The sequence below is a fragment of the Lissotriton vulgaris genome, chromosome 2_1 (genome assembly GCF_964263255.1).
Source record: "Lissotriton vulgaris chromosome 2_1, aLisVul1.2, whole genome shotgun sequence".
Classification (NCBI taxonomy): domain Eukaryota; kingdom Metazoa; phylum Chordata; class Amphibia; order Caudata; family Salamandridae; genus Lissotriton; species Lissotriton vulgaris.
In genome coordinates, this window is record NC_141687.1 from 134,198,104 (window position 1) to 134,486,461 (window position 288,358).

The window sequence follows — 288,358 nt, forward strand, 5'->3', positions numbered from 1 at the left end:
CTGCTAAAAAAACCTAGCCTGGATGCTAAAGACCCAAATAACTTCAGGCCCAAATCCAGACTACCATTTCTAGCAAAAATCATTGAAAGAAACATGAACACACAACTTAAGGTGTTTTTACAAGAATAAAAGGCACTAAAACCCAACTCAGTACGGTTTCAGAGAGGGGCATAGCACAGAAACCACGCTCCTCAAATCGACAGAGGAGATTAGGACCATTCAGGATCAAGGAGGAAAGGCTGCATTGATTATGCTGGACCTTTCGGCTGCCTTTGACACGGTCCATCATGCTGTGCTGATGGACTGATTATACAAGATTGTAGTCCAGGGTACTGCCGGGAAACGTTCTAATTCCTTTCTCTCCACTAGAACTCAAACGGTAGAGCTGGGCGAATACAAAGCTGATTCATTCTCGCTACCCTGTGGAGTGCCGCAAGGGTCGTCATTGAGTCCGACACCTTTTAACATTTATGTGCCCTCATAGGCGGCTCTAATTGAATCCTTTGGTTTCAATCTGACTTCTACGTGGATGACAACTAAATTGTATTGTCCATACGGCCTGAGGGGATTCTAGGAACTGCGACCCGGCTTTGGGATTGTATGAATGCTGTAAGGGTTTAGATGGCACAAAATTGCCTAAAACTCAACACCGGTAAAACGGAGGTTGTGCCCTTTGGCAACAGCCCCAACTTCTGGTCCTCTGACTGCTGGCTGGGCTCCTTGGCCTCCCTGCCCATTCCCAGTAGGAAAGTGAAAAAACCTGGGAGAGTGGATTGACAAAAATCTCAGGTTTAAGAACCAGGTGAACACAATGGCGTCACAGACCTTGAGATCCTGTAGGAAAAAAATGCCACTGCTCCCCAAAGACACTCTAAGAACAGTCATTACAGAGTGAACAATGTCCAGATTGGACTATTGTAACAGTTTATATCTCAATATTCAAGAAGGACTGATCAATAAATTACAGATCCGGCAAAATGCGGTGGCGAGACTCCTATCTAGTATCCCTAAAATATGCCTCTATATCGGCTGAGATAAAAAAAAACTCCATTGGCTGCCGGTTAGAAAGCACACTTGTTTTAAAGCATTGTGCTTGGTCTTTAAAGCTCTGCATGGAAACGGACCAGACTATCTGCAACAACGACTATGCTGGTATACACCGAGCAGATCATTAAGATCATCAGTTGGAAAACTGGTGATGGTGCCATTGGTTTAAAAAGCCAGCTGGGGGGCATAAGCTTTCTAGCAAATGCTGCTAAGGCATGGAACAACCTACCAGTACACGTCAGGAGTATGACTAATTTACTTGCCTTTAGAAAAGGGTTAAAAACATGGCTCTTCACTAATTAATATTGCAGTCATCTCTTCCGTTTTTAAACTTTAGGCAGGACTTCATACAGCACCAGGACACCTTCGGGTAGAAGTTGCGCTCTGGAAATGTCAATAACAATAAAAGTAGAGCACCCGAGGGTACGCAACAAAGGGTGTAGCGAGTGGTAGGTGAAAGGCCCAGTAGGTACACACATGTTCCCAACCTATGGATGTTTTCCTTACCTATGAAGTTTGCTCCTCTGATAGGCTAAAATGGGAAAAGGGTTGAAGTTACTTCAGGATGCAATAGTGGATTTGAGTGGAACAGCCACATGTTTTCCTATAATTGGATTTGCAGTGACAATCCCTTTCCAGTGGTAAAGGTAGTTTTACATGACTCACATGGAAATGCTACTTCTAGAATGTGGGCATTTCTATGCTCTTATACTCTTTGTGTGTCTTTGTGCTTGGCTCCAGTCCACACTGGAGTTTGGCTGAGCACATCTGGCCATTCCCAATCGACAGCTATAAAAAACTGGCAATGCAAATGGCACGACAGACCTCTGCCATTTGCGGGCCTGGCTGGATAGATTTAAGGAAGAGGTTTTGACACTTTGGGGGATATGTACAATGAAGTGGCCGAGCGTGCCGTTAGCCTCCTTGGCTTAGCGACACGCTCCACCACTTCAGAAATGCAAGGCAGCATCATAGTTAAAAGAATGTGGTGCAGCCTTGCGTTTTTCCTTGCGATGGCGCTAAGTTTAACAACTAAGCGCCAACGCCGGCACCCTTCCACCAGAGTGTAAGAGTGTCTGTGAGCAGGGGTAGATTGTTTATGTGTAGGATGGTGTCCCTTCCTGCACATAAACAATCCTAAAATGCCCTTTTGTAACTTTCATGTGTGGAGCTTCGTGCAGTGCACAGGAAAGTTACAAAATGGCATTAATCTAAAAGGTTTGTTCATGTACAGGAAGAGATACCTTCCTGTACATACACAAACCATGGCATTTTGCTTTTTCCATGTGTGCGGAACAAGGCAGCACACATGGAAAAAGCAAAAACGAGGAGAAATAATTCATTTCTCCTCGTTTCGCCAACTTAAGACCAGGCTTTTCCTGGTCTTACGTTTGGCGCTGCCTCCTTGTACGACATCCTTGTACATGGGGGCAGCATTAAATCCAATGGGTGTTGCGGTGGAACACCCACCACAACACCCACTGCATGCCCCTTTCACGCTAACCATAGCGTGAAAGAGTGCCTTATGTACAAGGCAGCGTTAAGCCACGTTAAGTGACTTAACGCTTCCTTGTACACAAGGCAAGGCCCCTATCACCATGAAAACATCACAAAAAGTGACGTCCCAGTGGTGATAGGGGCTTGTACATATGCCCCTTGGTTTCTGGAGCCTGATCATGGACCAACTAAAGATTATGATCTGCATTCAATGGCCCCATGGCAGACAGGACTGAAATTTAGGAGAAACTTTCCCCTTTAACTGCAATGGCACACTACAGTATAACTACTGTTCCCGTGCTTCAGCAGAGCAGAGCTACACTTGTGAGGACGTGGGTCCAGAGAACCTGGACCTGCGTGGTGCACACTGCTGGAGGAATTTGTTGTGCACAAGGAGGATTACTGCACTTTTAAAAGGGACCCTGTGCCCTACCTGAATAGTGACTGGCATGGGCTGACTTACTGCTGCTGTGTGGCTCCCTGAGGTGTGCTCTCCAATGGCTTATTGGCTTGTCCCCTGTTCTGTTGGAGGTCTCAGGGACCTACATTTTCTCCTACGAGGTACCCACACCATCTATGTGTGGACCCTCATAAGTGCCCATATCATCTGCTGGGTCCCATCTAGTAGTGTGATGTGAATGTAGAAGTAAGAATTGTGCCTAGAGACTGGATTGCCTTGTAAGGAGCTTCAGAAGTCTTGCCTTCATCTAAGGGGTGTGGCTCCCGCAATGTGGGAACCTCAGCAGGTATAAGCATCTTGCTGGTGGTTAGCTGGTTGTGGGACCCAGCATGGCCCGCTTCCTCGGTCATGCTGCATCTCTCTTATTCGACACGCCGACTTCATGCTCATTGTGTGCAGTGTCCAAATCACAGGTTGCGACCTTAGGTGGTGGGGGCGTAACTGTAGTGGTGCCTCATTCTACCTCATGAGGCATTGCTAAACTTGTACCTGTGTGTATGAAAGGAGTTGTCTGGTGCAAGCAATATCCATGCACACCGAATGTTGTGCCTCGTTTCTAGAGAGGACAGAATTTGCAGCTTTAATTTAGTCACCAAAATTGTTTGATGCGACTCATATCAATGCCCACCGGACGTTGTGCCTCCTTTTCACGTAGGTGCAGAATTCGCAAATCTTCGCTGTGTGACCAGAATGGTCAAGTGTGACCCATATCAATGTGCATTAGATATTGTGCCCGAATTGCTTGGGTATGAGTCTGATCAAAGTGTCACTTTTTGAATAGTCCGGAGCACACTCATATTATTTCTTACTTGTTCTTTTCTGAATTCATCAAGTACGGCGTACATGCACCCTTATAATGCTCTGTTTCAGTAAGCACGTATAATGATACTTCCAAAAATATGGACCCACCTTTTGTAGATCCAAAAGTTTTAACTTAAACCGAAATGCGTTGGGTGTAGTGATCGTAAATAGAAGAACTCGAAAATCTGTTTAACTGTTCTAGAATAGGCCTGGATGGATAATTTTGGGATAAGCAACATGCACAAGATTATGGAATTATGAGTTCTTTACGTGATGGATTAACTGTGAATAAAAGCTTGATTAACAAGAATTAAGACTTGATTACTGTGGTTTAAGTGGATGAAAATCAAACACTAGTGCATAAGGCTGTGCAACCCTTTAACAATTGCTAGCATGGGCCAGAATTGAACAACTAGTTGCACTGCATAGGGGTGCTGGGGGTGTGTGGAGTATGATCTTTCCAAAGTGTGCCTATTACTGATGTCATTCGAACATGGTTGGGCCTAGTACTGCAAGTAATAATTCCAAGTGTTATTTATACTTATATGATGTTCATGTTGTGTTGATTATTGTGTGTGTTGAATTCAAATGTTATTAACATACACCATGTGTGGAGTACCTTTTGTGACGCTCAGTGTTTTTATTGTGTGAGAGTGCTGTGCCAATGCTTTGCAGATTGCCTCAGTGATAAGCCTGACTGGTCAGAGCCTAGTTACCCAAGGGTGAGCGCAGGTTATACAGTGTATGCAATTACCCGCCCCTGACGGGAGCTGTAAGTTCTTCCTGGCTAGGGCATCACCTCAGCCAACCAGAACGTGCCAGCTCCAACAGAAGGGTATTAATATGTCCTACGACAAACAATGTTGGCACACTTTGCTTGCTACTTGATTTAGCTGTTTCTTTTTCATTGATTATCCTTTTGACAGCCCATCAGACAGCTGAAAATCATGTCTTGTGTCCGTTCTAGTAGATGTACAAGGTAAAGTGTTTATAAATGGTTTGACATGCTTGTGACAGGGGAAATGTTGTAGTAGACTAACAGCAATGATGAGAGAATGAGACCACAGGCTACTTTATGAGCCTCTTACCTACACATTCCAAGAATTAGCTAAAGTGGTTTAAATTGTATTGATTTTTTTTCATCATATGCCTAACGCATCTTGTGACAGAAATGTTTCCTGGTGTTGTTTCAGAGTGCACAGATGAGAGTGGGTAGATTGTAGTCAGACTTTTAGGAGATTTGTGTGAGGTTAGAAGATCCACTATCTATGTAAATAGCGTGATAATGGACAAGAGACAATCGAGCCTGCTGTTACATAGAACTTATTTTTAAGAATTAACCTTGCCCTAATAATTATGTGATTGAGAAAAGCCAGGTTTTATACTTACCAAATTATGAGATCACCGTAAATATGTTTTGTTCTAGTGTTCCACGGCCTGCACATCTGAACTCAGAAAGAACTTCAAACAGTGAAACATTTTTGGGAGACATTGATTCCAATTGTTAAGAGATGCTTGGAGTAACACCCTAGCAGACCTCTTTCAATGCTAGTGACTGCAGCATCTACAGTCTGCAGCATCCTGCAAGAAGATAAGATTTTATAAGGCCCATGATCTAAGGCAGGATACTCCAATGTCAGCCCTTGAGGGCTAGATCCTTGGCAGAACTTTAGCATATCCCCATTTAGATAAATGTCGTTATCTTTCTGGCATGGATCCGGTCCTCCGGGACCGACTTTGGAGAACCTTGATCTGAGATCAGGGCTATTCACAGGCACAGGCAAAGATCACAGGCACAAATATGGTGACAATCACATAGAGATGCTGCAACATGCACCTCCAGACAACAAATGGCATCAGATTTCACGCGAAACACACAGACCAAGTCAGCCTTGGAGTGGAACAGCCACCACCATCACACACCTGCCAGCTAAAAAGCAGGTGCTGAAACGGGTCCCTATCGGGCTCTCCGTTTTTGCCCTCACTATCAGTGAGAAAAAACAAATCTTAACTCTGTAGCAGTTCCACCCTTCACAGCCTTTGATATAACTTCAAAGAGACTTGTTATAGTACTTTCACAGTCACATCATGTAATAGCTGAAGTATTTTCAATATTATATACAACAAAGCCATAGTTGTTGCTTACTTACCTTATGCACCTAATAACCATTGACAAAGCCTAAAGACCTGGCTAGGTGTAATGTTACTTCTTGTGTTATGAGTCTGGATGCAATGACAGAAGCAGCAAAATACCAGTGGGGCAGCAAGCTATGGTAAGTACAGATTTTTAGCTTGGGTGTTTTTTTAAGTCACGTACTTAATTCTATCGACCACGGACATTTGAGACACTCCCCAGTTTTTCATCCCACTTACAGCCCTGTCTAAAATCCTGGGATGGGACAAGGAGATACATCACTGTTATCTGTACAAGGAGTTGTCCCTCTTTTGTTCTTGAATACAGGAAGTAGGGTGCCAAGGCAGGGGTGGCTCTAGGCTCATGGTGGTCCTGGGCAGGGAGCGTAGGTAGAGGCCCCGGCCGGGCCCCCCGCACCATTTCTTAAGAGCCTCAGGGGCCCCGGCCGTGGCCCGCACCATTTCGTAAGAGCCCTATGGGCCCCAGCCGGGGCCCGTGCACCATTTATAAGTGCCTCAGGCCTGGCGTGGTGGCCCTTGGGGTTTGGTGGCCCTGTGCAGGTGCACAGCTTGCACATGCCTAAGGCCGCCCCTGGCCATAGGTTTGTTTATGTAAGGAGAGGAAATGGACGACTGGAGGTCCTGGTTGGAGCTTGGATGCCTCGACCCTGATTCTCGTGCGACAAGTCCCTGCGGTGATGAGACAGAGAGGCTGATTCCAGGATGATCCTGTGTGATCGCTCCAACTCGCCTAAAATAAAGGAGCTGTGCCCCGAGAGCCTTAAGAGGGATCGACCCTCTCTAGAAAAAGCACTACCTCGAATTATGTCATTACAATGGAAGCACACCAAATCCATCCTTCGTGAAAAACAACTTTAAACCTATATTAAGACCCACAAAGGGTTAATCAGTGGGCCCCTTTCTTTAGAATGCATCATATACTTGCTAAAATATCTTTCTAGAGTAAATGCCTTCCCTCCCTGCATTCCAGAAGGGAGAAATCGACTGCTTCTTACTGCCTCAAATAAAATTTTAGGGTAACTTGGCGCATTTACTTAATGTAGGTAGCAATTGCATCAGCAATTCATCTTCAGCCACCTTGTAGCTTAAAAACTCAAGTTTAGGAAATACTTATCTAGAAATGGGTGAAATAATGAAAACAGACCTTTGCTTACCACTTTTGACATACCCGAGCAGCAAGAGAGAGCAGAACTTCATACTTCCTTTATGGTAAATGCATCTACCCACATTCACTTGCTACAAACCGCTAAATGTAATATATGCACCTTGGGACCATGCCCACACTCTTGCCAAAACATGTTTCAATTGGTTTCAATTATGTCATTTTAAATGTCCAGGGCCTCATTTATGAGGCTGTGCGTCACTTTTACGCCGCTGGTGCGTAAAATGCATAAAAAATGCGCCTTGTTGTGTCATATTTACAAAGTGATGCATCTAGGTAGATGCATCACTTTGTAAACCCCTGCGCCACATTATACCTGCGCCAGGTATAATGTATGCAAGGGGGGCGATTTGACGAAAGAAAGGGTCATGGAAGTGACGCAGTGAAATCTATAAGATTTCAATGCGCCATTTCTTGGCCGCTAATGCGTCAAAATCTTATGCCTACTTCATGGCAGGCGTAGGACTGACGCAGGCACTAACAACATGGGACGTGCCCACGTGAAAGTACAGATTGCTGGAGTTGCGTCACTTTTGTGACACACGCCAGCAATGCGTCACTTTTGCGCCTACAGATACGTCAGAAATACCGACGTATCTGTTACTCCTTGCGCCATGATGCACCATATTTTAAATATGACGCATCAATTATGACTCAAGGAATGCGCACTGAGAAGTGACGCATCGCTGCTTTCACGAAGCGATGCGTCATTTCTCATAAATGAGGCGCCCTAACTGTATATAATGTAACAAAGGGCAAACTTTGATTGTTTATACCTAAAGGTGTCACGAACACAGGGCCATATTATCAAGCAACGGCGATACATTATCGCCGCTTTTTTTTCGGCAGGAAACTGCCGCTAAAGCGGCGATAATGGGCTTGATAATATGCCCTTGTGAATTCGCATAGAAGCCCAGGTTAACAACAGAACCTGGGCTTCTATGGGAATTCACAAGGGCATATTATCAAGCCCTTTATCGCCGCTTTAGCTACAGTTTCCTGCCGATAAAGCGGCAATAATGTATCGCCCTTACTTGATAATATGGCCCATGGAGTTTTTCTCCGGAAGTGGATTGCTGTAAAATGGCTCAGTGCAGCCTCAGGCTGTAGCAAATGTTCTACTTAGCTCTGTTGTTTACCTGTACTTAAGAAGATGTTATGTTTACTAAACAGGAAAGAGAAGATGTCTTCTTTGCTAGACGACGTTCACGTTAATGGACACTTTTATGTTTTCTAAAATGTCTGAAGCTGTCTAAGCATTCTCTGTTTAATTAGTGTGAATCTATGATTTCTCTCATGTTTTAGAAGTTCACAGAATTAGAAATGTTGCTGATGTCTTCTGATATTTCAAAGGCGTACCTTACGTGGGTTTGATGTAATACATTAATTCTCAATTATTCCTTAATTGCCTGTAAACTTTTTAACTTCCAGTGATGAATGGATAATTGACTCATAAAAGCTGTGAATTTTCCTTTCATGAGAATTTTTGATTGAAAACTGTTTCCACATGGGATATTTATTGCGGGTCTTTGATCCTCCATGCTTGTAAACGGGATGGTGTGGATCTATATATAACCTAAAAATTACCCCTATACATAAATTAGGTGTCACATTAACAAGAGTCTCCACAGTATCTATAGATGGCGAGGAGGGAATAGGGTGGGTACATTTGTCACACAGAAAGTAAGTGGCAGAAATCCTATTGCATTTCCTTTGAGAAATCCAACTTGTTTTAAATCGTCTTCCCTCACAAATATTTGCACGGATTTTACATAACTCAACTTGCTTATTATATTTTTTGTGATTCAAGCCCTGAACTTTACTGTGGGATTTAGCAATTTCAAGTTTTAATACCAAAATGTTGCCACAATGCATTAAAAAAAGTGAATCCACCTCAGTGCTAAAAAAAGATGAAATTCGAAAGTTCAAGCATTAGCTCAAGTTTGTGTTTCCATTGATTCCTGACAAAATCGTTTGCTACAACGTTTTTGGAGACACAAAATTCTAAATGGAGAATTTGGGGCAAGGAAAGCCGATTCTTCAGGAGTGTTAAGGTAAGAACTGAAATTGTTTGCAAATAAATTCAAGATTACAGATTTCTGAAAGATGTTTAGAATCAGAATAAAATGATGAAACAGTCTAAAAACATGCCAGAGAAGATAGAACGAGGAATCATATGCGTTGGGACGGAAAAGTTCTTTGCATGCTGATGGGCGTACACCCCTTATCATTGAGTGCCCCCATGCACCAAATGCTAGGACGGGCCACCGTGAAGTTTGCTGCTGTGCCAATAAGGCCATAGCCCATACGCAGAGGAGGAACAGTAGCCCCTTTTTTAGGTCGAACCTAGGCAGCGCATGCGCTGCTCTGTGGGGCATGCCGTTTTCAGGTGAGGAATTGCAGCTCCGTCGACTCTCTGACAATATTTTTATTGGCTTGTGTCCTTGTCCTTTGTAAACTGTAGCTTTTCATTGGTCAATAGGCTTAGTAGTCCCTCCTTAGTACCGCTTTGTCTCATCTTGTAACCTCCCATTGGGAATGGCTCTTTTACTTGTGGTGTTACTCTGTAGGCTTTAATTACAGCATCCAGCATTCCATTACATTTTGAAACGCTCTCTCCAAATGCTTTATTTGTTTAGTATATATAGCACTACACAACACAGTGCCGGCTGTGCCTTTGGTTTATTTGTGGTGCCAAGCGTGGTTGTATGCTTTTTGTTTGCTCCATATACTAATTTTATAAAAAAAGTTTCAAGCACCTCATGCTGTGCTTTCACGTTAATGGAGGCCACGTCCCTGTCTTTAGACAAGCTCCGTCTAAAGAAAGATCTGCTGCTGCTGTTAAAGTGAAACCACGGCATTGGATGCTTTTACAGAAAAAAAGCAATAGTTTGTTAACTTAACAGACAAATGCTTTTTTGAAAAAAAGAGTGCCATACCGTGCTTTCATCTTAATGGTGGCCTCACCACTTTTTTTAGACACAGAACATCTATAGAAAGGGGCGGCCTCTATTAACATGAAAGCACGGTAGGAGGCGCGTTTTAACAACAACAAATATTTGCAATGGAATAGGTCTCGCATTTACAAGAATTTAAGCTATTGGCATTTACAATGCCAATAGCTCAAATTCTCATAAATACGAGATCTATTGCAGTGCAAATGCTTGTTCTAAGGGGGCCATCAGGACAAAGCAAGAAGCATGATCTGGTCAGCACCATCGCCGGAGCAAGGAGAATGCTGTGGTGACCCTAGTGGGCACAAGCCATACCTGAGGAGCAACACCAAGACTCACCTATCCACGAAAAGGAACCTGAGGAACTAATCAAGCATCGCGGGAGCATCGCAAATCCCCTGGCTGTTGCTGCTATAAGATTGCTTATGAGGAACTCAAAGACACACAACTGCAACTCTCCTGGGCCATGTGTGAAATAGGGGTGGGTGGAATTAGTGGAGTTTCACTCCGTTAAATTCTGCGGAGTCGTGCGATTGCACAGAATTAGGTATGTTGCACTGCTCATGTGGATTGTTTGTGCCAGGAGTTTGTCCCAGCACCACTCAGTGTGCCAGAGGGCGCTGCCGCTCCAATTGATTTAGCTGCCGCTTGAGTAGATTTTCTACTCGAGCAGCAGCTTTCTAACTGAGCAGTTGTAACCACCCACGACCGCCTGCGTTGGGGAAATCTCATCGGGTGCCCTCCTAGCGACCAAAAATCACGCTTGGGGTTGCCAAATATCGCTTGTGCTCAACAACCTAACGTTGGCAAGACGCATTTGAGATCAAAACTCTGCCACACGGCGGTTGGCGGAATTTGAGCGGTACTCCGCATTACATACGTAATGTGGAATGGTTAAATTTCCACCAGCTCTGCCGGCACAGCAAAATTTATCCCCCACCCCTAATGTGAAAGCCCTACAGGAAGCAGCCACTGATGCATGACAAAGGCACTGGTTATATCTCTGACCAGATTGCTGTAGCGCCGTTACTAGGGTGGCTAAGGATCTGGGCACAGCAAGCGCCGAACCTAAACCAACTAATTATCCAGGATTGCCTGTCCCTAGACAAGGCCTTGGCGATACCAGGGATCCGATATATCAAAATGCAAACAGACTTAATGGGTAGCCCTGACTTGTTCACAAACCCTAGGGCCTTAAGTAAAACCATGATTAAGGCAGCAAAATCCCAGTATTTCAACAGGTTGAAGGTTCAGAGGTTAGAGGAGGAATTGGCTAAACCTTCAGTCAGAAAATGTGTTATGTTAAGCGCGGGGAGTGAGATCCAGCCGTACTTGACATATATAAAAAATCCATTCCATCTCTTTGTTCTGCTAAGGTTTAAACATGGTATGCTGCCTTGGCTGTTATCTTTCCCCAGGGGATTTGCTAAAAGTGGGATATTGGGGCCGTGTCGTGTGACAACAAATCGGAACAAAATGCCCTTCATATGATCTTTTTCTGTAAATTTTATGTACTGCAGCGTAAGAAATTTATTCTCCCACTATTAAGAGGATGTCATTTTGAACAGGTCAGACCAGCCCTGGTTTATTTGCAAATGTTAGGATCTGCTGCGATATGTTTCGGGGTGGCGAGTTACATCACAGGCGCTGTGAGATGTCAAAAGAAAATGTTGCTACCATAATTACCGCACTTTGCATTTCTTGCACGTAGTTTATTAGATACTTTTTATATAATTGTATGTCAAAAACTTTTGGGATTTTTGAATTTTAAAAATTGTAACTCTCCGCTAGGTGACAAACCTTTTTATTGTATATTTGTACTCACCAATTTATATTGTAAAATACTTTGCCGTGTGATTAGGACCCAGTGATGAGATTAACAGTGAAAAGGAATTTATTGTATATGCTTTGATGGTTTCAAATTTTTAACCAAATAAAGCGAAATCTTGACTTGACTTGACTTGACAAAGGCACGCTCTGAGAGTCTGGTTGCATGGATCCTGCTGCTGCAGGTAAGACTGATTTTCTGGCCAGATGGTCCAGGGAAACTTGCTTGTCACATAACACTACAGCTGGAAATGTTGACGTAAATCGAAAGTCGAAGGGGGACTCCTGCAAAACAGACTTCTAGTGGGGCTTAATCTGAATGTCGCTTGTGATAAATTGGGAATCTTTTCGTTCCATGTCTCTTATTTGCCTACCCAGAGATTCCGCAAAAGGAGTTAGAGCTCTTTACATTTGGGCTTCTATATGGACATGCAGTCCGAGGTCACCTTAGTCAGAGAAGAGTGGGAGAAAACCTCAGAGTTTCCACAGAAAAATGTGGTGGGAACATCTGACCAGACTCAGGAAGTTGATGGCGCAGTACATGAGACAGGCAAAAGAAAACCTGCAGGCCAGTCAAGCGCTGAAGATAGAGTGGCACAGCCAGAAAGCTATGCTGACTGGGAATCAGGAAGGTCAGTAAGTGTTGGTGCAAAAGTTTATTTGTCCCAGGGCTTTGGAGGACAATTGGTGTGGGCCAGACAAAATTGTTCAGAAGATTTCTGAGGTTACGTACTTGGTGGACACAAGTGCCTAAAGGGAGCTCAAGAGGGTTTTCCATGTGAACAGGCTGAAGCTTTTCTACTGGAGTGATTACATTGTAAATGTCGTGTTTAAGGCATAGGAATTTGAGGAAGAAAGTGTGCCCCTTCCTGACTTGCTACATAGTGATGGATGGTACTGTGGAAGGGGTTCAGCTAGCCTCTGATTAACCCCTTAGCAGCAGAGGAAATGTAAAGAGGTGTTGGCCAACCTATTTTTGCTGTCTCCAGGGTTGACACCTGCCCGCATACATGACATAGGCACACAAGACTGTCTGCCAGTGAAGGACAAGATGTACTGAATGTCTGCCCAGGTTTAAGGATGCATTAAGGTGCAAGTTAACACAATGCTGGCCATGGAAGTCATTGAGTGATCTCATGGCTCATGGTCTAGTCCTGTGGTCCTAATACCAAAACAAAAGTCTACTGACTTGCAGTTCTGTGTCTACTACTGAGCCCTCAATGAGGTAACCATGACTGATGCCCAAAATCAAAAAAGTACCCAACCCAAACAAAAGGAAAAGAAGTGAAATGAAATGATCCAGATCTCTATATGAGGAGTGATGACTTTCTACACCCACTATTGGGAGCACAACCTCTTTGTTAAAACCATGACCAGACGGGGCATGCCCAAGATGGCGGCGGAGTAGGACGTGTTTCCCTATCCCTTCGGCGCCGCCTGCAATAAGCATCGAATATCTGCCCTCCTGATGCCCATCCGCGCTGGACATTGAGCGTGGACACTCCCACTGACCCTCCCGCACCAGTGGAGTGCATATTTCGGTGATTGGTAGTGGCTTCCCATGTCTGTTTGGGCCCTCCGGCCCCGGCCTTGCTGCGGCCAGGCGAGCCTAGTGGAGGGTTTTTGCTGCCAGTGACCTCGGCCTCTCAGTGTCTCCGGCTGATTCGGGGAGTGTCTGGCGGCTTCCTCGGAGTAGCGGCAGAGCAGGTGTTGTAAATAAAACAGCGATAATGTTAAGCATTCGCTGAAGACATGTTATTGTGCCTTCGTTATAGTTTTCCCGCTCATACTTGGAAGTACGGCCAGACTCCATTTTGTTTTCCCGCGTCCATCTTGTAGGCTACACTTCGCCATGTGCTCACCACGAGACAAGTCCTACTTCATTGACCATCACCCCTGGAGTTTGCCCAGCAACAGGCTATAAATAGTTCCAGCTTGCTTAGTGCATGTTCAGTACGTGTAACATCTGTTTCTGCTTAGAGAGGATTGGAATGTGCATTCGAGGGGTTCCATGAACCGTTAACTCCACCCATGTATCGATCATGTTTGAGAAAAGCCTATATAAGGTCGTAAATCATGTTCTTGAGCTGTAACCGCCCACTTATGAGCCCCTTCTTTGTGTATAAAAGGGGACCGCATGTCCGAGTTCTTTGTGCTACCTTGTACAATACTGTAGAGTGTTGTGTGGGCTGTAGTACCACCGTTAAAGGTTTATTAAAACAATGTTTTTGTATTTCCAGTTTCCGTGCCAATTTCTTATGTAGTCTGAGGACTTTGCGTACAGAAGGGCGAACCCTTTCGCACTCACAGGCCTTGTTGAGGCCTGTACTCAACAATTGGCGCCGGTCACATGGGGCCCATCGGCGACTCGGATGCTCGAAGGACTGGTCGTGACGAAGGATTGGAACCTTGCCGGGGACGTGATCACTGCCAGCGGCGCCTTTAGTCCTGGCATCCCGAGGTATTCTTCCTTCCCTTCCGATCTGACCATCTGGGTGGCGCCGGTCATCAACTGAGACCTCTTCTGTCGGTTTGCCGCGTAGTGGCCGTTTGGGCGAATTCGGAACTTGGCAGTTGGAATCTGGATGCTCTTGATTGGTAAGAATCGTTGTGCGATCCTTGCTCCGAGCTTTTGATAGTCTTGTTTGGCAAGGCAGTTTTATACGCTTGCCCCAACTGAATTGTTTGATTGTTTGGTAGTGACTAGTCATATTATTGATCCTGTGAGAGTCATATATGAGTTGCAACCCATATAGGCAGGCAATTTGGGGATATTTCTCCTGACCTGTGAATTTGAGCGGCGCAAAGTTTTAAGTGCCATTTTAGTATAATATTGCATATTCTGCATTATTTTTAGACATGCCTGTTTTTAGAGCACTCCGTAAGTGGTGCTGCTGTTTTGGAAATGACCGGTTGGTACTTGAAGATTCACAACCGGCTCCCCCAGAGGGGGCGCCGAATAGAGATATGTATGTCAAATTTGGTCTTTCCCCCATAATGTACAGCACGTTGTGGTGGAAATATACAAAGAAGGATCCTGAATTGCGATGGCCTATGTATGGATCGTTTGATTTGAGGAAGATTGAGTATGTGGAGCAATGTATGTGTAAGCGGCGAGTGAGGCAAGATATGTTTGAATGCATACGAAGGTGGGTGAAAGAGGTGCGAGAGCGGGAGAAGCGTGAGCAAGCACTGATTGAGAAAGAACAACGAAAGAGTGAGCATGAGAAGGCGCATGAGGCGAAAAAACGCGAAGCGAAAGAATTAGAAGAGAAGCAGGAGAAAGAACGTCGGTTGCAAATATCTGGCCAGTATCCTGTTCGACAGCCTCTTTATCCCGTCCTTAATAAATCGGATGATGATTTTTCGTTATTAGATCGCTCACCGCCCCCGTACGCTGGTCCGTCTGCCCCGAGTGAAGGAGATCAAGATCCTAGACCGCCCGGACAGAAAGTGGATACACGGTCTATGTTATCGACCGACCGTATGACCGAGCTTCATAAGATTGCTCATCGGGTTAACAAGGATTCTATTACTCTCGCTGATTTGTTGACAGAGATAGAGTCATGGGAAGATAGGGAGAAATTATACTTTACTGATAATCTTTCTAATGAAGTAGTATCAGCTTTTTGGAAATATTCCGATGTTCTAGAACCAGCGGATGTGATAGCTGATGCAAAGGAGTTGCGTAAAGGTCTTTTTCTTTCTCCTCAGGTACCTGATGCCATCCGATGGTTATTTGCGTTACGGGATGAAATGTTTCAGCTACGGGACGACGCATGGAAACGGAAAGCTGGCAAAGAGTAGTTGAATCCGAGTGGCGGCGGGAAGCAGTCATCCATCTTTTATTCAGATAAGATCGATGCAGTGCATGCTAAACCAATGCGGGTTGTATGTTCCTCCTAAAGGAGCGGGTACTAGTTCGGATAAAGGGTCTGCTGATGCTCAAGGGTACTTCATCTATAACTGGGTTTATACTCCTTGGAATAGGGCCGATGTTATGGCATTAAAGGCAGCATTACCTGATCCCCGAAAGAATCCCGCAGCCTTTTACGAGGAAGTTGAGGGAGCTTTGAATTCCTGCACTATGACTCTGTCTGATATTGATTTATTCTTCGGCCTTATATTACCCCCAGATATGTGGAGATCAATACGAAAGATTGATGATCTTCAGGCATTTAAAGCTCGATGGAGGGATCTCGAGGATGAGGACAGGGAGAGGAAACCAGCACAGAAACCGACCCAGTCGATTTTAGACCTTCCGGCTGCTATTGTAGCTAAATTGAAAATGCTTATCCCCCCTAAAAAGATTGATTGGACTGTGTTAGCGTCATGTAAGCAGGAGGTAGATGAATCAGTTTCAGATTTCTTTACTCGGTTTGAGGAAACTTTTCATGATTTTAGTGGGCAGTCGCTTACGGACGACACGGGCCGACACCTTTTTGTTGATAAATATGTTTCAAATGTATTACCAAGTATAGCAGCTCGATTAAAGGCGAGTGAAAGTTCTTGGACAACTTCGACACCAGCATCCCTCCTGACGATGGCTCATTATTACGAGCGTCAGGAATTAGAAGCGAAGGGTAGTGAGGAAAAGAAATCTAAAGATCTAAAAATGAAGGTTATATTACCACAAGTATATGGGCCGCCTCGTAGAGGTAACGATCGGGGCGGCAGGAATTTTTCAAACTTTCCTTTGGGCCGTACTGATTTGGCCCAGGATCAATGTGCGTATTGTAGGCAGAAAGGCCATTGGGCGAATGAGTGTCCGGTGTTGCGTGCTCAGCAACAGGAGCGCGGGCAGGGGTCTATGAGGGGTAGAGGAAACTTGTCAGGCCCTAGAAACAACACGAATGACAGAGCTAGATTTGATTCTAATGTACGATCCCGAGATGGGTCCAATGTTTTTGATTGACGGAATCAGTATCAAATGTCTGACTATGCACCTCCCGAGCAGCATGATTCACAGTATGCATAGGATTGCGTAGGATGGGGTAAGGAACCAGTTGAAGTGCCAGTAGATCAGAGGGGTCTTATGTTACAGCACATGTTTTGGGCCCTAATGATAGGTTCCTGGTTGACACAGGAGCTACTCATAGCGCTTTGTCTAAAAAATTGGTTCCAAGGGCTCCCCTGTCTGGCTCAACGATTACGTCAATAGGGTTCGATGGAACGCCTTCTGTTAGCCCACTGTCGCAACCTCTTGCACTTTATGTAGATCAGTTTGCTGCACCATGCCCATTCCTACTTTCCCCGAACACTCCTGATAATATCGTCGGCCTGGATATGCTCAAATATTTTCGGGCCACGATACAGTGCTCCCCTGAGGGAGTACATGTTATTTTGAATGACAACTATCCACCAATGGAGAGGGTGTACATGCTCACCATAGAGGCTGCACTGGCCTCTTTGCCTAACTCTTTGTGGGCCACGTCCGATACTGATGTGGGTCAGATGATTATCCCTCTGGTGCACATTAGTGTAAAGGAGGGAGCTGTGCTGCCACGCCTGCCTCAGTATCGGATATCACAGGAGGGGGAGGAGGCGCTCATACGGATAGTGCAGGATTTGATTAAAGTTGGGGTGGTTGAAGAAGTTCCATACAATGTGTGCAACAGTCCTATCCTACCGATTTTGAAGAAACATACTGACACCAGGATTTATTGGTTCATTATCGATTTGAGGGAGGTTAACAAGATAGTGATACCTCAATACCCAGTGGTTTCCGGTATTACGACACTCCTTACTTTGGTTCCGCCAACTGCAACAACGTTCTCTGTTATAGACTTGAAGAACGCCTTCTTTTCGATCCCTATTCATCCTGACAGCCGATACCTTTTCGGTTTCACGTTGAATAATAGATCGTACAGATTCTGTAGGGTTCCTCAAGGCTATACTAGCATTTACAGTCAGGCATTGAAACGACAATTGGATTCCTTTGTCTTACCGGACGGTGTGGCGCTTATACAATATGTCGATGACATCTTGTTGGCCGCCGACACCCCTGAGCAATGTGAAGAGTGCACTTTGTCATTACTTACCTTTTTGGCATCTCACAACCACAAAGTCTCGAAAAAGAAACTGCAATATTGTAGACCAAAGGTAACCTACTTAGGTCACCTTTTGTCTAAGTTGGGGCGTGCACTCACACCAGATCATATTCAAGCTATTTTAGACACACCAGTACCATCCACGCAGAAAAAGGTTCAAGCCTTTCTGGGTCTTACATCCTTTTGTAGACAGTGGATATTGGGGTTTTCATACATAGTTAAACCACTATTAGGTTTGTTGACAAAGGATACCCCAGTCCCCCTTTCATGGATGGATAAATGTGAGAGTGCTTTTCACCAATTACGCCAGGCCATTTGTTCAGCACCAGTATTAGGCACTCCTGATTACACAAAGCCCTTTACATTGTATGTGCATGACAGAGATGGATGCGCGTTATCAGTGTTAGTGCAGATGCACGGCGATAAGCAGCGCCCTTGTGCATACTTCTCAGCAGTACTTGATCCTGTTGCCCGAGCGTTGCCTGGGTGTTTTCGCTCAGTTGCGGCGACAGCTGTGTCAATACGCCAGAGTGAAGGGATAGTCTTATCTCATAAGCTGTTGGTGTTGGTCCCCCATGCTGTTGATGCCCTTTTGAATCAGACAAAGACGCAGCATTTAACTAGTGCTCGTCTGACAGGATACGAGCTGACATTGTTGGCTCCTCACATAACGTTGAAGAGATGTGCAACACTGAATCCAGCCACGTTGTTGCCCTTTCCAGTGACTCAGCCTAAGGCGCAAGAGACGCATGACTGTGTCTTTGTGACTGAGGAACAGACAAAGGGTTGAATTGATTTACAAGATACGGCCTTTACAGATGTGGATGGAGAGCTGTGGGTGGATGGGTCCTGTTTAAAGTTACCAGATGGAACCACTTCCGCAGCATATGCAATTACCACATTACACACGATAGTGGAAACAGCACGTATACCACAGAAATCAGCTCAGGCAGCAGAACTGATAGCGTTGATACGAGCTTGTGAGCTTAGTGCAGGATTATGTGTGAATGTCAACACAGATAGCCGCTATGCTTTCGGAGTAGCGCATGATTTCGGCCTGCTCTGGAAAGAAAGGGGCTTTTTGACATCACATGGAACTCAGATAATGTATGGAGAATTAGTACAACAACTTTTGACTGCACTGACGCTCCCTAAGAAGATAGCTATAGTGAAATGTAGTGCACACAAGAAAGTGACAGACAAAGTGGGACAAGGAAACGCTTTTGTAGATCGAGTGGCACGTGAAACTGCGATGCAGCCTGGCTCTACTCAATGTATGTTGTGAAGTCACAAGCTGAGCGGTGGCACGACGCTAGGGAAAAGGTACTAGAAATGCAAAAGACTGCTACTGAGAATGAACAAGAGCAATGGTCCAAAGATAGAGAATTGGACGATGAGGGTTGTTGGAGGAATAAGCAGATGGATAAGTGGAAGTTACCCACAGCCTTCGTACAACCTATGGTTCAGATGGCACATGGGCTAGCACATGTTGGAGCTTCGGCAATTGTGAAATTGCTTACGCAAGTATGGGAGCATCCAGAGATTGCTAGCACAGCTAGGAGAGTGGTACAGACCTGCATGATTTGCCTTAAATACATTCCGGAAAAAGGGACACGAACTCCAGCAGGAGGATTTGCAACACCCACTGCACCTTTTGAAGTATTGCAAATGGGTTATATTCAGCTGGAACGCTGCAATAATCTGAAGTACGTCCTGGTTGTGGTTTGTGCATTCAGTAAATTGATTGACGCATACCCTACTAAGGACAATACTGCAATGACTACTGCTAAGGTGCTTCTGAAGGAATTCTTTCCTCGTTTTGGTGTTTATAGATTGTTGTGGAGTGATAATGGGCCCCATTTTGTGGCGGACGTTATTAAGTATGTCCTGAAGGGATTAGGCATTGTGCAAAAGTTCCAAGCAGTATTCCACCCTCAATCAGCAGGGTTGGTAGAAAAGTATAATGGCACGCTCAAACTAAAGATTGCAAAAATACAGGCTTCTACTTCTCTGACTTGGCCAGTTGCTCTGCCTTTGGCGTTATTGTCTATCAGATCGGTACCACACTCTCGGACAGGCTTAACGCCCTATGAGATAGTTTTCGGGCGCCCCATGAATATATGGGGGGTGCCCAAACCGAGTTCAGTGTATGATGTACCTTGTGTTTTAATGAATGACTATTTGGCACAATTAACTGATAGCTTGGTTTCCATTCATCAACAAGTTCGAGAAGCACTCCCTGATCGGTCCACAGGAGAAGGTCACAATCTCCGGCCTGGTGATTTCGTCTTGGTAAAGTCCTTTGAGAGGTCGAGTAGTCTGGAGCCGAGATGGTGTGGCCCTGAACAGGTCCTCCTAGCCACAAGAACAGCAGTACAAGTGACAAATCACAGGAACTGGATATATTCCATACACTGCCGGAAAGTGCAATCTGATCTGGTGGAACCTGCTGTGCTGACTGATCATCGAGATATCCTGACTACGGAGAGAGACCGTGCTGTGGTACCTAACGATTCTGAGGAGTTCTTCCCGGACCAAACAACGCCTGCATCAAGAAGATACGATCTGCGTCCAAGGAAAGAAGCTGCAATTGTATGAGAAGTTGTCAGAACGGTCCCTAGGTTTGTGAAACGGAGAGCCAATGAGGCAAGGGGGGGGATCAGCCATGCATTAGAGTAGTGACACCCGTCTTGGCCCGATGGTGAAGAAAACAACGGCTACCTCAGGGGTAAGAGTTCTGACAACACTTTAGTTTCAGGAAGATACTGTGTACATTTTCTGCTCGAGATGGATAAAAGAAAGATTTTTGGTTCTGTAGGATTCATTTTCGTTATAGCAGTCATTGCTATAGTTATGTGGTTTGTTGAGGAGAAAGCTCCTGCCCGTGAACTGTATGTTGTTTCTACTCCAGTCCCTGATGAGCACTTTTTCTATACACTCCCATATCAAGAGTTGAAACATCGACAGTCATATTTGAATAATACCTTCATTCAGATGTTGCATCATACCCACGTTGATACAAATGCCACAGACTGCTGTATATGTGGGATGATGCCAGCTTATCAAAAGAAAGGTGGAACACCGTTCATACCACTTCCCTTTTCTCACAACGGCACTTTGCTTTTTGCTACAAGGAAGCCTACAGTAGGACGGTTGATTTTCAAACAGAATAAAGAATGTCATCTAGATAAAGACGGCTATCCACAAGCTAACAGAACTATATGGGAGTGGGAAGAGTATCGACTGGACAATGAATCGACCCCTTATATCTTCACGAACACTAGAGACACTGTTGGACAAGAGAAGTTTGTGATTTCTGTGGCCCAAGCACAAGCTGATTTATGTGTACAAAGTGTAGGCCATATTCCTGTAGGTGTTAGTGATTGTATTGTTGTATTGAACATTGATGGCCTGAATAACAGTACTTTCCTTGCTTCACATAACACCTATTTTGTATGTGGGAATAAGAGCTATTATCGATTACCAGCCTGTTGGTCTGGAGTATGTTATGTATCGTTTTTATTGTCACCTGTATTTTTGGCACCTGCATCATATCATAAAGACTTGAAGTTGTTGAATAAGGTAACTGTGAACAGATTCAAACAGACTTTATCCATAGATGATGTTGATCAGATGGACACTAGTCTGCAACAGTACATAGATTTCAACCTAGGACTGTTTTTCTTTGTGGGGGCTGCTCTGAATAGCAGAAAGATACAGCGATTGACAAGAGTAGTGGAAGCTGTTAGTAATCAAACTGCTGCAGCTCTTGGGAACCTTACTGAAGAGCTACAAATTACTAGGATTGTTGCGTTGCAGAACCGAATGGTTCTCGACGTTATGTTAGCAGATAGGGGTGGAGCTTGTAGAATTATTGGAAGTAGCTGCTGTGTTTTCATACCTAACCATACTCCTTCTGTGTATAAAGCCATTAACAAATTGCACAAGATTGCAGCTGATATACATCAAGAAAATGGATCTTGGACTTTCTCTGGGTGGGTCTGGACCTTGATTTCTACATGGGGTTGGAAAGTCCTCACTGGACTATGTATAATTGTTGCCATATTATTCACCTGCTGTGTGTGCATTCAATGCAGCCCTATGATATGCTTGTTGTGTGTTTCACTTTGTGTGCCTAATAAACAAGCTGTTGTGGATGCTGCCCATAAGAAAACTATAACTTGAGAGATAGCGATATGATGAGCATCGATATAAACGATGAGTATTTAGATTATCCAAGAAAACCGAATGTCTTCAGCAAATGCTGAAAGGGTCGTCTGTTGTAAATAAAACAGCGATAATGTTAAGCATTCGCTGAATACATGCTATTGTGCCTTCGTTATAGTTTTCCCGCTCATACTTGGAAGTACGGCCGGACTCCATTTTGTTTTCCGGTGTCCATCTTGTAGGCTACACTTCGCCATGTGCTCACCACGAGGCAAGTCCTACTTCACTGACCGTCACCCCTGGAGTTTGCCCAGCAACAAGCTATAAATAGTTCCAGCTTGCTTAGCGCATGTTCAGTATGTGTAACATCTGTTTCTGCTTAGAGAGGATTGGAATGTGCATTCGAGGGGTTCCATGAACCGTTAACTCCACCCATGTATTGATCATGTTTGAGAAATGCCCATATAAGGTCGTAAATCATGTTCTTGAGCTGTAACCGCCCACTTATGAGCCCCTTCTTTGTGTATAAAAGGGGACCGCGTGTCCGAGTTCTTTGTGCTACCTTGTACAATACTGTAGAGTGCTGTGTGAGCTGTAGTACCACCTTTAAAGGTTTATTAAAACTATGTTTTTGTATTTCCAGTTTCCGTGCCAATTTCTTATGTAGTCTGAGGACTTTGCGTACAGAAGGGCGAACCCTTTCGCACTCACTTGCCTTGCTGAGGCCTGTACTCATCACAAGCTGCCCGAGAATCCGACCTGCAGAGCAACCAATAGCGGGGGATTCGAGGGCTGCTTTCTGGCCGCCATTTTGCAAGGTCCGAGAGCAGGAGCCGGGATCGGGTGAAGCCCAGTGACATGTGGAGCAGGCACCCCCTCCCAACGAGATGACAGCGAGAGGACTCCCCTGGTGAGCGGCTGCTTGTTTTCACTCCGTAGCTGTGTGGGTCTGTCGTGCGAGGGAGTGGCAGACCTCAGGCTGCGGGCCTTGGTCCACGTATCGGCGGACAGCGGGCTCCTGTGCGGCTGGAGGGACGAGAGAACAGTGCTGGCTACATTTGGGCAGCATCTGTTTGCTTGCTGCGGTTCCCGTGCTCTACAGCACAAGGAGCCCCAGTGACGGGCCCGGTCCACCTCCTGGTGGCGGCTGATTGACTGAGGGCTGGCATTAACTGGGGTTGCCGCAAGGGGTGATCGCTTCTGGTGATGAAGCTGAGTGGCAGAGGCGGGTGTGGGCGCCCTCCCCTGTGTGGCCATTACCAGGGCTTTTGTGGTGGTTCTGGAACCAGAGGGGCTGCGCTGCTGTGGGGGCTGGGCCTGCCATCGGCCCGAGAGTCAGCCGGAGGAGGCTCTCTGGTCCTCATCCATGATTTGATTTTCCCTGGTAGTTCGGGGTGGCAGCCGCTCCTGTGTTCTGGCCTAGGTGGGGCCTAGCAGCCTGCTTCCCTGCCCCTGATGGTGCTGATCGGTCCGCGTGTCGGCGGACGGCGTGGTGTGGAGGTGTGCTAGCAGAAGCGGGGGCTGGGCCTGGCGTACTGAGGGCCTGGAGCTGGCATTGCTGTTTGTGGTGGCCCATGTGCCTCCCTATGTCTAGCTGTGACTGGGAGTGGGGCCCATGCTGAGAGAGCCCCTCGCAGCGGTGGAGACTGAGGAGCTATAGCAGTAGTGGGCAGACCCCTCGTGAGGTCGTTTTCTGGGCCTTGCTGGGGGACTAAGGCCTGTGAGACCTGCTCTGCTGGGTGCGGGGACCTACCTTCGGCCTGTGAGTAGGCGGGCAGTGGTTCTCTGTCTTGAACGATGCCTTGTCCGGGCTGTGGGTTGAGGGAGAGTACTGCGTCGGCCTTCTGCCATGAATGAAGTTTGGTGCCCTTCGCCCATGAGAGTGCAGTGAGGGGCGGCAGATGGTAGAAAATGAGCACCTGCCCCCCGGGTGGTGATACTTGGTCCGAGCACATGGCAGGGCCTTGGCAGGGAGAGTCCCGGGAGCAGAGAGGGGCGTGAGGGCTCCCCCCCATTCTGGCAATATATACCCCATATTGCGCTCAGGGCTCTGACTCACCTTCGTTTTGATTACCATGTGGGCCTTGGTAACTTGCTGCTTTGCCTTAGCCCTGGGTCTGGGCCCCGCCGGGAGTGGGCCTCGATATGGCTCCTGTTATGATGTTAGCACACTAGTTGGGAGTGGGAGGAGCTAGGGGGCGAGAGGAAGAGGAGGGGTAGAGGCAGGATATGGTTAGTTAGAGTAGGGACAGGGGACCAAGAGGACACGGTAAATAAAGAGCTATTGAAGAATCATCCCAAGTGTCTGTCCTTCATTGTAGCTGGACGCTACAACTGGCGACGAGGGTGGGATTGGTATGCCTGCCACCCACTGAATCCTGCAAGCCTGCAGGAGCGTCCTGTCCCGAGCAGCAGCAAGAAAAGAAAGGTGCTGCTGCAAGGAGTAAAGCTGCCGCCTGAAGTGAGAGGCCAGCGGCAAGGGGATCTACTGGAGACTGTCGAAGCCCCAAGAGAAACCGAAGCAACAAGCTCCGGAGCGCTTAAGAAGTAAAGCGCTCGTTGGCGCCAAAACGCGCATCACGCGTAATGCGTGGGAATCGGCGTGCCCTGAAGGAACAGAAGTCGGGAGCCTACTCCGACTCTGCCTAGAGCCCTGTCGTGGCGAGAATAGCCCTGGAGAAGAGCGCTGCACAGGGGAAGCTTTGGCGCGCTGTCGCCGAGTTCAGGAGACCATCGGCGGGAAAAACGCGGAACTGCTGAGGCAAGTCGAGAGACCACCCCGATCTCACCTGATGTCCGTGGTGATGGTGGAAGAAAGAATCCTAGCGTGAGCTGCCCCAGAAGCCGACCGCCGGTGAGTGCTGTGTGCCCTGGAGTGATTGAGTCCGGAGAGCCAACCTCGTGTGTGCCTGCAAGAACGGCGGCCATCTTGAAGTCAGGCGCCTAGTAAGGACAACCCTGTGAAAATCAACGGCGGCCATTTTGAAGTCAGGCGCTGGTGAGAAAACAAGCATTGGCGACTACCCGAAACAAGCATTGGCAAAACAAACAAGCACTAGCGACTACAAGAAACAAGCATTGGCAAAGCAAACAAGCATTGGCGACTACACGAAACAAGCATTGGCAAAACAAACAAGCACTGGCGACTACAAGAAACAAGCATTGGCAAAGCAAACAAGCACTGGCGACTACAAGAAACAAGCATTGGCAAATCAAACAAGCACTGGCGACTACAAGAAACAAGCATTGGCAAAACAAACAAGCATTAGCGACTACAAGAGACAAACCTTGACAAATAAAGAAGCACTGGCGACTACAAGAGACAAGCATTGGCAAATACAAACAAGCGCCAGCGACTACGAGAAACAAACACTGGCTATTAGCGACTACAAGAAACAAGCCTTGGCAAACAAACAAGCATTGGCGACTACAAGAAACAAGCAGCAACAAAGCAAACAAGCATTAGCGACCACAGGAACTCAGCTTTGGCAAAACAACAAGTGAGATAGCTGCAGAATGGCAGACGAAGATGCTCAACTTCCACCCAGTGGATCGCTTTTGCGAGCTCCCGCCCCTCTCAAGGTAACTACGGAGGGAAGCATGGGCCCCAAATGGCAAGAGTGGCTGGAAGAGTTTGAAGACTATATTGTAGGTTCAGACGTCACTGATGAGCCAAAGAAACTGGTTATCCTGCGCAATTTGGCAGGGCGAGAGGTAGTCAAGATACTCAAAGACCTGCCTGCGGCCGACGTAAACACCTATACTAAAGCGTGTGAGGTCCTGAACAAAAAGTTTCTTCACAAAAGAAATGTTGACTATGAGCGACACACCTTTCACTCTGCCAGGCAAGGGAAGGATGAGCCCATGAGTGCCTTCATGGTGCGTCTGCGGAGACTAGCCAAGTACTGTGAATTTGATTCCTTCTCCACTGACGACGCTATCAAATCCCAAATAATAGATGGATGCCATTCGGATCAACTTAGGAGGAGACTACTGAGGAAACCACATGGATTGGACGAAATAGAGGAGATGACACGAGCTTATGACCAGGCAGAGAAGTATGCCGCTGTCATGGAAACGGAACACAAAGGGAGTCATGAACAGGCACGACGTGTACACGCCCGGAATGACAGTCGAAGACACTCCAAAGACAAACAATGGAGGTCGCACGCATCCTCACGTCAAGAGCAATCAGGCTATCAACGTCAAGAACCATGGAAGAAGGAGAGACGACAGGAAAGAGTGAGAAAGTGCTACCGATGTGGGTATGATTTCCCTCATGCGGGCAACTGCCCGGCCTCGGGCCAGAGATGTCGAAAGTGTGGTCGCACCAACCATTTCGAGGCGATGTGCGGGGAGTACCACAAAGAGCAAAGGAGTGGCCACTCAGGTGCTACACGATCTGACACCCGAAGCAGAGCTCCAAGAGTGTCGCGGTCTGACACCCGAAGACATCATGCGCGAGCCGTCCAAGAGCAGATGGAGCGGTCCCCTGAATCGTCACACTCCAGCAGAGAGTCACGTCGATCTCGGTGGGAGAGGAGGTCGCCGTCCAGAGAATCTAGACCTTCGTCCCGAGACTCTGTTTACACCATTGAATACCTGAATTTAGCAGCAGACCCGGACCAACTTAAGAGATACCCTCGACTGGACATCAAAGTCGGAAATCACGACTCAAAGTTTGTACTAGACTCTGGTGCTTCCCTAAATTACATTCCAGTTACTGAATACGAATGAATGAGTCCACGACCCCCCTTGACATTTGCACCTGTGAGAGTCTACACGTGGATGGCTAAGAAGCCCCTTCCTTGTCTAGGAAAATTCTCTACGACACTAACACACGACGGCACAACCATATCGGCAGTCATCCATGTCATCAAGGGCCCGGAAGCAGACTGCCTTCTGAGTCTACCAACTGCCGAACGACTCCACTTAGTGGAAATTCTCTTCAAAGTCAGCGACATCCGAGACGTGACCCGCCTATTTCCCAGGTTGTTTCAAGGTCTGGGCAAGTTGAGAGACTGTCAAGTACGACTACACATCAACGAACGAGTCAGGCCTGTCGCCCAACACCCTCGGCGAGTACCATTTCACCTACAGGCCGCCGTGGAGGAAGAACTCCAAGATCTATTAGCGGCGGACATCATCGAACGCACTGATGGCCCGACTCCATGGGTTTCACCGGTCGTCATTGTTCCCAAAAAGGGCACGGCTAACAAAGTCAGACTCTGTGTGGACATGCGGTTGCCCAACACTGCGATAGAACGAGAGCGGCACCCGGGGCCACATTTGAGCGACATGATCGCAGCACTGAACGGAGCCACTGTGTTCTCCAAATTGGACTTGAACAAAGGCTATCATCAACTGGAATTGGAAGTGGGGTCTAGGTATATCACTACTTTTGCAACTCACATGGGGTTGTTCAGATATAAAAGACTGAGCTTCGGTGTGTCCTCGGCTGCTGAGATCTTTCAGGAAATAATCCGGCAAGTCATACAAAATATTCCAAACACGCTTAATTATAGCGACGACATTCTTGTCTATGGTTCTGATGTCAGAGAACACGACATTGCACTGAATCGTGTCTGCCATGCCTTAGTAGCAGCTAACTTGACTCTAAACAAAGAGAAATGCGAGTTCCACCAGGCTACACTAAAGTTTTTCGGTCACATCTTCTCGGGTGCTGGCATGAAACCTGATCCTGACAAAATCATAACCCTAAACAACACAAAGAGTCCCCAAGATGTCAGCGATCTCAGATCGTTCCTGGGAATGGCCAGCTATTGTGCTCGGTACATTAAGGACTACGCCACCATCAGCCACCCCCTCCGCATGCTAACCAAGCAGGGGCAATCGTTTGAATGGACTCCCCAATGTGAGCAGGCATTCAAAGAAATCAAGAAGGCGGTTGAATCAGCAAATCACTTGTCATATTTCAACCCGAAACGGAAAACTGAAATAACTGTTGATGCGAGTCCGGTGGGACTGGGAGCGATCCTGGCCCAATATGAAAATGACTCAGATCAGCGCCGCATCATTGCCTACGCGAGTCGTAGTCTGACTGAGCCGGAACGAGCCTACTCCCAACCTGAAAAAGAAAGTTTAGCCGTAGTATGGGCATGTGAACATTTTCATGTTTTTATCTACGGGAAACATTTCACTTTAATCACAGATCATCAAGCCCTCATCACCATCTACGGAAATCCAAGGTCCAAAATGCCCCCAAGGATTGAAAGGTGGGGTTTACGATTACAGGAATATACCTTCACTATACTTCACAAACCAGGGAAGTCTGAAAATCCTGCGGATTACATGTCCCGGCATCCTCTCCCATCCTCAGCTTCAAGATCCTCCATTGCGGAAGAGTACATTCACTTTGTAACAGATCAAGCTCTTCCTCCAGCTATCCCTATGGAGACCATTCGGGAGACTACAGCTCAAGACGTCATGTTGCAGAAAGTCATTCACAAGATCCGCAACAATCGATGGAGACATGATCCTCAGGACGGTGAAACTGATTCATCGACCCAACGTGAACTACAAGCCTTCAGACACGTGAGTGGTGAGCTCTCCGTCACGACCGATGGCATAGTGCTGCGTGATCAGAGAGTCGTGATTCCCACTCAACTGAGACAGGGAGTGGTCGCTCTTGCACATGAAGGACATCGAGGAATAGTATCGACCAAACGAGCACTGAGGGAACGAGTGTGGTTTCCGTTCCTTGATCAACTAGTGGAAGCCACCTTGAAAGATTGTCATCTCTGCCAACTCACCAGCAAGGGTGATCCTCCTGCTCCTCTACACATGACCAACTTGCCTGGTGGCGTATGGCAAGAAATCGCCATAGACTTTTACGGACCTTTATCGTCTGGCAAATATGTACTAGCCATCATTGATGAGTATTCCAGGTATCCCATTGCCTGTTTTGTGTCGTCCACGAACACTGCTAACACTCTCAAAATTCTTGACGAAGTCTTCGCAGCATGGGGGGTTCCCAAGGTCGTCAAATCAGACAACGGGCCCCCTTTCAATGGAAACGACTTTGCTGCTTTTGCGAAGCACCTTGACTTTCATCACCGCAGGATCACGCCTCTCTGGCCACAGGCAAATGGGACAATTGAGAGGTTCATGGCCACTCTCAAAAAGACCTTCCAACATGCCACCGTGGAAGGGAAAGACTTACAAACAGCACTCAATGAAGTTCTTCGAGCTTATCGTACAACTCCTCATGCCACGACTGGCCAATGCCCGGCAACCCTCATGCTGGGACGTCCCATGAGGAATCGCATTCCCACGTGGGATGGAGCCCTGGAAGCATCACTATCTGAGATGGACTCGCGGGAGATGAGAGCCACTGATGAGCGCAACAAAAAGAAAATGAAGGCCTATGCCGACAACAGGAGGAGAGCCCGGTCATTATCACTAAGTGAAGGGGACAATGTCATCGTCAAGCAAGAGACGCAGAGAAAGACCGACTGTCCATTCAAGGATGAACCGCTGGTGGTCACCCGAAGAAAAGGGACTATGGTAACTGCGGAGTCGGAGCAGCGGCGAGTCACAAGAAATATCTCGCACTTCAAGAAACTGCCAATAGACACCTCGAAAACCAAGATGAGTGACATAAACAATCCCCGAGTTGGAGAGCCCCAACCAAATGGTCAAGAGAACATTGCTCCAATCACTGATGCTGTGAACACTGATGATCTGAGAGCCAGGTCGCCACGACCTCATCGGGACATACGTCCACCCAAGAGACTGATTGCGGAGATGGACTAAGAAGTCAGTATGTTCTGTTTGTTTCTGTTACAAAAGGGGGAGATGTTATGATGTTAGCACACTAGTTGGGAGTGGGAGGAGCTAGGGGGCGAGAGGAAGAGGAGGGGTAGAGGCAGGATATGGTTAGTTAGAGTAGGGACAGGGGACCAAGAGGACACGGTAAATAAAGAGCTATTGAAGAATCATCCCAAGTGTCTGTCCTTCATTGTAGCTGGACGCTACAGCTCCCTGTTGGGCTGATCTCACTTCTGACTGAACCACACATGTCTTCCACCAGGAACAGGAAAGACAAGCCTCTGAAGGATCTCCTACAGAAATCAGCAGGTCAGTCCACCTCTCAATCAGACGCCAAATCGCTGCAGCCGGAGGATATTGATTTACCGGCGACCAAAGCTTTTATGATTGAACTGTTCTCAGCCATAAAAGAGGATATCCGGGAGCTTCGCTCTCAGCTTTCCTCCGACCTGTGCGAGGTACGGCGAGATGTGGATGCCATTGAGGAGCGGGTGGCAACCTTGGAGAAGCACCACCTGGGACGGGAGGACAATCTCCACCAGCTCCAGCAAGATGTGATTCGCCTCACAGAGCAAAATCCGGATCTCCAAGCCCATGCTGAGGACTTAGAAAGTCGGTCTTGGCGTAACAACATTAGAATCCGTGCAGTGCCATGGAAGGGGGAAGGAGATAACCTTCGTGAGTATGTCAGTGAGCTTTTTCGTCAGGTCCTGGTGAAAGACGAGGAACAGGATATAAGACAGACCAGGTTCACCGAGTTGGCTTACCAAGAGGCGCTAAGGCTCCCCCACCGGACATACTGGTGTGTGTCCATGACTTCCAACTTCAGGAGCGCATCCTTCGCAAGGCCCGCGACCTCAACCCTGTGCAGTTTCGGGGCCATCAACCGGTACTTTTCCAGGATTTAGCAGCCTCCACCCTTGTCAAGCATAGAGAATGTATGCCTATCAACAACCATCTGCGTCCCCTACTCATGGTGCCACTCATTCCGACTAATCTTCAAGCACCAAGGCAAGCTTCTGCAGATTCATTCTCTGGACGCTTCATACGATGTCCTAGGGTTGGTGCGGTCCTCTTATCAGCCTGGGAGCGCCGGATCCTCTCTAAGCGCTCCACCGACTGGCAGCGGGTCGAGAGGTCCCCCCAGCCTTCGAAACTGGACTTATCCACTAGTCTGATGGAGAGAGAGGCGGCTGTTACATCTGTGGCACAGGTGACTGATAATGCCAGTGTCCCTTGAGCTACATACGAATGGCATCAGGTGGGCTCTTTTTTTGCGCCGGAGGCGGAAAATACTCTGTTGAGACTTGGTACCATCACTCAACCCTTGTACGGTGGATTTGCCCTGTATCAGGTGCGTTACGTTACCCAGAATTGCGCCTTGTTCCCCTTACAGTTTGATTTAAAATACAGACTGTTGTCCCTTTGCATGGCCTTTGAGTTCCGTTCTTCATTATGTTCATTTGCAATATGGTTTAGGGAAGAAGGGTTTTGATGGGGTAGACAAAGGGTTTTGATGGGGCTTTGGGGCTTTGGGGCTTTGGGGTTACTTTTGGGGTTCTGCATCAGTTCTCACCCAGGCATGGCAGTTATATGGTCCATGGTCACTGCATTCTTACCCACCTCATGCTTCTGACAGTGGGTGACTCATTAGCTACTACTTATTCCCTGGATACTATGGGTAGAGATTTAAAGGTTGTGAGCCTGAATGTCAGGGGATTGAATAGCGGATGAGAGACAAGCGAATCCCGCTACAACTGTGGTCCTCAGGTCTGGCTAAGAAGCATGGGGTGGCAATCCTTTTTAGCACGGGCACATTGTAAAGTGCTTGCCCACATGGCTGATATTAAGGGTAGGTTCCTGGCTGTCCGTGTCCAATGGGGGGACACACAGCTGATGGTAGGGTCTCTATATGCCCCGAATGAACGGCAAGAATCCTTCCTGCATGTGGCCCAGGTTCTGGCATCTCCGGATACATCGATCCTGGTGGGTGGAGACCTGAATATGGTGATGGATCCTGGGATGGATAGGTCTGAGCAATGGTCGCATCAGACAGGTGCGCTCTCGCAGGGGGGAAGGCCATGGCTGATTGATGGGGGATTGCATGATGTGTGGTATGTCCAACACCCTACTGAGCGCGATTACACCTACTACTCCCCAGTGCACAAAACCTATGCCAGCCTCGACCACTTTTTAGCCACAACATCTCTTCTACCCCACTTATCTGCATTGAATATTGCCCCCCACTCCCTCTCGAACCATGCCCTCATCTTGGTTCAGCTTACCTTCAATAGCAAGCGCCCAACACCCCCTGGCAGGCGCCTTCGTAACTCCCTGCTCCACTCGGAATCGGTTACCCGAATACGGGATAATATCACCAATTACCTTGCAGAAAATGACCAGGAGTGTACATCATTAACAGCGGTATGGGAAGCCTTAAAATTAGTGGTAAGGGGGAGTGCATCACGCTGGCGGCATCATGTACGCGGCTACTCAAAGATGAGCGTGCAGAGCTGGAGGAGACGGAGGAGGAGGTGGGAGCCTTAGAGGCAGTACACAAACATACGGGGCTCCATGGTTTTGGAGGAAACTGGAAACAAAGCAGCGCATGCTAAAACACTTAGACTTAGATAGAGTGGAGCATGCCCTCCTGCACTTGCGACATACATTTTACCTTAGTGGGGATAAAGGGGAGAGAATGTTGGCCCATAGGCTGTGAGCACGAGCGCAGATGTCAGCTGTTCAGTCCATCAGAGATTCCCAGGCGGTTGAGCACACTACGGACACCCTTATTGTCGGTTCCCTACCTTCACTTCTATCAGTGCCTGTACAGTGGGGAGGCGCCAAGCTCGAGAGGGATGGTGAAATATCTTGCGTCCTGTAACATTGTGCCGTTGTTTAAATCGTCTGCCGACAATTTGGATGCCGCAGTTCGCATAGAAGAGGTCATATCGGCAATAGCACGTTTAAAGGTAGCCAAATCCCCGGGGCAGATGGCTTATCAGCTCTTTTTTTTAAAACTGTTTGCGTGGAGCTAGCTCCGCTCTTATCGCGTCTTTTCAACTCTTTCCTAGATACTGGGGAGGTAACACCCTCCATGTCAGAAGCAGCGATCACGGTCATCCTTAAGCCTGGGAAAGATCCGAAAGACTGTGGCTCGTATCGGCCGTTTTCCCTTCTAAACATCAACGCAAAGCTCTTCGCGAGTATCCTAGCGGCGCGACTTCGTCCCCTGATGGACGGTATCATTGATTCGGACCAATCCGGCTTTATTACAACGCGACAGGGTGGGGATAATACCAAATGAATTTTTCACCTTATAGACCTAGTCCACAGTTCTCGAGCCCAGGCCTTTCTTCTTTCCATCAACGCAGAGAAGGCCTTTGACCGGGTGGACTGGGAATATCTGTTACGGTCTTGCGGACCTTTGGTCTCAGTGATAACTTTGTACGTGGGGTTCAATGTCTCTACGCGGCTCCTAAGGCGGTGGTGAGAGTGAACGGGTGTAAATCTGCCCTTTTCCCCATCTCCAGGGGGACGCGTCAAGTGTGCCCCTTGTCCCCGCTACTCTTTGCGCTCTATATGGAGCCTTTTGCCCAACGCATATGTTCAAATCCGGATACAGTGGGAATTACATTTGGCGTTGACACCCAAAAAATTAGTCTGTATGCAGAAAATGTTATTCTATCGCTTACTCAACCTCACTCCACATTGCGGTATCTGGCGACGGAACTTCTTGAATTTGGAAAGGTGGCAGGGTTTAAAGTAAACTTTTTGAATTCGCAAATTCTTAATATTTGAGGTCTGGGATCTGCAACAGGACTTTGCCTTTCAGTGGGTGCACTCCGACATTACATACCTGGGCACTCGGCTGACTTCCTCTATCGCTAAAACAGTTCCCCTCAATTATAAATTGCTGGTGGATCAGACTACCAAAGCGCTCTCCGATTGGTCCTGCCTCAAGCTGACCTGGTACAGGAGGTTAGCGGCAGTGAAAATGACTGTGCTTCAGTGTATCCTTTACCTGTTTCAGATGCTCCCAGTGAGCCCACTGCCGGGCACCATTCGGAAATTGCAGGGGCTCCTAAATAAATTCTTGTGGAGAAACAAGAGACTGAGGCTCGCACTATCACTTGTCACCTCGCCGAAAGCTGTGGGGGGCTGGGCTTCCCACTATTAAGTGCTTATCATCAAGTGTCTTGTCTCTGCTATATCAAGGAGTGGAATAGGCCCTTGCCCAGCAAGCACTGGATATTTTTGGACCAGACAGCAGCTGCCTGTAATATCTGGCGTGAACTTTAGCTTCCGCGCAAACACAGGGCGTGGGGCCTCTACTCTTCACCAGTGACCTTGCCGACTCTCAAAGCGTGGGATCAGTTAGCGCAGCACATGGGCTGGACTACGTTTCCCTCCCCTATGACCCCCATTGTGGACAACTCAGATTTTCCACCGGGATGCGCGTCCCCAGTCTTTCATCACTGGAGGGAGGAGGGTTGCAAAAGGTCGGGCTCCCTCTTTGACCTCGATGGCTTGATCCCCTTCTCTCAATTATGGAAAGACTATTTTAACTTGCCGGAGTCCGACGCTTTTCATCACTCGCAGCTGGCACACTGGGTGACCCAGCCTTCAAATTTCGCTTTAATGTCTCGCCCCTTGACCACTTTGGAGAAGTGTGGCTCACTGGTTAGAGGAGGCAGACCTGGAAGCAGAGGTCAGCCGGGGACCAGGGTTCAATTCCCGGCTCGGCGGGGTCTTGAGTCCTAAAATGTCCATGGACTCGACAATTCTCGCTCCGGTGCCTACTCGATTCACGGATTCACACTCTGCGACTCTGGGTAATAGCTTGCTTAATCTCCACAATGGCCCCTCGCGGCGGGATGCCTGGCTTTCACCTTGCGGATACCTTGCCGGGGTTATCTCACAGGGGAATATCAGGAAGGGTTCCCTAAGCAAGCCCTTAGAAACCAGTTGGTGATTTGCGCTATATAAATTCCTGTACATTTACATTTACATTTGAAAAATGGTTAGTTTGCAAAAAGGACGATCATAAGCTCATATCCGAATTGTATGCAATGAGTCTGCCGCATCCTAAGAAGCAGCGTAGAAAGGCGCAGGTTCGCTGGGAGACTGAACTAGGTGCTCAAAGAATGGGAACATATCTTCTACCGAGCCCACCACACTGCCTCTAACACCACGGGCGCGGAATCTGCCTATAAAGTAGTCACTTATTGGTACTAAACGCCGGCGCGTATCCAGTCCTGGGACGGAACTAAGTCAGGCCTCTGCTGGCGGGGGTGTGGCCTTCCTGGTACCCTGATACACTTGTTGTGTCACTGCCCGAAATTGGAGCGATATTGGACAGCGGTACTTGATGATCTTGATGATTCGTTCCAGATTACATTCCCCGGGCGCCTGAGCACACGTTGTTAGGACTCCCCCACTCCAAGTCCTTTCCTTTGAGCTCACTAAGGGGTAGACAGATTGCGCTAGCATTACTCGCGGCGCAACAGGTTCTTTTAGTGCAATGGGGTTCCTCAGGCCCATCCGACCCGCGGGATTGGATCCAGAGACTCTGGCACCTCTTAGCTATGGAGCGTCTTTCACTCAGCAGTGATGGGAAAGGGTCAGAATATGCAAATCTATGTGGTCCATTCCTACAGCTCCTTTCCAAGGAAATGAGGGAGGTAACGTGCCCAAAATACCTACAAATTCTGCAGCTTATTCTTTTAGAACTAGTGGATGCCACACACATGAATGTAGACTGAATTATCTTGAGCTGTGACAGAAGGACATGGAAGGGTAGGTTGGAGAACTAGAGACTGATGCTGAGCGGGTGGGGGTAGGGTATTTGGAGGGTGGAGGGGTTGGGTGTTTTTCTATTTTCTTGTTCCTTTTCTTTTATAAAAGTGGTATCTTAGCAATTGCCTTGTACGTACGCTATGGGTTGAAGCGTGTCTCCGCAGGGTCGCCCTCCAGGTTGTAGACCTGTACGCTATGTACTGACCAGATTGTTACGCTCTGCCAGCCATTGGATGTAGGCAGTTGAGCTGTGTGCATTGATCATATGCCACGCAATAAAAGATGATTGATTCTAAAACCATGACCGATGCCCATCCAATTTACAGCAGGATAAGGAAAACAATGGCTCCTTTCGGGAAGATACTTAATAATAGGATGGAGAAGAAGCGAGAATTTGCATGTATAGGCAGGGATTAGGTGAGATGTCAAATAGAAAACAAGCCAGAAACACTGATTGCGTTTTTCAAAAACTGTATTTAAATATGAATATACAGTGAAAGCAATTTTTACACGAGATATCAAAGACTATTTACAGTTGTGTAATGTGTCCCAAGTGAAATTATGAACCAAAAACATAGAAATAACATTTGTGAAGCAATATGTGAAAGGTTTCAAATAAACTTTCTTTGTTTCCAATCAGTGTTTCTGGCTTGTTTTCTATTTGACATCTCACCTAATCCCTGCCTACCTGCCTATACATGCATATTCTGGCTTTTTCTCCATCCTATTATTAAGTATCTTCCCCACAGGAGCCATTGTTTTCCTTATAATACTTAGTTACCCAGGCTCAATTGTGTATAGAGTTCCCTTGTCCCTTCGTTTACATCCAATTTACAGAGCATGTAGATTGATTAGTTACTGCAAAGTATGGGAGCACCTTGGATCTGGTCAGTGGGTACTGGCAGACTGCTGTGGCCCCAGATGCCAAGGAGAAGACTGCATTTTTACGTCATGTGGGATATATCAATTCAAGGCGATGCTCATTGGTTTGAAGAATTCTCCTTCCACTTTTTAGCATCTGGCAAACCATGTTGTGTGACCTACTTGGATAACACTGCGGTGTTCCGGTGTTCAGCAATTCATAATTGGACCACTTGTGGCACCTAGAACAGGTGTTACCTAGGATGCAGCAGGCAAAACTAAACATCCATTGCGACCAAGTTTCAGGTGGGGCAGTACTCTGTAGTCTGCCTTCGGTATGAGTTGGTGGAGTGTGGAGAATCCACCTGCTGGATACCAAGTTTCAGTCAGTGATGGAGTGGAAATTGCCTAGTACCAAGGCAGAAGTGAGGGCTTTTTTAAGACTTACCGGGCATTACTGGAACTTTGTGGTGAACTATGGAAGTATAGTTGCCCCATTGACTTTTTTCGAGCTCCAAGAATCAGCCAAGGAAAGTGCTTTGGACTGAAGAGTGTCAGAAAACTTTTGAGAAACTTAAAAATTCACTATGCATAACACCTGTACTGGGAGCATCTGACTACAGTCATGTTTTCATTCTACAGAGAGATGTCTCTGAGAAAGAATTTGGAGTGGTGTTAACTAACTTGATGTTGAAGGTAGAAAGTGTGCAGTAGGCTTGATTAGTAGGAGGACTTTTCTGCAGTGCCCCCATTTTGTCTACTAGATGCTGTTTTTTTGGCTCTTATTGTGCCCTGGGCTCTTCTAACCAGGCCCAGGGTCAGTACTCTGTTTAAAAAGTATATGGTAATTAGGTGCAATTACAATTGGTATGACAACCTATCTTTAAGCCCCTAGTATATTGTAGGGCATGTCGGTTTAGAAGCCCAGCAGATTAAATACACTTAAATGAGCACTGCTGTGTGGCCTTCTGTCTTTTTAAAAGTCAGCCATGCTTCGCAGGCTGCTTCACAGGCTGCTTTGAAATAAAAATGCTATGCAAATTTGACTTTGGAATTAAGGGTACTTTCAAAAGTCTTAAGCTACCTTATTTTTACATATACCTCACCCCTTAGGTGCCCCAGGGTCAGGGTGCCTTGTAGCTATAAACTATGTTTTACTTGCCCTAGTGAGGAAAAAACCTGCAAATGTCGTTTTTCCCCATAGTAGTACATTAGTTCCATATGTTAATATGGGAATCCTTTATTAAACTTTATTAATGTCTACCGGTTTGAAAGGAGTGAGCTAAAATGGTAAGTCAAAGTGTCTAAATAATAGTTAGAATAAATCCAACATCTTGCCATGGTTAGATTTATTATAACCATGACAGGAAAGAAGTTATAGAACTTGCTTTTCTTATATGCGTAAATCCAGCTCTGGAGTGGCCTCTTCTGATTGGCCAGCCTTTGACAGGCTGAGCCAAACTGCTCTAATGAGGTGTGAAGTGGCTGAAAGGAAACAAAGAAACATCTGGTGGGAGGAGATCTGCAAGCTGCAGAGTAAAAGGCAGGAAGAAGGCTGGGCTCCAAACTGGTCTTTAAAGAGGTAAAGACACTTAGGACAGGACCTAGGCAAAACCCTACTTTCTGCACCCCCATCCAGATGAGAGTCCCTGTAATTGAATAAACTTGGTTGGAAGGCACTGGACACTTTGTTGTTCTGCTGCATCAGATTACCGGTGAGGGGCGGGAGAGGAGAAGGGATCAGGACTCCATATCCCAGACTCCCCGGCACTACAGGAAGCTTTCCCGCGACTGGAGTTGCATAAATTACAGCGGAAGCCCCCGCGGCATGGGATGCTTGGTTGAAAGGCACTAGACACTTTGTTGCTCTGCTGCATCAGATTACCGGTGAGGAGTGGGAAAAGAGAAGGAAGCAGGACTACATATCCCAGACTCCCTGGCATGATAGGAAGCTACATCGCGTGACTGGAGTTGCTTTAATTACAGCAGTAGCTCCCGCGGCACGGGATTTGCCAGGGCAAAGCCCGGGTCAAGGGCAGGCTTGTCCGTGTCCGTCACAGCCCGGAAAAGGCTCGGCTGGGCCCCATCCCTTGGCTAAATGTTCAGCAGGGGATTGGCCTCTCGAGCAGACCTGATCTACAAGGATTGTGAAAAGGCTCCCAAGGATATTTTTGACTACTCCCAGCTATGAAACCTGTGAGGTAGGAGGTCTTTTTCTGTACTGTTCCCTTGAAGCAGGAGTAGAACGTTTTGACTAAATTTTAAGCTGCCAATCCTTATCATTATCCCCTCTGGTACTGCAAGTTGTATTCAGCTGGGTAGAACCCTTCGCCGCTACAGCACTTTCAGGTCATCCACCCACCATGACGGTCCCCTTTTAATGCGGGCAGCACGGGTTATTGCCAAAGAAATCGAGCTGGTGTCCCATCAGCTCTCCCGCTCGCCTGTACTTTGCCTTGTCTCCAATCCACCAGGTGCAGGGTGTTGGGGGGGGATTAGCCCATGTAAGCTATTCGGCATCTGGGACCTAATATGGTCAAACTAGTTTACCGGCTCTGGGGGTTGTGATCGAGGGAGACCAATGAGTGGGATCTCACAGGCCAGAGGCAGCTAGAACCAGCCCTAGCAGACCTGTCCCTATAGCACCAACCACGTCAAATGGTGAGGGTAACATGGTCAACCCAGGGATGTTAAAAGCAGGGGGGAGAATGAGGGTAAAAAGGAAACGTCCAGTTACATGTGCAAAAGCCAACCGCCCAACGGGAGAAGGGAACAGACATTGTGTGAGCAAACCCACTTCACTAACTAAGGTGGACATGGAAGCCTTGATGGACGTGTGGATGGGCTCACTAATGACTAACATTTAGTGCAAATTAGACCCCATCAGGATAAGTTTAGTTGCAATTGAGCAGGAGCTAACAGAGTTCAACCGATGGAGGCTAGTGGGGGTCTTGATCCTCAAGGAGGGGCGCCCTCTGGTCGTGGTGCAGTTGTCACCCTATCTGAAGAGCAGGGGAAAACTGGCCCAAGTGGACTCTGGTCTTTGTTTACCCCTAAGTACAATAGTAGTATTTTATCCACACATCCTACCCTGTTCCCAAAGGATGTTGTAGGGGTGCCAAAGACACATTGCCCTATAGCCTGCCCCAGTTCAGTTAACCCTCCAGCTGGAATAGCTACAAGAGGAGGGGACTGGAGGCTCACCCAGATTCCATTGTACCTGACCCTATGGGGGCGAACACACAGCAGTTGCTTCCAATGATACATCTCCCCCCGGAATGTCTTCCATATGTGGTGGCACTTGGCAGCATCCTGGCACTCCCCCTGGGTGCTGTTGAGGAATTCGATCAACTCAAGAATAAGGTTTTACATTGGTTGGATTGGAACACAACTCTTGGACTAAGGTTGGAGAAACACATCATCATGGTGCGTTGAGTTTCCTGGGTGGGTAGGTCAACTAAAACATGGACAGGAGACTGCGTAATTCTTAATTTCAACAGACCCCACCTAGTAGAGGGAATCTTACACTCGGTGTCCCAGAACAATCGGGGGGCCCAGCTTCGACCATAACGCCCTCCCACCTAGGTTACTTCTACAGACTCTCCTCCGACACCCCAAGACCGAACTGGGTGGGCACCTGGAAACTTCTTACTCATTCAGGACTTCCGGAATACATTCGACAGCTGGTAACCCAAGACATTCCTGCCTTTAACCCCTTTGCTCCTTTGGAATCATTGGATGCTTGCGATTGACTCATGGCCGACGAGTCAGCAGAGCCAGTACCCCTATATGGGGGTCAATCATGGGGGCCTCCCCCAGATGGGGCGGATAATGTTAAAACCTGCAAATTTACTTCTTGGAACGTTGCAGGGCTAGCAAACAAGATAAATGACCCCAGATGGACCACTAGTTTAAAGGATTTAGCATTATTTGTCTCCAGGAGACGTGGGCTACCTCTAACAATCTCTTCCTCAAGGGTTTCAAGACCTTTTTTGTACCAGCTACTGCTTCATGGTCAAGTAGACCAAAGGGGGGTCTGCTAATATACGTTTCTCTGGACATTTCATACTGATTGAAGGAATTATCCACCGATAATGTTTGCCTGCAGGCCATCTCATTTTCTCAAGGGTCGACAAATATGTTGTTGTTAAATTTTCAAAACTGTAATGTTGGGCATCCATCTCTATGTAATATCACTAGAATGGGTACTTTCTTAAGGAATTAGGACACAAAGGGTTCCCTGGTAGGTCACCTCATGATTGCAGGAGATTTTAACACCCATCTTTGTGGGGACCCAGATGCAGTTTCCAAATCCAGAATGGGATGCCCACAGTCAGCGGGTTTGCATGTTGAACATACTGTCCAGGGAGATAGTCTTAAAGCACTAGCTGATGAGTTTGATTTAACTATTTCAAGGACCAGGGTGGCTCAGAGTAGGAAGTATTTGCTCCTGACTTTCATTGGAAGGGGGTGCTCAAGGATAATAGATTATATCTATGTTTCTAGCCCCTTTTTCCAACTTCTTTTGCATTTTTTCGGTTGAGGACAGCAGTTTTAGTGACCATCACCCGCTGTGCATCTCGACCACTTGGCCCAAGGTAGGGAAGTCCCCCAGTGTTGTCCCCAGCAGATCTTTAAGGGTAGCAGAAGGCTTAGGTGGGTGCAGATATCCTCAGACTCTTTTTATGACACCCTTATGTCAAAATGCAAGAGGGAAATCAACAGCTGTATAACTGGATGTGGGGAGGCAGATGCCGCATTGTAGGCATTTTCGTACATTTTGCATATAATTGGACTCCTTCTTGAGGCCCTCCCACGTCCCTGAAGGGATGTGCTATGAGTTGGTTTGATCATGACTGTTCTAGTGCAGCAAGGAACCTGAGGACAGCCTTAAGTACCCTTACAAGGAATCCAGCCGCATTAAGGGTATGTTGAGGGATATACAAAGCTTAAATAGCAAGGTGGAAGACTGTGCTAAAAGAGGAGGCTTGCAGCAAACTCAATGAGGCCTGTCGCCAGAAAAATAGTCTCCAGTTTTGGAGCATTATTAATTGCCCTTTTTTGTCAGGGGAACACTCTGAGCCCTTAGATGCACACATTACAGACGAGGAATGGGTCTGTCATTTTCAGGAAATGTTCTGCCAGCAAGCAGACATACATTAAGTTGGAGTGGGAGGGAAGTCATCCCTTCTTATTACAGCCGAGGATGTCATTAAAGATATAGCTGAGCTGTCGAATAAAGCACCTGGTCCTGATGGCATCCCTCCGGACCTTTTTTATCTAAATCCCAACTATGGGTGCCAATCCTCAATATGGTTATAAATGCTGCTATTGGCAAAGAATTGCCTAGTACTTAGTCCCTATCGATAATAGTTCACGTTTTCAAGAAAGGAAATAGAGATAGAAGCCTATGTTATAGGCTTATTGGATTCATCAGTTAAGGTGTTGGGACAGGTCCTGTTGGAAAGGTTGTCCACATGGGCTGATGCTAACAATATCTTTACAGATATACAACATGGCTTTCGTCCAGGGTGGTCGACAATCCATCATTGCCTGGACTTCTATATGATCGTCCGCAAATACACTGTTACTTGTTCAGGCAGTATATATCTTGTTTTTATGGACTTGTCATCCGCATTGGATTGTGTTAACCAAAATAAGTTATGGGAATGTTAACTGGGCATGGGTGTGGATAAAGAGATCATCCTTTTCCTCCGAGAGCTACACAGGGACAGTAAACCTGTGGTTCACGAAATAGGGTCAGGTTACTCTGCAATTCCCTATCCAGATAGGGGTGTGCAAGGGTTGTATCCTGGCCCCTTTTTTATTTAACCTTTACATCAATGATTTGGGGAAGGCCCTGATAGATGCCCCACAGGTGGGATGGCGTGATCTGCCGGTACTATTGTACGCTGACAACGCTTTCCTCATGTCTAGGACAACGAGTGGACTGCAAACACTTCTCAATTCCTTTGTGGACTGTATGGAGGACCGGGACCTGTTAGTCAGCATCTCCAAATCCTATGTGATGGAGGTGGGACCTGGTACAGGGAAGTCCTTTAATTGTGAGGTGAGGTCCACAACGGTCCACAAAACTGGGGCTTTTCCCTATTTGGGGGATTTGTTGGATGCAAAACTAAATTGGGGCCCTCTAAGAAGAAAGAAGAAATGGAATTTTTTAAGAGCCAATGCAACAATTTTTAATTTTGCCTCTCGGTTGGGCAGAAAACCAATAGATGCAATACTAGAGATAAATAGAGCTAAGTGTCTAGCGCAGGTATCATATGGATGCGAAATCTGGGGTTACTCCATGACTGAGAAAATAGATTTTTAAGACGACTCGTAAGCGTACCTCAGGGAACCCCTACCTTTTTGGTACACAAAGAATTGGGTATGCCGTACTTGTCTGACTAATTGTCATCTCGCCCTTTATTCTACTGGCTTAAAGTGTGGGGGAACAAGGCGACCTCCTTACACAGAGATATCATAAGGGACTGCGTGGCTTTTGATTACGCCCAACGTATCCCCTGGTTAAAATATATTGGGGATGGGTTCAGGACTCTTGGGAGGGCGGAACTCTTTAGTGACCCAGAAACCATCACCAGGAAAGATTTGGTTTGGGTCAAGGAGCATTTCTTCAGTCTTCAGGCAGTAAAAAGGGAGGAGTCTGAACTAATGAAACCCAGCGTACGGAGATACATTATCTTAAAACAGTACAATCAACGGAACTCTATCTCCTAGGGCATCCAAAACATGTATGATCGTTTTCTATTGGCAAGGTTCCGTTTTGATTTATTTTATCTTCTTCTTGCTCACCCCAGAGGGAGTAACAAAGGCCAAACATTGCCTCCGCAGGACATGATCCATTTTGTAATGTTTTGCACTTGTAATGAGGTACCAAGGAAGAACTATATAATCCCACTTTTGAAAATCCTACATTTTAAACAAGTACGTCCCGCTTTTAAATTTTTAGCTCTCCTTACAGGGTCGACGTTATGGTACATCTTTAGCTTTTTAAAGGCAGGAGTTAGGCTCAGATTGAGCTGTGATTAGCTCTCTATGATTATCAGGCTGCTAGGTCTTTTATTCTTTTAACTTATAATATGTGTGAGATATTTGTATGATATCTGTTGACTGCTTACATTAATTGGTTGGGCGCCTTTTGTTCCTTTTTTTGTCTGTACTGTTTTTTTGTGACTTTTATGGTTTTTATCTGAAAAGCCAAATAAAGTTTATGATGATGATGAATTAGCAAAGGGGCTGGAAGGGGAGTATAAGGGAAAGTTAGCCACACCTCTAAGTTGGGTCAGCCAGGCCTTAAGCTCAAGGAGAGATTTTCTCCATTTTGGTTTGTAAAGAGCAGTGCTTTATGGGACAATAATTTGCTATACTTCAGGGGAAAAGGTCATCATTGAGGGTGACACCCTGCACCCAATTGGTCAGGGATGCCCCCTGCTTGTCAGGCCAGAAGCCTGGGTAAATATGGGGGAGCTGCCTAGTAACTAAGATCCTGCCTTGAAACTACAAGAAGAAGGACTGCCCTGCTAGACCCTTGGACTACACAGTAGTCCCAACGTCCTAAGGAGCAACTCAGAGATTCTGGAACCTTGGCTTGCTGTTGTAGACATTTTGGAACCCCCAAAATAACCTTCTGTAGGCATCTCCAGATGTTTGAGCTCAATTAGAGCATTTTGACCAAAACCTCCATAAGTTGACTGACCCTTTGTCAAGAGTCACACGGGTATCTTTGAACCACGACCCAGCCTGAAATTCAGGTTTGTCCAACTAAAGCACTGGAGCTTTTCATCATTGCCGAGAGTTTCAGGAATCGACCGAAAGCATCCTACTGAAGCAAGCCGCCATTGTCGAACCCAAACCCAGCCTGGCGAGCAAACCTGCAGGACATCAAGATAAAAAACTCCTAAAAAGTGACTTGGTCAGAAAGTGAAAACAACTGGTCATTGTGCCTGACCTGAGGTCAATCGTGGTCAGTCTGAAGCTTTGACTTTGTCCTGGTCTAGCTTGACCAGATGTTCCAAGTTGGCGCTTTTCGCTCTTAAGAAAGTGTTAGTTCTGTAAAAAATGTATATCTCAGGTTCCCTATGTTATTTAAAAAATATTTTCTATGTTTATACATTGATATGTTATTGTGTGTTGTATTTTGCTTATTTAATGTATTGGTGTTTTTTAAATACTTTACACACCTGTTTTTGAAGTTAAGCCTACCTGATTGCAGCCAGCTATCAAGGGTTGAGCAAGGGAATAATTTGTTGAGAACTTGACTGGACCTTATATTGTGATTGTGGCCTTATTACTAGTGGTTGGTACCTACCTACACCTTCGATTAAACCACCTTCCAACAGGTGGTTACTATACAGAAAACCGAACTGCCCAACTATTGAGGCGTGGTTTTCCATAGTATGGATCTTACATACGTTTCGGCCCTTCTTCTTTTACATTAGGTTTATAGTGCAAATGGATCTTAACATAAGACTCAAAATGATAATGGCTATGAAGGGAGAGAATCTGAAGTTGTTGAGATGGTCTATTTTTTGTAAGGCTTACACATAGTAGCGGAAACACAAATGGGGTTTGATCCAGTAAGGCCTAATATGCGGGAGAGATCTGTATCAAAACACAAGAATACTCAGGGTTCCTAGTAGGCCATAATAAACATTAATTCTAAAAAGGCACAATGTACACATCAATCTTGTGTGCTTGAGTGTTTATCTTATTTCACATATGATAAGTATTATTCTTAATATTTGGCATTTTTTTGTCTTAATCATATCCATCTGGTACAATTGTGGAAGTCGCAAATAATCTATGTTAGCATAAACTGTAACCATCTTGTTTGGTGCATCCATTATGTCAGCTATGTAATTCTTCCATCCTCTGCTGCCTGTCTTTTTCCTTGCCTGTGCTGTCTATTTTAGTTAACTTCCTGACTCAGCTAAAAGCAATATGCATTCTAAAGAGTTTGTAGTAGCCAGAACACCTGTTCTCAGACTCAACTGTAAATCTCTTAGTGCTGCCATTAACACTCCTGCTCCCCTTCCCACTTTGCTGACTAAGTGATTTCCATATTTGCCCATGTTTGTCGGTAGTTATTCTTGTGTAGACCAGTACCTTCTATTTGTTACTACATGCTTAGCAGTGCAGAAAAATCAGTATAAAAGGCCCACAGTGTGTGCATTCAAGCACTACCTCCTAGAACACTTGAGGGAGTGTATTGATGTAGTTTCACTCATATAAACTTGTTATTTTGAATTTCAGCTTCAGTGTCAATCTCTATTTTGTTGGTCTAAGGACCCGTGGACAAAGAGAAGGGGGAACTCTGCAACGGTGTGCCCCTAAAATGCACATTTCCACAGTTTGGCGCCCGACTCGGGGTTATTGGAGATGCGGCCACCTGAAGGAGTGGTCTTGACGGAAGAGTTGAATCTTTCTGAGGAGACGTCCTGCATGAGGAGACTCTTGTCTTTGCAGACCAAAGTGTTTTTCAGTTTTTCCCGATATTGACCCTCGAGGTGGTGTCCGGTACGGACTGAGATTTCCTTTGGCGCCCGTTTTTGCAGTGACTATTTGGTCAACCAAGTAGTTGGAGGTTAGAGACTTTTGTTTGCTAAGGTCGCTGAAGCGGCACCCTTGATTTAGGATTTGCTTGGCCAAGATTCTGGTTTTGTTTGTTTGTTTACCTATTGTAATAGTTAAAGGCAGGTAATGTGGAGATTTTTCACTAATTTGAAATATCTGGGATAAGTAATATTTTACTATAATTTGGCAGCATTCCGGCTCCTAGAGCACTTCGTAGGTTGTGTTGCTGTCTTGGAGGCACCAAAATGGGTTTAGAAAGAAGTCAGCCGGCTCCCCCAGAGGGGACACCTAATAGGCATATGTACATTAAATACATTATTTCTTCAATAATGTATAGTACACTGTGGAACAAATATACAAAAAAGGATCCTGATTTACGATGGGCTACGATCGGCAGATTCAATATTTAGGGGCAGATTCAATATTTAGGGCAGTGTTTATTTAAGAAGCAAACTCGACAAGATATGTTTGATTGTGTACGAATATGGGAGAATATGAGAGAAAGAAGAGCATGGGAGAATGAGGAAAGAAGAAGCGATAGCAGAAAAAGAACAGCAAAAAACAATACATAAAAAAGCGTTAGAATGAAAAAATAAGGAAATGAAGGAAATTAAAGAAAAAGAGGAAAGGAAGCGTCGTTTAGAGGAAACTGGCCAGTACCCTATTAGGCGCCCCATTTATCCCATAATTAATAAACCTCAAGATGATTCCATCTTGTTAGATAGACCTCCACTCCCGTATGAATTCCCTAGTGCCCCTCAGAATAAGGTTTCTGATGAGGAGCATTTGTCTTCAGATGAGAAAGATATAGATCAGCAAGGGGGCGCCTGACTCGTTCTACTTTAACTATTGAATGCAAGGCCACTCTTAGATCCGCTGCACGTAAAGCAGCTCGTGGGAATGCCTCCGCTCCAGAATTCATAACAATGGTTCAGTAGTGGATAGATTTAGACCAGGTATATTTTGTAGAGACGTTTACTTGGGAAGTAAAACTCAGTTTTAGAAAACATTCTGGTGATCTAGAGCTCTCTGATATAAATTCTGATTATTAACAATTAAGTGATGGCACCTTTCTTTCTTCACAGGTGCCCGATCTAATTAGGCGAGTGGTTAAAATGCGAACTGAAGCATTCCGTCTGCGTGAGGAGAAAAAAGCAGCTAGCAAAGATACAAGTGAACAAACAGTTCAGTCCCCAGCCCAACAAGAAGGATCTGCAGGGACAGATAAAGATACTAGTGATACTATAGTTACTGTGAAACCAATGCGTGAAGCTGCGTCTCTGTATGTTTCTCCGAAGGGTGCGTGAACAAGTGAAGATAAAACCTCAGATGATGCAAAGGGATATTTTATTCATAACTAGCAGTCCGTCCCGACCTTGTCCGGGAGCAATCAGGCTTCAGGGCCCCCGCCCGCCCCTACATTGTCCGTGGGTCCCCCGGAGTAGCAGACCGTCTCGACCTTGGCTTCAGGGCCCCCGCCCGCCCTGACATTGTCCGTGGGTCCCCCGGAGCCTTACCTCATCCGCCGCACCTCCCCGCGCTCCTGAGTTCAGAGGTTCGCCGCTTCTCGCTGCTCCTCCCAGCCTGTCCGCCGCTCCTCACCGCTCGTCCCCGCCTGTCCGCCGCTTCTCCCCGCGCTCATGTCCGCCGCTCCTCCTCTCGCTCCTGGACGCGCTCCTCCCCACGCTCCTGATGTCAGCACGCACGTCGCGGCCGGCGCTACTTCCATGGCACTACTTTTTTTTCTCGAAATTTTTTAAATAACTTATATTTTTTACATTTATATAGCCTATGTCCATCTGCACACCCTGACAATTACAACAATGTATCGGGTGTGTGGATTGGCGCTGTGGTTCCCGAGTTTACCCGCCTCAAAGGTTCAAAGTTCTTCCTTTATAATAGTAGTATAGATTGGGTTTATACCCCTTGGAGTAGAGCAGATATTATGGCTCCTAAAGCTGCTTTGCCCAACCCACAGAAAAATTCGGCAGCTTTTTATGAAGAAGTGGAAGGAGCTATTACTTCCTGCACTATGACCCTGCCAGATATTGATATTTTTTTTAGACTTATTTTACCCCCTGATATGTGGAGAACATTTCGGAAGGTAGGCGATATTGCAGCTTTTGGTGATACTTGGGTGCATTTAGAGGAAATAGATGTGGCTTGAGAACCTGCGCAGAAACCACAAAAGGTGATGTTAGATCTTCCCAAAGCTATTGTAACTAAGTTAAAAACTCTTATACCCCCTAAGAAAATACATTGGACAACTTTAGCGGCTTGTAAACAGAAAGCGGATGAGTCCGTTTTTTGATTTCTTTACACGATTTGAAGAGACATTCCATGACTTTAGTGGGCAGTCATTGACAGATGACACGTTTGTTGTCAAATTTGTCGCTAACATGTTGCCAGAAAAAGCTAGTCACCTAATGGCCAGCGAGAGTTCATGGACTACGTCTTCCCCAGTCTCTCTTTTGATTATGTCAAAGTGAAAAGGGGGAGTAACAAGGTCCCAATCCCTTACTGGCCGTATTATTGAGTTAGGTATACATGAGGTGTTTGTCCTTGACAGTGGGTCACCCCCATCCCACTACTATATAAGAATAATCCAAGGTAGGTCAGGACAAATAAAGAATATTGTAGTTAAATTGCAGAAAAATTTCCAGACTCAGATTCTTGTTTGCAGTGTTTTATATGCTGATGAAAAGGATCCTATGTAGGAGATTATTCAGAAAAGGCAGCCAACACGTGTTTTGCCCCCTTGCATGGCCATCCGGCCTGGGGCTTCATCAGGGCGTAGCATATATAAATGGGCCAATAATCGTCCTGGCAATTGGAAGTCATGATCCTTAATCTCTAAATCAAGGCGTGAATGCCTAGGTGTAACTGGTCTCAGCAAGTGGCATCAGCTGACAAACACCCAGCTGACAAACTTCATCGAACAGAACTCCATTCTCGACCCTTTCTAAATCTGAATTAGGCAGCAACCACAGCACAAGACCGCCCCCCTGGTCGCTCCAGACGGCATCTGCACACTCCTTGACTAATGTCACACCACAGCCCTGCAACAATCTAGATGGATTGCTGGCCAGTAAATACATATTTCCCTCGGGCTTATGTTGACACTGAGACGGCTGCGAGAAGGTCGTACACACAATGTGTAGATATATACCGTTTGCCCTGAAGATGACCTCTTTAAAGAAATATATATCCCCCCACACTTCATGAGGTCGAAACACGTTGGCATTGGAATTATTGTTTCCTAATGGCCCTGTGGGGGCCCTGATTATTCTTGTTTTTTGACATAGTAGTGGAGCACAGAGCTGGATTGAACCATAGGAATCTTGTTGGGCTTCCTGGTGGCTTTACGAATCTGCAGGTTAGGAATTGGTTCTGCGTGTTCTGATCTAGGATAAGCACCAGTTGGGACAGAAAAGTCCTTCCCATGGTAAGCGGCATGCACCCCGGCCTGAGTGTCCGAACTGTACTAATGTCAGGATGGGTCCATAATGCTGATACAAACATGGACCATGAGTATGTGCACTGAAATAGGCTTGCCTAACCAATTGCAGGACAGGAAGGGGTGCCCAAAGCATTACCCTCATAGTGGTAAAAGGCTACTGCCTTCACCAGAAGCTAAGCAGCACAAGCCAGTGGTGGCAGCATACTGTGTAGTGATCAGTAGGAGTAAACAGATCCTTTTTATCTGTGTCACTGGAGTGAGACCTACAGGCTCACTCATTTAAATTTCCAATGCTGTGTACTGTACTCAACCTTGGCCTACATTTGGTTGGTGGGTGGTGCTGTGCAGTACGTGTATGATGTACATGTGGTAGGTGTATGAGTGCCTGTGAAAGGTACAACACTGGGATGATGCAACGCTGTGCATTTTGTGTATATTTTATGCATGAGCTCGGTGTATGTGTGCCTGTGAATGGCACAATACATAAAAGATCTAATACTGTGCAGCACGTGTATGGTATACATATGCTGGTGTACATACAGGGATAATACAGAACTATACAGTACATGTTTATTATATGCATTTGCTGGATGTATGTGTGCCTGTGAAAGAAACAATACATAAAGGATCTAGGGCCAGATGTTCTCCCCAGATTCACTTGCTGCAGGAGATCGCCTATTCTGTTTCTTTGTACCCGGAGGTGCCAATAAATTCCCACTGGACTCCTGCTGCACAGGAGACAAACGCTGTTGCTGGTGGGGACAGGACTGCAAGCCCCAGATTCCCTTGTGGCAGGAAGCCACCCACACTGTGTCTTTGCACCTGAAAGTGCTGATAAATTCCCGCGGGTGGCATGCACCCGGGCGAAGACATGGCCAACAGTGGGCGCATCTGTGACCATCCGTGTCGGGATAAGGCTGGGCTGAGCCCGCTCTCTGAGCCCTCAGATATTGTCCCTACAATTTCAGTCACAGATATTTAGGAAGCTGAAGTTAGGCAATCAAGCCAGCTTCTCCAGATTTTGAACAACGACTCAGAGGTACTGTTTTTTCTCTCATCATCTAGTTTTAACTGTGGCTCTTTCTCCACCCCAGAGTTCTGAGGGACTAGACTCGTTAACATTCTGGGATTTAGTATTAAAGGAGTTGTCACTGATTATGGGTAGGAAAAAATTGGGAGATAGCGGTTCTGTCTTAACCCCTCTAACAAACCCCACGTCAATACCACAGATGATGGAACGAGCTGTCACCGTCATCAGCATTAAAATTGCCAGAACAGATTTGAGGCTTTCTTTAAAACCAGGGGTGATAGTGGCAGTCCACCCAGCCCTTTCCCTCATTCCCTTCTGGATATGATCCTCCTTCAAATGGTGCTGTTTATCCATCTATTCAAGGTCCCACTGTGAACCGTGAGGATAGTCCCCCTGCCAGATACCACCACCACCATCATCTACCTCGGGTAATACCCCAGGCATTCCAGATTGCTCTACTCCGGTTAATGCATCTTCTGTCACACTTGATAGTTGGCCCTTGCTGAACCCTGATATGGTTCAAAGGCTGCTAAAAACTATTAAATCTGGCTCACCTAAAGACCCATTGCCATGCTCAGTCTTAAAGCAACTTAACAGCAACGTCTTGGTTACCATCACTGATCTGCTCAATGCTTCGTTACTGGAACAATTTGTACCCAGTGAATGGAAGCATGCAATGATTCATCCGCTCCTGAAGAAAGCTGGCGCAGACCCCAATTTGCCAGCTAACTTCCGCCCAATATCCTTGCTGCCCACCTTTGCAAAAATATTGGAGAAACATGTACATCGTTGCCTCACTGATTTCATCACCACTCATGACCTATTACCATCCCACCAGTCGGGATTTCGTGCAGGCTTTTCCACAGAAACTACCTTGCTGGGGGTAACCGAAAATATCCGCCGCATGGTGGACAAGGGCGAAACAGTGGCACTTGTGCTGCTCGACCTCAGCGCGGCATTCGACACCGTGTCGCATGCGGTCCTCGCCCAAACACTCCACTCCCTGGGCATCCGTGGGGCAGCTCTCAACTGGATTAGATCATTATTGGAAAACCGCACTTTCCAGGTCTTCTCACAAACTGCCTGCTCCGATACCATGACATTCAAACACGGAGTTCCACAGGGCTCTATTCTTAGCCCGTTGCTTTTCAACGTGTATATGAGCCCCCTGGCCAAAATAGTGGAGGAAACAGGGCTTTTAATGTTTTCTTACGCTGATGATTCCCAGCTGCTTTTTTCTTTATCAGCTGCAGATTCTGATAATTCCTCCACCCTACAACTCGGACTCTGTAAAATCGCCGACTGGATGCAAAAAAACTTCCTAAAACTTAACGGCGAAAAAAACGAGTTAATCGTGTTGGGCAAAAATAAAGAACTTTGGGGACCCCAACATTGGCCAACTGAAATGGGCACCCCCCCTACCCCGGTTACTCATGCTTGCAACCTGGGCGTCATTATTGACGACTCACTCAGTTTACATCAGCAAGCGGTAAAGACTTCAGCCACCTGCTTTGCCATATTAAAATGGCTAAAAAAGATCTGTTGGATGCTGCCTGAAAACACCAAGAAAACAGTTGTCAATGCCCTAATAACATCTAGGCTAGATTATGGCAACGTTTTGTACCTGGGGGCGAACAAAGCTACTGTCCGCAGGTTGCAATCAGTGCAAAATGCAGCAGCCAGACTACTCTGTAAAATTCCCATCTCTACTCCAACCACTAAATACATCAGGAAGTTACACTGGCTAAAAATTGAAAACTGAGTTAAATTCAAATCTCTATGTTTTATGCACAGGATTTCCACCAACACCGCTCCTAAATATCTGCAAAACCTGGTGCGCCCCTACCGTCCTTCCAGATCTTTTCGATCTTCCACGGCAAATCATTTTGAAATTCCAAGGGCCAGGCTGTCACGCATGGGTGGCAAGTCCTTCTCATTCCTAGGACCTTCTCTCTGGAATTCAATGCCACATACATTGCGGTCTGAGTCAAATTACATCAAATTCAGAAAAGCCCTAAAAACATGGCTCTTTACCATCTAGTTTTCTGTAACCGCATTGCTATTGGGATCTGCCGCGCCGGGAAACCCTTTGTTGGGTAGCTGTGCGCATTACAAATGTAAACAAATAAAATAAATAAACTCCTGGCATTGTGCCAAGCAACAAGGCCGCCCAACACAAACCACAAAAGAAATCCAAACGCGGCAAGGGATGCAAGCATACAGTCAGCCCTCTCCCATCCTTCTCTGACACCCCACAAAAGTCAGAGACTGTATGAATACCAAGCCCAAGACTTCTACAACCACCATCAGAGCAAGAAAAGACCTGGATCACCAATTCCATTAATGAACTTTCGGCTATTCACCTGCCGACTTTCTCAGAGAAGCTAAACGCAATGTTTAGTACAGTACTTTTTCTTCTGCTTTCACGCTTGGATGTTATAGAATCAAATTGGCCTCTTTTTTATCTGGTAGTGGGGATTTACCACCTGTTGCAAAGTTATCTTGTGCCCCGGGCACCCCCAAATTTTTGCTGACTGGAACTGGTGGTAACTGACTCTGACTGACCCTGGGCTCTGTTTAACCAGGCCCAGGGCCAGTGCCAAGCTAAAGGAACACATTAGAATACAGTTAAGACACCCAACATACACTAGGGTACACTATGGTATGGTGGGGTACCCCTGTTATAGGCATGACCTACCACATAAGCCCCTAGTATGTAATAGGGGGTGTACAGACAAAATATCGACTCCAAAATATCGACTGGACATAATATCGAGTTTTAAATATAGACTGGACAAAATATCGACTGGACATAATATCGACTACAAAAATATCGTTTTTCAGGTAAGGGAAGTAATATCGACTGTATAAAATATAGATAGCAAAAATATTGAATTTTTTATAATATATAATATTTTATAGTGTATTTTTATGTAATAATATGTGTGAAAAGTGTGTCTTAATGTTATAAAATATTTTATTAAATGAATTTTGTTTTTATAATAATTGCGTAATGTAATTCTGTAGCGGGTTGTGGGTTTATAGGGGAATAGGGTGGGAAGTAATTTAATAATAATTAATTAATTAATATATGTTTGTTAATATTTTTAATTAATAATTAATTGATAATTAATTAATATTAATTAGTTAATTAATTAATATAATTTTGAACATATTTTGTATTCGTAATTAATTGGTAATTAATTAATTGTAATTAGTTAATTACATTAATTAGAGTAAATTTTTAATATATATAATTTTGTGTTATTTTTAAGTAATTAATTGGGAAAAAATAATATTAATTATTAAAATAATTACAGCTAATGTGCTAATATATTTACTTTATTGGTATTGTTAATTAATAATTAATTGGTAATTAAATAATATTGATAAATTTTGGGTAAAGGAGCATTTTTAGGGTTCAGGGTCAGTTTTCAGTTTTAGGGTAAAGGGGTATTTTTGGGGTTCAGGGTCAGTTTTCAGTTTTTGGGTAAAGGGGCATTTTTAGGGTTCAGGGTCAGTTTTCAGTTTTAGGGTAAAGGGGTATTTTTAGGGTTCAGGGTCAGTTTTCAGTTCATGGGTAAAGGGGTATTTTTAGGGTTCAGGGTCAGTTTTCAGTTCATGGGTAAAGGGCTATTTTTAGGGTTCAGGGTCAGTTTTCAGTTCTTGGGTAAAGGGGTATTTTTAGGGTTCAGGGTCAGTTTTCAGTTTTTGGGTAAAGGGGCGTTTTTAGGGTTCAGGGTCAGTTTTCAGTTTTTGGGTAAAGGGGTATTTTTAGGGTTCAGGGTCAGTTTTGGGTTTTTGGGTAAAGGGGTATTTTTAGGGTTCAGAGTCAACAAATAAGATTGTAAAAAATTATTTTTATTATTTTCATTTATTATTTAATTATTATAATTTAATTTAAGTATTTTTAAGTATATTTTAGTAATTAAAATTTAATATTAATTTAATTTAACACTGTTTTTAATAAAGTCGATATTTTTTACATCTATATTATTGTTAACGATATTTTGTACTCGATATTTTTGTACTTACCTGTTTGTAGATACAAACTCGATATTTTGACTGTCGATATTTTGTCCACGATATTTTGGCAAGTCGATATTTTGTCCCTCGATATTATTTCAGTGATCCGTAATAGGGCAGGGGATGGAAACTACCTAGAAGTCTCCAGTATCCTGGAGCATGGCAGTTTAGAGGCCAGCAGATTTTCTGCACTAGCATGCATGCAGTGCTGAAGCCTGAGGTCAGTTTAAAACAGCACTGGTGGCCAGGACAACTTTTAAACCTTAAATTGTGCGAAAACTCGACTTTGGGGGTATGGGCCCTGAAAAATGAAAAACCTATCGTGTTTTTGCATATTTGGGACCCTCAGGGTCACCCCTAGGTATCCGGGGGGGGGGGGGGGCAGTTATCTATAAGGAGCGACTTATAAAATTAGTTTTATATGCCTGGGTAAAGGGAAATTTTACATTTCACTCCCCAACTTTGTATTAAAGAGCTGTTCAAATTCGACTTTGATGCTAGAAGAATTGGGTAAGGATGATCTGCAATATTTCTGCATATTCAGAACCCCTGAAGTCTCCCCTAGTTGCACAGGGGGCGAGGGTCCTAGAGAAATTAGGGAAATAGTTATAAAACATGATTTTATAAGCCCTGGTGCTGGAAAAGTGGCCCAAGTCATTTTCCCCATTGCAAACCCCATGGCCCATAGGTTAACATGGTAGGAAGTTATTGATTCAAAAATATTGATAGGAGAGGACTAGCCGGACCATTCAAAGACTTCCCAGAATGGTAGTAGTAAATCCAAAATTATGATATTGTTGAATTTCTCCTCAAGTGTACATACAAGAAGTTATAAGACTTTCTTGTTTGTAAGTCCAAATTCAGCCATTTAATGGTCTGCCCTAATTGGTCAGAGTTAAGTGGATTAGCCAGACTGCTGCAAGGGCAGTGTGCTGGTCTATAGGAATGCCAGGCCAGGAGGTGGCGTCGTAAACTATGCTCTTCAAAGGCAGAGGGGAGGCCTGGGTTTCAGTTCACTCTGACTCTCTTGACCCAGAGTCAGGGATAGGCTTAAGGAAGGTATGTGCAGATGGTAGGGGGAGAGTCCATGAAAATAAGCCATCCCAGGGGGTGTGTTTAGCCAGCTCTTACCTCCTTGCTGGAAAATTAGCCATTATGGATTTGGAAGAATGGTGCACTCTGGGACAAAATAATGCCACACTCTACAGGATGTGGTCATAACTATGAAGAGTTGCCCTGCTCTCATTGGTCAGAAGTGACCTGGTGCTTGACCCATAGAATTTTGAATAAGTATCTGAGAGGGGCAGAGACCTCCAGATCTGCTGCTTGAAACTGAATGAAGCAAGAAGTGCCCGTCTGCAACGATTTTTCTGTGCAAGGAACTCTAAGGCCTGACCTATGAAGACTGCACCATCTGAAACTACAGTCCTGTGGATTACCTTGCTGCCAAAGGACTAAGGGGCAGATTTATGTTAACTGGCGCATCCCCAGGGATGCGCCAGTTAATGTGCGCCACAGTGCGCCACAGCTCCGCTACCCATGGTGCGCCGCATTGTAAATTGCGGAATTGAAGTTTCACACTTTTAAGGACCCTCTTGGAGATTCCAGAACCTTGGATTGTGTGTTGGATATTTTGGGACCCGCAAGCAGTACTCCAGGAAGGTGTTCTAACTGGACCCCGCTTGCTGAAGAAGCCGGCCCACCACAGTGGTGAGAAAATTCTTCAGAACAATTTATAAAGGTGTGTCCCTGAAAGAGAAAACAAAATGACAAAAAGAGGCACTGTTGGTTTCTAAGCACTAGAAAGTGACTAATCTTTGAAAATTCATATCTCCGGTTCCATACAGTGGATTCTTTTCGTTTTGGTGTCATTTAAAAGATAAAAATATTACCTTTTTTTATAAATTGGTGTGGGATTTTTATTTTGTGTTGTGTCTTAATTATTTATTGAAATGTTTTTAAATGCTTTACATACCTGTCTTTGAAGTTAAACCTGTCTGCTCGCAGCCACGTTAACATGGGTTGAGCAAAGGAAGAATTTTCTAAGTCCTATCCTGAGTCCTATCATGTGTTGTGGCCTTATTGCCAGTGGCAGACCTATATTTGCCCCTACCAATAACCCACTTTCCAACACCACCCCAACCAGATAGCATCAATATCAACTTGAATAGGCAGTGGAATCCTGCCCATCACCTTTAGCAGCTTCTGGTTCTTGTGACCCATCATTTACCCCAGACCAATTGAGTAAAGAACATATATCACTTAGGCAAAATGTAGGTCATTCGCCTACCTCAGTTCTCAGATTTCCATGTCCAGTGAAGGGAGCGGAGGGTAAAGGTTTATCCATCCAGCCACTTGTTCTACTTCCAGTTGTTAATCTCCCTCCAGCTGCTTGCCCATATGTGACTGTTTTGTTGGGCATGCCCCCGTTAAGAAATGTCCAGCGTGAAGCTTACAAGGAACTTTTTAACAAAACCCTAGATTGGCCGGATCGCCGCCCACAGAAGCATGTCTTTCTTCCATGCAAGAGAAATCTTGCATGTAAGGAGATGTGCATGGATAGAGCCACACCTCCCTGAACTCCAAGGAGACTGTATTGTGGTAAATTTTAGATCCCCAAATTGGGTACACTATTTGGTTTTTAACCCTAGGCATAGTATTTTACCAAGCAGTTCCATTACCATGGTTCTGCTTGGCTATTTTTATAGACATTCTCCTTTTTTGAGGCAGCAAACATGCAATTTTCCAATTGACAATGGACATGGTGCATTGGACACACGTTCTCCTATTTATTGCGGGTCTAATAAACTGTGCTCAATTAATTCTAATCCCCCAGGCTTAGTCAGCATACCCCCCCCATTATCTTTTTAGCCAGTGTCCAGGCTGCCTTGCACACATTTTGTGCTCCATACCAACATTCAACTGGTTCAATGCACTTTCTGATCTGGACTGACATGTGGGCAAGAATGCCCTTACAACACCTGCAGTCCCTCCATTACATTTCCGGCTGATAAGCCATCAGTAATAACCATTGTTTCTACTGTCACAGAGTCACTAGCAAATACTTTTCACACTCTGACTACACAGTATAGAGCTCTTTCTATACTTAGCTGAAATGTAGCAGACCTGAAGGGGAAGATTAACAATAGCGAATAGCGAGTGTTTGTGTCAAAGTACAACATAATTGCACTACAGGAAACTTGGTTTACTGTTGCATTTCAATTAGAGGATTATGCTTGTTACTCCTGCCATGCTATTCAATCAACTCGGCTGGGATATGCGTGGGCTAGCTATTTTGGTCAGTCTAAGCCTCCAAGTTAGAGGAACTAGAGGTCAATTCTGGGTCACCATCCTTTTTAGTGCTAATAATGAGCATTCCCAAGACAAACATAGCTTTTTATATGATATATGTTTATAATAATGACTTCACTAATGCCATTTGTACACATTTTATTAGTTTATTTAATTTTCTTTCTGCTATACAAACTTAGACGAAAATAGTCACGTGCATGTACACTTTTTTATTTGTGGTCATTTTAAAGCAAAGTTAAGTGGGAGTTTATTGCTCCAAGACAACCATATAGATGGGCACGTAACTACTCAGAATGCGAGGGGGTTGAGCTTCATATGTACCTTATCGCCCATGACCTGGTTGACTTACTTGAGACACTAGGAGGTGCTAATACACACAGTCCCGTCTTTTAAAGGGGGGAGAGCCACACTAATAGATTATGTGTCTGTAAGCTCTAACTTTATAAATGGGTTCTATAAATGTGAGATTCTATCAACAGAGTGAGGAGACCATAATACTCTGTGCTCCTTCATGCTTTTACTGATCAAGGGCTTTAGATGTAATAGTAATTTAGTATCCATTACACAACGCTCTTCGGATGGTTTAAGACTAGTCTGGCGCCTGAAAAAAAACAGTGAATCATTATTAGTTCTTCTTAGAACACACTTAGGTGCATTTCTCAATTGCTTAGCTACAAAGAGACAAGAGTTGATGGCTCTGCATTACCATAGGTTAATAGATATAATCAGAGAGTCTATGCTCAAGCCAATCCAGTCATGCAATACGGACCCCAGATGGCTTGATGGGTCTTGTTCTAAGGCTAATTGAAAGTTGAAGAATGCCCTAATTGCACGGCTAAAGGATAGGAGCGTGATTTCCCTGGTATGCAGCAAGTATACAATTGTGCTCTCACACAGGAAGAGGGAACTTCATAAGCATGATTGAAAGCTGCTAGAAAAGGCAGCCCTGGGGAAGGACAGTAAATCATTTTGGGATTTAGTAAAATTAATTAGATCTAGAAATTCCCCCACTAATCCATCTCTGGAAAACTATATTTTAGGCTCAAATTGGGTTACTCATTCTGTTTCCGTCTATTCTTTTGAGGAAGAGGAAGATCCCAGTTCTCTAACTGTCTTATGAAATAGATTACAGAATTCCTGACCCTTTTTAATATTGTTGCAGGAAGTACAAATTGCCATCATATACAGCAAGGGTGGAAAAGCGCTGGGCTATGACTGAATACATATGGGGCCAGATGTAGGTAAAATAGATTTACCGATTTTTAATTACCGAATTTTACCGATTCGGTAATTAAAAATCAGTAAATCTAAGGGGTGGATATGTAGGTATTCCAGATGTGCTGGAATAACGATTCGGAAGAATTCAGTATTTACCGATTCGGTAAATACCGAATCGGTAATGCCCATTCATTCCGATGGGCTTTGAAGCCCATAAGAATGAATGGGCATTACCAAATCGGTATTTACCGAATCGGTAAATACCGATTTTCACAAGGGTGCAGGGGTGTCACTTTGACACCCTCTGGTACCCCCAAAACAGGCTCGGGTGCCATGTGGCAGGCATACATGCCCTAAGGGCAAGTCTGCCTGTCACATGGCATAAGTGTGCATGCACACATGTGCATGCACACGGAATTGGTATTTTAACATCAAATTGGATTTGATGGTAAAATACCGATTCGGTAAGGCCTCTGGGACTCTGAAGAGTCCCACCCACATCTGGGTGCCTCAGAATCGGTAAAATTACCGAATTTTTATTTTACCGAATTGGTAAAATTACCGAATCAGTAATTTTTCCGATTCAGTAAAATAATGCCCCCTACATACCTGTCACCCATTTACCGATCGGTAACGGCCAAAATTGTCCGTTACCGCTTGTAAATGGCCTCAAACGGCCACCTACATCTGGCCCATGGATCTCTTGAAATCCATGCCTGAGATATGGGGTTCCCTTATTCACAACACATTTAGGGCCAGATGTAGGTAGCCCAATACCGGTCGGAAACGGACGAAAATACCGATTTTCGGCCGTTTCCGACCGGTATTTGGCTATGGAGATGTAGGGCCCTTGAAAACATATAGAATCGGTAATTTTACCGATTCGGTAATATTACCGAATCGGTCAAATTACCGATTCAGTAAATATACCGATCTGTAAAATTAGCGACTCTGTATGTTTCCAATGTAGGTAGCACTTTTAACACTGCTACCGGGCTTTCAGGATTCGGTATTTACCATGCAATACAATTGCATGGTAAATAACACATTTTTGTGTACATGCACATCTGTGCATGTACACCTGTGCCAGGTGGCACACAGACATGCCCTTGGGGCATGTCTGTGTGCCACATGGCACACAAGCCAGAAACAGGGGTGCAACAGGGTGTCAAAGTGACACCCTGTCCCCCTTGGCAACTCGGTATTTTTACCGATTCGGTAAATACCGAATCAGTATTTGCTATTGAATCCTATGGGCTTCAAGGCCCAAAGGATTCAATAGCAAATACCGATTTGGTATTTACCGAATCAGTAAATACCGAATCTTACTGAATCAGTATTTTTTACCGATTTTTTACCTACATAGGTGTTACCGATTCTTAAATTCCGAATCGGTAAAATTCTGTATTTAAGAATCGGTAAAACCTATTTACCTACATCTAGCCCTTAATTCTTGCTTAACAGCTAATATCCCTGCAAAGGGTGGGGATCCCGGGGTACGGCTCGGGTTACGGCCCTTACCTGTGATTAGGGGAACACCAACACCTAACACTTTTCTGAGCGAGAGACGAACAACCAGAAACAAAATACAGGGTGGTACGTCACATAGGTCAGCCCCACCTACCTCTCATGTCTTCCCACAGCGAGGCAAGTGGGCTGAGAAAGGCGGAGCTGACCCCGGAACTAGAGGTTTACAACCACTGAAAAGTGACATTGACCAGGGAGGAGTGTCTTGGATCGGAGGAGGAGTCGGGAGTCAAGTGGAGAGACAAGCGGAACAAGACGAAGACGGGAACAAATCGAAACGGAGGAACCAGAAGACTGCTGGAGCGAAGAGTGGTGGTGTCCGCCAGACGAGGCTGTGGAACGGCCGCAACTCAGGGGAGTTGCGGCGGGGCCGGTGAGTGACACGGTTCAAGGGGAAGTGCGGGTGGATATTCGGGAGGAGGGAGGAGGGTAGACAGCAGTTGGGGGCGGGTATAAGGGGTTCTTGTTTTAATAACGGGCACACACTCCCTTTTTCTGATACGAATATCACTGCATGTTCTTGGCCTTAATTGAGTTTGTTTAATATACTCCAACCCTCCCCACTGATGCGGTACTTAGACCGGTTTCCACAGCTTCCTTGGGCACGTAAAAGGCGACACATTGGTCTCGGTCCCGGTGCCGTTATTTGTCCAGTGTATGGATCCCGCCCTCCCTTTTGAATTGCGGCAGGTACTCACAGATGTGCTTCTCCCTCTCCAAAAGCGACTTCTCCCTATCTCCAGGGAGAACAACCTTGTTAGAACATGCTATCAAGACCCCTCAAGGCAAGAAAGTATGTCTTAGACCTCATAGGGTGCCCGAGTCCTGTTCAAATACCATTAGAGACGAGGTCCAAAAGATGTTGCAAATGGACATCATCGGACCGTCCATAAGTGAATGGAATTCACCAATTGCTCTCGGATGGCTCTGTAGGATTTTATATCGACTTCAGGGAAATGAACAAAATTTCCAAATTTGAAACGTATCCCCTCCCAAGAGTAGACGAAATGGTCGAAAGGATAGGAAGAGCAAAAACATCAGCACCCTTGACCTTTGTAAATGGTATTGGCAAATACCCTTACGTGACAAGACAAAGAAAAAAACACATTTTCCACACCGGATGGATGATATCAATTTAAGGTGTTGCCCTTTGGGTTACATGGGGCTCTGGCTACTTTCCAAAGAGCCATGAATCTGATCTAACGACCTCACGCGAAGTATACCGGAGATTACATTGACGATATAGTCATTTATAGTGACGCTTGGACACAACACATGTCACATTTGTCACAGGTGATACAGGCTTAAGGATCCCATGCTCTCAAGATCAATCCAGTCAAGAGCCATCTGGTGGCTCAAACAGTAAAATACCTAGGGTACCTATTGGGGGAAGGCTCATTAGACCCCAAGATACCAAATTGTCTGTCATTTCCCAGATTACATTACCCCAAACAAAGAAAGATCTCCGTGCCTTTTGGGATTACTCAGTTATTACAGACGCTTTATTCCCAACTTTTTCCAAGTTGCAGCTACCCTCACCAACCTTCTACAGAAAACCGCTAAGTTCAGACTGAGGAACCCTTCTCCTGACAGCTAACAAGCCTTTGAGACCTTAAAGAAGTCACTTATTTCTGATACTGTACTAGCTAGTCCCGATTATTCTCTTCCTTTTATTTTGCAAACCGATGTGTCGGATCAGGGAGTAGGAGCCATATTATCACAAGTATCTAAGCAAGGTGATGATAAACCCATTATGTACATTAACAGGAGATTGTTTCTTAGAGAACGGAATTATGCTGTTATAGAAAAAGAGGCTCTCACGATTAAATGGGCGATAGAGACCTTACGATATTATCTCGAGGGGAGAGAATTCACCTTGTATACTGACCATGCCCCCTTTGGAGTGGCTATCCCGGAATATGGGTAACAATGAAAGGGTGATGAGAAGGATTTTGGCCTTACAGCCCTATAGATTTCAGACCAAACATCGTAAGGGAGCAGAACAAGGGAATGTAGACTTCCTGTCGAGGTATCCCCAAAAACAGACCCCTAGTAGTAAGACAGCAAGGGAAAAGGGATGTAAGGGGGAGGATCGCGGGGTACGGCTCAGTTTATGGCTCTTACCTGTGATTAGGGTTACACCAACATCCGACACATTTCCGAGGGAGAGACGAACAACCGTAAACAAAATACAGGGTGGTACGTCACGTAGGTCAGCCCCACCTACCTCTCGTGTCTTTCCACAGTGAGGCGAGAGGGCGGAGAAAGGCGGAGCTGAAACCGGAACTAGTGGTTTACAACCACTGAAAAGTGACATTGACCAGGGAGGGGTGTCTTGGACTGGAGGAGGAGTCGGGAGTCAAGTGGAGAGATGAGCAGACTGGGAAGGTGAACAGAGGGACGAAGTCGGAGTGGAACAAGCCAAAGACGGGAACAGAACCGAAACGGAGGAACCAGAAGGCTGCTGGAGCGAAGAGTGGTGGTGTCCACCGGAGGAGGCTGTGGAGCGGCCGCAACTCAGGAGAGTTGCGGCGGGGCCGGTGAGTGACGGGGGTCAAGGGGAAGTGCTGGTGGATATTCGGGAGGAGGGACTAGGGTAGACAGCATTTGCGGGCAGGTAGAAGGGGTTCTTGTTTTAATAACGGGCACACACTCCCTTTTTCTGATACAGATACCACTGCACGTTCTCAGCGTTAATTGAGTTTGTTTTCTATACTCCAAACTCCCCCCTCATGCGGTACTTAGACCGGTTTCCCCAGATTCCTTGAGCGTGTAAAAGTCAACGCATTGGTCTGACAAGAACCAGATCGCCACCTCTAAAATTCTGAGAAACGCTTGGGTGAATACATTGCTTTCTAAAACATTAAAGCGAGCACATGATAACACTGTTGACAGTAAAGGTGGTGGGTAGAATAACTCCTGCCTAGTGTAAACGATCCTATCACTGACGGCCACCATTTTCTTCTTCTACCTCTCTGAGCCTCCGGGAGGATTCAACCATGATGGAGGAGTCAAGGCAGACACCGTTGAGCACCAGTTCAGAGGAGGAAGAAGAAGAGCAGACCCTTTCCAGTTCCCCAACTAGGACAGAAGACTAGATACCCGAAGGAGGAAGAGAGACAGACCATCCATGTAGTAAAGAGCTTACTTCCTGACAATAAAACTCTATCACTTGGAAAGTATATTCAGCCTCTGCGTTTGTATATCAGACCTGCCCTCCCACAATCCTCCATTCCTGGGCTACCACAATGGTTGTGCCAATATTCAAATAGGGTGACCATATGTCTCTAAAGTGCTATTGTCCTATCTCGCTCATTGACAGCACAATTAAAATTAGTACACTAACACCAGACACTCTCCCATCTATCTTGCTTTCATGGATCTATCCACTGCCTTTGATTCAGTGAATAGAACCAAGCTATGGTTAATGTTGCTGGATCAAGGAGTGGACCATCCAATGGTAAACTTTTTATACTCATTACACACAGACCTTTCAGCTACAGTTTGTTTAAATTCCAGTGGCAAACTTTCTACTGATTTCTAAGAGCAGAATGCGACAAGGGATGCATATTGGCTCCCCAATGGTTTATTTTATATATAAATGGATGAACAGCCCATTTAACCTCTCTCCTTACAGATATACTAAGAATAGCAAGCATTCCGATTCCTGCATTAGTTTACGATGATGATGGGGTATTGTTAGCTCTTACCTCAAATGTACTGAGGCACCAGGTGGACCTTTTTGCCTCTTTTATGCAAAACTTGAATTTAAAAACTAACCAAGTCGCACATCATATCCTATGGACCAGGTAAAATAAGGCAAAAAATAATTTGTCTCAATGGGTAAGAACTAACGAGTGTCGATAATTTATGTTAGCTAGGACTAACTTTTAGCTTATCTGGGTCTTGGAATTCCCACCTTGCGCAGGTTAGCCTACAGCGTAGTAGAACTGCAGGGACAGTCTGTAACTTAATTAGATCAGAGTATAGAGGGACTGTTCTGCCATCATTGAAGGTGTAAAAGTCATAGGGGCATATTATCAAGAATGGGTGTTACATTATCGCCGCTTTTGTTGGCAGGAAACTGCTGATAAAGCGGCGATAATGGGCTTGATAATATGCTCTATGAATTCCAATCGAAGCCCATGTTAGATGTCTTTACATCTAACATGGGCTTCGATTGGAATTCATAGAGCATATTATCAAGCCGGGGAGCACCGCAGGACGAACACCGGACCCCGCCTCCACTCACGAGCTGAAACAACGGACCCCCCCCCTCCACCCAGAAGCCGCCGTTTGCAACGGACCCCCCCCCCTAGAAGCCGCCGTAGCCGTCGAAACAACGGACCTCCCCCCCACCCAGAAGTCACCGACTGCACACCGGGATGAGGACAGCACCCCCCTCCCCGCAGTAAAGGTACTCTCCCACCCGCCCCGCAGTAAAGGAACACCAACGGACTGAGGGCTGAGAGGAGCAGCGGACGCCGGCATGGAAATAGTCTGTAGTCACTGGTGGAGCACATGAGCGCGCAGCGGTCACAGTCCTTAACTACAAGAGAAGGTATTTATGTACATTTTCTTTGATTCTGAACTTTGTTGTACTTGCACAAAATGGCGGGGGTCGGAAAAACAAGAACCTAAGGCCATAAATCACCTACTGTGCCAACGAGAGTCCATCGGGATGAGTCTCCCCCACAGAGGGAGAAACGAAACTGATCTCTCTGCTCACAAGCATGGAAATAAAAGAGGACTAAATGTCTGATCTCACTGCCCACAAAGCATGGAAATAAATAGTGGACTAATGTCTCTTCTCCCCATATGTGGTGGCCATCTTGACACAGTCTCCCCCCTCGGACCACCATCGTGGCTAATCACTCTTTTGCACTTTATGTACTAAGAGCTGGTCTCGTCAGGCTATCTCTAATCTTATTTGGCACTGTCTCCGTAACCTCCTTTCCTTCACCTGTGTCACAACGAACACTACCTCACACCTAGCTTGGAACTGGGCTTGCTTCAAACGGAACCTGGAACCTCTCCACCCATGCTCACAAGCAATAACAACAAATAAAGGACTAGCGTCTCCAGTCTCCCTAGATGGCGGCCATTTAAGACTGACCTCTCTCTCTACTCAGCGGCCATCACGGACTAGTCATTGCCTTTTACTGCAGGCTCTAATGATTACTACAATGTATGCATTGCTTTCACACTGCCATCGTATATTCTAGTGTTATATTGTTATTGTTGCAATATATATGCACATTTATGGGACTTAGTAACTCATTAGTAGCTTAGCCCTATTCTAGCCTGTATTTTATTGTATTTTTATTGTAGTGCTATACTGTTATTACTGCAATATGTATGCACATTTAGGGGATCTAGTAACTCATTAGTTGCTTAGCTCTATTCTAGCCTGTATTTTATATGCGGCAAGCTGCACATATCTCACCTTTATCCCCATCATTCGCTGTCCGCTTCCGCATTTACTTATTTCTTATTGGGTTTTCATTGTAAGCTACGTCACGATTTTGCACTGATTATTACTACCTCATCCAACTCTCTCTGGCAAACTGCGCCCAGCCACTCACTAATGTCCTCCTTGGCCCTGTAATCAGCGGCTGACAGCGTGTACTATCGCCCTAGTTCAGACACCTAACACCACAGCCTTTCTAAAATGGAGCTCAACGGCAAGCACACTTTTAGAATCAAATACCCCTCCACCCCTCTCTCCAAAAGTGCCACTAAACGTTTCAAACACAACTTCCTGAGGGCGCACCCGGAAACACCCTTTGCTGACACCTACTTCTCATCGGGCAATGGAGCCCTGAATACTGATTTCATCTTCCACACCTCACGCAGAGCCCAATGGAGAAAAACTTTCCTATCTCTACTCACAGTCTCCATCACCAAGAAAACAGCCCATGGCTCAACTCTCACCATCACACCTTCCCACCTCTTCCCTGGCAGGTCTACCATTACAATCTACAATACCGGGATTGTCCTGATCCAAGCCACGGACAAGAACCTGGAACTACTAGACAACCTGTTCCCCAAGTTCAAAGAGCACCTCTCCAAACTACGGACCCGAACCCAGAAGTCCGCCAGCACTATCCCCCCTGACTTCGTAGCCACCACCTACTACACCTCTACCACCAGTACCCCAGTAAATGGCCCACCTGCTGTTAACGCACGCCACTCCCCAAGGACAGTCACGAACATCCCCACCGCACATACTAGTAGCCCCTCCAACATGACACTTCTTATCCCCACACACACCCCCTCCATCCCTCTCCCCTCGGACAGATCATCCCCCACCCACAACACTCCACCATTTGAACAAGCCACCGCCCAAAGTTTATCCACCCCCTCCCATCTCCCCCTCGACAGACACCTCTCCCATCTCCCCCTCGACAGACACCTCTCTCTCCCCATCTCTCTCTCCTCTCCCACCCACGTGTCTCTCACACCCGACACAACAACTCCCACCCACAACACGCCTACATCTGCACACACCATCACTCGGAGTTTATCCACCCAACCACCCCATCCCCCCCATGGCAGACACCTCTCCCTTCCCCGCTCCCTCCCCACTCCCACTCATAACGTCATCCCCCTCCCAACACAAGATACAGAACATACCTCCTCACTTACCCTATCACCCCCCTCTCTCCCACCTCCTATTCTTAGCCCTCACTACCCTTCTGTCTCCCCCACTGTCTTTAATCTTCACTCACTCTTCTACTCACCTGTACCGTCTCCCACTGAAGTCACTATCTATGCTTCCCACCCTTCGCCTGCCTCACCTTCACCACTCACACCCCTCGCCCACAAACACGTCCACACCTTGAATACCATCCCACCCATTAGCACCGCGGAACACCTCATCAACCCTCCTGACTTGACCTTATCCACACTCCAACAAGTCAAGGAGGAAATTTTACTAATCAAAAAAGACATCCACGCAATCAAAGACCTTCTCTCCTCACAGCCCAGTCAACCTCCCACCATCCCATTACCTTACAAACGACGCACCCTTCCTACATACACTCGCCCCCGACGACACCAGCAATGGTCCACTATCCCCGTTCGCAATAACTCCCACCGCCCCCGTCGTGTTCTCAGCCCCTTGTCGGACCTCGACCTTTGCTCTCTCCTACGCTCTTATGGCCCAGGTCCGGTAAAAGGTTCTCCCAATTCGCACATCCCCATACCCACAATTCCCACAAACGCTCTGAGGCTCCCAACACTCAACAACAGAGGCTCCGTCCCTAACAACCTTAGGAAAGTTCCCCTCACACTAGAAAGCTCGACCACCCTTCTCTCTCCCAAACTCAAATGCATCCTACTAAACTGCAGATCGGCCCAGAGACACTCCTCCGACATCGCGGATCTTGTCACAAATAGGGAGCTAGACCTAGCCTTTCTAACGGAAACGTGGCTCACTGAAGCCTCTACCCCGATTATGGACATACTAGTCCCCCCCAATTACCACATCATTAGGCTGGACAGGTCTCCTGGCAAGACGGGCGGGGGAATTGCATGCATTGTTAAGAGCAACCTCTCCGTTACTCAAGTCACCTCACCTTCCCTCTCCTCCTGTGAACTCCTTTGCCTAGACATCATCAGTGAGGGCAAACAAGTATGTACTCTACATCTCATTTATCACCCGCCTGGTGACAATCTCATATTCTCCCAACAAGTCATGGACCTGATCACTTCCAACGCCGGTCGGCAGACCACTCAAGTCTATCTGGGTGACTTCAATCTCCGCTGGAACGATCAGAAAGACACTTCAGTGAATAGTCTAAAAACTTTCCTCAATGCGCTTGACCTCACCCAATTATGTGATAAACCAACACACGACAAAGGAGCGATACTCGATCTCATCATTGCCAAAGAGAACGCTATTCAATTGGAAGCGATTCTACCCTGCGATTGGTCAGATCACCACATTATCACCTTCTTTATCAACGAAAAAGTTAAACCTAACCCTATTCAACCAATCAAATCCAAAACATGGAAAAGGGATTTGAAGAATCTTAACCCCTCCACCATACCTCCCCACATCGGCAACCTCCTCCTTCCCCCTTCAGGGGCCTCAGATGTTCAATCACTGACTGACCACTACCTTGACTCTATGAATACAATAGTCAATGAAGTCGCCCCTCTGCAACTGAAGAGAGTCTCCACCAAAATCTCTAACCCCTGGTATGATGACAGTCTCAATGACGAAAGGCGTAATATGCGAATGGCAGAGCGCACCTGGAGATCGGACCCTTCAGCACTGCATCTCAAAAAGCTCAAGAACAAGAGAAATGCCTACTTTAGGAAAATAAAGCGCACAAAGTCGGACTTCTTCAGCCGCCAGTTGGACCAAGCGAAGAATAGGCCAAGAAAACTGTTCGAGCTAATTAAGACCCAAACAAAGGCACAACCCACACAATCAAATAACACAACAAATGACACTCCACACTGTGAAGCCTTCTCTGCTTTCTTTAAACATAAGACTGACAACATAAGAAATGACCTCATCATGGATGTAAATCGATACTCCAACTACACCAGAATGGCTGACACTCAACCTAAAAACAATGCATCCTGGCAGTACTTCGACACCTACTCGGAAGAAGCTATACACAAACTGCTCTGCACTCTGAAGCCCTCTAATCACCTCACAGACCCTCTACCTGCTAATGCTGTAAAAGACTTTATCCCCTTGCTCCTCCCTCTCTGGACCAAGATCATTAACAGCTCTTTGCAACAAGGACACATTCCAGACTCCCTTAAGGTGGGGCAAGTCACGCCTATACTCAAGAAACCTACAGCTGATCCGTCTGACCTAAACAATTATCGGCCCATCACCAATATCCCCACCCTGGCCAAACTGTTGGAGAAATGTGTCCAACTCCAACTAACAAAACACATTGACCATTTTGACCTCCTCAACCCTCATCAATCAGGTTTCAGAGCGAAACATAGCACGGAAACAGCTATGACACACATAATTGATGACGCCCTCCAAATTCTGGATCGTAATGAGTCCTGCCTCCTCATCCTTCTTGATCTCTCGTCAGCATTTGACACGGTCAAACATGAGAACTTGTTGGGGCTACTAAGTACTAGGATGGGGCTATCGGGAACTGTTCTCAAATGGTTTTCGTCTTTCCTTCACAACCGGTCTCAGAGGTTCAAGATTGACAATGTACTATCTGCACCTGTGCCTGCAGATCTAGGGGTTCCACAAGGATCCACCCTCTCTCCTACACTGTTCAACCTCGTTATGGAACCCCTCGCCACCTTGCTTCAAGCATCCAATGTTCAATTCCATATGTACGCTGATGACACACAACTCTACCTAAAGTTACAGTCCCCGGAAGATATCAAACAGCTGAATTCCACGCTTATTAACACCCAATCCTGGCTGGCCAATAATCACCTCAAACTGAATGCTCTAAAAACTGAGTTCCTACTCATCTCACCTCCGGCGAAAATCTCCACCACCCAAACCTGGCTCAACAACCTAACAGCACTCAATGTCCAACCTACCATCGTGGACTCGGCGAAATCCCTAGGCATCACACTCGATGCCAAGCTCGACATGCAGCAGCACGTCAGCAAAGCCACAAAAGCAGCTAATTTCCAAATTAACACGCTGAGGAAAATTAAGCCCTTCCTCCCGGCCAAAGACTTCCAAACTGCTGTACAAGCTCTAGTCATCCCTCGAATAGACTACGGAATTGCGACCCTCAGCGGTCTCCCACTATCCACAACAGCACCCTTAAGAGCCTCCCTGAACGCTGCCGCGAGACTCATTACTGGCTCTAGAAAGCACTCGCACATATCCCCAGACCTAAAGTCTCTAAAATGGCTGCCTTTTGAAGCCAGAATACAGCTAAAAATTGCAACTATGACACACGCGGCCGTGCACCACAAGGCACCCAACTACCTCGCTCAAAAGCTGTCTATATCAGGAGGTTCGAGATCCAATAGGAGTACTAAAAATCTACTCTTGAAACCTCGTAGATTTCGGAAAGCGAAAACTTACAAACGCTCCTTCTCTGGAATGGCACCCAGGATCTGGAATGCGCTCCCTCCTGAAACAAGGCTAATCACCTCCACTGCACTCTTCAAGAAAGAGGTGAAAACAATGCTTCTGGCCAAGATCTCCTGATCGCTACAGATGTTGGGTCAGAGACTCTGCATTGCTTGTACCGCTGCTCTGCCTTTCCCCTGGCACTATACTTGACTTGTTGGGGGCACTATTACGCTACTCTCTTATTACCGACCAAGATATGATACACGTTGGTTTACTGATCCACCTGTACGCCAGTGTAGTCGGACCAATGACCTGTGCTGCTCTATACTACTCCCTTACCTTATCATATATGGATTGGTTTTATGTTTGTTTTTATCATCCATGTTATTACCATGTTATTTACCATGTTATTACCATGTTATTATCATGTTATTACCATGTTACCATGTTATTTACCTGATCATATATGGATTGGTTTTATGTTTGTTTTTATTATCCATGTTATTACCATGTCACTGATTATTATATTGTTCCCATTATCTCTGTTTACTCCTTTTGCCCCCCCCTGTCTTTGTGAAGCGCTCTGATATCTGTAAGGATCCTGTTCGCGCTATATAAAACTTTGAATAAATAAATAAATAAATAAATAAATCAAGCCCATTATCGGTGCTTTATCAGCAGTTTCCTGCCGATAAAAGCAGCGATAATGTAACGCCCATGCTTGATAATGTGCCCCATAGTGTATCAGTGCAGCCAATTATGCGCAGGCGTCTGGGGTTTTAACAAATGTTGTTCCTTACAGTCAGAGGAAAATTGTTTCCTCCTGTGGTTGCTGAATTTACCAGCAACTACTTCCAGTTTCAGCGCTTACTCAGAGTTAAATCAGGGCTTCATATTGGTTAAGGTATGTCTGGCGCCACTCCTACTATGTGTTAGCATCTGGATGGACCCAGCGGCAAAGCTTTACATGGATATTATACTTCTCTGTTTAGAGTTGGATAAGGCCCACTCTATTTCATGGCTAAGTTAAATATGGGACGCACTAGGAACTCTAGGTTTATCTGTCTGGTTTATTGAACCTAGCAGTATTTCTAAAAGGTCTTACGGCAGAGGTGAATGCATCATTCATGGACTATTACGCAGACGCAAGAATGAAAAATTAATTTAGTAAAACCATCAGTTGCAAATTATCATAGATACTTACATACAGGTGAACCCACTGTGCATCTATCTTTAGTTCTTAAAAGATGGGAACGGTCACTTCTCTTCCGTTTTAGTGCAGGATCAATTTATTGGTACCTGTTTTTTTTTTAACTCCCCAGGCTTAGAGATAAATAAAGAATCTAACTGCCCCTGTGATAATCAATCTGCACAATCACGTTTGCACTTAATTTATATGCAAGTTGGACAGCTTAGCGTGTAAGCACTTCCTGAAGCCTTTGCTATGTAAGCTAGGATTTCGATGGTGTAAAGTAGCATTGCTCCACATTCCATTTTTTTAGCACACCTGAAAACTCCTACCATGTTTGTGCCTTCTTGAAAGTAGCCATCCAGGCTAGAAAAACTAAGGAAGGCTACATTATTTGCACCATATGGATTACTAACTAGATGTCAGTATACTTTCTTTTCCTATGGGTGGAGAACCATTTCTGTGTGAGCTCCTCTTTCTCTATGCTCATGTGTTCACGCTTAAAAAGTCTCAACTTGCATTGAACTTGATAGGTGAAGTTTGGCTGTGAAGTCCTTTTTACTTTTTTGTTAGCAGGAGTACATGGTGGAACCTATCTGAGGTTTTTGTTCTACTTCTCTTTCCCTTACTTCCATTCAGCCATGCCCAACTGTGATATGTGTGTCATTTTAACCGCAACCCGTGGTACTTGTTCTTTTTTATATTGGTCATATGATGACATCTGTTTAAACTTCTGAGATAATATGGATACGTATTTGTTAGACCTAGCATATCTTGGTGTGATTACCCCAGAATTTTTGCCTCTGTCTCCTTTGCAATCTAGATGCTTTAGGTACTTTCCACTGCTGATCAGTGTCAAAGGTACAAGTGTTCCCTATGTAAAGTGTAATGGTAATTGGTTGGCCATGATTGGTATCTTTGCCTTACTAGTAAAGTCCCTAGTGACGTGCACTGTGTGTGGCAGGGCTAGTAATGCAAAGGTGCGCAGAGAAGGGAACTCAGGCCTGCAGTGTAGGCAGGGCCTGCACACAGTTTGCTAAGTTAGCATGTTGTCCTCTCAAGTACAAGCACTTGTCAGGCCTAACTTTCCCTTTTACATACACATTGGGCACCCCTGTCGTAAGTCCAAGTTAATCCCTGGGCAGGGTGCAGTGCAGGTAAAAGGCAGGACATATACTAAGGAGTGTGTTATGTCCTGACAGTAAAAAACACTCCATTTCGTTTTTCACTGCATGAAAGGCCTCCTACCCATAGGACAGAATGGGGAAGCTGGATATTGTGTTTGTTAGCCTAGTTTCCTGTAAGTTTATAATGGAGAGGTGAAGTTTAGTATGTATGAACTCACAGTGTTATAACACATCTTTCTGTGAAGGTGGTTTTGTCACTGTGCGTTCAGAAACCACTCTTTTAGAAAGTGGCTGAGTTTTGTGCTTTAAGCTTTTCTGTGTGTCTCTGCTGTAATGTGGATTGACTGTCTGGATCTGAAAGGTGAGAGGAGCTGGGAGAGGCATTGACCCAGGGAAGGATTGAGATGGCACCAAGCTGCCCTGCATCTGGAGAGTAGGGGGAGAAGAAGCCCGGGAGGTGAAAAGGCATGGGCTGGTGCTAAAAACTAATTGACCCATCTCCTGCTGAGCGATTAAGGACCCAGACCCATCATATCAAAGGGAGAAAGGTGGCACTGGGAGGGAGACACCCAGAACTGGTTTAGGGGGGTCAGGGACCCCTGAGCACAAACGAACTTCAAAGACATTAAGGGGTATAACTATGAGAGCTGAAACCCCTGAACATTCGAATGAAACAGGAACGGATTGAGACTGAAAAGGCTTGGACCCATTCTGTGGTGAAGAGGATGCTCTGGTAAGGAAGGAGCAACTGAAGAAACTGCTGGGGAAAGACCAACTCTTGCTTCGTTATCTGGGGTTGGTCTGCAGTTTGCTGTTCTAACCAAGGAATAGGCTGTTGGGACTGTGCTTGGAGGTGCTGGCTCCCCCTGATTGATGAAGACTGTGCTTTGTGCTGTGTCTTGAACCCCCAGGGCCCTAGGTGAGCTGGCTCCCTGTTTGGAAACACAGAAACAAAAGTGTCTAGAGAAGTCCCAAGCAACATGGTGTGCGCATGCTTTTACAGCTTGAGACCCTCCGAAGTTGTGCCTTGTGATCGTGGGCACGCTGGAGTAAGCTGAGTCTCGGACGCGCAGGGTCCATGTCGTGGTGCAGGCCAAGGCATTGGTGAGGAGCGCCTGGTCATTGCGTGCACAGGGAGACAAGGTGAGACTCGGACATGCAGAGTGCGTGTCCTGGTGCAGCCATGGCATTGGTGAGGAGCGCCTGGTCGTTGTGTGCTCCAACGAAGAAGTGAGTCTCGGATGCACAGAGTGCGTGTCATGGTGCAGCCAGGGCGTTGGTAAAGAACGCCTTGTCATTGTGTGCACCGGGAGAAGGGGTGAGACTCAAACGTGCAGAGTGCGTGTCGTGGTGCAGACAGGGCTTTGGTGAAGAGCTCCTGGTCATCATGTGCACTGGGAGAAGACGTAAGAATTGGACGCTCAGAATGTGTGTCGTGGTGCAGCTAAGGCATTGGTGAAGAATACCTGGACGTGCTGTGCAGTAAGTGAGGAAGTGAGTCTCAGACGTGCAGGGTGCGTATCGTGGTGCAGCCGGGGCATTGGTGAGAGTGCCTGGTCATCGTGTGCTCTGGGAGAAGAGGTGCGACTCGGACGTTCTGGGAGCGTGTCGAGGAGCAAGCAGAGGCATTGGTGAAGAGCGCCGTGTTATCTTGAGCACCAGAGAAGAGACGAGACTCGGACGCGCTGAGTGCGTGTCGAGGTGCAACCAGAGGCGCTGGTGAGGAGTGCATGGGTAGTGTGTGCACCGAATTCGAAGTAAGTCTCCACAGTGCTGAGGGCGGGTCTCAGTGTTCACTGAGAACGCCGGAGGGAGGGCCAGGTCATTCGGACCTCGGAGTGAAACAACACTGGAGTGGACTGGCAGCTCTGGAAGAGATGTACCGCCGGCCCGAGCTCGCCGTACCCATTGACGGAGTTCTGGATTAAAGCCCAAGTCGCAGAAGGAGGAGAGGAGAGTGAGGTCGCGCCCCCCCAGGTAATATGCATCACCACCTGGGCTGGGGTGCGGGCCTGGAGGGTTTCTCTCTCGGCCTCTCGCTTCTGTCAGCTGTGCGAGCCTGTTACTTTGGCTCGGATCTAGGCCCAAGGAGGGGCAGTACTGGGGCCGCATTGAGAAGCAGTACTTTTGTGTCTTCATTGATCCATATTGGGGGCACTGTTAGCGGAGCACCTAAACTGTCGTATTACACTTTGCATTATTGCTGCTAACAAACTATCGAACTGTTGTATGACGCCTGACCTCATTTGTGCCTGATGAACTACTTGCTTGGTACGCTACGCAATGCGTTATTTTTCCCTTGCGGAATACATGATTGTAACATGGCAGATTGTATTATTTCTTCATCGCACAGTACCTGAGTATAAGGTGGCACAGTGCATTATTTCTTCATTGCACAGTACGTGATTGTAGCATGATGAGTTGCTTGGTTTCTTCCTGGTACAGGGCATGCTCGTAGTGATACGCATTGCATTATTCCTTCTATTGCAAAGTACATGACTGTGCCGCTACGGATGGCATTGTTTGTCTGTTGCACAGTATAAGAGAATATCGTTACGCATTGCAGTATTTCTTTTCTTTTGCAACGTTTGTGATTCTATCAATATGACTTACCTAACCTTTTGAAAGCCGTTAGAAGTGAGCTTAACTGTTGGTTAGAAGCAGTGGTTGGGATTAGAACATACCAACTCACCAGAAGGAATGATACCCTTTCTTATATGTTGGTGTTGTATCATGTGGTCATATCGTATACATTCTTATATAAAGATTATACTAATTTTATAAAAACTCATGTGGAGTCTATTTGTGGTGACATCATTGGGTTGCTGTGTGTTGTTGCACTTGTTGTACTCTTGTGCCTTGGAGATAAGCCTGGCTGCTCGTGCCAAGCTACTAAGGGTGTGTGCAGGGCTATCTCAGACGGTGTCCTTACTTAGCCTAACATTGAAACGAGGGGTCAGGGACTCCCGCCTCCAGCATTTGGTGGAGGTGGTGAGAGATAAGGACCCCCACTTCCAACAGTATTATATTTTATGTACTTTTATGGTCTATTTTTAATCAGCCGGAATAAAAAAAGATTTATTGAACTGAATTGAGATAGAGGAATACCGCCAGACAGATATGTATTGCTGCATTCCTGTAAGCTGGGTGGGATACACTGAAGAAGGGTCAGCCAGGCTATTTGTACACTTCAAAGGGTGTGCTTTGATTCAAAGAGAGGTCACTGGGAAGGGGCCTTGGTACATGTTAGTAAGGGGATGTGGTTGATAAGAGAATCATAACGAGGATGGCTGAGTCATTGGGGTGGCCTTTTGATGCACAAATAATTATTGTTGACTTCCAGGTGTGAACCTCTAACTCTCCCATAGCCTTTGTTGTGGAGATATCCGATTTGTAGTTGCTCCTGCTAAGACAGATTGATTTCTGGAGGACGAGTGAACAGAGAAGAGTGCACTTGAAAAAAAAACAGACCTCCAAAATAAACTTCAGAGACTCATAGTCTAAATCACATTTGGTGTCTAGAAAATGACTATAAGAAGAGGACAACTATCAAGCAGCCAGTTGGGCAGTGTGAGGAGGAGAAGCTCTACAAGACTTCTGCCTCTGATCGGAACTGGGAGACAAGGCCTGCTATTCTCCTAGTTGCATGATGGGATATCACCTAGGGAATCCAAGACCACCTGCCTTTGGAGCACCAGCATCTGCTTGCTTGCTAAGTATGCTCGGTGAGGGAGAGGTGAGCATTGGATGGAGCAAGGTCCAGGGGCGGATTCCTGGGATGTGAATCTATGTCGGGAGGTAAGAGGAGACGACTGCTGCACTGATCGGGTCATTTCCCCTATGCAGGGAAAAGTTGGCAACACCTGCATGCCAGGGGAGGGCCACCATGAGAGAGCTGTGGCCAATGCTTCACCAAACAGGAACATCACCCATATGCAATCCCAAGTCTGTGACTCATATCTCAGAAACGGCCATCATGAAGAATGCTGCCATGCTGATCTGTCTATAGCCCATGTGCAGTGACTCCATAAGCAAGGTTGGTCTGGCATTACATTTGTTGCAGTACCGTTTTATGATGGGGCCATAGGCCATGTGGAGAGGAGGAACGGTGAACCTGTATGCCAGTGGGGACCACCAGTGAAATTCATGAAGTGTGGTCTGGTCGAGACCATTGATGGAGGACGTAGGCCTCCATGGAGACAGTAGCACACCCAAACCAAGACTAAGAATCAGCACCAGGATCTTCGCAATCATCGCTTATCTGTGGTAAAGTATCAGAGCAGCACCAGGAACCTTACCGACCACAGCCCCTGCAGGACCACATGTGAGGATCTCAAAGCCAACCAACGGCAGCCCTTCTTGGGCAGCGTGTGAAAGACTTACCTGAAGCGTCTGCGAAGGAGGAACACTCACATACTAGGGTCACTTGGATCTTGCTGGTGTGGGTAAGGTTGATTTTCAGGCCAGACAGCCCAGCGGTACTTGCTTGTCAGATAGCGCTGTGGCACCAGACACGTTTGACTTTAATCAGGAGGCAGAGTGGGACTCCTGAGACTCAGACTAATAGTGGAGCTTAACCAATACAGCTAGCTAGAGGGGAGTGGGACTCCGGGACTCGTCTATGAGCCACCAGTGCCCTGGCCTCAGGGCACTGTGGACCAGATTTACCATTGTGTCACCCAATGCAGTGCAGCAGCAAAAAATGCTGAGCTGTGTTTCATGGTTTAACCAACAAAACTCCTGTTGATAATCGATTACATATAAGACCAAAATGAATTGTCAGACAAGGAACTGATCAACAACATAAAGATGTCTATGTAGAATAGACTTAAGGTTGTTCTATCGTCTAACGATATTAATTGTCTGCAGTAAAGCAATAATCCCCCTTAGATTTCTAAGTAATTTCTAGATGCCCCTCTGGATGCAGATTTATTCATTTTGTTTGGGGCAGACAGTTTGCAGGCTGCTCTAGCACTGCGTTTTGTATTTTATTGTATTGTACTTTTACAGTCACTTTAAACTTCACATATTCACTCTACATGAGCACTTTTGTTAAACTGTTCTCACTACTTGGAGCAACCTTAAATCTATTGTATAAAGATATCTTCCTGTGCTAAAAATACATTAATTTTGTAAGTAATTGTTTCTCACTGGTTGTGTTTACGGTTTCCTTGTGCTGTTGTCGATATCAGTTCCTCATCTGACCATTAATTCAATTTGGTCTTGTTTGTAAGTGATTACAGATAGGATTTTTGTTGTTTATACCAAGTGTTACCCAGATCCTAAGGTTTACTGGGTCACCCCATTAGAATGTAATGGGCACTGTGTTGTATGACAGAGAGAGAGAGCATGAGAGCTCCATATCTACAGAGATGTGTCTCTCTCCTCCCATTCCATAACATAATGTTGCTGCAGAATGCCACACATACACCTTTGCGCTATAGTACAAGGGTGTGTGTGTGTGTGTGTGTGTGTGTGTGTGTGTGTGCGCTCGCACAAGTCTAGCATAGGTTTTGTACTGTAAAGCTTCCCTTCCATTACAAAATACTATGCCTAGGCAACTTTTAAAACTTTTCCTACTATTTGCTACAGTGCAGCACGTATGTAAATTGAGAAAAGAATGCAGAAATTAAAACATTTCTCCTTTTAACACCTGATTTCAAATTGTGTTCATTTTTGATGAAAACCCCTGTCTCAATTATTTTGAAAATATTGTTTTGCATCAGCAACCATGTGTTGTTACATAGGAATGTCCATGGCCCAACTATGGAACGCTCTCTTGTTACTAACCAACAAAAAGCAGTGCATCACGCTGATTTGCATTCATTTCAGACTACTTTCCAGTGAAAAACAGGTTTTGCACTGGAAAGTAAATTATAAAAAATCATTTGTGCTGTTTGCGTCACTTTTGTGATGGAAACACAACACAAAATGTTAGTAAAACTGGGCCTGTGTGTATCGTTTATGAATGTTGTATTTTTCTTTTTGGTCATAATTAAAAATCTAATTTTTTCATGAAATCAAGTATTTTACTGGGCTCACTTATTGCGGCTGCAAATATTGTGAGTTGTGAACCTGTGTTCATCACCCCACCTGTGGCTACCTACCCCCCTAGAAGCCTTGGTCTGCTCGACCCATGCTACCACTGAGAGTCAAACGCAGAAGAAGTACTTGTCCCAGTTGCTCAGGATCCATAGTAGGTTAACCCCTATGATTGGGCATAGTAACTCTTCCTTGCCCCTTGGTCCCTATATGGAGTTCTAGCACTGGGTAACTGGTGAAGAGAAATAGCACATCAACACTGAAGAAGTCAAAAGATTACAATGCATGGCATCGAAAGGGTAGAGTTTAACTAATTGCCATTTAGGAAGATGTGGATATTTCTCTGCATGCTGGTGGGTGGTAGCTCTTGGGAGGATGGAAAGACTTGTCACATGTCTAACTGAGCATTCAATTATTTTTTGCTTAAAAATGTTTTCTACTTAGTTGGTTAATATAAAATGGAGGCTTATTGATGGGCCAAAGTGCCTAGGTATGCAGGGGTTGCGACAGAGTCGGTATTAAATGCTATTCTGTCTTCTTCGGGTAGGGTGAGATATACAGGAAGTCATTATAGGCAAATTATTTAATTAGTGTCCCACTACAAAGGGGTGCCAGATGCAAAAAAGGTCCCCATAATTTATCTGTTGCTATTGGGGAAGTACAAAATTGGCAGGAAATCATTTTGCCTGGGGCTTTGAAAATCATTACACTGGAGCGGTTAGTAGGAAACAGGTTACAGCGAAGTTTGATTTTTTTTTTAAACAAGCAAATTTTTAAATAAGTATTAAGAACATCTCAGTCAGTGATATACAGGTAAATAAAAATTAACAGAATCTACAAATGAAACACAAATCAATAAAGTTTCATGATATTTATCTCAGGATAGATGTATGCATGATTGGTTAAGCTGCAGACACTGATTGCAACACAACCTACCTTTTGACTTTCCAGGATTGTACTCGGCATAAACGTCCCCAATGATCAAGAGCGAAGGCTTGATTCACAAACTTCACTTTATAGTAAGTTTTGTAGTACTATAGTAGCAATACAACACTTACTACAAGGGGCTATTCACAAACTGTAGTTTTGTAAGAACCTAAACTTTTGTAAGAACTTACACTTTTGTAATAAGTCCCTACCTCCATTATTTTCTGTGGGAGGGTGTTGCAGTGCCAGTGGTTGGCAATGTGTAATGCCAGACTTACTACACTACAAAAGTGTAAGTTGCTGCCAAAATCTCAATGAATACAAACCTGCAGTTTGTAAATTCCAAAAAGTAGTAAACTTACTCAAAATTATACACTTACTCCAAGGTGTAGGTTACCTTTATAAATCAGGCCCTATATGTCAGTTTCGCTCCAAGTGAACCCCACTTTCCAGATACAGGTGCAGCAGAAGTTTTCAGCTATCTTTCCTCCTAAGAAGACTGAGTGGTTATGCTTATGTCTGCATTTGCCAACTGCTAAATTCTCAACAATGTTCACTCCACAGAATGAGGCATCTAGAAGCGAGTTCACATTTTTTAATAACATGGCACAATTTACATTACACAAGTCTTCGCTGATGAGGAACATGCAGCAGATTCGGTCTTTTTTCATTTTTGAGTTGTTTTTTTTTTACATAGGTTCTAGAAAGGAATTTCTTACATACAGGATAAACAGCAAAAAGTTTGTATATAACAATTTTTTACAATACTGCAAGCTACCACTACTGTTCCAGTGTACATATTTTTCCAGGTTCCTTTTGTCCCTTATAAAAAAAACACTGCACAACATCTGGAGTTCACAAAATCTGAAGCTCACAACTAAACCTTCAGTTGACTACTAAAATAGATCTCTGCTCATTAGAAACAACTGTCTGCAGGTAGACTTTTTTCCAAACATGTTAACGACTTCAGATAGCATTTTTGATACACTAGAAGACCAAAGGAACTCGATTAAAATGCCATACATATATTTTACAGCACTGAAGACCAGATATGTAGTATGCTTTTTGTTAAAGTCATATTATCTCCAAACAAAAAGACCAAGAAGCTGTGAATGCTGCATAAAATACATGTGGGGATGCAAACCAACAATGTGCGGTCCTCTTTTGCCATCTAGCGACCATTTATAGTAATGCAAGAAATGAGGCTAGAAGGCTTCATAATTGGCAGACTTTATTACGAGTTGGAATACATCAAGTTGTGCACTGTATATCGTCTCGGGTGTTTCTCAACTCGTGGACAACTGAAAAACTTGCCCTACTCCAAGAAACATACAGCAGCATATTCATTTGACAACTATTTCTGTTTATGGCTTTATTTCGAACACCGAATGCAGATATAATTCCGATGGAACCATCATCAATGAATGTTTCAGATATAGTTAAATGTTCATCCCCCTGTCGAATGAATATTTCCTACAGTGTTGCAAAATTGTCTTTCCATCTATTATTTCCTCATTAATTAAATTTGCACACAAAGCAATGAACTTTAATGGTTTACTCCCTTTTAACGTATAAGGTATTATTAATTTATTATGTCCTTAAAGGCATGTTTAATGGTCTTTTTTATTTATTTGAGAAGCACATCTGTTACACCATATATTTTAGCATTCGACAATTATAACTTCTTGCCGCTTCAAAAAAATTACCTTGTAAAATCAGGCAATAGAAACATATACAAGCTTGTTGAGGGAAAATATGACTTTAAGTAGGTGAAAGTTGTAATTAGAAGGCTTCTTGATAAAAATTGGCTTCGTGAAAAGCCTCAACATTCATTGCATAGTTGAAGGAGAGTAGCAGTCTCTAACATTGTAATGCAGTACAGCGTACTCGGGCAGAGATGTTGTAATAGTAAGTCTGCTAACAGCAAGGTTTACGAATGAATGGTGAATGGAATATCTTACTTAATTTTGTCTATTTACAAATGTACAAAGTAAAGCTTTCATCTTACCCTTTTGCATATATGAAATATTAACCAATGAAGCGCTCCTCTGTTTTTACATATCTACATTGTCATCACTCCGATATAGGTGAGTCCTTTCTTAAATAAGATTGCTGCAGTGAGCACCGTCGTAATTCACCCCTACTGCCAATCAAATATTTTAAAAGTAAAAATGAACTTTAATTTTAGACACAAAGAACATGTGCGTTAGTGAAAAGGTCTGCAAGTGTTCAACATATAATATACAAAAAAGGCTGCAAAAATCTGTACCCGGAGGTCTGCAAATTTTTTACAAGTTGCAAGTCCAAAGACTGTCCATAAATGTCATTTTTTGTTTACATACAGGGTCACTTTATAATGTTCTTTTGCGGCTTCGTCTTTTATCGTGCTTCAATGTCTTTAAGCGTGTGGGAAGGTGGCCGCTCCCTCATTTCTGTGGAGAGTGGAGTAGTCCTCCTGGGTGATCCGGGACGGCCCCCCAAAGTGGAAATTAATGGCGGGGGCGCGCTCAAAGCGGCTGTGGGCGGAGTCTTATTGAGAATGCCATTTTGATGCCCATGTCCTGTCGTGGGGCTTACCCTGGGATAGTGCATGCTGGGTAGTCCTGGGGTGATTAAACTGGGGTGGGGCAGGTGTCCATCTAAGGCGGTCTGATGCACTGCGTGCAGCCGCGCGTGCTCGTAGTCCTCGCGCAGCATGTGCAGCCGCTCGCGCTCCTCCAGGTGCGTGACGCGCTCGTGCTCCCTCCGCTGCTCGATGGAGATGTGTTGGTGGTGGTGGTGGCTGTAATCGTGGGGCTCGCGGTCTCTGAAAGAACGTTCGGCCTCATAGATCCTTGGCGCGGTAAGGCGATGGAGGGGGTCACCCCGCAGCAGGAAGTCTCTGCCCAGGGGGTCTCTTCGATGAATGTCCAGACCGCGATAGGGGTCCCGCAGTGCCTCCCGCATTGTATCCCAGTGGAAAGAAGGGTAGGGGAACCGTTCACCCCCCGGGATGGGGCTGATTCCCATGAAAGGGGTCATCATGCGAGTCCTTTCCAGCCCACCGATTCCGTTCATGTGGTGCATGCCTGCAACACCCACCGCCATGGGCATGGACGCTAAAGTGCCCGGGTGTAAACTGGCTGCCGATATCGGGGGTGGATTCTCAGATGGCCTGTGAGTTTGAGGTACTTCGGAAATGACGTCATGATCCTCCTTCCGCTCTTCCTTCACTTTGACGTCATTACTTTTTTTCTGATGCTCGTACGTCACCTCGCTTTTCCTTTCAGTGTCTCGGGATGAGGTGCTGTTGGGCCGCATGCTTTCCACCACCGGAGGCCGGATGTAGGGGGAAGGACCCCGGGATATCTGCTTTGCCTCCTCCACAGCTCGGACCTCATGCCCCATGTCCTTTTCCGAGCTGTGGCTGTCTTTTGTTTTGTGTTCTTCTGTGCTCGCATCCTTCCAGGACTCCGAGTGGTCCCTGTCTCGTTCTTTGGGTTTTTCTTTCTCTCTGACCTCGCTGTTCAGGTGGCCCCTCAGGTGCTCTGCAGAGCTGCGGCTATGTCCTATAGAGTTCAGTGAGGCCACAGGGGCTGGTGAAGGATGACTCGAGTGCCGCTTCTCACTGCTTTCCCTGCAAAGACAATATAGATTTAGTATTATGCTTTTTTAAAAACATACAGCTAAATGAGGTGCATATTGTGGAACATCATTCAAGAAAATTTCTAACTGAAATAGAGAGCAGATCTCAGTTTTAATAGAAATAAAAATAAATGAACATTGACAAAGTTTGGAAGGAAGTTAAAACCACCTTCAGAGTAAAAGGTACACCTGAAAGACATACAGTTATGCCAGCACATAGAGAGCTACTAATGCATACTCAGAAGGCATAATGTGTCACTCTGTTACAGCACAGAGATCGTGGTGCTCATACATTAGGTGTGCATCTGTTATTTATTATATTATTTCTTTAGTATAGGATAGTTTTTCTCACAGAGTGGTACGCATGGGGCTGGCCCCATGTGGTCCTGAAGAAGAGGTTTAGGCGACACCTTAAAACATGTCGACCAAATACTAGGGACAGTATACACATAACAGTTACACTTCCTCCCTACTATTAACCCCCGCTTATCCATACCAACTAGGAGCCAGAATAAATTAATCGCTCACTAGCTAGGTATTTTAAGTATCACCATCACTACTACCCCATACACTGCACTACACATTTTTTCACAAAAAGTGCACCTACGTAGTTACGCAAGTTGCAGCACGACCCAGACAGTAACTGTCTGGGATGGCCCCACTGATGTAGCAGGTAACCTAGGGGCAAGCCTTGGTGAGTGAGGAGACTCAAGAAGAGAATTTTTTCTTAGATTCGGGGCATTGTTTCACACACATTTAGCAGAAGCCTTTCCCTTTGGTTAGGTTCTCTGATCTGTCATTTACAGATTTGTCAATAACTATACACTGTCTGGAGGATGAACATAACGTCTACCTCCATCCCCCCTTTTTTGTTTGTAGTACTATATTAGTTATGTGGTTCTGGAACACATAAACTCTGGGAGTATGATTTTTGTGTCTGAGGCCACCAGACGTTTAACCATTTCTTCATACGTCTTGACTGGTAAACTTGCTCAGTGTTTGAGCAGCTTCTTGCTTGTGACCACAGTCGTATATTTTGATAATGAACCACATGGGGTATCTGGGCTGCATCTGATGCATTTTAGTCGTGTATCCTATTGTGTTTTGTTAGCTATTAGTGTATGATTACAATGCTAATGAGTCTAAAGTCATGTTTAATGTCCTATTATTTAAATACAATGTAAAGTGGTTCGGATTCACAGATCTTTTTCCTGCTTGTGGAAAGGTGACTAGTTCTTTTTTAAATGTATGCAAATATAAAGTGTGATTGATACAAAAAAGAACAAGTACAGTTTAAATGTATTAGACTGTGCCAGATCTAAACAATGAAGGCTAAGCATGTTACATATAGACCAGCTCTCAATGCTCATAGAAAATAGAGGTGTACATTGTTGTGTATTTGGGGAGAGGACGAGGATATGCATTGCACATTTTGTTTAAATCCACTAAGCAGTAAGTATTGCAATATTTACAGTTATTTAAGATGGTGCCTTTTCACACTTATCCAACCACCTGTCATATACCTCAAGAGAATTGCTGTTTGTTCTGTGCAAAGTGAAAGAGCAGCAAAATATTCAGTTTGAAACAGTGAATGCAAGTGAAACATATTTTGATGAAAAGGTGGCAAAGTTCTAATACTTTGAATACTGCCAATTTTACTGATCGTACTCTTGTATAAAGTGTGCATTGCATGCAGTAAGCACAGGTAGGACTGGGAAAAAAGGCTTACGTTTTCATGGTTCAAGAATTTTATACATCATGTGTGTATCTTACACCGGGCATACATTATGTAAGAGTCAAACAAAAGTGGTTGTAAGACTTTCGTAAGTAAGACATCATTTAGTCAACTCACAGCTTTTTACCTAAACCTTTGCCAATCAGAAAAGGGTGTTAACTGAAAGAAGCATCTGAAATGAAGATCACAAGTACTGATTTCACACAATTAACACTGAATTAATTTATTATACAACTGAAGTTGACAGATCTCCAAACACTATTCCATTGCCACCCAATGACAAGGTGAGCAGTGCAAGTCACTGTCTTAGTATGGTGTATGTGTCTTTGCACCCAAATGAGAATACATGCATAACCGTGCAGCGCTGTGGAAATGAACGAAACAGGTAGAAAATGACAGGTAAGGTTGGTCTCTGGAGGAAAATACCCTCGGGTTGATTTTCAAAATAAATCTTAATTTACGCCTATATTGTTGTAAATTTACAATGTTGCTGGCATTCTTAAAATATTGTAGGACTTCTCCTGTGACGTTGTGACAGCCACAGATTTCCAGGAGTGTACCCATGTCTAAACATGTAGGAATGCACATATTTACCTATGTTTTATTGCCAAGCAATCTTGCACGATCTATCGATCTATTTTTTCTCCACATGGAAAATGTTTTCCCTACAAGGATCCTACTTTTTCTTCATTCCGACCAGTTTTGCGTTGTGGTGTTACCTCCAGAGACCTACCCGATAAGTGGATTTACCCCTTTCTTGACAGGAATAAATTTGTGACCAATGTAAGAATAGAAATTTCCCATGAAAACCAGTAACCGCCACCAACGGACAAATATGTGGGCGTCCACCATCTTTGCATGGCATTCTCACGATAAATCTCTCAATCTTTAACATTTCTTAAATGCTGCACACGAATACATTAAAATACAAGTGCAAATTCATTAGGAAAAGACCCGAAGACAAGCCTTATCTATCTAGCAATCCAGGATGTTGAACAACATCTCTATCCACATAAAAAATGAGCCTCCTGTGAGTCAAAAATTGAAAACATTTATTGTCGGAGAATACTGCCACCCGACACAACAGGACCTGCGTCCTTATAAACCATGAAAAAAAATACATATATTTATATATATAAATATATATACTTTTTGTTGTTGTCAATTTGCACTTGTATATCTTTCCATTTGTACAGCTAATTTGAAATTGGGTGTCCAAATGGTCTGGTGTATTAGTGTGGTATTACCGTTCAGTGCCTTGTTATGCTATGGGACCTTTCTGTTGCTTTCTGATGATCTCTGATGGATGCTTACTGCGTGATGTACTACCGCCACTAGACTAATCTTACACAAAAAAGCGCCCTTTGCTGGAGAAGTCACACATTGTACACATCACTATGCATGGTTTCCCTTTGAAAAAGATGGTGTGCTTTTTATCATACCTTTCTTTGTCATCTTTACTAACAGAGGAGTCTCGCTTATCTACATCTCTATCTCTGTCATGAGCTGCTGCAGAAGAACTGCGCTCTTGCTCTCCCGGCTTCAGCCAGGGTGGAGGGGTCGGGAATGAAGGAGGTGTTCGATGCAGTCGGTTCCATGGCTCATGAGGGTTGTTAAAGCTCTGCAAACCGGGGCCATCTTTGTGGCCGAACATGGAGTTTGGTGCTGAAAGGATGAAGTGGAAAACACATATGTTTAAGCATGATAGCAAAGTATTACAGTAAAATATACTTACCAATGACTTTAACAGCGATTTGAGTTAAAATAAATACATAATATTGGAATCTGGAAAATGAAAGCAAACCAATCAAGCAGGTTTTATTTGAAGGGGTCAAGTTAATCATAGTAGGACAGGTACATTTGTTAAACAAAATGGGAGAACGTTGGGGAGTCTCATCAAGTTTTTTAAGATGCAACCACAAAATGTATTTTTGGCATAGTTGGTCATAGGTTAAGAATTATAGGAACACTACAAAATGATTTGTTGTTCAACAGTTTCACACTTAAACACACAACATTCCGACACTCACACATATATATTGCTGAATGTATGACGTTACAACGCATGCTTTTACCACGCATGCTGTTACAACGCAAGTATTACAACGAAAACCTTTACAACGCATTATATTTTGGGGGTGCTGGATAGTGAATAGTTTAATTTACTATTCCAACTCCAGTCCCCGTGGACACTAGGGAAGGTGTTAGATAGTAAATTAAAACTATTCCTTATCCTAGAGCGCCCCCCAGTGTAATGCGTTGTAACGGTGTTCGTTGTAATACATGCGTTGTAACAGCACTACATGGTAAAAGTTGCGTTCTAAAGGTTGCAAACCATATTGCTAACACAAATTGTTTGCATTCAATTTCCTGTATACATATAGATTAAATCCATGATTTTAAAGCAATTTAATTCAGTTATATTTAGTTATACAGTTTAGAGAAAACACAATTCTATGTTTCCAGTCCTGCATCACTTACATTCAACAAAACTAGGCATTAAAAGAACACGCCTTTCTTTTGTGTCTGCTTGGATTTTGACATCATTCACCACAATTTGTCTCTAAAGAACATTTCATGCAAATTCCATGAACAGTATGTAACATAAAGCTATGATGTTAAAGAACAGAAGATGGAATGTTTGTATATGAATCTGTCTTGGATGAGTTGTAAAAAATAAACCTAAATTTAAAAAATAACCAGTATTTCCAACCATTTATATGCTAAAATATCTATATTAGCTTTTGCTGTTTTAGATGAAAAGCTATGTGTACCATCTAGTCCCGTTCCTTGCATGGTGTGATAACCTACACTATAAACTTGACTACCAGACAGAAAAACAGGCCTATATTAGAGAAAGGAGTAGGCAAACTGCAACAGTAAGAGGTCAATTATATCAAATAGTGAAAACAGCTAATTGCAAAAGAAGACAGTCTAATCTGGCAGTACTATACACTATGCTGTCTTACATTGTTAGGGTAACAACACAACAGCTAGAAATTCCCTTTTAAGGCAAATATATTTACCCCTGCCCATAATAACATACTACAGGAGGTAGTACCTTATTGTAATATTGTCATGCAGTAATTCAATCACAGCATTAATATTTGCACATCTTTAATCTACTGCTGGTGATCACTGTTGCAGAATAAGGGTATGTGTCTTTAAATCTGCATTCTTAAAGAAATGCAAGCTACTAATGATCATAAACTTGTCAGAATATACTTGGATCATCACTTCAATTTAATCTTTTGTTTGATGGTCTCTAGATTTTGCCTTTAGGTTGATAATGTTATGGTTGAAATAAAATGTATCATTTTTAAGTAAATTACCTCCATGCTAACTTTGTTTATGGTTGGACCGAATACATAAATCCTACAATAAAACATCTAAATAATTATTTAGGTTTCATAAACCTAAATCGATAATCATGAAGAAATATGTTTGAAATTAAAGAAAAAGAAAATTGACTCTAGTTATAAACATTTTACTTGACATGGATATTGTAACCTTTGCCTATTCGGAAGCCGGTTCTTCAAGGATTCATTTTTGGCTTTCAGAATATTGCTTCTTTTTTTTTCACTGTCGTCTGTGACTTGTTAAAATCAATAAACATATTCGGGAAAATACGTTTGACTACAAAGTACAATCATTTTATGGAGTTCCTTTTCTATCTGCTTCTATTTCTGCCTTCAACAAATCTGTCATGGCTCGGTGTCCCCAAGGTCACATATGAAGTAAGTGTGCACTATATAAATATGAAGTAACAATAGCACATTTACATCTTTATTTCAGACAAAATTGATTGTGAACACAAGGGACATGATTAAACATAACCTGGAGCAAACATGCACTGGGAGGAAAACTGAATCTTGAGAGCGATAATGAGTTAAATATGTAGTGCTATAATTATCTAGGGCTGTCTTCTGCATTCCAAACACAAATAAAGTCATTAAATAAGGTATCTATTATTGTTATGTTATATTAATATTTTAGTACAATGCATGTACAATTTACTATTTCTGCTCATCATGCATGCCCTCCTCTTCAAAACCATAAACGACTGAATCAAAAACCCATTTTGGATGTAAAAATACATTTACACTAAATAAAATGCTGGATTTACGACTAATGGGTATTCAAAAAAGGGGATCTTGCTGTCGTAATGCCGTTTACTCGCATAATAGTATCCTATGTTAGCATTAAATTACGTTGGAGTAAGTCCCACATAATCGGTGAAGAGCGAGAGTTGCAGACCATGGTTTTCCTTGAAAGTTTGAGTAAGCCCACAAACACTGAAGTTCAACATCTTATTTTAGTCCATCATCCCAACCACAAAATAATTCAACATTTACACCAGTCAAGGACTCAAATGAATCCCCTTACCAGGGTGGGAAAGCTAAACTAGAATACCCTAATCTTGCAGGGGGTCTAAAAGTCTGATTCTTTTCAAGAGGAAATATGTTTCCCACTTTCCCTGTGGGGAAAACAATTAAATGTGCTAATGCTCAGAGTGGCTCTTTTTACAATGGTGAATTATACTATGCATGTAATTCTGCATTATGGAAATGCCAATGCACACAAAAGTCACATGACTCTCTATGAGCATGCTTGTAAACCTGCATTCTAGTCATACCCTTGAAAATTTTTGTGAATGCAAACATAATTTAAACGTGTGTTTGTGTTTAGAGGAAACCATCGAACAACATTTTTTTAAAACTAGGGCCCTCATGCAGCACGAGAGAGACTACCAGTATTTAGAGTTACTTTTTCTCAACATAAATACATTTTTTGAAGTGGAAATAAAATACTTAAAGGGATGTACTCACTAACTGAGGGATTTCCGAGTCCACCAAAGGCATTCCCGCTTACGGACGCAAGACCAGGGAAAGTCGCAGGCCGGTTAAAAGATTCTGCGGGATCAAAACGACAGTGAAGATATTAAGACAAAAAAGAGAGATGCAGCTGTGTTACTCTACATAACAATGTGAATAGCACAAGGGAGATAATTGAAAACTTAGTAACTGTATTATAAGAATCGCGCTGGAAGTAGAAAAGGCCACATGAAAATAGAAACCCCCCCTCTACCATGGCTAAGTAAATATTAGAATGACGAGAATGATGGGGAAAGTATAATTCTTTAACAATCAGCCAGATGGGTCATTTCACCTCCTAGACTTTTCCTCCCTTGATCAGGACCTGACTGGCCGTAGCGGGCACCGGGCGTTTTGCTGATGGGCCGGAAGTTTGATGGCTGGAACAGTAACAGAAGCAGTGTTTCCCACCAGACCCCTTGCCCCCGGGCTAGTCCGACTTAATTACCAGGGCTGGATTGAGTTATCAGTTCGGCCCAGCCCTTGATGCCTTGTATCAGCGTGTTGCAGTCATTGAAAACAGTCCCCTGGTACAGTCCACTGTACCCTCACTGAAACTTAACCCATTCTGTGCTCGTGTCGGACAACGGCTGTTGGGAGTACTACCTCGCTGGTGCTGCGCACATCCGTTGGCTGATGCAGCACCGCCCACTCAATATTTCTCCCGTACTATATAGCCCTCTTGGGTGATTAGCTGCACTATATAAATCAACTGAATGATTGAAGCACATATACTTAATGCAATGGTCTGGACCTTTGCTTGAAATGTGTGCATTGATACACCAAGACCTTTTCTTTACATAAGAGTATCAAGGTAACTTGGGGCTGCAGTCTGTGCATTGAGGTTATTACCCACATCGGTTTATAGCAAGAGCCAATGCCTTTGGCAGCCTTCATTTGGAAAATTGCACTGACTGACAACCTCTGCTAGCCTCAATGAATCCCCCGCACAAATATATTATTTGGGGCACTGAATATATATATATGTATGTGGCACATAAATTATACGCTGTATAAGGCCCATAAATGTTCTGGGATTTTGTTCAATTAAAATTGTAATTTATGTTTTTCAAGTCAAATTTTGACTTATTTCCATTATGTGTGGGTGTTGACACCAGAGCAGACAAATATACTTCTTGCTAGAAACATATAACGGGTGGACCTTTGGTCTGCCCCTTTCAACCACTGTCTGTCTTTGATCAGCCTCTTTCAACCCTTGTATTGGGACTTTTTCAATCACTTCTTGCCTCAGCACTGGCGAGTATTTATATATGAAATAATGATTTTGAATGCTTGGGTATTAACTACTGTTTCCACTTGAATGTTTTGTATTAAACTGTGTGAAGGAGTGTGTAATACTTTTTGAAAATACTTTTTTTTTCTGTCTTAAGTTCTATCAGACTCGAAATCCTGGAAAAACCATTGGTAAATCAGGTCTGAGAGTCTTAGGATCAATGTATCCATCTTACAACTACCCTACAGAAGGACACAGCATTCATTTACTGACAATAGATAGGATGAACATTTTCTACAGTCCGATGCTTCTCAGTAAATGTAACCTTTAGAACCTAATTGCGTATATTTTTCCTTTTTCTTGAGACTATTTCACAGTCTTCAGATTTTCTTACTCAAGGAAGGAACTTTTTCACAAGCTTTTTAGACTATCTTGAGCCAACACAAACAAATTAATAAATTAGGGCTATTTACCAAAGTTGAGACAGTGTTAATATTCACTGTTCTGCATAAGTAACAGAGGTGGTTAACAGGTCGATGGAATACATATTGCAAAACTAACAAGAACACTGTAGTTATTTACATTGATAAGGAAACTATTATTACGTTTCCTCACCATGGGTATGTCAGGGATGGATTTCACAATCATGTTGTGTATGGAATGTCACAGATAAACTTGGTGTTCTTAATTGAGCAAATTTTATTTTTAATAATGAAATACACATGAACCACATAAACATGGGTTCACATGTATGTATTAACTATTGCTTGGTGCAACTTGGAGACTAGTAAAAACAAAAGAGTGTATAATTGTACCTGTTCATATACTGAGTATAGATCACTCATTCAATACATTAAAAAAAAACAATAGATTTATAACCTCTGTCTTAACTGTTTACCTAGGTGAGCCGCTGGGTTCAGAAAGTTACTGTGGTGAGGAGGCGGTCCAAAAGGGTTACCAGCTGGATGTGTGGGACCTGGAAACAAAATGAAGAGAAGGAAATCAGATCAAGAACAAAATGAAATTGCTAAAACCCTTCAAAATCTGTCTTTGGAACCACTTCATAAAAGCTTATATGAGTGAGGCAAGTAGTACTAAAGAAGTTCTCCTGTACACATCCTTACACGCCTTTGTGACCTGGGTTAGAAAAAACTAACTTCCTATTAGTAAAAGTGCAAAGTGGGCACAGTTCTTTCTTTCTGTACTAACTGTATATTAGAAAATTGGAAAGTAGACAACTGTTGAAGACAATGGAGTGGCCCTGGGCTTTTAATGGCTGGTGTAAGCTTTCTCCTCCAACATTCCAATATTTGTCTTCCTGTTTCTCCCTTTTTAATTCAGAACCTTCTACCCTTAGTGGGTGGAATGTTCTAATGCCTTACAGACCTTCAGCTTCAGGCTAAACTGGTTGCTAAAGGACCTCTCCCTCAGTATAGACTCCTGCTAGGGCCTATAACTCGGGTTCAGGGCCTTTAACAACGGGTATGGCCCTTGGCAGCGTGCTATACGGGTATATGAATATTCCCTGATACTTACCATTTCACATTCATTTTAGATAATTTTGTCCAATCCACAAAGACATGTAAGAACATGTAAAAGAGTACTACATAAGTACTAATTTATGTACTCTAAAATACCTTTGTGAATAAGCCCATGTATATATTCATGCAACCGGTTCGAGACATAACGAATGCGCCTATCCTAATAATGTGCATAACCATAGTATGTAACATGTGCTCAACTATTGCGATCAGGTACACAACCTGAGATGTCAGACCTCGCAGCATCAGTGCCGCTGCATAGCCTTGATATGACTGTGCCCTCCTTCCTCACCCAGTATGTACTCAAAAGTCTGAAGTCCCTCCCAGGTGAATGGGGATTGTAAATGAGGATGCATTTGTGGAAAGCACATGGGCAGACTGCAACACACAGGGTCTATGGCTACTGCTTTTCCTGAATAAAACAAAGTATTTAATGCTGAGCGTCTAAAGTACTGGTGGCAAGTTGTATCCGTCACTCTCTTCTACCTTTTCAAACCCCCTGATTTCTACTACGTCAGCAGTCGATTTGCAGTGCCATGCTCCCATACATGTGTAAATATATTCGAAAAGGTGAAATATAGACACTGGTCATTTTATGAAAACCTAGCTTTTCTTCTACTAAAAAGATGTATCAGAAGTGCTGCATATTTGCAGTTTAAATAGAAAATACATTTCACGCTCTACTTGAGCATTTAAATGTATAAAGGAAAAAGGGCAGGTTTTACTATTTTTACTGTTTACTACACTTACTGCATATAGCCTAGACTGCCAAATGTCACCTCTTGTGTTTTGGCCTATAAAAGCACCTATAGACCTACTAGTATTTACATCTTCGTAAAACTATGTGCCTTCACAATAGTAGACAAGCACATGCAATCCCATTTTTTACATGAATTCTAGTATTAATTGTTTCACTTCCTTTTCAAGTCTAGGAACAGGTTTCATGCAAGAAGGCCAGAAGGCTCAGAGAAATGAAGGTTCAAACACTAACTTGTCCTTCCATCATTCCGCTGTCTGTAATCTGAGTACCATTAACTAGGATAACAGTAACTAATGCCCATTGTTTACAGTGCTTAGAAAAAGTAGAGGTGCTATATGGTGTACGGTATAACGCACAAAATGTTAAAGATTAAAATTCCGTACTCACCCGCAGCAGCAAAAAGAGCTGATGGTCTTAGGTCGTGAGGATGAGGATGAGGATGGCTGTGTGGGTGAGGGTGGTGGTGATGAAGGGCACCAAAGAGGCTGGGACCTGGGGGTCTGCTCAGGAATTCCGGTTTCAGTCCAAAATCCAGTTTGTGTGGGTCCGTCTGCATCTGTTTCTAAATAGGTAAGTGAGACTTCGGGTGAGATTTGGGAAAAGGCAATGCAAGCATTCGACCAGTACAATGACACGTTAGTGAGAACACGTTAGTAGTAGAAGATCCTACTCCTACCTCTCTGCTAAGACCTGGTACACTCTTCCTCTACATCTCAGCCAATCACCCTCACTGCCTCAATTGAAAAAGTACCTCAATACATGGCTCTTTGATCGAACTGCTTGTTTGACTGAACTGCATACCATCCCTCCAAATGCCTGAGCCTAATGGGTGATTTGGCCGCCCTCTAAAAGAATCCTGATTGATTGATTTTATTTATTTTTAAAGTTTTATATAGCGCTAGTTTAACCCGTAAGTATCAGAGCGCTTTACATACACACAGTAAACAGCGGAAGGACATTACATTACATAGTAGGCCGGCAGTAAGGAACCAAAACCACAGAAACAAAAAATTACAGCATGGACAATAAATATGTAGTGCAGCAGAGGAGGAGAGAGCAATAAAAGAAAAGGCGAGAGTGACATAGTCCGGTCACCCACTATCCATAAATGTCCAGAGAGAGAGGAGACAACTCGGATAAAGAAGACTAGGTTAGTTGACGTTGGTCATGAAAGTATTTGTTTAGGAGATGGCGTTTCAGGTCCCTTTTAAAATAGGAGAAGGAGGGGTTGCATCTGAGGATTCCAGGGAGAGCGTTCCATATCCTGGGAGAGTTGCCCGAGAACAATCGGTATTGGGTGGTTTTCTTTTTCAATTTTGGAGGAATAAGAAGGAGTGAGTTGGAGCTTCTTAGTGATCTGGATTGACCTGCTCTACTCAGTTTATTATTTAAGTAGTTGGGGTCAAGAGAGTGAAGGGTTTTGTGTGTGATGCAGGCCAATTTAGGCAGTTGAGAGCTAGAGTGATGTGTTCAAATCTTTGAACTCCAGATACGAGTCGAGCGGACATGTTCAGCACTGCTCTTAGAGGTGCTAGGTGAGCTTTCGGTGTCCCTGTAAGGATGGCGTTCCCGTAGTCGATTTTAGAGAGAACTATGGATTGGACTACTGTCTTGAGGTCATCGTGGGGTAGAAAAGGTTTCAGTTTCTGGAGGTGTTCCAGAGAGAAGAGAGCACTTTTTAATGTGAGCCTCTCAGTATTACTGCTGCACCTGAGATGTCTCTGATAGTGTTTATTATAAAAAATGTATTGTTACCAGACTACTGGACATTCCATTCTACACAACTACTGCCAACCATAATGAGGGGCTAAAACTCGTAGAATGAAAAAAGCAAAGCAACAACACATGCTACATACCAAGAAACAGGCTTTATTTCCTAAGATACGTAATGCACAGGATGCTGGCAAACAACATAATAGATGCAATGAGACATTGCATGCAGGCTGCCAACAGATACAGAATGCCCTGTCATGTGCCACAATTTTGCATATGCCAACAGAAACACAACACAAAAGATGCCAAGCACGAAATGCCATCAGGGGAGTGGTTTAATGACTGCCAATGTAGTGACTGCCAATGTAGTAACTGTCATTAGACACAAAGTCCTGGTTGCCTGCAAGAACACTACACTGAATGCCAAAAGATGCAATTATACTACACCAGTCGCCAAGATAAAGACAGTGCCAAAAGTCAGAAGACGCACTGAAGTAGGTACATTGAGATGTAAAATTCAGACAGTTGCAGAATGCAGTATATGCAGTCAGCATAGGACTGGACTGAGGGCAATTAGGCAAAGCCTTATGGGCTGGTCTGGAAAGTCAGTAGGTGGGTCTTTATTTTAGCTGTTTGTGGCCTGTTTTATTGTCTTGTGGGTTAATATTTACTAATGACGTCTGTGATATTACCACATACATTGCATGCATCAAGCAAACTACATTTGTTACCACACAGCTTACAAGACACATCTATAGAGTGTCTTTACAAGTCCAAAACAACCCAATTTGCAAATGTGGGTCACTTTTTTTTAAACTCTTTTTATTAACAGAGTACGAGAGACCATAGCATAAAGAAAGCATTTCCAGTAGTACACCAAGTGTTGAAAACAGAAAATCAATAGCATTATGTTCATGAGGGACAAAAGTAAAGTTGTGACTATTTAGGACCCGTCTATTCACCCACACCCAGCCCTCTATACTTTTGCCAAGGCGTCCACACTTTTTCTTATTTTCTCACCCATCCCCTGCTTTTGTTCATTGTTTCTTTGGTCCGCTGGCACCAATCAAGATCTAGTTTCCACTCTTCCACCTGCGGGGGTTCAGGTGCCCCCACCTCCTGGCAATGTTGCGCTTTGCTATTCCCGCTGCCAGAGCCAACCAAATTCCCACCTATCTGGACCAGTCAGATTCTCCTCTAATTATTAGTAAAAGCCACTTTGGCTCCAAAGGGACTGACTCTCCCACAACCTTAGTTATGATATCCGTGGTTCCCTGCCGGAATTGAACTATCTCGGAACAGTCCCATAGAATATGCAGGTACCCTCCCGCCCACAGCCCAGGACGCGCAGTGTTGTTGGTGTCCTACCCCAAGTATATAGGTGGGTGCAAGGATAATACGTACGGTGTAGAATCTTGAGCTGCACTAATCTAAATCTGGAGCGTATTGCGACCACTCTAGGGCTCTGAACCACCTCCTACCATTCCTCTTTGTCTATGGTGCCAAGATCTTTGACACAGGCTTCTCTGAGAGCAATCAGGATGTCTGGTACATTGTTTATCAATTTACAGTATATTGAGGAGGTTGGTTTCTCCGTGATAGCATCCAGTAGTATCCTATCTTCTAACAGGGAGTAGTCTGGGACTGAAACACCACTGTGTATGTGCATGTGCAGAGCATGCAAAAGTCTCAGGTGGGGGTATCTCTGCGACTGGTGCAGGTTCTACACCTTTTGGAGATCCTCAAACGTGAGGGGGGAATCCCCATTCTATACGACCCCCAAATATTCAATGCTGATCAGTTTCCACCCTCTAAAGCCCGTCAGCATGGCTATTGCATGCAAAATGTGGGTCACTTTTTAAGCTCTCTCATTTTCTAATGGGGTCCAATTTATTTTGGTCCCGGGCCTATTTGTCGAAGACCAGCCCTGTCTGCAGCAAGACACAAGATGCAAGACATGGAATGAAACAAGGTAGTGACTAGCCTGGGACACAGAATGTATTATGTAAATAGATACAGAATGCACTAGGGGCCAGGATTCATGTGCTCTAGGCCAATGCACAATGCCTTTGATGTAGCGAGACACCAAGCACAGTATAGTCCATAAAAAATATGAACTGAAAATACCACTGGGCATCACAAACTAAGAAACACACATCACTAGCTGTGAGACTTGAACTTCAACATGTATACATTTGTCTCAATGCAGTAATAGAGGGTGCAAGAGTAACAGGTTGCACTAGCTATTATGGTAATAGCAAATTATTAGCATACACTCTCAAGCAAGTCGTGTATGTACACCTTCCAGACACTCCTCCATGTCAGCCTAGGCCTCCCTAGAAGAAGGAATTTCCAGTTATGTCATGTCAAGCTATGCTACAATTTTAGATTTTGGCCTAATTTTTTAGCATAGTACTTCCAGCACCCTGAGTCCACTTTAAAAAACTGTGAGGAGAACCGAAGATACAATATAGGACATGAAAAAGACGAGGGAAGGAAAGGACATGGGCAGGCGGGCTGGACACAATGGCATGCTTTGTGAAGTGAATTCTGATTATTTTTAATGCTGTTTCATTTGTTTAATTTTACTTGTTTATCATCTGTAGAATGGCAGACAGGATCAACACATTAGCATGTAAGTACTTTGCAATATGTATACACACGCACACACTCCATTCCCTCATTCCCAACATTCTCAGTGCAATTCTTCTCACATTAAAACATCAGGAAATCTGTGCAACTCCCACGTATCTCATAGCTGACTGAAGCAGAGTGTTTGCAAGACAATATCCAGAGTTACAGGTAAGTAACTTTTTCCTTCCCATTTCCAGCATGAAATATACACTGTGTCCTTACGGGTGGCTATAGCCATCCATGAGCTCCTGCATGACTTTGAGGCCAAACGAGGCATCAGTTCTGGTGTCTGTAACATTGTTTGATTGAATGTACAGATGAGCATAACTTGGTCTCAAGCCTCTTAATCAGAGAAATGTTTCACATCAAAGTATCAATGGATATATGTGCCCTGGTGAATGTATTCTATCACTCGCCAAGAAATAGGCTCATGTGGCTATTTGTAAGATAAGACACCACATTGAAAGGATAAGCCAAACACAAAATTATATGCAATAAAGATAACATCACCTTTAAAACCTGTTTGGTGGACATTATTTCTCAAAAGTGTCTGCAGCCATAACGATGATGTGCTCCTATAATGTAACTACATGTTGAAAAAGTAAAATGACAGTACATCTACCACCAAATGAAGTGGTGGCTATCATTACTATAGCGGGCGCAGTGGCACCTGGACCAATGGATGAAGCCACCGAAGTCATCTGCGGCGTTCCTCAAGGCTCCTCGCTCAGTCCAACCCTCTTCAACGTCTACATGAGCCCCCTCGCAGACATCGCACGCCAGCACAACCTCAACATCATCTCCTACGCCGACGACACCCAGCTCATTCTCTCCCTCACCAACGACCCCGCCACCGCCAGAGCCAACCTTCACGAAGGGATGAAAGAGGTAGCTGAATGGATGAAGAACAGCCGCCTGAAACTGAACTCGGACAAGACGGAAGTCCTCATCCTGGGATCTTCACCCTCCGCCTGGGACGACTCCTGGTGGCCCCCCGCCCTAGGCAGCACACCCAAACCAACAGACCACGCACGCAACCTGGGCTTCATCCTGGACTCCTCCCTCTCCATGACCAGACAAGTCAACGCCGTCTCCTCGTCGCGCTTCAACATCCTGCGCATGCTACGTAAGATCTTCCGATGGATCCCCACCGAGACCAGGAAGACGGTCACCCAGGCCCTCGTCACCAGCCGTCTGGACTACGGCAACTCCCTCTACGCCGGAACCACCGCCAAACTCCAGAAGAGTCTCCAGCGGATCCAGAACGCCTCAGCACGACTCATCCTGGACATCCCCCGTCGGAGCCACATCTCCGGACACCTGAGAGACCTGCACTGGCTCCCGGTCAACAAGAGAATCATCTTCCGACTCCTCACCCACGCACACAAAGCCCTACAGAGCCAATGCCCAGGATACCTCAACAGCCGCCTCAACTTCTACGCTACCAAACGCCAACTTCGATCGACCGGCCACGCCCTCGCCGCCGTCCCCCGCATCCGAAGAGCCACCACAGGGGGACGGTCCTTCTCCTACCTCGCCGCCAAGACATGGAACTCCCTCCCGACCCACCTCCGCCTGACCCAGGACCACCTCGCCTTCAGGAAGCAACTCAAGACCTGGCTGTTCGAGCAGTAGCGGACCCCCCTCCTCCAGCGCCTTGAGACTCTCTTGGTGAGTAGTGCGCTATATAAATGCTTTGATTGATTGATTGATTGATGAGAGGGACTCTCATTTTCACACTGACAAGGGGTTTGGGGGACCATTCTCCCTACTTCCACTTGGTTGAAAGCAACCCTGGCTACTCCACTACATAAAGTGTCTAATGTATTCTTCTCTTGTGCACAGTAAAGAATGCTCAGAAAAGCAGAGCAGATGGCTCTTGGGAGGTTACTGAGAGACTTTTAAATCATATCTCTCATTTGTGAGCTGGAGGAAGTGCTTAATTAGTAAAAAATAATAAATGTCAGGGCCCTCGCCAGCTTGCACCCCCATTGCCCCTGCTAGCTCCGCCACTGCGTTATTTAAATTAATTCTTACAAATGTAATTACACAGCGAAAATTTAAATTAATCACTGGTGATGTGTTCGATTATATAAAACAATATTTAGCCTGACTTTTTGACAAGCATAGTAATCTTCAATCCTAGCACGGGTACCTGAAGTGTGCCTAGTAAAAGAATCTTGACAAACATTTATACTTTTACCACAAAGGATGAAGAAGAAAAAGAACAAGGTAAAATAATGACCAATACTGTGCTATACAAATTATGAATTTACAATTTGAGTAGCAAATCAAAACTTTCCTTAGTCTGCTAGTTGTTCTAACATACTATGGCTGTGCTTCTCATTTATTGCACAGTCCTTACAGGAGGTTGGGTAACCACCATATACCTGAAGAATAGTATACATGTTGTGACAGGGTGCACAGGAGCCATTGAATTGTATACGAATTGAAAAGTAAACACCGTTTTCAAATGTATAACAAATAGAAACAACATGTCATGTAACTTTTGACTTCAAAAGATTGAGGATAAAAATTATATTCTAGAGAGCCCGGTATACGACTGAATACCATAATCCTACCGATTGGGCTTGGCATATTAGGACATTTCCTGGTGTTCTTATAGCCTGTCCATACTAACAGGAAATTCCCTGAGGCAGAACATATACCAATAGACAACTAAAAAACCCTCCAACTAGTTCTGGCTTTTTTTTAACTCTTCAAGGCCTAGTATTACCAGTTCTTTCAGCAATTCCTTGAAGTATATGTAGAATGGTCTTTTTCTCTGCCCAAAGGAATATTGCTCTCTCACTTCATACACTAAATCATAGAGGTATTGTTTAGGAACAGTTTTTAACTTCAGCGCGTTTTTAAATGCTATAATCCGGGCTCAAAATACAAGCCAGACCTGTTGGCTTTGCCAGTGCTTCTTTTACTTGCGGAGAACTGCTACTTGTCCTTGTGTTTGACTAGTGATTCAGCTTTTAATACCCAATAAAGATTCCATTAAGATATGTTCTGGTCTATCGAACACCAGCTCGCGATGCGAAATTAACTAATGCCCACCGAAAAAGGTGAACATTCATTGCACATTTAGAAAATGGCTTTTTTATTGTTTAACAACAGCACTGAAGCTTTGCATACCGGCTAAAATTGAAATGAAATTGGTTCATTTTAAACAGCATGGCCGTATTAAAATTCCACTGTGAATTATTCAAACAACAAAAAGGCTTATTAATGCTTGAGTGACGCAGCCGCGGCCTGTAAAATGGCAGATACCGGCGCCGAGGATTTCTGCCTCAGATGAACATCAAACCATTATTTTCAATGGAAAAGGATTACAGACAGTAAAAACCGCTTTGCCAAACATGAAAATATTTAATTTTACTGCTGTATCTAAAAAAAACGGATGTCTGTCATCAGCGAATAAAATGCAATGCGTTCTCCAGAGCAAAATAAATATACAGACACCACGTTGCTGTGATGTGACTTCCATGGACTGCTACGGTAATGAAGACATCTGTAGAGGTGGCGGGAAGAATCACTCCTTTAATGTTAAAAAGCCTATATGTTCAGTGGGAGGATCTAAAAACTGATGAAGTCAGTTTAATACAAAACAATGAAGAAGTAACTTAGCATAAAGTATGGCGGCTCTAGGCTCATGGCGGCCCTGGGCATGGAGCGTAGGTAGGGGGCCGCGGAAGAGGGGGTCTGGGCGGGGCAGAGCGCGGAGGTCAGTGAAGAGGGGGGTCAGGGTGTTTGGAAGTGGAACAGAGCCGGAGGCCGTCAAATCCCTGCCAGGGGCCGCCACGCAAATATGTATCCATCCACAGAGGATTATTATATTAAGGATATATAATGGCCTGGTGGCCCCTGGGGTTTGGCTGCCCTGTGCAGGTGCACAGCTTGCACATGCCTAAGGCCGCCCCTGCATAAAGTGATTCAATTAAAAACTCTGAGCTATTCGAGCCAGGGCAGTGGTTCCCAAGCTGTCCTTGCTGTTAGCCATTGACGGGCAACCAATGAGAACTTTTGTCTTACTTCTAATCTACACCCTTCTCTGAGCAATCAGAAGGCAGCATGTACATGAATGGGCAACTGCCAGCCAATGAAAGCCGAAAGCTGTCAAATTCCTTCAAGACACCCAGACCACTCCCTTTTCTTGCGGACGAGGGGTGGCCTTTGATTTGATTTCCAAACGGGAAGCTCATGGGCTTGAGTTGTTAAGCTGGGTAGGGCTTTGGGGACATTTTTCCTAAAAGTACAAATGTCAGTGTCCCTAATGCTTACCGACCTATACGCACCTGATAGGATTTCATTTATACCACTTCCGAGGTACCAAAAAACATGCTTAGACATGGCCAAGCCTTATCTAACATACCAGAAGAACAATCTCACCTCGTGAGGAGGGGGTGGGGCATTGTAGGGGCAGGGGCTCATGCCAAGAAGTCCATACCGGGCACTTTTGACCCATACCCCGCCCCCGAATCCCCGTCCCCCACAAAAAAAGCTTTCTGAGGCTGGTGTCATGTCCTAGGGTGTTTTAACACCACTTAATGGAGGTAGAAGTTCAAAGCCTCAGAAAACGAGCTAGAAAACCATTTACAGTGACTACCAGCTTGTTATCCTGCCACTGTGTGATATCTATGCATAGGAGGTAAATTTCGTTCTGCTTGCAGAATTTGCGGAGAGCGCGAAAATGTCAAAACTTTCGCAATCTGCAGCGAAACATTGCGCACGCGGTAGCAACTTACCGGGTCCCTTCGTTCGCCGACAAGTTTTCCTATCCGTTCACGTGCGCCACAAGATGTTAGATTGTTGGTAGCCGGTCGCGCTATCCCGCGCGAGTTTGCGATCGCGAACACGTCATTCGACCCGGAACAAGAAATAAGCATCGGGAGCAAGATGGCCGCGCCCATTAGCGACCACATGGGCAAGTTGGAGATAAATATCCCCGCGGGCATGCAATAACACATTGCGAACGGGAGGGAAAAGCAATATTCGCGAACGTTTTGCGTGCTCGCGGAGATTTTGAGCAATTTTGCGATAATTTACGAAAGGCAATTTTGCAAATTCCGCCCACCCTAGTGATATCAGATGCTCAACAGGAGACCGTGTGAACAGAGCAGATATTGTGTGTCGCACCATGTGAGTTGGCAGGTATGTAACAATGTTTTATGTCATTCAAGGGTGCAGCAATAGCAGAAACCAGGCTTTGCTTCCGTGCCGCCACAAACCTGCTCTCAATGGAAGGATCAGCCCTCTAAAACTGACATCCTGTTCCAAATGGCATAAGCCTTCGGACACAGGCTTTTATAACCCTCAAATCAAGGCCCATGTAACAAGGTATTGTCCACACCTATTACAGATGTGGGCATGGGTGTTATGTGGAACACACTAACTCCATGATAGGCAACTGTCGCACTGATTTGCCTGGACTTAGCTCGATGAAATATGTTTTTAACTAATATTGCGCGATACTGCAAATCAATTTGATTCTTGATGCTTTAGAGATTTCCACTTTCCACTGTTCATGGGTTGTTGTCATTCTAGAGGATTAGAAGCAATTCCTTCCATGTACAATTACTTTTTAAAATCATCTTCGTATTGCTGTCTAAAAGATATTACTTTTTAAATAAAAATGGGATGCCTGCTCGTTCGTTACTTAGTAACAAATATTGCTTCTTCATTTTTTAGGGCACAATGGGGTTAGATTAAGTGCTTCATCAGGACATAGCTCAGACCTGAGCATAATGAAAATATTAAAGTATGGGTTGATCTACACAAGCGGGCATGCAGATCTCATTGTTAGCCCCTCAGCGGTGTTCGTGGGTGTGTGAAGATGCTGCCTGCAGTAAGACACCACGCTCTCTACACGTAGGGGCACATTTACTAACATATCACACAGCACAGCAAGGTACATTGTTGCGCTGTGCGGTAGGGAAAGGGCAGGATTGCACCTTACTAAATAATATACAGCACGTTCCTGTCATTTTCCAGCGCTGCTGCACTCGGTGCAGCCTAGCGCCAAAACAGGCACCATAGCACCATGGTGCAAGGGTGCCTGCGCTGTAAGCATGTTTGTTTTTGTGAAGGAAAGGACGTCTTTCTGCACAAAACCAATCCTGAGAGGCATATTCCTCTTTCTATGTGTACTGCAGGTGCTGCACAACCTACACAAATATGTCCCTTGGTTTTAAAATCTCGCAGTGTGTGTCTAGTTTACAGACTTTAGCGTTTTTCAATGCGAAGAGCAGTATTTACTGGCGGAAGAATGCATATGACTACAAATTGTGCGCAAGAGCTCTTCAAAGGAATCCTGTAAACGCTTTAAGTGGTAAATCATACCCTGAATTATTTATAAAACACTTAGTGGGCACATTTGAGTCTATGAGTTTGTCTTGAACATCTCCGGTGTGGTAGAACTGCTGCGCTTCAAAGAAAAATGTCTGCGCCAGGGGAATGTTCAAATAGATGCTATTAACAATTAGAGTACATCTGGTTAATCTACCCAAGTCAATTACTAATATAATAACATCTATTATTCCATGCTGTAAAGCCGCCAGATACAAAACAAGCATGCAAACCAATCTCCTAACAGAAATATCATGCAAGCAGCTTTAAATGGGGAATCTATTGAGATATATCTCATTTCCTGTAGGCACCTGGTGATTCTCCCGGGCTCGGTCAAACAAATGTGGGTGTATAGAAGATATGAGGGCGAAACAATCTGAATGCACAAACCTTGACTTTTTGTTGATGGTGGTAGATCTGCCAAGCAATGTGGACGTGCATTGCGCACCACTTTCCAGGCTTCTGCAAATCACAGAAAATGCAATATTTACAAGACAATCCAGTGAAATGGCTTTCATCCCTCTATATTCATCAGATGTTCTGACCATTTATTCTCCTGCTCCCAAATACAGGCAGATAGTTTACATACATTAATGCCCAGAATAACAAGGGTCACCAAAACAACTACCTTAGCATGGCACTACCTTGCTGACTCTACACATTTAACTACATTCCTCCCCTCCATTTCTGAATCTCACGTGTGTAAGTTAACATTTTTTAACCCCTTGGGCGTGGCCGCGATTCTGCGCTTGTGAGGTACATTCCGATCGCGGGTGTGGTCATAACGGCCGGGCGCCGTCATCAGCACATGAGCACTGTGTGCCATGACGGCTCGTGGCCGTCATCAGCATGGAAGGGGTTAAGGGGTGAACAAAACACCCATGTAAAGGAATCTTTCATTAGCTTTCCAGTGCATAGAACATTTGAATCTCAACTTTATACAGATCACATACTGTGATGTTTTCCCAATTTTCACAGATATAGATCTATTCCTAGTGTGATCAAATCACAATTATTTGACAAATAGTAGTTACTAATCGCATATTTTAGAAAACAAGCAATACCCTATATTTTGAAGACGTGATGAAGTACAAAGCAGACAGATCAAAATGTTGCATCAGCTCCAGTCTCAATTTATTTTTGGTTTGCAGTGTATCTAACATCTAAAAGTGTGACCCAGCTGTTGCAAACGGTAAACATCTATTAGAACGCAGGCATTACATTGTAATGCCTATACTACGCATTCTTTAAAATGCATATGCCATTACAACACATGTGCCATTGCAACGCAAATATATTTGTTGAAAACATCTTAACATTGAAAGGTTTAGGATAAGGATCTGGAATTTTTCAACTCATAATATTCAGTTTTGAGACCTGGCTTAGTAGTCCTCTTGTTTGCAACAAGTATACAATATGTTAGCCGAAGACTTTGCATACAAAATCGGTCACATTTCAATGTATTCTACTTCTGTATTCAAGTTGCCTCAGAGATTTTGTGGTAATTCCCTGTGTGAAGCGTTCCATGTTATTAACAAAACTAGTTCTAATAAGTAACATTTTGCCCCTGGGAGACAAAAACAAGTAGCAGGAGAAACGCATGAAAGAACATCTTACCCTTAACATGGGCCTGAACGGATCAGCCAGCTGCGGAAGAGAAAATGACAGATTGGTTACATGCCTGTCACTCAGACAATTGCTTTCATTAACAAACTCATACTGCAGCATGGTGATGGGGAAATTGAAATATTAGCATTTTGCGCTCAAATGAAGCCCTTCCACAGATCAATTAGCCCGCTTCCACGAAGTGAGATCCAAGCTCCCTGGCCCTGTGACCATTGTACATTAGTGTTGACAAGCAACCAAACATCTCTGATAAAGGAAGTGTGTGCCCTCCAGCCATCTTTTCTCATTTCATTACAGAACAGGAGATTCACTAATCGAATGAAATGGAACAAGGAGTCTGTCGGGAAGTGTTTTCCATTCCCATCATGCCTTTTCTCTCCGTTTCCCTTTTCGCTACCTGTTCGTGCCAACGCTAGTCATGCTGGTAGCCAGGTTTCATCAGCCAAAGTGATTGAATGACATTGGCCAAATGGACACGACTGGTGCTGCCAACTCGGACCAGCTGGTGTTTTGATTCATTCAAATGACTGTTATGGGCATCAAAGAGTGGCTTGTGAAATCTAAAAAGACAAGAGAGGCACGCCAGCTGTTCGTCAATCCTATGGGTTCGATCTTGTTGGCCCAAATGGTGAGGAAGTTTTTGTTGTCGATGTTGCTGCTATAATAAAATTAGACATTTTTGGCAAGAGTGGTGTCTCTAATTGTTTCATATTTATTGCAGCCGCCGGGTTTACAGGAATGGCCCTATCTTTCTTGGTAGCTCTGAGATGGTAAGAAATAAAATATCAGGATAAAGTTTTGACTAGCGACTCCGTAGTCAAATGGAGGGACAAGAAAGCAGATCATTGGTGAGGAGAAATTCTCTCTAGTAAGAGGAATCAGCATGGTCCCCAATATAACGTGGAGTCTGTAAGCAGTGACGGAGATGTAAGAACCTGAAGATCTATGCTGGTTTAAGGATTGTAGTACGGAATATCGAATGCGGAATATCAACATGAAAGAGTATAGTGACGACAAGATCGAGAGACAAACAAACACAAGGTAAGTTTCTATGCATTTCCTACACCTAACTCAACTATACATACCTTGGTGATATATATATATATATATATATTCCACCGCTTGGCTCACTTTCCCTTCGCTAGGCGCTCCTTGATTCTCGGTCGCGTTTCTCCTGCGGTTGAGCCAACCGCTGCAAATTATCACAGGATCTCCCGGTCCCGGGGAGGAATGGAGTCGCTGAAAGACGGCACTGACACGCTTCTTTCAATAAAGGTGATTTATTTCATCAATCCATGTGGGGGATTTGGCAACAAAAAGAAACCAACGCGTTTCGACAGCGTCCGCTGTCTTGATCACGGTCAGTTTGGGAAGTGAAGCTTGCAGTTTTATGAAACAAACAAAACAATTTGGTTACACCCCTTTGGTCACTGGCACCACCCATACATTTGGGTGTTGTGGGATATGTAGTCCTCATGCAAATCATATTACTTTTTCCCGTGAAAGTTTTTGGGATACATGTCATTTATACATTTAAACATTTAAATTGCTGTTCAATTTGGTTCTGTCCACATTTAAATTGGCAGTTTAAAAGGATGCATGTTATTTGTACATTTGAATTGCTGTTCAATTTAGTTCCGTCCACGTTTAATTTAACAATGGCGATGCATTTTGGTATTATGAGTGTCATGAGAAACCCGTGCATTTTATGGTTCCGCCCTCCAGTGGGTTTGGGCTGTGCCTCTGATAACTGATGTTGGTAATTATTTTACGCCCACCATTGCTAGACATTTTAGAATGTTACCCAACCTATGACCTGCATTTTATGTATTAATAATTAGGCATGACATTTCATATGGGTCCATTAATTTATACAATAGGGCGTGCGAGCACAGTCCTTTGGTCTTTATGTTCGGGTTCTCATTGGCATAATACTGCCCTCTGGTGGGCTGATCAGTCCATTGAAACAGCAGTTTGTTTAATCTGTGAGCATAGTTCAAGTGAAAAAATAAGTGAAGTGGTGAAAAATTAAAATTAATGGGTTACAATTGTTCAGGGTCTGCGGGAAGTTGATAGAGAGTTGTTTAATTAAAGATGTATGTATAGTTCTTCCGACTGATTGAGCCCAAAGGGGGTCATGGTCCTGAAGCTCAGGATATGTTTCGATTCTTTTCGTCGGAGTTCCTTCTCATTGTGTCCACCCCTTATTGAGAGACTTAAGGTTTCAATGCCCCAGAAACGTAGTTTCTTCCAATCTCCTTCGTGATTCAGCTCCATATGTTTTGCGACAGCGTTGCTTCTGTCCTTGTGTACAGTGGCTCTGACGTGCTCTAATATACGTTTCTTTAACTCGCAGATTGTACTGCCTATATATTTGAGCTTGCATGGACATTCAATCATGTACACCGTATTTTTGCTGTTGCACGTGATGCATTCTTTGATTTTCCAGGTTTTGTTGTTGGGCATTGGTATTTCCGTAGTTGGTTTGGCTATTTCGCAGATCTTACAATTGTAACATTTTACAAAACCTTTGGTTTGCAGCCATGATTTCTTGTTGGAGGTTTGGAAGTGACTATGAACCAGTTGGTCCTGCAGATTTTTAGCTCTCCTGTATGTTAGGATGGGGTGGTTACCCATTTTTTTTCCTATTACTGGGTCCAATTGTAAAAGCTTCCAATTTCTTCTTAGTATTTGATTCAGTTGTTTGGTCTCTTGACTGTAATCCGTTATGAACCTGATCGGTTCTTCTTGTGTTGGTTCTGAGATCTCTTTTGGTTTTAGGCAATCTTCCCTTGTTTTTGAATTGGCCTTTTCCCAACATAGTTGAGTTGCTCGTTGATTATATTGTCTCTTGTCAAAGCGTTGCTTGGCGATGTTACTTTGTTTTTGCCATTGTTGCTCCTCACTGCAAATTCTCCTTAAGCGTAAGAATTCCCCATAGGGGATGCTTGTTATGAGTGACTGCTGGTGGAAGCTGGTAGCTTCTAATGTTGAGTTTGTTGCAGTGCTTTTGCGATGAAGGGTGGTTTCCATTAGATTATTTCGTATGTACACTTCCGTGTCTAGGAAAACTGCTGTGTCTTGACTGATGTTGTAGGTGAATTTAATGCCAGGTGTGCTATTGTTTAAAATTTGAAAATATTGCAAAAATTTGTCTTTTCCTCCGTCCCACACAATGAACAGGTCATCTATAAATCTTTTCCAGACTTTGATATGTTGTGTGAACGTTTGTAGATTTATGTTCCATGCCACTGTTTCCTCCCACCAACCCATGGCGGTACAGGCATAATTGGGGCTAAAGGAAAAGCCCATGGCCGCTCCATTCTTTTGTTTGTACATAGTTTCCCCAAACACAAATACATTGTTTTCAAGCAGATATTTAATCATGTCGAGCAGCATGATGTTGTGATGTTGGTAATGGATGTTCCGTTCCTGGAAGGCGCATTGGCATGCCTCAAGACCCATATTGTTGTCTATGTTTGTGTATAATGCAATTACATCCATAGTGATCAGGATGTAATGTGGTTGCCATTGTATTTGTTTCAAATTGCAAAGAAAGTCCGTGGTGTCTTTTATGTAAGACTTTAGAAGCTTCACATGTGGGCTCAGATAGAAGTCTATAAAGTTAGATATGGGCTCCAGTAAGGAACCGTTAGCCGACACAATTGGTCTCCCTGGTGGTTTCGTGGCGTTTTTGTGGATCTTAGGCAGAAAGTATATAGTAGCTGTCTTCGGGAAATCCACTGTCAAATACTTTTTCTCATCAAAGTCTAAGAGTTCTTCTTTTTCCCATTGTGATATCTTTCCGTCCAGTTCTCTCTTCATTTGATCCATTGGATTTTTGTCTATTTTTTCATAATAGTGCAAATTGTTCAGTTGTTCCATCGCCTCAGCAATATAAAGTTTTCGGTCCCATAGCACTATATTCCCGCCTTTGTCGGCCGCTTTGATCTCAAAGGTGTCATTGTTCCGTAATGAGTTTAAGGCTTCTCTTTCACTTTTAGATAGATTATCTTTAGTTTGATTTTTTATTTTGATGTTATATAGGTCGTGAATTACTGCCTCTTGAAACATGTCAATTTTGTTTCCTGGTGCTAGTTGCGGGTAAAACTTGGATTTTGCTTTGAAACCACTCGTTCCGGCTCCCAGTTGTGGTATGGCTGTTTCTAGGCTGATTTCTTGGCCTTCTTGTGCATTTAGATTTAGCACAGTTAAGTATGCTTCCGACTCTTTTGCAAGGAGTATCGATGTTGGTTTGGGCTGATTTTTGGTGATTTTAGGTTTGTTTTTTCTCTCCGCGAAGAACTTTGCAAGCTTAATTTTTCGTATATATAAGTATAGGTCAATTCTTGTTTGGGCCAGGTTAATGCGTGCTTTGGGACAGAAATTAATTCCTTTCTTTAGTAGGGAGATTTCCGCATCCGTGATTTCTTTTCCAGATAGGTTAACTATTTGGAGTTCTTCATCTATTTCCCTCTCTTCTGTTTCATGAGTCTGGTTTCTGTACCCACTTTTTCGCTTGTAACCGTTTCTCCGTCGGCCCCTCCTTGTGTGGATCTGTTGAATCTTGGTTGCCAACCTCTTCCTCTGCCCCTGGCTCGACCGCGTGTATTTCTCTGCGCCCCGTGGTTCTGTTCCCATCTTTGTTGCGATAGGACAAGGCGCATGTCTCCTAAAAAAACCCTCTGTCCGGGGTCTAGATTTGTGTCATCTTCGCTTAAATCTGCTGATGTTAAGGATGCCATACTTGAGGAGGAGCTGGCAATATTGGTTTTGGATGGCCTAAATGAATCATATTTTCGTGCAAACGTAAATATGCGACCTTGCGCATAATCATTGGCGTCCCTTTCGAATTTAGTTTGTTTTCTTTGCCTGACCTCTTCTTCATGTTTTTCAATTTGCTTGTTTAAGTCTTCTTTAAACTTTGTCATTTCTGTATTTAGTTTGATTGAGTCCAGCTCTTTCTCTACTGTTCGCAGTTGTTCTTTTATTTTTTCTAGAGCTATCTCGATATGTTTAACTAGAATTTTTATCAATCCCAGGGAAAACAAACTAAATTCGAAAGGGACGCCAATGATTATGCGCAAGGTCGCATATTTACGTTTGCACGAAAATATGATTCATTTAGGCCATCCAAAACCAATATTGCCAGCTCCTCCTCAAGTATGGCATCCTTAACATCAGCAGATTTAAGCGAAGATGACACAAATCTAGACCCCGGACAGAGGGTTTTTTTAGGAGACATGCGCCTTGTCCTATCGCAACAAAGATGGGAACAGAACCACGGGGCGCAGAGAAATACACGCGGTCGAGCCAGGGGCAGAGGAAGAGGTTGGCAACCAAGATTCAACAGATCCACACAAGGAGGGGCCGACGGAGAAACGGTTACAAGCGAAAAGGTGGGTACAGGCACCAGACTCATGAAACAGAAGAGAGGGAAATAGATGAAGAACTCCAAATAGTTAACCTATCTGGAAAAGAAATCACGGATGCGGAAATCTCCCTACTAAAGAAAGGAATTAATTTCTGTCCCAAAGCACGCATTAACCTGGCCCAAACAAGAATTGACCTATACTTATATATACGAAAAATTAAGCTTGCAAAGTTCTTCGCGGAGAGAAAAAACAAACCTAAAATCACCAAAAATCAGCCCAAACCAACATCGATACTCCTTGCAAAAGAGTCGGAAGCATACTTAACTGTGCTAATTCTAAATGCACAAGAAGGCCAAGAAATCAGCCTAGAAACAGCCATACCACAACTGGGAGCCGGAACAAGTGGTTTCAAAGCAAAATCCAAGTTTTACCCGCAACCAGCACCAGGAAACAAAATTGACATGTTTCAAGAGGCAGTAATTCACGACCTATATAACATCAAAATAAAAAATCAAACTAAAGATAATCTATCTAAAAGTGAAAGAGAAGCCTTAAACTCATTACGGAACAATGACACCTTTGAGATCAAAGCGGCCGACAAAGGCGGGAATATAGTGCTATGGGACCGAAAACTTTATATTGCTGAGGCGATGGAACAACTGAACAATTTGCACTATTATGAAAAAATAGACAAAAATCCAATGGATCAAATGAAGAGAGAACTGGACGGAAAGATATCACAATGGGAAAAAGAAGAACTCTTAGACTTTGATGAGAAAAAGTATTTGACAGTGGATTTCCCGAAGACAGCTACTATATACTTTCTGCCTAAGATCCACAAAAACGCCACGAAACCACCAGGGAGACCAATTGTGTCGGCTAACGGTTCCTTACTGGAGCCCATATCTAACTTTATAGACTTCTATCTGAGCCCACATGTGAAGCTTCTAAAGTCTTACATAAAAGACACCACGGACTTTCTTTGCAATTTGAAACAAATACAATGGCAACCACATTACATCCTGATCACTATGGATGTAATTGCATTATACACAAACATAGACAACAATATGGGTCTTGAGGCATGCCAATGCGCCTTCCAGGAACGGAACATCCATTACCAACATCACAACATCATGCTGCTCGACATGATTAAATATCTGCTTGAAAACAATGTATTTGTGTTTGGGGAAACTATGTACAAACAAAAGAATGGAGCGGCCATGGGCTTTTCCTTTAGCCCCAATTATGCCTGTACCGCCATGGGTTGGTGGGAGGAAACAGTGGCATGGAACATAAATCTACAAACGTTCACACAACATATCAAAGTCTGGAAAAGATTTATAGATGACCTGTTCATTGTGTGGGACGGAGGAAAAGACAAATTTTTGCAATATTTTCAAATTTTAAACAATAGCACACCTGGCATTAAATTCACCTACAACATCAGTCAAGACACAGCAGTTTTCCTAGACACGGAAGTGTACATACGAAATAATCTAATGGAAACCACCCTTCATCGCAAAAGCACTGCAACAAACTCAACATTAGAAGCTACCAGCTTCCACCAGCAGTCACTCATAACAAGCATCCCCTATGGGGAATTCTTACGCTTAAGGAGAATTTGCAGTGAGGAGCAACAATGGCAAAAACAAAGTAACATCGCCAAGCAATGCTTTGACAAGAGACAATATAATCAACGAGCAACTCAACTATGTTGGGAAAAGGCCAATTCAAAAACAAGGGAAGATTGCCTAAAACCAAAAGAGATCTCAGAACCAACACAAGAAGAACCGATCAGGTTCATAACGGATTACAGTCAAGAGACCAAACAACTGAATCAAATACTAAGAAGAAATTGGAAGCTTTTACAATTGGACCCAGGAATAGGAAAAAAAATGGGTAACCACCCCATCCTAACATACAGGAGAGCTAAAAATCTGCAGGACCAACTGGTTCATAGTCACTTCCAAACCTCCAACAAGAAATCATGGCTGCAAACCAAAGGTTTTGTAAAATGTTACAATTGTAAGATCTGCGAAATAGCCAAACCAACTACGGAAATACCAATGCCCAACAACAAAACCTGGAAAATCAAAGAATGCATCACGTGCAACAGCAAAAATACGGTGTACATGATTGAATGTCCATGCAAGCTCAAATATATAGGCAGTACAATCTGCGAGTTAAAGAAACGTATATTAGAGCACGTCAGAGCCACTGTACACAAGGACAGAAGCAACGCTGTCGCAAAACATATGGAGCTGAATCACGAAGGAGATTGGAAGAAACTACGTTTCTGGGGCATTGAAACCTTAAGTCTCTCAATAAGGGGTGGACACAATGAGAAGGAACTCCGACGAAAAGAATCGAAACATATCCTGAGCTTCAGGACCATGACCCCCTTTGGGCTCAATCAGTCGGAAGAACTATACATACATCTTTAATTAAACAACTCTCTATCAACTTCCCGCAGACCATGAACAATTTTAACCCATTAATTTTAATTTTTCACCACTTCACTTATTTTTTCACTTGAACTATGCTCACAGATGAAACAAACTGCTGTTTCAATGGACTGATCAGCCCACCAGGGGGCAGTATTATGCCAATGAGAACCCGAACATAAAGACCAAAGGACTGTGCTCGCACGCCCTATTGTATAAATTAATGGACCCATATGAAATGTCATGCCTAATTATTAATACATAAAATGCAGGTCATAGGTTGGGTAACATGCTAAAATGTCTAGCAATGGTGGGCGTAAAATAATTACCAACATCAGTTATCAGAGGCACAGCCCAAACCCACTGGAGGGCGGGACCATAAAATGCACGGGTTTCTCATGACACTCATAATACCAAAATGCATCGCCATTGTTAAATTAAACGTGAACGGAACTAAATTGAACAGCAATTCAAATGTACAAATAACATGCATCCTTTTAAACTGCCAATTTAAATGTGGACAGAACCAAATTGAACAGCAATTTAAATGTTTAAATGTATAAATGACATGTATCCCAAAAACTTTCACGGGAAAAAGTAATATGATTTGCATGAGGACTACATATCCCACAACACCCAAATGTATGGGTGGTGCCAGTGACCAAAGGGGTGTAACCAAATTGTTTTGTTTGTTTCATAAAACTGCAAGCTTCACTTCCCAAACTGACCGTGATCAAGACAGAGGACGCTGTCGAAACGCGTTGGTTTCTTTTTGTTGCCAAATCCCCCACATGGATTGATGAAATAAATCACCTTTATTGAAAGAAGCGTGTCAGTGCCGTCTTTCAGCGACTCCATTCCTCCCCGGGACCGGGGAGATCCTGTGATAATATATATATATATATATATATATATATATATATATATATATATATATATATATATATATATATATGCACCAAACAATTTCCACCACTTCCGGCGTGCGGCGAGGAAGGAACTCAAACCACCACAGCGAGTCAGGCAAGATGCAGATTTTATTTGCGTTTCTTTTCCAGCCTGCAACGACGCGTTTCGGGCTTCAAGAGCCCTTGATCACATTCAGCAAATATCGCGACCGTTTAAAGTTTTATACGTTTTTTCAACACCAAATGTACACACCCCCTGCACTGCATGGTCAGTAGGTCACATGATTACTAAACATGATAAAAAGACTATCACATGGATCTACGTCTTTCCCAGGTTAATTTGCAAAAATATATATTTTTGATTAAAAGTGATGTTTTACTAACTGCTTAAATGCAGGTTTGAACAATTATTATGGCATAGTGGTTTTGTAATATGCAAATATGAGGACCACTGATATATGGCATCAGGCTTTAAATGACAGGTTAAATCCATTTATAAAGGTTTTACCCGCTATGGGTCATTTATACAGTATATATACATATACATACATATATATATATATATATATATATATATATATATATATATATACATATCTTCAAGATACACAGATGCAGAGTTTAGAATAGTAAATCCTTAGCTCCTTCTTTGCATTAACCTTTCGATATGTTTGTCTCTCAATATTGTTAAAAGGATATTCTGTCCAATCGATATTCTCAGCCTCCACCCTGTTAAAGGTGTGTTTTAACAGTTAAAAAAGCAGTTATGCGGATGGGCATGACTTATTTATATGAGTGGCACCTGTTATCAGTCAAGCAGGAGGTGGGTATGTCCAGCTTTGCACAGGGAGCATTAGAATGAAAGGCAAAGGGCTAAGGAGACACATGCTCTCTCACTTGTGCCTCATGCCCTACAGCATCTTCTGTGCATGCAGTTAGACACTAGAGCGGGGCAAATGAAACCAGATGTGTTAATCTGAAAGAAGTACCTTAATCAAGGCCAGACTGGGACACAATTAATGAATTGTATATGTACACTATTCAGTACGAAGGAAGAGATGAACGTGGTGTGTATGTGGTTTGTTCTAGTTTCAATGCTGAAAATGTGAATATATCATTATCAATAAACAATTATTTTTGTACTTTTCAATATATATATTTCTGTCTTTGGCTCTCTTTCCATTAGAACGGTATTGGTATATTGTGATATTTGGTTTTGAAGTTGCCCTAGAAATTAATCTGAAAGAAGTACATTAATCAAGGCCAGACAGGGATAGAAAATATGCCCGAGCACCAAAATACAAGTGTCCCTTTTAGTGAATCAGAAAGCTAAAAAAAGTGGCACACACTTGCAAATCAGGGCTGCTTGTAAGCATTTTGCAAAGTGTGGGGGTTGAATGAGTTGGTGCTTGCTGCAGACAATGTTTGTGGTGGTAATGTCAGGGAACTCAACAACAACATTGCCCGATTGCCCTGTCCAACCCTGACATACATGTAAATCGGACCACAAATTTTAAAAAATACTCTGGTTGGCACGCATTACAAAATCAAATCATTTGAAACATGCCTGAACCCAACCAATACATGGCTGAATAAAGTATTTGAATCTGGAAAAGTCTGCAGGCTCCATCTTACCAACTCTAAAATGATATAATAAATATAGCGCTGGGACACAGGACTTAACTGAGAGAAGCAAGAAAAGAGGACTCACTGACTCCATCAATGTAGGAGTGTTGTGAGAACTGCCCTCTCCTAATGCCGGGCGAGGCCTTAGCGCATTACCACTAGGGGATGCTAAATCAAAAGAAAAGGATTGAACACTGAATTTGTCTAAGCTGATGGGGAGTAGCTAGTTGCAAAATACTATTTTGCTCAGACCACTGAACATCATCCCCCTGCTCTTGCTTGTACAAACCTCTTGCCTGCCATGAAATATACAATTCCTATTCGACCCCATTGGAAAACAGCTTGTCCCTATTGTATTAAAACACATTATATTGTGATTTTTTTTTATCTGAAGACATGTTTCTGGTTGCACATTCCAGACGCAGAAATCAAGCGTCTCCAGTGCTCGACCAGTTACATCAATATTTCATCAGCACACTCAGTGCAGGAGCTCTGGGAATTAGAGCTGTGTCCAGGGAACAGTAAGCGATATGGCTGTTCGTGAAGGGATCCTCCCACGCAGAGCCTGCACTGCTCTGATCTGCGCTGCCCTCCCCAACAGCCAGCACTCTCCCTCCCCAGGCAACATGTGTGGATGAGAGAAAATAGAAAGCCAGGTCCTTGGGGCTCAGTTAAGGCTGGCGCTGATGCTTTACATCTGAAGGTGCATCAGGCCTCTGCTTGTAGCGGTGCACGCGAAGCGGCATGGTACTGGAACTGTGCATTAAATGGCAGGACAACATGCATCATGTGCTAATAACAAATAAAAGTATGTTGGATTTTGTACCACAGTATTTGCAGTTTCTAAGTGCTGCAAAAAATAAGGATACGCCCAACTGAGTGGCACTTAACTTACTGACCTCAGAAAGATGAAAGGCTGAGTTGGCCGAGGCCGGATTCTGAATTGTGATCTGTAGCTCTCAACTCACTGAGCCATTCTGTCATTTGCATAGTCCATAAATCCATTATAGGAATAAAGAAGGAACAACACACCTTTATTCCACATAAAATGAAAAAATGAGACAGGGCGGGGTAGAATGAGTCCTCCATCACTGAGATCTCTGTGTAGCCTGCAAATCACAGCTTACAATCTCAGCTGGGCTGACTCAGACATACATCCATCCATTGTGAATATATTCAGCACCATTGTGTTGGGGAACAGTTACACTTCGTGTCTATAGTGTTACAAATAGCATTTTGTGGAAGAAAGTGCTACAAAGAAACATGTTCTTTTTTTATCAGACTATCCTTTTTCAGCACTGAAAATTAAAACGAGGTGGGGTCGTGGGGATACAAATATATTTTATGTATATCATAAGCTATATACAAATGTGCACACTGTATCTCTAAATGCAAGTAATGGGAAGAAGAGGAACTGAAAAGAGCTCACTTAATTTCTTAATGAGGTGAGCAAGCTTCACCCTCAACAAAAAATTCAAGCATATCAACATGATGAAATACAACACCATAAGATGAAGTACATCCGCCTACCCTGGGGTCTTTCTGTAGGAGGGTGTGTGGCACTGTTCCAGGCCTGGCTGCTACATCAATAGCATTGGACGTCTGTAAGATATCAAAACATTAAGTATATTAGAAATACATGTAAACAAAATATAACAATGAAAGGTAGCTATAGCAGCCACTATTTCATGGATATCTTCCATTGACAACAATAAAAGGACCTTACTTACCCGATCAATGGAAATATCATAGCCTTTCAAAAAGGGTGTCCAGCTGAAGAAAGCGCCTTGGTTCCACTCTAATAGTAGAAGGTGCTATGCAAATGGCGATTACAGAAATATATTTAGATGTAAACAATCAAGTAGCCTGTGCAAGCCTACTAGGAGCAGTGGGACACAGGCAGTCTCTACTGGCTGTCAACAGGTAGTAGGTGTTCCTGGGCCTACCAAACCTTGGCCTTTTGAGAGACGTTTTAAGGCACGCGCAAGGCGGGCAATTGTCCAGGGCCCTCACCATCCCAGGGGCACCTGTGAATGCAAACTTTTTTTCTACCTCACTTCTGTGTATTCTGTATCACAATCATTAATGCACATTCCAATGCTGTCTGGCATGATGGGGCTTTAATAGTGGAAAAAGGGTAATAAAATTCAAAATTATTCTGATAAGGAGCCCACAATATTTTTTGCCCTCGCCCCAACATTCTTAGGATGGCACTGCCTTTCCTCGGGGGTAGCATCATCTTAAAAACATACAGTAAAGATAACTGCTGCTTTTTAGGAGTTTAGAAAATAAGCCTGCAGTGAGCGGCAGTATTTATTTCCACAATGGCCTTACCCAAGCGAGGATTTGTCTCGCTCACAATGTCTAACTGGCCTTACACAGTCTTGGCATGTATAGGCATAAGCCAGCCTAGCATTTCAATCAGGTGGTTTAAGGGGTAACGGCAAGGTGGAGCCAAATTATGCACACAAAAAATAGCGCCGAAATGGCATTTTTGTTTTAGACAGGGAGTGCTACAACAGTGAATGCTTCTGGTAATATAGGTGCCGAAAGGGAGAAGAAAGCTGACAGGCACCTTCTTCTTCACATTTTTTTGGGGCTTTGGCTACACACAATGGAAACAAGTTACAATGGATTAATGTTGGAAGCGTGGACCGAACGAAAATTCATGATTGCATCTGAGTCCACACTATCTGCATCGAAAGGCTTTGGATGGATAAACACAGTGCTTAATTTGAGCCGGTGGTTTCCAATGGGGCCAGCAGCATTTCGTGTTAGGGACAAGCAATTATTTTCTGCTTCCAATATTTACAGTGTGGAAGAGAAGAAAATACACACAGATCAGAGAGATGGGGAATAAAAGTTTGCAAACGGAGTAAGAAGGAGCCTGCAAGAGTGAGAACAAGCATGTGCCATACAATAGGTATCACAATTGCGAGATTATGAGTTATTAGTATTATAAATGACAATGCCTTTTATTTGTGTTTAAAAAAACATGCAATAATAGAAGGCATTGTCATTTACAATACCAATAGGTCAAAGTTTCTAAAAATGCGAGACCTACTGCATTGCAAATGCTTGTTGTTTACAAGCGCCCCATGCAGGCTTTCACGTTAATAGAAGCCACGCCCCTTTCTTTAGATGAGCCGTTTCCAAAGAAAGATACATGACCACTGTTAAAGTGAAAGCGAGGTACGGGGCGTGTTTTTTGTAAATGCGCCCTGTGAAAGCACGAATGGTGTGCTGAATTTTGCAGGAAAGCATGTCCCACCTGCAGTAGAAGAAACCATTACAGAAAATAGTCCTTTTAGAGTAAATAAGACATAGCATGTAAAGTGGTCTTATTTATTTAATTTTACCTATCCTGTTTTCTGTCAACTCCCTCCAACCTCGCCACGCCCCACCGCTCTTACCTGTACAAGTTGCACCTGCTTTTTTGTACCACAAATTAAGCACTGGATGAACACAAATTAACTTTCCCTCTGTTAATGGAACTTAAACAAGGCACGCAACTACACACGATTTTTAAACTCCTTCTGACCAATGGCTGTGTTCTACTAAGATAAATCAGCGAAGAGTGTTAATAAATTTGTTTAAGCTAAGTGATCAACCTCTCTTAAAATGATCACGTGAATGCACACCAACAAATTAACCTGTGGGATTTTTAAATACCCCTGTTTTTATCATCCCTTAAGCAAACACTGATGTATTTCACATTAAACCTTCCTAAGTACAAGATAAGCAAGCAAATCACCCAGAGTACCAGTGACAATTAAGTGTCAGAGTTGTTAAGAGCATTATTAGAGCGATTATAAAGTTTATGACCTGCAATCCACATAATCAGCCGGGACAATGGCCTGGAAAGATATATTCCAAGGCCGGCAGAGTCATATTCGGTGATCAGCACTTTTTTAATCGCTGCAATCAAGAAGCGGTTGTAAATTAATACTAACAGAGAAAAAATTGCTTTTTAAAGCATTGACCTCAGATGACATTGAGCAAAGTTGATCGTGTGAAACTATTCTAGTGGAAACTGTGGCAGTAACTTGACTTATGCTCTTAAAAGCTACATTATCTGTGGAGCATTTCACGCAGCACCTGCTCTTTGATAACTGTCTAATTATGTGCCCATTGTTCGTCATTATTTAAATTGAACCTTTCTGACAAACTAGGATTAACTGATTTCTCAAAGCATTTTCTTCCGAGGTACAGAAAGAGCTTCAGCCATCATGATTCAGGAAATCGGTGCAAATATTACAGAGGACACAAAACTAGCTAGCATTCCCCTAGATAAACATAACTTCTGTCAACAGGCCACACCCTACAAATCCATATGATCTGATTCTTCATCTAGAAATAAACCATTAGATACTATAGCAGTTTTGTATCTATGGAAGCAGTAATTTGTAAACAATCATCCCAAAGCGGTTAGAGTTACATAAACCACTATACACTGTGACACTGGTCTGGCCCCGTGCTTGGTCTTGATAGGTCCTAAAGAAATTGTGAAATTTGCTACAATCAGGATCAACAGTTGGCACATTTTTCCATCTTTATCCTACATCTTAGCTCTTCTACTATATTTGCATCAACACATTTGTGTAAAGTAATATCAAAGACTTCTAAGTTCAATTAGTGGCGAACTGTAAGATAACCGTGCATCGCAGACCCTCTTCCTGTTGACCAGAGCCGCCTCCTGAAGTTAAGCGACTGCCTTTTAATCTTTGTTTTGAGGTGAGAAGTACCATGCTGAACACATAGATGGTGAAGATTGAAAACTTTCCTGTCCCCACACCCTTTTTCACATTCTAGGCAGAAACTACAGATGACATGTTGCTCGTCTTCCATACTACAAGTTCGACCCCAATGGAATGGAGAGGTGTATACCGCTCAAAATGAATCGTAACATGAGGAGCTTCACCTTAGTGGTATAAATGAATTCTCCCACTCTGTTTTGGTTTAATTTGGGTAGGATCTACCACCATGATGGGCACAGCCCAGTCGTTAGGAGTTGGAAAGAAACAGTCAAACCCGTCTGGCGCCTTTACATTGAACAATAATCAATCAGTCAACATTGTTTCCAACACATAAATATCAGAAGTCAATCAAAGTAGTCCGGCCTGATAAAGCCAGCGATAACCAATGATATAATTGTTATCTGAAACCTAGACTTCAACATATTGTTAAAAATATGTGCTGTATATGTCAATGCAGGAAAATGTACGTGGGCTTGAAAAAGAGTAAAGCTCTCATTCCCCTCTTTGAGTATGTGTAACAAAGTTTCCATGAACACTATCTCTCTCTTTCCCTCAAATTACCTGCTCAGCTTACATTGTGGAGTGCCTACAGCTGAAAAAGACACAATTCAGGAAGTCCAGGCTTTGTGGGTTTCGATTTTCTCCTTTTGCCCTGGTGTTGGGAAACACACTCCATGTGGTATTGAGAAACAACATGTTTTGCTCCTGTTTAGAAGACATCTTAAAACCTGGCTTTTCCAACAATTTCATTCCTAAATCTCCTCTTCTGAGATTGTGCATCTGGACAGTTTTTTGTCTATTGCATAGAGCCCGTACAAGTTTCATTCGACCTTTATGCCTATTTTTTAACAAGACACATGTTAACTAGTTTGACCAGGGAGACAACAGGCAGAAGAGATACCACAGTTTCCAAGATGACAATAGGCCCAGTTTTCAGATTAATCATGGAATTTCATTCCACCTCAGTTACAAGAGGGCAGTTGGTGTCTGGCCTTAAGTTGTGTATTCGAGAAGACATGTAAGCACACTCTATTTAAGCTTTGACCTTTCATATAGGCCTTGAGAATTGTGATAATACCCTATTTACATTTGTATGTGACCTTTCATATAGGCCTTGAGAGTTCTGATAATAACCTATTTACATTTGTATGTAACACTTGCTACTGCAGAAATCTCCATTTCACAGAGCTGTAAATAAAAGTCTCTTTTGTTTAAACTAATGGTGCTCAATTTGTTGACCTCAGAAAGATGAACAGTTGAGTCAGCCCTCCTTGGACTAGAGCCAATGGTCCTCAAGTATATTTTATTTTTATTTTTATTTTTTTAGAGTTTTAAATAGCGCTAACTAGACCCGAAGATATCAGGTATCATGGCGCTTGACATGAGCACCAGTTGCGTTACAAACAGACACATTCATTTTTGTTGGGCACGGGGAGATTAAGTGATTTGCCCAGAATCACTTCTCTATATCATATTAAAGAGGATGGTATTCCTGAAATTTTTTATAATACGGAAATAACATCTTTGGAACCTACCTTAGGCTGGAACGCTCCCTGAAGTGAGCCAAAGGGGCCAGTTGGAGGAATCATGGGAGGAATTCCTGACACAGATGGAGGATAGGAGTGGAACAGCTAAAAAAGAAAGAAGAGAGAACGTTTCAAAAGAAAAATACATTAAATTTTAGGAAATAGAAATAAAAATATCACATCAGTGTTCTCCAGCATAGAATATATTTCTTCATTTGTCCATTAAGGCCAGATACATGTAATCATTTCTGGATAACCATTAGATATGTAAATGTATGCAATTTAGATTGACAACTTACACATATATCATATATGAATATCCTAAAAACCTGGCATGGATATGCCTTAAAAACAACAATGGCTGCCCAGCAATAAATGGAAAAAGGAAGAAAGAAAGTCAGGCAGACTGTAGTGCCTATAACAGTGTGCTACAAGGCTGCCAGTGACATTTTTACAAAGGACACAATTCTTTAGTTCGGGTCCTGGGAGTAGCTTCTCGTCAGTCATCCGGTAAACTGCGCCCTGATCTGGCCCTCATTAAAAAATAAGGAGGTTTTGTAATTATTAATTATTAAATTGGATCGAAGTCCTAAATGGTTTCAGACTTTAATGGGCATCTGAGGCAGGAGGGATTGGAGCCAAATACGGCCCGAGGAAATTGCCAGCTAATTAAAAATGAGACATTAAGAGTTTTAGGATTTTAACTCCATTAAAACTCAATTAGTACGTTGGATTTTTAATAGTTTCTCCTGGAAATGAGAATACACACACACAATTATTACCTCATTATACATTTTTACTAGATATTCTGCCAGAACTAATGCTAATCTATGGCTCATTTCGTTTATTCAATTTATTCAATTCTACATTTGGGAAACTTTAGTGATTTAAAGTAAATATTTACAAAAGCATGAAACCAGATGTATTTTGTGCAATCATTCTTCTAAGTACAGATCTCCCTGGAGCTCTGGTGAACACAAGCTGCATAAACTTTAAGCGAGATTGTTTTCAACCATGTCCTACTTTTTACAATCATCCATTACTTTGCAAATGACGTGTATGAAATAATTATTTAACGCACATAAAAAGCTGCATTCAATTAAATAAAGTGACAATTCAAGGCTAACAATGGCTGCAGATGAACACATTAAAGTTTAAAAGTAGTCAATAAATCTTTCAGACATTGGAGTACAAATTGGCAAAAATGTCAATGAGTTAGGTTATTGGTTATATCCAGTTCAAAATCCTATGCCTACGGACATTTTAAAATAATGTACTTATTGGATGTGTACTGTACAATGCAGCACACAGGGAATGTGTGAAATGTTAGGTGAAATGAAAGTGTTTCTCCAAGGTAATACCTACTTCAAGGGGGTCCGGTTCTTTGATGCAAAGGCTAACCTGACTAACTAGGTAGGTTGTTCTTCGCATCAAAAACTATGCGTCCATTCCCTCATCTGCCCAAGTACCACCCATGTAACACCCAACTCTGAACGCTGGTATGTTGATGGTCTAATCCACCCAGTTAACAGCGCAGTGAATAGGCAGTCTTCTTACGTTACATTCCAAAATACTTTCAACATACCCTTCTCTTTTTGTAACCCTGTTTGTATTCAGTGCCCTTTGGAATTCAACACAAAACATACACAAGCTGATGGAATATTCAGCCCAGTACTATATCAAGTTGTAAAGAAAGGCTTTCTGTAGGGAGTACCACAAGTAGCAGTAGAACTGTATACCTTTTACATATTTAATTAATGAGTTCACATGCCATTGTTTTATTGTTGTTTTGATCCGTATTGCTCATTTAATTTAAATTATTGAAAACAGTAATTAAACGTAATATAGCATTGGTAGTGGGTTTAAGAACAGTGCAATTGAAAACGGAATAGAACGTGACTTAACAATGTGGTAATATCACACAAAAATCAGTTGGATACGACAGCAATGGTCCAAAGCGTATCAAATCAACCATCTATAACAAAAGGCTATGAGTCTTGAAAATTTAACATTTCTAGCATTCTCAGGCTAAGTGGGTTTGTAAAAGAGAGAACCCCTTGGGGTTCTAAGCCCGGCTTGTGTGTGTGTAGGAATTTTTCAGTCCTGACACTTGTCATGAGCTATCCTAAGCTTTTACTAATTGATGTTTGATAACACGTCTCCTCTTGTAAATGATGATCTCTTCAGATAAGTGTATCCTTAACAAGATGAAAGCCTGCTGGCCATTAGCACAATCAATGCTGCTGCGGACATACATTATCTTATTACAGGTCTAGTGCACTTGGTTTTTATCACTTAAATGTGGCTGTCCTTCTCTTAGCACTTTCGCCACTTTCAGGAAGGCACGTTTTAACAAACTTACTGTAACAATTATATAATTTCTTAGATTTCAGTAGCAATCAAGCAATTTTTCCTGTAGCTCTAGTTACCTTATTGAGAATCATAGGGTGCTGGAGGTGCCCAGAGTAAACCACTACAAATGGCTAATGGTTTCTTTGACTTTAAATTGTATGTATAATAAATTTGGATATATATAAATTTATTATACATTTATTATACAAATATGTGTACAAGTTATTCCACCAAACTAGGAGTGACGGTGCTTCAAAGATTTTTTATCCGGCCTCTGTCGAACGCGTTTCTGAGCACTTTGCCATGTCATGAATTAGACAGCTTCTGCACTTGAGATGATTTGACTGAGCAATAATTTAAAATGTTATTGGTAATATTTAAGATGACCCTCTCCACCAGCAAATTTAAGTACCTGATTCTTACGTATTATTTTATTTTATGAATCATATTTTCTGTCTTCCAGGTAGCTTTAATATTTGCAGAAATGTAAATGGACACTCTTTCATCATATTATATTAGATCTGCTTTCAAATAACCCCTTGGGAAAGGTTTACCCTTCCAAGATTTCATAACAGATAACTATCATTTTATCCAACGTCAACCATATCAGAAAATGTTCCTCTACAATTTGATGAGATAAATTCACCAGTGGCTCCACCTCTAGATCAGGTGTCAGAACACTCATTTGGTGGGGTAGAAATTCCTGCTCCACCTAATTCTACATGACCATCTAAATGTTATGCTTTGCAATATATCTGCACAACTCCACATTTTTCCATGTGTATTGAAATAGGAGCCCATAGAACTCCAATAGCAACTAAACGCTTGCCTAATTGAAAATAAATACGAGTTTACCAAACTCAGAGTGGCACTGGAATCCGGTGCATTTAAATGTCTGAGGTCCTAAACCACTCCCCTCTTCTTGGCTAGTATTTACATGAACAATTGACAATGCCAGTAAAATACAAGCACTCTCAAAAGTTCACAATATATTTTAAGTTACAAATGACTACACATTGCACCACTATGAGGGACAACGTTGTTGATGTGTGAAAGGCCCCACCATAGTAAAGATGAAGACCAGTTGCACATCTTTAAAAAAAAAAAAAGTAACAATTAATCACCAGGCACCATGGACATAGTTTTCAAAATTTTCACAAAGAAGTTATTTTGTAAGGGTGTAAATTCAAAAGTACTTTTTTTGCCTGTTGAATGAGTAGAAGAGTCATTTCCTGTTGCTTTGTAATATCTTTTAAATATTTTAAGAAAAAATCAGATTCCACAATTTGCACACTACAGCAAGCCTTGCATGTTTGGCCAGTAATAATCACACCCGTGGACTCACCAGGTGTAACTCTCATACCAAAAAAGAGCCACACAAATAGTAACTCTACTGCAGGGGTGCTCAACGCAAAGCTGATTGGTCACATGGGCTCGTTAGCACTTTCAGTCCCTTCAAATGTTGTCTTAGTAAATGGCAAACCATCTGGGTGGTACACAATTGACACCCAGTCTTCTCACACCCCATTCATTGTGACAGACTGGGTTTCTGAAGGGCTACCTTCTAGTTTGAATGGCGGGTGAGGGGACAGGAAGAATTAATCCAGTGGACTGACCCACGCCTTAATCCTTGTCCTGCAGCACCTCAGGAGGAATCAGTTCCAGTCTCTGGTGCTCGAGGGTGTCCTGCCTGGCACCTGAGCCTGTGAATTTAGAATGCCAGACCATTTTCACATTTTGATGCTATTTTGTAATGTGCTACTATTGCACTGAGGTCTACTATTTCTGAGGAGGAACCAGCCTTATGAGCAAATGTATTTTGTTTTTCCTTGAGTTAAACGGCAGGTGTTGTGGTGTTCACCACAGAAAGGAATTGGCATGTTCACAGTTACGGCATGGAATGAGCGCAGGAACATTTTGGACTTACTTTGTGCCTCTTGAATGTGTTTACTATATAAATACCTTTTGGAAAGACTTACATATTCTAACCGATTTTTGGTCTAGGAAAGACTTGTAGATGCTTGACTGTCATTTTGTAATGAGTTAGGGCCCGATTAGAACTTTGGCGGTGTGGAAGCCGGGCCGACGCGCCGTTGCCCTACTCCCACACTGACAAAGTCATGTCTACACCGCCCACAGATTACACATTTTCTCATTTCTGCCAGGCATTTCTTTGACGTTCGCATGGTAGGGCCTCTGAAAATGGGCACCGCAATAAAAGCACCAAAGGCAGTTCCTGCATGGCATGGACTCTGCAGTCCATGCAGGAACTGTGGGTGCATGCACATAGGGGGCACAGCATGTGCCCACCTGCATGCACCAATATGCATTGGGTAAGGGGGGCCAAGTAGGGTCATCTCTGTTTCCTGACCGCCAGCAGTTTCAAAGAGTAAGAACCTCCATGAGACCGGTGGCAGTCAGAAAACTCGTAATATGCATGGCGGTGCCCCAGTGGCACCACCAGCATATTGTGATCCCTGACGCAGTTCCATGATGGTTGCAGTGGTGGTCCAACCACCTAAGTTGTAAGAAGATGTTTGGAGCATCGGTGCGGCGGTGGCCGGACTGCCACTGCTGCACCATTGTGAGTTTGGCAGTCCACGCTTCCAAGGGGCAGTTCTTGGGATTTTACCAGTCTGGGTTAGATCCTAACAGCTTGAGTGTGTTGATGAAATATCTAGACCACCAACATTTATGTGATGCTCAAGTTTGGTGAAATATTTAGTAGATATCACAGTGGCCTTAGAATGTTTGGAACTGGTTAAATATTAATGCACCATTGATTGGGCCAGAATTGAACAAAAGATACCTTTAGGCACACAGCATGGAGATGGAACTAGAACGGTCTCGCAATGCGTATTTTTATCACTCACGTCTTGCTTGCGATTGCATGAAAACAGCAGCTGGCTGCTCATCATAATGCATGTGTGCAGTGGACACTTCAAGCCTGTCCCTGCCACGCCTTGGCATTAATAACGCTGTTGGCTGGAACTGTGTTTGATAAATTCTACTCCCTAAAAGAATTTGTGCACCCCTGCCCTACCACAATCAATGAACTGAATACAAACGATGTGTAGGCCCATTGGGGTGATTGTGTAAGGGTGGACTCGTCTCCCTGCTCTAAAGTGGCAAAGGTGCAGTGAGACAGGAGAAGCGCTGTTAAATGTTTCAGTGTAGAGGTGCTCAAACTCACACACTGCGGCTGAGGAAGGGGTCAACCTCTGAAGGGTAATTGTCAAACTCTAAAGGGATAAAAATGAAAAGGGGTGACTTTGCTAGCACGTAAGGAGCTTCCTCCCACCATCTTTGGATTTACCGAGCAGCAGTAGAACCTGAAGAAATATATACATTGTTAAAAAGGCAATATGAAACAGTATCTTTTGCTACCTTTCTCCATGCATCACGGAGGTTTTATGACATAAATAAAAGCAAATTGTGCATGTAATGCATAAGAAGACACTTTTATGGTAGTCCTATATCTGTTTTCATACGAAATGTAGTTTAAAAGATGGTCCCTATAAAGATGCTGGCATGTTCCTATTAAAATGTGATACAGCAGCAAAGAAAATGTAATTTGATGAGGCCTGGGATAGTATTCATTTATTTTATCCGCATGTCTTCTTCAGCAGAGCTTTGCCTGTTGATTTCTTTGACTGAATGAAAAGTAATGCAAAATATCCAAATAATAATTCATCATTTACCATGTGCTGTGTGGTGCTTCACAACACAAATTTGAAGGTTTTTTCCTCTTGTTAGGGAGAACATTATGCTTTAACTTCACATGCTTCTTGGATAAATACACACACAGAAAGCAGGGGCATAGCTACAATTGATACAATAAATGCTTTGCCACCGGGGTCCAGATTTCTGAGGAACCAATTGGACCCAAAAAATTGTTGTATTTTACAACCCCAACAGCAGCCAAAGGGGCCGATGTCTTTGCATGAACTAGGGCTCAGGGCATCCTTGCTATGCCACTGACAGGAAGTCAGAATTAGAAAAATGTACCCCTATATTTGCAGGACAAGGTGAACCTAAATGTTCTTCAGCTGATGGTTTTATCATTGTAACAGTAAGAGAAAAGGTCAGGACAATGTCACATTTTCCTGGTATCATAAATGTGGACTCCCGAAACTGATAGTTAATGGCTCAAGAACCTCCAAAGAAGCATTTAATGGTGAAATTCTGTGAAGGAGTTCAGAGCAAACCTCTTAGTCAATGAATGAATTGTGTATCAGGGGGTCTTACCCTCTTTTAACCTTCTCTTTTTTCGTTTTAACAAGTATGAATATTAACTATTTATGATGTAGGAATATTTTGTCTGCTCGTACTTTGTCCGATTCTGTTTGCATTTTGTTTTGTATTGTTTAAAAGACTATGGCCTAGATGTATCAAGCATTTTGCGATTCGTTAAGGCCGAAATTCGCAGAATTTCGGCCTTAGCGAATCGCAAACGGACATTTTGCATCTTTTGGGATGCATGTGAAATTAACAAAATAAGGAATCGCGAAAAATTGCGATTCCTTATTTTGCTTAAGCATTTAAGGAATCGCAATTTTGCGATTCCTTAAATGCCATGTATGAAGCTTTTTTAATTTGCGAATTCAGGTTAAGGAATCGCAAATTAACACCAACTTGAGGTTCGTGTTAATTTGCTAAATCCTTTCAAAAACCAAAATTTGGCAATTTTGAGGGTGGCATGTGACACACATACATGCCAATAGGGCATGTATGTGCGCCATAGGCACACACATGTAAGTTTCAGGGGTGCAGCAGGGTGTCCATGAGACACCCCTGCACCCTTGCAATAATTCTCAATTACCAAATTGCGTATTCGCAATTTGAGAATTATTTTGCAATCATTCCTATGGGCCTCTCATAGGAATAATAAGGAATCGTAAAAAAAATAGCAATTTAAAACATACATCCCATTTTGCGATTTCTTAATAGCGATTCGGTAAAAATCGCTATTAAGAAATCGCAAATAGGAACGATGATACATCTAGGCCTATGGTCTAAATAAACAAGTTTCTCTCTCTCTCTCTCTTAGTCAAAACATTTTTGTTTCTGAAGCTGTTCGAAAATCCGTGGAATTTAGACATGAGGGAGTTAGGTAGCAGGAGATGAAAAGAAGACATGAGAGGAATAGAAAGTAATAGAGGAAATAACATTGAGTAGCCTGCTCTGTCTTTTTATCTCCCTTTCTCTGTCATTTCTCTCTCTCTCCCTCTTTGTGCTTCTCTTTCTCTCTCTCTCTTTCCTCGCCCGACCTTCTCTGTGCCACTTACCATGTCCCACCCTCTCACTCTTTATTTTTCTCTCACTGCCCTCTGTTTTTCCCTTATTCTCTTTCGTTCTCCATAATAATCATATCTGATTTTTCCATAACATGTTCACATCTTTTCATGATTGACGAGAAGGTTGAAATGGTTGTGAGAATTCTATAGAAACAAGATTGTCATGTGCGGAAACATCAAGATTTAGAGCAATACACAGATTGTTGATGACCCTCAAAGGCAAAACCAAACATCCAGTAGTCATTGGATATCTATGATGTAGGAGATTTAGCATCAGAAAAGATTATTATGCGTGTGGACATGCCATTGCTGGAGGGAGAGGCTTGGCACAGCAGCCAGGGCAGCTGAGACTCCAGAGAGCAGGACTCAACGATCGATTCCCGGCTCCGGCGGCAGCTCAACTCAGCACCATGTGACTCGGGGCAATAGCACACTTAATCTCCCCGATGGCCCCCAGCGCCTTGAGACTCTTAGGGGTGAGTAGTTCGCTCTTTACAATTACTGGATTGGATTGATTGCTACGTACATTAAAGATGACAGCTGTTTGTTAGGCTCCCCATTTTGTGGATTTTGTTGCTGCTCAGCAAGGGAGACAATTTTTTGGAAGGCATCAGCTATCTCAGGTCCTATTCTAATGGGGCTACTCTCTGAATATAAAGGCATTTGCCAGTAAATCCCCGTCATATAGGATCAAATGATATTCTGGCCTCAACACAAAAACACCCTAATAATCATGCTACAAAGTCCCCGATTGACATATTTATGATTACATCACACATTTTCTACAACCTATGAAAATGGACAACTACTCCACAATGAAAAAGTGAAGGTGATGTGTCTGCAGTGAGGACAAATGAGGATGATGGTATACCATAGTATGCAGGCCAAGAGGGTCATCTATTTGGCACTGCCGATCTGCTTTGTGGAAGGATTAATTTTAAAGACAACATCCAAAAATCTCAAATGAGAAATTGTTTCCTTTCTGCTGCTTTTAGTGATCTCCATTGGAACAAAAACACAATTTTAAAGGGCCAGTCTAGTGACTGGTGTTAGAATAGGTTTTAGATATCTACCCAATGTCCAAAAAGTAAGCGCTATTCTGAAGCTCTAACTGTTGTTGTTTGTTCATGGTGTGTATTTGGGGTTTACTGTTCAGTAGATGGTCTCTTTTAATAAAAGTAGTAATTTTACAATTTAAACTATTGAGATGGCTCTTAATCAGCAATCATTTTGCATGGTTCTGAACTTGCTGATGAAACTAATTCTCACAAAAATGAACAAGAAATTCAACTTTTTAATGAATAGAAAAAACAAATGCACTCTTATTTTTCCTAATGTGGTTTACACGAATGTTATTTATGCTAGCATCATGTAAGGGGTTCTGATTCAAGAATATTACATTCCAAGTTAAAAACATAATAATAGTGAGATTCAGTAGCAGCTGAACTGGATCTATAACTATGCTGTCTGGACTGAAGAGACACTTATGAGGAGGGGAAAGCAAAGTTTGATCGAGAAAAGATCATGTTAATAGAGTATGTTGTTCATGGAAGAAAGGCTATATGTGAATAATAACACAAAATGCTTTTGAAATAGATGAAATACATTTTAGATGTAAAAATATTCATCATAGGGGAAAAGTAAATGTAAATGTATTTGAGCTTATATAGCGCACAGCTACCAGCAGTGGGTTTCCCGGCGCTTGCTTAGGGAACCCGTCCTGGTATTCCCTGTGAGATAACCCCGGCAGGGTATCCACAAGGTGAAAGCCAGGCATCCCGCCGCAAGGGGCCGCTGTGGAGATTAACCAAGCTATTGCCCAGAGTCGCAGAGTGTGAACCCGTGAGTCGAGAAGGCACCGGAGCAAGAATTATCGAGTCTGTGGAATTTTTAGCCCAAGACCCGCTGAGGCGGGGAATTGAACCCTGGTCCAGGGCTGATCTCAGCTTCCGGGTCTGCCGCCTCTAACCCCTGAGCCACACTTCTCCACAAACATTAGAAAGACACATGCCACCCCAGCGGTTGACACAACAAACAACAGTTTCACTGATCAAAGAAAATTCACATGGGGAAGCTTTTTGTGAGAACTGTTCCCCTTAAAACACGTACAACAAAAAAAAAAGGTGTGTTCTACTTATCCTCACATTTCTGCCTGGGGTACGCACCATTGGCGGTGCTGGCGTTGGCATAATGGCAGTGGGCGGGATGGCGTGTGGAAAAGGCGTGAAGGTGTGCTGGTGGGTGTGTTGGTGGGTGTGCTGGTGCTGATGCTGGTGCTGGTGAAACTCGGTTCGCAGGTAAGGAGGAGGGCCCAGTGAAGCACCACGATCTGCACTTTGAGAAGCCAAAAAACGCGTATTCAGTTCCTGTCGAAGAAGATCTCGCTCTGGAAAAACCAAGAGATAACACATTCATTAATAAGATGTTGGCTCATATGAAAATGTCTATCTCTTTTTGCAACCAGAGCAACAACTTTGTGTCACCAGGGTAAACACTGAGAATTTGTTTCTAAAACCTCTAGCGATGCAAATATTATTTTTAATGGTTTGTAGAGAATTAGACAGATTTTTTAGACTATGAGCAACACTTTATAAGTAAAGTCCACCAGTACACATTTATTACTTATGTATTCAAAAGCAGAACAAACTGATTCTACCTCAAACACAATCTCAAATGTTACATTTCAAAAGTACAGGAAATGTGTTATATACCTTTCCAATTAGATAAGCAATAAAATAGATTGAACTCAGTTTGCTGCATGTTTTGTTAAGAAGAAAATACCAATTGTTTAATTGTGTATTACTTAAAAGATCAAAAATGGTGCAAATGCACTTGTATCGTTTTTAAGCTGGACTGAAAACTTCTCATAATGTGGCCACAGGTGCTATTATCCCCTTATAAGATGTAGGTGTTGTATATTTATTGATATTCCATCGGCCATTGATGCAGACATCCTTCTAAATTCATGTATTGCAGAGTGAAACGGTGAATGTCACTGTAAGCACATGAATCAGTCAACCATATTGCCTGCTCTATAAGGCTACGTCTTGAGTGTGAGATTCAGAAGGAAGGCCGGAGTGTAGCTTCAGGAGGGGTGTTACACTCCCCTCCCCCTAATAAATATATTCTCTAGTAAATAGTTGGGTACAGGTGCCTGCAGTTGGGTATGCTGAGGTGGCTGTCAGATTTCACCTGGGATTTTTACATGCACACACAGGCAAAAACATTCACACATGTCTCTCCTTTCTGTTTTGAAGGTTCTTAATAACTGTTGGTTATTTTACAACATTTTGTCCTTTTAGTAACTCTAACAATCTGCACTGCAATATCTTCCCACTGCCCCTAAAGACAACCCATGCTCTGATTTTCAAATAATGCCAGGATTTGCTAGCGTGATTGCCAGGAAATTTGAGGTTCATACCCCCCAATCTTGTTGACCAAGCTACGTCACTGAGAAAGGAAAATTGTGGGATACCCAACAGACTAAAACCATGTCCCTTTTAACGTACAAATTAGCCTACGGTAACATTTTCCAAAACTCCCTTAAAAATGAGCCATCTGCAGTAGGTTTAGAAAATCACCAACGGCTTTGGAGGACTGTGGTCTGGGTACCCTGTATTTATACCAGTGCATCATTCTGAACTGTTCAAATGTCACTACCTAGAAGAGATAACAATCACCCTTCTTTCAAAGTTGAATCCCTTATTTTAAAGTTGAATTCGCTTTAGGAGAAAATGCAGAATATGCTGGCAAAGAAGACTGATGATGGCAAATGTTTTAGTGGTCAAGCTAGAGAACTTCGAATTCAATCAATAGAGTCATTATCCACAGATGAACACACATCCCGTGGGTACTGCTTCATCATCTGATCTGAGATTCGGCCTCTTTGATCATACATGAGCTCTTTGTATCAAGATGGCTGTAACTGGCCTGAGGGGGCCTGTGTTCCTATTCATAGGAGATGTGAGGAATCAGTTTCATCGGAATGATTCCTATTGGAGCAGGATCAAAATTATTTTGCCTATGGTTGGTCTCTCTCTGTGATGCCACGTGAGCACAAGAAATGGGACCGGAATGTGGCCAGAGTAATTTCGAGGATGCAAGTTTAATTAAGGTATTCCAATGATCCCTTTCAGTTTTCTCGTTGCATTGTGGGGTGTGAAGGTGCTGATACCGCCACCTATTATCTTAGAATTTATTTGTATATTTTGCAGCTATGAAGGTATAAAAAAATATATATGAGACCCTAAAAGGTGACAATTTGTGATTGGAAATCACAGATAATAAGCATGCTAGCATAGAATCTTGCCCTGCCTGCACTAGAGCTAAAGAGACCGAAGAACATGTACTTTTGTTTTGCCCTAAATACCAACAGATACACAGGATGTGGATAAGACCAATGTGCCTAAACCTTGGAGTCAGGCAATATCAGATTGCATATAGAATCTTAAAAACTGATGTATTGGGGCCAATAGTTTTTGCCGTTAGCCTCTTTCTATTTGCCTTCTGGATAACCTGACAGAAGCTTTTACCTTTGGATTGCATTGCGATCTTAAACGATCCCAATTGTGATATGTTGGCCAATTGAATTAATGTATTGTGTGTTGCATTCGAGCTCCTCCTCTTAAGTGGTGTGGGTATTAGCTGGAAGGTTGCACTGAAGTTTGTCTTTTATGCATTTTTAACGTGGGTTTTTATCCAAAATTGTTTTATAGTATATTTTAATCAATCATCGGAAATGCATTTTTATTTTATATTTTTAGATTGTAAACTGATGATTGTTCTATTTTTGTACACTTTGATGTTTTGAAACAAATAACTGAATAAAGTTATTTGACTGACTGACTGACAAGCATGCTTCTACAAAAAGAGAAGTTCTGAGAAGTTCTGTTCCAGAAGCAAGGAAAAGCTTTCCCTGGTATTCTATGGTAACTTTGTGACTGGTGTTTGAGCAGCTTTAGAAGTCAAAGCAACACCGGCAAGAGCTGGTACTTAGTTGTAAGATTAGAACTTAAAAATGTGGAATCTGGCAAAAGGAAATGTCTAATTCCATTCATTGAAAAAAAGGGGGAATCCCTTTGTGGAAACACTCGAACTGGTCAATTGGTGTACTTATACCGCTATTAGCCCATGTATTAGAAATTATCTTTAACACAGTATAGTACACAATCAGTAGATTCTATAATTTTCTTTTTATTTTTTACTTAAAAACAAATCCTAGGTATTACAAATTGCATTAAAAACATGAACATTAGCACCACATCATTTCATTGAAAACAACAATTTTTCAAAATTGGGTTTCCCTGATGTGTATACATATGACAAATAGGATTGTCTGTTGTTTGTCTCTCTTCTGATTACACATTGTTTAGAAATATTTCTTGTTTTCAATGAAATGATGAAAGATATACAGATATAAATGTGGTGCTAATGTACATGTTTTTAATGCAATTGTAATGTGTTGTTTTTAGAATTTGTAATACCTAGGATTTGTTTTTAACTAAAAAATAAAAAGAAAATTATAGAATCTACTGGTTGTGTACTATACTGTGTTATGGATCATTTCTAATACATGGGCTAATAGCGGTGTAAATAGTACACCAATTTACCGGTTCGAGTGTTTCCACCAAGGTATTCCCCCCTTTTTCACTGTTTGCTAGTACTCTAATCCCCTAGTGTGCTAAGGGGTCTCTCTCAAATAAAAACGTAATTCCATTCATGTCTATTTCTTTCAAGTCAAGGTGCATCAGCTTGTAAGGACTGATGTCCAGTTCATACCTGAGTAAGTGCTGTTGCCCGTTGGATGTCCTGGAACTTGCAGTGTCCCTGAAGTCAATGGAGGTGGGGGAGGTAAAGCCGCAGGAGGGGCAAACATATTGGGGTGATGCTGATGAGCAGGAGGAGTTTGGCGGGTCGGGGTGAAGCTATGAAGGGGGCTGTGGCTTGGCAATGACAAGGGGAAAGGGGAGGCAGAGGAACGGTGGGAATGTTGTGGTGGGGGAGCCTGACTTTTGGCTGGAGTGCTGCTCCTGCTGCTGCTGTTTTGGAGAAAAAAGAAACAAATAAGCAAGGCATTCAGAAAATAAAAAATGGCTTGACTAAGGGGTACTTTTAGGGGTTCAGTGTATGAAAATTAGATCACTCCACTCCTCTTTTCTTATAGTACATCCTTCATCAGGAATTGTCTTGATGGTCAGAGTTTTGCAGGACCATACCCAATTCTAATGAAAGAGCCTGATATTTTCCAGTTCCACTGAAAACTGAAGACTCAATCCCAGTGCCTAAATCCAACATATTTCTTCATTAGCAAATTTTGACTCATCAAGGTGGTTGAGTCCGTAAATGAACAGCATGTATAATGTTCAAGTTTTTTAAATAAATATTTTAGGAAAACTTGGAAAGGCTTTGGCTACCAATTAGAGTTGGACATATCTTTTCGTGGCGATTTGCGGGATCCATAAAAACTTCAAAATTGATTTAAAAAGTCTCACTTTCAACTCAGGAGGGTTTGTGGCAGTAGAGGGTAAAATAAGATTTAATTTTTGGTAAATAAAAACAGAGCACTCGAATGACTTACTCAACTGTACAATTAACTCTTTCCTTTTAAATTCACACATTTAAAACGGACTGTCGGCCTGGCACCCTTTGTCAAGCAAAGTCATAAAAAATAACATTGTGGAATCTTTGAAAACAAAAAAAGTATACTGAAAATGACTGCCTCTCCAGGTACCATTCTCTGCCTTGGTGAACTATATCTCATTAATTGAAGTTGAACCTATAATCTCATGTAGATTAGGATGGCTATAGCAGACGGATCAGTGCATAAATTTAGAAACTCAGGCAATCCATGTCTACTACCTATCTATAGGCCGGAATAATATCCATACCTCTTGATTGGTATATTAAGGAAGGTGTGGATTTTTCAGTGAATTACCTTACTTGCCGCTTGCTCAGTAATGTAAGAAAAACCACTGAGCCATTTGTATAAAACTAGTCACTCTGACAAACGGCTCTGTATTTTGAGACAATTAGACATAGCAAGATATTTGGACTAATTTTAGCAAATGTTTGGTCTCGGATCCCACTAAACCATTAATGTAATAAGCATATTTTGGAGCAAGCAGAAGTGAACTTGGGGAGAAATTTCTAGACTAGTTCAACCACACTCTTTGGGCTTAAAAAACTATGGAACCTTTAAACATCATTCTACTATGTCCACGAATATGATTATGATGTAATAGCGCCATATATCCTTATTGCAAAATAAATCAACAGTACCAGAATCGTCATAACTGACCATAAGCCAAAAAGTGAATGTTGTAGTTTACCTTAAGCTGTTGAGGCTCAAACTGCTGCTGTTGTATGCCGACAGGGGTTGCGATAGTGTCCGTGATGGAGGACGAGATGTCACTGGAGGAAGATGACCTGAGTGTGCAGGGGAATGTATTCTTGCCTGCTTCTGCGCCTGAGGCTGTGGTGAAGGAAGGAGAACGTCAGGTGGTGGCGGTGCCTGAGGCCGCTGGGTAGCCGCCGGCTGCGGCTCTGTGGGAGACGCCGAATGCTGGATAAGAATGGGAATCGGGGATGAGGACTGGGGTTGGGGCTCTGACAACTGAGGTTGGGCAAGTGGAAGAACCAGAGGGAAATGATCTTTGGGAGTTGCGGGTTCAAGAGCCGGCTCGTCAATGCTGTCTTGGCTTTTCTCCTGGCTCCTTTCTAATCCCGATATATGACGGACAGGTTCTCCCCTTGGACTCCCGACATCATTGGTGGTCAGTACACTGACAACAAATGCAGTATCTGCAAAACATAACCAAAATAAACGCTGATTATATGATACGCTGATTTACTTCATTTCACAAGCTCCATTTCAGAATGCAATACACCAATCGCGGGTGCCTACTAATTGTAAACTCTTTCGCCAGCTCTCAAATACTCTGGTGTCGTGACATATGAATATGGTAGCTCTGTCCAAACCATAACAGGAAAAGACGCAAACAGAATGTTATAACTGATGTCTCTGAAACATAAATTCCCAGGACGAATGGAATTAGGGATTCTGTGGCCGCAGCGTTTTTCACATCATTTTAAATTTGACACATTTGTCACATAAGCCATCACCTGCTACATAATTTGTGGATTTTAACAAAAAAATATAGTTTCTAGCTCAAAAGGATCAAAAGTTACTAAGAATGTGGCGACACTAGTTGCTGTGCAGCGGGAGGCACTTTTCAAAAATCGACTGTTCACCTTTCATTTGTATATTACTGTATTTGGATGTAGAACTAGTATTAATATGTTGAAAACTTTGTCCAGACAGTGTTAACATGAGATAAACATAAAAATGATAAAATATTGAAATTATACTCTCACAAATGTACAGCACTATACTATATCATTTGCATTTTCTTGCAGCATTATTTGGTAAACAATGTTGCATAATTTGTTTCCTCTTTTGCCTCATAATTCCATTGGCTGTGACCATACCCTAACTTCACTGCAGGTAATGGCAGCTGGTTTGAACAATATATATAATCAATAACGGACCTGGTCTTATTTTCAATCACAAATATTACTATTTTTCACAATCAAATTACCACTGCGGTATAATTACAACTCATTTTTGAATAGGCCTTTATAATTCTGAATCCATAGAGGGGCAAGAAAGGTAAGAGTCTTAATGTTTTGTATGTGCAATGGTCTGAACATGCTGGGCTCAGATAACCAGAAGGGCTCTTGGAGAGCAATGCCTTTCTTTCAACCCACAGATGTTTTGTCTGCATATAAACAAGCCAGTGGTCCTGACGGTGAAGTTATCTGCAGAAGTGTGAAGGAGCATCATGGTAGCTACATTATGAAACAGCTGAAATTACAATTTACCTTGGACAGGCTAAGCTCCAAACATCAAGTGTTAAGAAACCTGGTGTTTGAGACAGATTACCAATGCTTTTTGCTGTGGTGCAATGCAAAAGGTAAACCACATGTGATGTTGCCTTATTTCTCAAAAACAATAAATACTACCTGAAAGGCCAACAGCATCAAATTGTAAATCTAACCAACTGCAAAGGTTGAGGGCATCAAAAACTTTTAATGGTAGCATCTGAGTGCTAGCTCATTTAATAACCTCCTCAAAGCCTTACCGTTCCACTGAGAAAAGCTTGTCATTGGTACATAAAAAAGTTCCTCAAACGACACTCAGAGGTCAAGAGCACCCACTGTGGTAAACTCTGCAGGTGTCTCCCCTGCAAACGTCATGGTTAGCTTACATACTACGGGCCGGATTCACAAAGGTAAACTAAAAATTTGTTAAAGTTTTGAAATATTTGGAACACAAACTACTACGGTTACAACCTGGCAGACTGCCCAGTTGTGGAGGAGAACGCTGCGCATATGTGTGGGGTGTTCCACCCAACTACAGAATCTCTACAGTCATAAGCTTTCTATCAACTTTTAGTTTGTGTAAATGTACCTTTGTGACTCAGGCTCAACGTATCACTCACAACTATAGAAATGCCCCTCAACAATGGTACCTTAAGAGGTGGCTTCGCACCCACTCAAAACGGGGCCATGTGATGGCCTAATCCTGACGTGTGCTCACTCAGTAACATGCACATCCATCAGGGCCATGATGTTTTAACTGGTGAGTGAGGGTGGGATGATCTGCCTTACCCACGTACTATGATTCCAGCAAGGAAGAGAGTGGATGCACCTTTGTGGTAGCAATGCCATAATGGAGAGACAATTTGTGCATGAGGCACCCTGAAGATTTTGCAGTATCAAAATGGAGAATTTCCAAACATTAGTATATAGTTTTTGTTTAGCATTTCCATAACCCCTCATACTCCAGATGAGTATGAGGTGCTAGTCAAGTAAGAGTCTGCTTTGCTGTGCTTGTTGGGTAGAGTGTGGATAAATGAGGTGGTCCATGTGGGAAGTATTTTGGTGCTGTGGATGAGGCTCAGATGGGTCCCCAATCTTGTCTCAGAGAAATAGAGTCGCACTGAACATTGTGGACGGACTGACAGCTTCTGGGTAGGAAAAAAAAGGGCATTTTGATGATGCCAAATTCCAAAAGCCGCAGCGCCTAAAGTAGCAGAAAAATATTTTTCTAATTTTACTCTACATACTATTAATTCTACATCCAATTTGATTCCATCGTGCACATCTTTTTGAGAAATAAGATGTGCTCCCTGCATTACTGGTATCACACTCACAGAATGTGAGCATGACCTTTTATTTTGATGGGTATGCAACCTTTACAACGCAACTTTTACCACGCAGTGCTGTTTCAACGCATGTATTACAACGAAAACCATTACAACGCATTACACTGGGGGGCACTCTAGGATAAGGAATAGTTTTAATTTACTATCCAACACCTTCCCTAGTGTCCACGGGGACTGGAGTTGGAATAGTAAATTAAACTATTCACTATCCAGCACCCCCAAGTGTAATGCGTTGTAAAGGTTTTCGTTGTAATACTTGCGTTGTAACAGCATGCGTGGTAAAACCATGCGTTGTAACGTCATACATCCATTTTGATGTCTTTGATACACAGTCCAACTCTCACAGGAGGTGGTGGGTGGGGGGGGGGGCTATGCCATAGCACCATGTTTTTACAGACTTACTTAAATCTTGGATCCGTAGAAAAAGTTGAGATTTCAGAAATGAGAATGCTGACATCTGCCCAAAAGGCACATGGCAATTCGAGAACAAGAGAATGAGACGTCTTCATTTTATGGTCAAATATGGTCAATATATTTACTGGGTGATACATACATGAAATCAAAGAGTAACGAGATTACTTTACTTGACTAAGCTGATTTGAGTTTATTTCCAAAACGTTGCACGATGCTCTTTCCTAGAACAGAAACTCGGATAGGTTTGTTAGATTTTAAAACTTTTTGTAGCTGACATTTCTTTGTCACATAACACAAAATGAATCTGTTTAAGGTGCCAAGGAGACTTTGTGGCCTTTGCATTGCCAGGTGCTTCTCTTGTCTTTGACATTCAACCAAAGAGAGTGTGATTCTGAAGACATGGCTTTATCTCCCTGTCCCTGAAATTCTAAATATTTACCGTGTGAATTATGATCACTATATGCAGTAAAATGTCCTTGTATTGTCCCATTCAAAGCCAATCACGTCCACCACTGATCTGGGTCCCTATTCAGCTGGCTATGGTATATTGTACGCTTTCTGACAGACAGGCATTTCTTACCAATAAGTCGACTAAAATAAATTAATGCTCCCAAATATTGGCCGACTGACAGCCCTGGAGCATGAAGTCTTCCATTGGCAAATGCACTTCTCTAACTCCCATTCAAGGGACAACCAACCTGTAGTAAAGCACAACATATGAATAGATTTTAACTTAATTTGGATTTTTTTGTAAATATATTTTGTTTAGATTACATTAAATGTTCATTTTTCTCCTGCCATCCCTTAAAAAAACATTTGTGTTGAATGCCTCACATTCTCGGATGCAAATTATTTATTTTTTTGAATTGAAATTTAATTTTAAAAGTTATGATTTACGCTATATTTTATTAAAACGTAAAATGTTATTATGTAACAAGATATCATTGAAGTGTTCTTTTGTGCACATACACCCACCTGTTTTGCAGTAATTATGCCACATTTTTCTACCAGATCCCTTCACCCCTCCCACATTTAATAATATACCCAACCAATCTCACTACAGACAATATAAGAGAAACAGAGATCGCCGTCCAGAAGTTTGTAAATAGCATTTTGATGTATGTAAAATAGTACTAATTTGCGTAAGTCTAAATGGCTTTTGTGACTATGCCCCCATGGCTGTCCCCAGAGACTGAATTCAGCATCACACTGTTAGCAGTTACTACCACCTGCCACCCCCTCCGACTCTTAAAGAAGCCATGCTCCATTTAAGTGACTGCAGGTCTCTTATCTGCTCGCCAAGGTTATCGAAGTCCCAGGCGAGCTCAACATTTGTTCAACATTTGTCTCCGTGACAAAGTGGGACTCCCCCGAGCACGAGCTCTAAAAGTGGCATTCCCATGTGCGGCTTGTGACACTCTGTTTATATGTGCACCGAGTGGGAGCGCAGGTGTCTGTCACTCTCTCGTGTATACTGCCACCGCGTACACAGCACAGCGTTTGCTGCAATTATAACATTCAGAGCACAAATATTATTTATTTGTCGTGTCAACTGGAAAATAGGTCCATCACCGTAACTCTTATCTGGTATGAAGGTGGCAACAGCGCGTAAAAATAGGATAGTTATCAGAAACGCATGTTACGTGAGGGAAATGTAATACTGTAAGGCATATTACCGAGGTGTGCGTTGCAAAACGCACAACGCACATCTCTGTATTGCCGGCTACCGCCGGATTTCATCCCTAATTAGCGCGCAATTATCAATGCGCATCAGGCAGGGGCGATAGTCGGCGATATAGCACATTAGCGCATGAAAACAAACGTTGTTTTTATGCGCTAATGTGGGCCTTGATAATATGGGGGTGTGGAATCAGCGTAATGATCCATACCCCCATGTTATCAATGCTCTAAACACCTGGTCAGAGCAGGCGTTGGGAGACCTGCGATAAATGAGTTAATCGCAGGTTTTTGTCTCCCAATGCCTGCCTTGGTAATAGGGTGTTCCCACCTCCAACCACATTTTACATGTGGTTGGACGTGGGAACGCTCACTTTGCATGTCATTAGTGATGTTTATCGCCGACATGCAAAGTGGGCTCGGCCCAGGCTTTAAAGTGCCCTTGGTAATAGGGCTCTAGCTGTATCGCCGCTTTCTCGGCACAATTCGCGGAGAAAGCGGCGATACTAGCCCTTGGTAATATGCCCCTACGAGTCTTACAAGAACATAGCTGCAAAACATTGGAGTTTTCATCAACTAAAGTCTATCAACTGAATAACAAATCACTGCTGTGGAGACAAAAAAATTATTTTCACAATAGAAAAGGGAATGTTGTCAGTTTTCACTCTTGCCATCTGTATGGTATTATTGTAATGGAATTGCAAGAGCTTGGAAAGGAGTCTACAGATGTAGTATATTTTCTCATTCCCTGGGGTCAAATTGCTGCAGCGAACTATAGTGTGAGCTGGGCAGACTGATTTTCTTGAATTTAGTTTGAGAGCAGAACGTGAGGTATCTTAGGAAACAAACATCAAAATCTGTCTCTTTTCTAGTTGTGGATACAACAGACCACCACAGAAATAGTGACTGATTGCAGGTGATACCCCCAACCCATGCAGAATGGCTGAAAGTTCCTCTTTTCAAATTCGGCGCTCCATTAAGAAGAACATTGCATGTAGCTGGTTTGGGGCAGTACCACAAATGACCACTTGAGGGCACCATTGAAATGCATGCTCCAAAAGTCGATTTGTTGCTAAATAAAAGGGAGCACCTCAATGTAAAACAGATAGTTTTGTTAAGCACTCGGATAATCCTACACCATAGTTGCCACGCCATACAGCCAAGGTGTGCATGATGTCAGATTAGAACCTTCTAGACTTTAAGCTGTGAATGTACACCTGGTGGCACATAGATGGGGGCGTTGCATCCTGCCATATACCCTGCCACACGAGTGGTCGCTACCTTCTACTTCCTGGAGTGAAGGCACACATCACCATGAACCTTCTGGGAGGGAAAGAGTCTTCTGTGAATGGGGCTACAAGGTTTTTTATGGCACAATTGTATTATCTCATTAGTGACTGTCGAGCCACTTACCCCTAGTTTTCACCAACACATGATCATTTCAAATAAAAAGCATTTTTTTCCTTTACACCTAATTATTAACACTTTGCCAGCAAGATGTATGGCACTAACTAATGAAATTCTTCCGCAAGATTCAGGGCATTAGGATGCAAAAAAAAAGGTAGAAATATTAGGCGATGTCAAAATATAATGCATGGGGAAGATGCTGGATTCCCTGTAGTTCTTTTCCTCTGTCCCAGTGGACATTTTCTAAATCCGCTTACACAGGTATGAAATTACAGAATATATATTCGTTTCATAATTAAGACTCCAGGGTTTCCAAAACGAATGCAGACAGTGTGTGTAAGAGTCCCACAGGGTTCAATTTGTCAGTTTTTCTAATATCTATAAAAGAAAATATGGAAATGGTTGCTGGAAAAAAAACACCTTTCCCCTCATCTCACGGTGATATGAAAAGAGATAACTTCAAATCCATCATATACGCTGCAAGGCAGAAATGACAGAGCAGCCAATTACAGTTCTGGCCAATTATACCTCCAAACCTCTGCAAATCACATGCGAACAAAGGTGCAGATAAGAGTTCAAAGGGGAACTGGCGCTCATGTTTAACGCAGACTTTTTGTGCTTCAATCAAAAAGTGGTCAATTGATTTTCATTCAATCAAGCTAATGCATCCGAGGTAAACCCGTGGATAATAAGAAGGGCAGACGGGAATAGAGATGGGTAGAAAGGAAGCTCTTTATTAAAATGTGCTGAATTACATACTTGGGTCTCATTTTAAATTCGATGCAAAATCTCGAGAGAAAATCCTGTAGGGTTACAAATGTACCTACTGGGCTCTACATCCAGATTGAGCATTCCTAGGATGAAAAAAAGCAATCTTAAGCCATGCTATTATCACATAACGTTATTTTGTTGTTTCTCCATGCAATTACAATCAGAGTGCTGCTGATAGTAACGAGACAGTCTTTCCCTAAGATGCGAAATGTTGCTATGGGAATGTCACCAGCATGGTCACCCGCTGAGACTGGCCAATCACATGTGAATCTGGTAATTGAAGTTTTGAGTTTCAAGGTCCAGATCCTTTACATTTTCTCCTTGGCGAACAATGCCCCTTCTATTTTTTGTGGGTGGAACGCTACTCGAGGTTTGGACCTTCCATGCCTCAATTTTGAACAATTTTCTCATTCAGTTAGTCAAGTGATTTCCACTGTAATACATATGAGAAATGCGTCTTATATATTGTCTGGCATTTTATTCACCATTGGAAAATATTCAACATTCGTAGTATGTTTCACAAAGTTTCAAATAATGAGGCAGCTGACACGTGTTTCGCCCCATGTTGGCCACTCAGCCTGGAGCTTTCTCAATGCTCTGAAATTCAAATGAACATCAAAATTGAAACAAAGTCCAGAAAACACATTTGTAGCGATGCACTTCAGTCGGAATTATGTTATATCGATTTGGCTTATCTAGCCATGTTGTGTCCTGGGTTCAATCCCCAATGTTAGCGTTCGTAGTATGCTATCAATGTTGAACTGATGAATACTTTTCGATGGTGAATAAAAAGCGAGACAATATATAAGAAGCATTATACATATTTATTACAGGGGAAAACACTTGACTAATGGAATAAGAACAGATCTCAACTTAAACAGGAGGACACACTCGCTCTCCTTTCACATGTGAAGCTTGTATCTAGACTTTTTGGTGGGCCCTGGCATTATGGTTATCCATCATGTTCATAGAGACCGAACACGGTACTAGGTAATGCAAAGTCCAGAACCTGGTCTGTAACCTGTGGGAGACCGTAAAGTGTACCCTCATAGTAGACGTATACCTACGGTCCATATCCTAGGTTATATGCATAAAACAGAGGTGGCAGCGCACCGTATTTCCCGAATCTTTACTGTAACCAGACCTTTTTCTCGATGTCAAAGTGCAGACTCCTGACCACTCTCATGTAAAGATCTGCTGTTATGTGAATCACCCTGAACCTTGTCATGACACCTTCTGCGCCTGTTGGATGTATGACGGTACAACGCGTACTGTTATAGCGCGTCCCTTTACGACGCAATTTTAACAAGTCGTTACAACGACTTGCGTTGGGGGGCGCTGATAGTGAATAGTTTAATTTACTATTCCAACACCAGTCCCTGTGGATAGTAGGGAAGGTGTTGGATAGTAAATTAAACTATCCCCTATCCTAGAGCACCCTCCAGCGAATGTCGTTGTAACGACTTTCGTTGTTAAAGCTGCGTCGGAACGGTACCGCGTTGTACCAATTACGTTGTAAAGGATGTTTCCCGCGCCTGTCGAGTGCATATTTATTTGGGGAAATGTGTGCCACATCAATGGTAGAAGTATTCTATGTATGATATCGGTGTAAGTACTGGGGGCAATCTGATCCATTTTGGATACCAGTGGTTTAGCATAGCACCAGATGAAGGATTTAGGCAGCTTCCTCACTCACTGGAAGGATATTACATACAGACCAGCACTGCAGTGAGGGAGAATGGAAACAGGGTTTCCCTAAGAACATCAATGAGGACCTCGTTAGCAAAAGGATGCTGATTAATTTTTTTTTCGAGCATTGTCATTTTGAACATAGTGTGGATGAGGGGTGGAACTGCAGTTTCTGTTCAAGGTGAGGCAATATGTAGGCTGAGTTAGCCCTTTTATACAACCCAAATCGTAGCTACAGGGAGGCTGATAACAGCCAATAACATAGATCTGACACTTGTTTAGGATACTTCTGCTTGGACCCAGCACCATTGCCACCTGCTGTGACAGCCATCCTCTTGCACAGACACTTTGCCTAAGGAACAGCCAGAAAATGACATTTGAAAGAGAACCAACCCATTCCAGTTCTAAAGCTTTAGACAGTGGACCCACCACTCAGGAAAATCAGTATACAAGTGGAGTCCACACCGCCTTGCTTTGTTCCACTTCACATTCTTCTTGACCAAGGAAGTGAGTGCTCCACAGAGTACTCAAAGCGCTGCTTTGTGACCAGGGAGTCTGCATTTTTTTGTTGGGACAGCTCAAGGTATGCCAAGTGCCTAGAAGCCTGTGTACCTGCTGAGAGAGGAATTGATAGTCACTGAACTTGTAGGAGGAGAGACTGTCCAGTCAGAGAAGTCTAACACATTCCTGGCTTGAGACACATCTGCTGACTAAAACATTGTGTATCTAGGATTGACCTGTGATGTAAGGATTGCCCTGGTCTCTCTGTGCAGTTCCCGCTGTTTACTGCACCAAGACTTTCTGAAAACAAGCATCACTGTGTTCTCCCGAAATCTGCTGTAAGGCAGAGAATTTGGTGCCACATCTGCTGACCTTGATAAAAGGAGGCACAATAGTGCTGAAGTGGAGCCCCTGATTGGCCCACCAGCTGCAACTGTAGATAACACACCATCACGGGCAACTCAGCACAGAGGCTGCAACTATTGCACCGGTCTGCACCAAGCCAGGTCGTTCACAACATCTGAAAGAAGTGCTGCTTGCCAGTGGTCCCTGTTCCAACTCGTGGTCACCGCGGCAACCTTAAAAGAAGTGAAGCTGCCAATGAGAGAGTGGGAATGCATTCTGCACCAGTTGCACTCCTAGAAAAGCAACCACCATCCAGCAGGGAAAAGAGGGCTTGGTCTTTGAAAGAATGAGAGATTAGAATAAGCAGAAGACTCTGCTGCTTGGACTTAGGACTTCGGTCAACCCTACTAGACAACGTAGCATGTCCTGTCTCTTGTGAGCCACACAGTGATTTACCATGAACATAGATGCGCTTGGAGCACACCCGTTACTTACCACTTGTTGGTTTTTCTTACGACTCTCATTTGCCTACTTCTCATTCCGGTTAAATACTAGGTCTGGGTGAAATTTTAATTATGCCGGAGTAATCGGAGTAATTTTGGTAATTTGGGGTTATTTTGTTTTTGACCTGAAATTAATGAAAATTCCATGATTACACCTGCTCGCATAATTTAGAATAATTTGCGCCAAAAATGCCTAACACAAAAGTACATTTTTGGCTGCAGGGTTAATTTTGCACTAAGATCATAGCGCTAAATGAAGGACTACGCTCCAAGTAATTTCAAGTAAACTCACATAATTTTGCTGTAATTTCACATAATTACGCTACACCAATTTTGCGAGTTATTCCCACATCCCATTTGCCTGTTCTTAAATACCGAATTGGTATGATTCAGTATTTAACAATCGGTAATCTGGGATTACCTATATCTGGCCCATAGAGAGGACAATACATTATTGTGTCTGCTGGGTGACTGCTGAGTTCTGAGGTCTCATCCTCATAGTGGTTGACTGCTGAGCTTTGTGCATCTATCAGGTTTTCAGGTTGACACATAGTTCAGAGATACCCGGATCGAAATGTGTACCTTGACCTTTCACCAAAGGGTGATGTAGGAACCCTGAAACCTACACATGACAGAATGAGTGACAGTTCAGACAGTTTCAACTGCACTTTATAAACACTTTCTAAACTCTTATACGCTCATTTATTTGTGTTACGATAATTCGAAGTGCTTTTGCATTATGCAATCAAAATGGCTTCAAGTACTTGCGAAGACTTTTCTATAATTACATACAAAAGTAATGACAACGATTGAGTACATTATGTTGTTTTTCAGTCTCCTTCATATAAAGATCCAACACATTAAGTCTCATTAAATGATCTTACGATGACTTCTAAGGCATAAGTAACAGGAACAATTATTTTGCGAGAATGCGTTCATGAGCAGCTTCTCCTTTCAGCCCGGAAATAAACTTCAATCAAAGTGTGATTTGTGCACATTAGAGGCAGTGTAGCCCACTTGGCATCTGAGTTTAAATTGGCTCGCCTTTTCACATCGTATGTATTAATACTGACTAAGTGAAGAAAGAGACGTTTTGGCTTCTCTGTAGTAATATCTCTTTTTGAGGACAGGTTTCTACCATGCTTCAAGATGAGCGATATGCTCTTACCTAACTACATAGAGGCTGAAATGCTGATCATGGGGTGGTGGGGCAGCTTAGGGCCCTCAAAATACCAGGCAAGGTCTAGCCTCGCCGCCTTCCTCATGTAGAACGATTAAAAAGGAGTACCTGAGCCCAAATATTTATTCCGAAGCCTGTGGCAGGCGCCATCGAATGTCAGAGGTGTTAAATACAAAGACTGTGTACTCTTGATTCCATCTCATGCTACATTCATCCACTACCTGACACTCCCTGACCCTTTAACACCTTCACCGCAGCGGCAATTCCGCCTCGGTGCGGACGTTCTGTTGAGTGAGCGGGGCCGCGTCGGCCAACGGACGTACGCAGCGCTACTGTGGTAGTACTCACGACGGCCGTTGGCCGACGGGCGCAACAAAAGGGTTAAGTCACTGCTGTATATTGTTTTTTCATTCCAGCGTCTTTTCTTTGTCACTGTTTTTCTGCCTTTCTCATCCTCCTTCCTTCCTTCCTTCTTTCCTGCCTTGCTATCTCTTGTTCTGTGTCAAAGACTGATGAGTAAAAAATAAGTACCAGGCCCACCTGCAACCACGTGAAGCTACAGCTGCAATGAATACTGCAGTTGGACGGGAGTGCCTGCCCCCATCCTCCCCACAACATGTTAGTTACCTATTGCATATTAATAGTAACTGTTTTATCTTGTCGTAAATAACAGGTGTTACTAGTACCCAATTCAGAGTACTCAATTTAGCGACCTTGGAATGATATGATGGAAAGCTGAGTATGCCTTGTTAGGTTATAAAGCCAAAAGTTTCAACAGTGAATGTTCAGCTCACTGAGCCATCCTACCAGTAGTGTTTTCAACGTGACTTTGTTGAATGGGGTGCTAAAAACTGGAGTATGGATAATTGAAGGTAAGTAAACAATTTAATAAATAAAACGAAATTCGTAGCGTGCCCTGCATCGCTAATGCCCCCCACCCTGCCCCTCCCCGGCCCCGCCTCTTTGCCTCACCGAAACTCCCTCCACGGGCCGTGGCTGATCAACAGCCAGGACACACAATGAGAAGGGTTCCAGTCGTGACACGAAGTTCAATTTGCAGCTATGATTCGGACCCACGTGGCTCCCATATCAGGAGACATCCATCCATTATGCACCTCCCTGAACCCCTCACCGCACTACACAGATGGGGCGGGGGCACAAGCCTCGGCAAGCCCTCCACAGCTCTGCCCTGCCGGCCTGGCTCCCTCTTACAAATATAAAAAAGAAGTACCAGTATTTGTAAAGTGCACAGGTACCTCCGAAGTGGTGTCCTGGCGCTGGGGGCCGTCAAGAAGATTAAGCGAGCATTTGCCGAGAGTCACTTGGCGCTGGGCTAACATGCCGCCTTTGCAGGGGATCAAACCGTGAACCCGGTAGTCCAGAGTCAGGCACCCTGGCCGCTGCGCCACACCTCTTCCACAGAGGTTAAAGTTGGTTGGTCCTTGTGGTTAGACTTCCCCTCTGCCCTGCCGTGTACGCAGCCTGGCGAACACATGGTGACTTGCACTGAGTTCTCAGGAAACTTAGCAGGCAATGGAGGCTGGGACGGACCACTGCAACAAGAGCAGGTGGCGTTCTATACCGTGGTCACTGTTCCAGCAGAGTTGGACTCCTTGCGTTTCATAGTGTCACTTTTTTACAACCACTCCACCTCCATTGGAGGATCATGCACCTACTGAAGCCTTTAGGATATTGACACATTTTCCATTGTATAAACTGTGCCTACCTGCCTCTGTATGCAAAAAGCGACATATTTTGGCCCAAAATGAAAAAATGCACTACTATGACGCATATGCACTGTACTCCGAACTGAAATAATAAATTCTGGCAGAGAAAGTATGCTTTCGCCGCCACTAAAAATTAGCCGCTGTTCATGATCTGTTGCAAATATATGAAGCATGCCACCAGCAAACTACATTAAAAGAGTATTTTTCTCACTGTGCTTGTTGCAACTACACACCTCCTGGCTCAGCAAACATAATAATTAGGTACTGAAATTGTGAGAATCCATACCAGCAAGGCAATGCTGGAAATTGGGTGCATGTCATAAAAGGACACCCTCTGCCAATGCCATAGTATGCCAACAGCATGCAGCTGCCAGGCATGACCCTTGAGGGCTACAGCCAATAAAACAAGCACCACCCAAGTACTCCATTTTGTTCATAGACTTTCATGCATGTCATGAATGTCATCTGTATGGCTCGCGGACGTTTGCCCCATTCCAAACAGTTTACACACAAGGTTTTGCAAAGGAAATCTAGATAAAAAAATGAAATCTAGATAACCTAAGACTGTTCAAGCACAAACCTCTGCATTTCATCTGCACAAGATCACTCATACTGTTATATATACCACTGTGGCCATTCCATGTACACTATGGAAGCATCAGTAAGAACACCAAAGCATGTCACCACCTTAACGGTGCTTTCAAGTCGAGAAAACTGTTCACTGGGGTAAATATAGCAGTCTAACAGTCTAACCTTCTCACTGGGAGGAATGGGTCTAAATGTCCTGTCCATCCTTACCTCTGCTACCACCCCCTCATATGGCTCTGTATACTGCCTTCCAGTCTAATTATCAAATTTGTCCTCTTCAATGGGTATGAAAATTACAAGGAAGAAATGACACAAACAAGTACACTCTTGTGGCACTGCACCTGTGAAAGATATGCAGATGTGGAGAGAAAGAGGATGGAAAGGGTGCACATGACTAACAGAGGTTGAACTTACCAAGAGTGATTAAGACACCTAGAAGACCACTACCATTTCCACAAACCTCAGCATTGTTTAATTCAGAGTCTCGTTGTTTCAAAATTGAAATATTAACAATATTATTTATATGAAAATTATTGTTTTTACTCATTTATCTTAAACTGCTAGCATCCTTTGACCAACTCAATAGTCCAGGATGGTTTTAGAGGTTTGTCAGGTGTTTAGGTCAGAGAGGAGCCATAATACTGGTCGAACGGCACACTATGGAAATCAAAGAAACTTAAATTTATATGCTTAAGCATGGAGCGTAATTACATAGCCCGTGCATGCCCCTTTAAGAGACCCCCATTTTTTCATCCCACTTAAAGCCCTGCTGTCAAGATCTGCCATTTCTTGTGCTTTGCAGCAGTTTTAAGATCTTCTTAGAATTTCTTGTTGCATAAATTGGTGTAATTTCTGATATTTATATGTTTGCCTCGTCTTCATTGATTAATTTTGCTTGCAAGAAAGTGTCACTCATAGTCGTTAAATGTCACTCATGATTACACTGAAATTATGAAAATGCCATCAATCTGAAACAGTGGCAGCTATGTATTATTGGCATAAATGCCGATAGGTGCACCATAAATATGAGTACTCCTGCCTCATGGTAGCCAGCAAAGCACAGTGAATTTCAATATGCTGAGCACAGTATTCTTGACATGGCCAGCGTACACTGTGACTGTTTTTGTTCAAAGACATAAGATGACCAATTATATTTTTACATAGAGATGTATGATCATGATTAACTTTGCTTTTTAAGAATGACTTTAAGATCTGGGCCTGTATTATATATCCCATGCACTGCTCATGTTTGCGCTACAGTGCCCCTTTGAACAGGTGTCCCGGTGCAAATATGAACACTGTGCCAGATTACAATGAATGCACTGCCCTCAGGGCAGCCATGAACTCAGGGATGCCCAGGGGGGCAGGGCATTCAGTAAAATGCGGATCGTCTGCTTTAATCAGCTGCTCAGCTTTTCACTCTGCAGGTGGCATTTATCTGCACTTTAGAGAGGGGACAGAGATCCCCTTGCTGGCAGATGTAGTGAGGGACTGCACCTGCTTGCAGGGGATGTCTGGGGTGGAGGGTCCTTGGAACACCCATAGCCCCCACAGAGGACTGCCCTCAGGGGGCGTACTGACAGTTCACCACCTTCATGAGGTGCAGTGGCAGTGTGCCGTTCGAGGACTTCTTTGCCTTTGTGCTCATATCCATAATATAGTGCGGGATCAAAGGCAAAGAGATTCCCTCATTTGCAAAAGACCACACCCCAGTGCGAACGAGTGAATGCCCTTTGAGATAGTGCTGGCATCACATGTGCTCCAGGGCTAGCAACATTACAGAAGGAGCTGCACATGCATTTGTGGCTCCTTCTGCTATACCAAGGTGCTCTCGGGGCACACAAAGCGCTCGCACACGTATGGTGCACCTTCAGGGCACATGTGTAATACAATCCCTGGCATTATCATTCACTGTGCTATTTCATATAACATGGTCCAGTATGGTTTTACACCCACATAAAACCACAGAGAAACACATACAAGTGGAATTGAATCTTTTAATTGTAAGAAATTATTATTTGAAACTGGTGGGAATAGGGTATGTGTTTTTTCAGACTTCCTTTGACTTTCCTTGGAATCTAGATACAATTAGAATACCAAAATATCAAAGATGTCAGACTGATGAATCCTGCTTTTAAACAACCATGTCCCCTGACAGGAAGTTTTAAGATATCTGAAAAAGAGCTAATAGCAATTGAAAGGTGGTAGTTAAGAGTACTGGCATAGATCAACTCTGAAGCTATGATTCCAAGGCTGGCCTGGCATGAAAATATGAGAGTCCAAAGTAGACTCATGCAAAACCATGTCCTCGCAATTATTCCTAGAAATTCACTGGTATAAGCCTACTTTATAAGTCAAAATTATTTGGTAGGAAACATATATAATGAAAGTGTTCTAGTTAAGAAGGTCGCAGTAGTAGATTGAGATATTTTAAAAGACTTTTAAGGACTAATAGCTAATGAAAACAATCATCTAAATATATGTATTTCATAATGTAATTTCTAAACTTTCTTATCAGAATAACAAACTTAAAGGCTAAAATTTTCAGAGAATGCCCCCGTCACATGTATCCTCTGTCAGTCACTCTTATACAGCTTAACATTCCGATTCACTTTGAGAAATGTTCTACAATGAATGACAGATGATCTACCTACTATTCATAATTTGGGTAAAAATTCTCAGATTCTCATTTGCAATTATGCACCCTGATGAATCTTACTGCTCCCATGCAGATTATGTGGTACTGCAAATAATTATCTTGTTTTGTTTGCTATGTTCGCCCTAAGAGACCATGGATATGCCCAGACGTAGGTCACTTGCGCGGTGTGCCAATGGATTAAAGCTAGCCTGGCTGATGAGGCGTGGTATCCTGAAACAGGTCCCCGGATACTTGTTTCTGGTTCAGAGAGGACCTGATCTGGCAGTTCGGGCTGGACTGTTCCCAAGAGGAGCAAGGTCAAGACAGATTTTCATATGGCTGGGTCAAAAGTGGGGTGGCATGGTGAGCAAAAGAAAGACGGATTCAACCCAGATCTCTTGACTGGGAGTGAGTTGTTGAAAAGTTGCAGGACTCCATTCATCATCTTTTATATGCTATGTTCACCCTACTTGGCTGGGTATACCCAGATGTGCGTCCCTTACTTGCTGTGCCACTGGATTCAAGTTAGCCTGGCTGATGAGAGGTGATTCCCCAAAACCGTTCCTAGGATGCTTGTTTCCGTTCCAAGGAAGACATGCCTTGTCAGGTTCGGCTAGTACCGTGAGGTGCAGCCAGGGTCTAGGCTGATTTCCATATGGCTGGGTCCAAACTGGGGTGGCATGGTGAGAAAAAGAATGATGGATTCAACCCAGATCTCTTGACTGAGGGTGAGTAGCTCAGAAGTGGTTCAAACGTTAAGCATTCCGTCCATCATCTTGTTCAGGGCCGGACTGGGAACCAGAACCGGCCCTGGCAAAGTGCTTGGCCGGCCCCCTCCCCCCCTCCGGGAGGAGAGGGGAGGGGGGAGAGGTGCGACCGCGCTCTGTGACAGGGCCGGTTTTCGGCCGTTTTTGTTACAGGGCCGTTTTTGCAGCATAACGGCCCTGTAACAAAAACGGCCCCAGGGGCCCAAAACCGGCCCCCAACCATGCGGCCCACCGGGGAATTGCCCGGTGCCCTCAACGGCCAGTCTGGGCCTGATCTTGCTGTGTTTGCTATGTTCTACAAATTATGTCAGACTGAGCCTCATATGAGAGCATTTGGTGTAGAACTTCGAAAATCACACTGAGAAACCTTGTTTGACTTTGGGTACCTTGGAAGAAGCAAAAAGTGTTCATGGAGGAAAAATCAATGTACAGGATGTGGGCGGCAGCAAACACGTGGATTCACAAAGGTGTATGACTCAAAAAGGGTAGTAAGATTTGGGTGCAGTAAACGGCAAAGACAGAAAGAAGTAGGCTTATTTACTCTGATGAGTTTAGAAATAAGAATTCAGGATAACTATTTTCCCTGAAAAATATGGGAAACCCACTAATGTTTCACGTTCCTGGGGCGACCAAATACATGAGCTCCTGTACAAATATAATGTTTTCAATCTTTTTGAAAGCCCGGCATCAGAAATGGACGTGCATGCACCAGCACACAAAATATATAATAACTTTTATAGGATGTTTTAATTGTCCTCAGGTAGAGGCCTGGCTTCCAAAGGACATTGTGGAATAATGTTTCTTAAATGCCAGAAAGGAAAAGTCACCCTCAGAGCAGTGGTCTTTCCTTGCTCTCTGATGTAATTAAATACATTTCCTCATTGCTCAGTAATGGTCTGGCTTCGCTCTTAAAACTTATATTAAGCACAAGGCCCCTGCAAATAGGAGCCAATAAACTTTGAAAATGTTTGTTAGTTCTTCGAAAACTTAAATCAACAGGAAATGATGGTGATTCTGGTTGCAGATGAAAATGTCTGCCTATATCTAAATTTACACACACAAAATAGAATTATATAGTTAGATAGACCCAGATGCATATAACCAGATTCACATGCCATGTTTGTGTCTTGATTTCAGCATGGTTGTTAGATTTGTGTATGCTGTAAGTGCCTTAATGCACGATAACATTGCTAAAAGGAGACATCAGTGGCGTAGGGGCCACCACTCGAGCAGCTAAAGCAGGGGCTGGCAATGGGCCCCGATGGCCTCCTGAACTGTGTCCCATTTAAAACTTATTGGTTGTTTATGGGCCTCTTCTGCAAGCAGTTCTTCATGCCTGGGCTGCCATGCACAGTGAGGGAAACAGAAAAGGAAATATGGAAAAGGGGAAAACAGACAGAAGTGGTAAGACAAAATAAGGATGAGAGAAAAAAGGTGGGTAAATAGAAAGTTGAAAGAAAGGGAGTGTAAAAGAAGGTAAAGGTTAGAGGAAAGTAGGAAAAAGGAAGGTGAAACAAGGAATGGATAGATGAAAGGGTGAAAGGACGGATGGGTGTGTGAAAGGCTTAACAGGAGAATGGGAGAATGGATGGAAGAATGAACAGTTGAAGAGTGAAAGGATAGATGGATGAAAGGAAGGACAGAAGGATGCATGAATATATTAATGGGGTGGATGGATGGAAGGAAAAGTGAGGGCAAGTACAGATGGATGACTGAAGAGTAAAAAGGGTGAATGGATGGATAACTACATGGTTGGAAGGTAGCTTGGAGGAGAATTTAGGGTCATATTATCAAGAAAGCGTGAAACATTATCGCCGCTTTTATCGGCAGGTAACTGCCGCTAAAGTGGCGATAATGGGCTTGATAATATGCCCTTGTGAATTCCCATAGAAGCCCAGCTTCTGGTGTTAACATGGGCTTTTATGGGAATTCACAAGGGCATATTATCAAGCCCATTATCTCAATTTGTGCCTGTTTCAGCATGAATGCCGGGTTATATGCAGTGCAACTGGAATTATGCAATTTTCCGATCACCGCATGTCTGTAAAATTATGGATTTGCCACACAATCAATCATCTGCTGCCTAATCTACCAATTTTAATATAACTTGTTTCTAGATCAAAAGTTATTAAACACGCTGCAACATGTGTTGCTGCACAGTGGAAGTCCCTTCACAGAGGTTGACAGGTCATCTTTCTTTTGCTTATTGCTTTATATGTGTGTCAGACTCGTACTATCGAGGTAAAATCTTTGCGCAGATAGTTTTAACGTGTAAACACGACAAAATTGTGAGATAATACTATTGTAAAATGTCCTGAATTATGCCACCTAATATGCCTTTTCTTACAGCGTAATTGAATTAACCGTGCCACATAATTAGGTCTTCCCCTGCCGTATATTTCCAGTCGCCCTGGTTATATGTTACCCTGCCAACTGCACCAGATTAGCTTTATAACGAGAATGAGAGAGAAACTAGTTCCATTGTTCATACAGGAAACCGCAGTTAACGCCCTCTCGAGATCTCAGAGAGCCCTAATTCTTCAAGCACATACTTATATTCTATCACAATATTATTTTTGGGAGCTAAATAATGTTTGTGGAACGTGTTTCACATAAATGGCCAGGCGTAGCTGCAAGACATCACCACTCAACGTTACAAAACCTTTTCGACCTAAAAGACGCGCGAGAGCTTCCAAGTAGTCTAAACCCTGGCCCTATGAATGAAAGGCAGAACATGAAAAAAACACTCTCCACAGCCTATTTAAAAGTACTAGAGGTCAGTGCACTGTTTACCTCTCCACAATACTGGGAAAAGGAGCCAGACAGTTTTGAGCAAACAAAAAGAAGTACAACAAGATACATTCAAAGACAGCAGTGTGTGTTATTCTGTGTGAAGCTATAACAAAGAGGATTAGGAAAACTGTCAACAACATTTTAAATCTCTGATATTCTCTGGTATCCCTTTGAATTGTTTTGCAAATCTAGTTTGAGCGCTTCATGATTTCCGTTTATCAGGATTAAATGGATCCTCCTTTTTGTCCCTCACAGAGACCCAGTAGTTCAAATTACTCCCCCCAAATTCACCACCGCGGGATCTTTCTATAATTGTTTAACATATATTCGTACACTGGAAACACCAGTCTGGTGTCAGCCCTCTAAAGGGAACTGCCAGTAAGGCCCAATAAGTTATCAACATCTGGAATAGTGGTCTGTAATAATCTCATAGAACCTACAATTCCCAGCCTCCTCCATCAATGCTATAGAATTTTAGTAATAATCTTGCAGGCTGACTTGTAGTATGGAGGTAAATCCGTTGGTTTAGCAGAGTACTTTACTACCACCATACCAAGGGTCCTAAACCCACCAAATTTAGAGTTGTCCACCAGCCCCGTGGCAGGAACTACTGCCATGCTGGTTCCTGTCAATGTACAAAAATGTGATGATCACTATCATCAAAATTATGGTGCAGCCCATAAAACTTCAACATGTTTTTATTTTTCAAAAACAAAATCCCTAAGTGGGATTTAGTTTTTTAATATAAAACGAATGAGACTTACGCCATGGGAGTGTTCTCCCATGGTGTGAAGGTAATTTAAACCTTTTTACTGTCCCTTATCGCCATGTTTTTCATGGCGGTAAGGGAGAGAAAAAGTGACCATTCAAACCGCCCACTAGTGGTCGAATGGCTAAACCTCCTAATGTCAGCTAATCGAGACAGAGTAGTCTCCGCTGCTGACCTACGTAAGATCTGCTAGTCGGAAAATCAAATGAGGAGACCTTCAAATTGGCGGGGAGGGTACGCTGTTGCTACAGAGTACCCTCTCTACCAAACTCTAAATCATTCCCTTAGTCCCTGATCTTAATGACGATTGAAAATGTGTTGAATATATATGCCACAGTCAAAGAAAAGCTAGGACTACGATAAGTAGTATTTTCACAACTTGATCAAACATTTATTAAGTATGGTAAAGCTTCTGGCCTTTAGGAGGAACTTAAATTTGGAATAACCATCTTAATGTTGCTGAACTACATCATTGATCACAATCCAAACTGAAGGCTCTGTCTAGCCACCGAAGCTAAACACAAATTAAACTGCAGATGAAAGACTTTTCATCTCTAGGTACACAAGTATGACTTTGCCATCCTATGGTTATTATTCAGGGTAAATAGATAAAATGAATTAAGTAGCCTGTTTCTTCGTGGGTGTGCTAAAGTCTTACACTATCACAAATACTATCTCACTAGTTTGGCAACACAGATATAAAGAAGAAGTATTGTTGCTACAACAGGTTTTCTCACACTTCCTGCTAAAGAAGTTGTAACAAAGGACCAAAAAGCAAATAGTAATTTAAGGAGGTTGGTTCAAGTCTAGTACATTTAACCGCAGCCACTCCTGTCAACCCTCAATTTGGTAAACAATGACATTCTTGAATTGAATCATATTTAGCAATCTACCCAACATTCTTAGTTAATGAATTCCTATAAATATTAAGATGGAGAAAAGAAGACAAACAAAAAAGTTAATAATTTACACTTACTACTTCCATATAAAACCTGTTTGAGGATGCACTTAAAGCATGCACATAAACAGTACTTAAACTCTCTTCGCTCAGTTCTTTGTGGCTAGGCGGGAGTTGTCCCACCCTGCCTAGCTTCCTTATGCTATGGTATTTCATTGTGACTGCATTCCTAAAAACTGTAGTTATGCTCATGAGAGTAGTGAATTTTTAATTTACTTCACATTTTCTCCGGCTTCTGATTTTCACCATATCACCGTCTTCACAAAATTACTCTTAGCAGCTGTATGAATATCCCATTCTTTCTTTCTCTCTTCCTTAACTTTCCAGCCTTCATCCTTACCATGTGCCTGACTACAACACATTCTTCTAGCATTCACCCATGTTGGGCACACTGTTGTATTATTTTTTCAAAAAATCTCAAACTGTGCAACACCTATTGTGGAATGAGGTTTTTTCCGTTTTCTTCTTCCAACACACACACAATGAGCTACTGCTCTTTGAATCATCTCCTTCACGACATTGTTAAACCTCTCTATCATACCATTAGCCTCTGGGTGTTAAATGCTGCTTTTTATGCTTAGTTCCTCTTTCCATTAAAAGTCTCTCATTAAACCAACTGCACCATTTTATCTGTTTTTTTTTTTTATCCTCATTTGCCGTCTTGCCGCCCATAACTTCGTTCTAATCCACCACTGGGCTGTTATTGTCTCTTAGGCTGGATTAGAGTAATGGGGCGTAGACAACACATATTTTTGAGTCTGGCCTTCCTCTAAACTATCCTTCTTAACCACCTGACCCAGCATGTGTGTCCTCCTCCATCTCTATTTATCGTCCTAGGATAGTCCATATACCAGCGAGACAGGCACGGGCTTAATCATCGGACTTTAACATAAATATAACTTAACCAAAATTTAGCAGGAAGGGTATCCAAAAACCTCTATTTCTTTTTTTTTTATGGTTAATAAATACATTTTGGTTAACCATTTTATCTGTTAAGATAGTTGTTGGAAATCTAGAAATCAAATCACATCAAGCGACTCCATTGAATTGACAACAGCAGTTTCTTACCAGCACAAAAACATATCAACCAGAACAATAACATATTTGTCTCCAATGGACATCGTGATGGGAAATAAAATATCTATTGCAATATCTTGCCACGGGCCATTGGGTAATCTCCTATTATGGGCTGTACTGTACATTTCCGAATGCTGTCACTGTGTATGCATTCAAACAGCCCCTCACAGACTACTCTACCTGAATGTCAATGCCCAGCCACCAGTATATGTCTCTGTGTCTTTCTTTCATTTTAGAAATTCCCGGATGTCTTTCATGAGTGCTATCAATGAGACACTTCCTCAAACCAACCAGCGTAAGTAGTTTTGTGTCAACTAACACTAACCAATCCTTAAACAAATTTTAATGTCTAGTATTTCCTTAAGTATGCTCATTATGCCTATCACCATACCAACCATCTTTTATTTTGCTGATTGCTTCCTGCAACACTGACTCATTCTTCATCTCTACCATCCAATCACCCAGCTGAATAATGCGTTCCATAACGACACACACAGGTAAGCCTAACTCATCATAATTTTCATTACCATCTATTTTGTCCTTCTCAATACATATGTTGCATCAAACTCAAATTGTTGAAGCAAAACAAGCCATTTCTTAATTCTTCCAGAAATCATACCAATTTGTTTCTTTCTGGTTACTTTCTGTAGGATTGCATTCATATATAAATATACCATTAAATTCTTCTGATGAAACCAGCAAATCAATCAATCACCCTTTATGAGGCGTACATTTTCAATGTAGCATGCCTTTTTAAAAATAGAATGCATCCCACAAAATATACAAGGAATTTGAGTACACCTCCATAATACTTAGGACGTATATCCTGTTTGTACAATTTTACCTTTCTTCTCAACTTCAAAAACTTCCCTGGGTATTGCAGTAATCTTTCAACATGGATTAAATAGCATTTGTAGTTGGATATTTTGAATTTGTACCTCCACAATTGGACCTCTCATGTTTTTACTAATGACTTGCAATACAACCTCTTCGCTAAGATCATCTTCATTGCAACTCAACTCTTGTACTTTAATTCTCTGACATACTGCATCTCGTCTAATGTTCTCTCATACCATACAACAGACAAAGTGCTTTTCATCCCATATATTCTTTGCTATTTGTGACATGTCATATTTTCCACATCTCTAGAAACTTCGTTGAAAGCTTTTAGCATTTTCATATATTCCTTATCTATCTTCATTCTCACCACATGTAACTTGCAATTACATCCTAAGGTGTTATAACTACTTCCTTTCCTTATTTCTTCCACAGATTATGAGATGTGTTCATGTGTCTTGGCGATAGTTACAACCTCTTTCAATGAAAGATTGCCACTGACATTCTTTGGCTTACTCTGAACCTCATCCAAACATAAATTGATCTCTTAAACATTCTTCGTTGTTTGTGGCAAAGTTAGAAGTAGATTCAAATCTTTCAAATATTATTTTACAGTTTTGCCCAGTCTCTGCAATCATTTCCTAAAATGGTACCATTCCTATACTGCGCTCACCTTTTAAACATAATGTGAGCTTAGTTTTTTTAGACAAACATCATATTCATTCAACCTAGAAGCTCCCTCAGTTGTCGACCCTGGAAGATGATTAAATACTTCTTGCCCTTCTCATACCGAAAACATACATCAACAAATACGTTTTTTTTCACTCAGCATTCAACGAGGTACCACACACCCTTGGATAATGAGGAAATACTTTTTTCCATTTTCCCCATTCAAAACCAGTTCTCCATGTTCAGGTAAGAAAGAAGGAGGAGCATTAATTTTCCGCATTAAATTAATTAACTTTAGAGAATAAGATTATGAGCTGAGACCCAATGTAATACATGAGATGTTAGTCCTTGCTGAAACAAAAATACATTTGTTCTTTCGCTTCTTCATATGTATTAATTTAGGCTAGAAAGATCCTTCAACTCTTCTCAGGAACATGGTGATACACTGAATTTCTTGGATTCTGGAATATACTGGGACGCAAATCTCAAAAATATAGTTGCACAAAAACTCAATCCAAGCTTAGAGTTGCAAATGAGTGAAGTGTACATTGAGAAAAGTACAGGAAAAAAATTCACTAATAATTTCAGCCCCCAGGTTTTGCTGGTGATAACTTTGTTGATTATTTAGTGCCAGTCAATATTTTGAAGTGAAATCCTCACACTGGTTCACAGACTCCTGTTAACATGTAAAGCACTAGCATAGATTTGGGGACTCCTGCTGCTTCAAACCAACTGATTCCAATTCCAGAGTATTGCCCCTCTGTGCATATGCGCAATGACATCAACACACGCTGACATCAAAAACATTATAACCTCAGAGTGCTTTCCCGTCAACCACGATGCTTAGTGTGAGTCCGATCTGCTTCGTTCTGATTTCACACAAGATCCTTGAGATTCGATCCAAGATCTGCAAGGCCTCAGTGAAAAAATTGTGAATTGTTCTAAATATGCAGTGAATTCCTGAATTTGGAAAAGTATTCATTCTATGTGAACGACAACTATGCCAGGTCCACATCAAGACCGTTCTAAGTTGTCACAAAGTCGTACTGCATCTGTTCTTTTCTTAGTTATTCTCCAGATGTAAACAGAAAGCAAAGCAGCAGAACACCTTTGGAGCACAATGTACCCAGCACTATAGTTTGCTTTCTTATCTTTGAGCTCAAGAAAGAGTGGAAATTGTTCAGAGTTGAAAATCTCGTCTCAGATGGGTAATAATAGTATAGTCTTCCAAGTGATGTTGAGGTTATCCTCCAGGTTGTTACGTTTGTCGCCAGTGTGATAAAGGTCCAAAATCCAATAGTAATTTAAGGAGGTTAATTCAAGTCCAGTACAATCAACCTCAGCCATCCCTTGCCAATCAACCTCAGCCATCCCTTGTAGCTGCTCCTTTCCAACCCTCTGCTTGAAATGAGTAATACAATTGTGAATTGAATCATATTCATCTGTACATCCAACAATTTATGTAGTGAATACAATAAATGTCTCTCCACTCAACGTCCAGATTTTTGGCCAAATCGTATAGTTTCTGAAATGTTCATTGCAATTCTCTTTCTTGCCCAATTGATTATATTTTACTCTGTCTGTAAGCGTTATTGTTTCATATAAAGTGCTCTAAAGGGATCTGGTGCAGCTAAGCTATGGAGAATGTTAAATAAGTAAATACAAAGTCCAGGATTACATAAGTACCCATGGTGGGAGTGGGAAAGGAACAAACCTAAAATGTGTGCGGGTCTATAGAAGAGATTTGTTAAGGGGACATTTTACTGTCCAAGTAGAAAAAACGTTACACTGGAAATGCATTTTTGCAAAGCATTAATGAATGCAAAAATGATTTGCCATGTGAGAAAAGTGCAGTCATCTGGTCCCCTTGGGCAGGGGGAGGAGATGCCAGCAGAGGCTGCCCCAGTAGAGTTGCCCTTGCTGCCAAGCACATCCGGCCCGGTGTTGGCTCAAGGTACTGTGTCCGCTGCAATGTGACCTGCGGTACGTGGGGGCATTGGGTAAAGGGGCAATAGTTACATGATGGTAGGGGTAACACCGGTTGGGGTGCCCCAACCAGCCTGACTTAGTTTAAAATCAGGCCAGCATCTTGCCTTGACTTTCTAAGTTTGGGAGGCTGTCTACCCTCACTATATGTGGGGCTCTTGCCAGTATTGGTGGTGGTGTTGGTTTGGAGAGGGCCAGGCGATTGCTGTCTCACCTTGAGGATTCAGTGTCGCAGGGGACACAGGCAGATCATGCCACAATGACGGTAGTGGTTGGCAGGTGGTGGGGGACCTCGCCCCAGTAGCAAGTCAGATTGGGCCTCCCATGGCTATGGTGACTGGAGGTTGTAGTGGGGTGTCCCCTGTTATTCCAGCCACTCCAGCCAGGGGTTCGGTTGGGCTTCCTGGGGCCGCTCCTGCGGTAGGGGGCACCGGGCTTTCCTAGGCGTTGGCCCAAGGGCCTCCGCTACAAGCAAGACACTACCGGAGAGCATCCCAGGCGGCTCAGCAGAGGTGGTGATGACTCCACTTGCTCAAGACCACCCGAATGCAGGTAACTTTGACTTCTTTACCGGGTATTGGCTTGGGTGAAGTCTGGTCAGGGCATGACCAGTTAGGCAGGCGTGTCTCGGCGAAGGTGAAAGAAAAACGTTGGGGCTTAAGTGGACTTTTTTTACCTACTTTTTGATAAACCTAATAAGGAAGAGGCGAAGCATTGAAAAGAATATTCTCGTTCCAAGGACTGTGGTCACTGGCCCCACAATATGAGGGTGGAGGAAACATTGGCGAATTGGGTGAAAGGGTTCTCGATTTTGGAAGAGCGTTTTAGTAAATTACTCCAAACACAAGCGTAACCCTAAGAACGTTTCTAAAAAAATTTTTTATAAACCCACCCAATAGGTTGGCTGAGACATTGCAGCCATTGAATACCAAAGAATATGTTTTGCCCATTGATATTACAGCAATATATAAAAACCATTTTTGACTGCCCCGTCTACTTCCTTTTTTGATAGTGCTACAGAAAAAGGAACAGTACAGTATTTCTTTCACGTTCACCCTAAGAACAATGAATGTAATTCCAGATGAAGATAGCCGTATTATGGCTATCTCATGCTGCTGACTCAACTTTTGAAAAGAAAGGAAAACAGGGTTTGTTTTGTCTAGCAAATCGCCATTTCCTGAACAAGTCGTGCCTCCCTTTTCTGAACTTGTAAAAATATATTTTTCTATCCCCAATTATCAGCAGGCTGAGGCTAAAGTCAAACTTCTGACTTCTGGTTTGCTGCAGTGGAGGTAAAACTATAAACAAATAGTTGGAAACTCAGAGTGTCCAAGCTGTATGCATTTAACAAGCAAGGGAGAAGGATGTCTGCCAATGAGAATGGACAAAGCGTTGCTAGCATAATGAGATTCTTGTTCCCCTAAATTATATTTGGGGCCACTGGGATCATGTGATATCATGGCTGCAGCTTTTGTTTTGCATAATTATGGATTTGCCGCCTTTGCCACATAATACATAATCTACTGCATATTCTGCAGCGTTTAACAAAAAGACCTGAATGTATAATTCCAGTGGCCCTGGATACATCTTTCAAACATTGTCACTTAACAAATTCCTTTCTCATCACATTTAATTTTCCTTCACCAAAGCCTTTCTTTCGTCAAATGCTTGTTACTCCTTCTCCTCAAGCCAGATTAATATTTAGTGAAGATTGCCTATTTTTAAAATGGCCCCTCAGGATAATAATATAATTATTAGGTGATCTAATGCTCAAATAAATTCTAAATTCAGTATTAATAAATAATATCTTCTTATATCAAGTTGATGCTCTGAACTCTGTAATTATTATGATGGAAAATATTTTGACATAGGAAAAAATAACTGACATTAAAATATGTGAGTTTTTCGATCTAAGCTATAAAAAAAGTGTTGTTGTTAGAGGCTATTTGATAATGTACTGTTAGATAATTTGTGTGCTCATATTGTATTCAGTGATTAAATTGTAACAAAATAAAATGTGTTGGCCCTCTCGTCAGGAGGCAACTTCCACTAGCCCATTCATCCTGTTAGAGCTGCCTAAAACATAACCAACTACTAACCATGAATATGGGGAAATGCGTAATGGCCGGAGCTACAGACTTCGGAGCTGGGGAACCTGGTTTAAGTCTCGGCGTCGGCTCAACATTCAGTGATTCTGGGCAAACCCCTTTATCTCCCCTTAAATGAATGTGTCCATAACTGGCACTCATAAAAAGCACCGGAGTTCAGCACTGGAAACCACCGGCTCAAATTAAGCACTGGTATAACTATATTCTGTGCATTATTGGGCAGTCCTTTTCTACAGTCAGGTAATAGCAGCTGGATGAAGGACTGCATAGATACTTTTCTCCCATCTCAGGAGAGTTGTAACTTCAGTCATCCCTCAGGTATTGTCATTACCCCACAACGCCACGCTCCAGCGGTGCACCTGGGGCACGTAACGAGGTGGGAAGAAGAGAGCTGCACGTCCCCCATGCATAAGAAAATCTCCCTTTGTGTCCTGTTTGTGTGGAGCACAGATCCAGGAATACTCAGTCACACTTTGAGAGGTCTAAAATTAGACCTGGCAGATTACCCTGAAAACACTGGTTTAGGATCAGCAACGGCTGCTCTGAATGTTGTCAGACTTTCACCTCTCACTGCCAGCATCCTGCTCCAATTCAAGAGTGCCCCTGTCCACTGGACAGCATCAAGACGAGTGCTCTGCTGACCGAGAGAGCCTTCTGTAATGTTCTTAGTTATTCTCATGTATAGGAGGAGTGCCTTTTGTAGTGTGCTCACTTGTTTCCATGCATAAGAATGTTATTCATGTTGCTAGGTTATGATGTTTAGAATGTGGAATCTGCAACTTATGAAAAAGGATTGGAAACAGCAGTTGAGTTGACAGCTACAGGACTTTGATGCTGGATGGGGTTTTATGTACTACTGTATACTTAATAAACCTACTACTTGTTTTATTACAACTGGATGGACTTACTTCATTACTCCTTCCACCGGTCAAGACTGATGGGTGGAGGACAAGGTAGCCTCTGGCGATCTGGTGATGCCTGCCTTGCCTATTTATTTGTTAAAAACACCAATATAATGTTTACAAAAAAGACTGCTTGCTGGAGCTCTGCATGTCATAATGGTCAGTAGGCACGCGCCAGGAGGATATTGGCCATTATGTGTAAAGGTTGCATTTCCTATAAGCCATATTTGTGATGTAACTTTTTTATAGCATGGACATTAAAGCCAATGGGACCAATTTTGTTTTTTTATTTGTAGTTTTCTTTTTTAAACTCCAAAATGCTTTTGTACATTATATGATGGTGAGAACATTAAAGGACATTTTTCTAAGTTTACTTTATCTTTTTTCAATCAACAGGGGAGCGAAAAAAAACATTTGAATTAATGAGAATCTTTTTTCCTCTCATTCCTATTTCGTTTTTAAATTAAATAAAATTAGCACTTGCATTGAAAACTCACTCATGTATCCAGTAATGATTGACTAACCAACGACTATTACCAAGACACATGAGGTCAGAGAAAGTGTCTTGTAATGGTATAAGAGAGACATCAAAGATGATTGACACAGTCCTTTGTGCACATGTTTCCTTTGCAGGTAGCACAAAATGTCTTCTTATATTTGCAGAATAGTCCTCTTTGGCTAAGGTTTGATTTACGTGAAATCAGTGCTGTCACGTACAAGGTTGTAAGGCCTCATGTATTTCTACAATCACTGCCATTCTGACGTAGGTATTGTTTGTCAACCTATTCTGCAAACTAGCAGGCTGTGAATTAGTTCAAATCAACAGGTTCATGATTTATCAAGAAATTAAGGGGGTGGGGCTATGCATCCTTAATAATTACAACTTGGTTTTGTATAGCATGTTGTGCCACGCTTCAACCACTTAAAATACAGTAGTTAGCAAAAGTTATTATTGCCTAATTTACAGTACTCAGTATATTATGCTTGGAAACAAGAAAGCCATTTTACTTTGTCATGCTCTCTAGATCACAGCAGACATCAGCAGCGAGAATTAAACTGGCTGAGCGTTATTCTTGGTCTGGTGTGATATACATGATTTACTATGGGCTGTTATGCCATACGGAACTAGGCTCACTATAGACATCAATGAATCTCAGATAGAGGATACAGGTTTTGCCTTGTATGAGAAGCAATTTTGCCACATATTCTTGCATAGACTGAAGAAATAATAAACATCTGTCAGTCAAAAGGGTTTTTAAAGTGTGTAAGAAAGTGAAAATGTAATACTGTGTTAAGGTAGGACACTAATTTATGAAGTGAGGCTTGTGAAACTTGAAATTGAGTACATAAAATGCAGGAGTACTACACATGTGTCAGAAATTACTGGTACGGGTTCAAATCTAAGATGGCCGCCACAGTGAGGCATCTGAGTGCTGTTGTAAGACGGCTGTGTGTTAGTTGGTATTTATTTTACATGAGTTGTAAATTTTAAAATGTTTTTAGATAGCTAGCCGTGGTTCATACACTATAGCAGGTGGAATCTGGGATCTGAGAATGTAAAAGCGAGATTGATAAGGCACTATTCCCTGTACAATGTTTAATTGGTGGCTTTTTGTTTGTGTGCAGGATTGGATTGTAGGAGACAAGCAGTGCTTAATTTGATCAGGTGGTTTCCGGTGCTCAGCACCAGCACTTAATTGGTTTCCAGTGCTCTGCACAGGTACTTAATTGTCAGCCCAGCACTAAAGACAGTTTGCCACATGATGGCGCTGCTCATCTAATTTAGAGAAGAACAGAACAATGGTTTTTTTCTGAATACAATATACATTAAAAATGACTAATACCTCCCTCCCCAGCCATTCCTTTAGCTTTGGAGACCTAGAATAATCTGAAATGTTGCACTTGCTGCCAGAAAGATGGTTAGTAGTGATTTTGGCAGCGATGACAGGGGTGATGGGTGGGGCAAGCTGCAGTGGCCTACTAGTCAGGGGCCTGGCACTTATTATTTTACAAATTAAGCACTAGAGACAAGAACCCCGCATCGAGACCAGCAGCATATATCATTTGTATGAACAGCTTCAAAAATGGCTCCGCGGCCTAGATATAAATTACCATTTTTGCGGACTTTGGTAGCAAAGGGACCTAGTCTGAATGTAAGGAATTAAATCATCTTTAGTTTACCTTCCTAGCAGTTTATTTCACTCATCATTAACATCAGCAACTTGATCATGACAGGCATTTAGGACATAATGGGATAATCCTCCCAATTCTACAAAGGATAGATTAGCTGAGAATTAAATATGTATGTACTGTTAATTTTTTCCTTGTCAGAACGCCTGGGGGAGCCACTTAATCTCTCAAAAATGCAAGTAGGACTTTTTGTTGCCGCCACAGAAAGTACAATGCTGTGCAGCCTGCCAAGATAAAGCCTAGGTATTACCATAAGCTGGTGTTGTTGGGCACACATGCACAGCAACCTTCACTGCTCACACCGTCCCCTAATGCAGGAAAGCATCAGAGGATGAGGATAAACAAAACTCAAAATCACAGCCAGCCGCCTGCACACTACAAACACCATCACATACACTGCAGCGCCTGCTGGCATCATCAGCTGTTTGCTTAATGTTTTATGTTCTGTTAATTGTTATTATTCTGTTTTCCAATAGATCTCAAACTGTCCTAACAAGAACAGACAACCAGTTATAAAGATTAGCAAGTGACAAGTGACAAGCAGCGCATTACAAACCAATTAAATGAATACAAAACATGTCTCTATCCATTTGGCAAGTGATGAAATAAACACAGACACAGAAGCCGCAACATAGCTAAAGCACGTGGAGTTTGAAAAAAGTTACCATAGTTCTTTAACCCTTTGTATGCTGATGACGGAACTGCTCCGTCATCAGCAGCAGTAGCGCTGTGCTGATGACGGAGCGGTTCCGTTATGGCCCTGCCGCCGCGCCTGCCGTCATGAGTACAGCCCAACCGCGGCTGATGACGGAGCGGTTCCGTCACCAGCATGCGGCCAGCGCGCGGCCGCCCCGCCCCGCCCCCTTAGCACTGAGGCGGAATAGCCGCCGCAGTGAAGGGGTTAAGAACATAAGATATAATATAAATAAATGCCGTCATCCGTCCACATCCCACACCCCACCACAGCAAATGTTATAGATAAAATTCTGATTATATATAAGTATATACTCTGGATAATATGGTTGTGGTTGGATTTTGTCTTAAGGTGTCACAAAAACATGTGTTACAGCAAAATTCGGTGTTTGGAGAAGTAGCAGCGTTTCTTGGGATTTGTGTCACTTTTCAGAAAACAATGGCAATCAGTTGTAATTTGGTTCTATAAACAATTAAATTTAATGACCATAATAAAATAACCTTTTTCACCCATCTGTACATATATGCTGAGACCAGTGGGTGCGTGCCACTGCTAATAGTACTTAACAAAACCCCAAAAATGTCCAAACAGCCCTGCACTTGGGACTTGCCAACAAGCAATTAAACACTGGACCATCTCAAGCTCAACACCACAAAAAGAGAGATTTTTGATATATGCAACTGGGCCTGTTATCACTAGATGACATTTAGACACAGGAACAAGGACACCCACACCCATACTCACATCAGTGAGGAAAGTAAAAGTGATAATGGCATCCCTTATACCATCAGTAAATGCAAAAGGCTGAAATCATGGGACAAAACAGCAAGGTGAGATGTCTTTGATGTCGTTTTTTCATACCCAATGCCCCATGCAGAAGGTCAAAGCTACCATCGCCTTAGTACTACCCCAGGCTGACCATGCACATGAACCCTGTTTTAGAGCACCCATTAAATACTGTGGAAACTGCAGAGAACATTAAACGCCGCCACGGGACAGTCGCCCCCAACCTACTCATGCGCTCCCACATTACTCTTGTCAGCTCTCCCTACACTGGGTCTGAGTAGCCAGAAGAATCGTCTTTGTAGCAGAGGGCATGGCTCATCAAGCCAATGATGCACTCTCCCTCAACAAAATCTCAGCTGTGTCGAATAACAAGATCTTTGCACTCCACGTTTGCCCTTTACCGACCGCACCGCCATTCAAAACTTTCTCCCAATGGTGTAGGAAGGGTGGTGCGGGCCGCCCGGGGTGTCATCACTGAGGGGGTGACATAATGGAAAAAAAGATGTGTTTTATACATATTTTTGCCATTTTGTCAAGCCAGAAGGGGGGGACAAGACATTTTCCGCACCGAGTACCACCTGACCTTGCTACAGTGTTAAAAGGGGTTCCAAAGACAACCGGTAACCAAAGACCCCTTTATGTTGCCCGGCGGTATCGCCTCTATGACCCACCAATATTAATCAATGAAGAAGCAGGCGCTGGAGACTGGAAGGCGGGAAACGAGGATTTTATTCTCTCCGGAGGAGAACACATCAATTCAGACAGTAAGTATCGTCACGAGGTGCTCTAACCACATCTCTGAGGCCTGGCCTCTTATAGTTGAGTTTATGACCTTTATTGCACATAACACATTCTCGCAATACTTTAATACTTGAAAGAACATCCTCGGAATCTCCCCTTCAGACCCGTTCCCACATACATTTACAGTTGGATTCCCCACCCTGGTCACAACAGGTGATGGTCGTAGCACAGCAGGGCATTCCGCCGATTCACGGAATGCATGGGGTTGATCGGATCTCATGGGGTGGGGGCTTTGATCGGTTCGGGGGTCTTTTGATGGGGAGGGGAAGCTTCCTACTGTACGGGGTAATAAACAGTATCCGCAGAGCCAGGTGGCGGCCTGGGAACAGGGAAGACAAACGGGGACGCAGGAAAAGGGGGTTTGCATCAAAAAGGGTTTGAGGCCATGAAAGGAATGAGGGGAGGTGTCGCGCTGGGAACAGGATGGGACTCAGTGGTGAAGCTGCGCTGAAGAGGGGTTTATGACCCAAGGCATGAGAGAGCGGGGGTTGTCAGCGTGCGGGGGAATGCTTGCGAGGTTAAGAGAGAGAGAGAGACGCGCTGGCTATTAGCGAGGGGCAGGGAGGCCATGGCACTCAAAATGGCTGCCGCTTACGCGCACGAATGGGCTCGAAAAGGGGCAAGATGGCGCCGATAATGTTGACGTTTTGCAGTTTAATCTTTAACAGTCCTCCCTTTTCAACATATCTTAGCCAACTTGCTTACTCAATGTCAATCTTCATCAAATTCCTAACCTCGGCATCATATATTGCTCTCATACGTTCGTTTTCAAAGTCCACAGTCTTAGGGCAAATACAATTTGCACATAATGAACACAGAGGTGGCAGACATTGAATTCCTAAGCATAGACCGCACATCACAACTACAGGAATCAGGATAATGGTGAACAGTCTCCAACCCCAGTTCTTAACGGTGTTCCAGAACCAACCACCAAGCGACCATTCTTCTTGTTCCTGGTGCACTTCTGAAGAGAGTCTGTGAAGATGTTCGATGGCTTTGTACACTGAGGGTGAGTTGTCCGGTATGTATGTACAGCAGCTGGACCCAATGATGCGGCATGCTCCACCACGGTCCGCAAGAACCACATCCAGGACAAGGCGGTTTTGGAGGGCCACCAAGCGGACCGCTTGGAGCTCAGCGGTGTTGTTAGCAAGAATACCAGCCGTGATGTTCATTGTTGTCTCAACTGCTTGAGTCAGATGTCGGATGGCACGGCTGTTTGCCATCGGGCCCCAGAGGGGGACTAGTCCTTTCATAGCATCGATGAATTGCGCTCCTGTTGAATCGGCTTGTTCGATGTCCTTGGCTCGTTTTTGTCTGTGATGATTTGCTGGTGCCACATAAGTCGGAGGAAGGATGAAGGAAATGAAACAAACGCCCCCCCAGCCTTTGGGGAGCCAGGTGTAAGCCTTCGTGCCGCAGACGAAATACGTGTTTGGAGATGCCACAAAGGAAGGCGGGTCGATGGAGTCCAGAGTTCTGGAAAACCGGCAGGCACTGTGGCCCACCAGCTGAGTCCCAAGCCCTTCCATGCACATGTGGCCAGTGACGTTGATGACTGACAGGGCCACAGTCAGAGTGGCAGCCGTTCGTTTTCGCAGGTAGGAGAAGGTGGTTCTGGTTGGATTATTGAACACTTGCATTTCAACTTGTTCTTTAGCAGGGATGTCCAAGTGGATTGTGTTGTTGTTGGTCTGCGGGCAGAAGTGTGTCTTTGTTCTGTTCCGCCAGACCCCGTCGTAGAAATGCGTTACCGTTTTGCTGGAGGTGGCATTGTCCTTAAAGCTTTCTTGCAGAAGCATCAGCCAGGCAAGACAGGAACCGTGAACTGAGAAAGGTGAAGGGATGAATGGTATCGAATGTCCAGTGGCGTGGGGTAGCAACCCACAGATCCAACAGTTGGTGGCATTGGTGGCAAGGTTGTGCTGGTGAAGTAGTTGTACGAAGGAGTTATTCCAAAATTCCCTCCGTCTCTCTCTGAGTTGGGGAGAGAGCGAGATCAGATAATGTTCCTTCATGGTGGTAGGCTGGACAGTGGTCAGGAATGTTTCGTGAGCAGGTGCATTTTCTTCCACAATCCAGAGTGTGGTCATGAGGAGAAAGCAGAAGAGGATTGTGATGAAGAGCGCAATAGTCTTTGGGCTATGGAGTCTGTCTGCTTTTGGGTTCCTGCGGTGGGTATTTCCTGTTTCCTTCATCATCTTCTTATTTGGCGCTTCCATCATCTTCTTATCTGGCGCTTCCATCATCTTCAAGGGGCTCGGTAGCGGGCAGAACCACAGACTTTGCTTTGCTTCTCTCCGGGTAACCCTTGGTAGTGTTTAGGTCACCGTTCTGAGATTTAACTCAGTCCGTGGTCTACTTAGCCGAGACTCCCTCCTTTCGACGCAGGAAATACCCTTCTTTTGATGGCACTGTGGGATCAGAGAATTTTGAAAGTTCAAGTGTGTCGGTATCAGGATAGCAGGTTAGTGACGGTCGGTCCTTGTTCAGGAGTTCTTCTTGGCTGTCGATGTTTTCAGTCGAGGTCAGGGTCGAGGAGATCTTCTTACAGTGGTGTGCATGCAGCCAGTTGCGTTTTCCCTCCACCCGTAGTGCTGTTCGGGTGGTGATGAGGACTTGCCAGGGGCCCGTCCACCGGGGTTCCAGACTCTTGGCACGCTGGAAGTTCCGGATCAGGACAAAATCCCCAGGCTGAATGGTGTGTCCGGGACCCCTGGAAGTGTCGGGGATGGCATGCAGCACCTGTTGATGGATAACAGACAGCGTTTTAGTCAACTGACATAAGTAATCAGACATTAAGACGTCCGGGACGTCATGAATGGAAGTTGGTTTTGGTGCAGACCAGACATTCATAGGCCGGCCGAAAACAACCTCGTATGGTGTCAAGTGGTGTTTGGTGGGGGTGGAACGCATTGAAAGCAGCGCCAGGGGGAGTGCGTCTGGCCATTTCAGTCCTGTGGTAGCTACTATTTTGGCCAATTTTAGTTTCAGTGTGGCGTTATATCGTTCCACTAGTCCAGCAGATTGGGGGTGGAAGACTGCGTGGAACTTTTGTTTTACACCCAACCCCTTCAAAATGAGTTGGATAACTTCGGCTACGAAGTGGGGGCCATTGTCGCTCCACAAAATTCGACAAAGGCCGTAACGGGGGAAAAACTCCTTTAACAGTACTTTTGCTGTGGCCATAGCAGTGTTGTCACGGGTTGGATATGCTTCCACCCATTTGCTAAATGCGCATACCACCACAAGTACATATTTCAGGCCTTGACATCTGTCTAGTTGGATGTAGTCCATCTGCAGGACTTCAAATGGGTGATTCGGAACCCCAAACCCTCCCCGGGGTACTACAGTTCCTTTCCCGGGATTGTGTTGCAGGCATATCAAACATTGTTGGACCAGGCGTTTGGCGGACTCTGTGATCTTATCATTGTGCCAGACTCTGGAGACAAGTTCAATCATGGGGGCTGATCCTATGTGGGCAGGGGAATGCGCCATAGTCAATATGGGAATCAGGTATGAGTCAGGTAACAACCATTTGTTTGTGTCTTTTGTCCGCCAGCAGCCTTCATCGTCTTTCAATCCCACCCGTGTCCATTCAGTCAGTTCGTGTTGTGTGCTAGCCATTTGAATGTCTCTGATAGTGTCCCTAGCGTCAGTCCATTTTTCTGCTTGTGACCTGGTCACGTACATGCGTGTTGTCGTCCTATTTTCAGCCGTCGCTCGGGCAGTGAGGTCGGCTAGTGCATTTCCCTGTCCAATAATGTCTGTCACTTTTTTGTGTGCCTGGCATTTGATGACTGCAAGCTTTTTGGGGAGAAGGACGGCTTCGATCAAGGCGGAGACTAGGTCCCCGTGCAAAATGGGGGTGCCGTGTGAGGTCAAGAATCCCCTCTCCCTCCAAAGGAGTCCAAAATGGTGAACCACCCCGAAGGCATACTGGCTGTCGGTGTAAATGTTTGCCGTGGTCCCTGCCGCTAGAATACAGGCTCGTGTCAGGGCAATCAGTTCCGCTGCCTGGGCAGATCGTTGCGTTATGCGGGCTGTCTCGACTACAGTTCGAGCCGTGGTGACTGCATAGGCAGCTGAAGTGGTGCCATCGGGGAGCTTGATGCAAGAACCGTCCACCCACAGCTCTCCGTCGGGGTCGGGGAAAGCCGTGTCTCTGAGGTCAACCCTACTTCTGGTCTGTTCGCCTGTGAGGGTCACACAGTCGTGTACAGGGTGTGCATTGGGATCGTTTTCTGGTAAGGGCAGCAGGGTTGCTGGGTTCAGTGTGGTGCATCTCTTCAGTGTGATGTGGGGTGCGAGCAGAGTCAGTTCGTATCCTGTCAGTCGTGCACTCGTCAGGTGTTGCGTTTTGGTTTGGTTTAGGAGGGTGTCAACTGCATGGGGTACCAGTACTGTGAGGGAATTCGAGAGCACGATCCCCTCACTCTGTCGGATAGAGATCGCAGCAGCAGCTACGGCTCGAAGGCAAGCAGGCAGGGCTCTGGCTACGGGGTCAAGAGTGGCTGAGAAGTAAGCGCATGGTCGTTGCTTTGGGCCGATGGATTGGGTCAGGACAGATAAAGCGCATCCCTCCCTCTCATGGGTGTAAAGGGAGAAGGGCTTTGTGTAATCGGGGGTACCCAACACAGGGGCTGAGCAGAGGGCATCTCGTAGTTGCACGAAAGAAGCCTGACACTCAGGGGTCCAAGGGAGTGGGAGAGGGATGTCCTTTGCTAACAATGAAAGCAGTGGTTTTACTACCAGGCTAAAGTTGGGCAACCACTGTCGGCAGAAGGAGGTGAGGCCTAGTAGGGAGCGGACCTGTTTCTGGGTCTTAGGGACGGGGGTGTCGAGAATGGTTTGGATCCGGTCAGGAGTCAGTTTCCTTCCGTCTTTGGACAAAAGGTGGCCTAGGTAAGTGACCTGGGGTTGGCAGAATTGCAACTTCTTCTTAGAGACCTTGTGGCCATTTTCTGCAAGGAAATGCAAGAGTTGAATGGTGGCTGTGACAGCTAGTGGAGTGGTGTCGGCTGCCAAGAGGATGTCATCGACATATTGTACTAATACCACTCCATCGGGTAACTGGACTTGATCCAGTTGTCTCTTGAGGGCCTGGCTGTAGATGCTAGGGCTTTCTGTGTAGCCCTGGGGTGCTCGGCAGAACCTATATGAGCGGGCTTTTAGGGTGAAACCGAAGAGATATCGGCTGTCTGGGTGGATGGGGATAGAAAAGAATGCGTTTTTGAGGTCAATGACAGTGAAGGTGGTGGCAGTGGAGGGAATCAAAGTCAGGATGGTAGTAATGTCTGAGACCACAGGGTACTGGGGTACCACCACTTTGTTGATCTCTCGAAGGTCAATGATGAAGCGGTATGCTTTCTCATCTCCTTCTCCCTGTTTCTTAATGATGGGCAAGATTGGGCTGTTGCAAACGTTGCTAACTACTTCCTCTACCACTCCTGCGTCTATCAGTGATTGGATGATTTCTACCAATGCCTTCTCGCCCTCGGGCGATATTCGATATTGTGGAAGTTTTGGGAGTGTTGCATCTGGTCGAACAGTGATGTGTATTGGGTCAATCATCATGCGCCCTACATCCGAATCCGTTTTGGCCCACAGATACGGAGGCAGAGTGTCAAGCAGGGAAGTGTCAGCGTCGGTGATGGAAAACATGTGTCGGGGGGGGCAATGTCTAAGCAGAACAGGATTGTCGTAAAGGAAAACTCGGACTCCATCTTGAGAACATCTAATCGTTGCTCGGAAGTGTTTCAATAAGTCGAGTCCCATAATTGCGTCAGGGCTATTGGAGGAGAGTAAAAACGTGGTGTCGGTGGTGTTGTTTTCTAAGTCAAAGAGGATTGGAGCGGACAAAGGGTTAGTGGAGGGCGTCCCATCGAAACCTGTCGATGTTATTAGTAAGCCAGACAAGGGTGCCCTTGGAATCAGTCGTTTAGATAATGCACTACGTGTTGCGCCAGTGTCTACCAGGAATGGTGACTTTGTACCCAAGACCTTAGCAGAGACATAAGGGCCTTGCTGGTCAACATGGAGCTCGACTGGATCCCTCCCTTGCCCTAGGCAGTCCTATGCAAAGTCATGAACGTCATCGTAGTCAGATTGCTGGCATTGGTTCTGTCGGGGTCGATCAAATGTGTTTGGTCTACTGGATCTATCATTAGTTGCGTTGTTTGGGGGCCCTCGCTGTGGTCCCCTATTTCTTGGTTCGTTTGCTGAATCTCTAGGATCTCTATTTCTGGTGAGTTCCAAAAGAACCGGGCACTGAGATTTCCAGTGGCCCGATCCTTTACAGAAGGCACACTGGTCCTCTCTAATGTCTGTACGTCCAATGTGGGGAGTTGAAGCACGGTCTTTGGGAGGTGCCGTTTTAGGGACGTTCATCTGATTGTTTCCCCGGTATTGGTCTCGTCCCAGAGTAACCCCTTGCAGTTGTGCTATCATCACCCTCTCCTTTAATTCTTTCTTCTTTCTCTCTGTTGTTCTATCGTTTTCGTTTTTCTGATGTTCATAATATTGGGCCATCTGAAGGATAGCCGTAGGTTTGGAGGCTGCCCAACTACTTTCACTGGCCTGCAGTTTCTGCGAGACCTCAGGTGATAAGCCCTTAACGTAATTCTGGACAAACAGATGGTGTCCGGTTGCAGTGGTCAGATCCTGGCCGCTGTAATCGGAGAACACCGTTTCAAACCGGGAGAAGTATTCCGATACATCCTCCTGAGGTTTCTGGCGGCAAGCCGTTACTATCGACCAGTCCACTTTCTTTTCTGGGATCAGGGTTTTTAATTTCTGCACGATTTTATCCGGGAGGTCTAAAATGGCTTTTAAAGGCTTTTGTCCGGGTTCTCGTTGTCTGTCTATGCCATCAAGTTGTGACCAGTTATGTCCAAACAGCTCAGAGTGGTCGACTTTCCGGATTTGCTTCCACACATCAGCTGGTAGACATAACCCGAAAAACAAGTCGATGTCAGCTAGAGTCATAATCGTCGACCCTAGGGCCGTACCCAACTCAGTATAGAAGGCAGTGGGGTTTTTACGTAGGTCTGGCAGAGATTTCCGGAAGGTCAGAATCTCTTGCCGGTCCCATGGTTGGTAGACCCAATTGTACACTACCCTTCCCTTTGCATCTTTGTTGTTTGCATCATCGTGAGTCCCTTCACCTCGTGGAGGAACCCAGTAAGGGGCAGCTTCTCGTATCGGCATCATAGTGTTAGGTCGTTCAGTTTGTGGGTTGGTTGCTACGGAGGTAGTGGATTCGGTTTTCGGCTTTTGTTCAGTGAGGTGGCGGAAAACCTCAAGCGTACGCGTAAGGAGGTCCGTCACATCACTCTCACTCTCATCCCCGATATCAACCTTCCGGTACAGAGTCGTTAGGCTCTGTGGACCTTTTTCTCGATATCGGTCCTCGTATGCGTTTAAGACGTGGTAACACAGTTGTACAGTAAAGTGTCGTCTGTGACTCCCAGTATAAGAATTAAACACATCCGTGACGGACTCTTCATCCTCCCTCTTCTCTACCAGTATCTTTGCTATCTTGTCGACTCCTGCTCGTTCATGTTTGCTTAGTCTATATGTTCTAACAGGACCAACCCTTCGGGCTTCTGAGTCGCCCAGCGTTGTCGTTTGCGTAACATCTAATACGAGGAGTTCAGCCGGCACGGAGGCCATGGGGGCTGAAGCCGTGGGGCTGCTCTCGCTGGTACCTGGGGATAGTGGGTGTTGGGCTAAGGGTTGGGAAGGGGCATATGGAGGGGGCATGTGGATGATCGGAGGACTTAGCAGCAGATCATCGTTGGTTCGCTGTTTCGAGTGCAAATCAGGGTAGAGCGTGGAGGGAGTTCTAACCAGGCACTGGCTTGATGTTTCTATTTCTAGCTTCTGTTTGGTATCCTCTCTTTCTTTTATCTCTTTCTCTAGTTTCTGGGCTGCTAGGTGGGCTGCTTTCCGCAGCTCTTTTCCCAACCTACTCTCAGTTCTCTTTTTGCGTTGTTCGGCTTCTTTTCGCCACATGCCGAAGCTGTCAAGCATAGTGGACGTCGTCTTGTTTTTACCAAGGGCTGTTTCTAGTGTGATTATTCTATCGTCTTCGAAGGATCCTATCAGTGGCCACTGACTTTCTCGATCCTTTTTCGTATATTTATGCCACAGCTGGCTATAGGCTATAGCGACTAATCCATGCTTTGTGAACATGTCCTTATTAGGGGTGCCTTCCAGCGGAGCCGGATGGTTCATCTCTAATAAGCGGTCCGGGTTAAACAGGCTACTGACCAGTGGGGAGAAGACAGGCATGACGGATCACAATGGGATAATAGTCAGCAATACCTATCTTATCACTGCGTGCAAAGACTAGACAGAATATTTCTATTCTACGTTGTTTGCACGTAGTGAATACCTCATGAACCAATTCTGAGCAATCAATCAACGTTAGGTCAAAAATAAAAAATCAATATGGTCAATGGGGAGAATAAGTAGGCTCGCAAAGGTTCGCGTCACCTACCCTTTCACTATCTGTAAAGAGGGGACCTATTTTTCCCTGTTTGCAGACAGAGAATCTCCAGAAATCAATCTATAACAGTTAATCAATGGGGCGAATGGGCAATTGTTCAGTGGGGGAGAAAAATAGGTCCGACGGGTGCGTACCTATCCTTCGCTGTTTATAAAGGGAGAGCCTGTTGTTTCTCCGTTTGTAGACAGTGAATCTCCAATAAATTAACAAAGAGTAATACTAGTATTTTCACAACAATTATCAATTACTTTCAATTATCTATCACTTTCGCAATTCGTCGTGTCTACACGACCTTACCCGGACCGCATGGACAGTTTCTCGTCTTCCGAATCCAGCGCCCGATCGTCCTCTTCTCTCCGTACTTCTCGTGGCACTCCTGATGGTTCCCAGTCAGGACCGCAGATCACTCGAGAGAGGTCTGTTCGGAACCAGTGAAGTTCGGATGATCGGCTGTCAGACGAGGGTCTATCGGACAGGGTACCTTCCGATCGTTGCAGTCGTTCACTCTGTCGTCAGGACCTCTCCCACTGGATCCACGAGTCGCTGATGGGCCCCACGTTTGGGACGCCAATTGTTAAAAGGGGTTCCAAAGACAACCGGTAACCAAAGACCCCTTTATGTTGCCCGGCGGTATCGCCTCTATGACCCACCAATATTAATCAATGAAGAAGCAGGCGCTGGAGACTGGAAGGCGGGAAACGAGGATTTTATTCTCTCCGGAGGAGAACACATCAATTCAGACAGCAAGTATCGTCACGAGGTGCTCTAACCACATCTCTGAGGCCTGGCCTCTTATAGTTGAGTTTATGACCTTTATTGCACATAACACATTCTCGCAATACTTTAATACTTGAAAGAACATCCTCGGAATCTCCCCTTCAGACCCGTTCCCACATACATTTACAGTTGGATTCCCCACCCTGGTCACAACAGGTGATGGTCGTAGCACAGCAGGGCATTCCGCCGATTCACGGAATGCATGGGGTTGATCGGATCTCATGGGGTGGGGGCTTTGATCGGTTCGGGGGTCTTTTGATGGGGAGGGGAAGCTTCCTACTGTACGGGGTAATAAACAGTATCCGCAGAGCCAGGTGGCGGCCTGGGAACAGGGAAGACAAACGGGGACGCAGGAAAAGGGGGTTTGCATCAAAAAGGGTTTGAGGCCATGAAAGGAATGAGGGGAGGTGTCGCGCTGGGAACAGGATGGGACTCAGTGGTGAAGCTGCGCTGAAGAGGGGTTTATGACCCAAGGCATGAGAGAGCGGGGGTTGTCAGCGTGCGGGGGAATGCTTGCGAGGTTAAGAGAGAGAGAGAGACGCGCTGGCTATTAGCGAGGGGCAGGGAGGCCATGGCACTCAAAATGGCTGCCGCTTACGCGCACGAATGGGCTCGAAAAGGGGCAAGATGGCGCCGATAATGTTGACGTTTTGCAGTTTAATCTTTAACAACAGCACTGCCTTCTCCATGTCTCTTGAGTGCAAGACTCTAATTCCACAGGTATTTGAGGATGCAAAATTGACTATCAACTCCAGTTCCAGAAGACACTGAAAACATGTTGCCTCCCAGCACTGTATTCAAGAGATGCAGAGCACAATCTCTACAGATGAGTAGGCGAATTTCTGTGGCTGTGGCCCCTTTCACCTACTCCAATGGCTTCCTCTTCACCCTTTCATTTTTTGTTATATGCAGTCTCTGTACCTATGTTTTCGGGTTCTGCACTGTGAAGCCCCATTGCTGGTGCAGCTATGCGTCATACAAACTCTCTTAACATCACATGCATGTGCACTGTGACCCACCATGTTTGGAGCACGTCTCCGAACATCATGCACCTCTATCAACATCAGCGACACATTACTATCTACATTCAGCACAATTCCAAACCCCACACCTCTGAAGGTGGAGTGGTGTGGCTCACTGGTTAGAGGCTGCAGACCCGTAAGCAGAGGACGGCCCGGGACCAGGGTTTGATTCCCGACGCGGCAGGGTCGTGGACCATGGTCAGCAGGCTCGATAATTCTCGCCTCGGTGCCTACTCCAGTCAGGGACCACACTCGGCAACTCTGGGCATTAGCTTGCCTCATCTTCACAATGGCCCCCCCAGACCGCCGAGGATGCTTGGTCGCACCTTAGAGATACCCATTAGGGACCATCTCTCAGGGTGAGCCAGGACGGGTTCCCCAGCGGTCGAAGCGCGGAGATACTCCTCCGGGAGTCGATTCCTAGCGCTATATAAACCCGCAATTAAATTAAATTAAAGTGCCCAGGAAGAGAAGAAAAGAAAAGGAACACTTTAGGACCACAACTAGGGTACGAAGCACTATACAAATGTGCCAATACAATTGAATATGCTGGATTTAATTTAATACAATTTGAGTTTTAAAACATCTGACTTTGAAACCTATTGTGGGTAAGAAAGCATGGCAATAAACAAGGATAGGAGTTTGTGAAATTGAGCCTGTGTCTATCCTGTGGACTCAAAGAACATGGGCATTATTTGAAAACGTTTACTAGAGGAGAACACAGTGAAAATCTACCAACATGGGCTATTTCTTTCACTGCGTGTCAGAATGGTGTGAGGTTTCACGCTGAAAATTGATTTTTGGCAGCTGTAGTGTACCTCAATAACCTGGGGCCTTTTCATGGTAATTTGCTGCCAACACAAGGTAGCGTCAAAAGGTTGCTGCCTCAAGACCTGCCTCTTCGACTGAACTGCAGAATCCGCACAGGTGATTAGCCGCATTCTATAAAAACTCTGATTTATTGATTGCCGTGCCTCATGTTCTGGAGGTTCCAGCACTACTCTTTGTGTGTCATACTATTGATATTGGTGAAGCACTAACAGGTGGTCCTCGGCACTGCACCAATGCAGAGGTATTGCACTATGAAGCCATTCCGGTTAACCTACTATACGTTTCCATTATGCTTTACATCCGAAAGCGATGCATCTAACGGGATGGGAAAAGTAGGAAATGTAGAGCATCAGGAGGCTGAGTTCATTTTTGTCACGCCCGAGTCCCAGCAGCACATCCACAGCCATCACACTCCCCTGCCAACAGCCTTTGAATGCTGTTGCGGCTGCTTCAGCAGTGGGGCGGGTGGGTGGTAAGGGGCTATCGCTATTATAAAAAATAAAAATCACTTACCTCCCGGAAGGTCGCCTGGTTGGCCGCCGCCGCCGCCGCCGCCTCTCCTGCCTCCTCTTCCTGGCTTCTTGTAAAAAACAGGAAGCAGGAAGAACCAGGGCTCCCATGCTCCCCAGAGCCAATCACAACCTTGCAATGCAACGTTGTGATTGGTCTGAGCGCCGTGACACAGCACTCAGCCAGGGATGAAGCGGTGGGTATGTTCTCCATGCAGGCGGTAATGCAGAAGGGGGAAAGTCCGCGTGACTGGTTTGGTGGCAAGAGAGGGCTGACCAAACAGTCATTGCGCATTTAGGAGGGTTGTACCACTCCTCCCCGGCTCATCGGGCCCGCCCGCCCCTCACCCAAGCTGCCACAGCAGGAGGACAAAATACAATCATAACATTAGTATTTAGAATTTTATTTTTTCTTTTCTTTTGCTGCCTCGAGGCAGTGGGGTGATGCTCCTCCGCCTTAGCGGAGGAGCTGCCGCTATTTCAAAGGAAGCCTGTGGCAAACCACGATGATAGCACTCACTGTTGTAGGAGTTCTCAGGCGCCCACACAAATACTAGGGTTTCTCGGACACACCCTGACATGGTGACTTGAGAATGCATGACTAGTGGTCACTGAAATTATGCAGTAGGGAAGGACCAAATTATGCGGCAGATTGGAATAAATGATAGGGTAAAAAGGCAAATTATGGGGCATAATGCGCCACATTTGTGACATTATTACTTTATTGTTTTTTCAATCTTTTTTGCACATATTAATACTGTCAACACAAGAGTTTTCACATCATTAGTACCTAGTTAATTCCCAAATACAGCAATAAGCAACAGATACATGTCTAGTCAGCCTTTGTGAATGGTCTTCCGCTGTGTGGTAACAGGTGCTGCTGCATTTTAGTCGCTTTTGATCCGTTTGAGCTAGAAGCCTTTTTTTGTTTGGTAAAATCTGTACATTATGCAGCATAGGCAGAAAAAAAAGGGGGGAAATGCTGCAGCTGCAAAATTGCATAATTCTAATGCCCCTGAGCATAGTCTTAAAGTGTAGGGATGCATTTGCACATGAGCAACTGGAGCTACATATAAATATTGTCGTTTGATATTCCACATGTATTCGATACAAATTCATAGTGGCACATTATTATAATGCTGTTCATATTTTTTATTGCTTCAGAAGTAACAGTATCGTTCATTTAATCTTCTGAAGCGTCTGTAGTTGGCTTTGAGCAGAAGCAGAGAGAGTTATTGTGGAAAGCATGATTTGTATTTTTTTATATATGGTTATATAAAGTAGACGAGATCTCAGATAACTGTATAAGGGGCTTAATTTCCTCTAGTCATAGTCCATGTTGCTGCATCCAGAAACAGCAAGCAGCAAAGATTTGAGAAAAAATTAATATGAAAACGAGAAAATGTATGTTCAAGACTTTGATGAATACATTTTGTGTAAGAACTAAACACATCAGAATCCAGGTTCATATAAAAAAAAGGGAGGAAAAAACTTATATGGAAGGAACTTCATAAACTAAGTGCCAGGATCTGTGTGGTTTTGCTATTTGCTGTACTGACATGAAAAAGCTGTTGGATAGTCATGTACATTCAGTTCATGAACTGAAAACTCGTAAAAAAAATCTAAATATTCCTGCTCAAGCGAACACACACCTGCTCTTTCTAACAAGACAGAGACCTGTGAATGCTCCATAATTACCATCTACGTTATTCTCCAGAGACCCCAGAGAAAGGAGCACTTATCTTCACCCATAAGACTCAACCAAGAAAAAAGAAAGTTAAAAACAATTGGGATAAATAATGATTCTTGCTAAGTGTGCATTCGCCCACACACCTGAATTGTGAATGCCTTCTTTTACCACATCGCCTCTTTCAGTGCACTCTATTTTACTGATAGAAACTCAGCCTGTCAATCACCTCTGATAATAAAGGTAACACACACATCATTGATGACTGATACACATTTTGAAGCTAAGGAGCACTTTATGAGAGAAGGGTGCAGTCAAGCCCGAGTATCTCGTAAGGTGGGCATCTGAACATCTCTAGATGAAGGGAAAGGGGAAAAGTGCCTAGGAGTGGCGAATGAGGAAAAGAAGTCCTTGCGGCGTATGTAAAAAGTGACTGAGGGTATCCGGTCCCCATATCAAGACTCAAACAGGAATGGTTCACATGGACAGAAACATTGGGGCCCAGATTTGTCAAGCCTTTGTGTTGTCCTTGCGACAAAAGTAAAGGCATCAGTTATATTCACAAAGTCACACAAGGGGCAATGTGTGCCACATTGAATGGCTTTGTAAAGAAATGTAACGCAACGCAGCAGATTGTGAAGTACTATATTTTAAGGTGAAATATGTTCCATGAGTGAAGAATGGGCGTATCCCATGCATCCACCCACTCATTATGGTGCATTCCCAGAGAAAATGGTAAACCTTCCCTAGTGAGGCATAACAAGAAGAAATATCTTTAGATCTTTAGTTCTTCCCTTTATTTCCTCTTTACACAGGTGCTACATGTTGCAGCACACATAAAAGAAAATTCCTTCAAGGATCGTTTTTGTGCAGGACAGTGTCTTTTCCTGCCAAAAACAATTCTGCCTATAACACAGGCACCCTTGCACTAAAGGCAACACACACTGTGCCAGCGCAAGGAGAAAGCAGAAATGTCCCAAATCTTTGTATATGCAGGGGGCCTCCTACACTAACTCGTGGGTGGAGCGTCGCCCCACTGCTCTCAGTGCAGGAGAAAAGAAAAATACAATGATAAGAACCTAGTTATTATTGTTCACTAAGGAGCTAGGTTAGGGCAGAGCGGGCTGTAGCCACAGGGGGGAGAGTGGTGGCACACTCTAAGTGCACATGACTGCTTGGCCGGCCATCTTGGGCAAACCAAACAGTCATGCACACTTTTTATGTTCTCCACCAGGCTGCATTACACAGCCTGGTGGAGAACATGCCCAGGCTCTCTATCCCCATCTGAGTGCCAAACCACGGTGCTCAGACGAATCACAATGCTGCAATCCAGCATTGTGATTGTCTTAGGGGAGGGAGCCTGTGTGCTTTCTGCGTCCGCGGAAGGTGAGGAGAAGGCGGTGTGGACTGCAGCTAAGAAGAGATGGTGACCGGCAAAGGGTGAGTGTTTTTTATTTTTTGCCCGTCCTGCCACCCCGTTCTTTACCAGCCGCCACTGTGTAACTGCCTACGAACTCACTTTGAAAACTACAGAGACTTCGTTTTTCTGTTCTACCAGTTATGGCTTTTTCCACTTCAGGCTAACTTGTACATTAATTTGGAGTTGCAATGGTCTTTTTATTGGCCTTTAGGTTTAACTGGTTTGCAAATAGATGCATGCGTTGTCTCTGCTGTGGATGGGTTTCCTGATTTTATTTACTCACCCTTTAAATATGGTGTATGGTTTAATCATTTTATTGCATCATGTCGTACAAAATTAACACGTTGTGTGTTTTTATTCACATAATCCAAATAAGACATTAGGTTCAACTCTGTAAACCAAATATAAAAACTGTCCACGTTCACTGAATAAATAATCCAATGTAATTGCCTCATTTCAACCTTGAAAACTCAAATATATATTTGTTCCAAAAACAAACTACAGTCATGTAAAGCTGGAGATATGAGGCATCCTAGATCATTAACCCCTTCGATGCTGATGACGAGCTAAGCTCGTCATCAGCCACGAGGGGCGTGTGCAGATGACGAGCTGAGCTCGTCATCTAACGCGGCTTTTACAAAAAAGCAGCGTAGCGGAAAAATAACCGCCGCAGCGATGCGGTTAAAAAAACACATACTTCACAAATTTCACCAAAGTAGAGAGTAGTAGTTATACTACAAAAGCCTGTAGATCACCCTATCTTAGAAAAAGCATCTCAGATATAGGAAATCCATCGATTATGTAAATGGTTCCCATTGTATGCACAAGTTTGCCATACGCACATTCTGAACATATGGCAAGGATGCTCATGGACCAACAATGGGTGCTCAGCTATAATCTTTTAATAGCAACTCAGATGAAAGAAAATCTTCGGCCTTCCACCCATGATTTAATTTGATTTGATTCAAATATTTGTATAGTGCACAAATTCCCATGGGCATCTAGGCGCTAGAGCCAAAGTGGCCCGCAAGGTTGCCAAAGAGAGAGTAAGAGCATAGTTTGACAAAGAGATATGTTTTTAGTAATTTTCTAAAAGACAGCAGTGTTGGGCTGTTCTTTATGTCAGCCGGGAGCAAGTTCCATGTTTTGGCTGTCCACAGGAGGAAACTTTCCCCCCCCCCCAGCAGACTTTCTTGAATCTGGGGATGAATCTTGGGATGTATTACTTAGGACTAAAGGTATATAATGGAGCTGTATAATCATACAATAACAAGGTTATAGAAAATATGTGGAGTTTTATGTAAAAAGTGTGTTTTGGGGATGATTAGATCACCATTTGTAACTATTTTATGGCAGCAGCACTAGCCTAAATTGCACTCTTGGGGCACTGCTAACTTAAAAGCTATTTGCCGTGTGTATCCCTCATTAATTTCAGACCACTGGAATTGTGCAGCAGAGGTGCCCCAAATTATGTGGTAGAGTTCACTAAATTATAAGGCAGCACAAAGAAAAACGAATTATGCAGCATAATGTGGCACATGTGTTCATATATTGCTTCGTTGATTTGTTATTTGTACACGATAGTACTGTCTGGGCACAAACTTCACTTCATTAGTACCAGTTTAACAAACAAAAACAGAAATAAACAACTGAAAGATGACCACTTAACCTTTGTGAATGGCCTTCCACAGCGTGCAAGCACAGGTTTCTGCGTTTTAGTAACTTTTAATCTGTTTCAGCTAGAAACATTTATTTTGTTCAAATATACAAGTATGTAGCAGATGATGAAGCAAGAGTTGCAATATTATGCATATTAAAAAAAACTATGCCGCAGAATCGCACAATTCCAGTGGCCATAATTAATAGTTACTATATCCCCCGAGAGAAGTATTTGTAATGATTTATGGATATTAGCTCCAACCACCTTGAGGTTCACTGCTTAAAGAGTGATTTACTGAAACGATTTCGTGCATGTTATGCAGATGACTTGGTTTATTGAGATTTTGCTTGTGGAAGTGATATTTAACAACTAACTGCTGAGAGCAGCACATTAATTAAAGTTGATATGTGTTTCATTAATTAAAGGTTTGTTATACGGGTATTTTTTTCACCTGGGGCCCTCTATTATCACAACAGATGATGTCATCAGGAGGTAAACATCAGAGGCCTACCTAGTTACCAGACTCAAAACGTCTTCTGACACACACACCTATTTGTGATAATGACAATTGAAAAGGCAGGTGCATAATTAAACGTAAACAAAACACAAGCACGGCCAGGTGGCAACCTGCCTTGTTTCCACGCCATCTTGTGCTCTTATTCCTGTCCCTTTGTTAAAAACCTGGTGATGCAATGCTCACGCAATCTAATGGCCTACCCACTTCACCTGAGCCGCGGCACATGAATGAAAGCTCTGCAGTGGCTAGTCCCCGCCTCCTTGCAATGCTGTTGAGAAGTAACGATCCGAGGCCTGCAATTATGCACACTTGTTATTACTTAGACATGCAACAGTCTTTATTAAAGACCAGAAAAAGAAAATACTTCCCATTGTCAACGGTGTGTTGTACCTACAGCGGTCTGGCTTGGGAGCAGGTGTCCCCCAACCTGCATGACCGGTTTATAATTTACACCTTTTGCCTCTCTTGAGGTGTTATTGCATTTGGGTAATGGCAGTAACATGCTTGTCTCTAATTTTGCCTTGAGGCGTACATTTCTAAGGAGCATTGGAAGAATGTGGCAGTTCATAAAATCAGGCAAATTTATGGGAGCTTTTGGCAACGCCCAATTGCGATTGTTCAACTTCCTGACCACAATACAGAAGAAACAGTGCAACAGGTACCAGCTCTTATATACGCGTCTTCCCTAGCATTACAGAGCACAGTGCCGGTCAACAGTTACAGAGCCCCCAAGTTTATCGGGTCCATGCATTAACAGTTCATCCACTCCAAGTTTTTAACTTGCATTCTGGGACTTGCAGTTTTGCATATCCTATTACACATCCCAGGTTGTAACTTCCAGAATGCAAAAAAAATATACAAAAAAAGCTTGAGAGAATCAGATATTCAAGCATGATTTGGGGAAAGCTAAGATCTCTTTCAAGAAGGTTGTAAGGGAATAAACTAGCATTAAAAAGTAATTTCAGGGCCAAATTTGCTATTAATACATATATGTAACAGCACAGTCATTCATTCCCTCCATTGCTCTTTACTCTCCGCATTCCTTCCTTCCTATACATCCCACCAGCAATTTCACAACTTATTTCTGAACTTGAAATGAAAGGTGAATTTAGGGACACATTCACAAAGAGTGTAATAAGGGTATGTACCGACAGTGTTATGATGAATCAATTTCACTGTCTGCCTCTCAGCATTCAAGTTCATGTGCAATTATTGACTCAACATGACTAGAACAAAAAGCAAATACAAGTAAAACCCCAAAAAATCATAAAGTACCAAAATCTGCAAGTTAGTCCTCACTTTAGGAGGAAGACTTGTAAAAGGTGCTATTTATAACATCTGATAAATAACAAACTCCAAAAGCATCATTATTTGGGACGTGAGATGAATATCGCTCCATAATCCAGCCCATTGGTAACGAGGGCCTAAGTGTGCATACCTAATTGTGATCAAACATATTTTAATACTTCATATAGCTCGCATCTGGTGTTACACCTCCTTTTTTTAATTTAATTTTGTGATGCAGCATGGGCGCAGTATCAATCAAAAATGGTAGTTTTTGCCCAAGGCACATGTTTGGGGCCACTGGCAATGGTGAGTGTGAAAACATAAGGAAAGAGACAGTAAGGCCTGACCAAAGAACAACATTGCAAATTAGCGCATGCATTTGCTGGTACCTAGAGCTGGTCTTAATGTTACATGGTGGTGTGTTTAATGCTATGTTACTGCATCTCATGTTATATTTTATCATTGTTGGTAATCTTGCACTTTGAAGTTGAATATTCAGTGACACTGCATGGTAAAAAAATAAATACAAATGTCCCCATGTTGTCGCCCTTTCATCTTCACTACCATCTCTCTCCTTCTCGTTCTATATTGAGTATGTCCTCTGTGCTTGTTGTCCATGTTGTGAGTGAAATGCTTGCTCTCAGGGGCCTGCCAGAGGTGTCCTAGAGCTGCCCTGTGGCCTGCAGTCTGAAGAAGCTGATTGGCTGCGCCACTCTCAGCATTCCAAGGCAAAGTAAGCTAGTCTCATTGCCGGCCCACCAGTAGGGGGCAGCAAATACCCTTACCATTCCACGAGGAGCTACAAAGACAGTATTTTTGAGAGAGGTATAGGAGACTATGGCACCGATATGGTTAGGTTTGTATACTGATGAATATCCACAGGAGAAATGCGTGCTAGTTGAATTCAAGGCACAACGTGAAAAAGGCCAACGTATCCCCACGAAAGTGCTGAATTAGAGGAGTTGTGAATGAATGAACACACACAGTGCCAAGGTCTGCGCTGCCACTATCGGAGAATATCTGAACTGTAAACTGTAGGCAAAATGACAAATGGCCGCGTTTGTCACTGAGGAACAAAGAGATGTGTTTCAACACCAGCCTTATCTTATCTACCAGATATGAGCTGCGGGGACTGGCCCTTAACTCCTAATGCATAAACGAGTTCACATAAAGGAAGTGTTACTCACTACAGCGCGGATCCAAAGTGCATCCTCCGCCGCCACCAGGGGCGCCTAATAAACACGCTTTCAAGTGTCTGCAGGCTCTGGAGAAAGGAACAATCGATCGATCCTTTTGTTTTCTGCTGTTTTATAGCGCTTTTCACAGCACCAGTTATGTTACAAAGGGATACATTCATTTTTTGGTAGGCACGGGACATAAAGTGATTTGCCCAGGAACATAGGATGTTGAGCCGAGACTCGAACCTGGTTCTCCAGTTACAAGGTCAGCAGCTCTGGCTGTTACTCCACATCATCTCCTCTGCATGTCAGGCGCAGGTGACAGCAGCCTATGTGACCTCATGGAGGTTTGACAGCAGGAGCGAATTGCCCACTTCTACCCCGGTTTGGTCTGATACACCTCTAGAAAAGACTACCCACACTTCTCTTTAACCAGAGAACCCTCTAGAAAAGACACCTCACCATTGCCTTTTAACCTGACACCTCTCCTACGGGCATCATCACCAGGAGGCCTGCATCTCTTAGTCCCGCAGCTGCGAACATCTGTCATGGGCAGTCGGTGCGCCCTCAGTCTAAGATGGCGTCCCCACACCCTGCAGCCTGCCTCAGACGCTCGTCGCCCCGAGACATTTCTTCACAGACATGTCTGCCGTGGGGCCGCCCTTTGCCCCCGAGAAACGTCCCAGGCTACAGGGGCCGCTCAGCGCGCCTTGACTGCAAACAAACAGCGGAAGCGCTCACAAAGTGCTCGACAAATACCTTCTAAGGAACGTGCATTAAGCAAGTGCGCAAAACGACAATGGCCTCCGGGGAGCGGAGGAATTTTCTCACAAACACCAGAGGCCGCTTCGCTCACGGTGACAGATTGAAGAGGTGCTTAAAAAAAACAGAAGTGGTCGGGCTCTTTCCCCACGCCGTAAAAAAAAAAAAGTGAATTCACAAGGGACACCTGATCTGAGGAAACAGTTCCGCCTTTGTGTGTCAATCTCCCCTGCGCTGCTGTACAGGTGCAAATGTAATTATTATATAACAGAAAACTGTGGGTGAAGGAGAACGCTCTTTTATAAACTTTACAATATTCATCGGGAACTTGAGTAAAATGCTGCATAATCTGAGAAGTTAAGTGAAACAAACAGTTCTCCGTGCATTTGGAAAACCAGAGAGGCATAAACAAACCTCGACGAATACAGAAGAATAAATCAAATCTGTCAAATAAAAACACAAGTGCAACATAAAATGTGGCAGGTTCCCGAAAGAATTATGCAAACTGCTATACGTTTTACATGCTGATAGTCTCATACAGCACGATGTACCAAAACACCTTAAAATACACCATTGCGATTTTATTTGAATTTAAGGTGCTTGCTGTAATATTGTGCTGATTGAACACAAGCGGGACTGCTTTGAAAACACACAAAAGCAGCATTTCTGGACAAGTTTAATGACAGGTAAAAAGGTGAATTGTTTTATGTGTGAATGAAGGTGGACGCTGCATAGGTATGGTCCAGTGCTAGGCATACCGATTTTTATAAAAATGATTAATTCTATGCACCTACGATATTTGTAGAGTCACTCTTTTTTGGGGTGCACAAAAATCCCAAGAGTTTGCTAGGAAATGTATGAAAATTATAGATTTCCATGCGCTTGCCTGTAAAGGCAAAATGTGAATTAACCCTTTCCCTGTGAATAGTCCACAGGCCTCCCTAGGACTACTTCAAAGAAGCATTGGCCTAACAGTTTGTGTTACCTGTTTGTTTTTTTTATTCCTGGGGACATCATTTTTCCATGTTGGCAAATTCCTTCCCACACACTCTTGAAAATACGTTTTAGAAAGGCACTTTTGTATCCAAAATGCATACACATGGCCCATCCATTATTTGGAGAGGGCTTAAGTGCATTTTCTGATTAGGAAGCTGCACTGTAATTGTTTGCGAATAACACAGACTTTCTCAATCTCAGTGGCCACACCCTAGGAACACGAACGACAGATATTCAGTTTTGGATACATTTCCAAAATGCTCTGAGGTGGTGGATGCCTTCCACAAATAAAACCTTAATGGACAATTAGGTAAATAGTAATCAATTGTTAGTTATAGACAGGGCCAATGTAATTATATGAATGTGTTGCCACGGTGATATTTGCATGATAGATTTGCCCTAATTGCCACATAAACAATCATCTGCCACATAATTAGCAGTTTAAAAAAAAAGTTTGTTCTTAGCTTAAATGGTTTGAAACTTACTAAAAACATAAAGCCACGTGTTGCTGCACAGTGGAAGGCCCTTGGCAAAGGTTGACTGTTTACCCTGCATAATTTACTCAACCAAGCGGCATAATTTGGCGTTCCCCTGCCACATAATTCCAGCGGCCCCGTTTACAAACATTAAAGAGTATGGCGGTATGTATTGAACCAGTGGCTTGACACCAATGTCTGGTAAGGATGGGTTCTTTGAAGGCTCAATTTCAATATATGGCAGTCTTTTTGAGAGGAATAAGTTGGACCATGTCTGGGTATTTTCAATGAGGCACTTGTATGATCTCAATGTGTCAATTAGAGCCAGAAGGTTGTCAATGTCTTAAGTGAACAGATTGAGTTTTCAGAGCAAATTAAATCTATCCTATGCACTCTTTAACACACAATAAAAGCCTAATGTTGTTTATATTTGTATATAAACTTCATAAAAATGAAAAAGCAAAAACAAAGATACAAATCTTCCACAAACCAAAGTTTTTAGGCAGTCACACAAGTGTTCATATCATTTCTAAACTTTTAAGCAACTTTCGCTTCTTAAATTCATGATGATTATAATTTTCTATATGGGCCACAATCCAGCACTACGTAAGCAGTCGCTGCAGTCTAATATTCACCAGATATGGAGGTTCGTGAACTTGGTCGGAACAAAACTCAAAATCTACCCAGTAGTGCCACCATACACTGAAAGTGCATAACGTGGCATTGCTTCCAAGATCCAGTTACAGGAGTGGACAAAAGATCCCTGTGTTTGGTTTCTGTTTAGGAAATGGATTCTGGACAAACATCCAGAATTACATCTAGCTTGAAAGGCAGAATAATCCTTTGTTCATAATTGTAACTTGAGATTTTAAAAGGATAGGCTTCGCTATTCTTACAGATAGAAAGGCCCCTTCATCCTCCGGTCATTTCGTTAAGTCACACAAAAGTGTCTGTTTGTAAAAAGTTACACTGCTGTGTTTGCCTCTTTGCCTGTCATGTATTCTCTAAATCCTTTAATTGATTTCTGTTTATCCCTGATGCATTCGCCTTAGTTGAAGTGTTGACAGTGGATCAGCAATTCGGCCTTAAACAACTTGTAATTATCCACACTATATCCACTACAATCCAAGGGGGCCTTCATAAAGCTTTCTTTTTCAACAAATTATACCCCTTCCGTTTCAAGAATTCCACACGCGATTTTTTAATTTTAAACTGTTTACTAACTATGTGCGAGCAGGGCAACTTCAGAGAAGCTTTGCACTTGTATAAAAAATTAATGAGGCCAACATCATTTGCACCACTTTTGTGTTTGCATAATACAGATTAGAGCAAATGAATGGGGCTCCAATTTATTTAAAAAAAACTGAGGAAATTGTATGTGAATCTATGTGCAAAACAAGTATTGGCTATGAACGACTTGAAACGATTCAACAAAGAATTTATCACAATTCAAGATTACCCTGGATCTGGAGTCTTTCCCTGTGTCTTTCCCCTGCTGAAACCCCACAGACTTCAGGTTGCAGAATCTGGCCAGGGGCATTCCACATTTTAAAATATGCTCAGAACTGAACTTATGTTTGGCATTAAATGTAATCATTTTGGGTAGGGTGTTTTCCTATGTTGGGCATTTCCATCGGTGATGAAATCACTGGCCAGAGTAATTGTACCACTCTTGGTTAACCAGTGGAACATATTTTACAGGCGGGTGGTATTCCCTCCCTCTTTTTTAGGTGGTATTCAACACTGGAGGTAATTAGAACTTAGCACTGGTACTAGTCATAACAACCTTTCCGTGGAGTTCTTTATCTGTTTCCTCATACAGAAGGTGCCCCACAAATTACTTCTTCTTCTTTTCTTCTTCTTTGCTACAATGGCATTCAATCTGAGGTTGGCAGTAGAATTGTGTGTACAGCCGTGAAGAGCATTTGAGGGATTACCATGGTGTGCGCTGTTAGTAGTACGTGACCAGTTAGGTGTTGGGTAACACCCGGTGCCACTGGATGCCAAGCAATCCCCCAGCTCTAATTGAAAATGAGCCCTATTTAGCAGAACAATTCACTCAAGCTAAAATGTGCATCTCGCTGCTTAATCCCTTTATCCAAACAGGCAGTCCTGCTGCGCTTTGTACTGGGATTTAGACAACTTTTTTGCTTTTGTTGTTATAACAGCTGACAAATGCCTTAAAAGCTGCCCCCTCCACTGCGACGTGAGACATCACAGGTCTTTAATCCTGCCCGAGGGTCAGGATTGACTTATCTTTCATGTTGGCTTCTGTAAGCAGCTGGTGGCAGGGAGGGCAGACAAGGACTTGCCAGAGAATAGATAAAACTCTTAATCCCTGGAAGGGTGTTGGCAAAACAACCAGACCGAAATAAAAGGCTAGGGTTTGGGGAGAGTCCTGGGATCAATAGGCATCTTGTTCAGAGGGGTGAATAAAAAAAGCCAATCTTTATCACTTGAATTCACTGATCTGGAGTTTTCAGTAACTGCATTCATTCACTGGTGTCTAAAGAGACAGTATTTATTCAGGATTATATTTCTAAAAAGGCAGCAGGAGTAATTACAATCTTTGAGATTTTAAATTGTTCTTCTTGCACTCAAGAAGATGTTAAAACACAAGGATTGGCAATACCCAATAGTCTGGCTTTAAAAGGATGTTTTATGGTAATGTGAAGCGTTGCAAGTACTTAGCATTGGAATGAATATGTATGTGTGTGGAAGGAAAGAACTGTAGAATAATAATGGTGTAGGTTAGATTGTCAGATAACAGTTGTACTGCAAAGCCAGACCTTAAAATCCATCTAGGTTAATAACTGCCCTCTTTCTGTCTGTGCAGCTGCCAGAGAAAGCACCATAGACTATCTAGTTATATAAGACATTTTACAATGATGTGTGTGCTCCTGAAAATTCAATCATGGGCAGATGGATAAATAAACACAGCTGTGTGGAGGGCAAGCATGTTTTTATGCAAGCACACATCTTATGCCCAAGCAGATCATATACGCCTGGCACCCAACATGTAGACAGAGCCAAAGCCCCTATCTAGAGGTGTTCATATTTTGTGGTGAAAGATGCGCAGTAGCGGCCAGTGACAGGGAAAAGTGGTGAGGCAGTACAGGAAGGGGCAGCGCATTGGGGGTGGACAATAACAAAGTACTTACCCATCAGCTCTCCGCTCTTCTGGCCCCACTGCTGCACAGGCTGAGGTCCCCAGACTCCCCTACGGCCAATCCAGATACTGCTCTCATGCTGCTAGCAACATGAGAGAAGTGTCGGGATTGGCCTGGGCGCCATGGATTGGCACTCCCAGAGAGACTGGGATCCTGTGCCTACTGTCTCTAACCCAGCAACACAGCTCGGGTTGGAGATGTCTCAGTGCCCATGTCGGTGTGGCCATCCTAAGAAGGCCAGCAGTGCCCACCACTCCTCCTCCATGCCCATCGTAAATCATCACGATGGATTGGCCCCGCCACAAGACACTCTGTGAAGAAAAATAAAATTATAATAAACCTGTTTTAATATGATTTTATTTTTCCCAGTTGGGCAGTGACGCTCCTCCGCCGTTACGGAGGAGCTGCCCCTGCAAATGGGTCACTAAATTGAGAATCATTAAATTGGGTCAGCTGTTGAATGAAGATCTTTGAAACATTCTAAATGCAGTATGAAATTCGTTTTACTGCAATTAGAGTAACTTCTTTAAAGCAAACTGAATAAGGAACCAATGCTGGATGAACGAGAGCCTGCAAAAAACAGTGTATCTCATGAATGACGTGGACTAGGGAGTTTGTCACCAATTATTAAAATACAACTTCAGTGATACTGAAAGTGGCATTTGGTTGAGGCACACGTGCTGGCAGGAAGACTTGTAAATCTGAAGACTAGCTACTGTTGTACTGGTTACTGACCGCTCTTTTGATTCAGACAGAAACTGTGGGTGGAACCAGTGCAAAATCAAGGATCACAGGTTAGAACTATCAGCCCTACATTATCCTGAGCTATATACCTGCAACTGTCTAATAACATTTCTTTCACATATTTATTATTACAGTGCAAAGGTCAAATTCGGGTTTATTACTAAGGTACAGGAAATGAGAAAAAACACCTTTTACAGCCTCACAGATTGCATGCAATAATTACTTTACATCGGGAAATGACTCTCCTTATAGTCACACTATCAAGGATCCCAGAGAGCACAGGTGTTTTGAATATGCTATGTACATTTTGCCTATACATTATGTTATTATTGTTTGGGGAGAGGATGTAGCCTTACGCTAAAGTGGTCGACCTCGAAGCTGGGGAACCGGGTTCGGCTGGGGAACCGGGTTCGAGTCTCGGTAACGATGCTCAACATCCTGTGATTCTGGGCAAATCAAAAAAACAAATGAATGTGTCCTTTTCTAACGAACCTGGTGTTCATGTAAAGTGCTCGATGTCTCGGTCTAGTTAGTGCTATATAAAACTCTAAAAAAAAAAAAAAAAAAATTGTAATCTGCCTCTGGAAATTGATGGAATACAATCTCCATGATATGCAAATTGAACAATGTATGTGTGGACATCTTACTTTACGTTAAAAAAATATAAATTAACCGAACCAAAACAAAGGTTAAAGTGATGTTATAGTTAGGAAGTATAATAATATCTAACATTATATTAATAAAAACGTTAGAAATTCACTGAAAAAATAAATCGGTCAAAGTTATGTTACAGTTAGGTGAAAATGTCAGTTAAAACATACCATTTTAAATTAACAAAATGATTTAAATTCACTAGTTATCATTACCTCAAATAATTATAACTCGTGTAGGACATGTAATGAGTGATAGAATATGTGAGGCAATTAGAAGTGCCTTATAAAGCTAACTTGCTATTTGTAATTGATTTTCAGTTTGATTGTGTCCCAGTCTGTGGCACTTCTGTTCAGCATTCACCAATGTAAACTGGTGCATTATAAGCTACTTTCAGAAATATACATCTAAGGTCTAGCACAGGAGTGTCTATCATAAGCCCGGGGGGTCATATCCAGATTTTTTTGCATTTTATGTCAAATGTGGTATGAAATCAATCTAAATGGTACTCGTTTGCACAATCAGGGAGTGAATTAAAGAGCTGGCCCTCTTGGACCTATGCTGGACACCCTTGATCTAGGATCTTCCCCTGTGCTAGAGCTGCAAGACCCAACCTCTATTTGCAGACTTTTCAGAAAACACACACTCAAGACAACACAAGACAGAAAGTTGGGAGACACAGTGCATTGTGGGATCCACCATGGAGAAATGCACATGGCACATGTCCCACTGCCCACACACACTTCTAATTGACAAGGCTGCAAGACCAAGGTCCTCAAAGGGCCTCGCTTCTTAGGAGAACCTACAACCCGTGGGAGACACTTGGCTCAATGACACAACTGTTGGTACAAAAGAAGCTGCATAGATTGCAGACATGATGCTTTATAATTGGCGGATTAGGTAAAATATAACTGGAAAGGCACAAAGAGCTCTAAAAATAACACTAATTAAGTTAAGGAAATAGAAACATTCCCGTCAATAATCTACACATTTTCAAATGTTAACCACATGTCTTTGTGTCCTAAAGTTAATTTGTTAAAGCGGTTGTGTATATATCTTTGCATCTACAAGTAAAAAACGTTAAAAAAGGCCTTAACCCGTTTGCCGCGGCTGCGGGCGTTCTAAAGGGAGGGCGGGGCTGCGTCGGCCAACGGTCGTGCGCAACACCAGGTAGGGAGTGCTCGTGTTGGCCAACGCGGAACAGGTTACAGGCATCCTCCTCAGATCCTAAGCTGTAGATATAGAGATGCCATGCAATTAATATTGAGTGAACCCTAAGGTATTCTGGCACATCAAATACACCTAAAGATGGGTAAAAAGCAGATGGTCCACCTTAAGCTGTATCTCAGTTCCACTTTTTACAAGCCCAGCCTACAAGGGGAACGTAAATGAGGAGAACTCGGCCGATTTAACATTCAGGTGCGTCAGGCTGGAAGTGCTATGGAGGGTGAGATCTGCCTCCAGGAGCCCTGCCACCACTCACACTGAGAAGAATAAAGCATGTGTAAAGTACATGGAAAAGGGCCGCCTGAAAGACCAATCACCATCCACATCACATCAGAGCACACAATCACTAACTGGGCGTCTAGTATTAGGAGGCTAATCCAGCCTCTTGCCCTTTAACCCCTGTACTCCAAAGAGCAAAACTTGCAAATCACAAGCTGGAGGGCCAGAGGATGTTGGTGCATGTAACCCTTGTCTTCCTGACCTGTTAGCCTGATCCTTTCATCAGAGGGATTACTGGGCCTGGCTTTCATGGAAGCAGAAAGGTTAAGCCAGAAGCCGATGGATAAGGACCCCTGCCTCGCCCATCAGAAATGTTAAAAGGATAGCTTTGCTGAAAGGTCTAAACTTAACATATATTATAGAAAGCGCCACTGCAAGCAAGGGGCAGTGAAGGGCCAAATTATGCTTAGCGGTGGGCAAATTCTAGGGTAGGAAAAGATAAGCCATTCCTCACTGTGCATCTTAGTCTGTGATTTTATTATGTCACTATTTTGACATGAAACTACTTATAGAATCTGAGCTGAACTCTCACCCTTTCAAATAATGATTACATTAATCAACAGCTCAAAGGTGAGCAGTACCCTTTTGCAGGGTGTGTCATGGTATTGCAACCTGTGCAACAATTTTAATAATTTTTCATCCGCTTGAGTTAGAAACATATTTTTGGGTAAATTCTGCAAATTATGCAAGAGTTGTTGCAGTTTGTGGTGAGTACGACCACTTAATAATTACACACAAAAAAAGGCTATGGTCTCCCAATCATTTTTTTGCATTTCTTTTGTCTAAAAGGCGTGTTAAATAAAAGGATTGACCAAAATCTTGTAACTGTTCACTGCCTTCAATGTCGCCAACTAAGCAATTGTATCCCTCGCCATATATATTTAACTCTGACATGACATTGTCACTGTTTAAGTCAGATGACATAGTACAGCTATAGTTCATCAAGATTAAAATCCAATATTGATACCAAAACCAAAAAATATATATATTTTTTCTCAATGGATTGAATCTCATTTTTCTTCATAGTAGTGTCCGTGTGTATGCACTTTTGGTACTCAGCATTAAAACCATGTATTTCAATAGTATATTATTATTTTTTATTCTTAATTCAAGAACAAATACACCATGTCAAAGATGTATCCTGCCTCCAAATCTCCAGATAGTTTGGATGGTCTTGATTGATAAACAAAGATATCATCTCCTCAAAAAGATGCATTTTAAGTACACAGTGTACCTCAGCCACTCCTTCTTATAGAGGTGTTAGTCAAGATTTTCATATTCATTTATTAAAATAAAAATAAAAATTGTGCAAACTATTGCTCCTTTTCTCACATGGTTACTGATTTAGTAAAGTGTGATTAGTTGTTGGCCAGCCTTATTAGCAGGAGTCAAAGGGCTAGAATGATGGTTACCCCTCATGTCTCCTTTAATTTTTAAAATCTTTACTGTATAACGCCCTCGTGTTTTATAAGCACAAACCAAACCCACAGTGTTTTTATGAATAGATTCAGGAAATTCCATTCCACCAGGATACAGCTTGCAAAGAAAAGCCTGAAAGCTGTACAAATATGTGTTGATTTTCAACTCAGTAACTTTGTGTCAGGTACTAGACAATACCTGTGACGGGCTGGCAAAAGAGAAGCCCTTTTTACAGTGTCCAAGATTGGTGATTGTGGAACTCAAGGGCGCAGTAAATTCTTCATGTTCCACCTCACTGATTACCATTGACATTCACCTTCAAGTCAGCTGTCTCCTCTTATTCAGTAAATGCTTTTTCAGCATTAGTATGCTACAATAGATATATTTCAATCCATGTAACCAACAAGTTACTTTTCTTTAAATGCTTTTGACTTTTAACAGCACATTTGTCAAGTAAATATTTTTTCAGTTAAATCAAAAAATAAATGACCTATTTCCCGTCATTGACAAATGCTACCACACAGTATTAAAAAAAGGCGAGGTTAATCCAATAAGGTTTTAAAACAATATGCTTCGGCCTCAGTGTATTACGAATAAACTAAAGCAGTTATGTAAGTGACCAACTCAGTACGACCTAGAGTTTAACGTTCTCTAGATGGAGAATGTTTCATAAAGCGTAAATGATTTCTAACAGCCTATATTCACTCAATTCTACCCTCCTTTAGTCTTAGACAGTTAAAGCTTCTTTTTTTGTCTACTACTTAAATAGCAGAAGTCAAACTGTTTTTGCATTTTGTGACTTACACAAAATTTCAGTTGGTCAGGACTGACTATGTTTGCTTACACCCACAACAATTTATGTCGCCTCAGGCTACTGGGCCTAACTTCTCTTGTCAATTCACCTGTCACGCAGTGATTTAATCCTTGTTAGCTCAATCCAGTTTTAATGAATGTATTCTCCCCTGAGGAGGATCTACCAGCCCCTAAACAGTCTAAAATCAATGCCTGTCTTAACTAAAACCTTTAAATTCTCTGTTGGAAAGTCTGCCTTAATAGCAAGGTCCCTCTTTAATCACTCGCTCTATTAGGAAGAAGTGTGCATTGTGCCATTGGAAAATGCCGTGGTGTTTGGCCATCCAGAATATCTGTGCTCAATACAGTCATATTGCTTATTTGTGTGAACTATGCATGAAGCAATGATTCTCTTCAGTACAGACCATTGAGCAAAAAATACAGGTGGATATTGCGTGAGGGAGGCAGGATGAGTTACAAGCACATGCGCTCATTTCGGGGAGATGGACTGTCCCGTGCAGTCTTTTTAACAGCCATGACTAAGCACACCAAGTACTTGGTATAATCCTGTTATTTAATAAACCAGGAAATTGATTAACTATGGACTAAGCAGCAGAGGGCTCAACAAGGTTTCCATGGATTATGATTTATGAGATCCAACATGTATGCATGTGATAGCAATTTAATAAAGCTTTCCAATCAGTGGGTTGAGGATTATGTACACAACATGTTGCCAGTCCCATGGAAAAACAAGCATTAGCAAAGCAATTGCTTTGGCTGCCAACATTGTTTAGTTATAGCTTGTTTTTTGTCATATTTTTGCAAATCTTGATTAGTGAGGAAGCTGCCAGGCTCCCATAAATCTAAAGAAAAAATAACAATAAATTGTCTAACAGTCACTCACAGTGAAGTTAGCCAAAGTTGAAGTGGGCGGACCCATTGCCCCATGCTTACTTGCCACAGTGGGTTGACAAAAATGTTAAATCGCACAATAACAGACCAATGAATGTAAAGGGCTCACTTAACTATATGTACAATATACGTGACAAGTATATTGTACATTTACTTTTAGTAAAATTAAAATGTCTTGGCCAATGCCAGATCTAAAGTAATGTGAGTACTTTAACACCTTACCAGCTATGGAACGTCCAGCTCCAGTGCTGAACGTTCCATTGCGCAGGTGCAGTTGAAACGTCCAACGGCCGACGGCAGCACTCCCGAGGTAGTGGTGCCGTCGGCCGTTGGAATAGGCGCAGCACTTAAGGTGTTAACTGCAGGTGCACAAAAACACAATGGTAATGGTATTTACCATGTGTGGTAAATACACCACCCTATTCTGACAACATCATAATGAGGGCCTAACCGTGATAACGCATCAAGTGCAAAACAGAAAGGGTAGTGGCAACAGTCACAGGTGAATGCCTGGTAGACCTAGCTGGCGTTCAAAGGTGTCCAGGTCATTTGAAGTATACGAGGCTCACTTCACATTTAAAGCAGTTAAACTAATGAAATGAGAGGTTAATTAATTTCTTGTAGCCACAGAATGGCATTCTCATCGGATTTCACTGGGACAAGTCACATTGCCAGACATGGAGTGAGCGGAGGCTCGCTTAGGTGATACGGATCTAGCCAAGCGAGCTTCTGCCCTTTATTCGCTTGCAAACCAGACCTGGAAATCGATGATGGATGTCTTAGACTCTAAATATTGTTGCTTGAACCTAGATTTGGTACTGCCTCGTTCAGTCTAGGGTCACGCTTAAAAACTTTTGAACTCATGGCACTTATGTTGATGCTGACCAGTAACATCTAGGAAAAAATGGTGGAAGGGAGGAAGAGTGGGGAGGAAGCATGGGAAAACAGAGTCCCTGCAACAGGGCCAATCCTGGCTTTGTATGTCTCAGGCTTCCATGACACCTGTTATACGTAGTGCTACAAAGCCACTGCCTTCACCAGATAATGGTATAACAAGGAGTCATTTTTTTTTTATCATATCACAACTCACAAGTTGAAAAACAATGTTTTCAGAGACATTTAGTACAAAGTCAGTCACTGGAATTATCCTAAAAAATACTTTTAAATGAGAAATGGAAATGAGGTTTCTAATTAAAGAATTGTGACTCCAAACAACAAGAGAGCGAGAAACAAGTAAATTCCCAATACGCTCCCTCCCAGTTCTCCGAAGCATTGCTGGAGGCATATCGTGGGAGTCCTCCTGATGCAATAAAGAGCAATGCGCGTCTTGGATCACTTACTTGTCTCCTAGTTACAATGTACATTGAGCTTGGTCAATTCCTGGCACACTAATGAAATTTAGAGATATTTTACTTGATAGGGTTACAAAGCTCAACTCGCCACACCATTTAAGTGACACTTCTGTGCGCTGGACCTGGTACCTATTCTGATTTTGAGCCATTCAGCTATCAACTAGAAGGTGTGATAACCTTTGTGTTAGAATCAGAAAAGCAGAAATCTGAGCACCCACGTGCTTGCATTGGAGCGCTCTCTATTTTACCTCTTAAATCACCTTTAAAGTTCATCATTAAGTTATGCTTAACCTTTGGAAGGTTGTCTGAGATGTGATTTTTGAATCTGCTTTCTTTGAAAATGCAAATGTGCTCTTTTGGAAGAGAACAGCACTCAGTGGAGCCATTTCTATCTCCAATATCACAGAACATCTACAAATAGGGGGAGGAAAAGGTGATCATTAAAAGAGGAGAGAGGCAGGACTGACCGATGACCCCAGTAGGTTTCAATACATTTAGGAAATAAATGGAATGATTGGCTATGGTTGAATGAACAGGAGATGCACTTGCAACATAAAGCAACTGGCCATAGGGCCAAATCAGTCTTGGTGCTTCTCTAATTGGCACAATCCAGCCCAAACTGCCACGCCAAGTCCCCTCCTGACTGATGCATTACAGTTGTGTGATGGAACAATACATGCCTCAACAATGACTGCCTGTACCACGCAGTCTGAACCACAACTGCGGACTTACCATGCATTGCTTTACCACACAATTCCGTGGTAAAGACATAATTGGTAAAGGGACATGTGTGGTAAAGATCACACCCCTGCTCCACTGCCCTGAGTCCTAAAATTTGGCCATCCTGCCGTGCATTCCACCAGCTGCTCCAGATCCCTTCCGGATTACGCGTGGGGGTAGGTTTGCAGGCAGAGACCGCACACCGCCTGGGTCCTAGACTCTTCTGTGCAGGTCCCACAGAGCAGACTGAGAAGTACCTTAGAGAATTACTTAGGGTTGCTTTACTCAAGGCAGGACCAATTGGCCTGTCCCACTACAGACCTTAAGACCCAAGGTTGTATGAAGTTTTTAATTTCACTGTGTAGTACGAGCACCAAGGTCCTGAGGAATTGCTAGTTTAGCATGAAACATGTCGACCTAAACTCAGGGTTGCAGATATCTTCGCCACATATAATCGTGGCGTCTATCTCCCCTCCCACTATTTTAATCAAGGAAGTTAGCCACGTTAATAAAGTCCCTTGTGGACTAACCCACCATTTTTAATCAATCACCACTTATTCACGACTACACATTCACCTGCCCTCTCACACGCATGCACCATATGGCTGGAACAAAAGATCTCCGCTAAAGAGCCCCTTCGCGGGTGCCAGTCGGACCTTGCAGCGCCAGTCTGGCGAGGAGCAGGACCCATATGATGAAGCATGACACCTAGCTTGCTGGGTGTGTGAGGGTTCTAGTTCCCAAGAGGGAATTCCCCCCTCCCTCTTCCCTCTTGGTTTTTGCTTCTACACCACACCACACACTCTCTCCTTTCGATCCAGTCCTTCTAGGGGAACTATGTGTACCTTCCTTGTTGCTAGTGCATTCTACCCATCCCAGCCCTATAAACTACCCGACCCCCTATCCTGAGCCTTAAAAAACCACCACCTAGCGCCAATGAACTACTCTGGCCACAGGATCCTCACCCTGAGCCCTTAATACTGCCCCCTAGCTCTGAAAACTGACCCTTTCCCACCCACCCTGACAACGCGAAACTGAACCCTAGGCCCTCAAACTGCCCCTTTTCTGCCCCTGAGCCCTCAAACTCAGGCCTCTAACAACTACTCTAACCCCAGACCCCATCCCTCTGCATTAAAACAGTCACTACACCCTAAAGCATACCCCCACCTCCCCCGGCCCCACCCAACTGCCCCCTAGGCCTGAAAACTGCCCCTTTCCTGAGCTCTAAAACTCAGCCCCCTAAAAGATACTCCGACCCAGCCCGTCTCCCTGAGCCCTAAAACCAGCCCCCATCCTCTAAAACCCACCCCCACCTCCCGCTGGCCACAGCCCATCTACCCAGCTACGTCCCCGTCCATCTATCCTGCCGCATGTCTTCCGGTTCCTCTCCTATGCATGGTTAAGGCATATGTGTGGTTAAGGCAAGGATTGTTCAGCTTGCGGGGAAACGACACATGAGCTTAAGGCCGCATTGCTAGGGCCATTTTCTATGCATATTGCTGACATAAACCTCAGGATACCAGGATTCTCTATAAACCAGTGTCACCTTTGGCAGATGATGGACTTCATACAATCAGGCAGGGCAGGCATCATTAGAGCATTTAAAGGGCTCGGTAGCACACAGCGATGTACAGAATGAATGATTACGCTTCCATCTTGCTGTGATCAGATCTTTATTATCAGGTAGCTCTCTGCGCTTAGTAGAAATGTAACAAGCATCCTGCATCTGTCAGCAGTGCATAATTTGTACTCTCCGCCTTGTGCATCAGCATTAACTCGAGCCAATCTCATTGAAAACTAACTCTCATTTCAAAGCCATAATCCCTCAGAGAAATCTCATTATTCAGCCAGACGAAGAAACCAATCAATGCCTTCTCTAGGGGAAAAATGGCTGTTCACACTAACTGCATTTACCTAACATGCCTTTAACTCAAGAGCTGCCTGTTCGGCCCTTTGCATTCTGTTCCACAAACCCAGATAATTATTGAAATGGCTGTGAAAAAGTAATCAAAACCAACAAGCGAGCAAATTTACACTTCGACAATGCAGTCGTTTACCTCCTTCAAAATTGAATAGTGCATTTTGTGGAAACCATGGGAAATTCTGTGCTGCACAAAAAATCAATCAACAGGCCTTATGATATTGTGTTCTGTAAGTTACAAACTACATGTTTGAGCCTGCTAGCTCGCTGTAGAAACTGCTTTATTTTTTTTTTGTTCATTGTGTTGATGATAGGTTCAACCATCAAAGGGCATTGTATTAGAACCTGTAAGCAAGATGTTGCCTCTGAGTGATGTATGTATGCTAGTGTACAAAATTGGTGCAGTACAAATAGGCAGTGGCAGCTCGTAGTGGGAGTGCTGCGGGGCGGGGAAGGGGCAGGGTGGGGGTAGTGGAGTCGGACATATGACGTCCACGAGTAAAGTAAGTAAATAAATAAATAAAACTATTTACCTAGCCCTCACTGCATCGCCAACTCGGCGATGCAGCGAGTGCAAGGTAGTTTTATTTATTTACTTACTTTACTCGTGGACGTCGTATGTCCGACTCCACTACCCCCCACCCTGCCTCTTCCCTGCCCCACTGCTCCGCAGCACTCCCACTGCAAGCCGCCACTGCAAATAGGCCATCAAATTAGGAAAGAATACCTTTAGCAATACCACCTTTGGTAACCGTGCATCGTGTATCCTTATTTAGAGACTAGTGGCTTCAGGCAGCACAACTGCTGGTATATGAAAAAGCAAAGTATGTGGCTTTACAATGCAAAAGAAAAAAATATCAATCCTCATACAGCGCTGTGGTGTCGAAGCACTCACAAGTTAATCAGACAACTACAACTATGTGGCTTGACAAACTAATGGAAATGGAAATTTCTATAAAGCATACAGTATCAGGGGTTGGCTGGGATGGTGTCTAAGCACCGACAAGTTAGTCAGACGGGGAAGCAAGGCACAGAGTGATATTTCTATTAACCCAGGATCACACAAGTAGGTCATGTGTGGATGTTGGGATTAGATTGTAGGTCTCTGAATTATACATTCCTCCACAAATTATCTACAGCAGACTATTAGTGAAAATAATTCAGGAAAACATATGGTGTGTGTGCTATTGGCAGGCAATATGCACATTTGAACTTTTTTCCAAGTTTTTTTCTAGGCCTCATTCAAGTGCTCTATCTGGCACCCAATTATCCTGCAGTGCGTCACATTCTACATGACAAGTGGCCGCCTCAAGGGTGTCATCAGGCTTTGCCAGCCAATTAAGGCAAACATACCTGTTCAACACCCAGTGCCTTGAGTGACAGTCCCATAATTGGCCTAAACAAACCCCAAGCTAACAGTGGGTGCCAAGGAGCTGGGCGTGCAAGGAGTACTCTGCCATGACAGTCTTTGCTCGGATTGGTCCATAGCAGCAGGGATGCTGACACCAAAGAATGAAAATTTTAGTTATTTCAGAGAGGAAGATCACGAATTACACCTGTTTAAGAGCTTAGAGAACATAGAAGAAAAATACTCACTAAAACCAGGTTGTTTCTATGAGCTCTGTAAAAAAAACTGAAATGTTTCTCCAGTTTCTAAGCAACAAATGTAAGTTTCACGCATAAACTGATTTGGGTAAACTGGTTAGGTGCCTTGACGTGATAACACTACATAAGGAAGGATTTTTGTGCCTGTCCTATCAACACACACATTACACAAATGTTGTTTATGACTGTGCATTTTTTGCATGTGCACCGGGGATTCAAACTGTGTGTGCAAAATACATTAACAAAAGAGAATTATACATCAATTGTCCTAATGTGGAATTGCTTCAATGCAAATTATGCACTTTGTGCAATTATGCTTTAGCACTACAGCTAAGGCACATATGAAAAAACACAGAGCACCAGAAGCAACTTGAAACGATACATGATGGTGCAAAAGGCGCTGCTAAGTGCAAAAGAGGTCTGCTCACACATCTTATGCAAATCTTCCCATAACATGATCCTCCAGGGCATTGTTGGTCAGGTTTATTCATAAAATTGGTTGCACGTGTGAGCTAAAACTTTTCGCAGTAATCTTATCTGTGTCGACGTGCAGCATCTTGAGTCTCTTGTGTAACTTCTTCAGCACTGAAATGAGCTCGTGGTGTATCAGGAGACACTGCTTAGTGCATTGAGGCAGTGTGCTAGTTAAATGAAAATGCCCTGGATGTATAGCTCAATTAGATCCTAGAGACATTCACATTCCCCTGCTCCTTGGTACTCAAAGACAAACTCCAAAAAGGGCAGTGCAGTGAAAAATGCACGAGAGTGACACTGATAATTGTATATTGTAGAGGGTACTCACACCCTCACGCATATGGAAGTAGACATCTGTAAGTAGCATCACTTACAATTTCAAACTTAAGATGAATGACAAAAAAGCACATTTCACAGGTTCCTGTGAAATATGAACATTATTTAATGGGTCACCGAGAAATAAGAGCTTCGTTTTTTGCAAAGCCGGCCCTTGACTATTCTTCATAGCTTTACCATTGGCCATTTTTAATCAATATTCTAATAATGAAAGGTAAACTTAAACATTGTTCTCAACGACATAATTTAGTTTCTCCTCTTTTTAGTACTGAAAACCAAACACCAGTACACCAGTCCAGTATTTCAATTACTGTTTTCCATAACTATTTCCTTGTTTGAATTTTATTTCAAGCTTAAATGCACCAAAACAAACAAGAAATGTAAAAATACATAAACTGGGAAGTGTAATAGTTCCATATTTCCATCTCAAGGTTATCTTCTGTGATTTCGATATTTCCGCACTGCTCTGAATGGTACTCTACTTTTACTAAATGTTGCTCGGTTTAGATACACAAGGTAATACTGTGTATCTTTGTATCCACCAGGATTGAATACAATTATTTCCTACTGGGCAGGGACCCAATTGCAACAATGGGATTTCATCACTGCTTTCCTCGGTTTCCTTTGCTGTGCTAGAGTTTGTTCTTCGTTTCTTTCTTTCGATATATCTTGGAGGCGTAATGTGTGTTTTATTGAAGGCGTGGTGATGCAGCAAGGCTAATTGTTTCCTCAGATCAAAGTGTTATGCTGCCCCATTGAGCAGTAGCGGCTGGCACAAAAAGGCTTGTACTGGACACTTGTCTATGTGCCAAGAATTTGATTTCTTAACTTTATGGATAAGGGTCATCTCTTCAGATTACAATTGTCCATTCATACACTGTTTACGAAACAAGGAAGCTGGAAAAAGACAGCGCTGCTGTTCCAAGACCCAACGCTTGCTTGATTCATCAGCAGCTATTTTTCTGAATATAGGCCAAGCACCCCTTTTTAAAGCCAAGTATTTTGTAAGCAAAACAGCAGGTTACATTATGCGTCCTCCCATGATCCAATCTCGGTCATGACAGACATAGAAAACAGACTATGTCCATACGATCTCCTTTTTGAATTTTTATCCAGCTTCAAAAATGTTTTTATTGAAATGTAATGTGTAAATGTATTGGCATTTATATAGCGCACTACTTACCCGTAGGGTCCCAAGGCGCTTCGACCGCTGCGAAACCCTTCCTGGCTTCCCTGAGAGATGGTCCCTTAATGGGTATCTCCAGGGTGAGACCAGGCATCCCCGGCCGTTTGGTGGGGCCGTTAGTGAAGATGAGGCAAGCTAATGCCCAGAGTTGCCGAGTGTGATCGCTGATCAGAGTGGGCACCGAGGCGAGAGAATTATCGAGTCCGCTGACCCTGGTCCAGAAACCTGCCGCGCCGGGAATCGAACCCTGGTCCCGGGCCGTCCTCTGCTCTCGGGTCTGCCGCCTCTAACCAGTGAGCCACACTACTTCACTATATAAATCAATATATAAATTATTCTGTTAAATTCACCTTTTTAAAAAAAAAAAGAAGTGTATTATGTTTTTATGACTTTCTTCAGTCTAGACTTAGTATTAATCCTAGCTCGGAGATTTTATGATGAGATCCAAACATTTTCACCATGATCGGTATTTGTTAACTTGAGCTTTGACCAAGTTATAGATTTCTGAGATTGGAGTCGAGAAACTGCTCTGTTCTAACTTGTTTTTCTTTTACCACAATGATACTGTCCACTATTTAAAGAAGAAAGTAGGGTTCTATTGATCTTGATGGTTGGCTTAATAATGTGCATTGGCTTATTTCATTATAATACAAACGTAATCTTAACACAAGCCCATGCCAGGAATATCAACCAAGCAAATTGCAAAGGCATGCATTCAATTAGCCACGCATATCACACCTAAGTAACTCAAGCGTCTGCCTACGATGTAGTCAAATACAAGCACATGCACTTCACTTTAGAAAACTAACTACGCTTCTATGTGTGGAACAACTGCGATCAGACAGAGACCGGTAGAGGCTCTTGAGAAATCCAAATAGGACCACTTATTCAATTGGGAAGTCGGCAAACAGCCACTCTCAGCTCAAGAGAGCTCTTCAGCTCAGCTAATTTGTACGCGTCGGCATAAGACAGCTTCTTAAACATTGAGAAATAGCAACATTGTGGCTTCCTGTTTAGCACCCGTGACTACCTTCAATGGGCAGGACATAAATAGGGAGCAAGTTGAACCCATTCTAGCTGGAAAATTTACCAATCAAAGCATAATTACAGGGCAATAATACAAGCAATATGATATCCAGCATATTGTTAACCCATTCAGTATAGAAAGAAGGGGCTACAAATCCTCAAATATTTAAAAGCTACATAGAGAAAAGTTCTCATCTGCTGTAATCATGTGTTTTCACTCCACAACCATCCGCGTTCTGCCACATAGGTAGAAGAAGCACTGATTGGGTAGTCATGGTTCATCGTCATATGGTGGTCCCTCCACTGTGGTCGCCGAGTTTGAGTAACCTCTAAGTAGAATGAAACAATAGTCAGAGTTAAGGGGGTGTGCAAGCACCCCAGCACCAATAGGGATTACTATAGGGAACGGAGACCAGAGGTACTGTTTTTTTTTAGAATTTGGTTCATGTTCACAACGATATGAGGTACAATTACATTGATCAGTAGCGGTTTTTGATCCTGTTCAGAAGTAGGGATTGCTTTCTGTAGCATAGATTCCTCGGAAGTTATTGAGATTTGAATGTTTTTAAATATCATCCAGCTGAACACTTGAAGCAATGTTGGAATACAAAGAAGTATCCTGATGAAGCACAGTGACGTTGGCTATGTCAGCATGGGTGAAACAATCATGGGGGAATCCTGCTGGTGATGGACAATGAGTTCTACTGCATCATACTTGAGGGCAATGAATCCTGCTACTCTTTACTCATTGCTCTGCTGCCTGTTGATGGTAAGCCCTCTACTACTAGCGAAGCAGTGAGCGTGCCCCTCAGGCCATATTAAAGGAACGTTGCACTGGTGCAAAAAAACAAGTCCACATCACAGAAGCAGCAACACGGTGTAAAACTAGTCTTGTTTTTACTTGCAACAGTGCAAATTGGGTGCAAGTAACACCTGATCAGTACCTGTCTGTTGACTCCACTGTGCAAAGTGGGAAAGGCCAAGTGCCGGTTGATATCAGCAGCGCTACATAGATCCACCCAGGTGGGTTAGATCATAGAGTGCTCTATCTGCTTGCAAACAGGCGTTTGCGCTCTGAGCGATTTTTGAAAACTATTTGCTAATTATTTATTTGTTGTTTTATATAGCTCAAACAACACCAGGCCGATTTCAGAGCGCTATACATAGTAGGCATAAAAACGTTTTAGTGCATTTTACTCCTGCGCAGCTTTTGTTTTTTAGGTCAAACCTAGGCAACGCATGCACTGCTCTGCGACTTGCTGTATTCGAGTATGGACTTGAAGCCCCGCCCATATTTTTGATTGGCTTGTGTCACTGTCCTTTGTAAATGCTGGCTTCTGATTCGTTAATTGGCTTGTTAGTCCCTCCTTAGTACCGCCTTGTCTTCATTTGTAACCTCCCATGAGGACTTCCCATTTTACTTCTGTAGTTATATGGTATGTCTTATTTAGTCTGTAAGAAATATTTTCTTTAATGAGTTTCTCCTACTGCAGGCAAGACATGCTTTCCTGCAACATTCAGCGCGCAATGCGAGCTGAGCGGGACAGTGGCGGCCACTTCTTTGAAATGACAAAGGTCTTGCATTTACAAGAGTTTGAGATATTGGCATTGTAAATTACAATGCCTTTTATTTATATGTTAATTAAAACAGAAATAATAGGTATTGTCATTTACAATGCCAATAGCTTAAAATCTCGCAAATGCGAGACCTATTGCATTTCAAATGCATGTTTGAGTTTGCACCTATGAAAATGTATTATTTTTTCTAAATCTGCAGATTTGGAGGTGGGGGGGGAGCATTGAGAATCGGCCCACGATATTTAGCAGTACTTAGGAGCGATGTGTTGTTAGTTGAGGTTTGGCGACACGCCAGGCTGTTATCAGCATCTTTGAATTGCCGGGGAGTACGTGTTGACTAGATGTACATTGTTTGCTTGTCTGCTCACAGCTCGCGCCTCTGTAGGAGACAAGCCCCGCCCACATGCCGGCTCCGGACTTGAAAGCGCACTGCGGTGCCTTCTCCCAAACAAACCCGGCCCTAATTGCGCAAGCGAAATGCCTCGCAAAGCGCATTTGACGAACGTCTGAGAAAAGAGAGAACAGGCCCTTGAGTAAACAGGCAAACAATACAGCTTTATCTTATCTGCAGGACTTATTGCCGCCTGTCTGTGCCTGGGAGCTTTACTGCCAAAATAAAAATAAATGCAATCAGCCGGCACATGTTCTTCGCTAACTCATGCTAATTGCACGGCTAATTGATGTTTGTTGAACTTTCTCCCTTTCATTGAGTGATTAGCTACCAAGCTAACGCTTGACATCTGTGGGCCCTTAACTGGCGTCTGTAATTACTGTTAATGTTAAATAATTGTTACTTAATTGGAGTGGTAACTGGCTGAATAGAATCCAGACTGCGGAGGGGGTGTAGATAAATAAACAAGAGTTTTGAAAGGGGGGCAGCGCGTTTTATGACAGATATGAAAGGCGAGCGGTGGGTGGGGCGCGGGAGCCGGCGGGCCGCGTCTCATTTCTGACATTTCTTGGCAGGACTCGGCGTTTATTTCCAGCTATCGCTGGAGCTTTTCGCATCAGGCCCTTTGACACGAGACACCGTGAGCCGAGCCAGCCTCTCCAACGTGCAATTAGATTTTCCAGGCCATGTGGGCTCTTTTCGCCTTAATCCCTAAGTCTCCTGGAGTAAACTCAAGGCAATATAGTCAGAGGTGATCGCGTAGAGCCCACGACAGGCAGAAGTGCAGAGGGCCAGAAGTGCAGTGGGCCAGAATTGCAGAGGGCCAGAAGTGCAGAGGGCCAGAAGGGCAGTAGGCTAGAAGTGCAGAGGGCCAGAAGTGCAGTGGGCCAGAAGTGCAGAGGGCCAGAATTGCAGAGGGCCAGAAGTGCAGAGGGCCAGAAGGGCAGTAGGCTAGAAGTGCAGAGGGCCAGAAGTGCAGTGGGCCAGAAGTGCAGAGGGCCAGAAGTGCAGTGGGCCAGAAGTGCAAAGGGCTAGCAGTGCAGCTGGTCAGAAGTGCAATGGGCCGATCAGTGCACATAAAGAAGGCTTTGCAGTTCCTAAGGCACGTGCCATTCATATTATTCTCTCTTTCTCTCCTCTCTGTGGCCGTCTTATCTCTATCTTCCCCATCCTTAAAATCTCTTTCTGTCTCTCTTGAAGCCCCCTGTGTCTGCTGGAATCAATATTTGGCCTCCAAGAGTTCCAGCCCACCGAGAAAATGTCCAGTGAAATCTGAGACCTGTCTGGCCCTGGACACTATGGGGGGAGCAGCAGACACAGACAATTGAGGGGCAGCCTTTTATAGGTTAATAAAAGCAGGAGCCAATACAAAGGTAAACCACGGAGCAGAGTGCTTTGGAATGGCTACCAGAACTGTGATGTGGCTTTTTTTTGGACCTTAATGCACTTTAACCGCTTGCTCACCGCACCGGAACAACTTAACACAACAACCACCCTGATGAACTCCATCCATTCAGGAGCACTCACAGACCCATGCCTCCACCGACTCTTCAACCTTGGAAGCAGCGCGATCAGCCACCAGCTCACCACCATTCTCAGCGCCTCCATGACTAGCGCCACCTTTCCAGAAGCTTGGAAACACACTGTTAGACCCACCTCAAGTAACCTTCGGCAGACCCCGGCGAGCTCCAGAGGTCGTCAATCTATGCTCATGAACCCGCATTCTCTGGAGCGGGGAAGCCTTCTCAAACCTACTAAGGAAAGTGAGATCTGGGTCTCCAACAGATTGCTGCCCCTGTATATATTAAGGGAAGCCTTCCTCACATGTCCGGAACCCCCTTGTGCCCTTTGAACAACTCCCTCATTCAGGGCACTGTCCCTAACGTATTTAAAAAAGCGGAAATTGTTCCCATCTTGAAGAAACAGGGGCCGACTCTTTAGCCCTTACAAACTAATGCCCAAATTTCCCTACTCCCCTTTCTAGCCAAGGACCTGGTAGCCCACATGGCTAATTGCCTCAGCTCTTTTATTGAGCAATCCCAATACTTTGACCCCAACCAGGCAGGTTTCCGCCCCTCCCATTCTACAAAGGCTGTCATTTTGATGGTCCTGGACGAACAAAGGAAAGGGGCCAATAAGGGAACCACACAGGCCCTGGTACTTCTCGATCTCTCCGCAGCATTCAACACCGTCGACCATGAACTTCTGGCTGACTGTGTCAGTAAGGCTGGGATACAAGGCCTGGTTCTTAAGTGGCTCTTATCCTTTCTAGAGGATCGCTCTCACGCTGTACGCCTCGCCCATTTCTCCTCCCCTACGGTTAAATTGATATGTGGGGTGCCGCAGGGTTCCCCCCTCTCACCGCACCTTTTTAACCTTTACTTACTCCCCCTTATCCGCTTTCTAGGCAAAAGGAAGGTTTGCACCTTCAACTATGCTGAAAATCTCCAACTGATCTTTGACACTGAGAATTTGTCCGCCTATCTCTAACTTCCAATCCACCATGCGACACATAGGCAGCTGCATGAACAGTAACCACCTGAAACTAAAACCCAGATAAAACAGAACTGATTTTAATCTGTGGGCCATCCAGCCCCTGGACCTGTAACTTTTAGCTGACCGAACTGGGAAACCCCACCCTCCCTACCAGTTCAACTTAAAGCCTGGGCATCACAATTGACAGTGACCGATCTATGAAACCCTAGATTGGGACGGTGGTTTCTTCTTGTTTCTTTCAATTACGCAAGATCAGGAAGATTAGCAGATTCCTTATCACTGAAGGCCTGACCCAAGTAGTATTGGCCTTAGTTATCTCTCATATTGACTGTGCCAACTCACTCTACGTTGGTATACCAGCACACTAATTAAAACGATTACAACTGGTGCCAAATCAGGCTGCCAGAATAGTCTACCACCAGTCTAAATGGCACCATATCACCCCGTTGATGAAAAGACTACACTGGCTCCCGGTAGTCAAATGCAGCGAATTTAAGCTGGGATGCATCACCTTTAACCGCTTCGATGCTGTGCACATTTCCCAGATGTGCGGGTGAATTCTATGCGTGCGCAAATCGGATGGCCCCAGCCGTCTGACGCACACGCCCACCATGACATCAGACGGCCGGGGGCTGTCAGACGACAGAAGTGGTTAAAGTTCTTCATGGCAAATGCCCGTTGTTTGTATCTTCTTTGTATACCTCACTTCTCAGGATCTCAGGTCTTTCCATCTTAATTTTCTGGCTATTCCATCTCTTAAAGGCAAGAAACTGAGAGGGACTAAGATTTGCTGTATTGGTCCCTCCATTATAGAACTCTCTCCCTATGGATATCAGATCGTTAACATCTTATTCTCAATTCAGGGAAATTCTAAAGAACTGGATGTTCTGCCAGGCATATGAATGAATCACCTAACCGGTAGTGCCCCTTGGACTCCAGCGCCATGAAACAATATGGAGTATGTGCTCTTTAGAAGTATCTTTAACATAACATAACATAACTACCATCCTATCTCCCTCCTCCCATTCCCCGCAAAGTCCTGGAGAAGGCCATCCACCTCCAACTCACTGATCATCTGGAAACAAACAAACTGATGGACGCATACCAATTGGGCTTCAGAAATAACCACAGCACTGAGTCAGCCCTGATCACCACAACAGATGACATCCGATCCCTACTTGACAGAGGAGAATCAGCTGCCCTCATCCTCCTAGACCTCTCAGCAAGCCATCAACACTGTCTCCCACCACAATCTCATTCATCGACTACACCTGAATGGAATAGCAGACTATGCGATGAGATGGATGGCATCCTTCCTCAAGGGATGCACCCAGAGAGACCACCTCCCTCCCTTCACCTTGCAACCCAAGCATACCATCTTTAGAGTACCCCAAAGGTCATCCCTCAGCCCAATCCTCATCCACATTAACATGACACCACTTACAGACATCGTCAGATCACACAACATCAACATCATCTTTTATGCAGATGATATACAGCTCATCATCTTACTCTCAGCGGACCCCACATCAACAAATACCAACTTCCACAACTGCGTAAAGAGCGTTACAACATGGATGAAAGACAACTGCCCGAAACTCAACACAGACAAATGGAAGTTCTAATCTTCAGCAGACACCACACCCTTTGGAACGACTCCGGTGGCTAGCGGAGCTCAGACCTACCTCCATGCCAAAAGACCACACCTGCAACCTCAGCAGCATCCTGGATAGTGAATTTTCCATGAAATGTTAGATCAATGCCGTCCCCTCAGCCTGCTTCCACAGATCAACCTGCTCGGCAAAATCTACAGATGGCTCCCTGTCAGCACAAGGAAAACTGTGACGCAAGCCCTAATCACCAGCCGGCTTGGCTATGGCAAACCCACTCTATGTTGGCACCACCACCGAACTCATGAAAAAACTCCTGAAAATCCAGAATGCAGCAGCCAGACTGATCCTTAACCTGCCCAAGAGGACACACATCACCCAGCACCTAATAAACCTCCACCGGATCCCCATCCAGAAGAGAAACCAAATCAAGCTTCTGGGCCATGCCTACAAAGCCCTGGAAAACTAAGGACCAGTGTGCATGAACCACTGCTTGATCTTCAATCAACCGGCCAGATAAATCTGCTCCGTAAATCGCGCCCTCGCTCAGACACCATATATCCACCGCTCCACAGGACAATCCTTCTCCCATCTCACCACCAAAGCCTGGAACACCCTCTATCTCCACACTGCACCCTTGTTGGACCACTTCAGGAAGGGACGCAAGACCTGGCTCTTCGACCGACACCGGCTGCTCAGCACCTGGATACCCCGGGGTGATTAGCTGCGCTATACAAATATGACTTGATTGATTGATTAAATTTGGTCTTTCTATTGCTTGAAGCCTGTAATATGAAGAAATTATGCCATGCCTATGAATAACAGGTTTTGAAATAAATACCTGTAGTCATAGAAAGGCTCATTTTAACTTGTTTTCAATAATGACACATCTCGCTGGCAGATGGTTCTTCACTCACAATCAAAGTACAATCATGGGAAGTAGGCAAAGCTTACTTTGCAAAAGCAAAAAATAAGGGGAGTGGCCCAAAGTTTTTGTTCAGAGCCTTCCACAGTGCCGCAGAATGCTGAGGTTGGCAGACACAGACAGCACAATATCTGGTGGCTCAAGAACCACTAGAAGCACAAAAAATCTTCTTCTGAAACCTCGAAGATTCCGGAAGGAAAAAACATATAAACACTCCTTTTCAGGAATGGCAACCAGGATCTGGAATTCACTCCCTCCAGAAACCAGGCTTATCTCCTCCACTACATTTTTTAAGAAAGAAGTAAAAGCTATCCTCATGGCTAAATTCTCCTGAACTTTTACTTTGGATCTATTTGAGACTCTGCACCTTTTTGTACTATTTGTTTATCGGATTGTTTTTTTGTATTATGGGTTTATCTGATTGACTCTGCCCCCTCATGTACCTACCCTATTTTGCTACTCATTTATTACCTACAACTATTCTGTGCTCAAAAGCCTGTTATCACTCTCTTGTGCTTACCCCTTGATTTTGTAAAGCTCTCTGATATCTGCAAAGATCTTGTTCGCGCTTATAAAACTTTCAAAATAAATAAAAATAAATTGCCATGCCTCTTTCTTCCATACTCTACATTTCATGTCTCTTCATCTCTTGCAAGTTCTTTCTCATCCATTTCTTCTTGGTCACTGTTTTCCTAGCTTTATTTTCCTCCTATTTGCTCATTTTCTGCCTTTCTTTCTCTTGCTTTGAGTCAAGGTATGATGATGGAAAGAAGTCTCTAAAAGAAGTATTTCTGGTGTCTAGATGCACTCCGTGGAATGCCGTCTTTTGGTTTCAACGCAGTATTTCTCAGTGAAATGTTGCTTCTATGAAGCTTTTAGTCTTGTACTTTAGTACCTGTGCTTTGAGTCAGGGGATTCATCTCTCAAAATATAGCTGAGGGGACAATGCAACATATAAATTATCACAGAAAGTGCCTTAGTTTAAATTTTCATTACTAGGGATATTTATCACAATGTTTACTTCACATATTATTAGTTCTGTGCTTTGACGGTGGAGCTGTCGAACAGACCTATTGTTAAAAAAATACATGGAGTGGGCTTTGAATTCACCCCTTCCACCAATCATTGGCTTTCTTCATTCGGCCTCTTTCAGACATTGGTTTGAGACTTTGTCAATCACGTCTTGGCTCAACCCAACTGGGTATTCACCTCTCACTTAATGCTACTGGCTGTTCCAGTGCATCCTTCTGCCTCCATTCGACCTTTGCAAAAACGAACTTTACACTACAGTCAAAGGCAATAAACTATATTCCTCAGCCGGGCAAAGGACATACTGAAGAAAGGACGGCTTAGAGTGCCAGCAGCATTAACCTACATTTAAAGCTATAGTTTATCACAATGCGGGTACCAGTTATAGCTCCCTGTCTGCCTACTTAACATGGCTCCTACGGTTGTGTGACAAAATGTCTGCAATTATAAGAGGCAGAAAAGGCAAGAGGGTCATTGTGCACCAGCTGGTGCCCATGCAGTCTGGCATGTGAATTATTTAATGGGCAGTGAATTGAGAGCACTTAGTTGCTTAATCTGTAATATCAAACCTCCTGTTTCCACCGTCCTGCGCTTCCTTTATTTTTATATCACCTTTTGTAAGTTCTTTTTCATGCCTTCTTTTCCTTGTCACTATTTTCCTATCTTTCTTTCCTATTTTATTTTGCTCATTTTCTGCATTTCTCTCTCGTGCTTCGGATCAAAGTCTGATGATAAAAAAAAATCCGCAAAAAAGAAGGCCAGTGCCCACCACCTACACTAAGTGCGTGCAGGTGCCCAACCACCTACACCAAGTGCGTGCAGGTGCCCAACCACCTACACCAAGTGCGTGCTGGTGCCCAACCACCTACATCAAGTGCGTGCTGGTGCCCAACCACCTACACTAAGTGCGTGCTGGTGCCCAACCACCTACACCAAGTGCGTGCTGGTGCCCAACCACGTACACTAAGTGCGTGCTGGTGCCCAACCACCTACACCAAGTGCGTGCTGGCACCCAACCACCTACACCAAGTGCGTGCTGGCACCCAACCACCTACACCAAGTGAGTGCTGGTGCCCAACCACGTACACTAAGTGCGTGCTGGTGCCCAACCACATACACCAAACGCGTGCTGGTGCCCAACCACATACACTGAGTGCGTGCTGGCGCCCAACCACCTACACCAAGTGCGTGCTGGCACCCAACCACCTACACCAAGTGCGTGCTGGTGCCCAAGCACCTACACCAAGTGCGTGCTGGTGCCCAACCACCTACACCAAGTGCGTGCTGGCCCCCAACCACATACACCATGCTACTTCAAGAGAGAGTAATGCTAATGCTCCATAATCCCACAGCATGCAGATTCCCTGACCATTGTCTTCAGAAAGGCAGCAATCTCAATGTGGGAGTCTGGGTCGTATAATGGGATTGACTGTTCAAAGGCCATTGGAAGAGCGGGTAAAGGGATTGTAATTGTGGTCTACTTCAAAAGCCCTCTGCGGTTTAGCAAAATAGAGTCACTTTGCTGTAATACCCTTATGGGTGAGTAGTCGCACTTTATAAGAATCCTGATTGTGGTCAATGCCTCACTATAAATTGGTTGAGTGCAGGAACTCCCTGGAGTCTCTAAGGAGCAGAGGGTCCTGCCCTCTTATTGTACCACACTTAGCAGTCCCTTCCAAAGCAACAGGTATTAGCAGCAGAGGAGATGCGTGCAATCTTTAACATAAAGCGCCCTAGGCACTGGCGGCAAGCTAGAACTGCACATTCATTTGATTTTTTGAGTGGCACACTTATGCTTGAGCAGATATGCGTCTAACTATCTTGGGGAACTCAAAACATATTTTATGTGCCAGACCCATCATTTTTATCAGGCATCTGGTTTAAGCACTAACGCCAAAATGCCTAACCAGAAGTGAACAATGCCGATCATTACCAATCATTAGACAAGGGAGCGGGTCCAAACTTTACCGCTTTGAATCCCTTTTAGTTTTACTTTTTGGAATGGATGGTGGCAAGGTTGCTTGAGGCTTGTTTCATATTACACCACCATGCTACCTTATGTTGACGTAGCATATTTTGGACAAGTAATGCTTGTAGAGAAGGGTGCAAATGTGCCATGGCTATGTAATTGTATATATTTGTGTACTTTGCTGATTTACGGTTCCCAAATTAGCCTTCAGATGTTATACTATTAATTATCAATGTCCTGTTTCATTAGATATCTCAACTACATCTTGAAATGTTGATTCATTTTCACTATTAGAACCAGATCAAAGTGTTCCAGACATTTGGTGCACATTAACTCCACAGACTGCTCCCTATGTGGGTTTAAAAGACTGGTGCATTGTGCAGTGTACAATGGGCCCCAATGTGTGGTCTGTCAGGGTCTGGTGAAGTGAGCCATCGGTGTTACATTGAGGGCGGGAACTGTGAAATGTATATAATCGTTCTGTGAACATCTTTGCCTAGAATGTAAAAGAACTGTCCTTTTTGATCTGAGAGGTGGGGGACTAGGAGAGAGTGTGTGTCTTTGTGTGTGTATGTGTGTGAGAGAGACACTTTCTTACAAAAGTCTGATGTGCTGAAATACATTTTCAAACCTGGGTCCATTTGGAAAGAGGGAACAGAAAATAAAACGTGGCCTGACAAAATCCAACAGTATCACCGAGGAGCTACTGTTCATATTTGGGTATTCATCACCCTGCGCTAATGAGAGATTTTACGTCCTAATCCAATTACACTACCTCAAGACAGAATAATGTTACTGCTGCTTCATGTAAGAGACGTGTAGCGCACACACTATGAATTGTATTGTTTCTATGTGCTTTGTAGAAATAATGAACAGGGCTGACAAAAATGCTAACCTGGTTGCAAGGTACATTGCGTACACAGAGTAAGTGAGAGAACATGGGTGAGTAGCTGCACATACATTGCTTTCTGTTCAAAATATATTGCCTCTATGGGATGGCAAACGTAAAATATGCAGGAATGCGCCACAGCCTTCAACTTTCAGATTTACAAGACACTCTTACTGTTCTACTATTGTAAACAACCTGTTGGATGTAAGGTCAGATTGCCAAGACAAATCATCTGGCAACGTTTGAGATGGGTGAAGTTCTCCCAAGATGCACCTCAATCCTTAACATGGCTAGTTTGTGAAAGCTGATTAATTCTGATTTTAGAGGTCTATTACTCTGATCAGTATTTTATATAGTTGATACAAATGATGTATTTAACCAGAATTAGGCCATTTGTCCTACTAGTTACATGGAGATTATAACTATGATCGGCCACGGTCTATAACATAGGGCCGATTATGATGTTGGACGGACCGCAACTGGGGCCTGTCGGTTGTGGTCTATCCAACATTGTGATAAAGCAAAAACGTTTCCCGTAATAACGTTTTACAAAAACCATTACAAAATACAAAAACACTAGCAAAACCAACACAGACATACTAGATTTGCCAATGCTTGTTTTGAAAGATGTGGCATTGCCATATATGGATGGCATTTCAATATGAAACCTCACAAGTCATGAGACTTGGTGGGATTCCACTCTTGTCACTGTGACACGTCTTATATGCTCTTTCTTGCGGGGGGGGGTTATAAGTTCCTTACTTATTGATGTAGTGTCATCTTATCTTCATTTCCTAACCTGAGCATTCCACCTGTGAGGAGTCAATTGTGCTGCAACAACTCTGCATTTTGTAGCGCTAACCTACTAGTGACACCCCAGTCCCACAAGAACTCTTATCTTTCCATATAGATGCAAAGGTAGCAAACAATTCCAGATCCAGTTTGCCCTTAGTGGTGAGGGAAAAAAAGAGTATTTGCATATTACGGTTCCACTTCTTTACTGGCACTGGACAGCTAGGCAGCCAGGAGAATTCTACATGGTTAAGAAGTGTTGGACCGAGCACCCCACCCATGTTATGTCATGTTATATTATGGTATGTTAAACAGACTTATTAAGCGCTCGCATACCCAAGGGTGTCTTGGTGCTGGCTCATGAGTGACGTGGAGGAAAGACTTCACTTTCTGTGAGTCAAAGTGAATGTCTTGGCAGTTCCATCAGTGCCGAGGGATCTCGATGAGACCTCATTAATGAGACCCTATGAGTCCGAAACATACCTGTTGTTGCTTGTGCTACTGTGCAGAGGTAACACAGGCTGCTGGGGCAGCACGGTCTCTTTTGGGCAAGGCTACGACGTCTACGGTCGCCCCTTTTCATTAAAGACCAAAATCAAGACTAGAGAAGCTAAGAAACAGTGGAAGGGAATGCTATTTATGGAAAGTTCCAGTGGTTATCTTTTATCTCCAGCATTAACATACATCCTTATTTTTAAAACACATGGCCCAAATATCCCTTAATTCATAAAGTCAAGTGCTGTGGTCCACGCCTCCCTTTTCATGAAGCATGGTATTCAGGTATATTTTTCCCTATCTCACTAGAAAGGAAGAAAGGGCGGGAAAGCACTAATATTGCTGTGTGCATTTATCAAGCTTTCAGCCTATTTATTTCAACTCCCTCACCAATGGACAATGCGAAAAATGCATTTTATGTGCTACCACCTTGGGATACCCCTGGCAACATGACCTGCACTATTTTAGAACTAAGTCAGGGCAGTCGTAGTTTACATGTTTTCTTTATTCATAAAATCTGATTAGCAAATGGTTATGCTCCAGAGTGTCTGCATGCTTTGCATTTAAGAGCAGGGCAAAGATTGACAAATCTCTGGGGGAGAAGGCGGTGAGTGGAACAGAGATTAGACGACCAAGCACCTCAAAGGATGGGTAATAACGTTCAAAGTCTTGGAAATCCTACAAACAGACTCGGGCATTTTACCAATTCAGATATTTTCTGAGAATGTCGGATTTTAGTTTTTTAAAGAATCCTAGAATATTTGCCTGAGTTCCCAGCGTTTGCCTTCCCACACATTTCAGATATTTTCTTAAGAGAGAATTCGTTTTTAGGGTTGTTTTTCAGTTCCAACAGTAACTCCCTGCTCAGCACCCCCCTCCCATCCAGCCTCCTCCCCCTTCAAGTCTCTCTTAATCCCCTCGCCCATAGAAACCAAACAGCCCGTCCAGCTTTCAGCACCTGGATTTGCATTCAGCCCCTGCCTTGTCATTGGCGAATTAGCATATGCCACTAAGGAGCCGGGAAGAAAGGGTCCATTTTGATGGAAATGGGGGGCAAAGGCATAATCTCTTGCCAACCAAAGGGGGCTGTGTGTGTGTGTGGATTCCCAAGGCAATCCTAGAAAAGCCTATGTTGATTTTTGGGGCCGCACAAAGAGGCCTTAATCCTTTGAGGGAAGTGGGGGCGGTACCTCGGCCCGCAGAAGGGTGAACTCAGTAAAAAGGTTTCCTGTCAAGCAGGCTTATTCTTCACTAAAGAGGTGCCACAAATCAGCCCCGGTGAGTAAACACAAACAAGAATGCGGTAAATGTGCTCGATTCAGGGAGGGGAAGAGGAACAGGACACTCTTCATCCATCACTTGGCCTGGCTTAGACTGCAGTAGAGCCCCTGCCCTGGCTGCAAGGGCGCAGCTGAGGAATGTGGCCTCTCCGGGCTTCCGTCCATTCATTCACTCCAGGATCAAGTGGAAAAGACACACTCTCCTGGCAACCTGCAGGGGGCGGTGCGGTGTGTGGGTTGTCATGGTGAAGGCACAGCTTCTACAGTGGACGGTTTTCACTCTTTTCTATTTGCAACCCAAGAAGTAATCTATTTCTTAGTTAAAGACTACACCAACAAAAAACATGTCTACAGTCCGTAACAGAATAAAGCTTTTTTCAACACTGGAGGTCTTTGGTGCCTGTAGATAAATCCCTTTTTATTTTATGTTCATAATTCATTTAAACAAAAAAAAATCAATATATATGAAATTTCAGCGCATTTCATAATATTCGCAAAACTGTCTTCAATTCCGACAAGTTTTGTTTACGCACCAGAGTCAAATAACTACTTAGAGTTTAGTCACAAGCGAAGGAGCGAGGCAGCGCACAACAAAAATGGAGTAAAACGTGCTCTGGATTCGCACTGTACACCTGAACTAAGGCTATGAACTCAGAGATGCAGGTTGAGGTAAGACTGGGAGACCAAACGCCCCTAATAAGCAGCCGCCACCTAGGATAAACTCATCATGAGAATTTCAAACACTCTTATACGCAAATAGGCCTTGGATGATAATGAACGCTGTGCTGTGTTTTAATATCGCAACCTAACAGTATAATGGTGACTTAAAATGTATTATTCCCACAAATCACCATCAAGAATCCACAACAGGCACAGAATAGAGAATAGGAGCAGACCAAAATTTCTTTGATTGAAATATATTTTATATATAGCATGTGAAACACACTTCTGTCATTTCTTAGCACTATAAATGATAGGCGTCACTAACGTCCAATTGATTGGTACTCAGTTTAACAGATGAAAGGCCTTGTTGATCTTGAACCGTTACTTACACCACCCAAAATACCTCAGTAATGCAAGTTAAACCCACTGAGCTGTCCTACTGGCTATCAGACTTTTTAAACAATATAATTGGTAATTTATGCCATTAGCAGTGCTTTCACAATATGTCTACTGTTTTGCGCCCTGTAGCAACATATTTATATGATCTGGACTGGAGCAAAATCTATTTGCTACATGTCTTATTATAAACATGCTGCTAGATAGATGTGCCCCGCTCTGCCCATGAAAAGTGGAAAAAAAGAATTAGAGGGCCCTACAGCACGCCTGCTGCCTTCAGAACAAATGCAATGATGGAGCTGAAAGATGATCGCTCAGAACTGTAATTCAAAGCAACTAAACATTAATGAAAACACATCTGTTTGATGCTGGACATGGGTGCTGCCCAGATATTGTACCACAACATCGTGGACTAAACGTCGCCTGGCCCACTGGAGTTAATAATGGAAAATCTATGCCCAGTGGGATGATATTTTTGTAAGCGCTTTTTAGGACACTTTATTAACTTGAGACAATATTTTTGTCCACAAAATTTGACATGCAGCTGCAGACCATGGTGTTGTAAGGATAAAGTTAAAATCATACAGGTGCACCGAGCAGGCGCTGCAGGTATTATTTTCCTAAAAAAAGACAAAGACTGTCGGTAAGGAAAGTCTGAACACTGCATTCACTTCTCTCTACATTTAGCAAAGAGTTGTTGCACACCTGCTGCGAGGCAGTCAACTGCAGCCGCCAGCTGCCCGCTGCCCTTGCTGCATGTCATGCTTCCCACTGTGTAACTTGCATGCGGCTGTTTTCAACCTGCATCATTGCAGCTCCATTTTGGGCTAAAATCCATACATTGCTACATAATTCTTCCACTCCTAAAATTACTCATCATTCTCCCAACCTAAAATGGACGCAATTTGTATGTGTGTGCATGTGTTTATTACTATTTCACAGCCCAAACTTAACCAGGGAGCAAGGGTTCACCCTACATGGTGGAGTAAAAGATGTGTCCCTCCCTCCCACCGTCCTCATCTTGCCCCAACCCAGACCCACTGCAATTTCTTCAAAAACCTTCACACAGTGCCAATGAAGCGCTAAATAAATCAGAAACGTGTATATCCCATTCCAGCTAGAGAGGTATCAGGCAAAACCCTTAAACACCGAAATCAAGCACCCACCAACTGTCAATGAATAAAGTAGAACCACACAATGATACGAGTAACACTGCACCCCGTCCGACACAATCGAGCATGTATGAGCGGATCATGATACTAGTAACACAGCGTCATAAGCTGAGGCAGACTCAGGTCTGTGGTGGTAAGAGTGCAACCATGCGCAGGGTCCTCAGATTTACAGACGTGCTGCAAAGCCATGCCAATATCAGAATGTGCACTATAAAACTTGCAGTAACATATCCTGACATTGCCCGACCCTCATGGGTGTTGCAGTCTGGAGTATGAACCATTGCCATGAGGGAGCTCGTCTATGACGTGTTCTAGAGCGACAACCGGGCCCTTTGGGGTGCCTAGTGCTTGCAATGCCAAGTGTCTGTGTCGGTCCAGAAATAAAGCAGAACAAAAAAAGCACACCTCAAGGTCGTCTGAAGGAGCCAGCACATGAGAGGGTAGAGAGACATGCCATCTCTTGACAATCTGACTACTCGCACACACCAAGAGACCCGCTGAGAGTAGAGGCGCTATAAAAGTACAGTCAACCATGCAGTCACGTCTGGTCACTCCTATTTAGCAATAAAAGATCCCAACCACGCCCTTGGCTTTGATCGAGCTGGGAGACATGTTTACAATAGCATTTAACACATTGCACCCAAAAACAGTCCCACATATATATTTCACAAGGCGTACCCGAGCCAGTCTGTAAAATGCGTGAGCAACCGCAGAATCGGAGAGGCAAATAACATGATCTATCTATCTATCTATCTATCTATCTATCTATCTATCTATCTATCTATCTATCTATCTATCTATCTATCTATCTATCTATCTATCATCTATCTATCTATCTATCTATCTATCTATCTATCTATCTATCTATCTATCTGTCTATTTGTCCATTTGTCTATCTATTTATCCATCTGCCTGTCTATCTTTCTGTCTATCTTTATATCTATCTATCTGCGTCTCTCTACCTATCTATAGTTAGACGTCGATTAGAAGAAATGCATGAAAAACACTGTACTGAAAAATAATATTCCGAAAACACACAAACTAAAATATAATTTGTACTGGTTATCAATTGAAATTATAAGCAAGCCCGTATTTACTAAGCTATGCTGTAATGGTAAACACACCAGCATTGCGAGAAACAGGCCATAGCTTGCACATGATGGAATATAGACACCGAAATTGTATTATTTTCTAGGTATGTTTCCCTAGTAATATTCCACAGTCTGCCTTATGCTACTAGCAGACGCCACGTCCACAGCCTCTGTTCGACCGGTGATTACTGTTACAGATTGACAGAAAATCAATGACAGGCATGTAAAGACAAGCGCGCTCCAGTCCGAAGGGCCGCGCAATAAAACACCGCTCTTGAGGAACAACGAACCGCGTCGGGGTCCAGTCACTTCTGTTTTTACGCGGTTCTCGTTAAAGCCGCTCTACCTTGTCTTGTTTACAGTAAGAGACAATACATACGTAAAATGCAGACCGATGGAAAAGATAACATCGCTGACAAACTGCCACAGACGACAGCCGGAGTTAAGTTAAATACAGTGCCATCTTTCCCCGCCTCGGAAGAGGCGAATGAGAAACAACCCCGCTGTGATAACGCTTGTGGTCTTACCTTTATTTGTGGTGCTGTTAAACAGTCTCTCCGAGCCGCCACCAGAGGCCTAATAAAAGAAAGAAAACAACATGATGTATTAATGCTGAAAGGACTGCCGTCCACATAAACAGTGCAGAGTGCTTTATCGCGCTAGCTCACTGCAGTTGCAGAAAGTCGTCAGTAGAGGGCGCGCTCTGACTGCAACATATAAAGCACGAGGCATTTCGTCACTTTCCTGCACACAAACCCACGACATTCCACACACCTCTCATCGGCGCCCCTTCTTAACAGGGGAGCATTGTGTGGTTTTCTTTCTCTGAGGTGAACGTGGTGTGCTCAGAGAGTCCACTATCTCACAAAGCAGCTTCAGTCACTGTACCTCATAAAAGTCCAGATTAGCAACACGTGATTAAAAGAAAAATGCACACTACCCCGAAAAGTAAATTGGCTCCTGCACGCGCGACATCTCACTATTAAAGATAACCTCGATACGTTTTTTTCGCTTTCCGATCATCATGTGAAAATGTTTTGCAAACACTCTATTTCATCTTGAACTCACCATTAAATCGTATGGTCACAAAAAAGATTACATCGTGTATATGCAACACAACTGCTTGCAATGTAACCCAATAGAGATTTGGTTATTGTTTCCCAGCTCAATGGTGTCATTTTATCGCCCTGGGAGGATTAAAGTCTGACAGGACCCGACTGGTTTTGAACTTGATACATGCATAGATCCCTTTCTACGGAGACATCACACCAGGCATGAATGAGAACCCCCCTCTTAAACACCTCCATCCCCTAGGGCAGGGTATAGAGCGCGCAGGGGGACTCATTTTAGAATACTTTTCTAAAATGCATTATGGTCACAGCTGCAGCCAAAGTAAATCTCAAGAGAAAACATAAGCAAGTCATTAACCCTAAAGCACAGGGGTGACGCCTGTCAGGGGCCCTGGTGCAAGGAAGGACATGGGCTCCCTGGCCGCTGTTCGAATGGTGAAATATAGAAATAACCAGGCATCCGTGGGCTCCTTGAGACCCTGGGCCCCGGTGCCACTGCACCTGCTGCACCGATGAAAGCTATGCCTCTGCGTCAGCCTGCCCTAGCTTTATGTTGACTCTAAGAATGCTGGCACTCTAACTTAACACCACACACTGTCCCAAGCCCTCCATCCTACATGGGGGGGCGAGGGGGGGGGGGCACCCCTCTGTAACCTAGTCTTTATACTCAAATCATAATGGTTGAGATTTGCAACAAACTAAGGTGAGGCTAAAAAAACACAAATGTGTGCGCTTACTGCTACTAAGTGCTTCTCAAAAAATGTAGTTGCATAAGGACTGGGGAGTCATAGTTAAATGCACCCTGGCCATGATATGGGGCAAGCAGTATAGACGTGAGTCAAATGTGCATGAAATGTATGTGAGAAATACAGCATTAATAAGGTATTTCAACCATCTGGTCCTGGCCGCCGTATATGGGTTTATTTATGGGTTCGGGTAGAGATGAGCATTGAATAAATAGGCAGAAAAGAGTCCGGTGACGTAAGGGGGGGGGGGGCTCTTGAGTTCGTCTGTCACAGGAATGAGTTTCCTTCCAATAAGGGCCACTTTCTGGAGAGTTCACCAGATATTGCCCGCCCGCACGAGATAAATACAGTGCAGCCTCGTGTCCCTCGCGACAGATCATCACCAGGACGTGTTCCTCCAGCAGTGTCTCACGTGACCCCATAGGGTTGTGACAAGATTCTAACACAAGGCGGCCACCCCTGGTGTGGACTGTGCACCTATAGCCCCTATGTGCGCCACATCCAGTCCCGCGAGCGCGTGTCTCTGCACGTCAATCCGCCGGACTGCCACCCCACCGTGACATCACTGGCTTTAACCCTTTCCCAACCTTGACCCCCCCCCAGGTCTCCGTTGCTTCTGAGGGGCAAGCAGGCGGACATGGAGGGGCGTCGCAGACAGGAAGCAGCTCTCCGAAGGGCCTGTTTACTTCCGGTTCCTGCCAACACTGCCTTTTTGACCCCTGTGAATAGAGGTGGGAAGGCCAGTACTATAAGTACCACAGGGCAAGCCATGGCAGCAGCTTCCCAATGCATGTATGTGACTACCAATGCCCCCAGACCCCCCCCCCCCCTCCTCCCCTCACACGTGTGAGTTAGAATTCACAGGACTCACGTCTAGGCAGGTAAGTCTCTGCCGCAGGGGGCATGGGAGCGCTTTGGGCTGCCCCCCCCCCCCTCCCCCAAAAAAACCCTCATTGCGTCTGTTTGATGCCAAACTGTTTTCATCAAGCATGGAAACAGGGGCTTGCTTCTGCTTTACATAAAGCTTTCCACAGAACAACACAAGCGTGTCTTTCTTGCACCCCAAGGGCATCACACAGGGCCAGCATTTCAACTGTGTGTCTGGGTCTTGTCATTACAAGCAGATTACAGTTACCAAAATGTGCCACCTAAGTGTGTATGTGTATTCATTTTTAAAATACTTCTGAAGAAGCGCAGACATCACAGTAGGCCTTAAACTGTTGTTTTTTTAAGGAATGCGAGTTTGCATTGAATAAATAAGAACACAACGAGATGTACGTGGAAAGCGTGATGGGTGACTGGGTGGCTACGTAAACGTCAAATGTTCAGGGTCACTGAATTGTGCGGCAGGAGAGGACCAAATTGTGTGGCATCGCTGAATACATTATGCTGCAAGAAAATGCAAATTACGCTGCGTAATGCAGCACATTTTGTGACAGTATTTCGTGTTGTTGTCATTTTCATCCATGCTACCACAGTTTTAGCAAAAGTTTCGCCTAATTAGGGCAACTCTAACACTCAAATACAGCAATAAACAACTGAACCCGGGCCATCCACTGAGCAGCAACCCCCACTGTGTTTTAGTAGATGTGATCCTTTGGAGCTAGAAGAATTTTAATTTTAATTAAAAAAATCTAATTATGATGTACATTGGGTTTATGTGGCAACTATGGCATATCCATAAATCCACAGCCACCGAATCGTAAAACTTCCAGTGGCCCTGACATAGTTCCATGGATAGAAAGATGTAAGAAGCCGATAAATAGGCCATCTTAACAGAGTTATCAACGGATGAATCTGTACAAATGTCACAGCTATTCTCAACATATAACCGCTCTGCAGATATTGTTTATTATTGGTCCAATACGGGCACGACACCACACACACGAATAATAGATGGTGTGCGCGCGCGTGCATGCAGGGGACCAGGCCGGGTTAAATAGCTAAAAACGCTGATGTGTTCCCTTTGACCTGCTGGGTAACCTAGCGTGGAATTAAAGTGCGTCATTGGCTGCTCCACGGTGTAGGGTGTGACGTGCCTTATGCACGTGCGTGCACGTTTAACACATACTGTTGGAGCCGGACCTGCTCGAAGAACTAAAAGCGGTAATATATTCAATTCGACCCGCTATCCTAAGCCAGTATCTAGGCGCGCCTGGAGTTAGAATAGTAAACACATGCTCCATTACGGTCAAACGCCGGCCCTCCTGTATACAAGTATCTACATGTATGACGTGTTGTGTATGTGTTTTGAGGGACTGTGTCGACTCGTCACGGTTCAGTACAAGGGCTGTGCATCCTGCCCGGCCCTCTGCTCGCTCCATCATTAATATTGCACAGAGGGTACGGGGTTCTGGGGGGGCCCTGCTGCTGGCTCAGGGGTCTCATTAAGAGGGACGCCTGTAGCAGCGACCCCGGGCAGCACGTGCATTGTCAGGGGAAATCTAGCGCGCACATGCCCGGTCTGGCAGCCGTCGAGGCCGCAGACTAGAAGTCCTAATCAGAAATCGATAGACTGCTAAACCGCTCCACGGGCAGGGGCGGCGCGCCCCCGGCTCCGTCTGTCGTGGGGGGTTGGCCGGCCTTTTTAAGGATGCTAAACACCCACGGGCGGAGGGTGCCGGGCTCGGCCGTCGTCCGATACCAGCCCCCTTTACATTAACCTGCTGATGTATAGGACATTTTATTGTAACAGTGTTACAAAGGAGGCAGAACAAAAGGTTCCTTCAATTGCACATTTTGTGTTATAGAAAAAACAGTTCCTATGCTGAGCCCCCCCCCCCCACCCCCCCCCCCGAAAAAAAAACGTGTACATATTCATATTTCAAGGGAGACAAAGAGAACGTAAAGAAGTCTGTGTTTTCTTTTTTTCACAACATTTTGATGTTTTCAAAACTGTATAATAGGCGTGGAAGCGTTTTAGGAAACAAACGCATGTTGTAATATGTTATTTGTGATGATACACGTGTATTTCTGTTAATGGTGCGAGTTATGTATGCTGCATATGCCGTATTACTGCGTTATAATATACGTAACATCATTTATATGTTATAAGTTCTGTTACATCGTATATTAGCTGCTATGGCCGATATTAGGTTTATGCAGTGTTTTGTTTTATATTTTGATTTATACAGTCCTGTGTTCCTTATGGAGGACACATTTTAAGTTGTGATACATTTTAAGTAGTCTTGGCGCCTGCTTTGAATTTTGTTTGCTACGTGCTGTTTTATGTTACGCTTTATGTCTCTTGATATTAGTCATTTTATTTTAGAATATTCTGTTCTTGTATACACAATTTCTGCTGTTTATCGAGTCATTTGCTCAGATTAGCAGAGGGCCGCCTGTTGTTTTGTATCTTATTCCCGGGGAATGGGGACCCCATATGTAGGCCTCAACTACAACCACCCAACTCCTGCGTAAGTGATGTTACTAAGAATTGTGCTTTGAGACTAGAGGTCTGTGATGTGTCATGATATGTCATACACTGTTATTTATGATGTGTTAGGTTGTTTTATGTTATTTTGAGCGGTGCTTGTATTGCACAATGCTTGACTTGTAAACAATATGTTGTGCTTTTGGCTGCCTCGGATAAGATGGGTGACTGCTGCGGCCTTTAGCTTCACGTGGAGGGAGAGCCTAGCTCCCCTCTCCTTATCCCCCACCTGGGGAGGGTGTGGGTGCTTTTATTCTCACCCCCACATGTGTGTAAGTGAAGTGACTGAGAAGGGAGTTCTGAAGTCAGGTGTCAGAGAGCTGCCTGCTGGTCAAATGTGATATCCCATGTTACGTGACAGTGTAAGGTATGCTCAATATTATGTGAGGTGTTACGCTTGTGGCACAGGACAAATCAACGCAGGACGCGTTGCATTGTGCAGTCGTGTGGTGTGTTGTGTGACGCCTGATCCTCACAGGTGCACCCCAGTACCCAGTCACTCCGGGGCCTTCGACGCATCCTGCGGCACCATAGCGCCCCTGTATGACGTGTGCACTCATTAGACACGAGGCACGCTTCAGTGTATGCTTATATATATATATATATATATATATATATATATATATATATATCAATGTATATATGTATGTATATATATATATATATATATATATATATATATATATATATATATATATATATATATATATATATATATATATATATATATACACACACACACAAGCAAAATAATCCCAGTGTGAATGCGTTAATTAGAAAAGCAAGATGTCACTGTCACTTCATCTGAAGTCCCTGAAGTGTATTATCTCTGAATAAATACCATACTCAAATTAACACCTTTTTCTAAATATACCGCACGTTGACCTTTGACCGGAAGGGTGCCAATTTCATGTCTTGCAAAGGACACCATGCACAGTTTACACATCGTAGGGAAAATCGACATACACTTGCCTAGGTTCTTATTCGAGGCCTTCTAATCTTCTTAATTTAAAGTGACTTATCACACTGGACACATGGATCGCCGCCAAAGCCCTTTGGTAGAAATCCGACTACTTGGCATCAATCAATTTGTATCACTTCTAAAGCGCTGAGAAGCGGCGTGTTTCCAAAGTGAGCTATACATAAATCCGGCTAAAGCAAATTAGAAAAAATGACAAGAGCTATCTAAAAAAAATCGCCTGCTTGTATTAATTCTGACAGTGAAATAACGACCCTTCTCGGAGCATTATTCAGGCTTTCGAGAATATTGTTTATGAGACACCACAGTATTCTACAAAGAAGTCTTTAAAATTTCACTGAAACAAAGAAAGAAGGCGAGTTGCAAAATATCGCAAAATAAAAACAAATAAAATAAATGCCGTTACGGAATTAGAAAGAAAAATGGAGGTAAAATTACCCACAAAAGGAAATGTGTCAAGGGGTGGACGATGCCCGGAGTTTTTGACAAAGAAGTTCCTTCGCTGTTACCCTTCTTTTGTGCGCTGTGCCCGCCCTTGCTGCGTTTTCCTCCTGTTTTCAGCCTGGTGACTATTTCGGCTTTCAGATATTAAAGCAGGTGATAACCAGGTGAGCTGATGTCTGCATTGATTTATATTTTTTTTAATTAAAAACGGAGTTGTTAACGAGCACTCTCACAAACCGAAACTGCACCTGGCAGGCTTGGTGCAACGCGAGAGACGCGTTCGGCCGCCTCAGACGGGGACATTTCCTCTTCCCGTTGCTTTTGTGAAGAGATTACCATTACATGCCAATAATATTCGCCGTGGTGTTTTATTCGCGAAACGAAACTGTATTAGTTGTGTTTTAAAATGCAGAGGGAGCAACTGCGCGCTCAGGCAACACATAGAAAAGGGGCTCTGGAAAAATACACAATATCTATCTATCTATCTATCTATCTATCTATCTATCTATCTATCTATCTATCTATCTATCTATCTATCTATCTATCTATCTACTCACACACACACATGTATAAAAAGACATGCACAAAGCAGCATGTGGTTGGTGTCACTCTGAATCACCCTATGCAAACATGTCACCCGCCACTGACCTCTTGGTCTCTCGGATTTTACGTGATTTTACGTGGGCGCCAGCCCCTTCACGTGGCCAGCGAGGGGACATGAAACGCGCCGGTGGGGCACAGTCTGGGGTACTACTCAAACACTGCAAGCGATTCCTTGAATGTTAGGTTCACAACGCACACAAGGTGCATGGTCGCCCCATTATCAATGCACCAGGGATATCTGCTGCGACTGAGCGCAGATGAGCGCAGGCGGCGGGCCCTGCCGTCAGTCAGCAACACGCGGCCCCAAGACCCCGGGCTTGGATGAGGGCCCATCCATCTCGCTTAGTGGGGGAGGGTGCGGGGAGCTCCCTTGACAGCAGCAGCCCTGGCTCGGTGTGAAGAATACGGATGACCCGGTCACTAATGTGTCTCTTTCATCTGAGCCGACCCCCGGGCAGGGACAGCAGGCAGGGCAGAGCAGGGGGCGGAGGGGGCGGATGTCCGGGACAGCCGTCGTTTAACCTCCACACAGGAGGAGGCTGCAGGCCACGGCGGAGGCTCGGCCGCTCGACTTCTCTCCAGCAGCTTCTCTGCGCCAGGCTACATTCGTACACCTCCTGGCAGCGTTCAGGAGTGGCACGTCCTTTAGTGGCCGTGCGTTCTGTGGGACAGAGTGTCCTTGGGTGCCACACTCACTCTTAATGGAGTGTTTAGCACTGCCCTGGCATGAGCCACATTCATCACCTCCCTGGAGCGCACTGCTCCGGCGTGCCACACTCCCCCTAAATAAATGTATCTGGGTCGCCACTGTAATACCCTGCCACTGTGTGCGTATGAGGGTTCTGCACTCACCAAAGTTATGTCATGGCCTGCCTAGGTGCATAATTCTCATCAAAGCCCTGGCATGGCCTTCCTCGGGATGTCAAATTCATCCGTGTCTTGGCACGTGTCTCCGTGGTACTACTCTTTTCATAGGCTCTGCTACCACGTGTCAGGGGTGCCACACACTTCTGCGTCTTGGCACAGCATGACCTGTGATGTCAGATGTTCAGTACCTTTTCAGGATGGCATCTTCTCGCCTCCTCTTTTACAGTGTCTGGGACCCCGTGTCTTGCACTGTCACGCTGCACACTCTCGAAGTGCAGCGGACATGCAGTTGGCACTTTATCCAGTGACATGGCACAACTTGTCTTGCGGGTGGCACACTGTCCAATGGCATCATGCGGTTTGTCTGGCAGCGCTGTACTAACAATACCCTGATGCAGATAGCATGCAAGTGGCATACATTCCATGCCTCGGCCCGGTGGGTCCCCGAGTGCCAGCCAGTATCTCGGCGGCCCCACACTCGTAAGTGTCATGCCACCTGCGAGTCTTGCAGCGCCACACTTCACTCTGCTGTGCCGTGGCACAGAATGTATGGTGGTGAGTGACTCACAGTGCCACTGTTCAGTGTTATGGAGTGGTAGCATTTGGGTGTTACACTAGAACCTGCCCTGGCATAGTGTGTATGTGTGCGGACGCCGCATGGTTCCGTCCCACAGTGTCTGACAGTACCACCCGCTTCCGTGCTAGGTGTGACTTGCGCTGCCACACACTTCTGCCCCTTGGCACAGAAGTGCCACATTCGCCCGCGTTCAGCCACAGTGTTTATGGAAGAGAAATGCCCCTCAATGCTGTGTAACTGGGGTCTCTGACCTACAGAAGCACACGTCGTCTACCCCCTCTAAGCTCTGAAAAGCAGTGGTACAGATGAAGCGGCCTCGGTACCCTTTCCTTATTCTCGCCACGGCCCCCACCCCGCGTAGACAGGCTGACAGTTACCCGCATGGAAGCACCCCGCCTACCTTACCCACAAGGGGTGTCTGCCCTGGCCTCAGGCCCCAGCTCAATCCACGCCTCCTCCCCCCATTAGCCTCCCCCTTTCGTCCCCGGAGGGGCGCTCCCTCCCTCCCTCCACACACATCCCAGCCGCTCGTCTCTCATTCTCCGTGCCTCCGGCACATCTCTCTCTGGGGGGCGGCTGGCCCTCCGCCGCCCTCCCTCTCTGCCTTTCATCCATTATCCGTGTCATGCCCCATGCGGAGACACCCTCCCGCCCCCCAGGATCAGAGCAGCTCCGTCTCTTGGTGTCGAGAAGTCCCCACACAATGATGACAGATGGACTGAGAGGGCAGGACAGGCATTTGTAACTTGTGCGTAAAAGCCCCTCGACAGAACGTAAAGCACGTCAAAGAAAGCCAGGCTGCGCCCGCCTTGCACCTCTGCACAGAACCTCCTTTCACGACCAGGGCACACAGGACTGGGTCTTTCAAGTGGACCATCTGAGTTTTCTAATTAAACATGTAAAGCCAATCAAAAACAACAACAAAATATTCAGAGACCACTTGTTTTTTAAAGCGCAGAGCTGCCCCCTGTGGCTTTGGCGCTAAAGAAATAAAAAACACACTATTAACAGAAGCAACACTACCTCGCCCAGTCCCGCTCCGGGACCCGCGGGCGCGCTCGCATGACTCGGGGCCCGGCAGTTCCTCCGCTTCCAGAAAGTCTCGGATTTCGTATCCAAAGCAGACAATTGTAACCGGGCAAACAGCGAACAAAAGGAACCCGGCTGCCCTAAAGTGCACAGAGAGGCAATGTGATGAAAGAAGAACCCCCAGGTGCGTTACGCCTACAGAGCCAATTCGCCTCACCTGGTGGGGGTTCGTGAGTTTTACGCAGTTCCTTCTGGTTCCCAATCCAAAAGTTCGGAGAAAGCTTTTGTTCCCTTTGCTTTAGAACCCAGTAGAAAATAATCCATGGAAGAGGGGGTCTTCCTTCCAGTCGGTGACCAGATGATGCCCAACCATCCTTGCGTTCGTGGAGAGCGGAGAGAGCCCACTCCCTGGGAGGGGGAGTCCGCGGACGGGAAATGGCGAGGGTCCGGCAGACAGAGGAAAGGGGATGGTCCGAAGGTGGGTGGGTTCCACGGGCAGGAAAGGTTTCAGGGGAGCAAGGAGAGGGCCACGGCTTGGAGGGGAGAGGTTCCACTGAGGGCCAGTGTGAAATGCGCGGCCAGGGGGAGAGACCAGAGCGCTCCCAGCGCGAGGAACAATTCCTTTAGTTTGAAAGGTGCGAGGGTCGGGGCCAGTCAATTCTCCACGGGAGGCTTCTTTCCACGGGTCTGTGGGGGGACAAGAGGCTCCAGGGACCCCAAAGGGATGCGCCAGAAATGGAGATTGCAGGCGGTCCACGCGCGGAGAAGAGTGCCCAGGTCAGGCTGGCGGTGTGGGTGAAGGGGTTCAACCAGGGGCGACGGGAGCACGCTGCCCTCAGCCCGCTAAACCCCGGCTCGGCACTCTGCCTCCGCCGGGAGAAGGGCGCTCAGCGGCCGGACAAAGGGCGCCATGTGCGGCGTGCGCGCTCGCCGGGTGCCGGGGTCTGCCGCCGCTCCTGTGCCGCCGGTGCTCCGCAGCCTGCTCTCCGTTCCCTGGTCAGGTGAATTCCATGGGAGACCCCCACACTCCTCCAGAGCTCCTCGAACGGCGTCCCCGGGGCTCCTGCCCGCGATGGCTGCCCGCCCCCGGCGCACACAGGGCTCCCTTTCTCCTCACTGCTCCGGCTCTCCGTCTCCAGGCTGCACACAAGTGCACTGTTCATTCACAGACTGCATTCCGAGGCGAGGGCACTTCCCACAGCCGGCTGCGCTGCGCCTCCTCTCCGCCACCCCCTCCTCCCCCTCCCTCCTCTACCTGACTTCACTGCTGCATTCAGAGCTCAGCCTTTCATCGGCTGTCGTCCCTGCCACCTCGCGCTGACTGCTGTCACAAGCGGTGATATTCATCTACTGACTGCTGTCTGTCGCCATCTCACTTGCTGCTGTCATCCCTCTCTTTTAGTGCGGCTGCTCTCTTCCTATCCATTGCCACACTCTCTCTGAGTGCTGTCACCCTCTTCCTGACAGCCGTCACCCTCTCACTGGCAACAGCCAATCTCTGTTTTAGTGCTGTCTGAGTGTTTTCATCCCACTTGCCTTTGTCGTGTCCTCTCAGTGACAGCCCTCGGAGAAGGTCTTTGCTGGTATTGTTTGCGCAAAATAAACAATTCAGTTTGCTCACTCTCTTTGACCCCCATAATTTGCCCAAAGACTGCTGGCCCCTTTCCACTGTTTGCACCCGCGGTGACTGCTGTCATTCTCCGCTGCCACCCTTTTTGAGTGCTGTCACACTCTGCTGACTGCCGCCACCACCTCTCTGGCATATGCCACCCTGATATTTTCTGTTACCTCCAAGGGACTGACAGCGTCGCACCCTAACTGGCTCCTGTCTCGTTCTTGAATGCTGTCTTCCTGTCACTGCACACTGCCTCCCTCTCACTGGTTTCTCATAATGTCTCTTTGACTGCTGATACCCAATTTCTGACTGGTCACTCACAATGGCTGTTGCCACCCCCCATCAATGGATTTATTAGTGCAAGAAAGAAAGAATCAATCAATCAATCAATCAATCAATCAAGAGTATTTGTAATGCGCGCTACTCACCTACTAGGGTCTCAAGGTGCTGGGGGAGAGGGGTCCGCTACTGCTCGAAAAGCCAGGTCTTGAGTTGCTTCCTGAAGGAGAGATGGTCCTGGGTGAGTCGTAGGTGGGTGGGGAGGACAATCAGTTTTGGCCTCCAAGAAGGCTTTGTTTCGTCTTCCTTATGGAAACTAATGCTGTCATAAATCCAGCGATGGGTGTATATATATACATCACAGTTTCCATAATATATATATTACCTACTGGCTCTCATGTAACGTAACTGGTGCTTTGTAAAGCGCTCTGATACCCGATTCGGGTCAAGTTTGCGCTATATAAAACTCTGCAAAAAAACCTAAAAACTGGCGGTTGCCAGTAGGTAGTTATAGTTGGGACCTAGTTTCCATAGGAAGAGCGTTTTTTGTTTTGCCAATAACGTTCGCACCACTTTACAAATCTGCTCAAAATTTTCAAAACTTTTCCTTTACTTGGTTCAGTTGGTGTGTTTTCCCCATGCATTTTGAACATGGCAACACCCTGAACCTCTGAACAGAATTACACCAAATTTGGCACAAACCTAGGTGTTGGTCTGGAAGTGTGCCTTTTGTGATTTGGGGTAAATCAGTTGGGTAGTATTCACAATATTTAAGGTTAAAAATATAGATATCTTGGGACGCAGATCCTTGCAGTGGACTCGCAGATCCACAGTCCCTGTGCTGAAATTTGATTGGCTGCCAACACTTCAACCAGGAAGTGTTGGTAGCCATCTTGGGACTCGGCTTAAAGCAGACTCCGACATGATGAATGTAAAAAATAAAGAAAAAGGGGTAGGGTAGGAATACCCTGACCCCACAGATATGACGGGGAGGGGAGGGGGGGGGGGTGGCCCACAGGGATGCTGCAGGGGGGTTAAATGCCTTTTTTAAGATTACATGATGCTGCAATTTTGCTTGTGAATCTGCAAATCTGTGGCAACATTTAACAAAAAAAGATGCACGGTCTCCATGCATCTTTTTAACAATCCCCCTGGCAGACCAAATCCTGGGGGCATGTAAAAAATAAAGCAAGGGGTGCATGGGGCCCACCTCCTAGGGTTCATTAAAATGCCGAGGACCACCACCTCGCTGGGACTATTTATTAAATTAGTGCGGGGAAGACCCATATGGCCTCTCCTGCAGCCCAGAGATTTCCAACTCCTAGGGTTTAATGTAGAAGAAATCGGTGAGACCTCTTCATGCCCTGGGGACAACTACCTTCCCAGGGCTGTTTATTTTGTAATGGGGCCCTAATGTACCCCCCAGGGAAGCACCTCCTCCCCTGGGCTAAAATTATTTTTTTACTTTAAATGGGAAGGGGGCTGTGCGACCCCCCCCCTCCCGGGCACTATCTCAGCCCCGGGGACCAACACCTCCCTGGGGCCGGCCTTAGAAGAAGAAAGGAGGGGGACTAAGTGGGAGCCCTCCTGGAGCCATACATGGCCCTGGGGAATGCCACCCCCCAGGGTCAGCTCCTGCTATGTCCCAGGGTGCCCACCCATGGGACAATGCTGTTTGATATGGCTTGGCGAGCAGGGCCGGACTGGGAACCAAAACCGTCCCTGGCAAAGTGCTCGGCCAAACCCCGCCCCCCCTCCGGGGGGGTTGTGGGTGCCGCCGAGCTTTTTGCCAGAGCCGGTTTTCGGCGATTTTGTTACAGGGTCAATTTTGCAGCTATGCTGCAAAAAGGGCCCTGTAAACAAAAACGGCCCCCAGGGGCCCCAAACTGGCCCCCACCCATGCGGCGCACCGGGGAATTGCCCGGTGCCCGCTACGGCCAGTCCGGCCCTGTTGGCGGGAGATATAGCGCTCCCGTCAAGCCATAGCAAACTGTGCTCTACATTCAGCAAGCAAGAGCTTTGAAAATGCTCTCGCTTGCTGAAAACGCATCAGAATGGCTTCCACAGAGAGTTCAACACCTCCCTCGCTATGAAAGCAATGGCTGCTCTTGCAGGAGGCGGGGTGCCGGCAGGGACTGCAGGGGCCTTGAGGCTCCCCCTGAAGTCCCCAACAGAGGGGGTCATTATGATTGCGGTTTTTCCGCATCCTCGGGGCCGGCGGAAGCCACCGCCGGCCCAGAGGATGCGGAAAAACCGCAGCGGACTGACCAAAGACCCACCGCCACATTCGGATGGCTGGTGGGTCCTGGTTTCCGTCCGCAGCTTTTCCGCCGCGGTCGGCTTACAACCGTGGCGGAAAAGCTCTAATATGGTGACGGTGTCTTCCAGACACCGTCCACCATATTAGGATGGCCTGTAAATTATGCTTTTCCGCGGCGGGTTTTCCGCCGTGGAAAAGCATACGGAACTTCACTGCGGGGGCCCGTTGTGGGCCCCCTAGGTGAAGGGGGGATGGGGGGTGCACATGGGGGAGTACCTATGGTACCCCCCTGCATTTGCATGCAGAAAGCGGCAGGCACCGCGCGGTGCCTGCCTCTTACTGCATGCAAATGCAATGCGTGCATTTTTAACATTGCCGCGGGTGCAGCTTGAAGCCGCACCCGCGGCAATGATAAAAATAGAGAATGTGACCGCCAGGGTGGCGGTCACATCCTAATTGCACAGGAGGGAACTCCGCATGCTATGCGGAGGTTCCCTCCTGCTCTGGGGTCGCGGACGGACGCAAGTCCGTCCGTGATCCTAATCGACCCCAGAGTGTGTACCCTGGGTCAGACCAGGGCACCCATTATAGAGGCCGGGGTATGAGGTAGCTGGGGCTGAAATCAGCCTAGGGAAGGGGGCTACGTGGCCTACGTCCTCTATATTAAAAAATAAATAAAAAGGCTGGACACGAGTGATGGGGTCCCCGGGACTGAAGTTGGTCCAGAGATGAGGGGGAGCACACTCCCAACCCAACCAGTAGCACACTACTGGTTGGGTGACGAAGTCCTCGTGGATGTTGAGGGTCCTTGGGGGTTAAGAAGCCCTCCTGTTATCTCCATTAAGTCCAGCACAGTGAGATTCCTGAGAGCTGGCTCCATGGTGCAAACGCGACTACTAGTCAAAAAACAATAGAAATTCACTGAAAAGAACAACATTTACAGGGACGTTACAGTTAGGAAATAGAATTTGAAAAACCATAGAGATTCATTTAAAGAACCAAACAGGGCCATTATAGTTAGGCTCAGATTTTACTTGTACTAAACCATAGAAATTCAGCAGTTATAGTTACCTGAGTTAACAATAACTAACGCCTCCACAAAGCACTGCTTATGACCTCACATATTACATCACTCATGACGTGGTCAGTGACATCACTGATGACATCATCCACAAACCCACTCACACACCCACTGACACCCCAAACAACCTCTCATATGCCCACTCACACATCCATAAAGCCACTCACATACCCATTCACAGTACCATACCAGTACTCATACACCCACTCATTCCTCCATTGAGGCACTCACTCCCTCACTCACTCACTCATATAGCCACTCACACAACCATTCATTCACCCTTACAACCACCCATGCAACAAGCCACTCATCTGTACAGCTAGTCACACAACCAATAATTTACCTACACAGTCAATCACACACCCACTTATTCACCAATACAGCCTCTCAAAACAGCCACTCACTCACACATACAAGCACTCACACAACCACTCACTCACACACCTACAGAAACACTTACATACCCATTCACACATTCATACAAGCACTCAGACTTCAACTCACTCATCCATGCAGACATTCACATAGACACTCACTCTCAAATACAGCCAATCACACACCCACTCACTTAGCCAAACACCCACTCAAGCAGCCACTCACTCACCCATACAGACACTTACACACCAAGTCAATTACTCATACAGCCATTCAGACACCCACCTGTCACTTTCCAGTTCCTCCCAATCATGAGGCTGGTACCCTCTGTCACTGTCCAGTTACTCCCACTTCCCACCAGTGCGCCTAGATGTAGGCGTCGAGCTGCTGTGCGACTAGAAAGGGTCAGTGGGAGGTAAAGTGGAGTCTCACCAGGGGCGCTCTCTTGGTCTTTCCAAAGTATCAGATTAATTCAGTAAATAGTATGTAATTAACATTAAAGTAGTCATGTGACTAGCAAATTTAGTGTCAATAATCAGTAAAACAGTTTGCTTGTGGCACATAAATTGCCTAAGGAAACCACAATAGCGTGCGTCAACACCCCATCAGGGGTAACAAGCGCTATATAAATACAAACCTTTTTCCTCCTCTATCCTTCTGCTATCATTCCAAATCCAAATAACTGACTAACCTATCCACCACTTAAAATGTACTTGCATGTTTCACTATACTAATTCAACACTAATCCTCTATGGGTCCCGGAATAAATGTATGAAACTTATATAGCGCAGGACTTACCCTGGGGCATCTCCGCGCTTGCTTAGGGAACCCGTCCTGGTATTCCCCTGTGAGATAACCCTGGAAGGGTATCCACAAGGTGAAAGCCAGGCATCCCGCCGCGAAGGGCCAATGTGGAGATTAAGCAAGCTATTGCCCAGAGTCGCAGAGTGTGAACCCGTGAGTCGAGAAGGCACCGGAGCGAGAATTATCGAGTCCATGGGATTATTGAGCCCAAGACCCGCCGAGGCGGGGAATTGAACCCTGGTCCAGGGCCGAAACTCAAGCTCCAGGTCTGCCGCCTCTAACCCCTGAGCCACACTTCTCCACCGCGCGCTACTCGCTGAAAAAGCGCTTCGACGCCTTGTGAGGGGTAGTAAGTGCTATATAAATGCAATTACAATACAATACACACCCACTTACCCATCTATAAAGCAACTCACACTGCCACTCACTAACCCATACAGCCACTGAAACATCCACCCACTCACTCCCAAATACCGACACACACAGCAATTTACTCAACCACACAGCTACTCACATACCCACTTATACTCCCATACAGCTATTCACACACCCACACACAAGGAAACACACAGTCACACAGCCACTCACATAATGTATGTCAGAAGTAGTATCACTCTGCAGAAGTGCACCTGGTATGCTCATTTAACTTTTGTAGTAGGTAACTGTATATGTTTAAAAATCAAAAACTCCTACAAAATACTATGACGAGTGGAGACATAAGAACCTGCAGCCAGGAGCCTCCACTCTTTACAGCTGGTGTATGAAGTGGACGAAACTTGCATGGCATCATCTCCGTTACAAATCCAGCTCTGGTCGTTCTACCAGCTGGTTTGAATGTTGCATCAGCATTATGAGGCCAGTGGGTGTGAATCTGAGCCCCAATTCAAAATATTAAAACATTTTCCTGATCTACTTTGCGGCAGTATGCACCAGATGCGCTAGTTTGTTTCCCTGGTACATGCTAAGGTGTGAGGTGCGAGGGACAACACCACCCTCAAGAAGTGGACCAAAAAAGCTATATCCCTGTAGTGGGAATCACAAAACTAAGGTGTGCTGTTTAGAGGGACCACCTTCCCCTAGTTCATTATGGACACTGTCTCCAGTACAGAACATTTCACTTACAAATCATTGATTTCAGGTGTATTAGTCTAATTAGTTTAAACAATATAAGTATACAACTTTCATAATGCATTAGTCCATCACACAAAAGTCCAAGTGCAGAACAGTGTTGTTAAAGACCTAGAGGATGGTGATCAGCCTACTGGTGTCAGAGGGCTGTATGCCAGAATATAGTAAAAATACCATCTGGCATAAATATTGTATCCAAAATATTCTTTGTAATATATCTTCCCATTGGGTGTAGGTTTTATATTATCAACTCCCACGTGGGGATATAGTTTTGTAAACCATAAATGACACAATATTTCTATTATATATTATTTTGGTTATGATATTGAGGTGCAGTGCCCTGCCAGATACATTTTTGAACCACACTACTGTAGAAATTGGACAAGTGAGTTTGAGAACAGACAATTCTGCTTCTTTTTCCCACCTATTTAGGCGGGGAGACAATAACCTCCCATTGGGAACAAACAATGGGTAATTGAAAGCAGTGGCCCCCTGCAAAGTACATGCAGGGGGCACCCCGCACTCCGGACCCAGTCTGGAGTTCTCATGCTAGGGACCGAGCCAGTGCCGAAGGGTGCCCCCTGCACCGCGGGGGCTTTTAATACGCCACTGATTGTAAGGTCACTATGTCTAAAGGAGGGCTTCAACAATACTGCTACAAAAAAATGCAGAAGTATTTAATATGGTTTATAACTTGTGATGTCATTATGCAGCAACAGCGTTTATATACCTCACTTGTTGGTGTTCAGTGACTTTTTTAAATGGGTTTGTTTTTTTGTTAAATTAAAATCTCTCATATCAGACTCCTGCATGTCTGCTAGAGCTGGGATGAACACTACCCTCCAGGTCATTATGGACACTGTTGCCAATCCTAAAGATTTGTGTGAAAAAGACATGCAGTTTCCGCACTGTAGTATTGTTTTGCTGCCATTGATGATAGCATTGATTGGTAGATGCAAAAAAAACAATTGATGGACAGAATGCAGAACAATGTCATACATTCTCCCCAGTACAAAGATCTCAGCATAAATCCATAATTTTTTTGCTCACCATGCCATTCCAGTTTTGACCCAGCCATATGCAAATCAGTCTTGACCCTGCGCCCAATGGGAACAGTCCAGCCCAAACTGCCAGGCCAGGTCCTCCCTGGACTGGAAACAAGCATCCTAGGACTGGTTTCCGGCTTTCAACCCTCATCAGCCAGGATAGCTTGACTCCAGTGGCATGGAGAGCACGGGACCCATGTCTGGGCATACCCGTCCCACTTGGGGTGACAAATGCAAAAAGAACAGTTGATGGACAGAATGCAGAACAATGTCATACATTCACCCAAATTGATTGGTAGATGAGCACTCCTAAAAGCGAAGATTTGTAGGTGAAAATTTCAGCACTGGTGACAGATGGTGGTCACTCTCGCTAGAGGCAGGCCACCTAGCGTGGGAGCTGCATAGGCATGTGCATATTTATGTGATTCTTATTAATAATGCTGGCCAGCATTACCTATAGTTTATACTAAAGCCCTGCTATGCATTGGATAAGACAACCAACATAGCCACCATAGTTTCCTATCTTGTTTTAATGGTCAGGAAGTGGAGGGGGCACTTTGGGTGTTTTTACACCAATGTCCAATAATAGCATTCACGAAATAGATCAAAGTCTGCACATTTTATGGCTCTTTCTGAAGCTCACAGTGATTCTGTCGTGTGAGACTGAGCTGACAATGTGATTTTCTGTCTGATTACAGAGGACAAGGTAAAGTAAACATTGAAGAGTGCAGGGTACATATAAGCCAGGGCTGGCTTTTGTTGTCAATGTGCGTGCTTCCTTTTCAATGTCATGTCTTAGCTGTTCATCCTGATTATGTGGTGGGATGTCACGCGCAATCATGGTACATATTAACAGACATTCTGATTGCTTTTTTACACTGCTGGTCTATACAAACATAAACACCTTTGCGGTTCCCTTTTAGCAGGATGCCGAGACATGCTCTGGTTAGGAAATTAACCAACATTTGGAGGTGCACATGATGTCAAGACTGGTGAAAAGAAAAAGCAAACAGATCGAGGAATACTATCACGACGACTGTAAAGACACCAAATGAATTCACACCATTCAATAACCCAAGCAGCTTAAAATGTGAACTACACACAACAAAAAACAATGAGGCTTCTGTGGTGTAATAACAGCCAAAACACTTTCTAGAAGGCTGGAAATCAAGTTGCCACCAGCAAAGCTAACCTTAATAGAAAGGGTGAGGAATAAACTGATAAATAATTTAGGGGTCTTCAAAAGAGTGAAGAAGAACACCAACAAGAGTTAACTGTTTTGTTCAATTTTTTTTGTGGGGGGGGGGATATTATTACAGCGTAGATTTGAGTACATGTATATTAGTGCGATGTTTTGGAGAAAAGTGTTGTATGTATTAAACTATTCAACAGTAAAATGTAATAACAGTGACGAAAGTTAAAACACATATCATCTAAAATTGACTTTTTTGTTTTAAATTCTTGGGCTGGTACCCTCGGAAGGCACTCAACTGTTTAGCACAGAAAATCACGTGGCACTCACGTGGCAGGTCCCTTAGTTCCAGATATATTTTTTTATACTATTAGCTCCAAGTGCAAGACACGAGGTGTCTGGCAACACCACAGATCTTATAACTCCGATGGGGCTGGTGACTGCTGGCGTGAGATGGTGCTTGGGCTATCAGGCAGAGAAGAGATCTGGGGACGAGGATGAAGTGAGCGCTCTATTTCATACTGGTGACTGCTGTCAACACCAATATGAAATGGAGCACTTACTTCATCCTCATTCAAAGAATTGGATATTGTTTGATATTCATTTAAAAAGAAAAGTTAGTATCACTCTGATGTCATTCCAATCATTAAAATTTATTCTTTTAAACCTAAATTGATTTAGGAATTTTACCTGGTTTAGACCTTAAATTTAATGAAGCATTGGTTCTGTTAAGTAAAACAAATGCATTTTCTCTGAGGCAAGCATATCCACATGTTCCAAAGTAAACCCGCAAATTCCCCATAGAAACCGGTCTTTAAAAAATAAATACTTTTTTTGCGTCTTTTACCAATGTTTTGACATAAATCAACAATACTTTACAAATTGGGTCTTATGCATTACAATTATATTGTTCTTTACAACTTCCTGCATTATTTCCAGCTTATTAACCCCCCTTCCTTTTCATTAGTGCAATTTTCTTATTATTTATAATCCAATGATATAATGTGCCAATGTCTTCCCACTTATATTCCAAACTTCTTTCAATTAAATAAATGAAGCACTCATAGTCTCGGCGGGCGTTCTGTACAACCCCTAACCAACTTGAACTTACCCTCAAAAACAAAGCATCTTGGAACACTTCAAAACTTTTGATGAAAATGACATTCTCAAGATCTTAACAACACTTAAACCATCATATCACTTCTGCAACCCTCTTCCAGCCAACATCTTCAGCGAGATCAAAACTTCTCTAATACCCCTCAGGACAAAGATAGTGAATGACTCACTACTGCAAGGAACCCTTCCGAGCTGCCTAAAAGTAAGTCATATAACCCCCATTCTAAAAAAACCAACAGCTGACCACACAATCCCAGAAAACTACAGTCCAATATCATGTATTCCTACCCTAGCAAAACTACTGGAGAATGCGTCCATTCCTAACTATGCAGCCACATAGCTAAATTCCGCCTCCCTGACCAGTTTCAATCAGGCTTCTGTCTGGACCATAGCACGAAAACAGCCATGACACAAATTGTTGATGAAACGCTCAGAATACTGGACCAAAACTAATCCTGCCTCCTAATCCTCATAGACCTATCCTCAGCCTTGGATACGGTCAAACATAACAATCTCCTGGACTTGCTTGAACAAAGAATTGGGTTATTTAGGGATATCCTAAAAAGATTTGCCTCTTTTTTAGATAGCTGAACACACAGAATCAAGATTAGCCAATCGCTGTCCACTACCATAGAGGTCACCCTGGGAGTCCCTCAAGGTTCCTCCTTATCACCTACCCCTTCAATCTGTTCATGGAGCCCTTAACCAAAATTATTGAAACCCTCCAATGCTCACTACCAAATATATGTGGATGATATCCAACTACACCTAAAAATATCATCCCCAGATTCTAGCCATCTACTCAATACAACTCTGCAAAAAACTCACAACTGGCTGCCCAGAAACCATCTCAAACCTAATGCGATCAAAACCAAATTCCTCCTAATAACCCAACCAGGAGGACAAGGCGACATTGAAGACTGGATGAAACACTTAACAGCCTTCAACTGCAAACCACACATCATAGATACTGCAAGATCTCTGGGAATTACACTCAACAAAAAACTCAACATGCAGGAACACATCAGCACAGCCACCAGAGGAGCAAACTTTCATATGAACATAACCAGAAAACTAAAACCCTTCCTCCCCACTGACGACCTCAAATCATCCATGCAAGCTCTAGTGATATCCAGAATAGACTATGGGAACACAACCTCATGTGGTCTGCCGAGATCCAGACTGACTCCTCCTTCAACGCGGCCACAAGACTTGTCACCGGCTCCAAAAAGAACAACCACATCACATCAACAACCACATCACCCCTGATCTAAAGGCACTGAACTGACTCCCTTATGAGGCAAGAACACAGCTAAACATCACCTTCATGACACACAAAACCTAGCATTTCAACACACCTAGGTATCTAGAAGATAAACTGGAATTATCAGGCAGTGGCGGAACGTCAAGAAGCACCAGCACTTTGCTATTGAAACCTCAGAAATTTCAGAAAAAGAAAACACACAACTGTACTTTCTCCGGATTAGCACCTAGAATCTGGAATGCCCTGCCCCCAGAAAACAGAATAAACCATTCAAGCACTTCCTTAAATAAAGGAGTCAAACAGCATTTAATGAATAAATCCCTACCACAATCCCAACACTTGATTTAGCTCACCAACCAGGATTTGCACCAGATTTTAAGGATGAATGGCTAACACACTCTTGCCTACCCTCCGGACCCACTACTAATATTGACATCACATACGCTTTCCCTGCTATCTACTCATAATTTTGTTCTAAGCTATCTATTTGATGTAACATTTGTAAAGCGCTCTGATACCCTTCCAGGGTCTAGTTAGTGCCATATAAAACCTTTTAAATAAATAAATAAATGTCACCTCTCTGCTGTCTTTTACCATGTACTCTACTGCTGGCTGCCTAAATAGGAGAGGAAATCATTCCCATCTGCAACCAAATCAGCTAATAGTTGCTCCATGGCCAGTTTGTAATAAAATTCTATGATTGCCAGCTGTGTCACCTTCTTACAATCTTTCCCAATGACCATCTTAGTAGTTACCAAAAGTTACAATATCAACACCCTCCCCCTTCCTGATTGTCTCTCACTGTGTGTCAGATCCAGCCTTGCAAAGCCTGGTTTATCAGGCACAGGGAAAAACCCTTATATTTTTTATGATCCCCAACACTTTCATCCAGTATTTTAGATTCTTGGGGCTTTTTCATCAACTATGAATGGGTGTTCCAATAGCTCTGCATCATGCATCCCCTACAACAGTTGTTCTGAACATTTGGATACATTTTACCAAGGTTGCCTGAAGTATCAAAAACTCATCGCCTTACAGGGTGATTCTCTATTATAAAATACGTTATTGTATGAGCTAATATCTTCCCACAACTTTTCCCATTCTTTACTATCTATACTCCTGCCTAGCTTGTGTTTGTATGTCACCATATAATTCCATTGATTTTGCAAATTGGTGTTTACAGGGGTTCTGTAAAGGTTCAACACCCTACACTTCGTACTCCCATTGTAGTGAATAGCTTTACAAAGCCTGACAAGTCCCTCAAGAGTGTCTTGCTGTTACTCTGGTGTGCTACCTGATGATAGCTGGATCTTTCTAAGTCTTGTATCCCGTATTTCTTCCTGCTGTATTCAAATGACACCACATATCCTTTGTAGCATAGGTAGCAGAGTTTCTTGCAATTCTACTTCTCCCAAGCTTAAAATCGTCCTCATTAATAAACAAGGTTAAAGTCCACGCTACCGTGAATAGGATAATTGAGGTAGAAGAGGGAAGAGTTCAGAAAATGGTATTTGGGAGACCATACTAGTAAGGTCAGGTTTGGGATGAGTAGAAGGAGAGATGGAGGAGGGGAGGCTCTCTAGAAAGGGATCATAGTAGTGAAATGAGGTTTGGGATGAATCAAAGGAGGGATACATGAGGGAAGAATTTAGAAAGGGTTGTTTGGGAGACCATAGTAATAAAATGAGGTTTGGGGTAAACCGAGGAGGGATAGAGGGGGGAAGAGTCTAGAAAGAGTTATTTTGGAGATCATAGTAGTAGAATGTACATTAAGCACTTTATTGCTAACCTTTTCAATGCTTAACAATTGTAGTCTTTCATCTTCTATTTCAAGAGCTAAATAAAAAACTTTGCACTTGTCTGCTGGAATACTTCTTCTAGATGACAGCCACTTTCAACTTACTTTTTTAACCAAGGAGTGAAGGATGAATGATGTGTGTCAACATCACATTACCCTAGCCTATCACTATAAGGTTAGCGTTTCTATTACAAATGTATCCAGTGTAAATCAGTTCCATAATTACAATAACTGGGTTTAGGCACACAATGCCTCCTTTCCTCCAGGCTTCCACCTATAAGGCATCCACTCAAAGGGAGAGAGTGAAATTCACCCATTTTAAGAAGGAAGCCATAAAATCTACTTACAAGTCCCAAATCGCTGCTACGGGGTGTCTGCACTAGGGGCAGTAGTGCATAGGTTTTCTTTCTCTCTCCCTTGTGTGCTGTTTTCCTCCTGAAAATCCCACTAAGTGCTTTTTGTGTTGCTTCCTCCCTTCTCACTAAGATTGTCTGTTACATCCTCTAACCCTCATTTACTACTGTTTTTTATTTTCTAAACCTCCCAAGCAGCTTATATCCTCCCCTGACTTCTGCACCCTGTTGCCCACCACCGCTCCATGATGTTCCTCATTTTCATTCTGCTCAGTTGGATACCCTAGGAGCAATAAGTATGCCCAGGTGTGAGTCCTGTGCTCACTGTGTGAAGAATTCAAATTCAGTGATGAAGACTAAATAGGCCCAAACCAGTCCGGGGTGCTTGTATTCTCATCTTTAGGCATCCTGCCCTGGCAGTTCGGGATGGACTGTTCCTATTGGAGCAGGACCATGCTGGTCTCTGCCTAGAATGGCATATTGGGCAAAAGAAGTTAAGAGTGGGATGGGTTTCATAGTAAGTTCAAGTGGCTAAGATTAATTGCAGCATTCTACCTATCTTCTGTTGTTTAACTTCTTGGTAAATAAAGATATCATGAATGTCTCATTAAGACATGCCCGGTCATTGGAGAGGTGCTACAGGGGCGGGAGTCAATTGTTCCAGCCAGTCTCCTCCCCAATTACCGGCAGTAATATGTTTTTGGCCATGGATGGAGAATAACATGCAGAAAAAGTTTTTACAGGGTTAAGTACCACGTGTGGTGTCCGATTCTGGAAATATTTTCAATCACATTTGAGTTTACCAAATGTGTATCTGCAAAGAATAAAACGTAAAACTTTTAAGTGGGGACACCACCTGCCTGGCATGTAAATGGTCCACAAGCAAAATTCAATAATTTTTTTGGTTCCCCCCTCACTCCAATCAACCAAACATGCATGGATAGTAGGCTTGGTGTGTGCAGTCAAACTTTAAACAATGGTTTATGATTGAGAGGTGAATACTGTTTGTTTACGTGCATTCCACACAATTCATTAATCTGGCTGGATTAATATTGGAAAACACTGGGATAGTGAGTCAAAAGAGAAACATTTAGCAGAACAAATAATAGCAGGGAACAGAAGAAATTACATACAATGGATACAGGCAAACAAGAAATGCTGCCATCAGCAATAATGAGTGAACTATTTGCATAAAAGAAAACTTTGTAATATGACAAAGCAGATAGCTTAGTAAGGAAATATTAATCACAGTAAGGGATTTGTCTTTCTTTTTTTCTGCAGCATGTGCAAAACTACAGGACTTTGTAATCCTCTCTTTTATCCAGAACAGATTGCAGTTTTAAGCAGAGCCCCATAAACCACAGGTTCAAAGAAACCTGAAATCCAAATTAGCATAAAAAATACAATTCTCATCTTTGCTAACAGCAAGGAAGCAACTTTAAGGATATTTTATGACTTTGGTTACACATGAAAACAAACATAAAACAGGAACCTCGGCAGAGCTATGAAATTATCAAACACTGCAGCAGTTTCAAACTAATCTTTTACCTGCAAATTCAAATCTCATTTTGATTGTGCCAGAAATACACTGCAGGGGATGCTTTATGTAAAACACATTTCCCAGTATAGCACAGCACTTTATTTTCTACGTTTTTCTTCACATCAGACATGTCAATGTCTTACTAATCATGTTTGGATTTTTTGCTAGCAAAAGTAACATTAAAACAGAGAACCGATATTGAAAAAGTAACACATAACAAACTCTTTCAATGGGTCGAGTTCTGGAAAATCATTATTTTTCATTGTAGAATGAAATAAATGTGTGTGAGCAGCCTATTTAATTACTTAATGTAATGTCAATAGGGTCTGTGATTTCATATAGTTGCTATTTTTACACTTTTATCAATAAAATGTTTTCTGCCACATTTAGAAAGACCAAGCAATCACCACCATTGCTCACATTTGCGATAGAGTGTATAAAAGAAGAGTGTATGTTCAGTCATGAATTTCACAAAACTCTAACAAAAAAGGGCAACTAATAGGTAAACTAATACATTCAATAGAAAGCTCATACATGTACACACCCATATTTTATATAACCTGGCAATTATCCATTTTTTAAATTGGTTTTTGAATTTCTAAATTGTATACCACAGCACTTAAAGTACAATAAAGTGTAAAGGCAAAATAGCAGGCAGCCCCAACTCATATCAGAGTAAACCAGAAAATAAGCATGATTTTTAAGCTACACACAATGTAGGGGCTGATTCTCGAGGCAATCAGCTAAATGCATAAATGATGCCATGTATATTGAAACATATTTATTATCATAATTGTAAAGTTTGTGGATTTTGCACAACATCACTAGTGGGCAAGGTTTCTCCCCAAAAAAGGTGCATTGGGAAAATTTTCTTGTGTAAACATTAATTGCTAAACATTTTTTTCTACAAAGAGGTTGTTTCAGAAAATTCTTACATGTAATGTAAACTTTGAAGGGTATTTGTCTCCCAAACCTTGCATTTTCAATATTTCTCATCTGCATTTCTTGAAAAAGTCACAGAGATTGCAAAGCTCTTGAAGTTACAAAATTTAAAAAAATTACAAAGTGGGCAAAATGAAAGTTGCCCAACTTGACACAACCCTGCTTTCTATTAAACAAATCATTGGTTAACTTTCCCTCACTTTTCAAACTAGATCAGTCAGGAGAAAGTTTGAGGTGCACACAAGTGTGAAAATGCATTTAAACTGTTAATGAACACCAATTAAGGCCTTAGTTTGTGAATGTCTAGCAAATATAACATTTATTTGCTTAACCACTAATATAAATGTTAATGGAGAAAGCCCACCAGTCGAATCTAAGTTGTAAAAGAATGTGCAAATTGTATGGATAAATTCACATACTATGCACACACGTACATCCATAGGCACTTGCTTGATGAAAATGTACTTACAGATAGCTTTTTTGGGATATATATATTCCTGAGTTAGTTAATTACGGAGCCTAACCTGTAGGCCAATTTTTTCAGATGTTCCCAAAAGTGCCGGATACTGTAGCAAATGGCCTTTTCGGGTTGAATCCAAAATCAAGAACTGTATAATTTTGGAAGTGGGGGTTAAAACCAACTATAAGAGGATGTTTAAAATTTTAAAATAGAAATTGGCAATTGATGTACTCTGGACAAAGTAACACCGCCACAGTGGAAGTTTGATAATGAAAGGGACATTTTGCATTGTAGATTTAATTTTCCTTGAAACTTATGCATACAAATCTATTCTGATAGTAGATCAGTTTTTACTAATGTCATCAATGCATGCATTTGGGTTCAAGTGTCTGTGTTACAGACAGTTGGGTAATTTAGAATAAAGTCCTAAGGTATGCAAAACAAGGTGGAAGGTTTGGCTTTTACTCTATTTGGTGCTGTCACTAGCTAGTTAGCTGAACATAAGGACACAATAAGAAAGACCTGCTAGAAAGGTAAGGCCATTAGGTCTAGTATTGAAAGGGGCATACGTTCAAGGGAGAGTGAAGTAATTTCACCACTGTAAAAACTCTCTATTTAAGCCCCTTTAGAAAATGGTTATGTATGAAAATGGTACCTTAGACAGATAGAAAATGTAAACATATGAAGTACAGAAGTATTGACCATAGATTTGCTGGAGACTAGCTCAAATAAACTTACTCAGTATCAAAGGTAGCAGTGGGGAATGGTAACTTAATATTGTAGATTTGCTCAACATGATCATAGAACATCTTTTCCAATCAGACGTCAAGGATCAGGCTTGCCGACCCTCCAAAAAATTACCTCATAGAAACTTAGGTTATGCATGTAAGCATATTTTATTAAAAGTTGGGCAAAGCAAGGTTCACCGCATAATGTGCCTACAACAGGCACTATCCACTGACGTACTATTATATTATCTAATCTCTCCTGTATTTCTGAAAGACTTCAAATGTTTATGAGCTGTGTTTAAATATTAATATTAATTGCAATGGCAAAGATCAAGTACTTGAGAATGTATCAGTAAGTTGATATAAAGTTAAGGAATGGAAGGCTGATAGAGTTGTTTACTGCTGTGATTAAAAAAGAGAACTGGCTAGAGCAATTGCAATCGAAGATAAGGTAACAACAAGATTGCTGTGCAATTCAAACTTTTTACTGGTTATCTTCATCTCTGAAAATTAATGATTGCTATGTAATGCTTAGAAAAACAGCACTTCAACTATAACTCAAAAGTCCTAATATAAGTTATAATTAATGTAGCTTTCCGTTATCCTGGCTATGTGTTTTTGGAACTAATTTCTAAAGTAGGTTGGATTTATCAACTAGTACTTAAAGCAGCACATTATGCAAGCCGCGTATCCTGCCCATTGTTGTAAGTATTTTTAACCAAACATTTGTACATGCAATCTTTAGGAAATATAATGGCTTTGCTTCAAGATAAACATGATTTAAGTAATTGACTGCTCAGTACTTTTAACGAGTCTCCTTTTTTTCCATATCTTTCACTGAAGCAAAACACAGTATTGATTTGCGAAATGAACATGCAACAATTCATGAAGTTACAAAAAAGGAATGGATGATAAAACAAACAAACCTAAAATGTAATGAAAACTTTATATTTGCGATACATATGAACTATATGTTGTATTCTAAATAAAGTTATAATGCACGTTATAGTCTTACCTGCAAGACTGTCCATCTGCTACATTGAACTATTCTAAATACACACAAAGGCTATGCATTTCTATAGGCGAGTACTTTTACCAGATTTAAAAGAAAATTGATGTTGTAACAAGTAGCAGCACCTAAGGTAAGTAATCTCAGGAGTTAACTTTGGACTCAGAAACCTAGCAGTCTTACTAGGAACAGAGGAGGGTAAATAGACTTGATGAAGCACAGCATCCATCAGATGACTTACGGTTGAACCATGGGTTGGACTTGCAGATTGCGTACCTTCCAGAAGAGAGTGCTAATGAAGAGTTTGTGATTGTTGTAACAGACAAGACTATCATTAACTAACCATGCAGAAATCGAGGTACCGTATCTTACTCTTGTAAACCACCAGAAACGTAGCAGAGATAAAAGGGTCCCTTTTTCGGTGTGCAAGTATTACATGTGAAGGGTTATAAGACAGCAAGTTTCTTACAACATTAGAGTTGGAAGTTATTGAGTAAGCACTACCGATGTATTTGATTTCTAATCATTCTTACGACTTATCTCTTCAACAGACTTTCTGAAAAACACGCCCATGCCACCGAAACAGTACAAAAAACCTGCAGTGTGTTGGCATTTAAAACGGTCCATGCGTCCTGTACATCTTTCATAGTGTTATTATATTCCTTTTATGTACAGATCTAAATTACGATCAGATGGGTGTTTAAATATTTGATTAGAACACCTGAAGCTATACATATGGCCAAGGCAACAGATTAATTATTGATTAAATTACACTAAATATTCATCATGTCTGCAGCAATTTCTGGATGACAAAGAAGAGCATTTGTCTCTATTATTATCAAAAAGTCTGGGGTCGGTTGCAGTAACATTTCCTTTTCTCAAAGCAATAACATATTCTATATTTACACCTGCACTTAAACAATGTGAAATCATATACACGACGTGCAGCTGCATATACGTAGGGCATAGAAGAATCCTGCAGAATTCCAGGTGCTTTTGTACACTTGGTAGGTGTAGGTCATTTGTATGGGGTCGAAAAAATATGTAATGTATCTTATCTCCGCCAGTAGCAACGTATTTACTTAAAAAAACACTCATGTGACCAGATAAGGCTTAGGTAACCTATTCCAAAGTCAATATAGCAGTGGTTTATCATTGTGACCTCTTGGGAGGAGTTTGAGGAGGTGATCTAGAAACTTCGGCCCAAATTAATTTTTGAATGGGCACTTGTGTAATGCAAAACAACACAAATCGTGACATTGAACAGCTTTAGTGTTCAAAAGATGTTTTGCATCAAACATCTTGACCAACACAGTGCTAAATGGTAGAGAGTTCAAAACATCTAAAAATGAATGAAAATCCGACATTGTGTCACAGAAAAAAATGCAAACACCCATAGGAATCAACACAAATCCATGCCAGCTGTAGCCACGCTAAGTACCTCAACCAGGCATCTTATGGCATACTCATGCAAAATGAAAACATATACAAACAGTAGCCAGACTTTGGGGTGGTGAATAGCATGTCGTTTCATGATTTATCATTGGGCGATTGTATACATGCAGGCAAGGCATGGTACCACGAGATAGTCTTTTCACCATGCCACAATACAAAATCTGAGTTAGTGTCACCAGAGCATGATTTTATTTGTGTTTATGTGTCTGATGAAATCATCTGGGGACACACATTGTAATGATGATGCTGCATGAAGCTTGTTCACACAAAGTCTTACATATGATATTCTTGTTGTGTTGCGTTGAATGAATCTTACAATCTGGACCATGTTTGGTACACTGAAAGCTGCAGTCATTGAAGATGAAAAATGAACCCTAATTAAACAGAGGTGCAGGGTATCAGGGTCGGAAGGCTGCAAGGGTAACCGCGGTTCTGTTATTGTGCATGTCAGAGTAATGCAGCTTTAGGTCATGTCATGAACTCAGTTCGCACCTCTAGCCAGGGAAGAACCATGTGCAAGATTTTCAGGAAGCTGTGTTATCTGTTGATCATGCATCAATTTGGTAATTCTGAGCTAGTGTAGCAGCTCCAGTCACAAATGGCACACAGCTCTTCAGGTTTCTCAGCTGTGCTGTCTGCAGTCCATGCTCTCCCTCAGGGGGTTACTGAGTTAGCGCAAACACTGCAGACTGCACGATTTCTCTCCAAATGGGTGCACAGCGCCAGGCAGCCCAACTGCACAACCGCAAGACGAGTTCAGGATTCAGCCGTGGTGCACACAATACGAATGTGTGCCAACTCTCAACATGCAATGAAACAATATGGAAGAAGAAGCTCTGCAGGTCTGATGTAGGCACTGCTGCCTCTAGGTGGTGTCTGCCACAAATCTGCATAGAAGAGTTTTCATAATAGTGCCTCTGCATTGCATGAATCTGCCCAATGAACTAGTTTTTTGAGCAGGACTCAAAATTGGTCTGTTACGTGGGATCAGATGTTCCTCAATACTAGACGTTGCTTCCCCAGGGCTTTTACGGCAGACTTGAGAAAGGTCAACACTTGCCAAAATAGGTCCTCTATGAAACAGAAGCAACGCCTTGAGGGGCAGACGTCCTTCACACTGTTAATGATGGACAAATGCCCCACTGGGAAAAGGATGGAGGCCAGCTGCTCATTTCCCATGTCGGGATTGAAAGATGCCTCTCCGCCCATTACAACAAGTCTATAGGACCGCATTTGACTCTCCTTCTGACATCTTCACTTTGAGGAAGAGTCATCCTAAGATTCTGCTCTTGATCACCTCCTGGAGAATACACTAATTCAACACCATGATTGTGATTTAGGTGGAGTGGAATTGATATTCAATGAAAGAAAGACAGCAATAACAATAAGACCATGTTATGCCTTATTGTTCAAAGGATTAGAGCTGTAAGAAGAGTTCTATTGAAAAAACACTGAAATAGCTGCATCTACATGCCTCAGTTTAATAGGGGTGGCAGATAAAAACATGACTACCCTGTAATTGCACAGGTTATGTTTTTCTATTTGTAGAATTTCTTTTTTTTTTAAATAATTTTTTATTGAATAACTTGCGGAAGTAATACATAAAGACAGCAAATCTGGGTCCAACGAGATCAGCTTAACACATAGTGTCGCAAGCATATTTTCTCAGAGATATGTGGACAGTGACAGTCACGTAAGGAAATAAAAGAACTCAAACAAATCCAGCTGAAAAACAACTCCCCACCCACTCCCCACCCAGCACAATAGATGACGTTACATTATTAAGTGGTTGAATCCTAGGCTTCATGAACACACATGAGTGGTGCAACATATAGGGAGTCCCAATAATTTAACAGTAGGAGTGTTTTTTGCTCCCCAACACTGCGCCACCGCCCTTTTAGCTAGCAGAGTCGCGACCGCGACTAGGCGCCGGCTGCAAGGCTTAAGACTCTGCACATTGCCCAACAGGCAGACCTCCGGAGCACAGCACACAGGTTCCATCACCACATCCGTAAGGACGCCCACCACCCTTGACCAAAATGCAAATATCCCTGCACACAGCCACGCGAAATGTAAACAATCAGCTCGTCCAAAATGCACGCAGCACGCATTATCACGCAAACCAAACCTCCATAGTTGCAGTGAGGTATAGTATTACTGGTGCAAGTACTTAAAATGGATGATGCGTAGATTACAATTCACTGTGAGGTGAATTTAAAATGGATGATGCGTAGATTACAATTCACTGTGAGGTGAACTGTTAACGCACAACAGAATTTCCATTGTCCAGCGCAGATTCCACTTAAGATATGAAGGGTGTTCCCCGGGCTCCCTCTCCCGCAGAGATGCCTCATAGAGCTTGGTTATCAGGCCCTTACGTTCTTCCCCCGCCAGCACCACCTGCAGTGCCAGCAGCATTTTAGGTTCAGTCAGAAAGTCAGGGTAGATGGGTCTCATGGCCTGCCGCACTCGCACATAGGTGAATTCCAACATCAAACCAGCGGCTCGTCCGCCCTGTACATCCTGCAGCGGGAGAAACTCGCCCGCTTCTACCAGTCCCCCATCAGTGTAATCCCAGCAGCTTTAAGCGCGCTGAGTGCTGACCGCTCCTGCGCCACCGCAATATCCAGGTGCGCAGCCAGCGGCAGCTTCGGTGCACAATGATAGGGAAGCTGTGCCCGTTTCGCTAGATCCCTCCAGGCTCAAGCGGTACACTGATTTAGTTTCTAGGGCCCCCACCACCACCCGAGAGTGTTGCCACCTCAACTGGCAATGGAAGAACAGCATCTGCCTCTTTGGCTGTGTGGGGTAGGAATCGCTGTGGACAGTGCCAGTAGTGCACAAATTGGGCAGGCGCACACAGATAATATAGTCGCATATCAGGGGCCTCAAAGCCCACTGATCAAATGGCTGCACAAGCACATCCGAACTGCCTCTGGGCTTCTTGCCCCCCCAAACAATTGTTATCAAGGTCGACTGAAGCGTTTTAAACAGTGCAGTGTTTAACCAAATAGAAATATTAATGAATAGATAGAGAAGTTTGGGCAAAATAGACATTTTGAGCACTGCAATCCGCCTGATCAGTGATCAGTGATCCGAGCAATAACCCAGCCATAGTTCATCGAAATGACCTGATCAGGATCTCTATGCAGCCCTTCACCGGGTCCTGAGTCCACGTTAGAGGGAAGTCTAGCTCCACTTCCCGCATACCAGCCGTTAACGAAAACACCGTCGACTTCACCCAGTTGATCCCTAAGCCAGAGTATCTTTCAAATTTGACATTTTTGTGTAGCAGTTCTGGCAGAAAGGTAGCAGGCTGGCGCACATATAGCAACATGTTGTCAGCGTACAGCAAAACCACAAACGGTCACTACCGAAAATGCACTGTAGCCGCTGCCTGCCGCTGCCGTTACTTACAAGCAAGAGGCTCCAGCACTAGTACAAATAACATAGACAACAAGGAGCACAAGGAGCACCCCTGCCGCGTACCTCTTTCAACAGGGAAAGCCGACGACACCTAACCGTTGACACAAACACAGGCAACCAGCTCCTTGTAGAGCACCCTTATCCACTGAAGGAAAAACTGGGGAAGACCCATCCTAGTCAGCACAGTAAACATGTAATCCTTTTGAAGGGAATCATATGCTTTTGCTGCGTCAAGCAGCACCGCCACTGCCTGAAAGCCTGGGTCAAAGTAATGAAGAGTGACGAACACCGTCCGCAGGTTGTGCGAGGTTGATCTGGGGTATACAAATCCTGACTGGTCAGGAAGGACCATGAGAGGGATCAGCGGCTGGAGCCTATTGACAATCATCTTTGCCAAGATTTTTGGGTCAATATTGATGATCAAAAGGGGCCAGTAAGAATCACATGAGTGGCATCCTTGTCGGGCTTCAGGAGAGTCACCTGGAGAGAACGCATCTGCCTAAACCTCCAAGAGCCTTGGGGCCAGCTCGTCCACATAAGCCTTGTAGAACCCAATGGGGAGTCTGTCAATACCCGCAGTCTTGCTTGTGGGCAGAGACATTATAGCCAGTTTGACGTCCTCAACATCAAATGGCTGTTTAATGAATTCCCTGTGTCCTTGGGACAACCATCCGAGTACGATGTCATCCAGATAAGAATGTATGTCTGTAGACTGAACCCAGCGTGTTTCACATAGAGATTTGAAATAAAAGCTGAGGACTATCTCACAAATCTCGGTGATGCATACCTGACTGTGTAGAGCTGCTAATCTTTGTGCAAGGGAACAACTTGGTCTACCCCACTCCCCATAGTATTGGGCGGTGCATTGTCTGGATCTGTGCACCAGCTCCTTGTCCACGGTATCATTATGCTCAGTCACAAGATCTTGTATTGCTGACAGCGTCGTCAGAGAAGGGTGCCTGTCATACTCACACTCTAGCGTAGAGATTTCAGCAGCTAGTTTATTGATTCTACGTCTTAGGTCCCTCAATTCCCCGGCTTGCGCACTGATGCAGGCACCCCCGATGGTCAGTTTAAAGTCCTCCCACAAGACCCCTGTACTCTCAACCGAACCAGCATTTTCCCTGAAATAGTTACGTAATGCCTCCCCAATGTCATGTTTAAAAACTAGGTCCGTGAGGACGGCTGCAGACGCCACGCAAAGGGAGGTCTCTCGCATGTAGGTACCTGTAGCTCAAGGACCACCGGGGAGTGATCCGAATGTGTTCTAGCCATATGGTTGACCCCCACCACCCAGGTGCAGGCAGTCGCCGTAACAAGCCAGAAATCTATGGGTGACCATGTCCCATGCATAGAGGATATAAAGGTGCTCACCTGCTCTCCAGGATGTTGTATACACCATACATCATGCAGATCTCCAGCATCCTAGCAGCACCATAAAGGCCTGCTTAGGCCGCACCGTACTACTGCCCAATTGATCCATAGCCATATCCAAGCAAACATTAAAAAAACTGCCCCAGAGGAGTTCCACCATGGGAAACCCCGAGATGCGGCACCATACGTCCACACAAAAAAGGCTAGATCATCAATATTTGGTCTATATATGTTGCCCAGCAACACACTCTTGCCACCCAACATGCCACACACCAGTGCTATTCTGCCATGCTCTTCCGTTTCTGCACGAATAACAGTGAATGGGACCCCTTTCTTAACGAGAATCAGCACACCCCTGGCATAGGAAGAATAAGACAATGCTATTCTGACACTCGTCCATCGTGCTTGCACATTTTTTTTCGAGGCTGTGCATCTCCTGCAAATGCGCACATTTTCACAATCATCCTATCTAAATACGCCAATACGAGTCAGATTTTCTTTGTAGTGTTCAGACCCAAACGTTCCAGGTAAAAAAACGTACTTTACCACTCATTTAGACAAAGCCATATAGAGATATAAACATGTGCAATAGAACCCACAATGTGTGCCCGCTGTTGCATGATACAAGTTGGTTTCAACATCACAATAATGACATAGTGCCAGCCTCCCCCCAACCACCACCCTCCATCCCCCCACCCACTTCAGCTTGCCAAAGCCACCCCTTCTCTTTTCGATCCTTCCCCAACAAGAACAACAAGTAGCAATATGTCTATGGGGTTCTCCCATCTGGGGGGCATCAGACTGCTACTAGCCTCCTAACAAGCAGGAGGTGGCTGAGCAGGTCTATTACTTGTGCCTGCAAAAACAAAATCCCACATCCGCCCTAATGGGGGTCTGGAGAGTAAGACCCCCAGCCGCCATGTAGTGCGCAAATTCCCACCTGTGAAATAAAAGGAAAGACAAACAGATAATGTAGCAGTAGGTCATGAGGACAAACCACCCTCCTACTGCTCCCCCTCATCCTGTATGGAGCTGAAATCCTGCCGTCTCTGCTTCCATTGTTTGGCTTGCTCCAGTGCCGCTTTAGGATTAAAAGAAAACCTCCATCAGGTCCTATCCACAAACAAGCAGGGTACAACATGGCGTAGGGGAACCCCTCCGACTGCAGAAACTTTTTCACCGCTCCAAACTCCCGTCGAACAGCCTGCACCGCGACCGTAAAGTTGAGAAAAAATTAAAGGGAGTTACCCTGATGTACAATACTGCCCTTACCCCATGGGCAGGAAATAGTCTTCATCTCTATAATTTAAGAGTCTCGTAATTATTGGCCAGGGGGGAGCACCAGGCACTGGCCTGGCAGCTAGGGATCGATGGACACGTTCAATGATAAACATGTCAGATAGGTTTTCAGCACCAAAAATTTCCTTTATGATGTTCTCCACAAAAGTTTCAATCTTGCCTACATTAGTGGATTCCGGCAGCCCCTTGAGTCTTATATTGTTGCCCCTGGGACTGTGCCTCTAAATCCTCGTTCTTGGCCTGAATGAGTGAAAGGACTTTTTCCATGTTGAGCGTTTTCCCAGCCACTTCACTCAGGCCATCCTCCGTAACGGAGACCTGCTGCTTGACCTCCCTCATGCAGAGATTCTGCTTTTCCAGCTGCGCCAACATATGGTCCAGGCGGTGGTTCAATGCCTCCATCGTGACCTCAATGGATTGGAGGCTGCGCAGCATGGCCAACAGCGTTGTTTCTGGGGTAGAGGGGCCATCGCCCTGGTCGTCAGCCTCCGAATCCGAGGCAGCCTTCTGCATAGATTTTGTGGATTTGCAAACCTCAAACATGCGGCGAGGTTGGGATTTATCAGTTCTCACCATGGTAGCTGCACCAGCAGCCAGGCCCGGTCCACAGTAGTGAGATACGCCAAGAAACACCTAAAGTAAATACAACTAAGATCTGGGATGAAGCGAACTCGGGAGCAGTAGACTTCCAATCCGTGGGCACACCACACACCTGCGCACAGAGGCCCCCTCAACCAAGCAGCACACCCCCGCCGTGCCCAGGTGAGCCCAACGATCCGGTTGATGCTGAGATGGTCAGAAATCCGTCTAGAGGACCCCCTACTATGCCAACAAATTGAAAATGTCCGCTTCTCCCACCATACTGTGGACCCGAAGGAAATCGGTCACCACCAGAACAACGCTGAGATGTGTTCACACTGGGGTAAAGAACAGTTGTTGCAGGGTCCCTGCGACGCCCTACACAGGATACGCAGCTTTGCAGAATGAAATGACCACAACAGTCTCAGCAGCCCACTGACCCTCTGCACATCTAGGGCACACGACCAAGGGCAATACCTCTGTAAGGCGGGCAGCAAGACCGCGGAATGCCCAGTCTTAGTGGCAGCAGTAAAAATAGTACCTTCCCCAAGGCACGTCAACCAGCCATGGCTAAGGCACGCACCCCATTGACGTTGCCAGGAGCCCACCTAATGCAAAAATGGTGAGGAATCCAATTGCAGAGCTTGTTGGCACCCTCAGACCAACCCCAGTGCCAGGACGCGAGGGGAGGGAAGGCACTGCATGGGCCCAAGCAAGGAGAGAGCAAGACCTCTTGCTGCAGGGTATTCCCAGGCAGCTGGTGGCACTACAGAAGCCGCACAACAGTGCAGAGGCAGCCCATGGATGCAGATGTCAGGGCGGAGGATGCCAATGCCCCACATAGGAGCGGGCAAAAGCAGTAAGTCTTGCACCTCCGTAGAGCGGAGTCACAGGCAGCATTGGTCCTCAGTGCCTACACGCGTCAGCCCCCAGCAGCAGCTTGCAGGCCACGGCCCATACCCAGGCCTCCACCCACCTCAACAGCTACCGGCCCGAGTAGGGCCGCACCCCACTTACCACCACCAGAACCAGGCGAGATGGTGCCGCAGTCAGTGTTCTCCTCGGTGTGCGCCCGCCCTGGAAGATTCGCCAGCCCGCGTCCACAGTGGTGATCCACACACCCCCGCAGCCACCGTGAGCCACTGGCCAGCTCCCTCCGGCCCCGGGAAGGGCGAGCACAATCAGCGAGCGCCGATTTCAGAGCCTTCTTGGTGCTGCCATTTTGCCGAGACGCTGCCAGAGCCGATCGCCCCTAATTTTATGTTGTTCCGGCGGTCCCCAGCAGCCCAAACAATCTCCAACGTGAGCAGTAGGGTTAAAAGATGTGGAGCACCCGTTGACAGTGCTCAGATGCTGACTTTGCAGGCTGATAATAGTTGGATGTAGGCCCAGCCAGGCAGAACCTCACTAGGGTGCGGCAATCTTGCTGTGCACCCTCTAGCGCCCCCCTATTTGTAGAATTTGAATCATGTGTTTTACCTACAACATACACCGCAGTAATTGTGTTTTTTCTTAGAATTCTTCCTCTCACATCGAGTGTCAGTCATTCAATCGCCCTAATGCTAACTATCATATTGTCCATATTAAATTTGTTGCCGGGAAGGGATCCCTTTTTTTCTTGTGAAAGTATAGATTTTGATGGATTGAAACTTAACTTTCAATATCCCAGGAGAGCTTACTATAATGAACCACCGTTTTGACATTGCAGAGCTTGTGAGCTGATACAATAGTCCCGGCATCCATTATCGCTCCTTGTCAGGGTGCCCATATCAAGTTCTATAAAAAAGCACTTGCCTGACACCAGGCCAGCATCAACATTCATATCCATCTCAGATCAATCACCCTCTTACACTCGCCTCACCACAAACATCACCTTCCTTCCCCTAACGGGCTTTTTACACTCATTAAGTACAACCGTATCTATGAAATTTTGCAGCCCTCAGCAAATGACACGTTTGCCTAATCTGATTTTTGACAAGCCTTTCTGACAGTATCTAGATTTTGGTTTCTGAAACTTAGAAAAAGGAATATATTAGTCTGTCAATCATGTTACCACAGGCTGAAAATATGAGAGTAGGAAATGGTAATAAGTCTAACATTAAAACATTCAGAAATATGGAATAGGACACATTTGGCTCACAAGTTATTCTGCACAGTTTCCTTATTCCTAAAATGTGTAGAATTGAAACTTTTTAAAGAAAATATCACACTATGTTTTTAACGTGGGATGGAGTCAGGGAGGGATAAATGTCTCTGTCACTAATACTCAATATTGGTGCACCTGGTGATTTTTTGTGACCTATAGCAAACGATATTTAATTCCGCAACTGGAATTAAAACAAATACCCTATAAAACCGGATATCGAGCATTCTTTTCCAGCTCCCTGAAAGAAGCTCTTTTGACATTGAACTGTGAGAAGAACTACATATAAATTTCACTGATGCGGGCTCAGCAGGGTTAAGTAGTTTCCAAATTAACTCAATAAGTTGGGAAATTACTTTTCTTAATATCACATCTACACCCCAGGTCAGACTTATATCTGCATTTTATCTCTATTAATCTGATAAACAGGAATATGGAGGACCAAATGATGCACACTGCAATGAAGAGTACCACTAAGGGGCAAAGTGGGCTGTGTTTTCTGTTGTAGATTTCTGTGCATACTCTGTAGGACTCTGTGGACTATCGCTGTATAGCCTGGTTAGTGTTGGAGGGCTATACTTTTAGCGGATGTATGTCAGTACAACGCGATCATTTTGATCACGATACTTAACATCGTGGATTTTACAACGCAAGTCGGTACAACGACTTGCGTTGGAGGGCTCGGATTGAGGAATATTATAATTTTATATTCCAACACCAGTCCACGTAACAGTAGGGAAGGTGTTGGAATATAAAATTACAATATTTCTTAAACAACAGCGCCATCCAGCGCAAGTCGTAGTAACGACTTGTGTTGTAATGGCAGTGTAGTAAAGGTCGTGCGGTGTAAACACCGCGTTGTAAACAACGTTTACCCTTTTATCTGGGTGCATGGGAGTAAGATATCAGGGTTTGCTGCAGTGTTGTGGGTGACAGCAAGAGCACATCGACCAGCAGGGTTGTTAAAACCTCATACGATCAAAAGCCACTTTTTTGTTTGTCCAACTCATCACAATCCTCCTGTCCTTAACCTATTTGCAGAGCTCAGAACACTGTCCACAAGCAGTGTACCTTGACATCTTCCCATCATTCAGCTGCTCTTCCTCTCTTTCCACAGTCTGTGTAGTGGATCGTACTGCCCACACTACCTGGAGATTTAGTGCAACAGCATGTGGAGCCCTATGTATTTGCAACCAGAGGTGGGAACAAGGAGAAGAGAGTGGACAGATTGTGTATTTGGATTTCTGTTGTTTTTTGTGTTCGCTCTTTATTATCCCCCTGTTAAGATGCTGCAGTGGGGTAGAGCAGATTGGAGCGTGAGGGTTTGACGCTGCTTAGTCAAACAGATACAAATGTGATATTTCTAGCTATAGTCACTGAGCTTCATAACTAGTGATATCTCAGATGGTTAGGGCATTATTTTTTTAGAAGTGTTACTTCTTGGTAGGTGATAGTTAAGAATCTTACTCAGGCATTAACATTGACATTTACAAACAATCATCAAAGAATTTGAATCACACAAGACACAATTGTTCACTGAGCATAAAAAAAACAATAAACTATGATTGTGTTAAGTCCCTGAGATGACGCTCATGCATTGATTGCAGTGCTTAACCTAAGGGTGGGTTGCCCTAGCAATAGATGAAATAATATGACCCTTGAGTTGAAGTCAAATGATCCTCTGCATCAGCATCACATCAGCTTGATAGGGAAGCCACCATGCCACAAAAAGTACGCCTTCAAGTGTCTAGCCTTTTGGGTTGAAGCAGTGCAGATTCTGTTATGGCGCCCGGTGGAGAGCCAAACTCACTTGTTTGTCAAGAAAGAAAGGATTTTATTTTATTTATTTAAATTTTTTATTTTATTTTGAAGGTATTATATACCTCTAGCTCCACCCGAGGGCATCAGTGCGCTTTACATCAGCAATGGAAGTACACAATAAAAAAAATCATGGTAGTTGACCATAACGGGTTATACAGGTGTTAAAACCAACAAAAAATCCAGGGAATAATATAGGGAAACAATAGTGATTAAAAGCACATATAAGAAGAGATAGAGAGCAAGTTGCCGGAACCAGAATGTTATTGTAAATAGTAAATTTAATAGTATGTCAAGGAGGATTCAAAGGACATAGTAGGTAGTGGGTGGTAAAGAGAGGGGGGGAAAGGGAGGTGACAAGAAAAAATGGGAGGGGGTGAATGGGGAAAGGGGGAGTAGTCTAAGGAGGGAGGAGGAGAGGTAGTCAGAAAGGAGATCCAGGAATTAGTATCCCCAAAATGTAGTGAGCAAATGAATTTTAAGTTTTTTTTAATCTGGAGTTGGAGGGGTTGCATCGAAGGTCTTTGGGTAGGGCATTCCAAATGGTTGGGGCCTTACAAGAGAAGGAGCAGCATTTCGAAGAAGCTTTTTTGAGTAGGGGGCGAATGAGAAGGAGAGTGTTGGAGCTTCTCAGTGTTCGGGCACAGCCAGCTCTTTTAAGTTTAGTTGAGAGGTAGGATGGGGTCTTCTGGTAAAGGGCTTTGTGAGTAATACAGGCAATTTTATAGGAGGATCTGCCTTCAATGGGGAGCCACTTGAGGGACTTGATGGCAGGGGAGATGTGGTCCAAGCGTTTACAGTTTGTTGTTAGCCTGGCGTCGAGGTTGAGAACAGATTTGATAGGGGCCAGGTGGATTTTGGGGGTGCCAGAGAGAAGGGCATTACCATAGTCTATTTTGGATAGAACAAGAGACTGGATAATTAATTTGAAGTCTTCAGCTGGGATAAAAGGTTTGATTTTATTGAGATGTCGGAGAGTGAAGAGTGCACTTTTTGCAGAGTTCATGAAATGGGAATTTAGTGTGAGTTTATTGTTGATGGTGATGCCTAGTGATTTAATCATATCAGCGAGGGAGAGAGAGTAGTTTAGCGCAATAAGGTCGGCGATCCATGTTTGGATGGGGAGAGGGTTGTTTTTGGGAGAGAAGAGGATGATCTCAGTTTTGTTAGGGTTGAGTTTCAGATGATTGTTATGGAACCAGGTTTGGATCTTGGTTTAGGTGGTGTGTAAGGTGCAGGATATCAGCATGGGATTTTATTTTATAGTACAATTGGGTGTCGTCAGCATAAAGGTGGTAGTTGATTTTTTCTTGTTTGAGTATCTGGGCAAGGGGTTCCATAAAGAGGAAAAAGAGAGCGGGAGAGAGGATGGATCCTTGAGGGACACTACGGGAGACAGAGGTTGGGCTAGAGAGGCAGTTTTGAATTTTAATTTGTTGGGTTCTATGTTGAAAGTAGGAAGTGAACCAATTAAGGACAGTGCCACTAAGGCCAAAGCGATTTTTCAGTGTGTTGAGCAGGGTTGAGTGGTAAACTGTGTCAAATGCCGCGGAAAGTTCAAGAAGGATGAGTAGGTAGGTCTCGCCCTTGTCCAGGGCTAGGTGAATATCATCAACTATGTTGAGAAGCGCGGTTTCCGTGCTGCACCCTTTGCGGAAGCCAGATTGGAGGGGGTCAAGCAGGTTGTACGTGTCAATGTGTTTAACCAGTTGGAGGAGGGCACATTTTTCCAGGGCTTTGGAGAGGAGGGGAAGGTTGGAGATAGGGCCAAGATTATTAGGGTTGTTGGGGTCAGTTTTGGGATTTTTGGGGCTGGGCATGATTTGCCCGAGTTAAAGGGAGATGGGCACACTCCCTGTTGAGAGTGAGGCGTTGATAATGTTGGTCCAGTGGGGGACGATGACATGTTTGAATCTTGGATGAGTGCAGAAGGGAGAGGATCTTTGGTGTGGGAAGAAGGTTTAATTTTGGCTTAAATGTTGAAGACCTCCTGTTCAGAAACAGGGTGGAAATTATGCCATGAGGCGTTACCCCGTGAGGTACGACACTGGCCCTGCAGACTGCAGGTGACTGCACTAGATACAACAACTGATTCACTCCACAGTGGCTGAACAAAGGTAAAATGAAGAATCTGTGTGCCAACTCTTTGATAAGGCTGCATTTGGGAACTTTTCTAGAGGAAACTATCAATCCATCACACTGCACACTACTGAGGGACCATGCTGGAGAAGTGTGGCTCAATAGTTAGAGCGGCAGACCCTGATGCAGAAGTCTGGCCCGGGACCAGGGTTCAATTCCCGCCTCGGCGGGTCTTGGGCTCAATTTCCTCGGACCTGATAATTCTCACCTCGGTGCCTATTCTAATCATGGGTCCCACTCTGCAACTCTGGGCAATAGCTTGCTTAATCTCCACAACGACCCCAACAATGCTAGGATGCCTGGCCTCACCTTGGGGGTGCCCAGGAGTGGGCACTTCACAGGGAAAGGCCAGGAAGGGTTCCTTAGCGGTATTCGTACAAGCGCCAAGATGCCTCCGGGTAGTCGTGCGCTATACAGATACGTAATTATCATTTTATTTTATTATCATGCTTTCAATTTTCCACTTCATAGATGCAGCCAAGCGCAAATCAGCATGCACATGTGGAGAACACAACTTCTGTATATATTGGAGCAATATGGGCATACTCAAGGATTAGGAGTAATCAATAAGCAACTATTTGATATTGTAGGTAAAGGGAATCAAATTACATGAGGATCTTGAACACTAAATGCCTCTAGGAAGCAATGAGGAGGCAAACCAAGGTCCAGATAAAGGGACTCCTACTTAAGGTGGCCTTTACTCCAAGTAGTGTTCCTGACCCATAGGTCTCAGGACCTGCAGCCAAGGCAGTAGAGGAGGCGATTGCAACTGAGGCACCACCCTCTCTGGTGGTAGCACAAGCTCCACGTTAATATCATTTTTAGAGCTGCATGGTGTGACCCAATTGCTTTTAGGACAGCAGCTCAAATTAGAATTCTCTGGTGCTTTTACATTTTCATACCTATTGTTTATCGGACTAAAGAACCCCCCTCTACACTGGAATCAACAAAACCCTGCTAAGTAAACTAGAGACCATCCAGAACACCGCAGTCAGACTCGTCCTGCCATGATCACATCACCCAACACCTGCGAGACCTCAACTGGGTCCCAGTCGAGAAGAGAGTAACTTTCAAGCTGCTCACCCACGCCTCGAAATCCCTCCACAACACCGGACCCAAACACCTCAGTGAAAGTGTCTCCTTCCACGTACCCAAGAGAAACCTCCGCTCCGCCGAACTCGACCTAGCAGAAACCCTGCCCATCCGCAGAACCAGAGCGGGTAGAAGAGCCTTCTCCTAAGTCGCAGCAAAGGCTGTAAATGAGCTCCCAGTCAACATCAGAAGCTCCCCCACTCTACTCACCTTCAGGAAGAGCTTCAAGACCTGGCTCTTCAGCTGACTCGGAGCTGCACCCCCACCCGACCCAGCACCTTGAGACCCTCACCGGTGAGTAGCATGCCTAACAATTCCCTTATTAATTGATTGATATCAGTTATAAGCCTATCTCTATTAAACAGTCTAATTGGCCTTGCACCTTTCACCTGGTACTGATTCCATTTCCCTCTATACATTAATTGAATATGTGCCTAGCTATTTCAAGTTATCATTTTGCTTAAAACCTAAAAACATTTGCTGTTCAAGAATGGAAATATTGCCCTTTCGTACAGGCTAAGAGCTCTGTGCCTTTTGCTTCACCTTCACCTTCCCCGTTTACTGGTGCGGCTATTCGTTGACTGTTGCAATTGATTTTCTGACAGTATAATCCTGTGAAGTCTTAAATATGAACTTTTCTATGTATGTCCCCTAAACAGATTCCCAAGCAGAGATGGCTTTAGCGCTGGTGGCACCCAGTGCGACAATCTTTAATGCCCCCCTGCCAAAAACATTCTTCTCCACAAATTCACTCACTACCACACTCCACCAGTCACCCTCATCTCTTTAGTTGGGATTGGCTTTACTAATAAGAATGTATTTCTATCAAAATAAATCCCTTTTAGCAACATTAGGATAATGATAGACTGGGGAAAACAACATAATGTTCTAACCTATACATTGCAGTTTACATGCAGCTCTTTGATGACAGTTCATAGCTCAAAGTGTTATAGATTTGTAACTTATGTACTGCAAGTAACAGAAGGACCTCGGTGACAAAAGCAGTAACCTACTGGGTGATCTACATAAAATGCAGTTTGGTGAATTGAGTGGTACACGTTCTTTGCAGGAGGCACACTTTACTACGTTATCATGAGTGGGAAATGCCAGTAGACAAATCTCTGATCTCTTTCCAGTAACCCTGGGCGTAGCACTTCGCCCACGGAGTGGACGTAGTGTTGCCTACTTCGCCATTTGCGAAGTAGGCGTAGGAGGCAACACTACGCCCACCCCACGGGCGTAGCGAAGTTGCCCGCCAGTTGCCCGCCACCCGCCTCCCTCCCGCCCTCCCTAAATACTTAAATTGCATTTTAGAAAATGATTAAAAACCACTTACCTTGTCCGCCGCGTCCCCGGGGCTCCCTATTGTCATCGCACGATTCGCGCCACCGTCTTTGATAGTAATGCGCATGCGCGGCCGCCCGTGCATGCTCATTTCTCGTTAGAAATGCGCATGCACGGGCGGCCGCGCATGCGCATTACTATTCAAGATGGCAGTGCGAATCGCGCGATGACGAGAGGGAGCCCCGGGGACGCGGCGGACAAGGTAAGTGATTTTTAATCATTTTCTAAAATGTAATTTAAGTATTTAGGGAGGGCGGGAGAGAGGCGGGTGGCGCGTAGTGGGGCTACCTGAAGTGCGTAGGTGGACGTAGTGTTTCGCCCACTTCGCGAAGCCCCACTACGCCCACCCTTACTTTCCAGTAGGAACATTAAAGCCAAAGTTATCTTGAGATTTTTATTGTTGCCTGAAAACTGCTAGACATACATAGAACTCTACAGCAGGTACTTTTTAAACCCGTGCTATGTCTAAACAACGCACCCCCTGAGTTCAGCGCCAGGTACGGCGGCACCGGTCACACAGCTCAAGAGCCCATCCTTCTTCCAAGTAACACGCAAATTGGAATCCCAACTCCTGGAGACATCAGACCTCCCACTAGTCTCTTCCTTGGCTATAGGTGTTTATCCCACCTCACATGCATTGCGAATTCTATCAATATCTGACCAGTCATTTGAATTGTGGAATATAAGTCACTTTGATATCAAAGTGACTTATATTAACATCTGTACTCTTTTATCCAAATTATTTGAGCAGTTCCTAGATTTTAGATTTTGACTACTCAGAAAGGGAGATGGTTATCTATTCCTTCTCCTTATTCAAGATATCATCTGTATTTGGCCTCTATAGTGCATACAATTATCATGGGCGTAATAAAAAAATGCGGTTGTTCAGATATTAGATGCTCTGATAACCATTCCTTTGATCTCTCTTTGTAGGGAACATTGAGTGCATCTATCATAAATAATTCTGACCATGTTAATAAAGTTATCAAAAGTACTGATAGAAATGTAAATTTTAAGGACAAGTAACGAATAACTAGAGGAATGGTAATGGAAAGTCTTGTGGCTAATACTTTATGTTTGGGGCGTGTTCACTGGCTCTGTGACTGCAGCACAAGACAGGGACTCTCTTGTCACCAGTACCATGAGAATGATGTCACAGTGGTAAAAAATGGAAAAGAGGAAGATAAACTGGAGCAGTGAGAGGAAGTAAGAGATTGTGAGAAGGAAGTGAGGTAAGAGGACAAGGCGCTGAGGAGTGCAGAGGAGAAAGGACAGACAATGAAAAGTAAAAATAGTATGCGGAGAGCCAACTTTGGATGGAGAGGGAGGCTATGAGCAGTGAGGTGAAACCTCTATAGGAAAACCAAAATGTTGACATGGAAAATTCACCTGTTGAAATAAAAAAGGAAATTCCTTCACTTTAATTTAAAAAATCCACACACCTGCCCTCTATGGAAAAGGTTTTCCAATGTGAAAAGGAAAATCTAAGAAAATGTCGTCATTCTTGCATATACAATATTAGCATCATTTATTGTTGGATGTGGGGGTATGCAGCGTTTAGAACGCAAGCATTACCACGGAATACCTTTACAACGCGGGTGTAACAACGAAAGTTGTTACCACGCATTGCACTGGGGGGCGCTCAAGGATAGTAAATGATTTAATTTACTATCCCAACACCTTCCCTACTATCCACGGGGACTGGGGTTGGAATAGTAAATTAAATTAATCAATTTTGCGCCCCCCAGCGCAATGCGTGGTAACAACTTTCATTGTTACGAACGCGTTGTAAAGGTACGCGTTGTCAATGTATGCGTTCTAATGTCATACATCCGGATGTGGGATACCAACATAGAGCCGGATAAAGGTACCTTTGCATACTTCCTCATTCACCTATGCACAGACCCACTCCTTTGATAAGAGGATGCCAGTGCTCCCAGGCTGAGAACAAAATCCACTCCACTCTTATTAGTATTTATTTCAGTGGGTTATCCATCTGTACATGAAACATCTTCTATCACACAAGGATCAAGGATTTGCCTCTGATAAACCTCTTACATCAAACAGGAATATTACAGTAAAAACAATCTGAGGCATTCCATACGTGCATTGCATCAATACTTGAAAGAAGTAATTCTCTCTGCTACACATCTTCTATGCAACTGATATATTTTATTTATGACTTCCTTTGATACCAATGCATTAGATGTGAAATAAAGAAATACAGCATTTGTAGACACAACAATATCTTTCAATAAGAACATAATAGTATTTGCTGTTGGTCATAATAATTTTCAAAGTGTTATCGATACTTATTTTCAGAAGGAATTGCATTATTGCTTGCTCGATTTCCATTCTTTCTCTCCTGACAGATCAATGTTTTAAAAATGTATTTTCCTGCTACGTATTCATGCTCATTTTCCCACACTCTCCACTGCGGGATGATAAACGAGTGAGCAGCCAGAAAAAGCAATACCACCCTGTCCACCTCCCACAGTGACCCATATCCCAAATGGCACTGACTGATCAAGTGAGGCAAGCGAGCTAGACAGTCATTCATGGTATTCCCCTGGGAATCCTTACCTCTTCTATTTCCTATTCACCATCCTTTCCTTCCCCTCCCCTCCCCCCTCCCTTCCCTTCCCTTCCCTTCCCTTCCCTTCCTTCCTTCCTTCCCCTTCCCCTTCCCTTCCCTTCCCTTCCCTCTCCTTCCCTCTCCTTCTTTTTCTCTTTCACCTTCCTTCTCCTTCTCTTCCCTCTTTCTGTCTTTGGTATCCATCCATCTACCAACCATCCTTCTATCTATCCATCCATCATTCTTTTTATTTTTCAAACTTTTCTTCTCTACATATTCTTTGTCCTTTTAGTTCCTGGATTCCCTTTTCACCCATCCACCCTGTTTTCGGTACTGTTTTTATTTTTCAGCGTGAAATGCGTCCTTGCATCAAAAATTAACAAAGGGACATATATCGAACTAAAATATGGCACAAAATAACAGATTTGCTTTTCACGTAATGACATGTAAACTCACATAATTATTCTTAACTTTTGAATAATTAGTTACTCAAAATAAAACGGCGAGAATTTCACACACCCTTATTTATTTGGCACTGCACAATATAGCTTAAAATCCTCCTTGACTTTTTTCCTGATATTACATTACAATGTGTTGGTAAAGACCCTCATGTGCTGCATTGCAGAACTCTTTTTTTTAGAACATATGGATATTGCAGAAGAATCCAGAAAAGTTTGCACCACAAAACAGTAAATTATGCAGCACAAACGTTTTTTGCAGCAATTTACAGGATTCAATTACAATCAAAAAATTGTGCACATTAAAACTGTACAATGCAGAATGCTTTTGAGAAGGTGTGTGGCTTGTAAGTGATATGAAGATCTTCGCAATGGCTATATTGGAGAAACTAAACTCTTAAGAGAGGATTTAGAGCTTTGTGAGTGCAGGATATTCACCAAAAGACAACAGCTGTCCTCCACCTTTTTTAGAGTAAATATAATCCCAAAGCAAGAGTAGTTCTGGCTATATGCGGCAGCACAAATGCGTGTCTTGTTAAATGGTAGTAGTAGGCACTCGCCCTTTAATGGTAAACTAATTTAAAACCATGAATACAAATACACAGGAATAAATAAAAAGGGGAGTGCAGCAATAGTTGAATAATATTACTATATAGATCTGCCTCTTCATTTTTTTCTGGTGTACACTTCTTCAAAGTTGTCAATATCAATATATTCTTCTCCAGGTATGGCACCCTTGTTATTTTGAACCTGAAGAAAAATATATATTTATATTGACAACATAAAACAAGTGTACACCAGAAGAAAACAAAGAGACACATCTCTATAATAAAATTGTTAACCTATTGCGGGACTCCCTTTTTTGTTTCTTACCTTTTTAGGTCTCGCTGAGCCAGCGCATGCGCAGCTCAGAGAGACATTTAGTAGGTGAGTTTTCAAAGTGCTACTGGCTGGCCTAGCACTTGCGTGCACGCAAGCATGCATGCGCGCAGCCGGCATCTGTCTCTCACACAACTTCCTCTTCTCCCCCTCCCCCACCACAGATCGCTTCTCACGGCCACGACGCTTGATCGCGATCACTTTCACTTTCGCCTCATCTTGAGAACTCAGTCCTGTGCCTGGCAACATGCTGTGTGCTTGTGCTGACTTTCTGTTTATCCCTTTAGATCGCAGCCGTTTTGCCATCTCTTCACTGATCGGTGTTTTCACTTTTTCAATTCCTTCAGTTCTCTTAGTACCATCTATGTAATGCATTGTTGGTTGTGATTTGTTTGGTCCCATTTAGTGTAGTCTTACTTATGTGTGTTAAAACAGCGTCCAGTGGTGTGAGCAGGGTTCAATAGCGGCTCCCGGCTCATCGCACCACCATCTGCTGCTGAAACTGCTAGGCAGATCTACCACCTATCATAATACCCAGGCAAGAATGGTCAATCCCTAAAAACAGACAAAACCTTTGAAAGTGGGCTCCAGTCAAGATATTGTCGCTCACTCTCTTCCCTGTTTCTCCCCTAGTTTCTATGTCTGGTGACACGTTCCATCAAGTTCACCAACAGAGATATCGAAGGACCACAGGAGCTTTCAGTGGGTCCTTAATATCAAAACCTGACATTCTTTATGAAAACACCAGTTATACTGAACCTAGCACTCATCTACCGTTAGGATGTAATCTACTCTCGCCCCCATCGCTCCTTACCACTGTATCCTAGGCTTTTTCTGGCTCTTCCTCTTCAGTTTCTTCCAGTTTTTATCTTAGCTTTCGGCATGCTGAGAGTGGGGACAAAAACGGAAATCTATATAAGCTGCTCACTCCTAACTGCAGCTGCAACAGACACGAGGGAGGAGATCTCCAGTACGCACGCTTCAGCCGAGGTGCGTACATAAAACAAGTTACCCTCTGACCCTAGCTTGTGCCAGCGCAAGGAATACTAGGTGATGCATTTCTTTAACAGCTTGTGTAGCTGTGTCAAGTTGAACCCAGCCACTGCTCTGAATGATCCACAACCAAGCATTGGCGGTGAGCACAAGGAAGCAGTGTCTGTGGAGAACACATCCACGTATTCAAGGTGCAGCACACGCCCGGTAACCGGGCTCAGAGGAACGCTAGCTGACTCAGCGGGAATGCATTTTGTTGTTTTTGTTCTTATTTAACGAACTCTCACGGGTTTGCACGTTTACCTGGTGCCCCATAACACCCTGCAAACAATTTTTTTTAAAGAAAATGAACGGAGTAAATATTCATTAATTTCTGCATCTTGCAATTCACCAATACATTGCACTGAAAATGGGTCTGACACCTGACCAGAGCTGTCACGGGATCGAGGAAGAACCTACATAGCTGATCTACAAACGAGACTGCTTGGAAACTTCCAAATCTACAGAACCTTAATTTAGACAGGCAGGGAGATACGGTGAGTATCTCAAGATTAGAGAGCAGTTCAAAAACGTGCATCCTCCAAATGGATACAAGTATATAGCCAATGCAAGTGCACAGTCACTGCAAATAAATTCTAACTAATTTAATGTATTTGATAAGAGCTTTTCACCACATAAAGATTAGTACATAGTAATTGAACAATGAAGTATAATGGAGAGTACATTATTATTATCATATGTTCTCACTCGTGCTCAGTGGTGGCTAGTGGACTTTGAAAGTGATGAGGTTATAGAAAATGCCCTTGATCGAAGGTAGTGAGTAAAGTGTGTAAGCCCCATGTCCTTGAGAGGGATTCAGGAGGCCTTTCTTCTAGAAATAAATCTGAGACAATGATTGCATTTAATTGCATCATTTGCACATAAGTCAGTGCAGAACCAGGGTATTCTTAAGGGATACTGAAGTTGTATATGGGATTTGCATCTGTACCCTAGCACTGGTGTGAAGGAGATACTAGCTCTGCTCCTTCGCGAATGTGTGGCTCATGATAAATTTATGATGAATATATAGTATCAACAAGGACTAGTCTATAGTGACCTGTATACGACTCTAGACTGTATTATCTCATCAGGTACCTAGTAGGTGTTCATGAAGCCCTCACCCACCAACCTAGTTGGTGGCATGCTTCATCACTGGGCCCACCCAGTGACACCTAGCGTGTCCCAGGTGTGCTACGACGCCTGATTACAGCGGAGCAGGTATGTTACTGAGAGTGCAGTGTGGTGAGTGAAGATATGAAAGTTAAAACAGCCTAGGGTGATCCCAGTACCCGAGGGTAAATTAAATTTTAATGACTGGGTCTCTGTGGGTGGTTAAAAACAAGGCAGTGGGACGTTATGGCGGTGGAGTTAAGACCACCTACGTCCAGTGTAGGTCAACATGTTTCAGCCAGTGTCTTAATTATGCTGGCTTTCCTCAGGACCAAGCTAGTGTGTGCAATAGTTAAAATTATATTTAAGTGAGTGTGAACGACTAAGTGTAGCACTCGTTAAGGTGCTCTTAGTGTATGAGGGGATTCCCTCATCAAGCATACGCTGGCGGTTTGCCTGGTATGCATCCTGGAGTGACTCGGCAAGGGGATTGACCGAGAATGTCAGTCAAAGTCTGCGGGGTACCTGTTGTGCCGTCGGCAGCGTCCAGACAATCAGGCGTCGTAGCACACCCGGGACACGCTAGGTGTCACTGGGTGGGCCCAATGATGAAGCATGCCACCAACTAGGTTGGTGGGTGAGGGCTTCATGAACACCTACTAGGTTCCTGCTGAGATAATACAGTCTAGAGTCCTATACAGGTTACTATTGACTAGTCCTTGTTGATACTATATATAAACCCTGGGGATTTGGACTAGCTAGTTAGTCCCCTCTCTCCCTCTTGATATACGCAAATTTATGATGAAGGCATTGAGATAAAGTACAGTGATTCTCTCCTCCATCCGTGGTGTGCATTTATCTTTGCACGGCCCGTTGTGTGAATGCTGTCCTGAATAAAGACACACTAGCATCTATTTATTTTTAATATATATTACTTAATATTTCAATATGTCACTGTACTCTGCATGTATTTGCTTTTCCACAAATATTTAGGAATATTTTCAATGGATTAAGTAAAACATGCTGTTTTTCAGACCATTCACATTTCGGTATAAAAATGAACTGAAGGGACAGTGGGACACATAACATCAAAAGTGTTTGGAAGAAAATGTTTGTTAACTGCATGTCCGAGCATACATAAATCCTATAATTGCGATAATGATCATACATGGAAGACATTGGACACCGAGAGTGCAGACCCATGTACTAGAAGTGAGAGACACAGTAAGTATGAGGCAGAGTTAGGTTGTTTTCACAGGAGATCGCTGTGCCTCAGTTAGAGGTTTACAGCTGCTCTTTTAGCCTGTGCAATGACTAGAAGTTCTTTACAAAGCTAAACACACTGAGCATAACTACGCAAATAGCAACCATTGACATAGCCTATAGGTCTCGGCTTTGCGACCTTACAAGTGTTTAGCCATGCAACAGTTGAAGTTGTTGCACCAAGGATATTGCGATGCATAACTAAATACATATAAGGTCCCAAAGGCGAGACCTATTGGCTATGTCCATACACTCTAAATAGAGTGGACAGTGCATAAGTCTCGCTTCGGCCAATGACTGGAATTGGGTAAACCCTAAATCAGGGGTTTTGACTCAGCTCAAAGAACAGAGCTCAGATCTGGTAAGGAATGCCTGTTTGGAGCACGCCCTCTATCAGCACCATTACTGCCTTGGAGCATTTCACGAAATCTTCTCACACCGCTCCCCAAACCCATGGGGAACAACAAGCATCCCTGGATGTCAACAATAGTGGTACCCAAAGGTAGCTCCGGTCCCCTGACTTGACTTTTGGCTCCCCTTGCACAGCCTTGCTCCCTAAAGTGTCAAGACTAGTGTTAAGAAAAGCAGTCCACAGAGGTAAGTGCGAAAGATCAAGTTTATTCATAGACCAGTTTCATGCTCCTCTGAAAGCAAAGTGGTAACGCAGTACCACAGAGATCAACGTTCGAATTCACCTTCCTTGGGAATAGACCAAGGGGAAAAGAAAGGGAGGGGTGGAGGGGACAGGGAAAGGAAGGAATGCGGGTAATGAAAAAAGGGGAAAGTTATAACACATCTTCCTTTCTGCCAGGAATATAGAATGATCAAAACAGATTCTAGAACAGTCACACAATAGATTATAAAATCATTTCATCACATAGTCTCTCTGCCATAAAGGCATTCTTATGATTCTTTTATTGTGATGCTCATGGGCAATCTCGTCTTCTTTGCGTGAGACAGAATTGTCAGATAGAGCAGGAGCTTTGACCAATCTGTCCATGCTCCATTTTTTGCCATCCGACATAGTAACCACATTTTTTCCTACTGCTTTTATCTTTTCAGCTCCATAAAATTTATTGTACTTACTACTCGTTGACACAGGCTTCCTTACCAAAACTTGCTGACCAGCTTCCCACAATCTGGGTTTGGTTCCCCATTGTTGATCATATTTACTTTTATACTTTTCTTGGTTATTCAGAATTTTCTCTTGAGCAACCTGTTTGTCCCAACTAAAGGTACTATCTTGGAACAACCAATTAGGTGTGAGCTTTGAACCAGGTTTTCGTCCTCTTAAAAGGCTGAAAGGAGAGTAACCTGTCACACTGTTAGGTGTAATGACATATGACCAAATCATATCTTTGACAGTTTGAATAATGGGTTTGTGAGATGCCACTGCCAATTGCAAGGTGTCTTTTATCATCCTATTGCATCGCTCCACTAGACCATTGGCACGGGGACAATACAATGGTGTAGAAATATGTTTGATGGCTAAACTACTCAAGAAATCTTTCATCTCTTCCGAGACAAATTGAACTCCATTGTCAGTAATGAGTGTATGTGGAACACCTTCATAACAACTAGTTAAGGCAGTGGCACAAGTAGGGCTGTCAGCAGCAACCTGGAGGTTGTAGCACTATGACGAAGAGTCAACCCTGTGATATTTAGGTGCCACAGGGTCGATTTAATCACTTCTGCTACCAGTGGCATTTTAGGCACCCAATATCTATACAATATACCTCTCAAAAACATCGCCCCAGTACTGGCACAAACATCCTTCTCAAAGAGCATGGAACGCCCCCCACGCAGATTATGCTTTTTTGTACGCAGACCCCATCCCAGAAGCCATTCTGATTGTCACGTATGGATAATCTGTTGATGTCCCCTGGGGCCTGCAGCTCTGCTCCACCTGCTACCTTGCCAGCTGACAGCAAGCACAGGCTCTCCATTCGTTATCGATTAGGTGCCCTTGAGCCCTCTGCCAGGGCCAGTGCGAGCCCCTTGGCTACCATATCCAGACTGGAGCAGGCCAATAATCTGCAATCAGCAGAGAGCGAAAATACTCAATTGACTCAACTATAGTGATGGTCACCACAGAGACGCCTTAATTGGTTGACTGTCACCAGGCAGTTGTGACATCTTTGGCACCAGCTGCGCATCCCTCGCATTCTCCCCAGCACTTGTTTATTGCCCCTGCACAGATACTCCTGCGGCGGCGGCCACGCGTCCCGGAATAGCCCTGGGTCAGCCTGGGACCAGGGGCCCAGCGGCTCGGCTGCAGGCAGCAGACCTGCCAGGCACTTGTCAGGGCGAGAGTGTGATGGTGATTACAGGGCCGCGTGGAGAGTGCTTGTGGGCTGCTGAGGGCCACTTTGCGGATTGCGAACTCGATAGGAACTGGCCACCAATCTCCAATCTGGGCTCTGTTTCTCGAGCCATTTCAGGCTGATGACAGGCAGAGCTCTCGAGGGCTGAGCACATGTGGAAGGCATCATTTCCAGCAGGGGAGAAGCCCTTGCTCTAATCTGGCGTCTCAAAGAAACAGCTGCAGGGCAAGCCAAGGAAGGGAGGGACGGGCGCCTCCCCAGGGGAGCGGCGTCTCAGTGTATTGTGTACCGAGGTCCTGACATTTCAAAGCGAGACAAAAATGCAAAGAAAACACATTATGCATAAAATTACCATATCTACACACCCTTCATAGGGAGTTTGGCCTTCAAGATACACAGAAAGTGTCATGAAAGTGGCCGGGTACCTGGCCTGAATAGATAAAGCCATCCTTTGAAAGCTTTATCCCACAAAGCTTCCTAACCTATAAGATGCTAAGAGTTCAATCAAAAGTATATTCCGTTGTTGATTTTTCAAAACAAGTTTTAAGTTTTTCAAATTTTCCAAACATTTTATCCCTGCTTCAGGCACTAATATGATTACAAAAATAAAAATATGCACTAATACACAGAATTTACCAAATTGAGACTAGACGCATCAGTATAAGGTTTTATTATGACCTAGCTCACTGGCGTGTTATAGGCCTCATATGAGACAGCACATATGCTGTCGCTTGCGAGACATTTCGTTTACATAACAGTGGAGCTAGGGGCCACATATTGCTTACCATTGGCTAGCTTTATTGTGACTCTCATTGGCTTGCGTCATGTTCGTTAGCGTGTGCAGCGTTAACTTCCACTTGAGTTGGTCCTTCCCAGGGAGCATGGACGAATACTTGTGCCTTCCACTGTCCCTTTTCAGGGCCAACTTTTTTTCTGTTTGGTCAAGTACTCAACTAGAATGTCTTTTCCAGTAGTCTCTCTCATGTAGTCTTTTCTATCTGCCGCATTCTTGCTGCACTCTCCCTACACCTGTTTCTCCCTGTTATGCTTTTTCACCGGTGTGGTTCAGTTTGCTCTCTGACCCACCACCAGCCTCTGTCTTCATTACCCCCTTCCGTACCCTCTGTGCTGTTCCCCTCTCTTTGTTCCTTTGGGCCCTGATTACCATTATGTTGATTCGCCCTCCATGTTGCCTTGCTCCCTTCCCGCTCTCTGTGTTTTGCTTCGGTCCACTTCCATGTCTGCCTTCCATGTTTCTTGCCCCCATCCCCAGTGCCCCACCCTCTGTGTTGCTTTGATCTCTATATCTCTCCTTTCTTCATGTTGTTTCCATTACCTTTCTTACTTTTTTTCTTCATGTCACTGGTCTTACTTGGAACACCAACAGTGGTGGCCAGCACGGGTCGGGGGTTGTGGGGTGTAAAACCCAAAAGCAAAAAAACGTACCCTATCACCGCGTCTACCCTCCGTGTCGGGCCCGGACAGGAAGCACCCAGATTCCCCATAGCCAATCACAACACTGCAATGAAGCATTGTGGTTGGTCTGAGCGCTGTAGTTTGGTGCTCAGGTGGGGACTTGAAGCCTGGACATGTTCTCCACCCAGGCTGTAACACAGCCTGGGTGGAGAACATGCAAAGTGCGCATGATTTTTTGGCCGGTCCCAGCCGGCCGTCCATACATTCATGCACACTTACAGAGTGCCAACCACTCTTCCTCCTGCTCTGTGAGCAGAGCAGCTCCGCCCAACCCCGTAAAGCTGCTGCAGCAGGAAAAAATAAAATTTTAATAACATCGAGTTGTTATCATTTTATTTTTTCATTATTTACACTGCTGAAAAGCAGTGAGGCAATACTCCTCCATCCTAGCGGAGGAGCCGCCACTGATCACCAAACAAAATGGGAAAAAAGCAGATGCATCGTTTTGAAAGCGTGCATGCATCCATTGTGAATGTGCCTACAAAATGATGGCGTTCATGCTGTATTTTTTTGTTTTATTTTTAGTTTTTAAAAGCCATGCTACACAGCATTGTGGATGCTGTGCAGCATGGCTAGACCCATTGCCAAAGCAAAAAGGTCCCAAAGTTGAGACCTAGTCACTTTGCCAATGCTTTTTCAGAATAAGTCTTGAAGAGATTAAAAAACTGAGGGCATCATTTAGAGTTTGGAGGAGGGGATCCTGCCCTACTAAGCTCGCTGTTCCACTACCACATTTACAGGATGGCAAAGTGCAAACTTTATGGCGCTGGACCCTCAACCGATCCCCTGCGGCAACCTTTGATGGAAGGCCCCTCAAAAACAGGGCCATCAGTCAATCTATGTCAGAGGTCTCACTCTATTCATGGAGATGCTTCTAATGTTCATTTACAATTCGGAACCACCAGGAACACAAAACGATACCCAGAGCAAACCCAGAGTCAGTGCCATTGTTTTTTTTTTGCTTTATGGAAACAAGTCTCTACCTTAGGGTTTATTTCTTAAATAAATGGTATCTTTCTTCTGTCTTGCCACACCAGCAAATACACAGAATGCAGTGCAATTCCTGCGAAAAAGAGATGAGCATATGTCACCACGAGCAGTCCTTTACCAGAAAAGCAGAAACCAGGGCCTCCGCTCACCTGTGGGGGTCTCGCAGTTTGTGCGTTGAAGTCTCAATGGCCTTCTGTATCTTCGGATTCAAACCTTGGGTCAGTACATCCCTTGGCAGGCAGTCAACTCACTGACCTTCCTGACAGGAGCAGAAACAGCCCTACCAGTGCTACAAATGCAATTGACTCAAGGTGATAATGCAATCATCATTTTATCATGAGGTGAAGTCAATGATTGATTCCGAAGGGATCTTTAAAAAATAATTATTAACAAGATTTAAGGATAAACTGCAAAATCAATTAATTGCAGAAGGTTCAAGGTGCTGGCAATACATTGTACCAGTGCGCTACCTTTAGATCTCTCTGTCTAGGAGCATACTGAAACTGCAGGTGTTGATATCAGCATCTTTGATAACATATCTTATAGGGACTTGCATTAGAATGGTCTAAGCACCAGTACGACCATTGACTCGTACAAAGGCCTTCATGTTTATTCTATATGATAACATTATCCCTTGTTACACATTCAAGGCAGGCTGGGCATACCACCGAGGTTTCAGATGTGGAGCTGGTCCACCTGTTTTTGTTTATGTTATGAAATCTGTTCAACAGACTATACCTTGAGCCCACAGGACAGTATTTACTTAGTCCAAACACTAAAGGTCAAGTAGGATTGGAGCTCAAGATTAGCAGATATGAAGATGGATAAATTACATTTTAATTTTTATCCAGGCGTGGTCTGGGAGGGGGGGGGTGTAGGTCTGATGGTCGGGAGGCACATGTGAACATTTGTATCTCTCAGTCCTCCCATTTTGAGACCAATTGGGTGGGGCGGAATGGGGAGGGGAAAGATATTTATTGGTACGCCAAGTATTACAAACTTTTAGATGAATGTCTACACATTGTATCTGTGAAAGTTTTGCAATTGTTAATAATGATATGTTTTATTCATGTATTTTTTTGTTAACTTTGATAATCAACAAACCGAATAAAGTATTAGTGATGGATGATGAAGGCCAAGTACCACTGCCAGATAGTGCAATTTGAGTTTGATTACTGCATGGGCCTAATTGTGCCACTGGGACTCGGAACTAAATGGTCTCCCGAGATAAGTAAGATAAGAATTATCTTAACCTTTTTCTTTGTTCAAATACAACTGTAATAACCTAGTCTATGGCTGCAGTCTCCCTATGGCCATTAAAGACCAAGCACAAATTAAAGCCAATCCATCACCAAACTGAAGACAACAACAGAAGACAGACATTCTCCTTCCACGTGCCCAGGATCCGGAACACCTCTCCCACCGGCATCACAAGGCACCAACCCTTCTCTGTTTCAGAAATAAACTGGCTTGAGAGCTTGGGAAGCAAGATAATGTGGAGTGAATATCATTCAAGAATGAGGACTGTTTAAACACATTTTAAAGATTTAGAGTGCTGCCCTAGAAATGATTGACGCATAAGATGTACAAAGCATAATGCTTGCTATTACAGAGGACCACGAATTGCGATAACAATTCTAGATTTCATATGATGCCCAGCATTTTGTATGTGAAAATATTTTTAACATCAAATCAAATATGGACCAGTGGTGTAAAAAAAAAAAGCCCTCGAGCACCAGAGCGTGGTTGGAGGGTCCCTGGGATTTGGAGCTCCTGAGTGGTTCTGGAGCTTGGGTGGGGTGGGGGTCCATATATTTTGCAGTTTCGTTTTGCCACTGATATAGACTTCAAAAAGCGCCTTAGAAAGCAAGACCACTCCATATATTAGGATGTTACTTGTTTCCTGCCTCCTTGTATACAACCTTGCAATGCACTAGTGGACTTTTGCCCCTGCTCAGCGCTCTATTGCTTGCTAGCTAGATAACACGCGCTATATAAATTACAAAAACCATAAATCAATAAATAACAAAGAGGGGCCCCTTCTGTAAGCTCGGTTTTTTGGTGACTAGGAAAGTCATGACTACAGACCCAGCTTCATATGGCACAGCCCTCATATATGTATGCTCATGAACACCTATTCTCAAACATGCACGTGCACTGTGGGCCAACCACCCCCCATTTAGCACACAAGTGCGCGTTCGTGCTAAGCTACACCACTCAGCAGTATAAAACCATTCTGGCATTAGAGGAACAGATAGCTCATAGTTGAAGGTGATAACTGAAAATTGATACATTTTGTGCATAAAATAAGCCTGGTGTCCTCAAAAGTTGTTAGTTCATGGTGCAAAATATTGCACAATTTACAGAACTGCTTGCCTCTGCTGAGTGAGTGATGCACCCAAAAATGAGTTACACAGCTCTCCTAATGGAAGATGATTAACAAGGTAGTTGGGAGCAGCCAGGGCTGTTATTTGTTCAATCAGTTTTCTACTGTTTGTGACAGATGGCTTCCTTTACTGGATGCTAAGGTCCGGGGCTACATGTGGCTTGGCTAACCAGACACCAAAATAATCCACCGCCTTGAATGCTTTTCTCCCTTCCAGTTAAAACAGTGCAGCTGGCAGCCAGGCAGAAACTAAATATCCAGGATGGAGGCAATTCCCTGCAGAGGCCATTCTGCCAAGAACAGAGGAGGACAAGCCCTACCAACTGTGCTTTTATTTTTTGAATTGACAAATGCCCAAGTCCTGGTGACCAGCTCTCTCGGGGGACGCAGAGTGGCAGGGGGGGCCTTTAAAGCCAGCAGCCGGGCGCGGGGAGGGATGATCTTTTATCCTGTCTGTTTATGCTCTCGCTGGCTCTGGGGAGCCTCTAATTACGTTTCACAGCGACTCTACAAGACGAGGCCCTCTCCACGGAGGCGCTACCCCACTGGGGGCACGACATGATCTGAGGCCTCGGGTTGTACAGCACGTCGCCGACGCACTGAAAATTCAGAGCGGCCCCTCTTGGGGACGAGCAAATGGTTCGGTCTGAGGGGAACGGCAGGAGATCCCCGTATGCACGATTAGGCAAAAGCTATAATGGGACCAAAAGAGAGATCAAACAGTCAGGTTAAAACACTGATCATCTTCTTAAAGAAACAGTACGTCCTTATTTATGTAGATATCTTCATG

General features: G+C 43.9%; 1 protein-coding gene across 5 annotated transcripts; it reads right to left on the minus strand.

Moving 5' to 3' along the window:
- Window positions 1-80,638: 80,638 nt before the first annotated feature.
- Window positions 80,639-238,588, minus strand: AUTS2 (activator of transcription and developmental regulator AUTS2). 5 transcript variants are annotated; one of them, XM_086954584.1, is made up of 14 exons: window positions 237,634-238,588; window positions 228,196-228,244; window positions 137,770-138,241; window positions 136,220-136,479; window positions 132,586-132,827; window positions 122,802-122,897; window positions 118,040-118,111; window positions 106,145-106,174; window positions 104,918-104,989; window positions 94,214-94,388; window positions 92,424-92,501; window positions 90,247-90,330; window positions 86,860-87,082; window positions 80,639-83,674 (listed from the first exon to the last, which is right to left on the minus strand). In XM_086954584.1, the coding sequence occupies exons 4-14, from the start codon at window positions 136,314-136,316 to the stop codon at window positions 82,438-82,440; spliced, it is 2,406 nt and encodes an 801-aa protein (XP_086810710.1). In that variant the 5' UTR covers window positions 136,317-136,479; window positions 137,770-138,241; window positions 228,196-228,244; window positions 237,634-238,588; the 3' UTR covers window positions 80,639-82,437. The 5 variants fall into 5 exon arrangements, with proteins under 5 accessions (XP_086810710.1, XP_086810711.1, XP_086810708.1 ...); XM_086954585.1 differs by having other exon boundaries at window positions 237,411-238,588; XM_086954582.1 differs by lacking the exon at window positions 237,634-238,588 and adding an exon at window positions 237,411-237,605 and having other exon boundaries at window positions 136,220-136,476.
- Between the last annotated feature and the right edge of the window lie 49,770 nt (window positions 238,589-288,358).

What these genes read in the sequence shown, in the direction of transcription:
- AUTS2 (XM_086954584.1), bottom strand. Translation starts at nt 136,316, where the DNA reads ATGTTTGCCCCTCCTGCGGCTTTACCTCCCCCACCTCCATTGACTTCA. An exon ending in TCCTACAGAAAGACCCCAGG is followed by an intron (nt 106,175 to 118,039) that starts GTAGGCGGATGT and finishes TCTCTTCCGCAG; the next exon opens with CTGGCTGATCCGTTCAGGCC. An exon ending in ACCATCAACAAAAAGTCAAG is followed by an intron (nt 94,389 to 104,917) that starts GTTTGTGCATTC and finishes TTACCTATTTAG; the next exon opens with AAACAGATGCAGACGGACCC.